Consider the following 213,907-nt stretch of genomic DNA (forward strand, 5'->3'; position numbering starts at 1 on the left):
CTAGCATTCATTTAGAATGCTTTGGGTCACTTACATAGCAGAGGCCATGCCCTTCCTCTCAATTTCTAATAAAATCTTCATGATCCATCAAGATCTACTCCTCCTCCTCCCCTTCTTCTTCTTCTTCTTCTTCTTCTTCTTCTTCTTCCTGCCACACGGAGCTATCACAGCACTGACTGCAAGATGGTCACTCCCTGATGGTGAGCAAAGAGGACCTGTAGCCAATCTAAGGTTCTGCACTTTGGCAGGAAGAACCAGCTGCACCAATATAAGATGAGGGACGCCTGGTTTGCTGGTAGGGAAAAGGATCTAGGGATCTTAGTGGACCACAAGCTTAACATGAGTCAACCTGAGAGTGATGCAGCAGCAGCAAAAACTGCTAATTCTATTTCAGGCTGCAACAACAAAGGAGGCCTACAAAATGCCACCTAGCCATCTTAGGGACTCCACTCTGCATCTGTGTAGGGTTTACTCAGGAGCCTTTTCTTCCCCTGAAGCCATCCGATGGGATCCCTGTCAGTGTTTGTAAAAAAAAAAGAAAAAAGGAAAGGGTTCTGACCTCCCTTTGTCTCCTCAGACCCTTGTCGGCATAAAAGAGTCCACAAGAATATCCTTGCAGAGTGCTTTCTGCTTTTATTCTTTAAAGTCTTTGTGCAAAACCGACTGACCAACTGTACACACCTTAACACTACCAGCTTTCACTAACTAACCAACCAGCCCAACACCAAACTAGCATTTCTCACTCTATATATACAACCCGGTGCAGACCGCTGACTCATGCTGACCCAGCTTTTTTGAGCATTAAAGAAACAGTGGCCATTTTAGCCGTGACACCCCTTCTGTTTCTTAAATGCGAAAAACCCCAACAGAAACAATACATACATACATACAGTACACTATATACATAAACCCAGTTTTGTCATCAATTCATTATGACATGTTGCTGGCAAAGGCTTGGTAAACAAATCAGTAATATTATCTTCTGATTGACAATACTCCAGTTTGATTACCCCATTCTGTACACAATCTCTAACATTTGCATGACAGATAGCAATATGTTTTGATGCGGATTTCATTATTTCCAAGCCTGCTAATCCAATGTACGATTGGCTATCTTCATACACTTTGATAGGCAAATCTACTTTACCATCTAGATCTTTTAGTATCTGTATAAACCACATGATTTCATTGCATGCTAGCGACAGGCTCCCATATTCTGCCTCACAGCATGAGGTCGCAACAAATCCTTGTTTCTTTGACCTCCATCCAAGTATGGAATTGACAAACATCATAACCATTCCACTTGTAGATTTTCTAGTAGCTACACAGCTTCCCCAGTCCGCATAAACAAATACTTCTAGTTTTTCGTCTTGTGTACTATATATCTTCAAACATACATTTAATGCCCCCTTTAGATATCCGATAAGCCTTTTCAAAGCACACCAATCGGCAGTACTGGGTTTAGATACGCGTTGGCTCAGAACATTTGTAGCACATGCAATGTCTGGCCTTGACCACTGGCTTACAACAGTGATCCTATTTTTGAGTGATACAACTCAGGCTGATCAAATTCATCATCACACACTGTCTTTGGGAAATCTGGTGTCATGGGAGTCTGATCTGGCTTGCAGTTTTCCATGCCAAACTGCTCTATCAAACGAAGAATGTTCTCTTTCTGGCTCAATAGGAAGCTTCCATCAGCTCCTGACTTACTTCTACTCCCAAGTAATTGCTTACAGGCCCTAAGGCTTTAAGCTTAAACTTCTTTTCCAGTTGACTTGTGAGCTTCTGGATCTCATCTGTGGAACTCCCTGCTACAAGCAAATCATCAACAAAGACTAAGAGCATTAGATATTTGTTGCCTGTCCCCTTGGTGTACAGGCATGGATCAGCTACACTCCTTTTAAAACCAAGTTTTACAAGGGCTTCATTTAAACACTGGTTCCAACACCTTCCACTTTGAGACCGTAAAGAGCTTTTTTTAAAGGCCAGACTGCACCATTCCCCTCTTCAAACCCAGGGGGTTGTCTCATTAACACTTCATGGTCTAAATTTGCATGCAGATATGCAGCATCAACATCAAAATGGTGCACTGCTAATTGTCTTGCAGCAGCAATAGAGAGCATTAAACGAAAAGTTTCACTCTTTACAGTTGGAGAAAACACTTCATCATAACTCTCCCCTTTAATCTGAGTGAACCCTCTGGCTACTAATCTGGCTCAAAAACGTGGTTCCCCAGATGCAAGGGTTTTCCTTTTATAAACTCACTTGCATGACACCAAACACTTTGTTACGTTTAAAAGAGTCCATTTCTTCTTTCATAGCTTGTTCCCACAAAGCACGTTCTCTAGGGGGGAAGTCTAAGACTTCATTATAACTTTGTGGTTCCACACAACTCACATTGCATATTCTCACTCCTCCTAGGGTCAAACGCTGAGGAGGTACGCCCTTGTTTGAACGCTGGGAACGTCTAGGTACAACTACTTCTTCTTCCCCCCTTGTCTCTGGCTCTTCTTCCTCTAGAGAAGCATTATCTATTGCCACATCTTTTGGGGAAATCTGTGCCTCCTCCTCATCCTGCTCCTGTGTTGCCAATGGCTGAGAAGAAGCCTCTTCTCTTACTTGCAGAGGCAGTAGGCAATCTGGGTTGGCATGGATCGCAGTCCATCTGTCCTGGTCAGCAAAGTCTGGGCTTTGTGACAGAACCACGCGTTCTGGGCATAAATTGAAACGCCACCCTTTGCCATAGGGCTGATATCCCACAAACCGCAGTCTCTGCGCTCTAGCCCCCCCTTTCTGGCGCTGAGCTTTGGGGATATTTACATGTGTCCAAGAACCCCAGTTATGGAGCATTGTCCACTCTGGTTCTTTCCCAAACAACACAAGATAAGGAATATCTTTTATAGAGCTAGACCAGGTTCTATTAATCAAAACGTTTGCTGCAAGGAAAGCCTCACCCCACAGCCTATGGTTGTGACCCAATCCTGCATCCACTAGCAGGCAGTCCTTTACTGACTGTATTACAGCCCCACGTCTTTCACACAGACCATTTTCAGCAGGGCTATAAGGGTTAGTCAAACGGTGAGTGATCCCCTTACGTCGCAACCATGCTCCAAATTGTTTGTTCAGAAAATCTGCACCCCTATCTGTTTACAACTGCACAACAGGGCGAGCGAAGAGCTTTTCAGCTTGGGCAACCCATTCTCTGAATGTGGGGAAACACTCCGATTTCTGCTTTAACAAAAACAACCAACTAAATGTGATTTATCATCTGTTACCAGAAAAGCGTAGGGACGCGGGAGGCGCTGTGGGTAAAAGCCTCAGCGCCTAGGGCTTGCCGATCGAAAGGTCGGCGGTTCGAATCCCCGCAGCGGGGTGCGCTCCCGTTGTTCGGTCCCAGCGCCTAGCAGTTTGAAAGCACCCCCGGGTGCAAGTAGATAAATAGGGACCGCTTACTAGCGGGAAGGTAAACGGTGTTTCCGTGTGCGGCTCTGGCTCGCCAGAGCAGCGATGTCACGCTGGCCACGTGACCCGGAAGTGTCTCCGGACAGCGCTGGCCCCCGGCCTCTTGAGTGAGATGGGTGCACAACCCTAGAGTCTGTCAAGACTGGCCCGTACGGGCAGGGGTACCTTTACCTTTTTACCAGAAAAGCATATCTGGCGCCCCCTTCAGTCTTCTGTGGAAAAGGGCCTATCACGTCACAATGGACAAGTTCTAAAACCTCTTTAGATACTCTGTCACTTTTAGAAGCCATAGGCTTCCTCTTAGATTTGGCCATTTTACATACATTGCAATCTAGGAAACAGTTACAGCTATTTACTTTTAGCTTCTTGCACACCTTCTGCATCTCTGAAAGCGCATGGAAATTGGCGTGACCCGGTTTTATAACCCATTTTCCAACTTTGCATGGCCACATACCTGAGTTCCATTCTTTATCAGACAACCATCCTGTGTGAACTTAACACTATACCCTGCATTAATCAAACAGCTTACAGACAGTAAACAATAGTCCAGACTGCTGACAAACAGAGTCTCTGGTAGAGTAGTGTTGAAGCACTGCAGGAAACATGTTCCCTGGCCATCAATCTTGCTTCTACGACCATCAGCAAGATAGATTGAGTCTTTTCCATCAGCTGGTTTCCCCAGGGTCTTAAAGTCCTCCCGACTGTTGCAGATAATCCTGCTGCTACCAGAGTCCAGCAACCATGTTCCTCGAGGTATCTTCCTCTCGAGAAAATGCAGACACAAGCTGAGCAGAATGCGTGTTCTTCTTCCCTGAAGCGAACCCCTTCTGCTTACATTTCTGCGTCGATTGCTGTCTCTGCTCCATGTCGTCTTCTGGAGGTCTTGCCCTGCAGTGATGTTGGAGATGCCCGGCTTGGCTGCATCTGTAGCATCTCCTCACCGCCATGGCCAAGTCCCAAACTTGGCATTGCCCCATTGGCAGATCCTGCTGCTGGCCCCCTCGGCTGTAACTCCTCCGCTCTTGGAGTTCAGCCTGTCTATCTGACCTTCTTTCTGCTTCTTCGGTCAATCTTCCAACCACATACTCAAGGGTCAGATCTCGGGGACGCATACTCTCCATGCTGTTAATCACAGGCAACCAACTTTCAGGCAAACTTGAAAGGATAATGTAGGTTTGGTCAGTTTCATCCTAACGCTTACCTCTCTGTTGTAGTTGAAGAAACAGAGATTTCAGCGTTTGAAGATGAGTTGCCAAACTCTCACCTTCTTCCATAACAGTCCTGAACAGCCTTTTGGTCAGAGAAATTATAGTTCCAGCAGTTTCTCTGACATGCATTGCCCTTAATAAATTCCAGCACTCAAACGCTGTGCTGGCATTTGCTACATGCAATAACTGAGAGTTGCTCAAACACAGCATAATTTGGGCATGAGCCCTTTCATCCAGCCGTCTTTTCTCAGTAGAGTCCCGTCTCAAAACCTCAGTTTCAACACAGTCCCATAGTCCATCTCTCCTTAACAACTGCTGCATTTTTATTGACCAACTCAGCCAGTTGCTTTCTGAGAGAAGTTCAAAAGGGATGCCTCCCCCAATATTTACAACTTGGGAAGACTGGAAATCTGCCATCTCTGCTGGTGCTTGCTGAGCCCCTTCTGTGGGGTCTCCAGCAATCTCTCCTGACTCTCTCTTTAGAGTCCGACTGGACAGTCCTGGCTGGCACTCACCGGCTTCTAGCTGCTGCCTCTGTTGACCCTCAGGTCCTGCCTGGCTCTGCAACTGGTGTAGCCGCTCTGTGAGTCACCTACTGTGGTCCGCTAGCAGTTCAAACTGTTCCAGTAGCCGACGCTGAGTGCTTTCCTCATCCTCAGATCCTAGCCGCTCCAGCGTCGCTGCAGACAGTTACGGCTATATGTCCTCAATGATGATGTCATCTGGATGGAAGAGAATGAGAAGAGAATGCAAATGCAAATGAAAATGAGATTTCCCCACAGGCCTTTAGTCAAAGGCCGCTGTCTCCAAGGTGTGGGGCTTACCTTCTTTTGGCTTCCGGCGGAAGCATGCCAGTTCCGGCCGAATGACAGTCATCTGCAGAGGAAAGAAAAATCGGGGTCAGATGGGAGCAAGAGAGCACAGAAGCAGCGCCAAGTCAGGAAGGACAAGTCTCCCTCTGTCTTGGGCCCAACCCCTTGTTCCAGAGGACCTCCCTGGGCCCTGCAGCCCCCTGGGCAGAGGTGGAAGGGCAGCAGCAGGAAAGGGGGCAGGAAAAGCCTCTGGCCTCATCCTGGCCCCCAGGGACCCGCAAATTCTGTGCTAAAGATCACTTGGGGATGTGATCTTGGGGGGGATGGAAGTAACCAAAGAAATGAATAGAAGAAGGCAAGGTACTTACTCTGAGTTTGGGATACTTCCGGGCAATGGCCAGCAGCAAGGAGATGCTGCTGGCCGCAAGTTGTTGCGCCTCCCCACTTTCGCCCAGGGCGTATCCTCTGAGGTCCTGCAGGAGGAAAGAGCATTTCAGAGTCAGGGGCCAGTCTGGGCCAAAGCAGCCCCCACTGCCCCCACCACGGAGTCCCTGGCACTTCTGGACCATGAGGGGATGCCAGCTTTGGTCTTGGACCAAATTGGGGGCCAAATAGGCTCTGTGCCCCAGAAATGGGGCAGTCCGTTGGGTAAGGGAGGGGAGGGAAAAACCCTAAAACCACCCCTGATGCCATAGGGACACTTACACTGAGCAGCTGGAGGAGGGTTCCAGGGTTGGGTGACTCCATAAGCAGACTGCCCAGCAGAAGGCGGAAGTGCCTCTTCAGTTCCTGTGGGAAAAGAGAGAAGAGAGTTTGAATGCTGGTTGGATTCTGCAAGGGTGTGGCGAAGAGGAAGAAAGAGAATGTGAAGTCAAAACAAAGGACATACTTCTCTCTTCTCCTCCTCCTCCTCCTTCTTGGCCCCACTCAATACGGCCTCCAGCATCCTGTGCAGGATGGCACTAAGCATGTCAGAGGTGAATTTCGGCCTCATCGTGCTGCAGAAATGAAAGGGAGAGGGTTAGAGTCTCCCTTGCCCCTTTCTCCCTCCCGCCTGCTCTTTCCCCCTGGAGTTCTGCCCCCCCACCCACAACCCCATCGATGCCAAAGACCCCACTCACCTTAGCTGGAGGAGGGCCTCCAAGGCAAGGGCCAGGGTCAGGGGCCGATCCCTGAAGTGCTCCAAGGGCCCCAAGATGTCCTGGAAGAGAACAGAGGAGGAAAATCAGCTCCCACCCCAAACACCAGGCTTGGCTTTGCAGGGCAATGGCAACCCCATGGCCTAAGCCGGCAGGGTCCTCCTCCCCACAGATGCACAGCCCCTTCCCCCCACCTCCCTGTGGGGGTCCCTCACCCCCCCATCACTCACCAGAATTTTTTGGGCTGTCTCCTCCTTGGAGCACGTCAGGGATCGGAGCCCCCTGAGCTCCGCTGCCTGGCAGCTCTCGATGACCCCCAGGATGTACCGCTGTTCGTCCTCCAGCAGCTGAAATGCAAAAGTCAGGCTGTCAGTTCCTTGTGAGGGGAGGACTTCTCCACATCTGAGAGTGCAGAGTGGGAGGCAAAGAGCCCGGGGGACAGCGGGGGGCAGGTCTGAGGGATCCAGTCCCTGCTCTTGTTTTCTCCAATACTCACCCCTCGGGCTGGTATTCTGAACCGCAGCAGAACTGCAAACAGAAGGACATGGGAAGAGGTGAGTCCTCTTTTGCATCCTTGGACCAGTTGCCCCCCATGCCCATCCCTGCCCTCCTCTGTCCAAAAAAGGAGGGCCACTGGCTTACCTGGTGCCACGGGCTGCTCTGTGTCTGGCTGGGGGGCCACCCTGTGGCAGCGCCTGAAAAGGCGCCTTAAGCACCTGATCCTAGAAGAGATGAGTGGAAAGAGTGACTCAGATGCTGACAGCCCCAATTCTTGGGGGTGTTTGGGGGTGAGTCTGGAGAATACAGTGAACCACTGCCGAATTGGCAGAACAGAAATGCGTATGTGGAGCCTAATTGATCCTTGCCGGCGCACTCTGACCAATTCCTTCCATCTCTCTGCAGTTCAGTGACCTGAAGGGGCATCATCAGAGCCTGAAAGAGGCAGCCCAATAATGAAGGGCTGGCAGAGAGAGAAAGGAGGTCCCAAGTGCTCTGGGTTCAAGAGCTACCGCCATGTCAGGGCCCAGAGAGCCTGGCCCCCTCATTCATGAAGTCAAGCAGTGTATACATTTCATGAAGCACTGTTACCAGAATTTTTGGAAAGGGTGGCGGGGGGTTTCACCCTCCAGCAGGCACCATACCCCACTCCGACTGTACCCCAGATCAACACCTTCACGTCTGCAAATGTCCCCACAAAAAACATCCTGACACAGTCCTTTCCTTTTTCTATTCCAAAGGTTGCCATAAGTAAGGGTAGAACATTTGCCCTAATAAAGGCTGAGCCTTTCGCTCGCAAGGCGCTCAACCAATCAGCTCAGACTATCCAAATATCCAATAGCAACCAATGAGCGCCACGAAACGGTGCCCTCCAGCACAAAGCACTGACAACAACAGAACAGAGCACACAGGCACTGCAGCTGCCAACCAGCCGTGGCCTCTGCTCTACAAGTAGGAATTCCCACTGGGAAAAGGGGAAAGTCAGAACCAGCCATGAAAAGCATTCTTGGTCCATTGAAACTAGTCTTTCAAGTTTCAGTCTAGGCTCTTGAACTACCAACCCAGCTGTACGCTTGTGAAACATGGAGCACTTATAAACGCCATCTCCAACTCCTTGAAAGATTCCATCAATGGTGTCTCCGAAAAATGTGACACACCACTTGCGAAGGCAGGCGAACTAACACCAGTGTCCTGGAAGAAGCAAAGATCACCAGTGTTGAAGCAAGGATTCTTCAACACCAGCTTCGTTGGACTGGTCATGTGGTTCGGATGCCTGATGATTGTCTTCCAAAGCAACGACTCTATTCCAAACTTAAAAATGGAAGGCGTAATGCTGGTGGCCAACAAAAGAGGTTTAAAGAATATCTCAAGGCCAATCTAAAAACATGTTGTATAAACAAAATATAATACAAAAAAGAATAAGAGAGGCTAAAATCAAGCATTTACAAGAAGAAATAGGCAAACAAGGAAAATTATTAGTGAAAACACCAACAAACGAGATCGCAAACCAAACCATTAAAATATTGCAAACACAGCTCTCAACACTCTTAAATGATGAAATAGAAATATAAAATGGATGAAGAAAAATCATTTGAATTTGGAAACAGACCCGGTAAATTACTTGCATGGCAGATAAAGAAAAGACAGGGAAAGACAAATAAAGTAGTATATGAAGGAAAAGCAGTGGAGACGGAATAAATAAATGCTTTGTAAAATACTTCACCAATCTATATAAAAAAGGTGCAGAAACTCGACAACAAATTATAAAATATCTTCAAGGAAAACAAATCCCAAAAATAGGTGAAAACAAATGGAAGCAGCTAAACGCACCAGTAACAACATTGGAGATACAACAAGCAATTTCCAATCTTAAACTGGGGAAAGCTCCAGGTGCAGATGGACTATCCGCGATACACTACCAAAGGTTAGAAGATGCTGTAACAATGCCTTTTAAAAAATTAATGAACGAGATCATGCAAGAAGGAAAAATACCAAAGTCGTGGCAAGAAGCCAATATTGTATTAATTCACAAACAAATCACAACTAGAGAATGAGTTAACAATTACAGACCCATATCATTATTAAATAATGATTATAAATTGTTTGCGGGGATATTAGCAAATAGGCTGAAATAGGTCCTAAAGGATGTAATAGACCAAGACCAAGTAGGATTCCTCCCAAATAGGCATATAAAAGCAAATATGAGAATAGTAATTTATCTAATTGAATATTTGGAAATGAGACCCAACAAAAAAGCGGCGTTTATGCTAACAGATGCCGAGAAGGCTTTCGATAACCTATCAAGATCGTTCCTTCAGGAAGTAGCAGAAGCAGTAGGACTGGGTGAAAACTACTGCAGAGCAATAAACACAATATATGAAAACCAGCAGGGATGTTTAATAAGAAATGGTGAAAAGACGGATCCTTGAAATATAGAGAAAGGTACCAGGCAAGGATGCCCACTTTCACCATTCCTTTTTATACTAACTTTGGAAATCCTGATTTTAGAAATAAAGAAAGAAAAAGAGATAAAGGGAATTACATGAGGCTAGGATGTTTTCAAAATTAGAGCTTTTGCGTACAATATTATATTAGCACCTGAGGAGCCAGGAACCAGTCTAATGAAAGCATTGAGGATAATGAATGAGTTCGGGAAAGAAGCAGGCTTCAAGATAAATATGTCAAAAACAAAACTTATGGTAAAAAACATACAGGAATTAGAAAAGAGCGAACTACAGGAAAAATTGGGTTTGGAAATTGTTACAAAAGCAAAATATTTTGGTATAGAATTGACGATGAAAAAGATTAATCTATTTGGAAACAATTATGAAAAAGCCTGGAAGCAAATTAGAAGAGATCTAGAAACCTGGAGTAGATTAAAGCTGACATTAATGGGGAGAATATCTATAATTAAGATGAATGTTTTACCCAAAATGATATATTTGTTCCAAACAATACTAATAATAATGAAAGAAAATTGTTTTGATGAGTGGAGAAAAGATCTAACAAAATTCATATGGCAAACCAAAAAAACCACGCATAAGGTATAAACTATTAACAGATAAAAGGGAGAGAGGAGGACGGGCATTACGAAATCTAAAATTATATTATGAAGCAGAATGTCTGGTGTGGCTAAAAGAATGGATTATATTGGAAAACACTAGTATTTTAAATCTAGAAAGTTTTGACAATAGGTATATGAGAAGATTAAGGTACATAATGGCTTCAAAAATCATATACTCAGAAATTCATTGTTTAAAGTTTAGAATAAACTTTAAAGTTTTACAGTTTTGGAATAAACAGCTATTAGAGCCACAAATCCCTTTATGAATCTCTCCATTAGAAGCCCATGCAGTTAAACAACACAATATGAATCCGAACTGGGCAACATCTAGACAAATACTGGAAGAAGACCAAGGAAAGTTAAAATTAAAAACATGAAGAATTAAAACAATATGGGATGGATAATTGGCAATATATACAATTAAAAAGTATCTTTAAGGCAGATCAAAGAAAAGGTTTTGCCAAAGAACAATCGCTATTTAGCACCATTATATTTCAAAACAATAGGAAATTATTATCAAAAATTTACACTATTATTGGACTATGATTTGATGAAGAGGTAAAAGAAACAATGGTCAAATGGGCACAAGATATCGGCCAGACTATATATTTAGAATAATGGTAGAAACTCTGTCGTGAGGATATTCGCTTTGCCCACCAACCCGAACAGATAAGCTTCGGGATTTTTTTATCAAGGGTTTGTTTAGCATTTTCTTAAGTTCCTCATGTATTATTCCCCAAAACTTCTTTATTTCCTTGCAACCCCACCACATATGAATTATCATTCCAGGTTCTTTGTTACATTTCCAACAAAGGTTGGATTTGAATTTATAAATTTTGGTGAGTTTAACTGCCGTTAAATACCACCTGTAAAACATTTTAACCAAATTTTCCTTTATTGTATAGCAGGTGGTAAAGCGAATATCCTCGCGACAGAGTTTCTCCCATTGTTCTAAATATATAGTATGGCCGATATCTTGTGCCCATTTGACCATTGTTTCTTTTACCTCTTCATCCATAGCGATTGTTCTTTGGCAAAACCTTTTCTTTGATCTGCCTTAAAACACTCTTTTCTGCTCAGAAGGAAGATGGCGACCAGAGGAGGCACTTGGGACATGGCTAGGGGCAGCCATCATCCCTGAAGCATGAGACCACGTACACAGCAACCATTCTGCTGGGGTGATCATCACTGCCCTCCTGGTCTCTGAGTGCCAGACAGGTAGCCATCTCAAGGACAAGAGTGGATCTGAAGGAGGTGAGGACAGGTGACCCCACCTAGCCCCAAAGTCACCCCCCCCCCCCCGCAACCAGGCCTCAAACTGTCCAAAATTCCTTTTCTCTCTTCTAAAAAATCCACAGCTAAAGTTTTCCTCTGTTTTCTCACAAGATGCTGTTGAAAGGCAAAATGTTACTCTTTTATCAGTACGAGAGAGCTTCAAAAAGCTCATGAATAGACTCTGTCAAGCAAGCCTGAGAACTGAGTCTTATCTCACTCTAGTTGCAACATCTTGAAGACGCTGAACTGCAAGGCTCCTCGACCCCCCCCCCCCAATGGCTTCTCATCCCCCTTTCCTGGGAAGAGTCCAAAAGAGTCCCAAGACAGGAGCTTTCTGTTCATGCTCAGAGGCAGGACTCTTGAGGAGGAGGAGGAGAAGGGGAGGGAACTGGAAGGGGAATATATACTCTGTGCAAATGGCTGTGAACTCGTGCTTGTTTTGTGACTATATCACACTTGCTCCTTCTACCAGCCGGATGGCAGAATAAAGCTTTTTCTCTGAAACCATTCCTTGAGTGTCTGTTGACTCCCATTTCCCTTTCCCGGGCGCAAAGCTCTTCTCACCCAAGGCTAAAAAGGCTACAGATCCAACCTACATGGTTGGGGGACATGGCCAGGACAATAGGGGGTACTCAGCTTGGCTGGGAAAAAGGAACATGTGTATATTTTTCTTTGTTTTACTGAATGGGTGTAAGGTGGAGGTCAAGGGAGGGACAGGGACAAACCTGATACTCAGGTGTCCACCAGAAAAACCTCCCAGTTTGTGACACGCCCCCCCCCCCCGGAGATGAAGAGAAAGGGATGCTACTTACAGTCTGCCCATGTCGTCCACACAAACACTAACTAAACCCTAACTATCTAAAAATAAAAATATATACAATGCACAGGTGTGCACAAAAACAAAAAAATAAAAAAATAAAAATATTAAAACAAAGAACAAAAAATAAAATAAAATAAATAAAAGTGTTAAAATAAAAGAATAAAAGAAAATCAAAATAGACCAAATCAAATAAATCAAATCAAAGTAATAAATGAAATCAAAATCAAAATAAGAAAACGAAAAAAAAACAAATCACTAAATCTCCACTCTCGCCAACTGCCACCACCAACTGCCACTACCACCTCTCTCCTCTACGTTCTCCTCACTAACCCACAATGGCCGCCTGCAAGTCAGTGGCTTTTAAAGGAGAAGCAAGAGATGTCACAAAGGAGGGCGGGTCCTTGTCACCGTGGCAACCCCCCCACCAGGACCTGGCCCCACCTGGCCCTTCCTGAGTGGTGATGCTCCTCTGTCAGAACTCGGAGGCACCTGCTGTTCCGCCTGCAGAATGCTCTGATCCCAAACTCTCTAGCCCTACGACTGGCTCTGCCACGATAAATCCATTTGTTTCAAAGGTGCTTGGTGGCTCTCTTTTTCTACGTTTGCTGCGGGGGGCTTAATAATATCACTACCCTTCCGCACTCTGTGGATTAAGCAGGGGCATGGATTTGCAAGCATTTGTAACTTCTGCCACATAATTTTCAGGTGGAACTCAAATCGGGAGAGAAAAGGGTAAATGCAGCCTGCTCTTTCCATGTGGGGGGCACATTTCGTGCTGCATGCAAGTTGAATGGTGGGCCATAACATTAAAGGCAGGCGCGGTGGGGACCTGTCCGGCCTAAGTGGGGAAAGGAACCATCAAATTCGCTCATAAAACCTCTCTGCCATGGGAGCACATGAATTCCAGAGCCATGGGGACATGAATGCTTCACAGTCTGTTGTTTTTCTGCGGAATTCACATTTGGAAATATGCCCAGTCGACTGCAAAGAGCACATACCTGCTTCTTTCCAAAGGAGTGCTAAAATCAATTAACAAGTCCTCAAAGAGGCAGGCCTGTTCCAGTCCCCACCTCAGATAGTCTCAAAGGGTGAGGAAGCCAGTGCAAATTTATCAGCAATTTCAGCAGAAGTTGTGTCTCAAGAGTGCAGCAGCTAACTTTTGGCTGACCAAAATTCTGGCACCTTGGCTGAGTGTCCTGGAGCATGCACAGAAATCCTTGACCTCCAAGGGGGATGTAGCATTTCAAAGACCGCAGGGCAAATATGCTCCTGAGCATATGCAGAATCCTTTTCCTCTGGTGAGGTGTGGGGAACCTTTAGCCACCCCAGCTCTTGCTAGACTGCAACTCCCGTCAACTCCAGCAAGCAGGAGTTCAGCAACATCTGGAGGGCCAGAGGTTCCCCACACCTGAGCTAGGGACTGTGCAGGTATCTGTGGATTCTGGAGTCCCAGAATTCGCCTTAGGTATATTTTTTTCCATGGATATTAGTGACTTCACCTGCCTGATGCTGCATAGGGGGTGACCTAGGATGAGATGGCTGGCAGGAACTCATGCTATGGCCTGGCTGACTTGCTTGCACAGTAAACGGAAGACGAGTTCTCAGTGTGTAATATGATCACAGTGAAGAACAGTGGCAACTTCCCCAAATCTCTTGCTAAGCAGCAAAACTCTGTATTGCTGCGTCTGCCTGCTGGCGTTCACAGCAGAAAGCCATTTGTGCTTCTGCCTCTGTTTTGGTCTCTGAATGGAAGCATGGTTCGTATCCCACTACTGACACCAGTTTCTGTTGACCCTCAGCTGTGGATTCCAGAGTTTTGCAGGAATGGGTAACTTAGCAGCATTTTAAACAGCTCTTGTAAAATTGGAAAGGACCACAAGGGTCATCTAGTCCAACCCTCTGAAGTGCAGGAATCCTTTTGCCCAACATGGCACGGCTTCCACCCTGGGATTAAGAGTCTCACGCTCTACAAACTGAGGCGTATGTTCTGGTATAAAATAAAAATAAATTCAGCTGCTCTTAAGAAAGACCCTCAGCTGTGGATTGTTGGTTGACACTGCAGGGGTGTGTGTGAGAGAGTACAGATCCTCCAAGTGTCATTCTGGTTTCTGACTTGATCCCGGAAAGTCCCGCTTTTCCTTAGGACACCCCTATTTTCATTGGAGAAATGTTGGAGGATGTGGTATGATGTCCCTGTTTTCATCAGAGAAACGTTGTGAGGGCATGGAGTCGTGTGATCCTGGAGCCAAGAAGATCAAGTAACTATGCAACCTTTAGAAGGCAGCTGAAGGCAGCCCTGTATAGGGAAGTGCGTAATGTTTTCTTATGTTTTTATGTATGTTGGAAGCCACTCAGAGTGGCTCCGGCAGCCTTAGTCAGATGGGTGGGGTATAAATAAAATAATAATTATTATTATCATTATATTATATCATTAATATTATAATATTTTTATCATCCAATATTGTTGTTGTTTAGTCGTTTAGTCGTGTCCGACTCTTCGTGACCCCATGGACCAGAACACGCCAGGCACTCCTGTCTTCCACTGCCTCCCGCCGTTTAGTCAAACTCATGCTGGTAGCTTCGAGAACACTGTCCAACCATCTCGTCCTCTGTCGTTCCTTTCTCCTTGTGCCCTCCATCTTTCCCAGCATCAGGGTCTTTTCCAGGGAGTCTTCTCTTCTCATGAGGTGGCCAAAGTATTGGAGCCTCAGCTTCACAATCTGTCCTTCCAATGAACACTCAGGGCTGATTTCCTTAAGAATGGATAGGTTTGATCTTCTTGAAGTCCACGGGACTCTCAAGAGTCTCCTCCAGCACCAGAATTCAAAAGCATCAATTCTTCGGCGATCAGTCTTCTTGATGGTCCAGCTCTCACTTCCATACATCACTACTGGGAAAACCATGGCTTTAACTATACGAACCTTTGTTGGTAAGGTGATGTCTCTGCTTTTTAAGATGCTGTCTAGGTTTGCCATCGCCTTTCTCCCAAGGAGCAGGCGTCTTTTAATTTCGTGACTGCTGTCACCATCTGTAGTGATCCATCCAATATTATTATTGTTCTAAGAATTTTAAGGTCTTACATATATAAAATAAATGTTCATAAATGTACCAAGCACCCCCCCCCCCATATATATATATACCACATGTCTGAAGCCCACAGAAAAAGTCCTGAAAGCATTTTGTCCCTTCCAAATTTACCTCAAATATTGTCTCCCCTTTGTCTTTTTGCTCTCAAATCCTGTCTTAAGGGCACATTTAAGATTTCCGAAATTAAGTAGTTATCATCACAAAAGAATAGCCAGGCTCTCCAGGTAAATCCATGCAGGGGTTTCCTGCTAGCCCCTTCTCTGATGTATGAGGTATTGGGGTGCTCTTGGGTTACACCCCTTCTGTGATGTATGTATGGGGCTGGTCTTGAGCTCCAGGGCGGGGAATTTCAAAAGTTTCTTCCTATAGGAGTTTGCCCACCATTGTTCTGGATCCCTCTCCCCCTTTGTGTGTGGGGTGGAGCACCCTGTTGCAACAGTTCAATCAAGATCAGGCTTACGAGCTGCTTTGCTTCTCACCATTCTCTGCTTGGCCTCTGTTATTTCCTCCTACCGATAGAGAACCTACCAAAGGACTCTAGATGAGCTCTTGGGGACCCCAGAAGCGAAAAGGCGTTGTTCTTTTTCTTATAACAATATCATGGGATAGGACGTCCCTATTTTGCGTGGGAGAAACGCTGGAAGGTATCTGAGCGCGCACACCATTTGCCAACGCTGCTGGACGGGTCCCGCTCCCCCGCAGCCCCAGCCGCTTCGCCCGGAGGGAGGATGCCCGGGAGCGCGCATTCCCCCGCCCGCCCCGCGGCGCGCTCGTCCTCCCCGCCGGCTCCGGGCTCCTCCCCTTCGCGAAGCCGGCGCGCTGCTGCGCTCGGCCCCGTTCCGCCCCTCCGCGGCTGCCGTAGTCGGCCACCGCCGCCGCCGCCGCTCTCCCTTCCCTTCCCTTCGCTCCCACGTGGTTGCCGGGCAGGAGCAGCTGCGGCGGCGGCGGCGGCGGAGTAAGTGGCCGGAGCGGCTCTTGGCGGAGGGCAGGCGCGGGGAGCGAGGGGATCCCTTGGTGGAGGAAGGAAGGAGAGGGAGAGGGACCCCGGCTGCGCCCCGCTCGTATGCCCTTCCTAGCCTGGCTGCGGTCGGGGCGTCTGGCCGCTCATTCCCTCGGGAGAACAGCCAGGGGCTGGCGGCTGAACGGCATGGCTAGCGTAGGTATCGCCTCTTGATCTTCATCCGGGAAATCTTCCTTACAATATGACTTGGATCAGCTGGCGCTTCTTCAGAAAGGTGTTCACTTCAGGGCGCAGGAAAGTGCCTTGATGCGGAGCTAACTCAGGATTTGCAGGGTTTGAGAGAGGGGACCTGGAGATGCCACCGGGGGGCGTTCGGCATCATCGCCATCCTAGTTCTTACTATTAATTAAATTTCTATACCGCCCTTCATCCGAAGATCACTGGGCGGTTTAGGAAGACAAAGATTCATACGGTAATAACAAACCCAATCCATACAGAAAAAGAGATTCAGTGCAGATAAAAAGATAAGATGCATGCCACTGGACTACAGCCTTTTCCTATGCAACGTGGTGTTTCTGTTGCTTTATATTCCGTTCTTTTTTTAAAAGTGTAGTTTTACCTCTTTGTCCCCTGAATTGCAGGGATTCTTCTGTTGTTGATGCGTTACCTGATCTTCAGAGATGTGCATTGTGAGCTGCGACGAAGTTGCTCGTTTTAGCTTGGCGTATGGCATTGCGTTGAATGATGATGTCTGTATACGTATCTATATGTGAAGCAGAATTAAAATGCCTCCAAAACCCCCAGTAGCTCCTTTTGGACTTACTTGCTTGATTGCCTTAAGAAAATTGTCTTTTGTCAGTAGATTTTGAGTGATCGATTCAATATCTGTGTAAAGAAGGTTTCTGTGGCTGACGTGCCCTTTAAATGAAGGACTTCATTAGCTTTCGGATGATCTCTTCTAGTGCTTTGCAATGGCCGAGGAGTTGAGAACCGTGGCCGGCAACCAAGCCAAGAGGCTGAAGAGCAGCTGCAGCAACAACGAGGAGGCAGCGGAAGAAGCTTGAAAGCAGGAGGAAAACGGGCATGAACCGAAACGGATCAAGACCAGTGGGGAAGAGGTGGAGGACGGGGTGAAGAGGTTCCCCAAAAGGAAGGTTGTGATGCTGATGGCATATTCAGGGAAAGGCTATCATGGGATGCAGGTGAGTGGTTCAGGTACCTATGCTTGGGGAGTGTTTGTGGAGTTACCAGGCTAATTTGTCATTGGCCTTTGTTTAGGCATGTAGGTATAAGATGAGGATGGGGATTGGTGGTCTTGCTGCTGCTGCTCTGTTTTGTCCACCTATTTATTTATTTAAAGCGGTGGGGAACCACTGGCCCTCCATATCTTTGAGGCTGGTGGGAATTCTAGTCCAATGACATTTGGAGGGCCAAAGGCCCCATGCCCTGTGATTCACACAGGTGAATACCACTGCTTCCCCCTGTGCTATAGGGAGCCTTCACTGCCTTTGTGACAGTAGAATTTGAACACAAGGCTGCAGAGCGGAAGAAAAGCAGGGCGACTCCCATCTTGCCTCCCTTGAGAGACCAAGTGCCTTTGGGTCCCCTCTTAGCCACCACTTTTAAGACTTGGTGTCTGAGTTTGCTTTCCTCCCTTCTTCCTCTCATTTCCTCTCATTTCTTCCTCTCATTCCTCCCTTCTTCCTCTCATTTCTTCCTCTATTTTCCCCGCAAGTGCCATGTCTTCTAGATTGCAAATCTGAGGGCAGGGACTCGCCCACTACTGATGTTTGCAAGTTCTTCCTTTTAGCTAAAGGGCAGGCTAAAGAAACCAGACCAGTTACCACGTTAACACCTTTCTTTGATCCATCCCAGGCACTTGTGCCTGGTCTGACTTCCTGATCCTTAGCTCATCCTTTGTAGCAGCCAGGCAGCTCCAGCTCTGGCAAGTGAGATGCATTCAATCGTTTCTTCTTTTTCATTCCAGCGCAATGTGGGGAATGCTCAGTTCAAGACGATTGAGGATGACTTGGTGACAGCCCTCATTCGATCAGGCTGCATCCCAGAGAACCACGGTGAAGACATGAAGAAGATGTCTTTCCAGAGATGCGCCCGGACAGACAAGGTGATGCGGTTTTGTGTGTGCGAATGGGAGTTTCAACAGCATGGAGTGTCGGTATTGTGGATTGCAGCCCTGGGGAGCTCCTGTCACACAGTGTAGAAAATACTGAGCTTGATGGGCCAATGGTCTGACTCTGTATAAGGCAGCTTCTTATGTTTCTATATGTGGCACCCTAACACATATGTAATATACATGGTCCCCAGGTTATGGTTCGGCATAGAGACCCTTGCATTCTTCAACTCAGTTCCATTTTGTTTGCTTTCAGATTATGCTAACTTCCTGAATCGATGATTAGGACCCTCAGCCCATCACTGTCTGATGGAGACTTTTCTGGTTCCCTCCTCCCTGTTGATTTTAATCCCTACCTGTTGATCCACACAGGGTGTATCTGCAGCTGGGCAGATCGTGTCGCTGAAGGTCTGGTTGATAGACGATATCTTGGAAAAGATAAACCACCATCTTCCTCCTCATATACGAATTCTAGGTAAGGGAGTAAATAACAGGAGCTTTTGGTTGTGGGCCTTGATCTCGGTGATCTCACCTTTCCATCTTTCATAAGCAGAGCAATAGGGATGAGCCCTTCTCGCCAGCTTGTAAATGCATAGGCAAGGTGGGCCTTGGTGTTGAGGGTGCTTTGAGTTAAGCTCTGTGACATCAGAAGACCCCTCCTGTCCCCCAGGTGCAGGAGTAGCCAACCTGGAGCCCTGCAGATGTTGGACTCCAGTGTCTATCAGCCCCAGCCAACATAATCAGGGGTTAGGGATGATGGGAGTTCTCATCCAACCACTTGACTACCCGGCTCTTCTGGATAGACTCCAGAAGGGACCTACAATTAATTAGGAACGCCACGTTTCCTCATTGGTATCCACATGAGAACAGAGCATTTTAGAGCTCGTTAGATGACCAAAATCCTTGCCAGCTTTCTTAAGAAATGCCTTTACTGAGTTGCGTTTCCAAGTGATGCCCGCTGCAGTCTTGGATGGCCGCTATAACTAAGGTCCCATACACAGACAGACTTTGTATTTGTGGTCAACCACAGGTGAAAGACATCACTCATTATCTGTTAACCTGCCCCTTATATAGGTTTCTGAAACCTTGGTTCTCAGGGACAGCTCAGTCGGTAGAGCATGAGACTCTTAATGTCAGGGTCATGCGTTTGAGCCCTCTGCTGGGCGAATAGTTCCTGTGATACAGGGGGTTGTACTAGATGGTCCTCGTGATCTTTTCCAACTCTACAATTTTATGATTCTGTAAAAGCATGATAGCAGAAAGGGTTTGGTTTCTTTTGAGTGACAGTAATATCTTTGTAACGCACAAAGTAACCCCTTCAGGCCTCCCAATCTGGCCCTCGAGACTCTCCCCAGGGCACACCCCTCCCCAGTACTGCTTTGCACCCTCCTTGAGTGCTTTGCCAGGCTAGAATGAACCCTGGGAATACCTGACTTGCCTGGATGGGGGTTAGAGAGGGGTGTATATAAACTATCGCCAGGGGTAGGCAACCTAAGGCCCGGGAGACGGATGCAACCCAATTGCCTTCTCAATCCGGTCCACGGACGGTCCGGGAATCAGTGTGTTTTTACATGAGTAGAATGCGTCTCTGGGTTATTATTGGGGCCTGCCTGGTGTTTTTACATGAGTAGAATGTGTGCTTTTATTTAAAATGCATCTATGGGTTATTTGGGGACGCAGGTGGCGCTGTGGGTTAAACCACAGAGCCTAGGACTTGCCAATCAGAAGGTTGGCGGTTCAAATCCCCATGACAGGCTGAGCTCCCGTTGCTCGGTCCCTGCTCCTGCCAGCCTAGCAGTTCAAAAGCACATCAAAGTGCAAGGAGATAAATAGATACCGCTCCGGCAGGAAGGTAAGCGGTGTTTCCGTACGCTGCTCTGGTTTCCCAGAAGCGGCTTAGTCATGCTGGCCACATGACCCGGAAGCTGTACGCCGGCTCCCTCGGCCAATAAAGCGAGATGAGCACCGCAACCCCAGAGTCTGCCATGATTGGACCTAATGGTCAGGGGTCCCTTTACCTTTTATGGGTTATTTGTGGGGCATAGGAATTCATTCCCCCCCCCCCCACAAAATACAGTCTGTCCCACCACATGGTCTGAGGGACGGTGGACCGGCCCATGGGGAAAAAATGTTGCTGACCCCTGAACTATCCTACTGTAAAAAAGAAAATTTTGCAATCATTGCTTTACCCACGATTGCCCCTGGCATGTGGCAGCTTCTGCAGAAGGGAAGGCAGCCCTCAGGCTCAAAGAGGTACCCCAGCCCTGGTTCACAAAACAGGAAATGAGAGGGCATACTATGCATTGAAAGCATATCTCCCTCACCCACCTGCTTTCTGGGAACTGTGGCTTACCTAGAGCTACAGTTCCAGCACCCTTAAGCAAACTACAGCTCTTGGGATTATTGGAGGAGAGTGGTGTGCTCTAAACGCATGGCAGGCTTTGCAATCTCCCCTAAAAGCTTCCTCCTGCAGTTCCACAGGTCGGTTTGGAGGTGCAGGCTGCCCTCTGCTGCTCAGTCCTAGCACTTCGGGGAAAGAAGATAAGATTCTTGCAGTGGCAAAAGAAGCTCCATCTGCACCAGTCTCAAAAATGGCCTCCTTTTTCACTTGCTCCTTCAGTCTTTTCAGACGAACCATAGGATGTTTATGCTGATCGGATTACATGCCGATTACATATGAAATCCGCCTTTCTACTAGCTGGCACAGTGAAGGTTACACAACCAATTAGAATAGGTGGCGATTTGCTTGGCCATATGGCTTTTGGGTTATCCAATTTCCCCCCCCCCCCCCCCCCGTCTCTTAACTGCAGTTCTTTGCTGTTTCCTATGCCCCTTCCAGCTAATCTCTGCTCTGCTTTCTTTTCTGCCTCGTTTCTTTTATGTTGCTGCCGCCAATCATTTCTGGGTGCAACTTTCCTATCTGAGGGCAATTTACTTGGAAGAAAGTCTCTTTGCACTTCGTGGGGTATGCTTCTGTGTTGGAGTGCCTGAGACTAAGGAACACAGGCTGGAATATCCTTTATTATTCACTTGTAGGATCGCTGATCGTTGAAGCGCATTGTTAGCTGCATTCAGAGGTGAAGTTTAGCTGGAGTGCAGTAGCAATCTAACGATGCCCTGAAACCACAGGCATTTTCCTTATTTTCAATAGGAAACAATGATAGAAGGAAGCGTCAGCAGATTTTATGCAATGCTTAAACATTGAACATGGGCTTTTTAAAAAAATGAGCAACATGACTCTAGATCTGAAAAACTAATAGGCAGAATTTTTGGCCCTGGTCTAATGATAGGTGAGAACAGTGAACAGACCCTCCATAGTTCTACGCTTCAGGGTTTCAGCAGGCAAAACAGATTTCGAAAATGTGTATTTTCAGCTGTGGTGCAGGTGTGCCTAAATTGATTGTGGGCATTTCCTCCCACTTCTGGTGAGCCAGGGTGGCTCAGCAACGCAACTGCTTGTCTCTGGTGGAGGGGAGCTCCTCTTTCTCCTTCACAGAGCCACCATGCCTCCAGGCAATGAGAGTCTAAGTCCAACCCTGGCAGGCATGTCCAAAGTCTGTTTCGGGGCCTAATCCGGCCCACCGGTCGGTTGAATCCAGCCCCTAAAAATCTACGACAGCACTGACTGCGACATGGTCACTCCCTGATGGTGAGCAAAGAGGACCTGTAGCCAATCTAAGGTTCTGCACTTTGGCAGGAAGAACCAGATGCACCAATATAAGTTGAGGGACACCTGGTTTGCTGGTAGAGAAAAGGATCTAGGGATCTTAGTGGACCACAAGCTTAAGATGAGTAAACCTGAGAGTGATGCAGCAGCAGCCAAAAATCTTAATTCTATTTCAGGCTGCAACAACAAAGGTGTCCCAATGAATGGAAGACAATAAGACAATGAAATTCAAGACAGTAACAATTTATTGTGCATTTATTCATAATCCATTAAAAATATTTACTTTTATTCCATTCTCTTCCAGTTCTTTTTCTTCTTGGCACGTGGAGTTACACAGGGAGTAGATCATATATCCTAAGGAACGGAAAAACCTAAAATTCCGTGAGATCTTTTGAGGCAAAATAATGTTAACAATTTTCGGATCTCTCTCTGTCCCCTGCCCTGTCCTGTCTTTTGCAAAACAAAGGTGTCAACCCTGTGCCCAGACAGCAAGACCCTCCCCCCTCGGCCTCCCTGAGGTGGTCCAGAGGAAAGAAGAGCAAGGCATAAGGCCCCAGCTGGGCTGCAGGAGTTGCCAGAAGGAGGCCTACAAAATGCCACCCAGCCATCTTAGGGACTCCACTCTGCATCTGTGTAGGGTTTACTCAGGAGCCTTTTCTTCCCCTGAAGCCATCCGATGAGATCCCTGTCAGTGTTTGTAAAAAAAAAAGGAAAGGGTTCTGACCTCCCTTTGTCTCCTCAGACCCTTGTCGGCATAAAAGAGTCCACAAGAATACCCTTGCAGAGTGCTTTCTGCTTTTATTCTTTAAAGTCTTTGTGCAAAAGTGACTGACCAACTGTACACACCTCAACACTACCAGCTTTCACTAACTAACCAACCAGCCCAACACCAAACTAGCATTTCTCACTCTATATATACAACCCGGTGCAGACCGCTGACTCATGCTGACCCAGCTTTTTTGAGCATTAAAGAAACAGCGGCCATTTTAGCCGTGACACCCCTTCTGTTTCTTAAATGCGAAAAACCCCAACAGAAACAATACATACATACATACATACAGTACACTATATACATAAACCCAGTTTTGTCATCAATTCATTATGACATGTTGCTGGCAAAGGCTTGGTAAACAAATCAGTAATATTATCTTGTGATTTACAATACTCCAGTTTGATTACCCCATTCTGTACACAATCTCTAACATTTGCATGACAGATAGCAATATGTTTTGATGCGGATTTCATTATTTCCAAGCCCGCTAATCCAATGTACGATTGGCTATCTTCATACACTTGGATAGGCAAATCTACTTTACCATCTAGATCTTTTAGTATCTGTATAAACCACATGATTTCATTGCATGCTAGTGACAGGCTCCCATATTCTGCCTCACAGGATGAGGTCGCAACAAATCCTTGTTTCTTTGACCTCCATCCAATTATGGAATTGGCAAACACCATAACCATTCCACTTGTAGATTTTCTAGTAGCTACACAGCTTCCCCAGTCCGCATCAACAAATACTTCTAGTTTTTCGTCTTGTGTACTATATATCATCAAACATACATTTAATGTCCCCTTTAGATATCCGATAAGCCTTTTCAAAGCACACCAATCGGCAGTACTGGGTTTAGATACACGTTGGCTCAGAACATTTGTAGCACATGCAATGTCTGGCCTTGACCACTGGCTTAAATACAGCAGTGATCCTATTTTTTAGTGATACAACTCAGGCTGATCAAATTCATCATCGCATACTGTCTTTGGGAAATCTGGTGTCATGGGAGTCTGATCTGGCTTGCAGTTTTCCATGCCAAACTGCTCTATCAAACAAAGAATGTTCTCTTTCTGGTTCAATAGGAAGCTTCCATCAGCTTCCTGACTTACTTCTACTCCCAAGTAATTGCTTACAGGCCCTAAGGCTTTAAGCTTAAACTTCTTTTCCAGTTGACTTGTGAGCTTCTGGATCTCATCTGTGGAACTCCCTGCTACAAGCAAATCATCAACAAAAACTAAGAGCATTAGATATTTGTTGCCTGTCCCCTTGGTGTACAACCAAGTTTTACAAGGGCTTCATTTAAACACTGGTTCCAACACCTTCAACTTTGTTTGAGGCCGTAAAGAGCCTCTTTTAAAGGCCAGACTGCACCATTCCCCTCTTCAAACCCAGGGGGTTGTCTGATTAACACTTCATGGTCTAAATTTGCATGCAGATATGCAGCATCAGGTAGGGACGCGGGTGGCGCTGTGGGCTAAAGCCTCAGCGCCTAGGGCTTGCCGATCGAAAGGTCGGCGGTTCGAATCCCCACGGCGGGGTGCGCTCCCGTTGTTCGGTCCCAGTGCCTGCCAACCTAGCAGTTCGAAAGCACTCTTGGGTGCAAGTAGATAAATAGGGACCGCTTACTAGCGGGAAGGTAAACGGTGTTTCCGTGTGCGGCTCTGGCTCGCCAGAGCAGCGATGTCACGCTGGCCACGTGACCCGGAAGTGTATTCGGACAGCACTGGCCCCCGGCCTCTTGAGTGAGATGGGCGCACAACCCTAGAGTCTGTCAAGACTGGCCCGTACGGGCAGGGGTACCTTTACCTTTACCTTTATGCAGCATCAACATCAAAATGGTGCACTGCTAATTGTCTTGCAGCAGCAATAGAGAGCATTAAACGAAAACTTTCACTCTTTACAGTTGGAGAAAACACTTCATCATAACTCTCCCCTTTAATCTGAGTGAACCCTCTGGCTACTAATCTGGCTCAAAAACGTGGTTCCCCAGATGCAAGGGTTTTCCTTTTCTAAACCCACTTGCATGACACCAAACACTTTGTTATGTTTAAAAGAGTCCATTTCTTCTTTCATAGCTTGTTCCCACAAAGCACGTTCCCCAGGGGGTAAGTCTAAGACTTCATTATAACTTTGTGATTCCACACAACTCACATTGCATATTCTCACTCCTCCTAGGGTCAAATGCTGAGGAAGTACACCCTTGTTTGAACGTTGGGAGCGTCTAGGTACAACTATTTCTTCTTCCCCCTTGTCTCTGGCTCTTCTTCCTCTTCCTCTAGAGAAGTATTATCTATTGCCACATCTTTTGGAGAAATCTGTGCCTCCTCCTCCTCCTGTGTTGCCAATGGCTGAGAAGAAGCCTCTTCTCTTACTTGCAGAGGCAGTAGGCAATCTGGGTTGGCATGGATCGCAGTCCATCTGTCCTGGTCAGCAAAGTCTGCGCTTTGTGACAGAACCACGCGTTCTGGGCATAAATTGAAACACCACCCATTGCCATAGGGCTGATATCCCACAAACCGCAGTCTCTGCGCTCCAGCGCCCCCTTTCTGGCGCTGAGCTTTGGGGATATTTACATGTGCCCAAGAACCCCAGTTATGGAGCATTGTCCACTCTGGTTCTTTCCCATACAACACAAGATAAGGAATATCTTTTATAGAGCTAGACCAGGTTCTATTAATCAAAACGTTTGCTGTAAGGAAAGCCTCACCCCACAGCCTATGGTTGTGACCCAATCCTGCATCCACTAGCAGGCAGTCCTTTACTGACTGTATTACAGCCCCACGTCTTTCACACAGACCATTTTCAGCAGGGCTATAAGGGTTAGTCAAACGGTGAGTGATCCCCTAACGTCGCAACCATGCTCCAAATTGTTTGTTCAGAAAATCTGCACCCCTATCTGTTTACAACTGCACAACAGGGCGAGCGAAGAGCTTTTCAGCTTGGGCAACCCATTCTCTGAATGTGGGGAAACACTCCGATTTTTGCTTTAACAAAAACAACCAACTAAATGTGATTTATCATCTGTTACCAGAAAAGCGTAGGGACGCGGGTGGCGCTGTGGGTAAAAGCCTCAGCGCCTAGGGCTTGCCGATCGAAAGGTCGGCGGTTCGAATCCCCGCAGTGGGGTGCGCTCCCGTTGTTCGGTCCCAGCGCCTGCCAACCTAGCAGTTCGAAAGCACCCCCGGGTGCAAGTAGATAAATAGGGACCGCTTACTAGCGGGAAGGTAAACGGTGTTTCCGTGTGCGGCTCTGGCTCGCCAGAGCAGCGATGTCACGCTGGCCACGTGACCCGGAAGTGTCTCCGGACAGCGCTGGCCCCCGGCCTCTTGAGTGAGATGGGTGCACAACCCTAGAGTCTGTCAAGACTGGCCCGTACGGGCAGGGGTACCTTTACCTTTTTACCAGAAAAGCATATCTGGCGCCCCCTTCAGTCTTCTGTGGAAAAGGGCCTATCACGTCACAATGGACAAGTTCAAAAACCTCTTTAGATACTCTGTCACTTTTAGAAGCCATCGGCTTCCTCTTAGATTTGGCCATTTTACATACATTGCAATCTAGGAAACAGTTACAGCTATTTACTTTTAGGTTCTTGCACATCTTCTGCATCTCTGAAAGCGCATGGAAATTGGCGTGACCCGGTTTTCTGTGCAGTTCATGTACACACCCCTTATGAACTGGCAAATTATCCTGAACCACCTGGGCTGCTTATCCTGCATTACATATAACTCATTTTCCAACTTTGCATGGCCACATACCTGAGTTCCATTCTTTTTCAGACAACCATCCTGCGTGAACTTAACACTATACCCTGCATTAATCAAACAGCTTACAGACAGTAAACAATAGTCCAAACTGCTGACAAACAGAGTCTCTGGTAGAGTAGTGTTCAAGCACTGCAGGAAACATGTTCCCTGGCCATCAATCTTGCTTCTACGACCATCAGCAAGATAGATTGAGTCTTTTCCATCAGCTGGCTTCCCCAGGGTCTTAAAGTCCTCCCAACTGTTGCAGATAATCCTGCTGCTATCAGAGTCCAGCAACCATGTTCCTCGAGGTATCCTCCTCTCCTCTCAAGAAAATGCAGACACAAGTTGAGCAGAATGTGTGTTCTTCTTCCCTGAAGCGAACCCCTTCTGCTTACATTTCTGCGTCGATTGCTGTCTCTGCTCGTCTCCTGGAGGTCTTGCTCTGCATTGACGTTGGAGATGCCCAGCTTGGCTGCATCTATAGCATCTCCTCACCGCCATGGCCAAGTCCCAAACTTGGCGTTGCGCCATTGGCAGATCCTGCTGCTGGCCCCCTCGGCTGTAACTCCTCCGCTCTTGGAGTTCAGCCTGTCTATCTGACCTTCTTTCTGCTTCTTCGGTCAATCTTCCAACCACATACTCAAGGGTCAGATCTTGGGGACGCATACTCTCCATGCTGTTAATCACAGGCAACCAGCTTTCAGGCAAACTTGAAAGGATAATGTAGGTTTGGTCAGTTTCATCATAACGCTTACCTCTCTGTTGTAGTTGAAGAAACAGAGATTTCAGCGTTTGAAGATGAGTTGCCAAACTCTCACCTTCTTTGATAACAGTCCTGAACAGCCTTCTGGTCAGAGAAATTATAGTTCCAGCAGTTTCTCTGACATGCATTGCCCTTAATAAATTCCAGCACTCAAACGCTGTGCTGACATTTGCTACATGCAATAACTGAGAGTTGCTCAAACACAGCATAATTTGGGCACGAGCCCTTTCATCCAGCCGTCTTTTCTCAGGAGAGTCCCGTCTCAAAACCTCAGTTTCAACACAGTCCCATAGTTCCATCTCTCCTTAACAACTGCTGCATTTTTATTGACCAACTCAGCCAGTTGCTTTCTGAGAGAAGTTCAAAAGGGATGCCTCCCCCAATATTTACAACTTGGGAAGACTGGAAATCTGCCATCTCTGCTGGTGCTTGCTGAGCCCCTTCTGTGGGGTCTCCAGCAATCTCTCCTGACTCTCTCTTTAGAGTCCGACTGGACAGTCCTGGCTGGCACTCACCGGCTTCTAGCTGCTGCCTCTGTTGACCCTCAGGTCCCGCCTGGCTCTGCAACTGGTGTAGCCGCTCTGTGAGTCACCTACTGTGGTCCGCTAGCAGTTCAAACTGTTCCAGTAGCCGACGCTGAGTGCTTTCCTCATCCTCAGACCCTAGCCGCTCCAGCGTCGCTGCAGACAGTTACGGCTATATGTCCTCAATGATGATGTCATCTGGAGGGAAGAGAATGAGAAGAGAATGAAAATGCAAATGAAAATGAGATTTCCCCACAGGCCTTTAGTCAAAGGCCGCTGTCTCCAAGGTGTGGGGCTTACCTTCTTTTGGCTTCCGGCGGAAGCATGCCAGTTCCGGCCGAATGACAGTCATCTGCAGAGGAAAGAAAAATCAGGGTCAGATGGGAGCAAGAGAGCACAGAAGCAGCGCCAAGTCAGGAAGGACAAGTCTCCCTCTGTCTTGGGCCCAACCCCTTGTTCCAGAGGACCTCCCTGGGCCCTGCAGCCCCCTGGGCAGAGGTGGAAGGGCAGCAGCAGGAAAGGGGGCAGGAAAAGCCAGTGGCCTCATCCTGGCCCCCAGGGACACACCCTGCAAATTCTGCGCTAAAGATCACTTGGGGATGTGATCTTGGGGAGGGGGGGGATGGAAGTAACCAAAGAAATGAATAGAAGAAGGCAAGGTACTTACTCTGAGTTTGGGATACTTCCGGGCAATGGCCAGCAGCAAGGAGATGCTGCTGGCCGCAAGTTGTTGCGCCTCCCCACTTTCGCCCAGGGCGTATCCTCTGAGGTCCTGCAGGAGGAAAGAGCATTTCAGAGTCAGGGGCCAGTCTGGGCCAAAGCGGCCCCCACTGCCCCCACCACGGAGTCCCTGGCACTTCTGGACCATGAGGGGATGCCAGCTTTGGTCTTGGACCAAATTGGGGGCCAAATAGGCTCTGTGCCCCAGAAATGGGGCAGTCCGTTGGGTAAGGGAGGGGAGGGGAAAAACCCTAAAACCACCCCTGATGCCATAGGGACACTTACACTGAGCAGCTGGAGGAGGGTGCCAGGGTTGGGTGACTCCATAAGAAGACTGCCCAGCAGAAGGCGGAAGTGCCTCTTCAGTTCCTGTGGGAAAAGAGAGAAGAGAGTTTGAATGCTGGTTGGATTCTGCAAGGGTGTGGCGAAGAGGAAGAAAGAGAATGTGAAGTCAAAACAAAGGACATACTTCTCTCTTCTCCTCCTCCTCCTCCTTCTTGGCCCCACTCAATACAGCCTCCAACATCCTGTGCAGGATGGCACTGATCATGTCAGAGGTGAATTTCGGCCTCATCGTGCTGCAGAAATGAAAGGGAGAGGGTTAGAGTCTCCCTTGCCCCTTTCTCCCTCCCGCCTGCTCTTTCCCCCTGGAGTTCTGCCCCCCCACCCACAACCCCATCGATGCCAAAGACCCCACTCACCTTAGCTGGAGGAGGGCCTCCAAGGCAAGGGCCAGGGTCAGGGGCCGATCCCTGAAGTGCTCCAAGGGCCCCAAGATGTCCTGGAAGAGAACAGAGGAGGAAAATCAGCTCCCACCCCAAACACCAGGCTTGGCTTTGCAGGGGAATGGCAACCCCATGGCCTAAGCCGGCAGGGTCCTCCTCCCCACAGATGCACAGCCCCTTCCCCCCACCTCCCTGTGGGGGTCCCTCACCCCCCCATCACTCACCAGAATTTTTTGGGCTGTCTCCTCCTTGGAGCACGTCAGGGATTGGAGCCCCCTGAGCTCTGCTGCCTGGCAGCTCTCAATGACCCCCAGGATGTACCGCTGTTCGTCCTCCAGCAGCTGAAATGCAAAAGTCAGGCTGTCAGTTCCTTGTGAGGGGAGGACTTCTCCACATCTGAGAGTGCAGAGTGGGGGGCAAAGAGCCCGGGGGACAGCGGGGGGCAGGTCTGAGGGATCCAGTCCCTGCTCTTGTTTTCTCCAATACTCACCCCTCGGGCTGGTATTCTGAACCGCAGCAGAACTGCAAACAGAAGGACAGGGGAAGAGGTGAGTCCTCTTTTGCATCCTTGGACCAGTTGCCCCCCATGCCCATCCCTGCCCTCCTCTGTCCAAAAAAGGAGGGCCACTGGCTTACCTGGTGCCACGGGCTGCTCTGTGTCTGGCTGGGGGGCCACCCTGTGGCAGCGCCTGAAAAGGCGCCTTATGCACCTGATCCTAGAAGAGATGAGTGGAAAGAGTGACTCAGATGCTGACAGCCCCAATTCTTGGGGGTGTTTGGGGGTGAGTCTGGAGAATACAGTGAACCACTGCCGAATTGGCAGAACAGAAATGCGTATGTGGAGCCTAATTGATCCTTGCCGGCGCACTCTGACCAATTCCTTCCATCTCTCTGCAGTTCAGTGACCTGAAGGGGCATCATCAGAGCCTGAAAGAGGCAGCCCAAAGCATGAAGGGCTGGCAGAGAGAGAAAGGAGGTCCCAAGTGCTCTGGGTTCAAGAGCTACCACCATGTCAGGGCCCAGAGAGCCTGGCCTCATTCATGAAGTCAAGCAGTGTATAAATTTCATGAAGCATTGTTACCAGAATTTTTGGAAAGGGTGGCGGGGGGTTTCGCCCTCCAGCAGGCACCATACCCCACTCCGACTGTACCCCAGATCAACACCTTCACGCCTGCAAATGTCCCCACAAAAAACATCCTGACACAGTCCTTTCCTTTTTCTATTCCAAAGGCTGCCATAAATAAGGGTAGAACATTTGCCCTAATGAAGGCTGAGCCTTTCGCTCGCAAGGCGCTCAACCAATCAGCTCAGACTATCCAAATATCCAATAGCAACCAATGAGCGCCACGAAACAGTGCCCTCCAGCACAAAGCACTGACAACAACAGAACAGAGCACACAGGCACTGCAGCTGCCAACCAGCCGTGGCCTCTGCTCTACAAGTAGGAATTCCCACTGGGAAAAGGGGAAAGTCAGAACCAGCCATGAAAAGCATTCTTGGTCCATTGAAACTAGTCTTTCAAGTTTCAGTCTAGGCTCTTGAACTACCAACCCAGCTGTACGCTTGTGAAACATGGAGCACTTATAAACGCCATCTCCAACTCCTTGAAAGATTCCATCAATGGTGTCTCCGAAAAATGTGACACACCACTTGGGAAGGCAGGCGAACTAACACCAGTGTCCTGGAAGAAGCAAAGATCACCAGTGTTGAAGCAATGATTCTTCAACACCAACTTCGTTGGACTGGTCATGTGGTTCGGATGCCTGATGATTGTCTTCCAAAGCAACGACTCTATTCCAAACTTAAAAATGGAAGGCGTAATGCTGGTGGCCAACAAAAGAGGTTTAAAGAGTATCTCAAGGCCAATCTAAAAACATGTTGTATAAACAAAATATAATACAAAAAAGAATAAGAGAGGCTAAAATCAAGCATTTACAGGAAGAAATAGGCAAACAAGGAAAATTATTAGCGAAAACACCAAAAAACGAGATCGCTAACCAAACCATTAAAATATTACAAACACAGCTCTCAACACTCTTAAATGATGAAATAGAAATATAAAATGGATGAACAAAAATCATTTGAATTTGGAAACAGACCAGGTAAATTACTTGCATGGCAGATAAAGAAAAGACAGGGAAAGACAAATAAAGTAGTATATGAAGGAAAAGCAGTGGAGACGGAATAAATAAATGCTTTGTAAAATACTTCACCAATCTATATAAAAAAGGTGCAGAAACTCGACAACAAATTATAAAATATCTTCAAGGAAAACAAATCCCAAAAATAGGTGAAAACAAACGGAAGCAGCTAAACGCACCAGTAACAACAATGGAGATACAACAAGCAATTTCCAATCTTAAACTGGGGAAGGCTCCACGTGCAGATGGACTATCCGCGATACACTACCAAAGGTTAGAAGATGCTATAACAATGCCTTTTAAAAAATTAATGAACGAGATCATGCAAGAAGGAAAAATACCAAAGTCGTGGCAAGAAGCCAATATTGTATTAATTCACAAACAAATCACAGCTAGAGAATGAGTTAACAATTACAGACCCATATCATTATTAAATAATGATTATAAATTGTTCGCGGGGATATTAGCAAACAGGCTGAAATCGGTCCTAAAGGATGTAATAGACCAAGACCAAGTAGGATTCCTCCCAAATAGGCATATAAAAGCAAATATGGCAATAGTAATTGATCTAATTGAATATTTGGAAATGAGACCCAACAAAAAAGCGGCGTTTATGCTAACAGATGCCGAGAAGGCTTTCGATAACCTATCAAGATCGTTCCTTCAGGAAGTAGCAGAAGCAGTAGGACTGGGTGAAAACTACTGCAGAGCAATAAACACAATATATGAAAACCAGCAGGGATGTTTAATAAGAAATGGTGAAAAGACGGATCCTTGAAATATAGAGAAAGGTACCAGGCAAGGATGCCCGCTTTCACCGTTCCTTTTTATACTAACTTTGGAAATCCTGATTTTAGAAATAAAGAAAGAAAAAGAGATAAAGGGAATTACATGAGGCTAGGATGTTTTCAAAATTAGAGCTTTTGCGTACAATATTATATTAGCACCTGAGGAGCCAGGAACCAGTCTAATGAAAGCATTGAGGATAATGAATGAGTTCGGGAAAGTAGCAGGCTTCAAGATAAATATGTCAAAAACAAAACGTATGGTAAAAAACATACAGGAATTAGAAAAGAGCGAACTACAGGAGAAATTGGGTTTGGAAATTGTTACAAAAGCAAAATATTTTGGTATAGAATTGACGATGAAAAATATTAATCTATTTGGAAACAATTATGAAAAAGCCTGGAAGGAAATTAGAAGAGATCTAGAAACCTGGAGTAGATTAAAGCTGACATTAATGGGGAGAATATCTATAATTAAGATGAATGTTTTACCCAAAATGATATATTTGTTCCAAACAATACTAATAATAATGAAAGAAAATTGTTCTGATGAGTGGAGAAAAGATCTAACAAAATTCATATGGCAAACCAAAAAAACCACGCATAAGGTATAAACTATTAACAGATAAAAGGGAGAGAGGAGGACTGGCATTACGAAATCTAAAATTATATTATGAAGCAGAATGTCTGGTGTGGCTAAAAGAATGGATTACATTGGAAAACACTAGTATTTTAATTCTAGAAAGTTTTGACAATAGGTATGGATGGCACGCCTACCTAGCATACGAGAAGGTTAAGGTACATAATGGCTTCAAAAATCATATACTCAGAAATTCATTTTTTAAAGTTTGGAATAAACTTTAAAGTTTTGGAATAAAGAGCTATTAGAGCCACAAATCCCTTTATGGATCTCTCCATTAGAAGCCCATGCAGTTAAAAAACACAATATGAATCCGAACTGGGCAACATATAGACAAATACTGGAAGAAGACCAAGGAAAGTTAAAATTTAAAACATATGAAGAATTAAAACAATATGGGATGGATAATTGGCAATATATACAATTAAAAAGTGTCTTTAAGGCAGATCAAAGAAAAGGTTTTGCCAAAGAACAATCGCTATTTAGCACCCTTATATTTTGAAACAATAGGAATTTATTATCAAAAATTTACACTATTATTGGACTATGATTTGATGAAGAGGTAAAAGAAACAATGGTCAAATGGGCACAAGATATCGGCCATACTATATATTTAGAATAATGGTAGAAACTCTGTCGTGAGGATATTCGCTTTGCCCACCAACCTGAACAGATAAGCTTTGGGATTTTTTTATCAAGGGTTTGTTTAGCATTTTCTTAAGTTCCTCATGTATTATTCCCCAAAACTTCTTTATTTCCTTGCAGCCCCACCACATATGAATTATCATTCCACGTTCTTTGTTACATTTCCAACAAAGGTTGGATTTGAATTTATAAATTTTGGTGAGTTTAACTGATGTTAAATACCACCTGTAACATATTTTTACCAAATTTTCCTTTATCGTATAGCAGGTGGTAAAGCGAATATCCTCGCGACAGAGTTTCTCCCATTGTTCTAAATATATAGTATGGCCGATATCTTGTGCCCATTTGCACATTGTTTTTTTTACCTCTTCATCCATAGCGATTGTTCTTTGGCAAAACCTTTTCTTTGATCTGCCTTAAAACACTCTTTTCTGCTCAGAAGGAAGATGGCGACCAGAAGAGGCACTTGGGACATGGCTAGGGGCAGCCATCATTCCTGAAGCATGAGACCACAGCAACCCTTCTGCTGGGGTGATCATCACTGCCCTCCTGGTCTCCGAGTGCCAGACAGGTAGCCATCTCAAGAACAAGAGTGGATCTGAAGGAGGTGAGGACAGGTGACCCCACCTAGCCCCGAAGTCACACACCCCCCCCCCCCGCAACCAGGCCTCAAACTGTCCAAAATTCCTTTTCTCTCTTCTAAAAAATCCACAGCTAAAGTTTTCCTCTGTTTTCTCACAAGATGCTGTTGAAAGGCAAAATGTTACTCTTTTATCAGTACGAGAGAGCTTCAAAAAGCTAATGAATAGACTCTGTCAAGCAAGCCTGAGAACTGAGTCTTATCTCACTCTAGTTGCAACATCCTCTAATACGCTGAACCGCAAGGCTCCTCGACCCCCCCCCAATGGCTTCTCATCCCCCTTTCCTGGGAAGAGTCCAAAAGAGTCCCAAGACAGGAGCTTTCTGTTCATGCTCAGAGGCAGGGCTCTTGAGGAGGAGGAGAAGGGGAGGGAACTGGAAGGGGAATATATATCTGTGCAAATGGCGGTGAACTCGTGCTTGTTTTGTGACTATATCACACTTGCTCCTTCTACCAGCCGGATGGCAGAATAAAGCTTTTTCTCTGAAACTATTCCTTGAGTGTCTGTTGAGTCCCATTTCCCGGGCGCAAAGCTCTTCTCACCCAAGGCTAAAAAGGCTACAGATCCAACCTACATGGTTGGGGGACTTGGCCAGGACAATAGGGGGTACTCAGCTTGGCTGGGAAACAGGAACATGTATATATATTTATTTGTTTTATTGAATGGGTGTAAGGTGGAGGTCAAGGGAGGGACAGGGACAAACCTGATACTCAGGTGTCCGCTAGAAAAACCTCCCAGTTTGTGACACGCCCCCCCCCCGGAGATGAAGAGAAAGGGATGCTACTTACAGTCTGCCCATGTCGTCCACACAAACACTAACTAAACCCTAACTGTCTAAAAATAAAAATATATACAATGCACAGGTGTGCACAAAAACAAAAAAATAAAAAAATAAAAATATTAAAACAAAGAACATAAAATAAATAAAAGTGTTAAAATAAAAGAATAAAAGAAAATCAAAATAGATCAAATCAAATAAATCAAATCAAAGTAATAAATGAAATCAAAATCAAAATAAGAAAACGAAAAAAAAAACAAATCACTAAATCTCCACTCTCGCCAACTGCCACCACCAACTGCCACTACCACCTCTCTCCTCTACGTTCTCCTCACTAACCCACAATGGCCGCCTGCAAGTCAGTGGCTTTTAAAGGAGAAGCAAGAGATGTCACAAAGGAGGGCGGGTCCTTGTCACCGTGGCAACCCCCCCACCAGGACCTGGCCCCACCTGGCCCTTCCTGAGTGGTGATGCTCCTCTGTCAGAACTCGGAGGCACCTGCTGTTCCGCCTGCAGAATGCTCTGATCCCAAACTCTCTAGCCCTACGACTGGCTCTGCCACGATAAATCCATTTGTTTCTAAGGTGCTTGGTGGCTCTCTTTTTCTACGTTTGCTGCGGGGGCTTGAGAATATCACTACCCGTCTGCACTCTGTGGATTAAGCAGGGCATGGATTTGCAAGCATTTGTAACTTCTGCCACATAATTTTCAGGTGGAACTCAAATCGGGAGAGAAAAGGGTAAATGCAGCCTGCTATTTCCATGTGGGGGGCACATTTCGTGGTGCATGCAAGATTAATGGTGGGCCATAACATTAAAGGCAGGCGTGTTGGGGACCTGTCCGGCCTAAGTGGGGAAAGGAACCATCAAATTCGCTCATAAAACCTCTCTGGCATGGGAGCACATGAATTCCAGAGCCATGGGCACATCAATGCTTCACAGTCTGCTGTTTTTCTGCGGAATTCACATTTGGAAATATGCCCAGTCGACTGCAAAGAGCACATACCTGCTTCTTTCCAAAGGAGTGCTAAAATCAATTAACAAGTCCTCAAAGAGGCAGACCTGTTCCAGTCCCCACCTCAGATAGTCTCAAAGGGCGAGGAAGCCAGTGCAAATTTATCTGCAATTTCAGCAGAAGTTGTGTCTCAAGAGTGCAGCAGCTAACTTTTGGCTGACCAAAATTCTGGCACCTTGGCTGAGTGTCCTGGAGCATGCACAGAAATCCTTGACCTCCAAGGGGGATGTAGCATTTCAAAGACTGCAGGGCAAATGTGCCCCTGAGCGTATGCAGAATCCTTTTCCTCTGGTGAGGTGTGGGGAACCTTTAGCCACCCCAGCTCTTGCTAGACTGCAACTCCTGTCAACTCCAGCAAGCAGGAGTTCAGCAACATCTGGAGGGCCAGAGGTTCCCCACACCTGAGCTAGAGACTGTGCAGGTATCTGTGGATTCTGGAGTCCCAGAATTCGCCTTAGGTATTTCCCACCCCCCATGGATGTTAGTGACTTCACCTGCCTGATGCTGCATAGGAGGTGACCTAGGATGAGATGGCTGGCAGGTACTCATGCTATGGCTTGGCTGACTTGCTTGCACAGTAAATGGGAGACGAGTACTCAGTGTGTAATCTGATCACAGTGAAGAATGGTCACAAATTCCCCAAATCTCTTGCTAAGCAGCAAAACTCTGTATTGCTGCGTCTGCCTGCTGGCGTTCACAGCAGAAAGCCATTCGTACTTCTGCCTCTGTTCTGGTCTCTGAATGGAAGCATGGTTCGTATCCCACTACTGACACCAGTGTCTGTTGACCCTCAGCTGTGGATTCCAGAGTTTTGCAGGAATGGGTAACTTAGCAGCATTTTAAGCAGCTCTTGTAAAGTTGGAAAGGACCACAAGGGTCATCTAGTCCAACCCTCTGAAGTGCAAGAATCCTTTTGCCCAACATGGCACAGCTTCCACCCTGGGATTAAGAGTCTCATGCTCTACAAACTGAGGCATATGTTCTGGTATAAAATAAAAATAAATTCAGCTGCTCTTAAGAAAGACCCTCAGCTGTGGATTGTTGGTTGACACTGCAGGGGTGTGTGTGTGAGAGTACAGATCCTCCAAGCGTCATTCTGGTTTCTGATTTGATCCCGGAAAGTCCCACTTTTCCTTAGGATGCCCCTATTTTCATTGGAGAAATGTTGGAGGGTGTGGTATGATGTCCCTGTTTTCATCAGAGAAACGTTGTGAGGGCATGGAGTTGTGCGATCCTGGAGCCAAGAAGATCAATTAACTATGCAACCTTTAGATGGCAGCTGAAGGCAGCCCTGTATAGGGAAGTGCGTAATGTTTTCTTATGTTTTTATGTATGTTGGAAGCCGCTCAGAGTGGCTCCGGCAGCCTTAGTCAGATGGGTGGGGTATAAATAAAATAATAATTATTATTATCATTATATTATATCATTAATATTATAATATTTTTATCATCCAATATTGTTGTTGTTTAGTCGTTTAGGACTCTTTGTGACCCCATGGACCAGAACACGCCAGGCACTCCTGTCTTCCACTGCCTCCCGCAGTTTGGTCAGACTCACGTTTGTAGCTTCGAGAACACTGTCCAACCATCTTGTCCTCTGTCGTCCCCTTCTCCTTGTGCCCTCCATCTTTCCCAGCATCAGGGTCTTTTCCAGGGAGTCTTCTCTTCTCATGAGGTGGCCAAAGTATTGGAGCCTCAGCTTCACGATCTGTGCTTCCAATGAGCACTCAGGGCTGATTTCCTTAAGAATGGAGAGATTTGATCTTCTTGCAGTCCATGGGACTCTCAAGAGTCTCCTCCAGCACCATAATTCAAAAGCATCAATTCTTCGTCGATCAGTCTTCTTGATGGTCCAGCTCTCACTTCCATACATCACTACTGGGAAAACCATGGCTTTAAATAAATGACCTTTGTTGGTAAGGTGATGTCTCTGCTTTTTAAGATGCTGTCTAGGTTTGCCATCACCTTTCTCCCAAGGAGCAGGTGTCTTTTAATTCCGTGACTGCTGTCACCATCTGCAGTGATCCATCCAATATTATTATTGTTCTAAGAATTTTAAGGTCTTACATATATAAAATAAATGTTCATAAATGTACCAAGCACCCCCTCATATCTATATACCACATGTCTGAAGCCCACAGAAAAAGTCCTGAAAGCATTTTGTCCCTTCCAAATTTACCTCAAATATTGTCTCCTCATTGTCTTTTTGCTCTCAAATCCTGTCTTAAGGGCACATTTAAAATTTCCGAAATTAAGTAGTTATCATCACAAAAGAATAGCCAGGCTCTCCAGGTAAATCCATGCAGGGGTTTCCTGCTGGCCCCTTCTCTGATGTATGAGGTATTGGGGGTGGTCTTGGGTTACACCCCTTCTGTGATGTATGTATGGGGCTGGTCTTGAGCTCCAGGGCGGGGAATTTCAAAAGTTTCTTCGTATAGGAGTTTGCCCACCATTGTTCTGGATCCCTCTCCCCCTTTGTGTGTGGGGTGGAGCACCCTGTTGCAACAGTTCAATCAAGATCAGGCTTACGAGCTGCTTTGCTTCTCACCATTCTCTGCTTGGCCTCTGTTATTTCCTCCTCCCGATAGAGAACCTACCAAAGGACTCTAGATGAGCTCTTGGGGACCCCAGAAGCGAAAAGGAGTTGCTCTTTTCCTTATAACAAGATCATGGGATAGGACGTCCCTATTTTGCGTGGGAGAAACGCTGGAGGGTATCTGAGCGCGCACAACATTTGCCAAGGCTGCTGGACGGGTCCCGCTCCCCCGCAGCCCCAGCCGCTTCGCCCGGGAGCGCGCATTCCCCCGCCCGCCCCGCGGCGCGCTCGTCCTCCCCGCCGGCTCCGGGCTCCTCCCCTTCGCGAAGCCGGCGCGCTGCTGCGCTCGGCCCCGTTCCGCCCCTCCGCGGCTGCCGTAGTCGGCCGCCGCCGCCGCCGCCGCTCTCCCTTCCCTTCCCTTCGCTCCCACGTGGTTGCCGGGCAGGAGCAGCTGCGGCGGCGGCGGCGGAGTAAGTGGCCGGAGCGGCTCTTGGCGGAGGGCAGGCGCGGGGAGCGAGGGGATCCCTTGGTGGAGGAAGGAAGGAGAGGGAGAGGGACCCCGGTTGCGCCCCGCTCGTATGCCCTTCCTAGCCTGGCTGCGCTCGGGGCGTCTGGCCGCTCATTCCCTCGGGAGAACAGCCAGGGGCTGGCGGCTGAACGGCATGGCTAGCGTATGTATCGCCTCTTGATCTTCATCCGGGAAATCTTCCTTACAATATGACTTGGATCAGCTGGCGCTTCTTCAGAAAGGTGTTCACTTCAGGGCGCAGGAAACTGTCTTGATGCGGAGCTAACTCAGGACTTGCAGGGTTTGAGAGAGGGGACCTGGAGATGCCACCGGGGGGCGTTCGGCATCATCGCCATCCTAGTTCTTACTATTAATTAAATTTCTATACCGCCCTTCATCCGAAGATCACTGGGCGGTTTAGGAAGACAAAGATTCATACGGTAATAACAAACCCAATCCATACAGAAAAAGAGATTCAGTGCAGATAAAAAGATAAGATGCATGCCTTTTCCTATGCAACGTGGTGTTTCTGTTGGTTTATATTCCGTTCTTTTTTAAAAAGTGTAGTTTTACCTCTTTGTCCCCTGAATTGCAGGGATTCTTCTGTTGTTGATGCGTTACCTGATCTTCAGAGATGTGCATTGTGAGCTGCGACGAAGTTGCTCGTTTTAGCTTGGCGTATGGCATTGCGTTGAATGATGATGTCTGTATACGTATCTATATGTGAAGCAGAATTAAAATGCCTCCAAAACCCCCAGTAGCTCCTTTTGGACTTACTTGCTTGATTGCCTTAAGAAAATTGTCTTATGTCAGTTGATTTTGAGTGATCGATTCAATATCTGTGCAAAGAAGGTTTCTGTGGCTGACGTGCCCTTTAAATGAAGTACTTCATTAGCTTTCGGATGATCTCTTCTAGTGCTTTGCAATGGCCGAGGAGTTGAGAACCGTGGCCGGCAACCAAGCCAAGAGGCTGAAGAGCAGCTGCAGCAACATAGAGGAGGCAGCGGAAGAAGCTTGAAAGCAGGAGGAAAACGGGCATGAACCGAAACGGATCAAGACCAGTGGGGAAGAGGTGGAGGACGGGGTGAAGAGGTTCCCCAAAAGGAAGGTTGTGATGCTGATGGCATATTCAGGGAAAGGCTATCATGGGATGCAGGTGAGTGGTTCAGGTACCTATGCTTGGGGAGTGTTTGTGGAGTTACCAGGCTAGTTTGTCATTGGCCTTTGTTTAGGCATGTAGGTATAAGATGAGGATGGGGATTGGTGGTCTTGCTGCTGCTGCTCTGTTTTGTCCACCTATTTATTTATTTAAAGCGGTGGGGAACCACTGGCCCTCCATATCTTTGAGGCTGGTGGGAATTCTAGTCCAATGACATTTGGAGGGCCAAAGGCCCCATGCCCTGTGATTCACACAGGTGAATACCACTGCTTCCCCCTGTGCTATAGGGAGCCTTCACTGCCTTTGTGACAGTAGAATTTGAACACAAGGCTGCAGAGCGGAAGAAAAGCAGGGCGACTCCCATCTTGCCTCCCTTGAGAGACCAAGTGCCTTTGGGTCCCCTCTTAGCCACCACTTTTAAGACTTGGTGTCTGAGTTTGCTTTCCTCCCTTCTTCCTCTCATTTCCTCCTCTCATTCCTTCCTTCTTCCTCTCATTTCTTCCTCTATTTTCCCCGCAAGTGCCATGTCTTCTAGATTGCAAATCTGAGGGCAGGGACTCGCCCACTACTGATGTTTGCAAGTTCTTCCTTTTAGCTAAAGGGCAGGCTAAAGAAACCAGACCAGTTACCACGTTAACACTTGTGCCTGGTCTGACTTCCTGATCCTTAGCTCATCCTTTGTAGCAGCCAGGCAGCTCCAGCTCTGGCAAGTGAGATGCATTCAATCGTTTCTTCTTTTTCATTCCAGCGCAATGTGGGGAATGCTCAGTTCAAGACGATTGAGGATGACTTGGTGACAGCCCTCATTCGATCAGGATGCATCCCAGAGAACCACGGTGAAGACATGAAGAAGATGTCTTTCCAGAGATGCGCCCGGACAGACAAGGTGATGCGGTTTTGTGTGTGCGAATGGGAGTTTCAACAGCATGGAGTGTCGGTATTGTGGATTGCAGCCCTGGGGAGCTCCTGTCACACAGTGTAGAAAATACTGAGCTTGATGGGCCAGTGGTCTGACTCTGTATAAGGCAGCTTCTTATGTTTCTATATGTGGCACCCTAACACATATGTAATATACATGGTCCCCAGGTTATGGTTCGGCATAGAGACCCTTGCATTCTTCAACTCAGTTCCATTTTGTTTGCTTTCAGATTATGCTAACTTCCTGAATCGATGATTAGGACCCTCAGCCCATCACTGTCTGATGGAGACTTTTCTGGTTCCCTCCCTGTTGATTTTAATCCCTACCTGTTGATCCACACAGGGTGTATCTGCAGCTGGGCAGATCGTGTCGCTGAAGGTCTGGTTGATAGACGATATCTTGGAAAAGATAAACCACCATCTTCCTCCTCATATACGAATTCTAGGTAAGGGAGTAAGTAACAGGAGCTTTTGGTTGTGGGCCTTGATCTCGGTGATCTCACCTTTCAGTCTTTCATAAGCAGAGCAATAGGGATGAGCCCTTCTCGCCAGCTTGTAAATGCATAGGCAAGGTGGGCCTTGGTGTTGAGGGTGCTTTGAGTTAAGCTCTGTGACATCAGAAGACCCCTCCTGTCCCCCAGGTGCAGGAGTAGCCAACCTGGAGCCCTGCAGATGTTGGACTCCAGTGTCTATCAGCCCCAGCCAACATAATCAGGGGTTAGGGATGATGGGAGTTCTCATCCAACCACTTGACTACCCGGCTCTTCTGGATAGACTCCAGAAGGGACCTACAATTAATTAGGAACGCCACGTTTCCTCATTGGTATCCACATGAGAACAGAGCATTTTAGAGCTCGTTAGATGACCAAAATCCTTGCCAGCTTTCTTAAGAAATGCCTTTACTGAGTTGCGTTTCCAAGTGATGCCCGCTGCAGTCTTGGATGGCCGCTATAACTAAGGTCCCATACACAGACAGACTTTGTATTTGTGGTCAACCACAGGTGAAAGACATCACTCATTATCTGTTAACCTGCCCCTTATATAGGTTTCTGAAACCTTGGTTCTCAAGGACAGCTCAGTCGGTAGAGCATGAGACTCTTAATGTCAGGGTCATGCGTTTGAGCCCTCTGCTGGGCGAATAGTTCCTGTGATACAGGGGGTTGTACTAGATGGTCCTCGTGATCTTTTCCAACTCTACAATTTTATGATTCTGTAAAAGCATGATAGCAGAAAGGGTTTGGTTTCTTTTGAGTGACAGTAATATCTTTGTAACGCACAAAGTAACCCCTTCAGGCCTCCCAATCTGGCCCTCGAGACTCTCCCCAGGGCACACCCCTCCCCAGTACTGCTTTGCACCCTCCTTGAGTGCTTTGCCAGGCTAGAATGAACCCTGGGAATACCTGACTTGCCTGGATGGGGGTTAGAGAGGGGTGTATATAAACTATCGCCAGGGGTAGGCAACCTAAGGCCCGGGAGACGGATGCAACCCAATTGCCTTCTCAATCCGGTCCGCGGACGGTCCGGGAATCAGTGTGTTTTTACATGAGTAGAATGCGTCTCTGGGTTATTATTGGGGCCTGCCTGGTGTTTTTACATGAGTAGAATGTGTGCTTTTATTTAAAATGCATCTATGGGTTATTTGGGGACGCAGGTGGCGCTGTGGGTTAAACCACAGAGCCTAGGACTTGCCAATCAGAAGGTTGGCGGTTCAAATCCCCATGACAGGCGGAGCTCCCGTTGCTCGGTCCCTGCTCCTGCCAGCCTAGCAGTTCAAAAGCACAGCAAAGTGCAAGGAGATAAATAGGTACCGCTCCGGCAGGAAGGTAAACGGTGTTTCCGTACGCTGCTCTGGTTTCCCAGAAGCGGCTTAGTCATGCTGGCCACATGACCCGGAAGCTGTACGCCCGCTCCCTCGGCCAATAAAGCGAGATGAGCACCGCAACCCCAGAGTCTGCCATGATTGGACCTAATGGTCAGGGGTCCCTTTACCTTTTATGGGTTATTTGTGGGGCATAGGAATTCATTCCCCCCCCCCACAAAATACAGTCTGGCCCACCACATGGTCTGAGGGACGGTGGACCGGCCCATGGGGAAAAAATGTTGCTGACCCCTGAACTATCCTACTGTAAAAAAGAAAATTTTGCAATCATTGCTTTACCCACGATTGCCCCTGGCATGTGGCGGCTTGTGCAGAAGGGAAGGCACCCCTCAGGCTCAAAGAGGTACCCCAGCCCTGGTTCACAAAACAGGAAATGAGAGGGCATACTATGCATTGAAAGCATATCTCCCTCACCCACCTGCTTTCTGGGAACTGTGGCTTACCCAGAGAGCTACAGTTCCAGCACCCTTAAGCAAACTACAGCTCTTGGGATTATTGGAGGAGAGTGGTGTGCACTAAACGCATGGCACCCATGGCAGGTTTTGCAATCTCCCCTAAAAAGCTTCCTCCTTCTGCAGTTCCACAGGTCGGTTTGGAGGTGCAGGCTGCCCTCTGCTGCTCAGTCCTAGCACTTCGGGGAAAGAAGGTAAGATTCTTGCAGTAGCAAAAGAAGCTCCATCTGCACCAGTCTCAAAAACGGCCTCCTTTTTCACTTGCTCCTTCAGCTTTTTCAGACAAACCATAGGATGTTTATACTGATCGGATTACATGCCGATTACATATGAAATCCGCCTTTCTACTAGCTGCCACAGTGAAGGTTACACAACCAATTAGAATAGGTGGCGATTTGCTTGGCCATATGGCTTTTGGGTTATCCAATTCCCCCCCCCCCCCCGTCTCTTAACTGCAATTCTTTGCTGTTTCCTATGCCCCTTCCAGCTAATCTCTGCCCTGCTTTCTTTTCTGCCTCGTTTCTTTTCTGTTGCTGCCGCCAATCATTTCTGGGTGCAACTTTCCTATCTGAGGGCAATTTACTTGGAAGAAAGTCTCTTTGCACTGCGTGGGGTATGCTTCTGTGTTGGAGTGCCTGAGACTAAGGAACACAGGCTGGAATATCCTTTATTATTCACTTGTAGGATCGCTGATCGTCGAAGCGCATTGTTAGCTGCATTCGGAAGTGAAGTTTAGCTGGAGTGCAGTAGCAGTCTAACGATGCCCTGAAACCACAGGCATTTTCCTTATTTTCAATAGGAAACAATGATAGAAGGAAGCGTCAGCAGATTTTATGCAATGCTTAAACACTGAACATGGGCTTTTTTAAAAAATGAGCAACATGACTCTAGATCTGAAAAACTAATAGGCAGAATTTTTGGCCCTGGTCTAATGATAGGTGAGAACAGTGAACAGACCCTCCATAGTTCTACGCTTCAGGGTTTCAGCAGGCAAAACAGATTTCGAAAATGTGTATTTTCAGCTGTGGTGCAGGTGTGCCTAAATTGACTGTGGGCATTTCCTCCCACTTCTGGTGAGCCAGGGTGGCTCAGCAACGCAACTGCTTGTCTCCGGTGGAGGGGAGCTCCTCTTTCTCCTTCACAGAGCCACCATGCCTCCAGGCAATGAGAGTCTAAGTCCAACCCTGGCAGGCATGTCCAAAGTCTGTTTCGGAGCCTAATCCGGCCCACCGGTCGGTTGAATCCAGCCCCTAAAAATCTACGACAGCACTGACTGCGACATGGTCACTCCCTGATGGTGAGCAAAGAGGACCTGTAGCCAATCTAAGGTTCTGCATCTGGCAGGAAGAACCAGATGCACCAATGTAAGTTGAGGGACACCTGGTTTGCTGGTAGAGAAAAGGATCTAGGGATCTTAGTGGACCACAAGCTTAACATGAGTAAACCTGAGAGTGATGCAGCAGCAGCAAAAAATCTTAATTCTATTTCAGGCTGCAACAACAAAGGTGTCCCAATGAATGGAAGACAATAAGACAATGAAATTCAAGACAGTAACAATTTATTGTGCATTTATTCATAATCCATTAAAAATATTTATTTTTATTCCATTCTCTTCCAGTTCTTTTTCTTCTTGACACGTGGAGTTACACAGGGAGTAGATCATATATCCTAAGGAACGGAAAAACCTAAAATTCCGTGAGATCTTTTGAGGCAAAATAATGTTAACAATTTTCGGATCTCTCTCTGTCCCCTGCCCCGTCCTGTCTTTTGCAAAACAAAGGTGTCAACCCTGTGCCCAGACAGCAAGACCCTCCCCCCTCGGCCTCCCTGAGGTGGTCCAGAGGAAAGAAGAGCAAGGCATAAGGCCCCAGCTGGGCTGCAGGAGTTGCCAGAAGGAGGCCTACAAAATGCCACCCATCCATCTTAGGGACTCCACTCTGCATCTGTGTCCGGTTTACTCGGGAGCCTTGTCTTCCCCTGAAGCCATCCGATGAGATCCCTGTCAGTGTTTGTAAAAAAAAAAAAAAAAAAAGGAAAGGGTTCTGACCTCCCTTTGTCTCCTCAGACCCTTGTCGGCATAAAAGAGTCCACAAGAATACCCTTGCAGAGTGCTTTCTGCTTTTATTCTTTAAAGTCTTTGTGACCAACTGTACACACCTCAACACTACCAGCTTTCACTAACTAACCAACCAGCCCAACACCAAACTAGCATTTCTCACTCTATATATACAACCCGGTGCAGACCGCTGACTCATGCTGACCCAGCTTTTTTGAGCATTAAAGAAACAGTGGCCATTTTAGCCGTGACACCCCTTCTGTTTCTTAAATGCGAAAAACCCCAACAGAAACCATACATACATACATACAGTACACTATATACATAAACCCAGTTTTGTCATCAATTCATTATGACATGTTGCTGGCAAAGGCTTGGTAAACAAATCAGTAATATTATCTTGTGATTGACAAGACTCCAGTTTGATTACCCCATTTTGTACACAATCTCTAACATTTGCATGACGGATAGCAATATGTTTTGATGCGGATTTCATTATTTCCAAGCCCGCTAATGCAATGTACGATTGGCTATCTTCATACACTTGGATAGGGAAATCTACTTTACCATCTAGATCTTTTAGTATCTGTATAAATCACATGATTTCATTGCATGCTAGCGACAGGCTCCCATTTTCTGCCTCACAGGATGAGGTCACAACAAATCCTTGTTTCTTTGACCTCCATCCAAGTATGGAATTGACAAACATCATAACCATTCCACTTGTAGATTTTCTAGTAGCTGCACAGCTTCCACAGTCCGCATAAACAAATACTTCTAGTTTTTCATCTTGTGTACTATATATCTTCAAACATACATTTAATGTCCCCTTTAGATAGCCAATAAGCCTTTTCAAAGCACACCAATCGGCAGTACTGGGTTTAGATACACGTTGGCTCAGAACATTTGTAGCACATGCAATGTCTGGCCTTGACCACTGGCTTACAACAGTGATCCTATTTTTGAGTGATACAACTCAGGCTGATCAAATTCATCATCACACACTGTCTTTGGGAAATCTGGTGTCATGGGAGTCTGATCTGGCTTGCAGTTTTCCATGCCAAACTGCTCTATCAAACGAAGAATGTTCTCTTTCTGGCTCAATAGGAAGCTTCCATCAGCTTCCTGACTTACTTCTACTCCCAAGTAATTGCTTACAGGCTCTAAGGCTTTAAGCTTAAACTTCTTTTCCAGTTGACTTGTGAGCTTCTGGATCTCATCTGTGGAACTCCCTGCTACAAGCAAATCATCAACAAAGACTAAGAGCATTAGATATTTCTTGCCTGTCCCCTTGGTGTACAGACATGGATCAGCCACACTCCTTTTAAAACCAAGCTTTACAAGGGCTTCATTTAAACACTGGTTCCAACACCTTCCACTTTGTTTGAGACCGTAAAGAGCCTTTTTTAAAGGCCAGACTGCACCATTCCCCTCTTCAAACCCAGGGGGTTGTCTCATTAACACTTCATGGTCTAAATTTGCATGCAGATATGCAGCATCAACATCAAAATGGTGCACTGCTAATTGTCTTGCAGCAGCAATAGAGAGCATTAAACAAAAAGTTTCACTCTTTACAGTTGGAGAAAACACTTCATCATAACTCTCCCCTTTAATCTGAGTGAAGCCTCTGGCTACTAATCTGGCTCGAAAACGTGGTTCCCCAGATGCAAGGGTTTTCCTTTTATAAACCCACTTGCATGACACCAAACACTTTGTTACGATTAAAAGAGTCCATTTCTTCTTTCATAGCTTGTTCCCACAAAGCACGTTCTCTAGGGGGGAAGTCTAAGACTTCATTATAACTTTGTGGTTCCACACAACTCACATTGCATATTCTCACTCCTCCTAGGGTCAAACGCTGAGGAGGTACGCCCTTGTTTGAACGCTGGGAGCGTCTAGGTACAACTACTTCTTCCCCCCTTGTTTCTGGCTCTTCTTCCTCTTCCTCTAGAGAAGTATTATCTATTGCCACATCTTTTGGGGAAATCTGTGCCTCCTCCTCATCCTGCTCCTGTGTTGCCAATGGCTGAGAAGAAGCCTCTTCTCTTACTTGCAGAGGCAGTAGGCAATCTGGGTTGGCATGGATCGCAGTCCATCTGTCCTGGTCAGCAAAGTCTGTGCTTTGTGACAGAACCACGCGTTCTGGGCATAAATTGAAACGCCACCCTTTGCCATAGGGCTGATATCCCACAAACCGCAGTCTCTGCGCTCTAGCCCCCCCTTTCTGGCGCTGAGCTTTGGGGATATTTACATGTGCCCAAGAACCCCAGTTATGGAGCATTGTCCACTCTGGTTCTTTCCCATACAACACAAGATAAGGAATATCTTTTATAGAGCTAGACCAGGTTCTATTAATCAAAACATTTGCTGTAAGGAAAGCCTCACCCCACAGCCTATGATTGTGACCCAATCCTGCATCCACTAGCAGGCAGTCCTTTACTGGCTGTATTACAGCCCCACGTCTTTCACACAGACCATTTTCAGCAGGGCTATAAGGGTTAGTCAAACGGTGAGTGATCCCCTTACGTCGCAACCATGCTCCAAATTGTTTGTTCAGAAAATCTGCACCCCTATCTGTTTGCAACTGCACAACAGGGCGAGCGAAGAGCTTTTCAGCTTGGGCAACCCATTCTCTGAATGTGGGGAAACACTCCGATTTCTGCTTTAACAAAAACAACCAACTAAAACGTGATTTATCATCTGTTACCAGAAAAGCATATCTGGCGCCCCCTTCAGTCTTCTGTGGAAAAGGGCCTATCACATCACAATGGACAAGTTCTAAAACCTCTTTAGATACTCTGTCACTTTTAGAAGCCACAGGCTTCCTCTTAGATTTGGCCATTTTACATACATTGCAATCTAGGAAACAGTTACAGCTATTTACTTTTCGGTTCTTGCACACCTTTTGCATCTCTGAAAGCACATGGAAATTGGTGTGACCCAGTTTTCTGTGCAGTTCATGTACACACCCCTTATGAACTGGCAAATTATCCTGAACCACCTGGGCTGCTTTAACAGGCTTGTCCTGCATTACATATAACCCATTTTCCAACTTTGCATGGCCACATACCTGAGTTCCATTCTTTATCAGACAACCATCCTGCGTGAACTTAACACTATACCCTGCATTACTCAAACAGCTTACAGACAGTAAACAATAGTCCAAACTGCTGACAAACAGAGTCTCTGGTAGAGTAGTGTTCAAGCACTGCAGGAAACATGTTCCCTGGCCATCAATTTTGCTTCTACAACCATCAGCAAGATAGATTGAGTCTTTTCCATCAGCTGGCTTCCCCAGGGTCTTAAAGTCCTCCCGACTGTTGCAGATAATCCTGCTGCTACCAGCAACCATGTTCCTCGAGGTATCTTCCTCTCCTCTCAAGAAAATGCAGACACAAGTTGAGCAGAACGCGTGTTCTTCTTCCTTGAAGAGAACCCCTTCTGCTTACATTTCTGCGTCGATTGCTGTCTCTGCTCGTCTCCCGGAGGTCTTGCCCTGCATTGACATTGGAGATGCCCAGCTTGGCTGCATCTATAGCATCTCCTCACCGCCATGGCCAAGTCCCAAACTTGGCGTTGCCCCATTGGCAGATCCTGCTGCTGGCCCCCTCGGCTGTAACTCCTCCGCTCTTGGAGTTCAGCCTGTCTGTCTGACCTTCTTTCTGCTTCTTCGGTCAATCTTCCAACCACATACTCAAGGGTCAGATCTTGGGGATGCATACTCTCCATGCTGTTAATCACAGGCAACCAGCTTTCAGGCAAACTTGAAAGGATAATGTAGGTTTGGTCAGTCTCATCGTAACGCTTACCTCTCTGTTGTAGTTGAAGAAACAGAGATTTCAGCGTTCGAAGATGAGTTGCCAAACTCTCACCTTCTTCCATAACAGTCCTGAACAGCCTTTTGGTCAGAGAAATTATAGTTCCAGCAGTTTCTCTGACATGCATTGGCCTTAATAAATTCCAGCATTCAAACGCTGTGCTGGCATTTGCTACATGCAATAACTGAGAGTTGCTCAAACACAGCATAATTTGGGCATGAGCCCTTTCATCCAGCCGTCTTTTCTCAGTAGAGTCCCGTCTCAAAACCTCAGTTTCAACACAGTCCCATAGTCCATCTCTCCTTAACAACTGCTGCATTTTTATTGACCAACTCAGCCAGTTGCTTTCTGAGAGAAGTTCAAAAGGGATGCCTCCCCCAATATTTACAACTTGGGAAGACTGGAAATCTGCCATCTCTGCTGGTGCTTGCTGAGCCCCTTCTGTGGGGTCTCCAGCAATCTCTCCTGACTCTCTCTTTAGAGTCCGACTGGACAGTCCTGGCTGGCACTCACCGGCTTCTAGCTGCTGCCTCTGTTGACCCTCAGGTCCTGCCTGGCTCTGCAACTGGTGTAGCCGCTCTGTGAGTCACCTACTGTGGTCCTCTAGCAGTTCAAACTGTTCCAGTAGCCGACGCTGAGTGCTTTCCTCATCCTCAGATCCTAGCCGCTCCAGCGTCGCTGCAGACAGTTACGGCTATATGTCCTCAATGATGATGTCATCTGGATGGAAGAGAATGAAAAGAGAATGCAAATGCAAATGAAAATGAGATTTCCCCACAGGCCTTTAGTCAAAGGGCGCTGTCTCCAAGGTGTGGGGCTTACCTTCTTTTGGCTTCCGGCGGAAGCATGCCAGTTCCGGCCGAATGACAGTCATCTGCAGAGGAAAGAAAAATCAGGGTCAGATGGGAGCAAGAGAGCACAGAAGCAGCGCCAAGTCAGGAAGGACAAGTCTCCTTCTGTCTTGGGCCCAAACCTTGTTCCAGAGGACCTCCCTGGGCCCTGCAGCCCCCTGGGCAGAGGTGGAAGGGCAGCAGCAGGAAAGGGGGCAGGAAAAGCCTCTGGCCTCATCCTGGCCCCCAGGGACACACCCCGCAAATTCTGCGCTAAAGATCACTTGGGGATGTGATCTTGGGGGGGGGGGATGGAAGTAACCAAAGAAATGAATAGAAGAAGGCAAGGTACTTACTCTGAGTTTGGGATACTTCCGGGCAATGGCCAGCAGCAAGGAGATGCTGCTGGCCGCAAGTTGTTGCGCCTCCCCACTTTCGCCCAGGGCGTATCCTCTGAGGTCCTGCAGGAGGAAAGAGCATTTCAGAGTCAGGGGCCAGTCTGGGCCAAAGCGGCCCCCACTGCCCCCACCACGGAGTCCCTGGCACTTCTGGACCATGAGGGGATGCCAGCTTTGGTCTTGGACCAAATTGGGGGCCAAATAGGCTCTGTGCCCCAGAAATGGGGCAGTCCGTTGGGCAAGGGATGGGAGGGGAAAAACCCTAAAACCACCCCTGATGCCATAGGGACACTTACACTGAGCAGCTGGAGGAGGGTTCCAGGGTTGGGTGACTCCATAAGAAGACTGCCCAGCAGAAGGCGGAAGTGCCTCTTCAGTTCCTGTGGGAAAAGAGAGAAGAGAGTTTGAATGCTGGTTGGATTCTGCAAGGGTGTGGCGAAGAGGAAGAAAGAGAATGTGAAGTCAAAACAAAGGACATACTTCTCTCTTCTCCTCCTCCTCCTCCTTCTTGGCCCCACTCAATACGGCCTCCAACATCCTGTGCAGGATGGCACTAAGCATGTCAGAGGTGAATTTCGGCCTCATCGTGCTGCAGAAATGAAAGGGAGAGGGTTAGAGTCTCCCTTGCCCCTTTCTCCCTCCCGCCTGCTCTTTCCCCCTGGAGTTCTGCCCCACCACCCACCACCCCATCGACGCCAAAGACCCCACTCACCTTAGCTGGAGGAGGGCCTCCAAGGCAAGGGCCAGGGTCAGGGGCCGATCCCTGAAGTGCTCCAAGGGCCCCAAGATGTCCTGGAAGAGAACAGAGGAGGAAAATCAGCTCCCACCCCAAACACCAGGCTTGGCTTTGCAGGGGAATGGCAACCCCATGGCCTAAGCCGGCAGGGTCCTCCTCCCCACAGATGCACAGCCCCTTCCCCCCACCTCCCTGTGGGGGTCCCTCACCCCCCCATCACTCACCAGAATTTTTTGGGCTGTCTCCTCCTTGGAGCACGTCAGGGATCGGAGCCCCCTGAGCTCCGCTGCCTGGCAGCTCTCGATGACCCCCAGGATGTACCGCTGTTCGTCCTCCAGCAGCTGAAATGCAAAAGTCAGGCTGTCAGTTCCTTGTGAGGGGAGGGCTTCTCCACATCTGAGAGTGCAGAGTGGGGGGCAAAGAGCCCGGGGGACAGCGGGGGGCAGGTCTGAGGGATCCAGTCCCTGCTCTTGTTTTCTCCAATACTCACCCCTCGGGCTGGTATTCTGAACCGCAGCAGAACTGCAAACAGAAGGACATGGGAAGAGGTGAGTCCTCTTTTGCATCCTTGGACCAGTTGCCCCCCATGCCCATCCCTGCCCTCCTCTGTCCAAAAAAGGAGGGCCACTGGCTTACCTGGTGCCACAGGCTGCTCTGTGTCTGGCTGGGGGGCCACCCTGTGGCAGCGCCTGAAAAGGCGCCTTATGCACCTGATCCTAGAAGAGATGAGTGGAAAGAGTGACTCAGATGCTGGCAGCCCCAATTCTTGGGGGTGTTTGGGGGTGAGTCTGGAGAATACAGTGAACCACTGCCGAATTGGCAGAACAGAAATGCGTATGTGGAGCCTAATTGATCCTTGCCGGCGCACTCTGACCAATTCCTTCCATCTCTCTGCAGTTCAGTGACCTGAAGGGGCATGATCAGAGCCTGAAAGAGGCAGCCCAATAATGAAGGGCTGGCAGAGAGAGAAAGGAGGTCCCAAGTGCTCTGGGTTCAAGAGCTACCACCATGTCAGGGCCCAGAGAGCCTGGCCCCCTCATTCATGAAGTCAAGCAGTGTATACATTTCATGAAGCACTGTTACCAGAATTTTTGGAAAGGGTGGCGGGGGGTTTCGCCCTCCAGCAGGCACCATACCCCACTCCGACTGTACCCCAGATCAACACCTTCACGTCTGCAAATGTCCCCACAAAAAACATCCTGACACAGTCCTTTCCTTTTTCTATTCCAAAGGCTGCCATAAGTAAGGGTAGAACATTTGCCCTAATAAAGGCTGAGCCTTTCGCTCGCAAGGCGCTCAACCAATCAGCTCAGACTATCCAAATATCCAATAGCAACCAATGAGCGCCACGAAACGGTGCCCTCCAGCACAAAGCACTGACAACAACAGAACAGAGCACACAGGCACTGCAGCTGCCAACCAGCCGTGGCCTCTGCTCTACAAGTAGGAATTCCCACTGGGAAAAGGGGAAAGTCAGAACCAGCCATGAAAAGCATTCTTGGTCCATTGAAACTAGTCTTTCAAGTTTCAGTCTAGGCTCTTGAACTACCAACCCAGCTGTACGCTTGTGAAACATGGACCACTTATAAACGCCATCTCCAACTCCTTGAAAGATTCCATCAATGGTGTCTCCGAAAAATGTGACACACCACTTGGGAAGGCAGGCGAACTAAAACCAGTGTCCTGGAAGAAGCAAAGATCACCAGTGTTGAAGCAAGGATTCTTCAACACCAGCTTCGTTGGACTGGTCATGTGGTTCGGATGCCTGATGATTGTCTTCCAAAGCAACGACTCTATTCCAAACTTAAAAATGGAAGGCGTAATGCTGGTGGCCAACAAAAGAGGTTTAAAGAATATCTCAAGGCCAATCTAAAAACATGTTGTATAAACAAAATATAATACAAAAAAGAATAAGAGAGGCTAAAATCAAGCATTTACAAGAAGAAATAGGCAAACAAGGAAAATTATTAGTGAAAACACCAACAAACGAGATCGCAAACCAAACCATTAAAATATTGCAAACACAGCTCTCAACACTCTTAAATGATGAAATAGAAATATAAAATGGATGAAGAAAAATCATTTGAATTTGGAAACAGACCCGGTAAATTACTTGCATGGCAGATAAAGAAAAGACAGGGAAAGACAAATAAAGTAGTATATGAAGGAAAAGCAGTCGAGATGGAAGAAGGAATAAATAAATGCTTTGTAAAATACTTCACCAATCTATATAAAAAAGGTGCAGAAACTCGACAACAAATTATAAAATATCTTCAAGGAAAACAAATCCCAAAAATAGGTGAAAACAGACGGAAGCAGCTAAACGCACCAGTAACAACAATGGAGATACAACAAGCAATTTCCAATCTTAAACTGGGGAAAGCTCCAGGTGCAGATGGACTATCCGCGATACACTACCAAAGGTTAGAAGATGCTGTAACAATGCCTTTTAAAAAATTAATGAACGAGATCATGCAAGAAGGAAAAATACCAAAGTCGTGGCAAGAAGCCAATATTGTATTAATTCACAAACAAATCACAGCTAGAGAATGAGTTAACAATTACAGACCCATATCATTATTAAATAATGATTATAAATTGTTTGCGGGGATATTAGCAAATAGGCTGAAATCGGTCCTAAAGGATGTAATAGACCAAGACCAAGTAGGATTCCTCCCAAATAGGCATATAAAAGCAAATATGAGAATAGTAATTGATCTAATTGAATATTTGGAAATGAGACCCAACAAAAAAGCGGCGTTTATGCTAACAGATGCCGAGAAGGCTTTCGATAACCTATCAAGATCGTTCCTTCAGGAAGTAGCAGAAGCAGTAGGACTGGGTGAAAACTACTGCAGAGCAATAAACACAATATATGAAAACCAGCAGGGATGTTTAATAAGAAATGGTGAAAAGACGGATCCTTGAAATATAGAGAAAGGTACCAGGCAAGGATGCCCGCTTTCACCGTTCCTTTTTATACTAACTTTGGAAATCCTGATTTTAGAAATAAATAAAGAAAAAGAGATAAAGGGAATTACATGAGGCAAGGATGTTTTCAAAATTAGAGCTTTTGCGTACAATATTATATTAGCACCTGAGGAGCCAGGAACCAGTCTAATGAAAGCATTGAGGATAATGAATGAGTTCGGGAAAGTAGCAGGCTTCAAGATAAATATGTCAAAAACAAAACTTATGGTAAAAAACATACAGGAATTAGAAAAGAGCGAACTACAGGAGAAATTGGGTTTGGAAATTGTTACAAAAGCAAAATATTTTGGTATAGAATTGACGATGAAAAATATTAATCTACAGTATTTGGAAACAATTATGAAAAAGCCTGGAAGGAAATTAGAAGAGATCTAGAAACCTGGGGTAGATTAAAGCTGACATTAATGGGGACAATATCTATAATTAAGATGAATGTTTTACCCAGAATGATATATTTGTTCCAAACAATACCAATAATAATGAAAGAGAATTGTTTTGATGAGTGGAGAAAAGATCTAACAAAATTCATATGGCAAACCAAAAAACTATGCATAAGGTATAAACTATTAACAGATAAAAGGAAGAGAGGAGGACTGGCATTACGAAATCTAAAATTATATTATGAAGCAGAATGTCTTGTGTGGCTAAAAGAATGGATTACATTGGAAAACACTAGTATTTTAAATCTAGAAAGTTTTGACAATAGGTATGGATGGCACGCCTACATAGCATACAAGAAGATTAAGGTACATAATGGCTTCAAAAACCATATACTCAGAAATTCATTGTTTAAAGTTTAGAATAAATTTTAAAGTTTTACAGTTTTGGAATAAACAGCTATTAGAGCCACAAATCCCTTTATGGATGTCTCCATTAGAAGCCCATGCAGTTAAACAACACAATATGAATCCGAACTGGGCAACATCTAGACAAATACTGGAAGAAGACCAAGGAAAGTTAAAATTAAAAACATATGAAGAATTAAAACAATATGGGATGGATAATTGGCAATATATACAATTAAAAAGTGTCTTTAAGGCAGATCAAAGAAAAGGTTTAGCCAAAGAACAATCGCTATTTAGCACCATTATATTTTGAAACAATAGGAATTTATTATCAAAAATTTACACTATTATTGGACTATGATTTGATGAAGAGGTAAAAGAAACAATGGTCAAATGGGCACAAGATATCGGCCATACTATATATTTAGAACAATGGTAGAAACTCTGTCGCGAGGATATTCGCTTTGCCCACCAACCCGAACAGATAAGCTTTGGGATTCTTTTATCAAGCGTTTGTTTAGCATTTTCTTAAGTTCCTCATGTATTATTCCCCAAAACTTCTTTATTTCCTTGCAGCCCCACCACATATGAATTATCATTCCAGGTTCTTTGTTACATTTCCAACAAAGGTTGGATTTGAATTTATAAATTTTGGCGAGTTTAACTGGTGTTAAATACCACCTGTAAAACATTTTAACCAAATTTTCCTTTATCGTATAGCAGGTGGTAAAGCGAATATCCTCGCGACAGAGTTTCTCCCATTGTTCTAAATATATAGTATGGCCGATATCTTGTGCCCATTTGCACATTGTTTTTTTTACCTCTTCATCCATAGCGATTGTTCTTTGGCAAAACCTTTTCTTTGATCTGCCTTAAAACACTCTTTTCTGCTCAGAAGGAAGATGGCGACCAGAGGAGGCACTTGGGACATGGCTAGGGGCAGCCATCATCCCTGAAGCATGAGACCAGCAACCCTTCTGCTGGGGTGATCATCACTGCCCTCCTGGTCTCCGAGTGCCAGACAGGTAGCCATCTCAAGGACAAGAGTGGATCTGAAGGAGGTGAGGACAGGTGACCCCACCTAGGCCCAAAGTCACCCCCCCCCCGCAACCAGGCCTCAAACTGTCCAAAATTCCTATTCTCTCTTCTAAAAAATCCACAGCTAAAGTTTTCCTCTGTTTTCTCACAAGATGCTGTTGAAAGGCAAAATGTTACTCTTTTATCAGTACGAGAGAGCTTCAAAAAGCTCATGAATAGACTCTGACAAGCAAGCCTGAGAACTGAGTCTTATCTCACTCTAGTTGCAACATCTTGAACACACTGAACCGCAAGGCTCCTTGACCCCCCCCATGGCTTCTCATCCCCCTTTCCTGGGAAGAGTCCAAAAGAGTCCCAAGACAGGAGCTTTCTGTTCATGCTCAGAGGCAGGACTCTTGAGGAGGAGGAGAAGGGGATGGAACGGGAAGGGGAATATATACTCTGTGCAAATGGCTGTGAACTCGTGCTTGTTTTGTGACTACATCACACTTGCTCCTTCTACCAGCCGGATGGCAGAATAAAGCTTTTTCTCTGAAACTATTCCTTGAGTGTCTGTTGACTCCCATTTCCCTTTCCCGGGCGCAAAGCTCTTCTCACCCAAGGCTAAAAAGGCTACAGATCCAACCTACATGGTTGGGGGACTTGGCCAGGACAATAGGGGGTACTCAGCTTGGCTGGGAAACAGGAACATGTGTATATTTTTCTTTGTTTTACTGAATGGGTGTAAGGTGGAGGTCAAGGGAGGGCCAGGGACAAACCTGATACTCAGGTGTCCGCCAGAAAAACCTCCCAGTTTGTGACACCCCCCCCCCCCCGGAGATGAAGAGAAAGGGATGCTACTTACAGTCTGCCCATGTCGTCCACACAAACACTAACTAAACCCTAACTATCTAAAAATAAAAATATATACAATGCACAGGTGTGCACAAAAACAAAAAAATAAAAAAATAAAAATATTAAAACAAAGAACAAAAAATAAAATAAAATAAATAAAAGTGTTAAAATAAAAGAATAAAAGAAAATCAAAATAGACCAAATCAAATAAATCAAATCAAAGTAATAAATGAAATCAAAATCAAAATAAGAAAACGAAAAAAAAACAAATCACTAAATCTCCACTCTCGCCAACTGCTACCACCAACTGCCACTACCACCTCTCTCCTCCACGTTCTCCTCACTAACCCACAATGGCCGCCTGCAAGTCAGTGGCTTTTAAAGGAGAAGCAAGAGATGTCACAAAGGAGGGCGGGTCCTTGTCACCGTGGCAACCCCCCCACCAGGACCTGGCCCCACCTGGCCCTTCCTGAGTGGTGATGCTCCTCTGTCAGAACTCGGAGGCACCTGCTGTTCCGCCTGCAGAATGCTCTGATCCCAAACTCTCTAGCCCTACGACTGGCTCTGCCACGATAAATCCATTTGTTTCTAAGGTGCTTGGTGGCTCTCTTTTTCTACGTTTGCTGCGGGGGGCTTGAGAATATCACTACCCTTCTGCACTCTGTGGATTAAGCAGGGAATGGATTTGCAAGCATTTGTAACTTCTGCCACATAATTTTCAGGTGGAACTCAAATCGGGAGAGAAAAGGGTAAATGCAGCCTGCTCTTTCCATGTGGGGGGCACATTTCGTGGTGCATGCAAGATTAATGGTGGGCCATAACATTAAAGGAAGGAACGTTGTGGACCTGTCCGGCCTAAGAGGGGAAAGGAACCATCAAATTCGCTCATAAAACCTCTCTGGCATGGGAGCACATGAATTCCAGAGCCATGGGGACATGAATGCTTCACAGTCTGTTGTTTTTCTGCGGAATTCATATTTGGAAATATGCCCAGTCGACTGCAAAGAGCACATACCTGCTTCTTTCCAAAGGAGTGCTAAAATCAATTAACAAGTCCTCAAAGATGCAGGTCTGTTCCAGTCCCCACCTCAGATAATCTCAAAGGGCGAGGAAGCCAGGGCAAATTTATCTGCAATTTCAGCAGAAGTTGTGTCTCAAGAGTGCAGCAGCTAACTTTTGGCTGACCAAAATTCTGGCACCTTGGCTGAGTGTCCTGGAGCATGCACAGAAATCCTTGACCTCCAAGGGGGATGTAGCATTTCAAAGACTGCAGGGCAAATGTGCCCCTGAGCGTATGCAGAATCCTTTTCCTCTGGTGAGGTGTGGGGAACCTTTAGCCACCCCAGCTCTTGCTAGACTGCAACTCCTGTCAACTCCAGCAAGCAGGAGTTCAGCAACATCTGGAGGGCCAGAGGTTCCCCACACCTGAGCTAGAGACTGTGCAGGTATCTGTGGATTCTGGAGTCCCAGAATTCGCCTTAGGTATTTCCCACCCCCCATGGATGTTAGTGACTTCACCTGCCTGATGCTGCATAGGAGGTGACCTAGGATGAGATGGCTGGCAGGTACTCATGCTATGGCTTGGCTGACTTGCTTGCACAGTAAATGGGAGACGAGTACTCAGTGTGTAATCTGATCACAGTGAAGAATGGTCACAAATTCCCCAAATCTCTTGCTAAGCAGCAAAACTCTGTATTGCTGCGTCTGCCTGCTGGCGTTCACAGCAGAAAGCCATTCGTACTTCTGCCTCTGTTCTGGTCTCTGAATGGAAGCATGGTTCGTATCCCACTACTGACACCAGTGTCTGTTGACCCTCAGCTGTGGATTCCAGAGTTTTGCAGGAATGGGTAACTTAGCAGCATTTTAAGCAGCTCTTGTAAAGTTGGAAAGGACCACAAGGGTCATCTAGTCCAACCCTCTGAAGTGCAAGAATCCTTTTGCCCAACATGGCACAGCTTCCACCCTGGGATTAAGAGTCTCATGCTCTACAAACTGAGGCATATGTTCTGGTATAAAATAAAAATAAATTCAGCTGCTCTTAAGAAAGACCCTCAGCTGTGGATTGTTGGTTGACACTGCAGGGGTGTGTGTGAGAGAGTACAGATCCTCCAAGCGTCATTCTGGTTTCTGATTTGATCCCGGAAAGTCCCGCTTTTCCTTAGAATGCCCCTATTTTCATTGGAGAAATGTTGGAGGGTGTGGTATGATGTCCCTGTTTTCATCAGAGAAACGTTGTGAGGGCATGGAGTCGTGCGATCCTGGAGCCAAGAAGATCAAGTAACTATGCAACCTTTAGATGGCAGCTGAAGGCAGCCCTGTATAGGGAAGTGCGTAATGTTTTCTTATGTTTTTATGTATGTTGGAAGCCGCTCAGAGTGGCTCCGGCAGCCTTAGTCAGATGGGTGGGGTATAAATAAAATAATAATTATTATTATCATTATATTATAACATTAATATTATAATATTTTTATCATCCAATATTGTTGTTGTTTAGTCGTTTAGTCGTGTCCAACTCTTCGTGACCCCATGGACCAGAACACGCCAGGCACTCCTGTCTTCCACTGCCTCCCGCAGTTTGGTCAGACTCACGTTTGTAGCTTCGAGAACACTGTCCAACCATCTTGTCCTCTGTCGTCCCCTTCTCCTTGTGCCCTCCATCTTTCCCAGCATCAGGGTCTTTTCCAGGGAGTCTTCTCTTCTCATGAGGTGGCCAAAGTATTGGAGCCTCAGCTTCAGGATCTGTCCTTCCAGTGAGCACTCAGGGCTGATTTCCTTAAGAATGGAGAGGTTTGATCTTCTTGCAGTCCATGGGACTCTCAAGAGTCTCCTCCAGCACCATAATTCAAAAGCATCAATTCTTCGGCGATCAGTCTTCTTGATGGTCCAGCTCTCACTTCCATACATCACTACTGGGAAAACCATGGCTTTAACTATATGGACCTTTGTTGGTAAGGTGATGTCTCTGCTTTTTAAGATGCTGTCTAGGTTTGCCATCACCTTTCTCCCAAGGAGCAGGCGTCTTTTAATTTCATGACTGCTGTCACCATCTGCAGTGATCCATCCAATATTATTATTGTTCTAAGAATTTTAAGGTCTTACATATATAAATGTTCATAAATGTACCAAGCACCCCCTCATATCTATATACCACATGTCTGAAGCCCACAGAAAAAGTCCTGAAAGCATTTTGTCCCTTCCAAATTTACCTCAGATATTGTCTCCTCATTGTCTTTTTGCTCTCAAATCCTGTCTTAAGGGCACATTTCAAATTTCCGAAATTAAGTAGTTATCATCACAAAAGAATAGCCAGGCTCTCCAGGTAAATCCATGCAGGGGTTTCCTGCTGGCCCCTTCTCTGATGTATGAGGTATTGGGAGTGGTCTTGGGTTACACCCCTTCTGTGATGTATGTATGGGGCTGATCTTGAGCTCCAGGGCGGGGAATTTCAAAAGTTTCTTCGTATAGGAGTTTGCCCACCATTGTTCTGGATCCCTCTCCCCCTTTGTGTGGGGTGGAGCACCCTGTTGCAACAGTTCAATCAAGATCAGGCTTACGAGCTGCTTTGCTTCTCACCATTCTCTGCTTGGCCTCTGTTGTTTCCTCCTCCCGTTAGAGAACCTACCAAAGGACTCTAGATGAGCTCTTGGGGACCCCAGAAGCGAAAAGGAGTTGCTCTTTTTCTTATAACAATATCATGGGATAGGACGTCCCTATTTTGCGTGGGAGAAACGCTGGAGGGTATCTGAGCGCGCACAGCATTTGCCAACGCTGCTGGACGGGTCCCGCTCCCCCAGCCGCTTCGCCCAGGGGGACGATGCCCGGGAGCGCGCATTCCCCCGCCCGCCCCGCGGCGCGCTCGTCCTCCCCGCCGGCTCCGGGCTCCTCCCCTTCGCGAAGCCGGCGCGCTGCTGCGCTCGGCCCCGTTCCGCCCCTCCGCGGCTGCCGTAGTCGGCCGCCGCCGCCGCCGCCGCTCTCCCTTCCCTTCCCTTCGCTCCCACGTGGTTGCCGGGCAGGAGCAGCTGCGGCGGCGGCGGCGGAGTAAGTGGCCGGAGCGGCTCTTGGCGGAGGGCAGGCGCGGGGAGCGAGGGGACCCCTTGGTGGAGGAAGGAAGGAGAGGGAGAGGGACCCCGGCTGCGCCCCGCTCGTATGCCCTTCCTAGCCTGCCTGCGCTCGGGGCGTCTGGCCGCTCATTCCCTCGGGAGAACAGCCAGGGGCTGGCGGCTGAACGGCATGGCTAGCGTAGGTATCGCCTTTTGATCTTCATCCGGGAAATCTTCCTTACAATATGACTTGGATCAGCTGGCGCTTCTTCAGAAAGGTGTTCACTTCAGGGCGCAGGAAACTGCCTTGATGCGGAGCTAACTCAGGACTTGCAGGGTTTGAGAGAGGGGACCTGGAGATGCCACCGGGGGGCGTTCGGCATCATCGGCATCCTTGTTCTTACTATTAATTAAATTTCTATACCGCCCTTCATCCGAAGATCACTGGGCGGTTTAGGAAGACAAAGATTCATACGGTAATAACAAACCCAATCCATACAGAAAAAGAGATTCAGTGCAGATAAAAAGATAAGATGCATGCCACTGGACTACAGCCTTTTCCTATGCAACGTGGTGTTTCTGTTGCTTTATATTCCGTTCTTTTTTAAAAAGTGTAGTTTTACCTCTTTGTCCCCTGAATTGCAGGGATTCTTCTGTTGTTGATGCGTTACCTGATCTTCAGAGATGTGCATTGTGAGCTGCGACGAAGTTGCTCGTTTTAGCTTGGCGTATGGCATTGCGTTGAATGATGATGTCTGTATACGTATCTATATGTGAAGCAGAATTAAAATGCCTCCAAAACCCCCAGTAGCTCCTTTTGGACTTACTTGCTTGATTGCCTTAAGAAAATTGTCTTTTGTCAGTTGATTTTGAGTGATTGATTCAATATCTGTGCAAAGAAGGTTTCTGTGGCTGACGTGCCCTTTAAATGAAGTACTTCATTAGCTTTCGGATGATCTCTTCTAGTGCTTTGCAATGGCCGAGGAGTTGAGAACCGTGGCCGGCAACCAAGCCAAGAGGCTGAAGAGCAGCTGCAGCAACATAGAGGAGGCAGCGGAAGAAGCTTGAAAGCAGGAGGAAAACGGGCATGAACCGAAACGGATCAAGACCAGTGGGGAAGAGGTGGAGGACGGGGTGAAGAGGTTCCCCAAAAGGAAGGTTGTGATGCTGATGGCATATTCAGGGAAAGGCTATCATGGGATGCAGGTGAGTGGTTCAGGTACCTATGCTTGGGGAGTGTTTGTGGAGTTACCAGGCTAATTTGTCATTGGCCTTTGTTTAGGCATGTAGGTATAAGATGAGGATGGGGATTGGTGGTCTTGCTGCTGCTGCTCTGTTTTGTCCACCTATTTATTTATTTAAAGCGGTGGGGAACCACTGGCCCTCCAGATCTTTGAGGCTGGTGGGAATTGTAGTCCAATGACATTTGGAGGGCCAAAGGCCCCCTGCCCTATGATTCACACAGGTGAATACCACTGCTTCCCCCTGTGCTATAGGGAGCCTTCACTGCCTTTGTGACAGTAGAATTTGAACACAAGGCTGCAGGGCGGAAGAAAAGCAGGGCGACTTCCATCTTGCCTCCCTTGAGAGACCATGTGCCTTTGGGTCTCCTCTTAGCCACCACTTTTAAGACGGTGTCTGAGTTTGCTTTCCTCCCTTCTTCCTCTCCATTATTTTCCCCGCAAGTGCCATGTCTTCAAGATTGCAAATCTGAGGGCAGTGACTCGCCCACTACTGATGTTTGCAAGTTCTTCCTTTTAGCTAAAGGGCAGGCTAAAGAAACCAGACCAGTTACCACGTTAACACCTTTCTTTGATCCATCCCAGGCGCTTGTGCCTGGTCTGACTTCCTGATCCTTAGCTCATCCTTTGTAGCAGCCAGGCAGCTCCAGCTCTGGCAAGTGAGATGCATTCAATCGTTTCTTCTTTTTCATTCCAGCGCAATGTGGGGAATGCTCAGTTCAAGACGATTGAGGATGACTTGGTGACAGCCCTCAATCGATCAGGCTGCATCCCATAGAACCACGGTGAAGACATGAAGAAGATTTCTTTCCAGAGATGCGCCCGGACAGACAAGGTGATGCGGTTTTGTGTGTGCGAATGGGAGTTTCAACAGCATGGAGTGTCGGTATTGTGGATTGCAGCCCTGGGGAGCTCCTGTCACACAGTGTAGAAAATACTGAGCTTGATGGGCCAATGGTCTGACTCTGTATAAGGCAGCTTCTTATGTTTCTATATGTGGCACCCTAACACATATGTAATATACATGGTCCCCAGGTTATGGTTCGGCATAGAGACCCTTGCATTCTTCAACTCAGTTCCATTTTGTTTGCTTTCAGATTATACTAACTTCCTGAATCCATGCTTAGGACCCTCAGCCCATCACTGTCTGATGGAGACTTTTCTGGTTCCCTCCTCCCTGTTGATTTTAATCCCTACCTGTTTCAGGATGAGAACAGAAATCGTGCTCCGACGGCGCGGCGGTGGCAGGAGGCCCCATTAGCTAAAGTGGTGCTTCAGGTTAAGAACAGTTTCAGGTTAAGTACGGGCCTCCAGAACGAATTAAGTACTTAACCCGAGGTACCACTGTACATTCCGGCCCACCACATGGTCTGAGAGATGGTTGACTGGCCCACGGCTGAAAAAGCTTTCTGACCTCTGAACTATCCTACTGTACAAAAGTAAATTTTGCAATCATTGCTTTACCCACGATTGCCCCCTGGCATGTGGCGGCTTGTGCAGAAGGGAAGGCAGCCCTCAGGCTCAAAGAAGTACCCCAGCAAACTACAGCTCTTGGGATTCTTGGAGGAGAGTGGTATGCACTAAACGCATTGTACCCATGGCAGGCTTTGCAATCGCCCCTAAAAGCTTCCTCCTGCAGTTCCACAGGTCGGTTTGGAGGTGCAGGCTGCCCTCTGCTGCTCAGTCCTAGCACTTCGGGGAAAGAAGATAAGATTCTTGCAGTAGCAAAAGAAGCTCCATCTGCACCAGTCTCAAAAATGGCCTCTTTTTTCACTTGCTCCTTCAGTTTTTCAGACAAACCATAGGATGTTTATACTGATCGGATTACATGCCGATTACATATGAAATCCGCCTTTCTACTAGCTGGCACAATGAAGGTTTCACAATCGATTAGAATATGTGGCGATTTGTTGGCCATATGGCTTTTGGGTTATCCAATCCCCCCCCCCCCCCATCTCTTAACTGCAGTTCTTTGCTGTTTCCTATGCCCCTTCCAGCTAATCTCTGCCCTGCTTTCTTTTCTGCCTCGTTTCTTTTATGTTGCTGCCGCCAATCATTTCTGGGTGCAACTTTCTCTTCTGTCTGAGGGCAATTTACCGTATTTTTCGCCCCATAGGACGCACTTTTTCCCCTCCAAAAATGAAGGGGAAATGTGTGTGCGTCCTATGGGGCGAATGCAGGCTTTCGCTGAAGCCTGGAGAGCGAGAGGCATCGGTGCGCACCGACCCCTCTTGCTCTCCAGGCTTCAGAAAGCTATCCGCAAGCCTTGCAAGCCCTGTGGGAGTTCCCACGGGCTCACAAGGCTTGCGGGCAGCAGCCTGCCGCCCTAAGCACGGGGAGCCCTCCGGAGGACTCCCCGTGCTTCGGGCGAGTGTCCCCAAGCCTCGCGCGCCCAACGGGAGGTTCCGCCGAGCGCGCGAGGCTTGGGGCGGCAGCCTGCCGCCCAAAGCACAGGGAGCCCCCTGGAGGACTCCCCGTGCTTCGGGCGAGTGTCCGCAAGCCTTGCGCGCCCGACGGGAGGTCCCGCCGAGCACGTGAGGCTTGGGGTGGCAGCTTGGTGCCCAAAGCACGGGGAGCCCTCCGGAGGACTCCCCGTGCTTTGGGCGAGTGTCCGCAAGCCTTGTGCACCCGACGGGAGGTCCCGCTGAGCGCGCGAGGCTTGGGGCGGCAGCTTGCCGCCCGAAGCACGGGGAGCCCCCTGGAGGACTCCCCGTGCTTCGGGCTAGTGTTGGTAAGCCTTGCGCGCCTGGCGGGAGGTCCCGCCGGGCGCGCGAGGCTTGGGGCCGCACCCTGCCGCCCGAAGCACGGGGAGCCCTCCGGAGGGCTCCCCTTGCTTCTGGCGGGTGTCCGTAAGGTTTGGGGCGGCAGCCGCAGCTGGGGGGGGGGATAAATTTTTTAAATTCATTTATTCAAAATTCATTTATTCAAAAACGAGGTGCGTCCTATGGTCCGGTGCGCCCTATAGGACGAAAAATACGGTATTTGGAAGAAAGTCTCTTTGCAGTTCGTGGGGTATGCTTCTGTGTTGGAGTGCCTTAGACAAAGGAACACAGGCTGGAATATCCTTTATTATTCACTTGTAGGATCGCTGATCGTCGAAGCGCATTGTTAGCTGCATTCAGAGGTGAAGTTTAGCTGGAGTGCAGTAGCAGTCTAACAATGCCCTGAAACCACAGGCATTTTCCTTATTTCAATAGGAAACAATGATGGAAGGAAGCGTCAGCAGATTTTATGCAATGCTTAAACATTGAACATGGGCTTTTCTTTAAATGAGCAACATGACTCTAGATCTGAAAAACTAATAGGCAGAATATGTGGTCCTGGTCTGTTTCGGGGCCTAATACGGCCCACCGGTCAGTTGAATCCAGCCCCTAAAAAAAGCTCAACAACTTTGGGGTAAAATCTACCACAGCACTGACTGCGACATGGTCACTCCCTGGTGGTGAGCAAAGAGGACCTGTAGCCGATCTAAGGTTCTGCACTTTGGCAGGAAGAACCAGCTGCACCAATATAAGATGAGGGACACCTGGTTTGCTGGTAGGGAAAAGGATCTAGGGATCTTAGTGGACCACAAGCTTAACATGAGCCAACCTGAGAGTGATGCAGCAGCAGCAAAAAATCCTAATTCTATTTCAGGCTGCAACAACAAAGGTGTCCAGAGGAATGGAAGACAATAAGACAATGAAATTCAAGACAGTAACAATTTATTGTGCATTTATTCATAATCCATTAAAAATATTTATTTTTATTCCATTCTCTTCCAGTTCTTTTTCTTCTTGACAAGTGGAGTTACACAGGGAGTAGATCATATATCCTAAGGAATGGAAAAGCCTAAAATTCCATGAGATCTTTTGAGGCAAAATAATATTAACAATTTTCGGATCTCTCTCTGTCCCCTGCCCTGCCCTGTCTTTTGCAAAACAAAGGTGTCAACCCTGTGCCCAGACAGCAAGACCCTCCCCCCTCGGTCTCCCTGAGGTGGTCCAGAGGAAAGAAGAGCAAGGCATAAGGCCCCAGCTGGGCTGCAGGAGTTGCCAGAAGGAGGCCTACAAAATGCCACCCTGCCATCTTAGGGACTCCACTCTGCATCTGTGTAGGGTTTACTCGGGAGCCTTGTCTTCCCCTGAAGCCGTCCGATGGGATCCCTGTCAGTGTTTGTAAAAAAAAAAAAAAAAGGAAAGGGTTCTGACCTCCCTTTGTCTCCTCAGACCCTTGTCGGCATAAAAGAGTCCACAAGAATACCCTTGCAGAGTGCTTTCTGCTTTTATTCTTAAAAGTCTTTGTGCAAAAGCGACTGACCAACTGTACACACCTCAACACTACCAGCTTTCACTAACTAACCAACCAACCAACCCAACACCAAACTAACATTTTTCACTCTATATATACAACCCGGTGCAGACCGCTGACTCATGCTGACCCAGCTTTTTTAAGCATTAAAGAAACAGTGGCCATTTTAGCCGTGACACCCCTTCTGTTTCTTAAATGCGAAAAACCCCAACAGAAACAATACATACATACATACATACATACAGTACACTATATACATAAACCCAGTTTTGGCATCAATTCATTATGACATGTTGCTGGCAAAGGCTTGGTAAACAAATCAGTAATATTATCTTGTGATTGACAATACTCCAGTTTGATTACCCCATTCTGTACACAATCTCTAACATTTGCATGACGGATAGCAATATGTTTTGATGCGGATTTCATTATTTCCGAGCTCGCTAATGAAATGTACGATTGGCTATCTTCATACACTTGGATAGGCAAATCTACTTTACCATCTAGCTCTTTTAGTATCTGTATAAACCACATGATTTCATTGCATGCTAGCGACAGGCTCCCATATTCTGCCTCACAGGATGAGGTCACAACAAATCCTTGTTTCTTTGACCTCCATCCAATTATGGAATTGACAAACATCATAACCATTCCACTTGTAGATTTTCTAGTAGCTACACAGCTTCCCCAGTCCGCATAAACAAATACTTCTAGTTTTTCGTCTTGTGTACTATATATCTTCAAACATACATTTAATGTCCCCTTTAGATATCCAATAAGCCTTTTCAAAGCACACCAATCGGCAGTACTGGGTTTAGATACACGTTGGCTCAGAACATTTGTAGCACATGCAATGTCTGGCCTTGACCACTGGCTTACAACAGTGATCCTATTTTTGAGTGATACAACTCAGGCTGATCAAATTCATCATCACACACTGTCTTTGGGAAATCTGGTGTCATGGGAGTCTGATCTGGCTTGCAGTTTTCCATGCCAAACTGCTCTATCAAACAAAGAATGTTCTCTTTCTGGTTCAATAGGAAGCTTCCATCAGCTTCCTGACTTACTTCTACTCCCAAGTAATTGCTTACAGGCCCTAAGGCTTTAAGCTTAAACTTATTTTCCAGTTGACTTGTGAGCTTCTGGATCTCATCTGTGGAACTCCCTGCTACAAGCAAATCATCAACAAAGACTAAGAGCATTAGATATTTGTTGCCTGTCCCCTTGGTGTACAACCAAGTTTTACAAGGGCTTCATTTAAACACTGGTTCCAATACCTTCAACTTTGTTTGAGACCGTAAACAGCCTTTTTTAAAGGCCAGACTGCACCATTCCCCTCTTCAAACCCAGGGGGTTGTCTGATTAACACTTCATGGTCTAAATTTGCATGCAGATATGCAGCATCAGGTAGGGACGCGGGTGGCGCTGTGGGCTAAAGCCTCAGCGCCTAGGGCTTGCCGATCGAAAGGTCGGCGGTTCGAATCCCCACGGCGGGGTGCGCTCCTGTTGTTGGGTCCCAGTGCCTGCCAACCTAGCAGTTCGAAAGCACTCTTGGGTGCAAGTAGATAAATAGGGACCGCTTACTAGCGGGAAGGTAAACGGTGTTTCCGTGTGCGGCTCTTGCTCGCCAGAGCAGCGATGTCACGCTGGCCTCGTGACCCGGAAGTGTATTCGGACAGCACTGGCCCCCGGCCTCTTGAGTGAGATGGGCGCACAACCCTAGAGTCTGTCAAGACTGGCCCGTACGGGCAGGGGTACCTTTACCTTTACGCAGCATCAACATCAAAATGGTGCACTGCTAATTGTCTTGCAGCAGCAATAGAGAGCATTAAACAAAAAGTTTCACTCTTTACAGTTGGAGAAAACACTTCATCATAACTCTCCCCTTTAATCTGAGTGAACCCTCTGGCTACTAATCTGGCTCAAAAACGTGGTTCCCCAGATGCAAGGGTTTTCCTTTTATAAACCCACTTGCATGACACCAAACACTTTGTTACGTTTAAAAGAGTCCATTTCTTCTTTCATAGCTTGTTCCCACAAAGCACGTTCCCCAGGGGGTAAGTCTAAGACTTCATTATAACTTTGTGATTCCACACAACTCACATTGCATATTGTCACTCCTCCTAGGGTCAAACGCTGAGGAGGTACGCCCTTGTTTGAACGCTGGGAGCGTCTAGGCACAACTACTACTTCTTCCCCCCTTGTCTCTGGCTCTTCTTCCTCTTCCACTAGAGAAGTATTATCTATTGCCACATCTTTTGGAGAAATCTGTGCCTCCTCCTCATCCTGCTCCTGTGTTGCCAATGGCTGAGAAGAAGCCTCTTCTCTTACTTGCAGAGGCAGTAGGCAATCTGGGTTGGCATGGATCGCAGTCCATCTGTCCTGGTCAGCAAAGTCTGTGCTTTGTGACAGAACCACGCGTTCTGGGCATAAATTGAAACACCACCCTTTGCCATAGGGCTGATATCCCACAAACCCCAGTCTCTGCGCTCTAGCTCCCCCTTTCTGACGCTGAGCTTTGGGGATATTTACATGTGCCCAAGAACCCCAGTTATGGAGCATTGTCCACTCTGGTTCTTTCCCAAACAACACAAGATAAGGAATATCTTTTATAGAGCTAGACCAGGTTCTATTAATCAAAACGTTTGCTGTGAGAAAAGCCTCACCCCACAGCCTATGATTGTGACCCAATCCTGCATCCACTAGCAGGCAGTCCTTTACTGGCTGTATTACAGCCCCACGTCTTTCACACAGACCATTTTCAGCAGGGCTATAAGGGTTAGTCAAACGGTGAGTGATCCCCTTACGTCGCAACCATGCTCCAAATTGTTTGTTCAGAAAATCTACACCCCTATCTGTTTGCAACTGCACAACAGGGCGAGCGAAGAGCTTTTCAGCTTGGGCAACCCATTCTCTGAATGTGGGGAAACACTCCGATTTCTGCTTTAACAAAAACAACCAACTAAATGTGATTTATCATCTGTTACCAGAAAAGCGTAGGGACGCGGGTGGCGCTGTGGGTAAAAGCCTCAGCGCCTAGGGCTTGCCGATCGAAAGGTCGGCGGTTCGAATCCCCGCAGCGGGGTGCGCTCCCGTTGTTCGGTCCCAGCGCCTAGCAGTTTGAAAGCACCCCCGGGTGCAAGTAGATAAATAGGGACCGCTTACTAGCGGGAAGGTAAACGGTGTTTCCGTGTGCGGCTCTGGCTCGCCAGAGCAGCGATGTCACGCTGGCCACGTGACCCGGAAGTGTCTCCGGACAGCACTGGCCCCCGGCCTCTTGAGTGAGATGGGTGCACAACCCTAGAGTCTGTCAAGACTGGCCCGTACGGGCAGGGGAACCTTTACCTTTTTACCAGAAAAGCATATCTGGCGCCCCCTTCAGTCTTCTGTGGAAAAGGGCCTATCACGTCACAATGGACAAGTTCTAAAACCTCTTTAGATACTCTGTCACTTTTAGAAGCCATAGGCTTCCTCTTAGATTTGGCCATTTTACATACATTGCAATCTAGGAAACAGTTACAGCTATTTACTTTTAGGTTCTTGCACACCTTCTGCATCTCTGAAAGCGCATGGAAATTGGCGTGACCCGGTTTTATAACCCATTTTCCAACTTTGCATGGCCACATACCTGAGTTCCATTCTTTATCAGACAACCATCCTGCGTGAACTTAACACTATACCCTGCATTAATCAAACAGCTTACAGACAGTAAACAATAGTCCAGACTGCTGACAAACAGAGTCTCTGGTAGAGTAGTGTTCAAGCACTGCAGGAAACATGTTCCCTGGCCATCAATCTTGCTTCTATGACCATCAGCAAGATAGATTGAGTCTTTTCCATCAGCTGGTTTCCCCAGGGTCTTAAAGTCCTCCCGACTGTTGCAGATAATCCTGCTGCTACCAGAGTCCAGCAACCATGTTCCTTGAGGTATCTTCCTCTCGAGAAAATGCAGACACAAGATGAGCAGAATGCGTGTTCTTCTTCCCTGAAGCGAACCCCTTCTGCTTACATTTCTGCGTCGATTGCTGTCTCTGCTCCATGTCGTCTTCTGGAGGTCTTGCCCTGCAGTGATGTTGGAGATGCCCGGCTTGGCTGCATCTGTAGCATCTCCTCACCGCCATGGCCAAGTCCCAAACTTGGCATTGCCCCATTGGCAGATCCTGCTGCTGGCCCCCTCGGCTGTAACTCCTCCGCTCTTGGAGTTCAGCCTGTCTATCTGACCTTCTTTCTGCTTCTTCGGTCAATCTTCCAACCACATACTCAAGGGTCAGATCTCAGGGACGCATACTCTCCATGCTGTTAATCACAGGCAACCAACTTTCAGGCAAACTTGAAAGGATAATGTAGGTTTGATCAGTTTCATCCTAACGCTTACCTCTCTGTTGTAGTTGAAGAAACAGAGATTTCAGCGTTCGAAGATGAGTTGCCAAACTCTCACCTTCTTCTATAACAGTCCTGAACAGCCTTTTGGTCAGAGAAATTATAGTTCCAGCAGTTTCTCTGACATGCATTGCCCTTAATAAATTCCAGCACTCAAACGCTGTGCTGGCATTTGCTACATGCAATAACTGAGAGTTGCTCAAACACAGCATAATTTGGGCATGAGCCCTTTCATCCAGCCGTCTTTTCTCAGGAGAGTCCCGTCTCAAAACCTCAGTTTCAACACAGTCCCATAGTCCATCTCTCCTTAACAACTGCTGCATTTTTATTGACCAACTCAGCCAGTTGCTTTCTGAGAGAAGTTCAAAAGGGATGCCTCCCCCAATATTTACAACTTGGGAAGACTGGAAATCTGCCATCTCTGCTGGTGCTTGCTGAGCCCCTTCTGTGGGGTCTCCAGCAATCTCTCCTGACTCTCTCTTTAGAGTCCGACTGGACAGTCCTGGCTGGCACTCACCGGCCTCTAGCTGCTGCCTCTGTTGACCCTCAGGTCCTGCCTGGCTCTGCAACTGGTGTAGCCGCTCTGTGAGTCACCTACTGTGGTCCTCTAGCAGTTCAAACTGTTCCAGTAGCCGACGCTGAGTGCTTTCCTCATCCTCAGATCCTAGCCTCTCCAGCGTCGCTGCAGACAGTTACGGCTAGATATCCTCAATGATGATGTCATCTGGATGGAAGAGAATGAGAAGAGAATGCAAATGCAAATGAAAATGAGATTTCCCCACAGGCCTTTAGTCAAAGGCCGCTGTCTCCTAGGTGTGGGGCTTACCTTCTTTGGGCTTCCGGCGGAAGCATGCCAGTTCCGGCCGAATGACAGTCATCTGCAGAGGAAAGAAAAATCGGGGTCAGATGGGAGCAAGAGAGCACAGAAGCAGCGCCAAGTCAGGAAGGACAAGTCTCCCTCTGTCTTGGGCCCAACCCCTTGTTCCAGAGGACCTCCCTGGGCCCTGCAGCCCCCTGGGCAGAGGTGGAAGGGCAGCAGCAGGAAAGGGGGCAGGAAAAGCCTCTGGCCTCATCCTGGCCCCCAGGGAGACACCCCCCAAATTCTGCGCTAAAGATCACTTGGGGATGTGATCTTGGGGGGGATGGAAGTAACCAAAGAAATGAATAGAAGAAGGCAAGGTACTTACTCTGAGTTTGGGATACTTCCGGGCAATGGCCAGCAGCAAGGAGATGCTGCTGGCCGCAAGTTGTTGCGCCTCCCCACTTTCGCCCAGGGCGTATCCTCTGAGGTCCTGCAGGAGGAAAGAGCATTTCAGAGTCAGGGGCCAGTCTGGGCCAAAGCGGCCCCCACTGCCCCCACCACGGAGTCCCTGGCACTTCTGGACCATGAGGGGATGCCAGCTTTGGTCTTGGACCAAATTGGGGGCCAAATAGGCTCTGTGCCCCAGAAATGGGGCAGTCCGTTGGGTAAGGGAGGGGAGGGGAAAAACCCTAAAACCACCCCTGATGCCATAGGGACACTTACACTGAGCAGCTGGAGGAGAGTTCCAGGGTTGGGTGCCTCCATAAGAAGACTGCCCAGCAGAAGGCGGAAGTGCCTCTTCAGTTCCTGTGGGAAAAGAGAGAAGAGAGTTTGAATGCTGGTTGGATTCTGCAAGGGTGTGGCGAAGAGGAAGAAAGAGAATGTGAAGTCAAAACAAAGGACATACTTCTCTCTTCTCCTCCTCCTCCTCCTTCTTGGCCCCAATCAATACGGCCTCCAACATCCTGTGCAGGATGGCGCTGATCATGTCAGAGGTGAATTTCGGCCTCATCGTGCTGTAGAAATGAAAGGGAGAGGGTTAGAGTCTCCCTTGCCCCTTTCTCCCTCCCGCCTGCTCTTTCCCCCTGGAGTTCTGCCCCCCCACCCACCACCCCATCGACGCCAAAGACCCCACTCACCTTAGCTGGAGGAGGGCCTCCAAGGCAAGGGCCAGGGTCAGGGGCCGATCCCTGAAGTGCTCCAAGGGCCCCAAGATGTCCTGGAAGAGAACAGAGGAGGAAAATCAGCTCCCACCCCAAACACCAGGCTTGGCTTTGCAGGGGAATGGCAACCCCATGGCCTAAGCCGGCAGGGTCCTCCTCCCCACAGATGCCCAGCCCCTTCCCCCCACCTCCCTGTGGGGGTCCCTCACCCCCCCATCACTCACCAGAATTTTTTGGGCTGTCTCCTCCTTGGAGCACGTCAGGGATCGGAGCCCCCTGAGCTCCGCTGCCTGGCAGCTCTCAATGACCCCCAGGATGTACCGCTGTTCGTCTTCCAGCAGCTGAAATGCAAAAGTCAGGCTGTCAGTTCCTTGTGAGGGGAGGACTTCTCCGCGTCTGAGATTGCAGAGTGGGCAAAGAGCCCGGGGGACAGCGGGGGGCAGGTCTGAGGGATCCAGTCCCTGCTCTTGTTTTCTCCAATACTCACCCCTCGGGCTGGTATTCTGAACCGCAGCAGAACTGCAAACAGAAGGACATGGGAAGAGGTGAGTCCTCTTTTGCATCCTTGGACTAGTTGCCCCCCATGCCCATCCCTGCCCTCCTCTGTCCAAAATAGGAGGGCCACTGGCTTACCTGGTGCCACGGGCTGCTCTGTGTCTGGCTGGGGGGCCACCCTGTGGCAGCGCCTGAAAAGGCGCCTTATGCACCTGATCCTAGAAGAGATGAGTGGAAAGAGTGACTCAGATGCTGGCAGCCCCAATTCTTGAGCCTGGCCCCCTCATTCATGAAGTCAAGCAGTGTATAAATTTCATGAAGCATTGTTACCAGAATTTTTGGAAAGGGTGGCGGGGGGTTTCGCCCTCCAGCAGGCACCATACCCCCCTCTGACTGTACCCCAGATCAACACCTTCACGTTGCAAATGTCCCCACAAAAAACATCCTGACACAGTCCTTTCCTTTTTCTATTCCAAAGGCTGCCATAAATAAGCGTAGAACATTTGCCCTAATGAAGGCTGAGCCTTTCGCTCACAAGGCGCTCAACCAATCAGCTCAGACTATCCAAATATCCAATAGCAACCAATGAGTGCCACGAAACGGTGCCCTCCAGCACAAAGCACTGACAACAACAACAGAACAGAGCACACAGGCACTGCAGCTGCCAACCAGCCGTGGCCTCTGCTCTACAAGTAGGAATTCCCACTGGGAACAGGGGAAAGTCAGAACCAGCCATGAAAAGCATTCTTGGTCCATTGAAACTAGTCTTTCAAGTTTCAGTCTAGGCTCTTGAACTACCAACCCAGCTGTACGCTTGTGAAACATGGACCACTTATAAACGCCATCTCCAACTCCTTGAAAGATTCCATCAAAGGTGTCTCCGAAAAATGTGACACACCACTTGGGAAGGCAGGCGAACTAACACCGGTGTCCTGGAAGAAGCAAAGATCACCAGTGTTGAAGCAATGATTCTTCAACACCAACTTCGTTGGACTGGTCATGTGGTTCGGATGCCTGATGATTGTCTTCCAAAGCAACGACTCTATTCCAAACTTAAAAATGGAAGGCGTAATGATGGTGGCCAACAAAAGAGGTTTAAAGACTATCTCAAGGCCAATCTAAAAACATGTTGTATAAACAAAATATAATACAAAAAAGAATAAGAGAGGCTAAAATCAAGCATTTACAAGAAGAAATAGGCAAACAAGAAAAATTATTAGCGAAAACACCAAAAAACGAGATCGCAAACCAAACCATTGAAATATTACAAACACAGCTCTCAACACTCTTAAATGATGAAATAGAAATATAAAATGGATGAACAAAAATCATTTGAATTTGGAAACAGACCAGGTAAATTACTTGCAGGGCAGATAAAGAAAAGACAGGGAAAGACAAATAAAGTAGTATATGAAGGAAAAGCAGTGGAGACGGAAGAAGGAATAAATAAATGCTTTGTAAAATACTTCACCAATCTATATAAAAAAGGTGCAGAAACTCGACAACAAATTATAAAATATCTTCAAGGAAAACAAATCCCAAAAATAGGTGAAAACAAACGGAAGCAGCTAAACGCACCAGTAACAACAATGGAGATATAACAAGCAATTTCCAATCTTAAACTGGGGAAGGCTCCAGGTGCAGATGGACTATCCGCGATACACTACCAAAGGTTAGAAGATGCTGTAACAATGCCTTTTAAAAAATTAATGAACGAGATCATGCAAGAAGGAAAAATACCAAAGTCGTGGCAAGAAGCCAATATTGTATTAATTCACAAACAAAGCACAGCTAGAGAATGAGTTAACAATTACAGACCCATATCATTATTAAATAATGATTATAAATTGTTTGCGGGGATATTAGCAAATAGGCTGAAATCGGTCCTAAAGGATGTAATAGACCAAGACCAAGTAGGATTCCTCCCAAATAGGCATATAAAAGCAAATATGAGAATAGTAATTGATCTAATTGAATATTTGGAAATGAGACCCAACAAAAAAGCGACGTTTATGCTAACAGATGCCGAGAAGGCTTTCGATAACCTATCAAGATCGTTCCTTCAGGAAGTAGCAGAAGCAGTAGGACTGGGTGAAAACTACTGCAGAGCAATAAACACAATATATGAAAACCAGCAGGGATGTTTAATAAGAAATGGTGAAAAGACGGATCCTTGAAATATAGAGAAAGGTACCAGGCAAGGATGCCTGCTTTCACCGTTCCTTTTTATACTAACTCTGGAAATCCTGATTTTAGAAATAAATAAAGAAAAAGAGATAAAGGGAATTACATGAGGCAAGGATGTTTTCAAAATTAGAGCTTTTGCATACAATATTATATTAGCACCTGAGGAGCCAGGAACCAGTCTAATGAAAGCATTGAGGATAATGAATGAGTTCGGGAAAGTAGCAGGCTTCAAGATAAATATGTCAAAAACAAAACTTATGGTAAAAAACATACAGGAATTAGAAAAGAGCGAACTACAGGAGAAATTGGGTTTGGAAATTGTTACAAAAGCAAAATATTTTGGTATAGAATTGACGATGAAAAATATTAATCTACAGTATTTGGAAACAATTATGAAAAAGCCTGGAAGGAAATTAGAAGAGATCTAGAAACCTGGAGTAGATTAAAGCTGGCATTAATGGGGAGAATATCTATAATTAAGATGAATGTTTTACCCAAAATGATATATTTGTTCCAAACAATACTAATAATAATGAAAGAAAATTGTTTTGATGAGTGGAGAAAAGATCTAACAAAATTCATATGGCAAACCAAAAAACTATGCATAAGGTATAAACTATTAACAGATAAAAGGGAGAGAGGAGGACTGGCATTACGAAATCTAAAATTATATTATGAAGCAGAATGTCTTGTGTGGCTAAAAGAAGATTACATTGGAAAACACTAGTATTTTAAATCTAGAAAGTTTTGACAATAGGTATGGATGGCACGCCTACATAGCATACAAGAAGATTAAGGTACATAATGGCTTCAAAAACCATATACTCAGAAATTCATTGTTTAAAGTTTAGAATAAATTTTAAAGTTTTACAGTTTTGGAATAAACAGCTATTAGAGCCACAAATCCCTTTATGGATCTCTCCATTAGAAGCCCATGCAGTTAAACAACACAATATGAATCCGAACTGGGCAACATCTAGACAAATACTGGAAGAAGACCAAGGAAAGTTAAAATTAAAAACATATGAAGAATTAAAACAATATGGGATGGATAATTGGCAATATATACAATTAAAAAGTGTGTTTAAGGCAGATCAAAGAAAAGGTCTTGCCAAAGAACAATTGCTATTTAGCACCATTATATTACGAAACAATAGGAAATTATTATCAAAAATTTACACTCTATTATTAGACTATGATTTGATGAGGGGGTAAAAGAAATAATGGTCAAATGGGCACAAGATATCGGCCATACTATATATTTAGAACAATGGTAGAAACTCTGTCGCGAGGATATTCGCTTTTCCCACCAACCCGAACTTTGGGATTTTTTTATCAAGGGTTTGTTTAGCATTTTCTTAAGTTCTTAAGGTTGGATTTGAATTTATAAATTTTGGCGAGTTTAACTGATGTTAAATACCACCTGTAACACATTTTAACCAAATTTTCCTTTATCATATAGCAGGTGGTAAAGCGAATATCCTCGCGACAGAGTTTCTCCCATTGTTCTAAATATATAGTATGGTCGATATCTTGTGCCCATTTGCCCATTGTTTCTTTTACCTCTTCATCCATAGTGATTGTTCTTTGGCAAAACCTTTTCTTTGATCTGCCTTAAAACACTCTTTTCTGCTCAGAATGAAGATGGCGACCAGAGGAGGCACTTGGGACATGGCTAGGGGCAGCCATCATCCCTGAAGCATGAGACCACAGCAACCCTTCTGCTGGGGTGATCATCACTGCCCTCCTGGTCTCTGAGTGCCAGACAGGTAGCCATCTCAAGGACAAGAGTGGATCTGAAGGAGGTGAGGACAGGTGACCCCACCTAGCCCCGAAGTCACCCCCCCCCCCGCAACCAGGCCTCAAACTGTCCAAAATTCCTTTTCTCTCTTCTAAAAAATCCACAGCTAAAGTTTTCCTCTGTTTTCTCACAAGATGCTGTTGAAAGGCAAAACGTTACTCTTTTATCAGTACGAGAGAGCTTCAAAAAGCTCATGAATAGACTCTGACAAGCAAGCCTGAGAACTGAGTCTTATCTCACTCTAGTTGCAACATCTTGAACACGCTGAACCGCAAGGCTCCTCGACCCCCCCCCCGGCTTCTCATCCCCCTTTCCTGGGAAGAGTCCAAAAGAGTCCCAAGACAGGAGCTTTCTGTTCATGCTCAGAGGCAGGACTCTTGAGGAGGAGGAGAAGGGGAGGGAACTGGAAGGGGAATATATACTCTGTGCAAATGGCTGTGAACTCGTGCTTGTTTTGTGACTATAGCACACTTGCTCCTTCTACCAGCCGGATGGCAGAATAAAGCTTTTTCTCTGAAACTATTCCTTGAGTGTCTGTTGAGTCCCATTTCCCGGGCGCAAAGCTCTTCTCACCCAAGGCTAAAAAGGCTACAGATCCAACCTACATGGTTGGGGGACTTGGCCAGGACAATAGGGGGTACTCAGCTTGGCTGGGAAACAGGAACATGTATATATATTTATTTGTTTTACTGAATGGGTGTAAGGTGGAGGTCAAGGGAGGGACAAGGACAAACCTGATACTCAGGTGTCCGCCAGAAAAACCTCCCAGTTTGTGACACACACACCCCCCCCCCGGAGATGAAGAGAAAGGGATGCTACTTACAGTCTGCCCATGTCGTCCACACAAACACTAACTAAACCCTAACTATCTAAAAATAAAAATATATACAATGCACAGGTGTGCACAAAAACAAAAAAATAAAAAAATAAAAATATTAAAACAAAGAACAAAAAATAAAATAAAATAAATAAAAGTGTTAAAATAAAAGAATAAAAGAAAATCAAAATAGACCAAATCAAATAAATCAAATCAAAGTAATAAATGAAATCAAAATCAAAATAAGAAAACGGAAAAAAAACAAATCACTAAATCTCCACTCTCGCCAACTGCCACCACCAACTGCCACTACCACCTCTCTCGTCTAAACTCTCCTCACTAACCCACAATGGCCGCCTGCAAGTCAGTGGCTTTTAAAGGAGAAGCAAGAGATGTCACAAAGGAGGGCGGGTCCTTGTCACCGTGGCAACCCTCCCACCAGGACCTGGCCCCACCTGGCCCTTCCTGAGTGGTGATGCTCCTCTGTCAGAACTCGGAGGCACCTGCTGTTCCGCCTGCAGAATGCTCTGATCCCAAACTCTCTAGCCCTACGACTGGCTCTGCCACGATAAATCCATTTGTTTCTAAGGTGCTTGGTGGCTCTCTTTTTCTATGTTTGCTGCGGGGGGCTTAATAATATCACTACCCTTCCGCACTCTGTGGATTAAGCAGGGGCATGGATTTGCAAGCATTTGTAACTTCTGCCACATAATTTTCAGGTGGAACTCAAATCAGGAGAGAAAAGGGTAAATGCAGCCTGCTCTTTCCATGTGGGGGGCACATTTCGTGGTGCATGCAAGTTGAATGGTGGGCCATAACATTAAAGGCAGGAACGTTGTGGACCTGTCCGGCCTAAGTGGGGAAAGGAACCATCAAATTCGCTCATAAAACCTCTCTGGCATGGGAGCACATGAATTCCAGAGACATGGGCACATGAATGTTTCACAGTCTGTTGTTTTTCTGCGGAATTCACATTTGGAAATATGCCCAGTCGACTGCAAAGAGCACATACCTGCTTCTTTCCAAAGGAGTGCTAAAATCAATTAACAAGTCCTCAAAGAGGCAGGCCTGTTCCAGTCCCCACTTCAGATAGTCTCAAAGGGTAAGGAAGCCAGTGCAAATTTATCTGCAATTTCAGCAGAAGTTGTGTCTCAAGAGTGCTGCGGCTAACTTTGGGCTGACCAAAATTCTGGCACCTTGGCTAAGTGTCCTGGAGCATGCACAGAAATCCTTGACCTCCAAGGGGGATATAGCATTTCAAAGACCACAGGGCAAATATGCTCCTGAGCATATGCAGAATCCTTTTCCTCTGGTGAGGTGTGGGGAACCTTTGGCCACCCCAGCTCTTGCTAGACTGCAACTCCCGTCAACTCCAGCAAGCAGGAGTCCAGAAACATCTGGAGGGCCAGAGGTTCCCCACACCTGAGCTAGGGACTGTGCAGGTATCTGTGGATTCTGGAGTCCCAGAATTCGCCTTAGGTATTTTTCCCCCCATGGATGTTAGTGACTTCACCTGCCTGATGCTGCATAGGAGGTGACCTAGGATGAGATGGCTGGCAGGTACTCATGCTATGGCTTGGCTGACTTGCTTGCACAGTAAATGGGAGACGAGTACTCAGTGTGTAATCTGATCACAGTGAAGAACGGGAGCAACTTCCCCAAATCTCTTGCTAAGCAGCAAAACTCTGTATTGCTGCGTCTGCCTGCTGGCGTTCACAGCAGAAAGCCATTTGTACTTCTGCCTCTGTTCTGGTCTCTGAATGGAAGCATGGTTCGTATCCCACTACTGACACCAGTGTCTGTTGACCCTCAGCTGTGGATTCCAGAGTTTTGCAGGAATGGGTAACTTAGCAGCATTTTAAACAGCTCTTGTAAAGTTGGAAAGGACCACAAGGGTCATCTAGTCCAACCCTCTGAAGTGCAAGAATCCTTGTGCCCAACATGGCATGGCTTCCACCCTGGGATTAAGAGTCTCATGCTCTGCAAACTGAGGCGTATGTTCTGGTATAAAATAAAAATAAATTCAGCTGCTCTTAAGAAAGACCCTCAGCTGTGGATTGTTGGTTGACACTGCAGGGGTGTGTGTGAGAGAGTACAGATCCTCCAAGCGTCATTCTGGTTTCTGAGTTGATCCCGGAAAGTCCCACTTTTCCTTAGGATGCCCCTATTTTCATTGGAGAAATGTTGGAGGGTGTGGTATGATGTCCCTGTTTTGATCAGAGAAACGTTGTGAGGGCATGGAGTCGTGTGATCCTGGAGCCAAGAAGATCAAGTAACTATGCAACCTTTAGATGGCAGCTGAAGGCAGCCCTGTATAGGGAAGTGCGTAATGTTTTCTTATGTTTTTATGTATGTTGGAAGCCGCTCAGAGTGGCTCCGGCAGCCTTAGTCAGATGGGTGGGGTATAAATAAAATTATTATTATTATTATTATCATTATATTATATCATTAATATTATAATATTTTTATCATCCAATATTGTTGTTGTTTAGTCGTTTAGTCGTGTCCGACTCTTCGTGACCCCATGGACCAGAACATGCCAGGCACTCCTGTCTTCCACTGCCTCCCGCAGTTTGGTCAGACTCATGTTTGTAGCTTCAAGAACACTGTCCAACCATCTTGTCCTCTGTCATCCCCTTCTCCTTGTGCCCTCCATCTTTCCCAGCATAAGGGTCTTTTCCAGGGAGTCTCCTCTTCTCATGAGGTGGCCAAAGTATTGGAGCCTCAGCTTCACGATCTGTCCTTCCAGTGAGCACTCAGGGCTGATTTCCTTAAGAATGGATAGGTTTGATCTTCTCGCAGTCCATGGGACTCTCAAGAGTCTCCTCCAGCACCATAATTCAAAAGCATCAATTCTTCGGCGATCAGTCTTCTTGATGGTCCAGCTCTCACTTCCATACATCACTACTGGGAAAACCATGGCTTTAACTATATGGACCTTTGTTGGTAAGGTGATGTCTCTGCTTTTTAAGATGCTGTCTAGGTTTGCCATCACCTTTCTCCCAAGGAGCAGGCGTCTTTTAATTCCGTGACTGCTGTCACCATCTGCAGTGATCCATCCAATATTATTATTGTTCTAAGAATTTTAAGGTCTTACATATATAAAATAAATGTTCATAAATGTACCAAGCACCCCCTCATATCTATATACCACATGTCTGAAGCCCACAGAAAAAGTCCTGAAAGCATTTTGTCCCTTCCAAATTTACCTCAAATATTGTCTCCTCATCGTCTTTTTGCTCTCAAATCCTGTCTTAAGGGCACATTTAAGATTTCCGAAATTAAGTAGTTATCATCACAAAAGAATAGCCAGGCTCTCCAGGTAAATCCATGCAGGGGTTTCCTGCTGGCCCCTTCTCTGATGTATGAGGTATTGGGAGTGGTCTTGGGTTACACCCCTTCTGTGATGTATGTATGGGGCTGGTCTTGAGCTCCAGGGCGGGGAATTTCAAAAGTTTCTTCGTATAGGAGTTTGCCCACCATTGTTCTGGATCCCTCTCCCCCTTTGTGTGGGGTGGAGCACCCTGTTGCAACAGTTCAATAAAGATCAGGCTTACGAGCTGCTTTGCTTCTCACCATTCTCTGCTTGGCCTCTGTTATTTCCTCCTACCGATAGAGAACCTACCAAAGGACTCTAGATGACCTCTTGGGGACCCCAGAAGCGAAAAGGAGTTGCTCTTTTTCTTATAACAATATCATGGGATAGGACGTCCCTATTTTGCGTGGGAGAAACGCTGGAGGGTATCTGAGCGCGCACAATATTTGCCAACGCTGCTGGACGGGTCCCGCTCCCCCGCAGCCCCAGCCGCTTCGCCCGGGGGGACGATGCCCGGGAGCGCGCATTCCCCCGCCCGCCCCGCGGCGCGCTCGTCCTCCCCGCCGGCTCCGGGCTCCTCCCCTTCGCGAAGCCGGCGCGCTGCTGCGCTCGGCCCCGTTCCGCCCCTCCGCGGCTGCCGTAGTCGGCCACCGCCGCCGCCGCTCTCCCTTCCCTTCCCTTCGCTCCCACGTGGTTGCCGGGCAGGAGCAGCTGCGGCGGCGGCGGCGGAGTAAGTGGCCGGAGCGGCTCTTGGCGGAGGGCAGGCGCGGGGAGCGAGGGGACCCCTTGGTGGAGGAAGGAAGGAGAGGGAGAGGGACCCCGGCTGCGCCCCGCTCGTATGCCCTTCCTAGCCTGGCTGCGGTCGGGGCGTCTGGCCGCTCATTCCCTCGGGAGAACAGCCAGGGGCTGGCGGCTGAACGGCATGGCTAGCGTAGGTATCGCCTCTTGATCTTCATCCGGGAAATCTTCCTTACAATATGACTTTGATCAGCTGGCGCTTCTTCAGAAAGGTGTTCACTTCAGGGCGCAGGAAACTGCCTTGATGCGGAGCTAACTCAGGACTTGCAGGGCTTGAGAGAGGGGACCTGGAGATGCCACCGGGGGGCGTTCGGCATCATCGCCATCCTAGTTCTTACTATTAATTAAATTTCTATACCGCCCTTCATCCCAAGATCACTGGGCGGTTTAGGAAGACAAAGATTCATACGGTAATAACAAACCCAATCCATACAGAAAAAGAGATTCAGTGCAGATAAAAAGATAAGATGCATGCCACTGGACTACAGCCTTTTCCTATGCAACGTGGTGTTTCTGTTGCTTTATATTCCGTTCTTTTTTTAAAAGTGTAGTTTTACCTCTTTGTCCCCTGAATTGCAGGGATTCTTCTGTTGTTGATGCGTTACCTGATCTTCAGAGATGTGCATTGTGAGCTGCGACGAAGTTGCTCGTTTTAGCTTGGCGTATGGCATTGCGTTGAATGATGATGTCTGTATACGTATCTGTATGTGAAGCAGAATTAAAATGCCACCAAAAGCCCCAGTAGCTCCTTTTGGACTTACTTGCTTGATTGCCTTAAGAAAATTGTCTTTTGTCAGTTGATTTTGAGTGATTGATTCAATATCTGTGTAAAGAAGGTTTCTGTGGCTGACGTGCCCTTTAAATGAAGGACTTCATTAGCTTTCGGATGATCTCTTCTAGTGCTTTGCAATGGCCGAGGAGGCCGGCAACCAAGCCAAGAGGCTGAAGAGCAGCTGCAGCAACATAGAGGAGGCAGCGGAAGAAGCTTGAAAGCAGGAGGAAAACTGGCATGAACCGAAACGGATCAAGACCAGTGGGGAAGAGGTGGAGGACGGGGTGAAGAGGTTCCCCAAAAGGAAGGTTGTGATGCTGATGGCATATTCAGGGAAAGGCTATCATGGGATGCAGGTGAGTGGTTCAGGTACCTATGCTTGGGGAGTGTTTGTGGAGTTACCAGGCTAATTTGTCATTGGCCTTTGTTTAGGCATGTAGGTATAAGATGAGGATGGGGATTGGTGGTTTTGCTGCTGCTGCTCTGTTTTGTCCACCTATTTATTTATTTAAAGCGGTGGGGAACCACTGGCCCTCCATATCTTTGAGGCTGGTGGGAATTCTAGTCCAATGACATTTGGAGGGCCAAAGGCCCCATGCCCTGTGATTCACACAGGTGAATACCACTGCTTCCCCCTGTGCTATAGGGAGCCTTCACTGCCTTTGTGACAGTAGAATTTGAACACAAGGCTGCAGAGCGGAAGAAAAGCAGGGCGACTCCCATCTTGCCTCCCTTGAGAGACCAAGTGCCTTTGGGTCCCCTCTTAGCCACCACTTTTAAGACTTGGTGTCTGAGTTTGCTTTCCTCCCTTCTTCCTCTCATTTCCTCTCATTTCTTCCTCTCATTCCTCCCTTCTTCCTCTCATTTCTTCCTCTATTTTCCCCGCAAGTGCCATGTCTTCTAGATTGCAAATCTGAGGGCAGGGACTCGCCCACTACTGATGTTTGCAAGTTCTTCCTTTTAGCTAAAGGGCAGGCTAAAGAAACCAGACCAGTTACCACGTTAACACCTTTCTTTGATCCATCCCAGGAGCTTGTGCCTGGTCTGACTTCCTGATCCTTAGCTCATCCTTTGTAGCAGCCAGGCAGCTCCAGCTCTGGCAAGTGAGATGCATTCAATCGTTTCTTCTTTTCCATTCCAGCGCAATGTGGGGAATGCTCAGTTCAAGACGATTGAGGATGACTTGGTGACAGCCCTCATTCGATCAGGCTGCATCCCAGAGAACCACGGTGAAGACATGAAGAAGATGTCTTTCCAGAGATGCGCCCGGACAGACAAGGTGATGCGGTTTTGTGTGTGCGAATGGGAGTTTCAACAGCATGGAGTGTCGGTATTGTGGATTGCAGCCCTGGGGAGCTCCTGTCACACAGTGTAGAAAATACTGAGCTTGATGGGCCAATGGTCTGACTCTGTATAAGGCAGCTTCTTATGTTTCTATATGTGGCACCCTAACACATATGTAATATACATGGTCCCCAGGTTATGGTTTGGCATAGAGACCCTTGCATTCTTCAACTCAGTTCCATTTTGTTTGCTTTCAGATTATGCTAACTTCCTTAATCCATGCTTAGGACCCTCAGCCCATCACTGTCTGATGGAGACTTTTCTGGTTCCCTCCTCCCTGTTGATTTTAATCCCTACCTGTTGATCCACACAGGGTGTATCTGCAGCTGGGCAGATCGTGTCGCTGAAGGTCTGGTTGATAGACGATATCTTGGAAAAGATAAACCACCATCTTCCTCCTCATATACGAATTCTAGGTAAGGGAGTAAATAACAGGAGCTTTTGCTTGTGGGCCTTGATCTCGGTGATCTCACCTTTCAATCTTTCATAAGCAGAGCAATAGGGATGAGCCCTTCTCGCCAGCTTGTAAATGCATAGGCGTGGTGGGCCTTGGTGTTGAGGGTGCTTTGAGTTAAGCTCTGTGACATCAGAAGACCCCTCCTGTCCCCCAGGTGCAGGAGTAGCCAACCTGGAGCCCTGCAGATGTTGGACTCCAGTGTCTATCAGCCCCAGCCAACATAATCAGGGGTTAGGGATGATGGGAGTTCTCATCCAACCACTTGACTACCCGGCTCTTCTGGATAGACTCCAGAAGGGACCTACAATGAATTAGGAACACCACGTTTCCTCATTGGTATCCACATGAGAACAGAGCATTTTAGAGCTCGTTAGATGACCAAAATCCTTGCCAGCTTTCTTAAGAAATGCCTTTACTGAGTTGCGTTTCCAAGTGATGCCCGCTGCAGTCTTGGATGGCCGCTATAACTAAGGTCCCGTACACAGACAGACTTTGTATTTGTGGTCAACCACAGGTGAAAGACATCACTCATTATCTGTTAACCTGCCCCTTATATAGGTTTCTGAAACCTTGGTTCTCAAGGACAGCTCAGTCGGTAGAGCATGAGACTCTTAATGTCAGGGTCATGCGTTTGAGCCCTCTGCTGGGCGAATAGTTCCTGTGATACAGGGGGTTGTACTAGATGGTCCTCGTGATCTTTTCCAACTCTACAATTTTATGATTCTGTAAAAGCATGATAGCAGAAAGGGTTTGGTTTCTTTTGAGTGACAGTAATATCTTTGTAACGCACAAAGTAACCCCTTCAGGCCTCCCAATCTGGCCCTCGAGACTCTCCCCAGGGCACACCCCTCCCCAGTACTGCTTTGCACCCTCCTTGAGTGCTTTGCCAGGCTAGAATGAACCCTGGGAATACCTGACTTGCCTGGATGGGGGTTAGAGAGGGGTGTATATAAACTATCGCCAGGGGTAGGCAACCTAAGGCCCGGGAGACGGATGCAACCCAATTGCCTTCTCAATCCGGTCCGCGGACGGTCCGGGAATCAGTGTGTTTTTACATGAGTAGAATGCGTCTCTGGGTTATTATTGGGGCCTGCCTGGTGTCTTTACATGAGTAGAATGTGTGCTTTTATTTAAAATGCATCTATGGGTTATTTGGGGACGCAGGTGGCGCTGTGGGTTAAACCACAGAGCCTAGGACTTGCCAATCAGAAGGTTGGCGGTTCGAATCCCCATGACAGGCTGAGCTCCCGTTGCTCGGTCCCTGCTCCTGCCAGCCTAGCAGTTCAAAAGCACATCAAAGTGCAAGGAGATAAATAGGTACCGCTCCGGCAGGAAGGTAAACGGTGTTTCCGTACGCTGCTCTGGTTTCCCAGAAGCGGCTTAGTCATGCTGGCCACATGACGCGGAAGCTGTACGCTGGCTCCCTCGGCCAATAAAGCGAGATGAGCACCGCAACCCCAGAGTCTGCCATGATTGGACCTAATGGTCAGGGGTCCCTTTACCTTTTATGGGTTATTTGTGGGGCATAGGAATTCATTCCCCCCCCCCAAAATACAGTCTGGCCTACCACATGGTCTGAGGGACGGTGGACCGGCCCATGGGGAAAAAATGTTGCTGACCCCTGAACTATCCTACTGTAAAAAAGAAAATTTTGCAATCATTGCTTTACCCACGATTGCCCCTGTCATGTGGCGGCTTGTGCAGAAGGGAAGGCACCCCTCAGGCTCAAAGAGGTACCCCAGCCCTGGTTCACAAAACAGGAAATGAGAGGGCATACTATGCATTGAAAGCATATCTCTCTCACCCACCTGCTTTCTGGGAACTGTGGCTTACCCAGAGCTACAGTTCCAGCACCCTTAAGCAAACTACAGCTCCTGGGATTAATGGAGGAGAGTGGTGTGCACTAAACGCATGGCACCCATGGCAGGCTTTGCAATCTCCCCTAAAAGCTTCCTCCTCCTGCAGTTCCACAGGTCGGTTTGGAGGTGCAGGCTGCCCTCTGCTGCTCAGTCCTAGCACTTCGGGGAAAGAAGATGAGATTCTTGCAGTGGCAAAAGAAGCTCCATCTGCACCAGTCTCAAAAACGGCCTCTTTTTTCACTTGCTCCTTCAGCTTTTTCAGACAAACCATAGGATGTTTATACTGATCGGATTACATGCCGATTACATGTGAAATCTGCCTTTCTACTAGCTGGCACAGTGAAGGTTACACAACCAATTAGAATAGGTGGCGATTTGCTTGGCCATATGGCTTTTGGGTTCTCCAATTCCCCCCCCCGTCTCTTAACTGCAGTTCTTTGCTGTTTCCTATGCCCCTTCCAGCTAATCTCTGCTCTGCTTTCTTTTCTGCCTCGTTTCTTTTATGTTGCTGCCGCCAATCATTTCTGGGTGCAACTTTCTCTTCTGTCTGAGGGCAATTTACTTGGAAGAAAGTCTCTTTGCACTTCGTGGGGTATGCTTCTGTGTTGGAGTGCCTGAGACTAAGGAACACAGGCTGGAATATCCTTTATTATTCACTTGTAGGATCGCTGATCGTCGAAGCGCATTGTTAGCTGCATTCAGAGGTGAAGTTTAGCTGGAGTGCAGTAGCAATCTAACGATGCCCTGAAACCACAGGCATTTTCCTTATTTTCAATAGGAAACAATGATGGAAGGAAGCGTCAGCAGATTTTATGCAATGCTTAAACATTGAACATGGGCTTTTTAAAAAAATGAGCAACATGACTCTAGATCTGAAAAACTAATAGGCAGAATTTTTGGCCCTGGTCTAATGATAGGTGAGAACAGTGAACAGACCCTCCATAGTTCTACGCTTCAGGGTTTCAGCAGGCAAAACAGATTTCGAAAATGTGTATTTTCAGCTGTGGTGCAGGTGTGCCTAAATTGATTGTGGGCATTTCCTCCCACTTCTGGTGAGCCAGGGCGGCTCAGCAACGCAAATGGTTGCTTCTGGTGGAGGCGAGCTCCTCTTTCACCTTCACAGAGCCGCCATCCCTCCAGGCAATGGGAGTCTGAGTCCAACCCTGGCAGGCATGTCCAAAGTCTGTTTCAGGGGCCGGTCCACTGGTTGGTTGCAACCAGCCCCTGTGGCAGTTTATTTCATGGGCTAAAATCCTAAAAAACCCTGAACTTCAACCCTAAAAAAAGCTCAACAACTTTGGGGTTAAATCTACCACAGCACTGACTGCGACATGGTCACTCCCTGGTGGTGAGCAAAGAGGACCTGTAGCCAATCTAAGGTTCTGCACTTTGGCAGGAAGAACCAGCTGCACCAATATGAGATGAGGGACACCTGGTTTGCTGGTAGGGAAAAGGATCTAGGGATCTTAGTGGACCACAAGCTTAACATCAGCCAACCTGAGAGTGATGCAGCAGCAGCAAGAAATCCTAATTCTATTTCAGGCTGCAACAACAAAGGTGTCCCAATGAATGGAAAATAATAAGACAATGAAATTCAAGACAGTAACAATTTATTGTGCATTTATTCATAATCCATTAAAAAATATTTATTTTTATTCCATTCTCTTCCAGTTCTTTTTCTTCTTAACATGTGGAGTTACATATATCCTAAGGAACGGAAAAACCTAAAATTCAGTGAGATCTTTTGAGGCAAAATAATGTTAACAATTTTCGGATCTCTCTCTGTCCCCTGCCCTGTCCTGTCTTTTGCAAAACAAAGGTGCTACCCTGTGCCCAGACAGCAAGACCCTCCCCCCTCGGCCTCCCTGAGGTGGTCCAGAGGAAAGAAGAGCAAGGCATAAGGCCCCAGCTGGGCTGCAGGAGTTGCCAGAAGGAGGCCTACAAAATGCCACCCAGCCATCTTAGGGACTCCACTCGGCATCTGTGTAGGGTTTACTCGGGAGCCTTGTCTTCCTCTGAAGCCATCCGGTGGGATCCCTGTCAGTGTTTGTAAAAAAAAAAAAAAAAAAGGAAAGGGTTCTGACCTCCCTTTGTCTCCTCAGACCCTTGTCGGCATAAAAGAGTCCACAAGAATATCCTTGCAGAGTGCTTTCTGCTTTTATTCTTAAAAGACTTTGTGCAAAAGCGACTGACCAACTGTACACAACTCAACACTACCAGCTTTCACTAACTAACCAACCAAACCAACACCAAACTAACATTTTTCACTCTATATATACAACCCGGTGCAGACCGCTGACTCATGCTGACCCAGCTTTTTTAAGCATTAAAGAAACAGCGGCCATTTTAGCCGTGACACCCCTTCTGTTTCTTAAATGCGAAAAACCCCAACAGGTCAAATACATACATACATACATACATACATACATACATACATGCATACAGTACACTATATACATAAACCCAGTTTTGTCATCAATTAATTATGGCATGTTGCTGGCAAAGGCTTGGTAAACAAATCAGCAATATTATCCTGTGATTGGCAATACTCCAGTTTGATTACCCCATTCTGTACACAATCTCTAACATTTGCATGACGGATAGCAATATGTCTTGATGCGGATTTCATTATTTCCAAGCCCACTAACGCAATGCACGATTGGCTATCTTCATACACTTGGATAGGCAAATCTACTTTACCATCTAGATCTTTTAGTATCTGTATAAACCACATGATTTCATTGCATGCTAGCGACAGGCTCCCATATTCTGCCTCACAGGATGAGGTCACAACAAATCCTTGTTTCTTTGACCTCCATCCAATTATGGAATTGGCAAACATCATAACCATTCCACTTGTAGATTTTCTAGTAGCTACACAGCTTCCACAGTCCGCATAAACAAATACTTCTAGTTTTTCGTCTTGTGTACTAGATATCTTCAAACATACATTTAATGTCCCCTTCAGATATCCGATAAGCCTTTTCAAAGCACACCAATCCGCAGTACTGGGTTTAGATACACGTTGGCTCAGAACATTTGTAGCACATGCAATGTCTGGCCTTGACCACTGGCTTAAATACAGCAGTGATCCTATTTTTGAGTGATACAACTCAGGCTGATCAAATTCATCCTCACACACTGTCTTTGGGAAATCTGGTGCCATGGGAGTCTGAACTGGCTTGCAGTTTTCCATGCCAAACTGCTCTATCAAACGAAGAATGTTCTCTTTCTGGCTCAATAGGAAGCTTCCATCAGCTTCCTGACTTACTTCTACTCCCAAGTAATTGCTTACAGGCCCTAAGGCTTTAAGCTTAAACTTCTTTTCCAGTTGACTTGTGAGCTTCTGGATCTCATCTGTGGAACTCCCTGCTACAAGCAAATCATCTAAGAGCGTTAGATATTTGTTGCCTGTCCCCTTGGTGTACAGACATGGATCAGCCACACTCCTTTTAAAACCAAGTTTTACAAGGGCTTCATTTGAATACTGGTTCCAACACCTTCCACTTTGTTTGAGACCGTAAACAGCCTTTTATAAAGGCCAGACTGCACCATTCCCTCTTCAAACCCAGGGGGTTGCCTCATTAACACTTCATGGTCTAAATTTGCACGCAGATATGCAGCATCAACATCAAAATGGTGCACTGCTAATTGTCTTGCAGCAGCAATAGAGAGCATTAAACGAAAAGTTTCACTCTTTACAGTTGGAGAAAACACTTCATCATAATTCTCCCCTTTAATCTGAGTGAAGCCTCTGGCTACTAATCTGGCTCGAAAACGTGGTTCCCCAGATGCAAGGGTTTTCCTTTTCTAAACCCACTTGCATGACACCAAACACTTTGTTACGATTAAAAGAGTCCATTTCTTCTTTCATAGCTTGTTCCCACAAAGCACGTTCTCTAGGGGGGAAGTCTAAGACTTCATTATAACTTTGTGATTCCACACAACTCACATTGCATATTCTCACTCCTCCTAGGGTCAAACGCTGAGGAGGTAGGCCCTTGTTTGAACGCTGGGAGCGTCTAGGTACAACTACTTCTTCTTCCCCCCTTGTCTCTGGCTCTTCTTCCTCTTCCTCTAGAGAAGCATTATCTATTGCCACATCTTTTGGAGAAATCTGTGCCTCCTCCTCATCCTGCTCCTGTGTTGCCAATGGCTGAGAAGAAGCCTCTTCTCTTACTTGCAGAGGCAGTAGGCAATCTGGGTTGGCATGGATCGCAGTCCATCTGTCCTGGTCAGCAAAGTCTGTGCTTTGTGACAGAACCACGCGTTCTGGGCATAAATTGAAACGCCACCCTTTGCCATAGGGCTGATATCCCACAAACCGCAGTCTCTGCGCTCTAGCCCCCCCCCCCCTTTCTGGCGCTGAGCTTTGGGGATATTTACATGTGCCCAAGAACCCCAGTTATGGAGCATTGTCCACTCTGGTTCTTTCCCAAACAACACAAGATAAGGAATATCTTTTATAGAGCTAGACCAGGTTCTATTAATCAAAACGTTTGCTGCAAGGAAAGCCTCACCCCACAGCCTATGGTTGTGGCCCAATCCTGCATCCACTAGCAGGCAATCCTTTACTGACTGTATTACAGCCCCACGTCTTTCACAAAGACCATTTTCAGCAGGGCTATAAGGGTTAGTCAAATGGTAAGTGATCCCCTTACGTCGCAACCATGCTCCAAATTGTTTGTTCAGAAACTCTCCACTCCTATCTGTTTGCAACTGCACAACAGGGCGAGCGAAGAGCTTTTCAGCTTGGGCAACCCATTCTCTGAATGTGGGGAAACACTCCGATTTCTGCTTTAACAAAAACAACCAACTAAATGTGATTTATCATCTGTTACCAGAAAAGCGTAGGGACGCGGGTGGCGCTGTGGGTAAAAGCCTCAGCGCCTAGGGCTTGCCGATCGAAAGGTCGGCGGTTCGAATCCCCGCAGCGGGGTGCGCTCCCGTTGTTCGGTCCCAGCACCTAGCAGTTTGAAAGCACCCCCCGGGTGCAAGTAGATAAATAGGGACCGCTTACTAGCGGGAAGGTAAACGGTGTTTCCGTGTGCGGCTCTGGCTCGCCAGAGCAGCGATGTCACGCTGGCCACGTGACCCGGAAGTGTCTCCGGACAGCGCTGGCCCCCGGCCTCTTGAGTGAGATGGGTGCACAACCCTAGAGTCTGTCAAGACTGGCCCGTACGGGCAGGGGTACCTTTACCTTTTTACCAGAAAAGCATATCTGGCACCCCTTCAGTCTTCTGTGGAAAAGGGCCTATCACGTCACAATGGACAAGTTCTAAAACCTCTTTAGATACTCTGTCACTTTTAGAAGCCATAGGCTTCCTCTTAGATTTGGCCATTTTACATACATTGCAATCTAGGAAACAGTTACAGCTATTTACTTTTAGGTTCTTGCACACCTTCTGCATCTCTGAAAGAGCATGGAAATTGGCGTGACCCGGTTTTATAACCCATTTTCCAACTTTGCATGGCCACATACCTGAGTTCCATTCTTTATCAGACAACCATCCTGCGTGAACTTAACACTATACCCTGCATTAATCAAACAGCTTACAGACAGTAAACAATAGTCCAAACTGCTGACAAACAGAGTCTTTGGTAGAGTAGTGTTCAAGCACTGCAGGAAACATGTTCCCTGGCCATCAATCTTGCTTCTACGACCATCAGCAAGATAGATTGAGTCTTTTCCATCAGCTGGCTTCCCCGGGGTCTTAAAGTCCTCCCAACTGTTGCAGATAATCCTGCTGCTACCAGCAACCATGTTCCTCGAGGTATCTTCCTCTCCTCTCAAGAAAATGCAGACACAAGTTGAGCAGAACGTGTGTTCTTCTTCCTTGAAGAGAACCCCTTCTGCTTACATTTCTGCGTCGATTGCTGTCTCTGCTCCATGTCGTCTCCTGGAGGTCTTGCTCTGCATTGACGTTGGAGATGCCCAGCTTGGCTGCATCTGTAGCATCTCCTCACCGCCATGGCCAAGTCCCAAACTTGGCGTTCCCCCATTGGCAGATCCTGCTGCTGGCCCCCTCGGCTGTAACTCCTCCGCTCTTGGAGTTCAGCCTGTCTATCTGACCTTCTTTCTGCTTCTTCGGTCAATCTTCCAACCACATACTCAAGGGTCAGATCTCAGGGACGCATACTCTCCATGCTGTTAATCACAGGCAACCAACTTTCAGGCAAACTTGAAAGGGTAATGTAGGTTTGATCAGTTTCATCCTAACGCTTACCTCTCTGCTGTAGTTGAAGAAACAGAGATTTCAGCGTTTGAAGATGAGTTGCCAAACTCTCACCTTCTTCTATAACAGTCCTGAACAGCCTTTTGGTCAGAGAAATTATAGTTCCAGCAGTTTCTCTGACATGCATTGCCCTTAATAAATTCCAGCACTCAAACGCTGTGCTGGCATTTGCTACATGCAATAACTGAGAGTTGCTCAAACACAGCATAATTTGGGCATGAGCCCTTTCATCCAGCCGTCTTTTCTCAGGAGAGTCCCGTCTCAAAACCTCAGTTTCAACACAGTCCCATAGTCCATCTCTCCTTAACAACTGCTGCATTTTTATTGACCAACTCAGCCAGTTGCTTTCTGAGAGAAGCTCAAAAGGGATGCCTCCCCCAATATTTACAACTTGGGAAGACTGGAAATCTGCCATCTCTGCTGGTGCTTGCTGAGCCCCTTCTGTGGGGTCTCCAGCAATCTCTCCTGACTCTCTCTTTAGAGTCCGACTGGACAGTCCTGGCTGGCACTCACCGGCTTCTAGCTGCTGCCTCTGTTGACCCTCAGGTCCTGCCTGGCTCTGCAACTGGTGTAGCCGCTCTGTGAGTCACCTACTGTGGTCCGCTAGCAGTTCAAACTGTTCCAGTAGCCGACGCTGAGTGCTTTCCTCATCCTCAGATCCTAGCCGCTCCAGCGTCGCTGCAGACAGTTACGGCTATATGTCCTCAATGATGATGTCATCTGGATGGAAGAGAATGAGAAGAGAATGAAAATGAGATTTCCCCACAGGCCTTTAGTCAAAGGGCGCTGTCTCCAAGGTGTGGGGCTTACCTTCTTTTGGCTTCCGGCGGAAGCATGCCAGTTCTGGCCGAATGACAGTCATCTGCAGAGGAAAGAAAAATCGGGGTCAGATGGGAGCAAGAGAGCACAGAAGCAGCGCCAAGTCAGGAAGGACAAGTCTCCCTCTGTCTTGGGCCCAACCCCTTGTTCCAGAGGACCTCCCTGGGCCCTGCAGCCCCCTGGGCGGAGGTGGAAGGGCAGCAGCAGGAAAGGGGGCAGGAAAAGCCTCTGGCCTCATCCTGGCCCCCAGGGACACACCCCGCAAATTCTGTGCTAAAGATCACTTGGGGATGTGATCTTGTGGGGGATGGAAGTAACCAAAGAAATGAATAGAAGAAGGCAAGGTACTTACTCTGAGTTTGGGATACTTCCGGGCAATGGCCAGCAGCAAGGAGATGCTGCTGGCCGCAAGTTGTTGCGCCTCCCCACTTTCGCCCAGGGCGTATCCTCTGAGGTCCTGCAGGAGGAAAGAGCATTTCAGAGTCAGGGGCCAGTCTGGGCCAAAGCGGCCCCCACTGCCCCCACCACGGAGTCCCTGGCACTTCTGGACCATGAGGGGATGCCAGCTTTGGTCTTGGACCAAATTGGGGGCCAAATAGGCTCTGTGCCCCAGAAATGGGGCAGTCCGTTGGGTAAGGGAGGGGAGGGGAAAAACCCTAAAACCACCCCTGATGCCATAGGGACACTTACACTGAGCAGCTGGAGGAGGGTTCCAGGGTTGGGTGACTCCATAAGAAGACTGCCCAGCAGAAGGCGGAAGTGCCTCTTCAGTTCCTGTGGGAAAAGAGAGAAGAGAGTTTGAATGCTGGTTGGATTCTGCAAGGGTGTGGCGAAGAGGAAGAAAGAGAATGTGAAGTCAAAACAAAGGACATACTTCTCTCTTCTCCTCCTCCTCCTCCTTCTTGGCCCCAATCAATACGGCCTCCAGCATCCTGTGCAGGATGGCACTAAGCATGTCAGAGGTGAATTTCGGCCTCATCGTGCTGCAGAAATGAAAGGGAGAGGGTTAGAGTCTCCCTTGCCCCGTTCTCCCTCCCGCCTGCTCTTTCCCCCTGGAGTTCTGCCCCCCCACCCACAACCCCATCGATGCCAAAGACCCCACTCACCTTAGCTGGAGGAGGGCCTCCAAGGCAAGGGCCAGGGTCAGGGGCCGATCCCTGAAGTGCTCCAAGGGCCCCAAGATGTCCTGGAAGAGAACAGAGGAGGAAAATCAGCTCCCACCCCAAACACCAGGCTTGGCTTTGCAGGGGAATGGCAACCCCATGGCCTAAGCCGGCAGGGTCCTCCTCCCCACAGATGCACAGCCCCTTCCCCCCACCTCCCTGTGGGGGTCCCTCACCCCCCCATCACTCACCAGAATTTTTTGGGCTGTCTCCTCCTTGGAGCACGTCAGGGATCGGAGCCCCCTGAGCTCCGCTGCCTGGCAGCTCTCAATGACCCCCAGGATGTACCGCTGTTCGTCCTCCAGCAGCTGAAATGCAAAAGTCAGGCTGTCAGTTCCTTGTGAGGAGAGGGCTTCTCCGCATCTGAGAGTGCAGAGTGGGAGGCAAAGAGCCCGGGGGACAGCGGGGGGGCAGGTCTGAGGGATCCAGTCCCTGCTCTTGTTTTCTCCAATACTCACCCCTCGGGCTGGTATTCTGAACCGCAGCAGAACTGCAAACAGAAGGACATGGGAAGAGGTGAGTCCTCTTTTGCATCCTTGGACCAGTTGCCCCCCATGCCCATCCCTGCCCTCCTCTGTCCAAAAAAGGAGGGCCACTGGCTTACCTGGTGCCACGGGCTGCTCTGTGTCTGGCTGGGGGGCCACCCTGTGGCAGCGCCTGAAAAGGCGCCTTAAGCACCTGATCCTAGAAGAGATGAGTGGAAAGAGTGACTCAGATGCTGGCAGCCCCAATTCTTGGGGGGTGTTTGGGGGTGAGGAGGGGAGTCTGGAGAATACAGTGAACCACTGCCGAATTGGCAGAACAGAAATGCGTATGTGGAGCCTAATTGATCCTTGCCGGCGCACTCTGACCAATTCCTTCCATCTCTCTGCAGTTCAGTGACCTGAAGGGGCATCATCAGAGCCTGAAAGAGGCAGCCCAAAGCATGAAGGGCTGGCAGAGAGAGAAAGGAGGTCCCAAGTGCTCTGGGTTCAAGAGCTACCGCCATGTCAGGGCCCAGAGAGCCTGGCCCCCTCATTCATGAAGTCAAGCAGTGTATAAATTTCATGAAGCATTGTTACCAGAATTTTTGGAAAGGGTGGCGGGGGGTTTCGCCCTCCAGCAGGCACCATACCCCACTCCGACTGTACCCCAGATCAACACCTTCACGCCTGCAAATGTCCCCACATAAAACATCCTGACACAGTCCTTTCCTTTTTCTATTCCAAAGGCTGCCATAAATAAGGGTAGAACATTTGCCCTAATGAAGGCTGAGCTTTTCGCTCGCAAGGCACTCAACCAATCAGCTCAGACTATCCAAATATCCAATAGCAACCAATGAGCGCCACGAAACAGTGCCCTCCAGCACAAAGCACTGACAACAACAACAGAACAAAGCACACAGGCACTGCAGCTGCCAACCAGCCGTAGCCTCTGCTGTACAAGTAGGAATTCCCACTGGGAAAAGGGGAAAGTCAGAACCAGCCATGAAAAGCATTCTTGGTCCATTGAAACTAGTCTTTCAAGTTTCAGTCTAGGCTCTTGAACTACCAACCCAGCTGTACGCTTGTGAAACATGGACCACTTATAAACGCCATCTCCAACTCCTTGAAAGTTTCCATCAATGGTGTCTCCGAAAAATGTGACACATTACTTGGGAAGGCAGGTGAACTAACACCAGTGTCCTGGAAGAAGCAAAGATCACCAGTGTTGAAGCAATGATTCTTCAACACCAACTTTGTTGGACTGGTCATGTGGTTCGGATGCCTGATGATTGTCTTCCAAAGCAACGACTCTATTCCAAACTTAAAAATGGAAGGCGTAATGCTGGTGGCCAACAAAAGAGGTTTAAAGAATATCTCAAGGCCAATCTAAAAACATGTTGTATAAACAAAATATAATACAAAATAGAATAAGAGAGGCTAAAATCAAGCATTTACAAGAAGAAATAGGCAAACAAGAAAAATTATTAGCGAAAACACCAAAAAACGAGATCACAAACCAAACCATTAAAATATTACAAACACAGCTCTCAACACTCTTAAATGATGAAATAGAAATAATAATAATAATAATAATAATAATAATAATAATAATAATAATATCTTTATATAAAATGGATGAACAAAAATCATTTGAATTTGGAAACAGACCAGGTAAATTACTTGCATGGCAGATAAAGAAAAGACAGGGAAAGACAAATAAAGTAGTATATGAAGGAAAAGCAGTGGAGACGGAATAAATAAATGCTTTGTTAAATACTTCACCAATGTATATAAAAAAGGTGCAGAAACTCGACAACAAATTATAAAATATCTTCAAGGAAAACAAATCCCAAAAATAGGTGAAAACAGACGGAAGCAGCTAAACGCACCAGTAACAACAATGGAGATACAACAAGCAATTTCCAATCTTAAACTGGGGAAGGCTCCACGTGCAGATGGACTATCCGCGATACACTACCAAAGGTTAGAAGATGCTGTAACAATGCCTTTTAAAAAATTAATGAACGAGATCATGCAAGAAGGAAAAATACCAAAGTCGTGGCAAGAAGCCAATATTGTATTAATTCACAAACAAAGCACAGCTAGAGAATGAGTTAACAATTACAGACCCATATCATTATTAAATAATGATTATAAATTGTTTGCGGGGATATTAGCAAATAGGGTGAAATCGGTCCTAAAGGATGTAATAGACCAAGACCAAGTAGGATTCCTCCCAAATAGGCATATAAAAGCAAATATGAGAATAGTAATTGATCTAATTGAATATTTGGAAATGAGACCCAAGAAAAAAGCGACGTTTATGCTAACAGATGCCGAGAAGGCTTTCGATAACCTATCAAGATCGTTCCTTCAGGAAGTAGCAGAAGCAGTAGGACTGGGTGAAAACTACTGCAGAGCAATAAACACAATATATGAAAACCAGCAGGGATGTTTAATAAGAAATGGTGAAAAGACGGATCCTTGAAATATAGAGAAAGGTACCAGGCAAGGATGCCCACTTTCACCGTTCCTTTTTATACTAACTTTGGAAATCCTGATTTTAGAAATAAAGAAAGAAAAAGAGATAAAGGGAATTACATGAGGCAAGGATGTTTTCAAAATTAGAGCTTTTGCGTACAATATTATATTAGCACCTGAGGAGCCAGGAACCAGTCTAATGAAAGCATTGAGGATAATGAATGAGTTCGGGAAAGTAGCAGGCTTCAAGATAAATATGTCAAAAACAAAACTTATGGTAAAAAACATACAGGAATTAGAAAAGAGCGAACTACAGGAGAAATTGGGTTTGGAAATTGTTACAAAAGCAAAATATTTTGGTATAGAATTGACGATGAAAAATATTAATCTATTTGGAAACAATTATGAAAAAGCCTGGAAGGAAATTAGAAGAGATCTAGAAACCTGGAGTAGATTAAAGCTGACATTAATGGGGAGAATATCTATAATTAAGATGAATGTTTTACCCAAAATGATATATTTGTTCCAAACAATACTAATAATAATGAAAGAAAATTGTTTTGATGAGTGTCGAAAAGATCTAACAAAATTCATATGGCAAACCAAAAAAGCCACGCATAAGGTATAAACTATTAACAGATAAAAGGGAGAGAGGAGGACTGGCATTACGAAATCTAAAATTATATTATGAAGCAGAAAGTCTGGTGTGGCTAAAAGAATGGATTACATTGGAAAACACTAGTTTTTTAAATCTAGAAAGTTTTGACAAAAGGTATGGATGGCACGCCTACCTAGCATACGAGAAGGTTAAGGTACATAATGGCTTCAAAAATCATATCACTCAGAAATTCATTGTTTAAAGTTTGGAATAAACTTTAAAGTTTTAAAGTTTTGGAATAAACAGCTATTAGAGCCACAAATCCCTTTATGGATCTCTCCATTAGAAGCCCATGCAGTTAAAAAACACAATATGAATTCGAACTGGGCAACATATAGACAAGTACTGGAAGAAGACCAAGGAAAGTTAAAATTAAAAACATATGAAGAATTAAAACAATATGGGATGGATAATTGGCAATATATACAATTAAAAAGTGTCTTTAAGGCAGATCAAAGAAAAGGTTTTGCCAAAGAACAATCGCTATTTAGCACCATTATATTTCGAAACAATAGGAAATTATTATCAAAAATTTACACTATTATTGGACTATGATTTGATGAAGAGGTAAAAGAAACAATGGTCAAATGGGCACAAGATATCAGCCATACTATATATTTAGAACAATGGTAGAAACTCTGTCGCGAGGATATTCGCTTTGCCCACCAACCTGAACAGATGAGCTTTGGGATTTTTTTATCAAGGGTTTGTTTAGCATTTTCTTAAGTTCCTCATGTATTATTCCCCAAAACTTCTTTATTTCCTTGCAACCCCACCACATATGAATTATCATTCCAGGTTCTTTGTTACATTTCCAACAAAGGTTGGATTTGAATTTATAAATTTTGGCGAGTTTAACTGGTGTTAAATACCACCTGTAAAACATTTTAACCAAATTTTCCTTTATCGTATAGCAGGTGGTAAAGCGAATATCCTCGCGACAGAGTTTCTCCCATTGTTCTAAATATATAGTATGGCCGATATCTTGTGCCCATTTCCACATTGTTTCTTTTCCCTCTTCATCCATAGCGATTGTTCTTTGGCAAAACCTTTTCTTTGATCTGCCTTAAAACACTCTTTTCTGCTCAGAAGGAAGATGGCGACCAGAAGAGGCACTTGGGACATGGCTAGGGGCAGCCATCATCCCTGAAGCATGAGACCACAGCAACCCTTCTGCTGGGGTGATCATCACTGCCCTCCTGGTCTCTGAGTGGCAGACAGGTAGCCATCTCAAGGACAAGAGTGGATCTGAAGGAGGTGAGGACAGGTGACCCCACCTAGCCCCGAAGTCACCCCCCCCCCCGCAACCAGGCCTCAAACTGTCCAAAATTCCTTTTCTCTCTTCTAAAAAATCCACAGCTAAAGTTTTCCTCTGTTTTCTCACAAGATGCTGTTGAAAGGCAAGATGTTACTCTTTTATCAGTACGAGAGAGCTTCAAAAAGCTCATGAATAGACTCTGTCAAGCAAGCCTGAGAACTGAGTCTTATCTCACTCTAGTTGCAGCATTTTGAACACGCTGAACCGCAAGGCTCCGCCGACCCCCCCCCCATGGCTTCTCATCCCCCTTTCCTGGGAAGAGTCCCAAGACAGGAGCTTTCTGTTCATGCTCAGAGGCAGGACTCTTGAGGAGGAGGAGAAGAAGGGGAGGGAACTGGAAGGGAAATATATATCTGTGCAAATGGCTGTGAACTCGTGCTTGTTTTGTGACTATATCACACTTGCTTCTGCTACCAGCCGGATGGCAGAATAAAGCTTTTTCTCTGAAACTATTCCTTGAGTGTCTGCTGACTCCCATTTCCCTTTCCCGGGCGCAAAGCTCTTCTCACCCAAGGCTAAAAAGGCTACAGATCCAACCTACATGGTTGGGGGACTTGGCCAGGACAATAGGGGGTACTCAGCTTGGCTGGGAAACAGGAACATGTCTATATTTTTCTTTGTTTTACTGAATGGGTGTAAGGTGGAGGTCAAGGGAAGGACAGGGACAAACCTGATACTCAGGTGTCCACCAGAAAAACCTCCCAGTTTGTGACACACACCCCCCCCCAGAGATGAAGAGAAAGGGATGCTACTTACAGTCTGCCCATCTTGTCCACAAAAACCCTAACTATTCCTCTATTAAAAAAATAAAAATATATACAAAAAAAAAATAAAACAAAGAAAAATAATAAAATAAAATAAAATAAAATAAAAAAATAAAAGTGTTAAAATAAAAGAATAAAAGAAAATCAAAATAGATCAAATCAAATAAATCAAATAAAAGTAATAAATGAAATCAAAATCAAAATAAGAAAATGAAAAAAAAAAAACAAATCACTAAATCACCAACTGCCGCCAACTGCCACCACCACCTCTCTCATCTAAAGTCTCCTCACTAACCCACAATGGCCGCCTGCAAGTCAGTGGCTTTTAAAGGAGAAGCAAGAGATGTCACAAAGGAGGGCGGGTCCTTGTCACCGTGGCAACCCCCCCACCAGGACCTGGCCCCACCTGGCCCTTCCTGAGTGGTGATGCTCCTCTGTCAGAACTCGGAGGCACCTGCTGTTCCGCCTGCAGAATGCTCTGATCCCAAACTCTCTAGCCCTACGACTGGCTCTGCCACGATAAATCCATTTGTTTCTAAGGTGCTTGGTGGCTCTCTTTTTCTACGTTTGCTGCGGGGGGCTTAATAATATCACTACCCTTCCGCACTCTGTGGATTAAGCAGGGGCATGGATTTGCAAGCATTTGTAACTTCTGCCACATAATTTTCAGGTGGAACTCAAATCGGGAGAGAAAAGGGTAAATGCAGCCTGCTCTTTCCATGTGGGGGGCACATTTCGTGGTGCATGCAAGATTAATGGTGGGCCATAACATTAAAGGCAGGCGCGGTGGGGACCTGTCCGGCCTAAGTGGGGAAAGGAACCATCAAATTCGCTCATAAAACCTCTCTGGCATGGGAGCACATGAATTCCAGAGCCATGGGCACATGAATGCTTCACAGTCTGTTGTTTTTCTGCGGAATTCACATTTGGAAATATGCCCAGTTGACTGCAAAGAGCACACACCTGCTTCTTTCCAAAGGAGTGCTAAAATCAATTAATAAGTCCTCAAAGTGGCAGGCCTGTTCCAGTCCCCACCTCAGATAGTCTCAAAGGGCGAGGAAGCCAGTGCAAATTTATCTGCAATTTCAGCAGAAGTTGTGTCTCTAGAGTGCAGCAGCTAACTTTTGGCTGACCAAAATTCTGGCACCTTGGCTGAGTGTCCTGGAGCATGCACAGAAATCCTTGACCTCAAAGGGGGATGTAGCATTTCAAAGACCGCAGGGCAAATGTGCTCCTGAGCATATGCAGAATCCTTTTCCTCTGGTGAGGTGTGGGGAACCTTTGGCCACCCCAGCTCTTGCTAGACTGCAACTCCCGTCAACTCCAGCAAGCAGGAGTTCAGCAACATCTGGAGGTTCCCCACACCTGAGCTAGGGACTGTGCAGGTATCTGTGGATTCTGGAGTCCCAGAATTCGCCTTAGGTATATTTTTTATGTTAGTGACTTCACCTGCCTGATGCTGCATAGGAGGTGACCTAGGGTGAGATAGCTGGCAGGTACTCATGCTATGGCCTGGCTGACTTGCTTGCACAGTAAATGGGAGACGAGTACTCAGTGTGTAATCTGATCACTGTGAAGAACGGGAGCAACTTCCCCAAATCTCTTGCTAAGCAGCAAAACTCTGTATTGCTGCGTCTGCCTGCTGGCATTCACAGCAGAAAGCCATTCGTACTTCTGCCTCTGTTCTGGTCTCTGAATGGAAGCATGGTTCGTATCCCACTACTGACACCAGTGTCTGTTGACCCTCATCTGTGGATTCCAGAGTTTTGCAGGAATGGGTAACTTAGCAGCATTTTAAGCAGCTCTTGTAAAGTTGGAAAGGACCACAAGGGTCATCTAGTCCAACCCTCTGAAGTGCAAGAATCCTTTTGCCCAGCATGGCACGGCTTCCACCCTGGGATTAAGAGTCTCATGCTCTACAAACTGAGGCGTATGTTCTGGTATAAAATAAAAATAAATTCAGCTGCTCTTAAGAAAGACCCTCAGCTGTGGATTGTTGGTTGACACTGCAGGGGTGTGTGTGTGAGAGTACAGATCCTCCAAGCGTCATTCTGGTTTCTGATTTGATCCCGGAAAGTCCCGCTTTTCCTTAGGACGCCCCTATTTCCATCAGAGAAATGTTGGAGGATGTGGTATGATGTCCCTGTTTCCATCAGAGAAACGTTGTGAGGGCATGGAGTCGTGCGATCCTGGAGCCAAGAAGATCAAGTAACTATGCAACCTTTAGAAGGCAGCTGAAGGCAGCCCTGTATAGGGAAGTGAGTAATGTTTTCTTATGTTTTTATGTATGTTGGAAGCCGCTCAGAGTGGCTCCGGCAGCCTTAGTCAGATGGGTGGGGTATAAATAAAATTATTATTATTATTATTATTATTATTATTATTATTATCATCATTATATTATATCATTAATATTATAATATTTTTATCATCCAATATTGTTGTTGTTTAGTCGTTTAGTCGTGTCCGACTCTTCGTGACCCCATGGACCAGAACATGCCAGGCACTCCTGTCTTCCACTGCCTCCCGCAGTTTGGTCAGACTCATGTTTGTAGCTTCAAGAACACTGTCCAACCATCTTGTCCTCTGTCATCCCCTTCTCCTTGTGCCCTCCATCTTTCCCAGCATAAGGGTCTTTTCCAGGGAGTCTCCTCTTCTCATGAGGTGGCCATAGTATTGGAGCCTCAGCTTCACGATCTGTCCTTCCAGTGAGCACTCAGGGCTGGTTTCCTTAAGAATGGATAGGTTTGATCTTCTCGCAGTCCATGGGACTCTCAAGAGTCTCCTCCAGCACCATAATTCAAAAGCATCAATTCTTTGGCAATCAGCCTTCTTGATGGTCCAGCTCTCACTTCCATACATCACTACTGGGAAAACCATGGCTTTAACTATATGGACCTTTGTTGGTAAGGTGATGTCTGTGCTTTTTAAGATGCTGTCTAGGTTTGCCATCGCCTTTCTCCCAAGGAGCAGGCGTCTTTTAATTTCGTGACTGCTGTCACCATCTGCAGTGATCCATCCAATATTATTATTGTTCTAAGAATTTTAAGGTCTTACATATATAAAATAAATGTTCATAAATGTACCAAGCACACCCCCATATATATATATACCACATGTCTGAAGCCCACAGAAAAAGTCCTGAAAGCATTTTGTCCCTTCCAAATTTACCTCAAATATTGTCTCCCCATTGTCTTTTTGCTCTCAAATCCTGTCTTAAGGGCACATTTAAGATTTCCGAAATTAAGTAGTTAGCATCACAAAAGAATAGCCAGGTAAACCCATGCAGGGGTGTATGTATGAGGTATTGGGGGTGGTCTTGGGTTACACCCCTTCTGTGATGTATGTATGGAGCTGGTCTTGAGCTCCAGGGCGGGGAAATTCAAAAGTTTCTTCGTATAGGAGTTTGCCCACCATTGTTCTGGATCCCTCTCCCCCTTTGTGTGGGGTGGAGCACCCTGTTGCAACAGTTCAATAAAGATCAGGCTTACGAGCTGCTTTGCTTCTCACCATTCTCTGCTTGGCCTCTGTTATTTCCTCCTACCGATAGAGAACCTACCAAAGGACTCTAGATGACCTCTTGGGGACCCCAGAAGCGAAAAGGAGTTGCTCGTTTTCTTATAACAATATCATGGGATAGGACGTCCCTATTTTGCGTGGGAGAAACGCTGGAGGGTATCTGAGCGCGCACAGCATTTGCCAACACTGCTGGACGGGTCCCGCTCCCCCGCAGCCCCAGCCGCTTCGCCCGGGGGGACGATGCCCGGGAGCGCGCATTCCCCCGCCCGCCCCGCGGCGCGCTCGTCCTCCCCGCCGGCTCCGGGCTCCTCCCCTTCGCGAAGCCGGCGCGCTGCTGAGCTCGGCCCCGTTCTGCCCCTCCGCGGCTGCCGTAGTCGGCCCCCGCCACCGCCGCCGCTCTCCCTTCCCTTCCCTTCGCTCCCACGTGGTTGCCGGGCAGGAGCAGCTGCGGCGGCGGCGGCGGAGTAAGTGGCCGGAGCGGCTCTTGGCGGAGGGCAGGCGCGGGGAGCGAGGGGATCCCTTGGTGGAGGAAGGAAGGAGAGGGAGAGGGACCCCGGCTGCGCCCCGCTCGTATGCCCTTCCTAGCCTGGCTGCGGTCGGGGCGTCTGGCCGCTCATTCCCTCGGGAGAACAGCCAGGGGCTGGCGGCTGAACGGCATGGCTAGCGTAGGTATCGCTTCTTGATCTTCATCCGGGAAATCTTCCTTACAATATGACTTTGATCAGCTGGCGCTTCTTCAGAAAGGTGTTCACTTCAGGGCGCAGGAAACTGCCTTGATGCGGAGCTAACTCGGGACTTGCAGGGCTTGAGAGAGGGGACCTGGAGATGCCACCGGGGGGCGTTCGGCATCATCGTCATCCTTGTTCTTGCTATTAATTAAATTTCTATACCGCCCTTCATCCGAAGATCACTGGGCGGTTTAGGAAGACACGAAGATTCATACGGTAATAACAAACCCAATCCATACAGAAAAAGAGATTCAGTGCAGATAAAAAGATAAGATTCACGCCACTGGACTACAGCCTTTTCCTATGCAACGTGGTTTTCTGTTGGTTTATATTCCGTTCTTTCTTAAAAAGTGTAGTTTTACCTCTTTGTCCCCTGAATTGCAGGGATTCTTCTGTTGTTGATGCGTTACCTGATCTTCAGAGATGTGCATTGTGAGCTGCGACGAAGTTGCTCGTTTTAGCTTGGCGTATGGCATTGCGTTGAATGATGATGTCTGTATACGTATCTATATGTGAAGCAGAATTAAAATGCCACCAAAACCCCCAGTAGCTCCTTTTGGACTTACTTGCTTGGTTGCCTTAAGAAAATTGTCTTTTGTCAGTTGATTTTGAGTGATCGATTCAATATCTGTGTAAAGAAGGTTTCTGTGGCTGACGTGCCCTTTAAATGAAGGACTTCATTAGCTTTCGGATGATCTCTTCTAGTGCTTTGCAATGGCTGAGGAGTTGAGAACCGTGGCCGGCAACCAAGCCAAGAGGCTGAAGAGCAGCTGCAGCAACAACAAGGAGGCAGCGGAAGAAGTTGGAAAGCAGGAGGAAAACGGGCATGAACCGAAACGGATCAAGACCAGTGGGGAAGAGGTGGAGGACGGGGTGAAGAGGTTCCCCAAAAGGAAGGTTGTGATGCTGATGGCATATTCAGGGAAAGGCTATCATGGGATGCAGGTGAGTGGTTCAGGTACCTCTGCTTGGGGAGTGTTTGTGGAGTTACCAGGCTAATTTGTCATTGGCCTTTGTTTAGGCATGTAGGTATAAGATGAGGATGGGGATTGGTGGTCTTGCTGCTGCTGCTGCTCTGTTTTGTCCACCTATTTATTTATTTAAAGCGGTGGGAAACCACTGGCCCTCCAGATCTTTGAGGCTGGTGGGAATTGTAGTCCAATGACATTTGGAGGGCCAAAGGCCCCCTGCCCTATGATTCACACAGGTGAATACCACTGCTTCCCCCTGTGCTATAGGGAGCCTTCACTGCCTGTGTGACAGTAGAATTTGAACACAAGGCTGCAGAGTGGAAGAAAAGCAGGGCGACTCCCATCTTGCCTCCCTTGAGAGACCATGTTCCTTGGGGTCCCCTCTTAGCCACCACTTTTAAGACTTGGTGTCTGAGTTTGCTTTCCTCCCTTCTTCCTCTCCATTATTTTCCCCGCAAGTGCCATGTCTTCTAGATTGCAAATCTGAGGGCAGGGACTCGCCCACTACTGATGTTTGTAAGTTCTTCCTTTTAGCTAAAGGGCAGGCTAAAGAAACCAGACCAGTTACCACGTTAACACCTTTCTTTGATCCATCCCAGGCGCTTGTACCTGGTCTGACTTCCTGATCCTTAGCTCATCCTTTGTAGCAGCCAGGCAGCTCCAGCTCTGGCAAGTGAGATGCATTCAATCTTTTCTTCTTTTTCATTCCAGCGCAATGTGGGGAATGCTCAGTTCAAGACGATTGAGGATGACTTGGTGACAGCCCTCATTCGATCAGGCTGCATCCCAGAGAACCACGGTGAAGACATGAAGAAGATGTCTTTCCAGAGATGCGCCCGGACAGACAAGGTGATGCGGTTTTGTGTGTGCGAATGGGAGTTTCAACAGCATGGAGTGTCGGTATTGTGGATTGCAGCCCTGGGGAGCTCCTGTCACACAGTGTAGAAAATACTGAGCTTGATGGGCCAATGGTCTGACTCTGTATAAGGCAGCTTCTTATGTTTCTATATGTGGCACCCTAACACATATGTAATATACATGGTCCCCAGGTTATGGTTCGGCATAGAGACCCTTGCATTCTTCAACTCAGTTCCATTTTGTTTGCTTTCAGATTATACTAACTTCCTGAATCCATGCTTAGGACCCTCAGCCCATCACTGTCTGATGGAGACTTTTCTGGTTCCCTCCTCCCTGTTGATTTTAATCCCTACCTGTTGATCCACACAGGGTGTATCTGCAGCTGGGCAGATCGTGTCGCTGAAGGTCTGGTTGATAGACGATATCTTGGAAAAGATAAACCACCATCTTCCTCCTCATATACGAATTCTAGGTAAGGGAATAAATAACAGGAGCTTTTGGTTGTGGGCCTTGATCTCGGTGATCTCACAATCTTTCATAAGCAGAGCAATAGGGATGAGCCCTTCTCGCCAGCTTGTAAATGCATAGGCAAGGTGGGCCTTGGTGTTGAGGGTGCTTTGAGTTAAGCTCTGTGACATCAGAAGACCCCTCCTGTCCCCCAGGTGCAGGAGTAGCCAACCTGGAGCCCTGCAGATGTTGGACTCCAGTGTCTATCAGCCCCAGCCAACATAACCGGGGGTTAGGGATGATGGGAGTTCTCATCCAACCACTTGACTACCCGGCTCTTCTGGATAGACTCCAGAAGGGACCTACAATTAATTAGGAACACCACGTTTCCTCATTGGTATCCACATGAGAACAGAGCATTTTAGAGCTCGTTAGATGACCAAAATCCTTGCCAGCTTTCTTAAGAAATGCCTTTACTGAGTTGCGTTTCCAAGTGATGCCCGCTGCAGTCTTGGATGGCCGCTATAACTAAGGTCCCATACACAGACAGACTTTGTATTTGTGGTCAACCACAGGTGAAAGACATCACTCATTATCTGTTAACCTGCCCCTTATATAGGTTTCTGAAACCTTGGTTCTCAGGGACAGCTCAGTCGGTAGAGCATGAGACTCTGAATGTCAGGGTTGTGCGTTTGAGCCCTCTGCTGGGCGAATAGTTCCTGTGATACAGGGGGTTGTACTAGATGATCCTCGTGATCTTTTCCAACTCTACAAATTTATGATTTTGTAAAAGCATCATAGCAGAAAGGGTTTGGTTTCTTTTGAGTGACAGTAATATCTTTGTAACACACAAAGTAACCCCTTCAGGCCTCCCAATCTGGCCCTCGAGACTCTCCCCAGGGCACACCCCTCCCCAGTACTGCTTTGCACCCTCCTTGAGTGCTTTGCCAGGCTAGAATGAACCCTGGGAATACCTGACTTGCCTGGATGGGGGTTAGAGAGGGGTGTATATAAAGTATCGCCAGGGGTAGGCAACCTAAGGCCCGGGAGGCGGATGCAACCCAATTGCCTTCTCAATCCGGTCCGCGGACGGTCCGGGAATCAGTGTGTTTTTACATGAGTAGAATGCGTCTCTGGGTTATTATTGGGGCCTGCCTGGTGTTTTTACATGAGTAGAAGGTGTGCTTTTATTTAAAATGCATCTATGGGTTATTTGGGGACGCAGGTGGCGCTGTGGGTTAAACCACAGAGCCTAGGACTTGCCAATCAGAAGGTTGGCGGTTCGAATCCCCGTGACAGGGTGAGCTCCCTTTGCTCGGTCCCTGCTCCTGCCACCCTAGCAGTTCAAAAGCACATCAAAGTGCAAGGAGATAAATAGGTACCGCTCCAGCGGGAAGGTAAACGGTGTTTCCGTACGCTGCTCTGGTTTCCCAGAAGCGGCTTAGTCATGCTGGCCACATGACCCGGAAGCTGTACGCCGGATCCCTCGGCCAATAAAGCGAGATGAGCACCGCAACCCCAGAGTCTGCCATGATTGGACCTAATGGTCAGGGGTCCCTTTACCTTTACCTTTTATGGGTTATTTGTGGGGCATAGGAATTCATTCCCCCCACCCCCCACAAATTACAGTCTGGCCCACCACATGGTCTGAGGGACGGTGGACCGGCCCATGGCGGAAAAATGTTGCTGACCCCTGAACTATCCTACTGTACAAAAGTAAATTTTGCAATCATTGCTTTACCTACGATTGCCCCTGGCACGTGGCGGCTTGTGCAGAAGGGAAGGCAGCCCTCAGGCTCAAAGAGGTACCCCAGCCCTGGTTCACAAAACAGGAAATGAGAGGGCATGCTATGCATTGAAAGCATATCTCCCTCACCCTCCTGCTTTCTGGGAACTGTGGCTTACCCAGAGCTACAGTTCCAGCACCCTTAAGCAAACTACAGCTTCTGGGATTATTGGAAGAGAGTGGTGTGCACTAAACGCATGGCACCCATGGCAGGCTTTGCAATCTCCCCTAAAAAGCTTCCTCCTCCTGCAAGTTCCACAGGTCGGTTTGGAGGTGCAGGCTGCCCTCTGCTGCTCAGTCCTAGCACTTCGGGGAAAGAAGGTAAGATTCTTGCAGTAGCAAAAGAAGCTCCATCTGCACCAGTCTCAAAAATGGCCTCTTTTTTCACTTGCTCCTTCAGTTTTTTCAGACGAACCATAGGATGTTTATGCTGATCGGATTACATGCCGATTACATGTGAAATCCGCCTTTCTACTAACTGGCACAGTGAAGGTTACACAACCAATTAGAATAGGTGGCAATTTGCTTGGCCATATGGCTTTTGGGTTATCCAATTTCCCCCCCTGTCTCTTAACTGCCGTTCTTTGCTGTTTCCTATGCCCCTTCCAGCTAATCTCTGCCCTGCTTTCTTTTCTGGCTAGTTTATTTTATGTTGCTGCCGCCAATCATTTCTGGGTGCAACTTTCCTATCTGAGGGCAATTTACTTGGAAGAAAGTCTCTTTGCACTTCGTGGGGTATGCTTCTGTGTTGGAGTGCCTGAGACAGAGGAACACAGGCTGGAATATCCTTTATTATTCACTTGTAGGATTGCTGATCGTCGAAGCGCCTTGTTAGCTGCATTCAGAGGTGAAGTTTAGCTGGAGTGCAGTAGCAGTCTAACGATGCCCTGAAACCACAGGCATTTTCCTTATTTTCAATAGGAAACAATGATAGAAGGAAGCGTCAGCAGATTTTATGCAATGCTTAAACATTGAACATGGGCTTTTCTTTAAATGAGCAACATGACTCTAGATCTGAAAAACTAATAGGCAGAATATGTGGTCCTGGTCTAATGATAGGTGAGAACAGTGAACAGACCCTCCGTAGTTCTACGCTTCAGGGTTTCAGCAGGCAAATCAGATTTCGAAAATGTGTATTTTCAGCTGTGGCGCAGGTGTGCCTAAATTGATTGTGGGCATTTCCTCCCACTTCTGGTGAGCCAGGGCGGCTCAGCAACGCAACTGGTTGCTTCTGGTGGAGGCGAGCTCCTCTTTGACCTTCACAGAGCCGCCATCCCTCCAGGCGATGAGAGTCTAAGTCCAACCCTGGCAGGCATATCCAAAGTCTGTTTCAGGGGCCGGTCCACTGGTTGGTTGCAACCAGCCCCTGTGGCAGTTTATTTCGTGGGGTAAAATCCTAAAAACCCCTGAACTTCAACCCTAAATAAAGCTCAACAACTTTGGGGTTAAATCTACCACAGCACTGACTGCGACATGGTCACTCCCTGGTGGTGAGCAAAGAGGACCTGTAGCCAATCTAAGGTTCTGCACTTTGGCAGGAAGAACCAGATGCACCAATATAAGATGAGGGACACCTGGTTTGCTGGTAGGGAAAAGGATCTAGGGATGTTAGTGGACCACAAGCTTAACATAAGTCAACCTGAGAGTGATGCAGCAGCAGCAAAAACTGCTAATTCTATTTCAGGCTGCAACAACACAGGTGTCCCAATGAATGGAAGACAATAAGACAATGAAATTCAAGACAGTAACAATTTATTGTGCATTTATTCATAATCCATTAAAAAAAATTTATTTTTATTCCATTCTCTTCCAGTTCTTTTTCTTCTTGACACGTGGAGTTACACAGGGAGTAGATCATATATCCTAAGGAACGGAAAAACCTAAAATTCCGTGAGATCTTTTGAGGCAAAATAATGTTAACAATTTTCGGATCTCTCCCTGTCCTGTCTTTTGCAAAACAAAGGTGTCAACCCTGTGCCCAGACAGCAAGACCCTCCCCCCTCGGTCTCCCTGAGGTGGTCCAAAGGAAAGAAGAGTAAGGCATAAAGCCCAAGCTGGGTTGCAGGAGTTGCCAGAAGGAGGCCTACAAAATGCCACCCAACCATCTTAGGGACTCCACTCTGCATCTGTGTAGGGTTTACTCGGGAGCCTTGTCTTCCCCTGAAGCCATCCGGTGGGATCCCTGTCAGTGTTTGTAAAAAAAAAAAAAAAGGAAAGGGTTCTGACCTCCCTTTGTCTCCTCAGACCCTTGTCGGCATAAAAGAGTCCACAAGAATATCCTTGCAGAGCGCTTTCTGCTTTTATTCTTTAAAGTCTTTGTGCAAAAGCGACTAACCAACTGTACACACCTCAACACTACCAGCTTTCACTAACTAACCAACCAACCCAACACCAAACTAACATTTCTCTCTATATATACAACCCGGTGCAGACCGCTGACTCATGCTGACCCAGCTTTTTTAAGCATTACAGAAACAGCAGCCATTTTAGCCGTGACACCCCTTCTGTTTCTTAAATGCGAAAAACCCCAACAGGTCAAATACATACATACAGTACACTATATACATAAACCCAGTTTTGGCATCAATTAATTATGACATGTTGCTGGCAAAGGCTTGGTAAACAAATCAGCAATATTATCCTACAATTGACAATACTCCAGTTTGATTACCCCATTCTGTACACAATATTTAACATTTGCATGACGGATAGCAATATGTTTTGATGCGGATTTCATTATTTCCAAGCCCGCTAACACAATGCACAATTGGCTATCTTCATACACTTGGATAGGCAAATCTACTTTACAATCTAGATCTTTTAGTATCTGTATAAACCACATGATTTCATTGCATGCTAGCGACAGGCTCCCATATTCTGCCTCACAGGATGAGGTCGCAACAAATCCTTGTTTCTTTGACCTCCATCCAATTATGGAATTGGCAAACACCATAACCATTCCACTTGTAGATTTTCTAGTAGCTACACAGCTTCCCCAGTCCGCATCAACAAATACTTCTAGTTTTTCGTCTTGTGTACTATATATCTTCAAACATACATTTAATGTCCACTTTAGATATCCGATAAGCCTTTTCAAAGCACACCAATCGGCAGAACTGGGTTTAGATACACGTTGGCTCAGAACATTTGTAGCACATGCAATGTCTGGCCTTGACCACTGGCTTAAATACAGCAGTGATCCTATTTTTTAGTGATACAACTCAGGCTGATCAAATTCATCATCGCACACTGTCTTTGGGAAATCTGGTGTCATGGGAGTCTGAACTGGCTTGCAGTTTTCCATGCCAAACTGCTCTATCAAACGAAGAATTTTCTCTTTCTGGCTCAATAGGAAGCTTCCTAACTTACTTCTACTCCCAAGTAATTGCTTACAGGCCCTAAGGCTTTAAGCTTAAACTTCTTTTCCAGTTGACTTGTGAGCTTCTGGATCTCATCTGTGGAACTCCCTGCTACAAGCAAATCATCAACAAAAACTAAGAGCATTAGATATTTGTTGCCTGTCCCCTTGGTGTACAACCAAGTTTTACAAGGGCTTCATTTAAACACTGGTTCCAACACCTTCCACTTTGTTTGAGACCGTAAACAGCCTTTTTTAAAGGCCAGACTGCACCATTCCCCTCTTCAAACCCAGGGGGTTGTCTCATTAACACTTCATGGTCTAAATTTGCATGCAGATATGCAGCATCAACATCAAAATGGTGCACTGCTAATTGTCTTGCAGCAGCAATAGAGAGCATTAAACGAAAAGTTTCACTCTTTACAGTTGGAGAAAACACTTCATCATAACTCTCCCCTTTAATCTGAGTGAACCCTCTGGCTACTAATCTGGCTCAAAAACGTGGTTACCCAGATGCAAGGGTTTTCCTTTTCTAAACCCACTTGCATGACACCAAACACTTTGTTACGTTTAAAAGAGTCCATTTCTTCTTTCATAGCTTGTTCCCACAAAGCACGTTCCCCAGGGGGTAAGTCTAAGACTTCATTATAACTTTGTGGTTCCACACAACTCACATTCCATATTCTCACTCCTCCTAGGGTCAAATGCTGAGGAAGTACACCCTTGTTTGAACGTTGGGAGCGTCTAGGTACAACTACTTCTTCTTCCCCCCTTGTCTCTGGCTCTTCCTCCTCTTCCTCTAGAGAAGTATTATCTATTGCCACATCTTTTGGAAAAATCTGTGCCTCCTCCTGCTCCTGTGTTGCCAATGGCTGAGAAGAAGCCTCTTCTCTTACTTGCAGAGGCAGTAGGCAATCTGGGTCGGCATGGATCACAGTCCATCTGTCCTGGTCAGCAAAGTGTGCGCTTCGTGATAGAACCATGCGTTCTGGGCGTAAATTGAAACGCCACCCTTTGCCATAGGGCTGATATCCCACAAACCACAGTCTCTGCACTCTAGCCCCCCCTTTCTGGCGCTGAGCTTTGGGGATATTTACATGTGCCCAAGAACCCCAGTTATGAAGCATTGTCCACTCTGGTTCTTTCCCAAACAACACACAATAAGGAATATCTTTTATAGAGCTAGACCAGGTTCTATTAATCAAAACATTTGCTGTAAGGAAAGCCTCGCCCCACAGCCTATGGTTGTTACCCAATCCTGCATCCGCTAGCAGGCAGTCCTTTACTGACTGTATTACAGCCCCACGTCTTTCACACAGACCATTTTCAGCAGGGCTATAAGGGTTAGTCAAACGGTGAGTGATCCCCTTACGTCGCAACCATGCTCCAAATTGTTTGTTCAGAAAATCTCCACTCCTATCTGTTTGCAACTGCACAACAGGGCGAGCGAAGAGCTTTTCAGCTTGGGCAACCCATTCTCTGAATGTGGGGAAACACTCCGATTTCTGCTTTAACAAAAACAACCAACTAAAACGTGATTTATCATCTTTTACCAGTCTTCTGTGGAAAAGGGCCTATCACGTCACAATGGACAAGTTCTAAAACCTCTTTAGATACTCTGTCACTTTTAGAAGCCACTGGCTTCCTCTTAGATTTGGCCATTTTACATACATTGCAATCTAGGAAACAGTTGCAGCTATTTACTTTTAGGTTCTTGCACACCTTTTGCATCTCTGAAAGCACACGGAAATTGGCATGACCCAGTTTTCTGTGCAGTTCATGTACACACCCCTTATGAACTGGCAAATCATCCTGAACCACCTGGGCTGCTTTAACAGGCTTGTCCTGCATTACATATAACCCATTTTCCAACTTTGCATGGCCACATACCTGAGTTCCATTCTTTATCAGACAACCATCCTGCATGAACTTAACACTATACCCTGCATTAATCAAACAGCTTACAGACAGTAAACAATAGTCCAGACTGCTGACAAACAGAGTCTCTGGTAGTGTTGAAGCACTGCAGGAAACATGTTCCCTGGCCATCAATCTTGCTTCTACGACCATCAGCAAGATAGATTGAGTCTTTTCCATCAGCTGGCTTCCCCAGGGTCTTAAAGTCCTCCCGACTGTTGCAGATAATCCTGCTGCTACCAGAGTCCAGCAACCATGTTCCTCGAGATATCTTCCTCTCCTCTCGAGAAAATGCAGACAGAAGATGAGCAGAACGCATGTTCTTCTTCCCTGAAGCGAACCCCTTCTGCTTACATTTCTGCGTCGATTGCTGTCTCTGCTCCATGTCGTCTTCTGGAGGTCTTGCCCTGCATTGATGTTGGAGATGCCCGGCTTGGCTGCATCTATAGGACCTCCTCACCGCCATGGCCAAGTCCCAAACGTGGCATTGCCCCATTGGCAGATCCTGCTGCTGGCCCCCTCGGCTGTAACTCCTCCGCTCTTGGAGTTCAGCCTGTCTGTCTGACCTTCTTTCTGCTTCTTCGGTCAATCTTCCAACCACATACTCAAGGGTCAGATCTCGGGGACGCATACTCTCCATGCTGTTAATCACAGGCAACCAACTTTCAGGCAAACTTGAAAGGATAATGTAGGTTTGATCAGTTTCATCCTGACGCTTACCTCTCTGTTGTAGTTGAAGAAATAGAGATTTCAGCGTTTGAAGATGAGTTGCCAAACTCCCACCTTCTTCCATAACAGTCCTGAACAGCCTTTTGGTCAGAGAAATTATAGTTCCAGCAGTTTCTCTGACATGCATTGCCCTTAATAAATTCCAGCACTCAAACGCTGTGCTGGCATTTGCTACATGCAATAACTGAGAGTTGCTCAAACACAGCATAATCTGGGCATGAGCCCTTTCATCCAGCCGTCTTTTCTCAGTAGAGTCCCGTCTCAAAACCTCAGTTTCAACACAGTCCCATAGTCCATCTCTCCTTAACAACTGCTGCATTTTTATTGACCAACTCAGCCAGTTGCTTTCTGAGAGAAGTTCAAAAGGGATGCCTCCCCCAATATTTACAACTTGGGAAGACTGGAAATCTGCCATCTCTGCTGGTGCTTGCTGAGCCCCTTCTGTGGGGTCTCCAGCAATCTCTCCTGACTCTCTCTTTAGAGTCCGACTGGACAGTCCTGGCTGGCACTCACCGGCCTCTAGCTGCTGCCTCTGTTGACCCTCAGGTCCTGCCTGGCTCTGCAACTGGTGTAGCCGCTCTGTGAGTCACCTACTGTGGTCCTCTAGCAGTTCAAACTGTTCCAGTAGCCGACGCTGAGTGCTTTCCTCATCCTCAGATCCTAGCCGCTCCAACGTCGCTGCAGACAGTTACGGCTATATGTCCTCAATGATGATGTCATCTGGAGGGAAGAGAATGAGAAGAGAATGCAAATGCAAATGAAAATGAGATTTCCCCACAGGCCTTTAGTCAAAGGCCGCTGTCTCCAAGGTGTGGGGCTTACCTTCTTTGGGCTTCCGGCGGAAGCATGCCAGTTCCGGCCGAATGACAGTCATCTGCAGAGGAAAGAAAAATTGGGGTCAGATGGGAGCAAGAGAGCACAGAAGCAGCGCCAAGTCAGGAAGGACAAGTCTCCCTCTGTCTTGGGCCCAACCCCTTGTTCCAGAGGACCTCCCTGGGCCCTGCAGCCCCCTGGGCAGAGGTGGAAGGGCAGCAGCAGGAAAGGGGGCAGGAAAAGCCTCTGGCCTCATCCTGGCCCCCAGGGACACACCCCGCAAATTCTGTGCTAAAGATCACATGGGGATGTGATCTTGGGGGGGGGGGGATGGAAGTAACCAAAGAAATGAATAGAAGAAGGCAAGGTACTTACTCTGAGTTTGGGATACTTCCGGGCAATGGCCAGCAGCAAAGAGATGCTGCTGGCCGCAAGTTGTTGCGCCTCCCCACTTTCGCCCAGGGCGTATCCTCTGAGGTCCTGCAGGAGGAAAGAGCATTTCAGAGTCAGGGGCCAGTCTGGGCCAAAGCGGCCCCCACTGCCCCCACCACGGAGTCCCTGGCACTTCTGGACCATGAGGGGATGCCAGCTTTGGTCTTGGACCAAATTGGGGGCCAAATAGGCTCTGTGCCCCAGAAATGGGGCAGTCCGTTGGGTAAGGGAGGGGAGGGGGAAAACCCTAAAACCACCCCTGATGCCATAGGGACACTTACACTGAGAAGCTGGAGGAGGGTTCCAGGGTTGGGTGACTCCATAAGAAGACTGCCCAGCAGAAGGCGGAAGTGCCTCTTCAGTTCCTGCGGGAAAAGAGAGAAGAGAGTTTGAATGCTGGTTGGATTCTGCAAGGGTGTGGCGAAGAGGAAGAAAGAGAATGTGAAGTCAAAACAAAGGACATACTTCTCTCTTCTCCTCCTCCTCCTCCTTCTTGGCCCCGCTCAATACGGCCTCCAGCATCCTGTGCAGGATGGCACTAAGCATGTCAGAGGTGAATTTGGGCCTCATCGTGCTGCAGAAATGAAAGGGAGAGGGTTAGAGTCTCCCTTGCCCCTTTCTCCCTCCCGCCTGCTCTTTCCCCCTGGAGTTCTGCCCCCCCACCCACAACCCCATCGACGCCAAAGACCCCACTCACCTTAGCTGGAGGAGGGCCTCCAAGGCAAGGGCCAGGGTCAGGGGCCGATCCCTGAAGTGCTCCAAGGGCCCCAAGATGTCCTGGAAGAGAACAGAGGAGGAAAATCAGCTCCCACCCCAAACACCAGGCTTGGCTTTGCAGGGGAATGGCAACCCCATGGCCTAAGCCGGCAGGGTCCTCCTCCCCACAGATGCACAGCCCCTTCCCCCCACCTCCCTGTGGGGGTCCCTCACACCCCCCATCACTCACCAGAATTTTTTGGGCTGTCTCCTCCTTGGAGCACGTCAGGGATCGGAGCCCCCTGAGCTCCGCTGCCTGGCAGCTCTCAATGACCCCCAGGATGTACCGCTGTTCGTCCTCCAGCATCTGAAATGCAAAAGTCAGGCTGTCAGTTCCTTGTGAGGGGAGGGCTTCTCCACATCTGAGAGTGCAGAGTGGGGGGCAAAGAGCCCGGGGGACAGCGGGGGGGGGGCAGGTCTGAGGGATCCAGTCCCTGCTCTTGTTTTCTCCAATACTCACCCCTCGGGCTGGTATTCTGAACCGCAGCAATACTGCAAACAGAAGGACATGGGAAGAGGTGAGTCCTCTTTTGCATCCTTGGACCAGTTGCCCCCCATGCCCATCCCTGCCCTCCTCTGTCCAAAAAAGGAGGGCCACTGGCTTACCTGGTGCCACGGGCTGCTCTGTGTCTGGCTGGGGGGCCACCCTGTGGCAGCGCCTGAAAAGGCGCCTTAAGCACCTGATCCTAGAAGAGATGAGTGGAAAGAGTGACTCAGATGCTGGCAGCCCCAATTCTTGGGGGGTGTTTGGGGGTGAGGAGGGGAGTCTGGAGAATACAGTGAACCACTGCCGAATTGGCAGAACAGAAATACAGTGGTGCCTCGCAAGACGAAAAGAATCCGTTCCACGAGTCTCTTCGTCTTGCGGTTTTTTTCATCTTGCGAAGCAAGCCCATAAGCGGATTAGCACTATTAGCGGTTTAGCGGCTATTAGCGGCTATTAAAGGCTTAAGGGATTAGCGGATTAGCTGCTAAAAGGCTATTAGCGGCTTAGCGGGCTTAGTGGATCAGCTGTTAAGCGGCTTAGCGGCTTGGGAAAAAGGGGGGGGGGGAGGGAAAAAACCCCGCAGGAACTCGCAAGACATTTTTGTCTTGCGAAGCAAGCCCATAGCAAATTCATTTTGCGAAGCACCTCCAAAATGGAAAACCCTTTCGTCTAGCGTATGTGGAGTCTAATTGATCCTTGCCGGCGCACTCTGACCAATTCCTTCCATCTCTCTGCAGTTCAGTGACCTGAAGGGGCATCATCAGAGCCTGAAAGAGGCAGCCCAAAGCATGAAGGGCTGGCAGAGAGAGAAAGGAGGTCCCAAGTGCTCTGGGTTCAAGAGCTACCGCCATGTAAGGGCCCAGAGAGCCTGGCCCCCTCATTCATGAAGTCAAGTAGTGTATAAATTTCATGAAGCATTGTTACCAGAATTTTTGGAAAGGGTGGCGGGGGGTTCCGCCCTCCACCAGGCACAATACCCCACTCCGACTGTACCCCAGATCAACACCTTCACGCCTGCAAATGTCCCCACATAAAACATCCTGACACAGTCCTTTCCTTTTTCTATTCCAAAGGCTGCCATAAATAAGGGTAGAACATTTGCCCTAATGAAGGCTGAGCCTTTCGCTCGCAAGGCGCTCAACCAATCAGCTCAGACTATCCAAATATCCAATAGCAACCAATGAGCGCCACGAAACAGTGCCCTCCAGCACAAAGCACTGACAACAACAACAGAACAAAGCACACAGGCACTGCAGCTGCCAACCAGCCGTGGCCTCTGCTCTACAAGTAGGAATTCCCACTGGGAAAAGGGGAAAGTCAGAACCAGCCATGAAAAGCATTCTTGGTCCATTGAAACTAGTCTTTCAAGTTTCAGTCTAGGCTCTTGAACTACCAACCCAGCTGTACGCTTGTGAAACATGGACCACTTATAAACGCCATCTCCAACTCCTTGAAAGATTCCATCAATGGTGTCTCCGAAAAATGTGACACACCACTTGGGAAGGCAGGCGAAGTAACACCAGTGTCCTGGAAGAAGCAAAGATCACCAGTGTTGAAGCAATGATTCTTCAACACCAACTTTGTTGGACTGGTCATGTGGTTCGGATGCCTGATGATTGTCTTCCAAAGCAACGACTCTATTCCAAACTTAAAAATGGAAGGCGTAATGCTGGTGGCCAACAAAAGAGGTTTAAAGAGTATCTCAAGGCCAATCTAAAAACATGTTGTATAAACAAAATATAATACAAAAAAGAATAAGAGAGGCTAAAATCAAGCATTTACAAGAAGAAATAGGCAAACAAGGAAAATTATTAGCGAAAACACCAAAAAACGAGATCGCAAACCAAACCATTAAAATATTACAAACACAGCTCTCAACACTCTTAAATGATGAAATAGAAATAATAATAATAATAATAATAATATCTTTATATAAAATGGATGAACAAAAATCATTTGAATTTGGAAACAGACCAGGTAAATTACTTGCATGGCAGATAAAGAAAAGACAGGGAAAGACAAATAAAGTAGTATATGAAGGAAAAGCAGTGGAGACGGAATAAATAAATGCTTTGTAAAATACTTCACCAATGTATATAAAAAAGGTGCAGAAACTCGACAACAAATTATAAAATATCTTCAAGGAAAACAAATCCCAAAAATAGGTGAAAACAGACGGAAGCAGCTAAACGCACCAGTAACAACAATGGAGATACAACAAGCAATTTCCAATCTTAAACTGGGGAAGGCTCCATGTGCAGATGGACTATCCGCGATACACTACCAAAGGTTAGAAGATGCTATAACAATGCCTTTTAAAAAATTAATGAACGAGATCATGCAAGAAGGAAAAATACCAAAGTCGTGGCAAGAAGCCAATATTGTATTAATTCACAAACAAAGCACAGCTAGAGAATGAGTTAACAATTACAGACCCGTATCATTATTAAATAATGATTATAAATTGTTCGCGGGGATATTAGCAAATAGGCTGAAATCGGTCCTAAAGGATGTAATAGACCAAGACCAAGTAGGATTCCTCCCAAATAGGCATATAAAAGCAAATATGAGAATAGTAATTGATCTAATTGAATATTTGGAAATGAGACCCAACAAAAAAGCGACGTTTATGCTAACAGATGCCGAGAAGGCTTTCGATAACCTATCAAGATCGTTCCTTCAGGAAGTAGCAGAAGCAGTAGGACTGGGTGAAAACTACTGCAGAGCAATAAACACAATATATGAAAACCAGCAGGGATGTTTAATAAGAAATGGTGAAAAGACGGATCCTTGAAATATAGAGAAAGGTACCAGGCAAGGATGCCCGCTTTCACCGTTCCTTTTTATACTAACTTTGGAAATCCTGATTTTAGAAATAAAGAAAGAAAAAGAGATAAAGGGAATTACATGAGGCAAGGATGTTTTCAAAATTAGAGCTTTTGCGTACAATATTATATTAGCACCTGAGGAGCCAGGAACCAGTCTAATGAAAGCATTGAGGATAATGAATGAGTTCGGGAAAGTAGCAGGCTTCAAGATAAATATGTCAAAAACAAAACTTATGGTAAAAAACATACAGGAATTAGAAAAGAGCGAACTACAGGAGAAATTGGGTTTGGAAATTGTTACAAAAGCAAAATATTTTGGTATAGAATTGACGATGAAAAATATTAATCTATTTGGAAACAATTATGAAAAAGCCTGGAAGGAAATTAGAAGAGATCTAGAAACCTGGAGTAGATTAAAGCTGACATTAATGGGGACAATATCTATAATTAAGATGAATGTTTTACCCAAAATGATATATTTGTTCCAAACAATACTAATAATAATGAAAGAAAATTGTTTTGATGAGTGGAGAAAAGATCTAACAAAATTCATATGGCAAACCAAAAAAGCCACGCATAAGGTATAAACTATTAACAGATAAAAGGGAGAGAGGAGGACTGGCATTACGAAATCTAAAATTATATTATGAAGCAGAAAGTCTGGTGTGGCTAAAAGAATGGATTACATTGGAAAACACTAGTTTTTTAAATCTAGAAAGTTTTGACAAAAGGTATGGATGGCACGCCTACCTAGCATACGAGAAGGTTAAGGTACATAATGGCTTCAAAAATCATATCACTCAGAAATTCATTGTTTAAAGTTTGGAATAAACTTTAAAGTTTTAAAGTTTTGGAATAAACAGCTATTAGAGCCACAAATCCCTTTATGGATCTCTCCTTTAGAAGCCCATGCAGTTAAAAAACACAATATGAATTCGAACTGGGCAACATATAGACAAATACTGGAAGAAGACCAAGGAAAGTTAAAATTAAAAACATATGAAGAATTAAAACAATATGGGATGGATAATTGGAAATATATACAATTAAAAAGTGTCTTTAAGGCAGATCAAAGAAAAGGTTTTGCCAAAGAACAATCGCTATTTAGCACCATTATATTTCGAAACAATAGGAAATTATTATCAAAAATTTACACTATTATTGGACTATGATTTGATGAAGAGGTAAAAGAAACAATGGTCAAATGGGCACAAGATATCAGCCATACTATATATTTAGAACAATGGTAGAAACTCTGTCGTGAGGATATTCGCTTTGCCCACCAACCCGAACAGATGAGCTTTGGGATTTTTTTATCAAGGGTTTGTTTAGCATTTTCTTAAGTTCCTCATGTATTATTCCCCAAAACTTCTTTATTTCCTTGCAACCCCACCACATATGAATTATCATTCCAGGTTCTTTGTTACATTTCCAACAAAGGTTGGATTTGAATTTATAAATTTTGGCGAGTTTAACTGGTGTTAAATACCACCTGTAAAACATTTTAACCAAATTTTCCTTTATCGTATAGCAGGTGGTAAAGCGAATATCCTCGCGACAGAGTTTCTCCCATTGTTCTAAATATATAGTATGGCCGATATCTTGTGCCCATTTGCCCATTGTTTCTTTTCCCTCTTCATCCATAGCGATTGTTCTTTGGCAAAACCTTTTCTTTGATCTGCCTTAAAACACTCTTTTCTGCTCAGAAGGAAGATGGCGACCAGAAGAGGCACTTGGGACATGGCTAGGGGCAGCCATCATCCCTGAAGCATGAGACCACAGCAACCCTTCTGCTGGGGTGATCATCACTGCCCTCCTGGTCTCTGAGTGGCAGACAGGTAGCCATCTCAAGGACAAGAGTGGATCTGAAGGAGGTGAGGACAGGTGACCCCACCTAGGCCCGAAGTCACCCCCCCCCGGGCAACCAGGCCTCAAACTGTCCAAAATTCCTTTTCTCTCTTCTAAAAAATCCACAGCTAAAGTTTTCCTCTGTTTTCTCACAAGATGCTGTTGAAAGGCAATATGTTACTCTTTTATCAGTACGAGAGAGCTTCAAAAAGCTCATGAATAGACTCTGTCAAGCAAGCCTGAGAACTGAGTCTTATCTCACTCTAGTTGCAGCATTTTGAACACGCTGAACCGCAAGGCTCCGCCGACCCCCCCCCCCATGGCTTCTCATCCCCCTTTCCTGGGAAGAGTCCCAAGACAGGAGCTTTCTGTTCATGCTCAGAGGCAGGACTCTTGAGGAGGAGGAGAAGAAGGGGAGGGAACTGGAAGGGGAATATATATCTGTGCAAATGGCTGTGAACTGGTGCTTGTTTTGTGACTATAGCACACTTGCTCCTTCTACCAGCTGGATGGCAGAATAAAGCTTTTTCTCTGAAACTATTCCTTGAGTGTCTGTTGACTCCCATTTCCCTTTCCCGGGCGCAAAGCTCTTCTCACCCAAGGCTAAAAAGGCTACAGATCCAACCTACATGGTTGGGGGACTTGGCCAGGACAATAGGGGGTACTCAGCTTGGCTGGGAAACAGGAACATGTCTATATTTTTCTTTGTTTTACTGAATGGGTGTAAGGTGGAGGTCAAGGGAAGGACAGGGACAAACCTGATACTCAGGTGTCCACCAGAAAAACCTCCCAGTTTGTGACACCCCCCCCCCCGGAGATGAAGAGAAAGGGATGCTACTTACAGTCTGCCCATCTTGTCCACAAAAACCCTAACTATTCCTCTATTAAAAAAATAAAAATATATACAAAAAAAAAATAAAACAAAGAAAAATAAAAAAATAAAATAAAATAAAATAAAAAAATAAAAGTGTTAAAATAAAAGAATAAAAGAAAATCAAAATAGATCAAATCAAATAAATCAAATAAAAGTAATAAATGAAATCAAAATCAAAATAAGAAAATGAAAAAAAAAACAAATCACTAAATCACCAACTGCCGCCAACTGCCACCACCACCTCTCTCATCTAAACTCTCCTCACTAACCCACAATGGCCGCCTGCAAGTCAGTGGCTTTTAAAGGAGAAGCAAGAGATGTCACAAAGGAGGGTGGGTCCTTGTCACCGTGGCAACCCCCCCACCAGGACCTGGCCCCACCTGGCCCTTCCTGAGTGGTGATGCTCCTCTGTCAGAACTTGGAGGCACCTGCTGTTCCGCCTGCAGAATGCTCTGATCCCAAACTCTCTAGCCCTACGACTGGCTCTGCCACGATAAATCCATTTGTTTCTAAGGTGCTTGGTGGCTCTCTTTTTCTACGTTTGCTGCGGGGGGCTTAATAATATCACTACCCTTCCGCACTCTGTGGATTAAGCAGGGCATGGATTTGAAAGCATTTGTAACTTCTGCCACATAATTTTCAGGTGGAACTCAAATCGGGAGAGAAAAGGGTAAATGCAGCCTGCTCTTTCCATGTGGGGGGCACATTTCGTGGTGCATGCAAGATTAATGGTGGGCCATAACATTAAAGGCAGGCGCGGTGGGGACCTGTCCGGCCTAAGTGGGGAAAGGAACCATCAAATTCGCTCATAAAACCTCTCTGGCATGGGAGCACATGAATTCCAGAGCCATGGGCACATGAATGCTTCACAGTCTGTTGTTTTTCTGCGGAATTCACATTTGGAAATATGCCCAGTCGACTGCAAAGAGCACATACCTGCTTCTTTCCAAAGGAGTGCTAAAATCAATTAACAAGTCCTCAAAGAGGCAGGCCTGTTCCAGTCCCCACCTCAGATAGTCTCAAAGGGCGAGGAAGCCAGTGCAAATTTATCAGCAATTTCAGCAGACGTTGTGTCTCAAGAGTGCGGCAGCAAACTTTTGGCTGACCAAAATTCTGGCACCTTGGCTGAGTGTCCTGGAGCATGCACAGAAATCCTTGACCTCCAAGGGGGATGTAGCATTTCAAAGACCGCAGGGCAAATGTGCTCCTGAGCGTATGCAGAATCCTTTTCCTCTGGTGAGGTGTGGGGAACCTTTAGCCACCCCAGCTCTTGCTAGACTGCAACTCCCGTCAACTCCAGCAAGCAGGAGTTCAGCAACACCTGGAGGGCCAAAGGTTCCCCACACCTGAGCTAGAGACTGTGCAGGTATCTGTGGATTCTGGAGTCCCAGAATTCGCCTTAGGTATCCCCCCCCCCCATGGATGTTAGTGACTTCACCTGCCTGATGCTGAATAGGAGGTGACCTAGGATGAGATGGCTGGCAGGTACTCATGCTGTGGCCTGGCTGACTTGCTTGCACAGTTTGTACTTCTGCCTCTGTTCTGGTCTCTGAATGGAAGCATGGTTCGTATCCCACTACTGACACCAGTGTCTGTTGACCCTCAGCTGTGGATTCCAGAGTTTTGCAGGAATGGGTAACTTAGCAGCATTTTAAACAGCTCTTGTAAAGTTGGAAAGGACCACAAGGGTCATCTACTCCTGAAATGCAGGAATCCTTTTGCCCAACATGGCACAGCTTCCACCCTGGGATTAAGAGTCTCATGCTCTACAAACTGAGGTGTATGTTCTGGTTTAAAATAAAAATAAATTCAGCTGATCTTAAGAAAGACCCTCAGCTGTGGATTGTTGGTTGACACTGCAGGGGTGTGTGAGAGACAGTACAGATCCTCCAAGTGTCTCTACTTTCCAGGGACAGTCCTGGATTTACAGAAGCCATTCTGGTTTCTGATTTGATCCCGGAAAGTCCCGCTTTTCCTTAGGACGCCCCTATCTTCATCGGAGAAATGTTGGAGGATGTGGTATGATGTCCCTGTTTTCATCAGAGAAACGTTGTGAGGGCATGGAGTCGTGCGATCCTGGAGCCAAGAAGATCAAGTAACTATGCAACCTTTAGATGGCAGCTGAAGGCAGCCCTGTATAGGGAAGTGCGTAATGTTTTCTTATGTTTTTATGTATGTTGGAAGCCGCTCAGAGTGGCTCCGGCAGCCTTAGTCAGATGGGTGGGGTATAAACAAAATAATAATTATTATTATCATTATATTATATCATTAATATTATAATATTTTTATCATCCAATATTGTTGTTGTTTAGTCGTTTAGTCGTGTCCGACTCTTCGTGACCCCATGGACCAGAACACGCCAGGCACTCCTGTCTTCCACTGCCTCCCGCAGTTTGGTCAGACTCACGTTTGTAGCTTCAAGAACACTGTCCAACCATCTTGTCCTCTGTCGTCCCCTTCTCCTTGTGCCCTCCATCTTTCCCAGCATCAGGGTCTTTTCCAGGGAGTCTTCTCTTCTCATGAGGTGGCCAAAGTATTGGAGCCTCAGCTTCACAATCTGTGCTTCCAATGAGCACTCAGGGCTGATTTCCTTAAGAATGGAGAGGTTTGATCTTCTTGCAGTCCATGGGACTCTCAAGAGTCTCCTCCAGCACCATAATTCAAAAGCATCAATTCTTCGGCGATCAGTCTTCTTGATGGTCCAGCTCTCACTTCCATACATCACTACTGGGAAAACCATGGCTTTAATTATATGGACCTTTGTTGGTAAGGTGATGTCTGTGCTTTTTAAGATGCTGTTTAGGTTTGCCATCACCTTTCTCCCAAGGAGCAGGCGTCTTTTAATTCCGTGACTGCTGTCACCATCTGCAGTGATCCATCCAATATTATTATTGTTCTAAGAATTTTAAGGTCTTACATATATAAAATAAATGTTCATAAATGTACCAAGCACCCCCTCATATCTATATACCACATGTCTGAAGCCCACAGAAAAAGTCCTGAAAGCATTTTGTCCCTTCCAAATTTACCTCAAATATTGTCTCCTCATTGTCTTTTTACTCTCAAATCCTGTCTTAAGGGCACATTTAAAATTTCCGAAATTAAGTAGTTATCATCACAAAAGAATAGCCAGGCTCTCCAGGTAAATCCATGCAGGGGTTTCCTGCTGGCCCCTTCTCTGATGTATGAGGTATTGGGAGTGGTCTTGGGTTACACCCCTTCTGTGATGTATGTATGGGGCTGGTCTTGAGCTCCAGGGCGGGGAATTTCAAAAGTTTCTTCGTATAGGAGTTTGCCCACCATTGTTCTGGATCCCTCTCCCCCTTTGTGTGGGGTGGAGCACCCTTTTGCAACAGTTCAATAAAGATCAGGCTTACGAGCTGCTTTGCTTCTCACCATTCTCTGCTTGGCCTCTGTTATTTCCTCCTACCGATAGAGAACCTACCAAAGGACTCTAGATGAGCTCTTGGGGACCCCAGAAGCGAAAAGGAGTTGCTCTTTTTCTTATAACAATATCATGGGATAGGACGTCCCTATTTTGCGTGGGAGAAACGCTGGAGGGTATCTGAGCGCGCACAATATTTGCCAACACTGCTGGACGGGTCCCGCTCCCCCGCAGCCCCAGCCGCTTCGCCCGGGGGGACGATGCCCGGGAGCGCGCATTCCCCCGCCCGCCCCGCGGCGCGCTCGTCCTCCCCGCCGGCTCCGGGCTCCTCCCCTTCGCGAAGCCGGCGCGCTGCTGCGCTCGGCCCCGTTCCGCCCCTCCGCGGCTGCCGTAGTCGGCCGCCGCCGCCGCTCTCCCTTCCCTTCCCTTCGCTCCCACGTGGTTGCCGGGCAGGAGCAGCTGCGGCGGCGGAGTAAGTGGCCGGAGCGGCTCTTGGCGGAGGGCAGGCGAGGGGATCCCTTGGTGGAGGAAGGAAGGAGAGGGAGAGGGACCCCGGCTGCGCCCCGCTCGTATGCCCTTCCTAGCCTGGCTGCGCTCGGGGCGTCTGGCCGCTCATTCCCTCGGGAGAACAGCCAGGGGCTGGCGGCTGAACGGCATGGCTAGCGTAGGTATCGCCTCTGGATCTTCATCCGGGAAATCTTCCTTACAATATGACTTTGATCAGCTGGCGCTTCTTCAGAAAGGTGTTCAGGGCGCAGGAAACCGCCTTGATGCGGAGCTAACTCAGGACTTGCAGGGTTTGAGAGAGGGGACCTGGAGATGCCACCGGGGGGCGTTCGGCATCATCGGCATCCTTGTTCTTACTATTAATTAAATTTCTATACCGCCCTTCATCCGAAGATCACTGGGCGGTTTAGGAAGACACGAAGATTCATACGGTAATAACAAACCCAATCCATACAGAAAAAGAGATTCAGTGCAGATAAAAAGATAAGATGCAACGTGGTGTTTCTGTTGCTTTATATTCCGTTCTTTTTTTAAAAGTGTAGTTTTACCTCTTTGTCCCCTGAATTGCAGGGATTCTTCTGTTGTTGATGCGTTACCTGATCTTCAGAGATGTGCTTTGTGAGCTGCGACGAAGTTGCTCGTTTTAGCTTGGCGTATGGCATTGCGTTGAATGATGATGTCTGTATATGTATCTATATGTGAAGCAGAATTAAAATGCCTCCAAAACCCCCAGTAGCTCCTTTTGGACTTACTTGCTTGATTGCCTTAAGAAAATTGTCTTTTGTCAGTTGATTTTGAGTGATTGATTCAATATCTGTGCAAAGAAGGTTTCTGTGGCTGACGTGCCCTTTAAATGAAGTACTTCATTAGCTTTCGGATGATCTCTTCTAGTGCTTTGCAATGGCCGAGGAGTTGAGAACCATGGCCGGCAACCAAGCCAAGAGGCTGAAGAGCAGCTGCAGCAACAACGAGGAGGCAGCGGAAGAAGCTTGAAAGCAGGAGGAAAACGGGCATGAACCGAAACGGATCAAGACCAGTGGGGAAGAGGTGGAGGACGGGGTGAAGAGGTTCCCCAAAAGGAAGGTTGTGATGCTGATGGCATATTCAGGGAAAGGCTATCATGGGATGCAGGTGAGTGGTTCAGGTACCTATGCTTGGGGAGTGTTTGTGGAGTTACCAGGCTAATTTGTCATTGGCCTTTGTTTAGGCATGTAGGTATAAGATGAGGATGGGGATTGGTGGTCTTGCTGCTGCTGCTCTGTTTTGTCCACCTATTTATTTATTTAAAGCGGTGGGGAACCACTGGCCCTCCATATCTTTGAGGCTGGTGGGAATTCTAGTCCAATGACATTTGGAGGGCCAAAGGCCCCATGCCCTGTGATTCACACAGGTGAATACCACTGCTTCCCCCTGTGCTATAGGGAGCCTTCACTGCCTTTGTGACAGTAGAATTTGAACACAAGGCTGCAGAGCAGAAGAAAAGCAGGGCGACTCCCATCTTGCCTCCCTTGAGAGACCAAGTGCCTTTGGGTCCCCTCTTAGCCACCACTTTTAAGACTTGGTGTCTGAGTTTGCTTTCCTCCCTTCTTCCTCTCTTTTCCTCTCATTTCTTCCTCTCATTCCTCCCTTCTTCCTCTCATTTCTTCCTCTATTTTCCCCGCAAGTGCCATGTCTTCTAGATTGCAAATCTGAGGGCAGGGACTCGCCCACTACTGATGTTTGTAAGTTCTTCCTTTTAGCTAAAGGGCAGGCTAAAGAAACCAGACCAGTTACCACGTTAACACCTTTCTTTGATCCATCCCAGGCCCTTGTACCTGGTCTGACTTCCTGATCCTTAGCTCATCCTTTGTAGCAGCCAGGCAGCTCCAGCTCTGGCAAGTGAGATGCATTCAATCTTTTCTTCTTTTTCATTCCAGCGCAATGTGGGGAATGCTCAGTTCAAGACGATTGAGGATGACTTGGTGACAGCCCTCATTCGATCAGGCTGCATCCCAGAGAACCACGGTGAAGACATGAAGAAGATGTCTTTCCAGAGATGCGCTCGGACAGACAAGGTGATGCGGTTTTGTGTGTGCGAATGGGAGTTTCAACAGCATGGAGTGTCGGTATTGTGGATTGCAGCCCTGGGGAGCTCCTGTCACACAGTGTAGAAAATACTGAGCTTGATGGGCCAATGGTCTGACTCTGTATAAGGCAGCTTCTTATGTTTCTATATGTGGCAACCTAACACATATGTAATATACATGGTCCCCAGGTTATGGTTCGGCATAGAGACCCTTGCATTCTTCAACTCAGTTCCATTTTGTTTGCTTTCAGATTATACTAACTTCCTGAATCCATGCTTAGGACCCTCAGCCCATCACTGTCTGATGGAGACTTTTCTGGTTCCCTCCTCCCTGTTGATTTTAATCCCTACCTGTTTCAGGATGAGAACAGAAATCGTGCTCCGACGGCACGGCGGTGGCAGGAGGCCCCATTAGCTAAAGTGGTGCTTCAGGTTAAGAACAGTTTCAGGTTAAGTACGGGCCTCCGGAACGAATTAAGTACTTAACCCGAGGTACCACTGTACATTCCGGCCCACCACATGGTCTGAGAGATGGTTGACTGGCCCACGGCTGAAAAAGCTTTCTGACCTCTGAACTATCCTTCTGTACAAAAGTAAATTTTGCAGTCATTGCTTTACCCACGATTGCTCCTGGCATGTGGCGATTTGTGCAGAAGGGAAGGCACCCCTCAGGCTCAAAGAGGTACCCCAGCCCTGGTTCACAAAACAGGAAATGAGAGGGCATACTATGCATTGAAAGCATATCTCCCTCACCCACCTGCTTTCTGGGAACTGTGGCTTACCCAGAGAGCTACAGTTCCAGCACCCTTAAGCAAACTACAGCTCTTGGGATTATTGGAGGAGAGTGGTGTGCACTAAACGCATGGCACCCATGGCAGGCTTTGCAATCTCCCCTAAACAGCTTCCTCCTCCTGCAGTTCCACAGGTCGGTTTGGAGGTGCAGGCTGCCCTTCTGCTGCTCAGTCCTAGCACTTTGGGGAAAGAAGGTAAGATTCTTGCAGTGGCAAAAGAAGCTCCATCTGCACCAGTCTCAAAAACGGCCTCTTTTTTCACTTGCTCCTTCAGCTTTTTCAGACAAACCATTGGATGTTTATACTGATCGGATTACATGCCGATTACATATGAAATCCGCCTTTCTACTAGCTGGCACAGTGAAGGTTACACAACCAATTAGAATAGGTGCCGATTTGCTTGGCCATATGGCTTTTGGGTTATCCAATTCCCCCCCCCCCTGTCTCTTAACTGCAGTTCTTTGCTGTTTCCTATGCCCCTTCCAGCTAATCTCTGCCCTGCTTTCTTTTCTGCCTCATTTCTTTTATGTTGCTGCCGCCAATCATTTCTGGGTGCAACTTTCTCTTCTGTCTGAGGGCAATTTACCGTATGTTTCGCCCCATAGGACGCACTTTTTCCCCTCCAAAAATGAAGGGGAAATGTGTGTGCGTCCTATGGGGCGAATGCAGGCTTTCGCTGAAGCCTGGAGAGCGAGAGGCATCGGTGCGCACCGACCCCTCTTGCTCTCCAGGCTTCAGAAAGCTATCCGCAAGCCTTGCAAGCCCTGTGGGAGTTCCCACGGGCTCACAAGCCTTGCGGGCAGCAGCCTGCCGCCCGAAGCACGGGGAGCCCTCCGGAGGACTCCCCGTGCTTCGGGCGAGTGTCCCCAAGCCTCGCGCGCCAGGCTTGGGGCGGCAGCCTGCCGCCCAAAGCACGGGGAGCCCCCTGGAGGACTCCCCGTGCTTCGGGCGAGTGTCCGCAAGCCTTGCGCGCCCGACGAGAGGTCCCGCCGAGCGCGCGAGGCTTTGGGTGGCAGCTTGGCGCCCAAAGCACGGGGAGCCCTCCGGAGGACTCCCCGTGCTTTGGGCGAGTGTCCGCAAGCCTTGTGCACCCGACGGGAGGTCCCGCTGAGCGCGCGAGGCTTGGGGCGGCAGCTTGCCGCCCGAAGCACGGGGAGCCCCCTGGAGGACTCCCCGTGCTTCGGGCTAGTGTTGGTAAGCCTTGCGCGCCTGGCGGGAGGTCCCGCCGGGCGCGCGAGGCTTGGGGCGGCACCCTGCCGCCCGAAGCACGGGGAGCCCTCCGGAGGGCTCCCCTTGCTTCTGGCGGGTGTCCGTAAGGTTTGGGGCGGCAGCCGCAGCTGGGGGGGGGGAATAAATTTTTTTTATTCATTTCCCCCTCCCCCCAAAAAAACGAGGTGCGTCCTATGGGCCGGTGCGCCCTATAGGACGAAAAATACGGTATTTGGAAGAAAGTCTCTTTGCACTTCGTGGGGTATGCTTCTGTGTTGGAGTGCCTGAGACTAAGGAACACAGGCTGGAATATCCTTTATTATTCACTTGTGGGATCGCTGATTGTTGAAGCGCATTGTTAGCTGCATTCGGAAGTGAAGTTTAGCTGGAGTGCAGTAGCAATCTAACGATGCCCTGAAACCACAGGCATTTTCCTTATTTTCAATAGGAAACAATGATAGAAGGAAGCGTCAGCAGATTTTATGCAATGCTTAAACATTGAACATGGGCTTTTTTAAAAAATGAGCAACATGACTCTAGATCTGAAAAACTAATAGGCAGAATATGTGGCCCTGGTCTAATGATAGGTGAGAACAGTGAACAGACCCTCCGTAGTTCTACGCTTCAGGGTTTCAGCAGGCAAAACAGATTTCGAAAATGTGTATTTTCAGCTGTGGTGCAGGTGTGCCTAAATTGATTGTGGGCATTTCCTCCCACTTCTGGTGAGCCGGGGGGCTCAGCAACGCAACTGCTTGTCTCCGGTGGAGGGGAGCTCCTCTTTCTCCTTCACAGAGCCACCATGCCTCCAGGCAATGAGAGTCTAAGTCCAACCCTGGCAGGCATGTCCAAAGTCTGTTTCGGGGCCTAATCCGGCCCACCGGTCGGTTGAATCCAGCCCCTAAAAATCTACAACAGCACTGACTGCGACATGGTCACTCCCTGATGGTGAGCAAAGAGGACCTGTAGCCAATCTAAGGTTCTGCACTTTGGCAGGAAGAACCAGCTGCACCAATATAAGATGAGGGACACCTGGTTTGCTGGTAGAGAAAAGGATCTAGGGATCTTAGTGGACCACAAGCTTAAGATGAGTCAACCTGAGAGTGATGCAGCAGCAGCAAAAAATCTTAATTCTATTTCAGGCTGCAACAACAAAGGTGTCCCAATGAATGGAAGACAATAAGACAATGAAATTCAAGACAGTAACAATTTATTGTGCATTTATTCATAATCCATTAAAAATATTTATTTTTATTCCATTCTCTTCCAGTTCTTTTTCTTCTTGGCACGTGGAGTTACACAGGGAGTAGATCATATATCCTAAGGAACGGAAAAGCCTAAAATTCCGTGAGATCTTTTGAGGCAAAATAATGTTAACAATTTTCGGATCTCTCTCTGTCCCCTGCCCTGCCCTGTCTTTTGCAAAACAAAGGTGTCAACCCTGTGCCCAGACAGCAAGACCCTCCCCCCTGTCTCCCTGAGGTGGTCCAGAAGAAAGAAGAGCAAGGCATAAGGCCCCAGCTGGGCTGCAGGAGTTGCCAGAAGGAGGCCTACAAAATGCCACCCAGCCATCTTAGGGACTCCACTCTGCATCTGTGTAGGGTTTACTCAGGAGCCTTTTCTTCCCCTGAAGCCATCCGATGAGATCCCTGTCAGTGTTTGTAAAAAAAAAAAAAAAAAAAGGAAAGGGTTCTGACCTCCCCTTGTCTCCTCAGACCCTTGTCGGCATAAAAGAGTCCACAAGAATACCCTTGCAGAGTGCTTTCTGCTTTTATTCTTTAAAGTCTTTGTGCAAAAGTGACTGACCAACTGTACACACCTCAACACTACCAGCTTTCACTAACTAACCAACCAGCCCAACACCAAACTAGCATTTCTCACTCTATATATACAACCCGGTGCAGACCGCTGACTCATGCTGACCCAGCTTTTTTGAGCATTAAAGAAACAGCTGCCATTTTAGCCGTGACACCCCTTCTGTTTCTTAAATGCGAAAAACCCCAACAGAAACAATACATACATACATACATACAGTACACTATATACATAAACCCAGTTTTGTCATCAATTCATTATGACATGTTGCTGGCAAAGGCTTGGTAAACAAATCAGTAATATTATCTTGTGATTGACAATACTCCAGTTTGATTACCCCATTCTGTACACAATCTCTAACATTTGCATGACAGATAGCAATATGTTTTGATGCGGATTTCATTATTTCCGAGCCCGCTAATCCAATGTACGATTGGCTATCTTCATACACTTGGATAGGCAAATCTACTTTACCATCTAGATCTTTTAGTATCTGTATAAACCACATGATTTCATTGCATGCTAGCGACAGGCTCCCATATTCTGCCTCACAGGATGAGGTCGCAACAAATCCTTGTTTCTTTGACCTCCATCCAAGTATGGAATTGACAAACATCATAACCATTCCACTTGTAGATTTTCTAGTAGCTACACAGCTTCCACAGTCCGCATAAACAAATACTTGTAGTTTTTCGTCTTGTGTACTATATATCTTCAAACATACATTTAATGTCCCCTTTAGATATCCGATAAGCCTTTTCAAAGCACACCAATCGGCAGTACTGGGTTTAGATACGCGTTGGCTCAGAACATTTGCAGCACATGCAATGTCTGGCCTTGACCACTGGCTTACAACAGTGATCCTATTTTTGAGTGATACAACTCAGGCTGATCAAATTCATCATCACACACTGTCTTTGGGAAATCTGGTGTCATGGGAGTCTGATCTGGCTTGCAGTTTTCCATGCCAAACTGCTCTATCAAACGAAGAATGTTCTCTTTCTGGCTCAATAGGAAGCTTCCATCAGCTCCTGACTTACTTCTACTCCCAAGTAATTGCTTACAGGCCCTAAGGCTTTAAGCTTAAACTTCTTTTCCAGTTGACTTGTGAGCTTCTGGATCTCATCTGTGGAACTCCCTGCTACAAGCAAATCATCAACAAAGACTAAGAGCATTAGATATTTGTTGCCTGCCCCCTTGGTGTACAGGCATGGATCAGCTACACTCCTTTTAAAACCAAGTTTTACAAGGGCTTCATTTAAACACTGGTTCCAACACCTTCCACTTTGTTTGAGACCGTAAAGAGCCTTTTTTAAAGGCCAGACTGCACCATTCCCCTCTTCAAACCCAGGGGGTTATCTCATTAACACTTCATGGTCTAAATTTGCATGCAGATATGCAGCATCAACATCAAAATGGTGCACTGCTAATTGTCTTGCAGCAGCAATAGAGAGCATTAAACGAAAAGTTTCACTCTTTACAGTTGGAGAAAACACTTCATCATAACTCTCCCCTTTAATCTGAGTGAACCCTCTGGCTACTAATCTGGCTCAAAAACGTGGTTCCCCAGATGCAAGGGTTTTCCTTTTATAAACTCACTTGCATGACACCAAACACTTTGTTACGTTTAAAAGAGTCCATTTCTTCTTTCATAGCTTGTTCCCACAAAGCACGTTCTCTAGGGGGGAAGTCTAAGACTTCATTATAACTTTGTGGTTCCACACAACTCACATTGCATATTCTCACTCCTCCTAGGGTCAAACGCTGAGGAGGTACGCCCTTGTTTGAACGCTGGGAACGTCTAGGTACAACTACTTCTTCTTCCCCCCTTGTCTCTGGCTCTTCTTCCTCTAGAGAAGCATTATCTATTGCCACATCTTTTGGAGAAATCTGTGCCTCCTCCTTGTCCTGCTCCTGTCTTGCCAATGGCTGAGAAGAAGCCTCTTCTCTTACTTGCAGAGGCAGTAGGCAATCTGGGTTGGCATGGATCGCAGTCCATCTGTCCTGGTCAGCAAAGTCTGGGCATTGTGACAGAACCACGCGTTCTGGGCATAAATTGAAACGCCACCCTTTGCCATAGGGCTGATATCCCACAAACCGCAGTCTCTGCGCTCTAGCCCCCCCTTTCTGGCGCTGAGCTTTGGGGATATTTACATGTGCCCAAGAACCCCAGTTATGGAGCATTGTCCACTCTGGTTCTTTCCCATACAACACAAGATAAGGAATATCTTTTATAGAGCTAGACCAGGTTCTATTAATCAAAACGTTTGCTGTGAGAAAAGCCTCACCCCACAGCCTATGGTTGTGACCCAATCCTGCATCCACTAGCAGGCAGTCCTTTACTGACTGTATTACAGCCCCACGTCTTTCACACAGACCATTTTCAGCAGGGCTATAAGGGTTAGTCAAACGGTGAGTGATCCCCTTACGTCGCAACCATGCTCCAAATTGTTTGTTCAGAAAATCTGCACCCCTATCTGTTTACAACTGCACAACAGGGCGAGCGAAGAGCTTTTCAGCTTGGGCAACCCATTCTCTGAATGTGGGGAAACACTCCGATTTCTGCTTTAACAAAAACAACCAACTAAATGTGATTTATCATCTGTTACCAGAAAAGCGTAGGGACGCGGGTGGCGCTGTGGGTAAAAGCCTCAGCGCCTAGGGCTTGCCGATCGAAAGGTCGGCGGTTCGAATCCCCGCAGCGGGGTGCGCTCCCGTTGTTCGGTCCCAGCGCCTAGCAGTTTGAAAGCACCCCCGGGTGCAAGTAGATAAATAGGGACCGCTTACTAGTGGGAAGGTAAACGGTGTTTCCGTGTGCGGCTCTGGCTCACCAGAGCAGCGATGTCACACTGGCCACGTGACCCGGAAGTGTTTCCGGACAGCACTGGCCCCCGGCCTCTTGAGTGAGATGGGTGCACAACCCTAGAGTCTGTCAAGACTGGCCCGTACGGGCAGGGGTACCTTTACCTTTTTACCAGAAAAGCATATCTGGCGCCCCCTTCAGTCTTCTGTGGAAAAGGGCCTATCACATCACAATGGACAAGTTCTAAAACCTCTTTAGACACTCTGTCACTTTTAGAAGCCATAGGCTTCCTCTTAGATTTGGCCATTTTACCTACATTGCAATCTAGGAAACAGTTAAAGCTATTTACTTTTAGGTTATTGCACACCTTCTGCATCTCTGAAAGCGCATGGAAATTGGCGTGACCCGGTTTTATAACCCATTTTCCAACTTTGCATGGCCACATACCTGAGTTCCATTCTTTATCAGACAACCATCCTGCGTGAACTTAACACTATACCCTGCTTTAATCAAACAGCTTACAGACGGTAAACAAGAGTCCAGACTGCTGACAAACAGAGTCTCTGGTAGAGTAGTGTTCAAGCACTGCAGGAAACATGTTCCCTGGCCATCAATCTTGCTTCTACGACCATCAGCAAGATAGATTGAGTCTTTTCCATCAGCTGGCTTCCCCAGGGTCTTAAAGTCCTCCCGACTGTTGCAGATAATCCTGCTGCTACCAGAGTCCAGCAACCATGTTCCTCGAGGTATCTTCCTCTCGAGAAAATGCAGACACAAGATGAGCAGAATGCGTGTTCTTCTTCCCTGAAGCGAACCCCTTCTGCTTACATTTCTGCATCGATTGCTGTCTCTGCTCCATGTCGTCTCCTGGAGGTCTTGCCCTGCATTGACGTTGGAGATGCCCGGCTTGGCTGCATCTGTAGCATCTCCTCACCGCCATGGCCAAGTCCCAAACTTGGCATTGCCCCATTGGCAGATCCTGCTGCTGGCCCCCTCGGCTGTAACTCCTCCGCTCTTGGAGTTCAGCCTGTCTATCTGACCTTCTTTCTGCTTCTTCGGTCAATCTTCCAACCACATACTCAAGGGTCAGATCTCAGGGACGCATACTCTCCATGCTGTTAATCACAGGCAACCAACTTTCAGGCAAACTTGAAAGGATAATGTAGGTTTGATCAGTTTCATCCTAACGCTTACCTCTCTGCTGTAGTTGAAGAAACAGAGATTTCAGCGTTTGAAGATGAGTTGCCAAACTCTCACCTTCTTCTGTAACAGTCCTGAACAGCCTTTTGGTCAGAGAAATTATAGTTCCAGCAGTTTCTCTGACATGCATTGCCCTTAATAAATTCCAGCACTCAAACGCTGTGCTGGCATTTGCTACATGCAATAACTGAGAGTTGCTCAAACACAGCATAATTTGGGCACGAGCCCTTTCATCCAGCCGTCTTTTCTCAGGAGAGTCCCGTCTCAAAACCTCAGTTTCAACACAGTCCCATAGTCCATCTCTCCTTAACAACTGCTGCATTTTTATTGACCAACTCAGCCAGTTGCTTTCTGAGAGAAGCTCAAAGGGATGCCTCCCCCAATATTTACAACTTGGGAAGACTGGAAATCTGCCATCTCTGCTGGTGCTTGCTGAGCCCCTTCTGTGGGTTCTCCAGCAATCTCTCCTGACTCTCTCTTTAGAGTCCGACTGGACAGTCCTGGCTGGCACTCACCGGCTTCTAGCTGCTGCCTCTGTTGACCCTCAGGTCCTGCCTGGCTCTGCAACTGGTGTAGCCGCTCTGTGAGTGACCTACTGTGGTCCTCTAGCAGTTCAAACTGTTCCAGTAGCCGACGCTGAGTGCTTTCCTCATCTTCAGATCCTAGCCGCTCCAACGTCGCTGCAGACAGTTACGGCTATATGTCCTCAATGATGATGTCATCTGGAGGGAAGAGAATGAGAAGAGAATGCAAATGCAAATGAAAATGAGATTTCCCCACAGGCCTTTAGTCAAAGGCCGCTGTCTCCAAGGTGTGGGGCTTACCTTCTTTGGGCTTCCGGCGGAAGCATGCCAGTTCCGGCCGAATGACAGTCATCTGCAGAGGAAAGAAAAATTGGGGTCAGATGGGAGCAAGAGAGCACAGAAGCAGCGCCAAGTCAGGAAGGACAAGTCTCCCTCTGTCTTGGGCCCAACCCCTTGTTCCAGAGGACCTCCCTGGGCCCTGCAGCCCCCTGGGCAGAGGTGGAAGGGCAGCAGCAGGAAAGGGGGCAGGAAAAGCCTCTGGCCTCATCCTGGCCCCCAGGGACACACCCCGCAAATTCTGTGCTAAAGATCACATGGGGATGTGATCTTGGGGGGGGGGGGGATGGAAGTAACCAAAGAAATGAATAGAAGAAGGCAAGGTACTTACTCTGAGTTTGGGATACTTCCGGGCAATGGCCAGCAGCAAAGAGATGCTGCTGGCCGCAAGTTGTTGCGCCTCCCCACTTTCGCCCAGGGCGTATCCTCTGAGGTCCTGCAGGAGGAAAGAGCATTTCAGAGTCAGGGGCCAGTCTGGGCCAAAGCGGCCCCCACTGCCCCCACCACGGAGTCCCTGGCACTTCTGGACCATGAGGGGATGCCAGCTTTGGTCTTGGACCAAATTGGGGGCCAAATAGGCTCTGTGCCCCAGAAATGGGGCAGTCCGTTGGGTAAGGGAGGGGAGGGGGAAAACCCTAAAACCACCCCTGATGCCATAGGGACACTTACACTGAGAAGCTGGAGGAGGGTTCCAGGGTTGGGTGACTCCATAAGAAGACTGCCCAGCAGAAGGCGGAAGTGCCTCTTCAGTTCCTGCGGGAAAAGAGAGAAGAGAGTTTGAATGCTGGTTGGATTCTGCAAGGGTGTGGCGAAGAGGAAGAAAGAGAATGTGAAGTCAAAACAAAGGACATACTTCTCTCTTCTCCTCCTCCTCCTCCTTCTTGGCCCCGCTCAATACGGCCTCCAGCATCCTGTGCAGGATGGCACTAAGCATGTCAGAGGTGAATTTGGGCCTCATCGTGCTGCAGAAATGAAAGGGAGAGGGTTAGAGTCTCCCTTGCCCCTTTCTCCCTCCCGCCTGCTCTTTCCCCCTGGAGTTCTGCCCCCCCACCCACAACCCCATCGATGCCAAAGACCCCACTCACCTTAGCTGGAGGAGGGCCTCCAAGGCAAGGGCCAGGGTCAGGGGCCGATCCCTGAAGTGCTCCAAGGGCCCCAAGATGTCCTGGAAGAGAACAGAGGAGGAAAATCAGCTCCCACCCCAAACACCAGGCTTGGCTTTGCAGGGGAATGGCAACCCCATGGCCTAAGCCGGCAGGGTCCTCCTCCCCACAGATGCACAGCCCCTTCCCCCCACCTCCCTGTGGGGGTCCCTCACCCCCCCATCACTCACCAGAATTTTTTGGGCTGTCTCCTCCTTGGAGCACGTCAGGGATCGGAGCCCCCTGAGCTCCGCTGCCTGGCAGCTCTCAATGACCCCCAGGATGTACCGCTGTTCGTCCTCCAGCATCTGAAATGCAAAAGTCAGGCTGTCAGTTCCTTGTGAGGGGAGGGCTTCTCCACATCTGAGAGTGCAGAGTGGGGGGCAAAGAGCCCGGGGGACAGCGGGGGGGGGGGGCAGGTCTGAGGGATCCAGTCCCTGCTCTTGTTTTCTCCAATACTCACCCCTCGGGCTGGTATTCTGAACCGCAGCAATACTGCAAACAGAAGGACATGGGAAGAGGTGAGTCCTCTTTTGCATCCTTGGACCAGTTGCCCCCCATGCCCATCCCTGCCCTCCTCTGTCCAAAAAAGGAGGGCCACTGGCTTACCTGGTGCCACGGGCTGCTCTGTGTCTGGCTGGGGGGCCACCCTGTGGCAGCGCCTGAAAAGGCGCCTTAAGCACCTGATCCTAGAAGAGATGAGTGGAAAGAGTGACTCAGATGCTGGCAGCCCCAATTCTTGGGGGGTGTTTGGGGGTGAGGAGGGGAGTCTGGAGAATACAGTGAACCACTGCCGAATTGGCAGAACAGAAATACAGTGGTGCCTCGCAAGACGAAAAGAATCCGTTCCACGAGTCTCTTCGTCTTGCGGTTTTTTTCATCTTGCGAAGCAAGCCCATTAGCGGATTAGCACTATTAGCGGTTTAGCGGCTATTAGCGGCTATTAAAGGCTTAAGGGATTAGCGGATTAGCTGCTAAAAGGCTATTAGCGGCTTAGCGGGCTTAGTGGATCAGCTGTTAAGCGGCTTAGCGGCTTGGGAAAAAGGGGGGGGGGAGGGAAAAAACCCCGCAGGAACTCGCAAGACATTTTTGTCTTGCGAAGCAAGCCCATAGCAAATTCATTTTGCGAAGCACCTCCAAAATGGAAAACCCTTTCGTCTAGCGGGTTTTCCGTCTTGCGAGGCATTCGTCTTGCGGGGCACCACTGTACGTATGTGGAGTCTAATTGATCCTTGCCGGCGCACTCTGACCAATTCCTTCCATCTCTCTGCAGTTCAGTGACCTGAAGGGGCATCATCAGAGCCTGAAAGAGGCAGCCCAAAGCATGAAGGGCTGGCAGAGAGAGAAAGGAGGTCCCAAGTGCTCTGGGTTCAAGAGCTACCACCATGTAAGGGCCCAGAGAGCCTGGCCCCCTCATTCATGAAGTCAAGTAGTGTATAAATTTCATGAAGCATTGTTACCAGAATTTTTGGAAAGGGTGGCGGGGGGTTCCGCCCTCCACCAGGCACAATACCCCACTCCGACTGTACCCCAGATCAACACCTTCACGTCTGCAAATGTCCCCACATAAAACATCCTGACACAGTCCTTTCCTTTTTCTATTCCAAAGGCTGCCATAAATAAGGGTAGAACATTTGCCCTAATGAAGGCTGAGCCTTTCGCTCGCAAGGCGCTCAACCAATCAGCCTCAGACTATCCAAATATCCAATAGCAACCAATGAGCGCCACGAAACAGTGCCCTCCAGCACAAAGCACTGACAACAACAACAGAACAAAGCACACAGGCACTGCAGCTGCCAACCAGCCGTGGCCTCTGCTCTACAAGTAGGAATTCCCACTGGGAAAAGGGGAAAGTCAGAACCAGCCATGAAAAGCATTCTTGGTCCATTGAAACTAGTCTTTCAAGTTTCAGTCTAGGCTCTTGAACTACCAACCCAGCTGTACGCTTGTGAAACATGGATCACTTATAAACGCCATCTCCAACTCCTTGAAAGATTCCATCAATGGTGTCTCCGAAAAATGTGACACACCACTTGGGAAGGCAGGCGAAGTAACACCAGTGTCCTGGAAGAAGCAAAGATCACCAGTGTTGAAGCAATGATTCTTCAACACCAACTTCGTTGGACTGGTCATGTGGTTCGGATGCCTGATGATTGTCTTCCAAAGCAACGACTCTATTCCAAACTTAAAAATGGAAGGCGTAATGCTGGTGGCCAACAAAAGAGGTTTAAAGAGTATCTCAAGGCCAATCTAAAAACATGTTGTATAAACAAAATATAATACAAAAAAGAATAAGAGAGGCTAAAATCAAGCATTTACAAGAAGAAATAGGCAAACAAGGAAAATTATTAGCGAAAACACCAAAAAACGAGATCGCAAACCAAACCATTAAAATATTACAAACACAGCTCTCAACACTCTTAAATGATGAAATAGAAATAATAATAATAATAATAATAATATCTTTATATAAAATGGATGAACAAAAATCATTTGAATTTGGAAACAGACCAGGTAAATTACTTGCATGGCAGATAAAGAAAAGACAGGGAAAGACAAATAAAGTAGTATATGAAGGAAAAGCAGTGGAGACGGAATAAATAAATGCTTTGTAAAATACTTCACCAATGTATATAAAAAAGGTGCAGAAACTCGACAACAAATTATAAAATATCTTCAAGGAAAACAAATCCCAAAAATAGGTGAAAACAGACGGAAGCAGCTAAACGCACCAGTAACAACAATGGAGATACAACAAGCAATTTCCAATCTTAAACTGGGGAAGGCTCCATGTGCAGATGGACTATCCGCGATACACTACCAAAGGTTAGAAGATGCTATAACAATGCCTTTTAAAAAATTAATGAACGAGATCATGCAAGAAGGAAAAATACCAAAGTCGTGGCAAGAAGCCAATATTGTATTAATTCACAAACAAAGCACAGCTAGAGAATGAGTTAACAATTACAGACCCGTATCATTATTAAATAATGATTATAAATTGTTCGCGGGGATATTAGCAAATAGGCTGAAATCGGTCCTAAAGGATGTAATAGACCAAGACCAAGTAGGATTCCTCCCAAATAGGCATATAAAAGCAAATATGAGAATAGTAATTGATCTAATTGAATATTTGGAAATGAGACCCAACAAAAAAGCGACGTTTATGCTAACAGATGCCGAGAAGGCTTTCGATAACCTATCAAGATCGTTCCTTCAGGAAGTAGCAGAAGCAGTAGGACTGGGTGAAAACTACTGCAGAGCAATAAACACAATATATGAAAACCAGCAGGGATGTTTAATAAGAAATGGTGAAAAGACGGATCCTTGAAATATAGAGAAAGGTACCAGGCAAGGATGCCCGCTTTCACCGTTCCTTTTTATACTAACTTTGGAAATCCTGATTTTAGAAATAAAGAAAGAAAAAGAGATAAAGGGAATTACATGAGGCAAGGATGTTTTCAAAATTAGAGCTTTTGCGTACAATATTATATTAGCACCTGAGGAGCCAGGAACCAGTCTAATGAAAGCATTGAGGATAATGAATGAGTTCGGGAAAGTAGCAGGCTTCAAGATAAATATGTCAAAAACAAAACTTATGGTAAAAAACATACAGGAATTAGAAAAGAGCGAACTACAGGAGAAATTGGGTTTGGAAATTGTTACAAAAGCAAAATATTTTGGTATAGAATTGACGATGAAAAATATTAATCTATTTGGAAACAATTATGAAAAAGCCTGGAAGGAAATTAGAAGAGATCTAGAAACCTGGAGTAGATTAAAGCTGACATTAATGGGGAGAATATCTATAATTAAGATGAATGTTTTACCCAAAATGATATATTTGTTCCAAACAATACTAATAATAATGAAAGAAAATTGTTTTGATGAGTGGAGAAAAGATCTAACAAAATTCATATGGCAAACCAAAAAACTATGCATAAGGTATGAACTATTAACAGATAAAAGGGAGAGAGGAGGACTGGCATTACGAAATCTAAAATTATATTATGAAGCAGAATGTCTGGTGTGGCTAAAAGAATGGAAAACACTAGTATTTTAAATTTTATACTGGAAAACACTAGTATTTTAAATCTAGAAAGTTTTGACAGTAGGTATGGATAGCACGCCTACCTAACATACGAGAAGCTGTTTAAAGTCTGGAATAAACTTTAAAGTTTTAAAGTTTTACAGTTTTGGAATAAACAGCTATTAGAGCCACAAAGCCCTTTATGGATCTCTCCATTAGAAGCCCATGCAGTTAAACAACACAATATGAATCCGAACTGGGCAACATCTAGACAAATACTGGAAGAAGACCAAGGAAAGTTAAAATTAAAAACATATGAAGAATTAAAACAATATGGGATGGATAATTGGCAATATATACAATTAAAAAGTGTGTTTAAGGCAGATCAAAGAAAAGGTTTTGCCAAAGAACAATTGCTATTTAGCACCATTATATTACGAAACAATAGGAAATTATTATCAAAAATTTACACTGTATTATTAGACTATGATTTGATGAGGAGGTAAAAGAAATAATGGTCAAATGGGCACAAGATATCGGCCATACTATATATTTAGAACAATGGTAGAAACTCTGTTGTGAGGATATTCGCTTTGCCCACCAACCCAAACAGATAAGCTTCGGGATTTTTTATCAAGGGTTTGTTTAGCATTTTCTTAAGTTCCTCATGTATTATTCCCCAAAACTTCTTTATTTCCTTGCAACCCCACCACATATGAATTATCATTCCAGGTTCTTTGTTACATTTCCAACAAAGGTTGGATTTGAATTTATAAATTTTGGCGAGTTTAACTGGTGTTAAATACCACCTGTAAAACATTTAAACCAAATTTTCCTTTATCGTATAGCTGGTGGTAAAGCGAATATCCTCGCGACAGAGTTTCTCCCATTGTTCTAAATATATAGTATGGCCGATATCTTGTGCCCATTTGCCCATTGTTTCTTTTACCTCTTCATCCATAGCGATTGTTCTTTGGCAAAACCTTTTCTTTGATCTGCCTTAAAACACTCTTTTCTGCTCAGAAGGAAGATGGCGACCAGAAGAGGCACTTGGGACATGGCTAGGGGCAGCCATCATCCCTGAAGCATGAGACCAGCAACCATTCTGCTGGGGTGATCATCACTGCCCTCCTGGTCTCCGAGTGCCAGGCAGGTAGCCATCTCAAGGACAAGAGTGGATCTGAAGGAGGTGAGGACAGGTGACCCCACCTAGGCCCGAAGTCACCCCCCCCCCCCGCAACCAGGCCTCAAACTGTCCAAAATTCCTTTTCTCTCTTCTAAAAAATCCACAGCTAAAGTTTTCCTCTGTTTTCTCACAAGATGCTGTTGAAAGGCAAAATGTTACTCTTTTATCAGTACGAGAGAGCTTCAAAAAGCTAATGAAAATAGACTCTGACAAGCAAGCCTGAGAACTGAGTCTTATTTCACTCTAGTTGCAACATCTTGAACACGCTGAACGGCAAGGCTCCTCGACCCCCCCCCCCATGGCTTCTCATCCCCCTTTCCTGGGAAGAGTCCAAAAGAGTCCCAAGACAGGAGCTTTCTGTTCATGCTCAGAGGCAGGACTCTTGAGGAGGAGGAGGAGAAGGGGAGGGAACTGGAAGGGGAATATATATCTGTGCAAATGGCTGTGAACTCGTGCTTGTTTTGTGACTACATCACACTTGCTTCTTCTACCAGCCGGATGGCAGAATAAAGCTTTTTCTCTGAAACTATTCCTTGAGTGTCTGTTGACTCCCATTTCCCTTTCCCGGGCGCAAAGCTCTTCTCACCCAAGGCTAAAAAGGCTACAGATCCAACCTACATGGATTGGGGACTTGACCAGGACAATAGGGGGTACTCAGCTTGGCTGGGAAACAGGAACATGTGTATATTTTTCTTTGTTTTACTGAATGGGTGTAAGGTGGAGGTCAAGGGAGGGACAGGGACAAACCTGATACTCAGGTGTCCGCCAGAAAAACCTCCCAGTTTGTGACACACACCCCCCCCCCCCGGAGATGAAGAGAAAGGGATGCTACTTACAGTCTGCCCATGTCGTCCACACAAACACTAACTAAACCCTAACTATCTAAAAATAAAAATATATACAATGCACAGGTGTGCACAAAAACAAAAAAATAAAAAAATAAAAATATTAAAACAAAGAACAAAAAATAAAATAAAATAAATAAAAGTGTTAAAATAAAAGAATAAAAGAAAATCAAAATAGACCAAATCAAATAAATCAAATCAAAGTAATAAATGAAATCAAAATCAAAATAAGAAAACGAAAAAAAAAAACAAATCACTAAATCTCCACTCTCGCCAACTGTCACCGCCAACTGCCACCACCACCTCTCTCGTCTAAACTCTCCTCACTAACCCACAATGGCCGCCTGCAAGTCAGTGGCTTTTAAAGGAGAAGGAAGAGATGTCACAAAGGAGGGTGGGTCCTTGTCACCGTGGCAACCCCCCCACCAGGACCTGGCCCCACCTGGCCCTTCCTGAGTGGTGATGCTCCTCTGTCAGAACTCGGAGGCACCTGCTGTTCCGCCTGCAGAATGCTCTGATCCCAAACTCTCTAGCCCTACGACTGGCTCTGCCACGATAAATCCATTTGTTTCTAAGGTGCTTGGTGGCTCTCTTTTTCTACGTTTGCTGCGGGGGCTTGAGAATATGACTACCCGTCTGCACTCTGTGAATTAAGCAGGGGCATGGATTTGCAAGCATTTGTAACTTCTGCCACATAATTTTCAGGTGGAACTCAAATCGGGAGAGAAAAGGGTAAATGCAGCCTGCTCTTTCCATGTGGGGGGCACATTTCGTGGTGCATGCAAGATTAATGGTGGGCCATAACATTAAAGGCAGGCGCGGCAGGGACCTGTCCGGCCTAAGTGGGGAAAGGAACCATCAAATTCGCTCATAAAACCTCTCTGGCATGGGAGCACATGAATTCCAGAGCCATGGGCACATGAATGCTTCACAGTCTGTTGTTTTTCTGCGGAATTCACATTTGGAAATATGCCCAGTCGACTGCAAAGAGCACATACCTGCTTCTTTCCAAAGGAGTGCTAAAATCAATTAACAAGTCCTCAAAGAGGCAGGCCTGTTCCAGTCCCCACCTCAGATAGTCTCAAAGGGCGAGGAAGCCAGTGCAAATTTATCTGCAATTTCAGCAGAAGTTGTGTCTCTAGAGTGCAGCAGCTAACTTTTGGCTGACCAAAATTCTGGCACCTTGGCTGACTGTCCTGGAGCATGCACAGAAATCCTTGAGCTCCAAGGGGGATGTAGCATTTCAAAGACCGCAGGGCAAATGTGCCCCTGAGCGTATGCAGAATCCTTTTCCTCTGGTGAGGTGTGGGGAACCTTTAGCCACCCCAGCTCTTGCTAGACTGCAACTCCCGTCAACTCCAGCAAGCAGGAGTTCAGCAACATCTGGAGGGCCAAAGGTTCCCCACACCTGAGCTAGGGACTGTGCAGGTATCTGTGGATTCTGGAGTCCCAGAATTCACCTTAGGTATATTTTTTATGTTAGTGACTTCACCTGCCTGATGCTGCATAGGGGGTGACCTAGGATGAGATGGCTGGCAGGAACTCATGCTATGGCCTGGCTGACTTGCTTGCACAGTAAACGGAAGACGAGTTCTCAGTGTGTAATCTGATCACAGTGAAGAACAGTGGCAACTTCCCCAAATCTCTTGCTAAGCAGCAAAACTCTGTATTGCTGCGTCTGCCTGCTGGCGTTCACAGCAGAAAGCCATTCGTACTTCTGCTTCTGTTCTGGTCTCTGAATGGAAGCATGGTTCGTATCCCACTACTGACACCAGTGTCTGTTGACCCTCAGCTGTGGATTCCAGAGTTTTGCAGGAATGGGTAACTTAGCAGCATTTTAAACAGCTCTTGTAAAGTTGGAAAGGACCACAAGGCTCATCTACTCCTGAAATGCAGGAATCCTTTTGCCCAACATGGCACGGCTTCCACCCTGGGATTAACAGTCTCATGCTCTACAAACTGAGGCATATGTTCTGGTTTAAAATAAAAATAAATTCAGCTGATCTTAAGAAAGACCCTCAGCTGTGGATTGTTGGTTGACACTGCAGGGGTGTGTGAGAGACAGTACAGATCCTCCAAGTGTCTCTACTTTCCAGGGACAGTCCTGGATTTACAGAAGCCATTCTGGTTTCTGATTTGATCCCGGAAAGTCCCGCTTTTCCTTAGGATGCCCCTATTTTCATCGGAGAAATGTTGGAGGGTGTGGTATGATGTCCCTGTTTTGATCAGAGAAACGTTGTGAGGGCATGGAGTCGTGCGATCCTGGAGCTAAGAAGATCAAGTAACTATGCAACCTTTAGATGGCAGCTAAAGGCAGCCCTGTATAGGGAAGTGCGTAATGTTTTCTTATGTTTTTATGTATGTTGGAAGCCGCTCAGAGTGGCTCCGGCAGCCTTAGTCAGATGGGTGGGGTATAAATAAAATAATTATTATTATTATCATTATATTATATCATTAATATTATAATATTTTTATCATCCAATATTGTTGTTGTTTAGTCGTTTAGTCGTGTCCGACTCTTCGTGACCCCATGGACCAGAACACGCCAGGCACTCCTGTCTTCCACTGCCTCCCGCAGTTTGGTCAGACTCACGTTTGTAGCTTCGAGAACACTGTCCAACCATCTTGTCCTCTGTCGTCCCCTTCTCCTTGTGCCCTCCATCTTTCCCAGCATCAGGGTCTTTTCCAGGGAGTCTTCTCTTCTCATGAGGTGGCCAAAGTATTGGAGCCTCAGCTTCACGATCTGTCCTTCCAATAAGCACTCAGGGCTGATTTCCTTAAGAATGGAGAGGTTTGATCTTCTTGCAGTCCATGGGACTCTCAAGAGTCTCCTCTAGCACCATAATCCAAAAGCATCAATTCTTCGGCGATCAGTCTTCTTGATGGTCCAGCTCTCACTTCCATACATCACTACTGGGAAAACCATGGCTTTAATTATATGGACCTTTGTTGGTAAGGTGATGTCTCTGCTTTTTAAGATGCTGTCTAGGTTTGCCATCACCTTTCTCCCAAGGAGCAGGCATCTTTTAATTCCGTGACTGCTGTCACCATCTGCAGTGATCCATCCAATATTATTATTGTTCTAAGAATTTTAAGGTCTTACATATATAAAATAAATGTTCATAAATGTACCAAGCACCCCCTCATATCTATATACCACATGTCTGAAGCCCACAGAAAAAGCCCTGAAAGCATTTTGTCCCTTCCAAATTTACCTCAAATATTGTCTCCCCATTGTCTTTTTGCTCTCAAATCCTGTCTTAAGGGCACATTTAAAATTTCCGAAATTAAGTAGTTATCATCACAAAAGAATAGCCAGGTTCTCCAGGTAAATCCATGCAGGGGTTTCCTGCTGGCCCCTTCTCTGATGTATGAGGTATTGGGAGTGGTCTTGGGTTACACCCCTTCTGTGATGTATGTATGGGGCTGGTTTTGAGCTCCAGGGCGGGGAATTTCAAAAGTTTCTTCCTATAGGAGTTTGCCCACCATTGTTCTGGATCCCTCTCCCCCTTTGTGTGTGGGGTGGAGCACCCTGTTGCAACAGTTCAATAAAGATCAGGCTTACGAGCTGCTTTGCTTCTCACCATTCTCTGCTTGGCCTCTGTTATTTCCTCCTGCCGATAGAGAACCTAGCAAAGGACTCTAGATGACCTCTTGGGGACCCCAGAAGCGAAAAGGAGTTGCTCTTTTTCTTATAACAATATCATGGGATAGGACGTCCCTATTTTGCGTGGGAGAAACGCTGGAGGGTATCTGAGCGCGCACAACATTTGCCAACACTGCTGGACGGGTCCCGCTGCCCCGCAGCCCCAGCCGCTTCGCCCGGGGGGACGATGCCTGGGAGCGCGCATTCCCCCGCCCGCCCCGCGGCGCGCTCGTCCTCCCCGCCGGCTCCGGGCTCCTCCCCTTCGCGAAGCCGGCGCGCTGCTGCGCTCGGCCCCGTTCTGCCCCTCCGCGGCTGCCGTAGTCGGCCCCCGCCGCCGCCGCCGCTCTCCCTTCCCTTCCCTTCGCTCCCACGTGGTTGCCGGGCAGGAGCAGCTGCGGAGTAAGTGGCCGGAGCGGCTCTTGGCGGAGGGCAGGCGCGGGGAGCGAGGGGATCCCTTGGTGGAGGAAGGAAGGAGAGGGAGAGGGACCCCGGCTGCGCCCCGCTCGTATGCCCTTCCTTTCCTGGCTGCGGTCGGGGCGTCTGGCCGCTCATTCCCTCGGGAGAACAGCCAGGGGCTGGCGGCTGAACGGCATGGCTAGCGTAGGTATCGCCTCTGGATCTTCATCCGGGAAATCTTCCTTACAATATGACTTTGATCAGCTGGCGATTCTTCAGAAAGGTGTTCACTTCAGGGCGCAAGAAACTGCCTTGATGCGGAGCTAACTCAGGACTTGCAGGGTTTGAGAGAGGGGACCTGGAGATGCCACCGGGGGGCGTTCGGCATCATCGCCATCCTAGTTCTTACTATTAATTAAATTTCTATACCGCCCTTCATCCGAAGATCACTGGGCGGTTTAGGAAGACAAAGATTCATACGGTAATAACAAACCCAATCCATACAGAAAAAGAGATTCAGTGCAGATAAAAAGATAAGATGCATGCCACTGGACTACAGCCTTTTCCTATGCAACGTGGTGTTTCTGTTGCTTTATATTCCGTTCTTTTTTTAAAAGTGTAGTTTTACCTCTTTGTCCCCTGAATTGCAGGGATTCTTCTGTTGTTGATGCGTTACCTGATCTTCAGAGATGTGCATTGTGAGCTGCGACGAAGTTGCTCGTTTTAGCTTGGCGTATGGCATTGCGTTGAATGATGATGTCTGTATACGTATCTATATGTGAAGCAGAATTAAAATGCCTCCAAAACCCCCAGTAGCTCCTTTTGGACTTACTTGCTTGATTGCCTTAAGAAAATTGTCTTTTGTCAGTTGATTTTGAGTGATTGATTCAATATCTGTGCAAAGAAGGTTTCTGTGGCTGACGTGCCCTTTAAATGAAGGACTTCATTAGCTTTTGGATGATCTCTTCTAGTGCTTTGCAATGGCCGAGGAGTTGAGAACCGTGGCCGGCAACCAAGCCAAGAGGCTGAAGAGCAGCTGCAGCAACAACGAGGAGGCAGCGGAAGAAGCTTGAAAGCAGGAGGAAAACGGGCATGAACCGAAACGGATCAAGACCAGTGGGGAAGAGGTGGAGGACGGGGTGAAGAGGTTCCCCAAAAGGAAGGTTGTGATGCTGATGGCATATTCAGGGAAAGGCTATCATGGGATGCAGGTGAGTGGTTCAGGTACCTATGCTTGGGGAGTGTTTGTGGAGTTACCAGGCTAATTTGTCATTGGCCTTTGTTTAGGCATGTAGGTATAAGATGAGGATGGGGATTGGTGGTCTTGCTGCTGCTGCTGCTCTGTTTTGTCCACCTATTTATTTATTTAAAGCGGTGGGGAACCACTGGCCCTCCATATCTTTGAGGCTGGTGGGAATTCTAGTCCAATGACATTTGGAGGGCCAAAGGCCCCATGCCCTGTGATTCACACAGGTGAATACCACTGCTTCCCCCTGTGCTATAGGGAGCCTTCACTGCCTTTGTGACAGTAGAATTTGAACGCAAGGCTGCAGAGCGGAAGAAAAGCAGGGCGACTCCCATCTTGCCTCCCTTGAGAGACCATGTGCCTTGGGGTCCCCTCTTAGCCACCACTTTTAAGACTTGGTGTCTGAGTTTGCTTTCCTCCCTTCTTCCTCTCTTTTCCTCTCATTTCTTCCTCTCATTCCTCCCTTCTTCCTCTCATTTCTTCCTCTATTTTCCCCGCAAGTGCCATGTCTTCTAGATTGCAAATCTGAGGGCAGGGACTCGCCCACTACTGATGTTTGCAGGTTCTTCCTTTTAGCTAAAGGGCAGGCTAAAGAAACCAGACCAGTTACCACGTTAACACCTTTCTTTGATCCATCCCAGGCGCTTGTGCCTGGTCTGACTTCCTGATCCTTAGCTCATCCTTTGTAGCAGCCAGGCAGCTCCAGCTCTGGCAAGTGAGATGCATTCAATCGTTTCTTCTTTTTCATTCCAGCGCAATGTGGGGAATGCTCAGTTCAAGACGATTGAGGATGACTTGGTGACAGCCCTCATTCGATCAGGCTGCATCCCAGAGAACCACGGTGAAGACATGAAGAAGATGTCTTTCCAGAGATGCGCCCGGACAGACAAGGTGATGCGGTTTTGTGTGTGCGAATGGGAGTTTCAACAGCATGGAGTGTCGGTATTGTGGATTGCAGCCCTGGGGAGCTCCTGTCACACAGTGTAGAAAATACTGAGCTTGATGGGCCAATGGTCTGACTCTGTATAAGGCAGCTTCTTATGTTTCTATATCTGGCACCCTAACACATATGTAATATACATGGTCCCCAGGTTATGGTTCGGCATAGAGACCCTTGCATTCTTCAACTCAGTTCCATTTTGTTTGCTTTCAGATTATGCTAACTTCCTGAATCCATGCTTAGGACCCTCAGCCCATCACTGTCTGATGGAGACTTTTCTGGTTCCCTCCTCCCTGTTGATTTTAATCCCTACCTGTTGATCCACACAGGGTGTATCTGCAGCTGGGCAGATCGTGTCGCTGAAGGTCTGGTTGATAGACGATATCTTGGAAAAGATAAACCACCATCTTCCTCCTCATATACGAATTCTAGGTAAGGGAGTAAATAACAGGAGCTTTTGGTTGTGGCCCTTGATCTCGGTGATCTCACCTTTCAATCTTTCATAAGCAGAGCAATAGGGATGAGCCCTTCTCGCCAGCTTGTAAATGCATAGGCGAGGTGGGCCTTGGTGTTGAGGGTGCTTTGAGTTAAGCTCTGTGACATCAGAAGACCCCTCCTGTCCCCCAGGTGCAGGAGTAGCCAACCTGGAGCCATGCAGATGTTGGACTCCAGTGTCTATCAGCCCCAGCCAACGTAATCAGGGGTTAGGGATGATGGGAGTTCTCATCCAACCACTTGACTACCCGGCTCTTCTGGATAGACTCCAGAAGGGACCTACAATTAATTAGGAACGCCACGTTTCCTCATTGGTATCCACATGAGAACAGAGCATTTTAGAGCTCGTTAGATGACCAAAATCCTTGCCAGCTTTCTTAAGAAATGCCTTTACTGAGTTGCGTTTCCAAGTGATGCCCGCTGCAGTCTTGGATGGCCGCTATAACTAAGGTCCCATACACAGACAGACTTTGTATTTGTGGTCAACCACAGGTGAAAGACATAATTCATTATCTGTTAACCTGCCCTTATATAGGTTTCTGAAACCTTGGTTCTCAGGGACAGCTCAGTCGGTAGAGCATGAGACTCTTAATGTCAGGGTCATGCGTTTGAGCCCTCTGCTGGGCGAATAGTTCCTGCGATACAGGGGGTTGTGCAAGATGGTCCTCGTGATCTTTTCCAACTCTACAATTTTATGATTCTGTAAACGCATGATAGCAGAAAGGGTTGGGTTTCTTTTGAGTGACAGTAATATCTTTGTAACGCACAAAGTAACCCCTTCAGGCCTCCCAATCTGGCCCTCGAGACTCTCCCCAGGGCACACCCCTCCCCAGTACTGCTTTGCACCCTCCTTGAGTGCTTTGCCAGGCTAGAATGAACCCTGGGAATACCTGACTTGCCTGGATGGGGGTTAGAGAGGGGTGTATATAAACTATCGCCAGGGGTAGGCAACCTAAGGCCCGGGAGACGGATGCAACCCAATTGCCTTCTCATTCCGGTCCGCGGACGGTCCGGGAATCAGTGTGTTTTTACATGAGTAGAATGCGTCTCTGGGTTATTATTGGGGCCTGCCTGGTGTTTTTACATGAGTAGAATGTGTGCTTTTATTTAAAATGCATCTATGGGTTATTTGGGGACGCAGGTGGCGCTGTGGGTTAAACCACAGAGCCTAGGACTTGCCAATCAGAAGGTTGGCGGTTCGAATCCCCATGACAGGCTGAGCTCCCGTTGCTCGGTCCCTGCTCCTGCCAGCCTAGCAGTTCAAAAGCACATCAAAGTGCAAGGAGATAAATAGGTACCGCTCCGGCAGGAAGGTAAACGGTGTTTCCGTACGCTGCTCTGGTTTCCCAGAAGCGGCTTAGTCATGCTGGCCACATGACCCGGAAGCTGTACGCCGGCACCCTCGGCCAATAAAGCGAGATGAGCACCGCAACCCCAGAGTCTGCCATGATTGGACCTAATGGTCAGGGGTCCCTTTACCTTTTATGGGTTATTTGTGGGGCATAGGAATTCATTCCCCCCCCACACAAAATACAGTCTGGCCCACCACATGGTCTGAGGGACGGTGGACCGGCCCATGGGGAAAAAATGTTGCTGACCCCTGAACTATCCTACTGTAAAAAAGAAAATTTTGCAATCATTGCTTTACCCACGATTGCCCCTGGCATGTGGCGGCTTGTGCAGAAGGGAAGGCACCCCTCAGGCTCAAAGAGGTACCCCAGCCCTGGTTCACAAAACAGGAAATGAGAGGGCATACTATGCATTGAAAGCATATCTCCCTCACCCACCTGCTTTCTGGGAACTGTGGCTCACCCAGAGAGCTACAGTTCCAGCACCCTTAAGCAAACTACAGCTCTTGGGATTATTGGAGGAGAGTGGTGTGCACTAAACGCATGGCAGGCTTTGCAATCTCCCCTAAACAGCTTCCTCCTCCTGCAGTTCCACAGGTCGGTTTGGAGGTGCAGGCTGCCCTCTGCTGCTCAGTCCTAGCACTTCGGGGAAAGAAGATAAGATTCTTGCAGTGGCAAAAGAAGCTCCATCTGCACCAGTCTCAAAAACGGCCTCTTTTTTCACTTGCTCCTTCAGCTTTTTCAGACAAACCATAGGATGTTTATACTGATCGGATTACATGCCGATTACATATGAAATCCGCCTTTCTACTAGCTGGCACAGTGAAGGTTACACAACCAATTAGAATAGGTGGCGATTTGCTTGGCCATGTGGCTTTTGGGTTATCCAATTCCCCCCCCCCCCCCCGTCTCTAAACTGCACTTCTGTGCTGTTTCCTATGCCCCTTCCAGCTAATCTCTGCCCTGCTTTCTTTTCTGCCTCGTTTCTTTTCTGTTGCTGCCGCCAATCATTTCTGGGTGCAACTTTTTCTTCTGTCTGAGGGCAATTTACTTGGAAGAAAGTCTCTTTGCACTGCGTGGGGTATGCTTCTGTGTTGGAGTGCCTGAGACTAAGGAACACAGGCTGGAATATCCTTTATTATTCACTTGTAGGATCGCTGATCGTCGAAGCGCATTGTTAGCTGCATTCGGAAGTGAAGTATAGCCGGAGTGCAGTAGCAGTCTAACGATGCCCTGAAACCACAGGCATTTTCCTTATTTTCAATAGGAAACAATGATAGAAGGAAGTGCCAGCAGATTTTATGCAATGCTTAAACATTGAACATGGGCTTTTTTAAAAAAATGAGCAACATGACTCTAGATCTGAAAAACTAATAGGCAGAATATGTGGCCCTGGTCTAATGATAGGTGAGAACAGTGAACAGACCCTCCGTAGTTCTACGCTTCAGGGTTTCAGCAGGCAAAACGGATTTCAAAAATGTGTATTTTCAGCTGTGGCGCAAGTGTGCCTAAATTGATTGTGGGCATTTCCTCCCACTTCTGGTGAGCCAGGGCGGCTCAGCAACGCAACTGGTTGCTTCTGGTGGAGGCGAGCTCCTCTTTCACCTTCACAGAGCCGCCATGCCTCCAGGCAATGAGAGTCTAAGTCCCTGGCAGGCATGTCCAAAGTCTGTTTCGGGGCCTAATCCGGTCGGTTGAATCCAGCCCCTAAAAATCTACGACAGCACTGACTGCGACATGGTCACTCCCTGATGGTGAGCAAAGAGGACCTGTAGCCAATCTAAGGTTCTGCACTTTGGCAGGAAGAACCAGCTGCACCAATATGAGATGAGGGACACCTGGTTGGCTGGTAGGGAAAAGGATCTAGGGATCTTAGTGGACCACAAGCTTAAGATGAGTAAACCTGAGAGTGATGCAGCAGCAGCAAAAAATGCTAATTCTATTTCAGGCTGCAACAACAAAGGTGTCCCAATGAATGGAAGACAATAAGACAATGAAATTCAAGACAGTAACAATTTATTGTGCATCTATTCATAATCCATTAAAAAATATTTATTTTTATTCCATTCTCTTCCAGTTCTTTTTCTTCTTAACATGTGGAGTTACATATATCCTAAGGAACGGAAAAACCTAAAATTCCGTGAGATCTTTTGAGGCAAAATAATGTTAACAATTTTCGGATCTCTCTCTGTCCCCTGCCCTGCCCTGTCTTTTGCAAAAACAAAGGTGTCAACCCTGTGCCCAGACAGCAAGACCCTCCCCCCTCGGCCTCCCTGAGGTGGTCCAGAGGAAAGAAGAGCAAGGCATAAGGCCCCAGCTGGGCTGCAGGAGTTGCCAGGAGGAGGCCTACAAAATGCCACCCAACCATCTTAGGGACTCCACTCTGCATCTGTGTAGGGTTTACTCGGGAGCCTTGTCTTCCCCCGAAGCCATCCGATGAGATCCCTGTCAGTGTTTGTAAAAAAAAAAAAAAAGGAAAGGGTTCTGACCTCCCTTTGTTTCCTCAGACCCTTGTCGGCATAAAAGAGTCCACAAGAATACCCTTGCAGAGTGCTTTCTGCTTTTATTCTTAAAAGTCTTTGTGCAAAAGCGACTGGCCAACTGTACACACCTCAACACTACCAGCTTTCACTAACTAACCAACCAACCCAACACCAAACTAACATTTCTCTCTATATATACAACTGACTCATGCTGACCCAGCTTTTTTAAGCATTAAAGAAACAGCAGCCATTTTAGCCGTGACACCCCTTCTGTTTCTTAAATGCGAAAAACCCCAACAGAAACAATACATACATACATACAGTACACTATATACATAAACCCAGTTTTGGCATCAATTAATTATGACATGTTGCTGGCAAAGGCTTGGTAAACAAATCAGCAATATTATCCTATAATTGACAATACTCCAGTTTGATTACCCCATTCTGTACACAATCTTTAACATTTGCATGACGGATAGCAATATGTTTTGATGCGGATTTCATTATTTCCAAGCCCGCTAACACAATGCACAATTGGCTATCTTCATACACTTGGATAGGCAAATCTACTTTACAATCTAGATCTTTTAGTATCTGTATAAACCACATGATTTCATTGCATGCTAGTGACAGGCTCCCATATTCTGCCTCACAGGATGAGGTCGCAACAAATCCTTGTTTCTTTGACCTCCACCCAATTATGGAATTGGCAAACACCATAACCATTCCACTTGTAGATTTTCTAGTAGCTACACAGCTTCCCCAGTCCGCATCAACAAATACTTCTAGTTTTTCGTCTTGTGTACTATATATCTTCAAACATACATTTAATGTCCCCTTTAGATATCCGATAAGCCTTTTCAAAGCACACCAATCGGCAGAACTGGGTTTAGATACACGTTGGCTCAGAACATTTGTAGCACATGCAATGTCTGGCCTTGACCACTGGCTTAAATACAGCAGTTATCCTATTTTTTAGTGATACAACTCAGGCTGATCAAATTCATCATCGCACACTGTCTTTGGGAGTCTGAACTGGCTTCAAGTTTTCCATGCCAAACTGCTCTATCAAACGAAGAATTTTCTCTTTCTGGCTCAATAGGAAGCTTCCTGACTTACTTCTACTCCCAAGTAATTGCTTACAGGCCCTAAGGCTTTAAGCTTAAACTTCTTTTCCAGTTGACTTGTGAGCTTCTGGATCTCATCTGTGGAACTCCCTGCTACAAGCAAATCATCAACAAAAACTAAGAGCATTAGATATTTGTTGCCTGTCCCCTTGGTGTACAACCAAGTTTTACAAGGGCTTCATTTAAACACTGGTTCCAACACCTTCCACTTTGTTTGAGACCGTAAACAGCCTTTTTTAAAGGCCAGACTGCACCATTCCCCTCTTCAAACCCAGGGGGTTGTCTGATTAACACTTCATGGTCTAAATTTGCATGCAGATATGCAGCATCAGGTAGGGACGCAGGTGGCGCTGTGGGCTAAAGCCTCAGCGCCTAGGGCTTGCCGATCAAAAGGTCGGCGGTTCGAATCCCCACGGCGGGGTGCACTCCCGTTGTTCGGTCCCAGCACCTGCCAACCTAGCAGTTCGAAAACACCCTTGGGTGCAAATAGATAAATAGGGACCGCATACTAGCGGGAAGGTAAACGGTGTTTCCGTGTGCGGCTCTGGCTCGCCAGAGCAGCGATGTCACGCTGGCCACGTGACCCGGAAGTGTCTTCGGACAGCACTGGCCCCCGGCCTCTTGAGTGAGATGGGCGCACAACCCTACAGTCTGTCAAGACTGGCCCGTACGGGCAGGGGTACCTTTACCTTTATGCAGCATCAACATCAAAATGGTGCACTGCTAATTGTCTTGCAGCAGCAATAGAGAGCATTAAACGAAAAGTTTCACTCTTTACAGTTGGAGAAAACACTTCATCATAACTCTCCCCTTTAATCTGAGTGAACCCTCTGGCTACTAATCTGGCTCAAAAACGTGGTTACCCAGATGCAAGGGTTTTCCTTTTATAAACCCACTTGCATGACACCACTCTGCCACCAGGTGCCGGCATTATGACACCAAATACTTTGTTACATTTAAAAGAGTCCATTTCTTCTTTCATAGCTTGTTTCCACAAAGCACGTTCCCCAGGGGGTAAGTCTAAGACTTCATTATAACTTTGTGGTTCCACACAACTCACATTGCATATTCTCACTCCTCCTAGGGTCAAATGCTGAGGAAGTACACCCTTATTTGAACGTTGGGAGCGTCTAGGTACAACTACTTCTTCTTCCCCCCTTGTCTCCGGCTCTTCTTCCTCTTCCTCTAGAGAAGTATTATCTATTGCCACATCTTTTGGAGAAATCTGTGCCTCCTCCTGCTGCTCCTGTGTTGCCAATGGCTGAGAAGAAGCCTCTTCTCTTACTTGCAGAGGCAGTAGGCAATCTGGGTTGGCATGGATCACAGTCCATCAGTCCTGGTCAGCAAAGTCTGCGCTTTGTGACAGAACCACGCGTTCTGGGCATAAATTGAAACGCCACCCTTTGCCATAGGGCTGATATCCCACAAACCACAGTCTCTGCACTCTAGGCCCCCCCCCCCCCGTTCTGGCGCTGAGCTTTGGGGATATTTACATGTGCCCAAGAACCCCAGTTATGGAGCATTGTCCACTCTGGTTCTTTCCCATACAACACAAGATAAGGAATATCTTTTATAGAGCTAGACCAGGTTCTATTAATCAAAACGTTTGCTGTAAGGAAAGCCTCACCCCACAGCCTATGGTTGTGGCCCAATCCTGCATCCACTAGCAGGCAGTCCTTTACTGACTGTATTACAGCCCCATGTCTTTCACACAGACCATTTTCAGCAGGGCTATAAGGGTTAGTCAAACGGTGAGTGATCCCCTTACGTCGCAACCATGCTCCAAATTGTTTGTTCAGAAAATCTGCACCCCTATCTGCAACTGCACAACAGGGCGAGCGAAGAGCTTTTCAGCTTGGGCAACCCATTCTCTGAATGTGGGGAAACACTCCGATTTCTGCTTTAACAAAAACAACCAACTAAAACGTGATTTATCATCTGTTACCAGAAAAGCATATCTGGCGCCCCCTTCAGTCTTCTGTGGAAAAGGGCCTATCACGTCACAATGTACAAGTTCTAAAACCTCTTGAGATACTCTGTCACTTTTAGAAGCCACAGGCTTCCTCTTAGATTTGGCCATTTTACATACATTGCAATCTAGGAAACAGTTGCAGCTATTTACTTTTAGGTTCTTGCACACCTTTTGCATCTCTGAAAGCACACGGAAATTGGCATGACCCAGTTTTCTGTGCAGTTCATGTACACACCCCTTATGAACTGGCAAATCATCCTGAACCACCTGGGCTGCTTTAACAGGCTTGTCCTGCATTACATATAACCCATTTTCCAACTTTGCATGGCCACATACCTGAGTTCCATTCTTTATCAGACAACCATCCTGCGTGAACTTAACACTATACCACTATTAATCAAACAGCTTACAGACAGTAAACAATAGTCCAGACTGCTGACAAACAGAGTCTCTGGTAGTGTTGAAGCACTGCAGGAAACATGTTCCCTGGCCATCAATCTTGCTTCTACGACCATCAGCAAGATAGATTGAGTCTTTTCCATCAGCTGGCTTCCCCAGGGTCTTAAAGTCCTCCCGACTGTTGCAGATAATCCTGCTGCTACCAGAGTCCAGCAACCATGTTCCTCGAGGTATCTTCCTCTCCTCTCGAGAAAATGCAGACACAAGATGAGCAGAACGCATGTTCTTCTTCCCTGAAGCGAACCCCTTCTGCTTACATTTCTGCGTCGATTGCTGTCTCTGCTCCATGTCGTCTTCTGGAGGTCTTGCCCTGCATTGATGTTGGAGATGCCCGGCTTGGCTGCATCTATAGCATCTCCTCACCGCCATGGCCAAGTCCCAAACTTGGCGTTGCCCCATTGGCAGATCCTGCTGCTGGCCCCCTCGGCTGTAACTCCTCTGCTCTTGGAGTTCAGCCTGTCTGTCTGACCTTCTTTCTGCTTCTTTGGTCAATCTTCCAACCACATACTCAAGGGTCAGATCTCGGGGACGCATACTCTCCATGCTGTTAATCACAGGCAACCAACTTTCAGGCAAACTTGAAAGGATAATGTAGGTTTGATCAGTTTCATCCTGACGCTTACCTCTCTGTTGTAGTTGAAGAAACAGAGATTTCAGCGTTTGAAGATGAGTTGCCAAACTCTCACCTTCTTCCATAACAGTCCTGAACACCCTTTTGGTCAGAGAAATTATAGTTCCAGCAGTTTCTCTGACATGCATTGCCCTTAATAAATTCCAGCACTCAAACGCTGTGCTGGCATTTGCTACATGCAATAACTGAGAGTTGCTCAAACACAGCATAATTTGGGCACGAGCCCTTTCATCCAGCCGTCTTTTCTCAGGAGAGTCCCGTCTCAAAACCTCAGTTTCAACACAGTCCCATAGTCCATCTCTCCTTAACAACTGCTGCATTTTTGTTGACCAACTCAGCCAGTTGCTTTCTGAGAGAAGTTCAGAAGGGATGCCTCCCCCAATATTTACAACTTGGGAAGACTGGAAATCTGCCATCTCTGCTGGTGCTTGCTGAGCCCCTTCTGTGGGGTCTCCAGCAATCTCTCCTGACTCTCTCTTTAGAGTCCGACTGGACAGTCCTGGCTGGCACTCACCGGCTTCTAGCTGCTGCCTCTGTTGACCCTCAGGTCCTGCCTGGCTCTGCAACTGGTGTAGCCGCTCTGTGAGTCACCTACTGTGGTCCTCTAGCAGTTCAAACTGTTCCAGTAGCCGACGCTGAGTGCTTTCCTCATCCTCAGATTCTAGCCGTTCCAGCGTCGCTGCAGACAGTTACGGCTATATGTCCTCAATGATGATGTCATCTGGATGGAAGAGAATGAGAAGAGAATGCAAATGCAAATGAAAATAAGATTTTCCCACAGGCCTTTAGTCAAAGGCCGCTGTCTCCAAGGTGTGGGGCTTACCTTCTTTTGGCTTCCGGCGGAAGCATGCCAGTTCCGGCCGAATGACTGTCATCTGCAGAGGAAAGAAAAATCAGGGTCAGATGGGAGCAAGAGAGCACAGAAGCAGCGCCAAGTCAGGAAGGACAGGGCTCCCTCTGTCTTGGGCCCAACCCCTTGTTCCAGAGGACCTCCCTGGGCCCTGCAGCCCCCTGGGCAGAGGTGGAAGGGCAGCAGCAGGAAAGGGGGCAGGAAAAGCCTCTGGCCTCATCCTGGCCCCCAGGGACACACCCCGCAAATTCTGCGCTAAAGATCACTTGGGGATGTGATCTTGGGGGGGATGGAAGTAACCAAAGAAATGAATAGAAGAAGGCAAGGTACTTACTCTGAGTTTGGGATACTTCCGGGCAATGGCCAGCAGCAAGGAGATGCTGCTGGCCGCAAGTTGTTGCGCCTCCCCACTTTCGCCCAGGGCGTATCCTCTGAGGTCCTGCAGGAGGAAAGAGCATTTCAGAGTCAGGGGCCAGTCTGGGCCAAAGCGGCCCCCACTGCCCCCACCACGGAGTCCCTGCACTTCTGGACCATGAGGGGATGCCAGCTTTGGTCTTGGACCAAATTGGGGGCCAAATAGGCTCTGTGCCCCAGAAATGGGGCAATCCGTTGGGTAAGGGAGGGGAGGGGGGAAACCCTAAAACCACCCCGGATGCCATAGGGACACTTACACTGAGCAGCTGGAGGAGGGTGCCAGGGTTGGGTGCCTCCATAAGAAGACTACCCAGCAGAAGCCGGAAGTGCCTCTTCAGTTCCTGTGGGAAAAGAGAGAAGAGAGTTTGAATGCTGGGTTGGATTCTGGAAGTGTGTGGCGAAGAGGAAGAAAGAGAATGTGAAGTCAAAACAAAGGACATACTTCTCTCTTCTCCTCCTCCTCCTCCTTCTTGGCCCCACTCAATACGGCCTCCATCATCCTGTGCAGGATGGCACTAAGCATGTCAGAGGTGAATTTGGGCCTCATCGTGCTGCAGAAATGAAAGGGAGAGGGTTAGAGTCTCCCTTGCCCCTTTCTCCCTCCCGCCTGCTCTTTCCCCCTGGAGTTCTGCCCCCCCACCCACAACCCCATCGATGCCAAAGACCCCACTCACCTTAGCTGGAGGAGGGCCTCCAAGGCAAGGGCCAGGGTCAGGGGCCGATCCCTGAAGTGCTCCAAGGGCCCCAAGATGTCCTGGAAGAGAACAGAGGAGGAAAATCAGCTCCCACCCCAAACACCAGGCTTGGCTTTGCAGGGGAATGGCAACCCCATGGCCTTAGCCGGCAGGGTCCTCCTCCCCACAGATGCACAGCCCCTTCCCCCCACCTCCCTGTGGGGGTCCCTCACCCCCCCATCACTCACCAGAATTTTTTGGGCTGTCTCCTCCTTGGAGCACGTCAGGGATCGGAGCCCCCTGAGCTCCGCTGCCTGGCAGCTCTCAATGACCCCCAGGATGTACCGCTGTTCGTCCTCCAGCATCTGAAATGCAAAAGTCAGGCTGTCAGTTCCTTGTCAGGGGAGGGCTTCTCCGCATTTGAGATTGCAGAGTGGGGGGCAAAGAGCCCGGGGGGCAGGGGGGGGCAGGTCTGAGGGATCCAGTCCCTGCTCTTGTTTTCTCCAATACTCACCCCTCGGGCTGGTATTCTGAACCGCAGCAGAACTGCAAACAGAAGGACATGGGAAGAGGTGAGTCCTCTTTTGCATCTTTGGACCAGTTGCCCCCCATGCCCATCCCTGCCCTCCTCTGTCCAAAAAAGGAGGGCCACTGGCTTACCTGGTGCCACGGGCTGCTCTGTGTCTGGCTGGGGGGCCACCCTGTGGCAGCGCCTGAAAAGGCGCCTTAAGCACCTGATCCTAGAAGAGATGAGTGGAAAGAGTGACTCAGATGCTGGCAGCCCCAATTCTTGGGGGGTGTTTGGGGGTGAGGAGGGGAGTCTGGAGAATACAGTGTACCACTGCCGAATTGGCAGAACAGAAATACAGTGGTGCCTCGCAAGACGAAAAGAATCCGTTCCACGAGTCTCTTCGTCTTGCGGTTTTTTTCGTCTTGCGATGCAAGCCCATTAGCGGATTAGCACTATTAGCGGTTTAGCGGCTATTAGCGGCTATTAAAGGCTTAAGGGATTAGCGGATTAGCTGCTAAAAGGCTATTAGCGGCTTAGCGGGCTTAGTGGATCAGCTGATAAGCGGCTTAGCGGATCAGCTGTTAAGCGGCTTAGCGGCTTGGGAAAAAGGGGGGGGGGAGGAAAAAAACCCCGCAGGAACTCGCAAGATATTTTTGTCTTGCGAAGCAAGCCCATAGCAAATTCGTTTTGCGAAGCACCTCCAAAATGGAAAACCCTTTCGTCTAGCGGGTTTTCCGTCTTGCGAGGCATTCGTCTTGCGGGGCACCACTGTACGTATGTGGAGTCTAATTGATCCTTGCCGGCGCACTCTGACCAATTCCTTCCATCTCTCTGCAGTTCAGTGACTTGAAGGGGCATCATCAGAGCCTGAAAGAGGCAGCCCAAAGCATGAAGGGCTGGCAGAGAGAGAAAGGAGGTCCCAAGTGCTCTGGGTTCAAGAGCTACCACCATGTAAGGGCCCAGAGAGCCTGGCCCCCTCATTCATGAAGTCAAGCAGTGTATAAATTTCATGAAGCATTGTTACCAGAATTTTTGGAAAGGGTGGCGGGGGGTTTCGCCCTCCAGCAGGCACCATACCCCACTCCGACTGTACCCCAGATCAACACCTTCACGTCTGCAAATGTCCCCACAAAAAACAACCTGACACAGTCCTTTCCTTTTTCTATTCCAAAGGCTGCCATAAATAAGGGTAGAACATTTGCCCTAATGAAGGCTGAGCCTTTCGCTCGCAAGGCGCTCAACCAATTAGCTCAGACTATCCAAATATCCAATAGCAACCAATGAGTGCCACGAAACGGTGCCCTCCAGCACAAAGCACTGACAACAACAACAGAACAGAGCACACAGGCACTGCAGCTGCCAACCAGCCGTGGCCTCTGCTCTACAAGTAGGAATTCCCACTGGGAAAAGGGGAAAGTCAGAACCAGCCATGAAAAGCATTCTTGGTCCATTGAAACTAGTCTTTCAAGTTTCAGTCTAGGCTCTTGAACTACCAACCCAGCTGTACGCTTGTGAAACATGGACCACTTATAAACGCCATCTCCAACTCCTTGAAAGATTCCATCAATGGTGTCTCCGAAAAATGTGACACACCACTTGGGAAGGCAGGCGAACTAACACCAGTGTCCTGGAAGAAGCAAAGATCACCAGTGTTGAAGCAATGATTCTTCAACACCAACTTCGTTGGACTGGTCATGTGGTTCGGATGCCTGATGATTGTCTTCCAAAGCAACGACTCTATTCCAAACTTAAAAATGGAAGGCGTAATGCTGGTGGCCAACAAAAGAGGTTTAAAGAGTATCTCAAGGCCAATCTAAAAACATGTTGTATAAACAAAATATAATACAAAAAAGAATAAGAGAGGCTAAAATCAAGCATTTACAAGAAGAAATAGGCAAACAAGGAAAATTATTAGCGAAAACACCAAAAAACGAGATCGCAAACCAAACCATTAAAATATTACAAACACAGCTCTCAACACTCTTAAATGATGAAATAGAAATAATAATAATAATAATAATAATATCTTTATATAAAATGGATGAACAAAAATCATTTGAATTTGGAAACAGACCAGGTAAATTACTTGCATGGCAGATAAAGAAAAGACAGGGAAAGACAAATAAAGTAGTATATGAAGGAAAAGCAGTGGAGACGGAATAAATAAATGCTTTGTAAAATACTTCACCAATGTATATAAAAAAGGTGCAGAAACTCGACAACAAATTATAAAATATCTTCAAGGAAAACAAATCCCAAAAATAGGTGAAAACAGACGGAAGCAGCTAAACGCACCAGTAACAACAATGGAGATACAACAAGCAATTTCCAATCTTAAACTGGGGAAGGCTCCACGTGCAGATGGACTATCCGCGATACACTACCAAAGGTTAGAAGATGCTGTAACAATGCCTTTTAAAAAATTAATGAACGAGATCATGCAAGAAGGAAAAATACCAAAGTCGTGGCAAGAAGCCAATATTGTATTAATTCACAAACAAAGCACAGCTAGAGAATGAGTTAACAATTACAGACCCATATCATTATTAAATAATGATTATAAATTGTTTGCGGGGATATTAGCAAATAGGCTGAAATCGGTCCTAAAGGATGTAATAGACCAAGACCAAGTAGGATTCCTCCCAAATAGGCATATAAAAGCAAATATGAGAATAGTAATTGATCTAATTGAATATTTGGAAATGAGACCCAACAAAAAAGCGACGTTTATGCTAACAGATGCCGAGAAGGCTTTCGATAACCTATCAAGATCGTTCCTTCAGGAAGTAGCAGAAGCAGTAGGACTGGGTGAAAACTACTGCAGAGCAATAAACACAATATATGAAAACCAGCAGGGATGTTTAATAAGAAATGGTGAAAAGACGGATCCTTGAAATATAGAGAAAGGTACCAGGCAAGGATGCCCGCTTTCACCGTTCCTTTTTATACTAACTCTGGAAATCCTGATTTTAGAAATAAATAAAGAAAAAGAGATAAAGGGAATTACATGAGGCAAGGATGTTTTCAAAATTAGAGCTTTTGCGTACAATATTATATTAGCACCTGAGGAGCCAGGAACCAGTCTAATGAAAGCATTGAGGATAATGAATGAGTTCGGGAAAGTAGCAGGCTTCAAGATAAATATGTCAAAAACAAAACTTATGGTAAAAAACATACAGGAATTAGAAAAGAGCGAACTACAGGAGAAATTGGGTTTGGAAATTGTTACAAAAGCAAAATATTTTGGTATAGAATTGACGATGAAAAATATTAATCTACAGTATTTGGAAACAATTATGAAAAAGCCTGGAAGGAAATTAGAAGAGATCTAGAAACCTGGAGTAGATTAAAGCTGACATTAATGGGGAGAATATCTATAATTAAGATGAATGTTTTACCCAAAATGATATATTTGTTCCAAACAATACTAATAATAATGAAAGAAAATTGTTTTGATGAGTGGAGAAAAGATCTAACAAAATTCATATGGCAAACCAAAAAACTATGCATAAGGTATAAACTATTAACAGATAAAAGGAAGAGAGGAGGACTGGCATTACGAAATCTAAAATTATATTATGAAGCAGAATGTCTTGTGTGGCTAAAAGAAGATTACATTGGAAAACACTAGTATTTTAAATCTAGAAAGTTTTGACAATAGGTATGGATGGCACGCCTACATAGCATACAAGAAGATTAAGGTACATAATGGCTTCAAAAACCATATACTCAGAAATTCATTGCTTAAAGTTTAGAATAAATTTTAAAGTTTTACAGTTTTGGAATAAACAGCTATTAGAGCCACAAATCCCTTTATGGATCTCTCCATTAGAAGCCCATGCAGTTAAACAACACAATATGAATCCGAACTGGGCAACATCTAGACAAATACTGGAAGAAGACCAAGGAAAGTTAAAATTAAAAACATATGAAGAATTAAAACAATATGGGATGGATAATTGGCAATATATACAATTAAAAAGTGTGTTTAAGGCAGATCAAAGAAAAGGTCTTGCCAAAGAACAATTGCTATTTAGCACCATTATATTACGAAACAATAGGAAATTATTATCAAAAATTTACACTCTATTATTAGACTATGATTTGATGAGGAGGTAAAAGAAATAATGGTCAAATGGGCACAAGATATCGGCCATACTATATATTTAGAACAATGGTAGAAACTCTGTCGCGAGGATATTCGCTTTGCCCACCAACCCGAACAGATAAGCTTCGGGATTTTGTTATCAAGGGTTTGTTTAGCATTTTCGTAAGTTCCTCATGTATTATTCCCCAAAACTTCTTTATTTCCTTGCAACCCCACCACATATGAATTATCATTCCAGGTTCTTTGTTACATTTCCAACAAAGGTTGGATTTGAATTTGTAAATTTTGGCGAGTTTAACTGGTGTTAAATACCACCTGTAAAACATTTTAACCAAATTTTCCTTTATCGTATAGCAGGTGGTAAAGCGAATATCCTCGCGACAGAGTTTCTCCCATTGTTCTAAATATATAGTATGGCCGCTATCTTGTGCCCATTTGCCCATTGTTTTTTTTACCTCTTCATCCATAGCGATTGTTCTTTGGCAAAACCTTTTCTTTGATCTGCCTTAAAACACTCTTTTCTGCTCAGAAGGAAGATGGCGACCAGAAGAGGCACTTGGGACATGGCTAGGGGCAGCCATCATCCCTGAAGCATGAGACCACAGCAACCCTTCTGCTGGGGTGATCATCACTGCCCTCCTGGTCTCTGAGTGCCGGACAGGTAGCCATCTCAAGGACAAGAGTGGATCTGAAGGAGGTGAGGACAGGTGACCCCACCTAGGCCGGAAATCCCCCCCCCCGCACCAGGCCTCAAACTGTCCAAAATTCCTTTTCTCTCTTCTAAAAAATCCACAGCTAAAGTTTTCCTCTGTTTTCTCACAAGATGCTGTTGAAAGGCAAAATGTTACTCTTTTATCAGGACGAGAGAGCTTCAAAAAGCTCATGAATAGACTCTGTCAAGCAAGCCTGAGAACTGAGTCTTATCTCACTCTAGTTGCAACATCTTGAACACGCTGAACCGCAAGGCTCCTTGACCCCCCCCCCATGGCTTCTCATCCCCCTTTCCTGGGAAGAGTCCAAAAGAGTCCCAAGACAGGAGCTTTCTGTTCATGCTCAGAGGCAGGACTCTTGAGGAGGAGGAGGAGAAGGGGAGGGAACCGGAAGGGGAATATATACTCTGTGCAAATGGCTGTGAACTCGTGCTTGTTTTGTGACTACATCACACTTGCTCCTTCTACCAGCCGGATGGCAGAATAAAGCTTTTTCTCTGAAACTATTCCTTGAGTGTCTGTTGACTCCCATTTCCCTTTCCCGGGCGCAAAGCTCTTCTCACCCAAGGCTAAAAAGGCTACAGATCCAACCTACATGGTTGGGGGACTTGGCCAGGACAATAGGGGGTACTCAGCTTGGCTGGGAAACAGGAACATGTGTATATTTTTCTTTGTTTTACTGAATGGGTGTAAGGTGGAGGTCAAGGGAAGGACAGGGACAAACCTGATACTCAGGTGTCCACCAGAAAAACCTCCCAGTTTGTGACACCCCCCCCCCCGGAGATGAAGAAAAAGGGATGCTACTTACAGTCTGCCCATCTCGTCCACAAAAACCCTAACTATTCCTCTATTAAAAAAATAAAAATATATACAAAAAAAAAACAAACAAAGAAAAATAAAAATAAAAAATAAAAGTGTTAAAATAAAAGAATAAAAGAAAATAAAAATAGATCAAATCAAATAAATCAAATCAAAGTAATAAATGAAATCAAAATCAAAATAAGAAAACAAAAAAAGAACAAATCACTAAACTGCCACCGCCAACTGCCACCACCACCACTCTCGTCTAAACTCTCCTCACTAACCCACAATGGCCGCCTGCAAGTCAGTGGCTTTTAAAGGAGAAGCAAGAGATGTCACAAAGGAGGGTGGGTCCTTGTCACCGTGGCAACCCCCCCCCCAGGACCTGGCCCCACCTGGCCCTTCCTGAGTGGTGATGCTCCTCTGTCAGAACTCGGAGGCACCTGCTGTTCCGCCTGCAGAATGCTCTGATCCCAAACTCTCTAGCCCTACGACTGGCTCTGCCACGATAAATCCATTTGTTTCTAAGGTGCTTGGTGGCTCTCTCTTTCTACGTTTGCTGCGGGGGGCTTAATAATATCACTACCCTTCCGCACTCTGTGGATTAAGCAGGGCATGGATTTGCAAGCATTTGTAACTTCTGCCACATAATTTTCAGGTGGAACTCAAATCGGGAGAGAAAAGGGTAAATGCAGCCTGCTCTTTCCATGTGGGGGGCACATTTCGTGGTGCGTGCAAGTTTAATGGTGGGCCATAACATTAAAGGCAGGCACGTTGGGGACCTGTCCGGCCTAAGTGGGGAAAGGAACCATCAAATTCGCTCATAAAACCTCTCTGGCATGGGAGCACATGAATTCCAGAGCCATGGGCACATGAATGCTTCACAGTCTGTTGTTTTTCTGCGGAATTCACATTTGGAAATATGCCCAGTCGACTGCAAAGAGCACATACCTGCTTCTTTCCAAAGGAGTGCTAAAATCAATTAACAAGTCCTCAAAGAGGCAGGCCTGTTCCAGTCCCCATTTCAGATAGTCTCAAAGGGTAAGGAAGCCAGTGCAAATTTATCTGCAATTTCAGCAGAAGTTGTGTCTCAAGAGTGCTGCGGCTAACTTTGGGCTGACCAAAATTCTGGCACCTTGGCTAAGTGTCCTGGAGCATGCACAGAAATCCTTGACCTCCAAGGGGGATGTAGCATTTCAAAGACCACAGGGCAAATGTGCTCCTGAGCATATGCAGAATCCCTTTCCTCTGGTGAGGTGTGGGGAACCTTTGGCCACCCCAGCTCTTGCTAGACTGCAACTCCCGTCAACTCCAGCAAGCAGGAGTTCAGCAACATCTGGAGGGCCAGAGGTTCCCCACACCTGAGCTAGGGACTGTGCAGGTATCTGTGGATTCTGGAGTCCCAGAATTCGCCTTAGGTATATTTTTTTCCATGGATGTTAGTGACTTCACCTGCCTGATGCTGCATAGGAGGTGACCTAGGATGAGATGGCTGGCAGGAGCTCATGCTATGGCCTGGCTGACTTGCTTGCACAGTAAACGGAAGACGAGTTCTCAGTGTGTAATCTGATCACAGTGAAGAACAGTGGCAACTTCCCCAAATCTCTTGCTAAGCAGCAAAACTCTGTATTGCTGCGTCTGCCTGCTGGCGTTCACAGCAGAAAGCCATTTGTACTTCTGCCTCTGTTCTGGTCTCTGAATGGAAGCATGGTTCGTATCCCAATACTGACACCAGTGTCTGTTGACCATTAGCTGTGGATTCCAGAGTTTTGCAGGAATGGGTAATTTAGCAGCATTTTAAACAGCTCTTGTAAAGTTGGAAAGGACCACAAGGGTCATCTAGTCCAACCCTCTGAAGTGCAAGAATCCTTTTGCCCAACATGGCACGGCTTCCACCCTGGGATTAAGAGTCTCATGCTCTACAAACTGAGGCGTATGTTCTGGTATAAAATAAAAATAAATTCAGCTGCTCTTAAGAAAGACCCTCAGCTGTGGATTGTTGGTTGACACTGCAGGGGTGTGTGTGAGAGAGTACAGATCCTCAAAGTGTCATTCTGGTTTCTGATTTGATCCCGGAAAGTCCCGCTTTTCCTTAGGATACCCCTATCTTCATCGGAGAAATGTTGGAGGGTGTGGTATGATGTCCCTGTTTTGATCAGAGAAACGTTGTGAGGGCATGGAGTCGTGTGATCCTGGAGCCAAGAAGATCAAGTAACTATGCAACCTTTAGAAGGCAGCTGAAGGCAGCCCTGTAGAGGGAAGTGCGTAATGTTTTCTTATGTTTTTATGTATGTTGGAAGGTGCTCAGAGTGGCTCCGGCAGCCTTAGTCAGATGGGTGGGGTATAAATAAAATAATTATTATTATCATCATTATATTATATCATTAATATTATAATATTTTTATCATCCAATATTGCTGTTGTTTAGTCGTGTCCGACTCTTCGTGACCCCATGGACCAGAACACGCCAGGCACTCCTGTCTTCCACTGCCTCCCGCCGTTTAGTCAAACTCATGCTGGTAGCTTTGAGAACACTGTCCAACCATCTCGTCCTCTGTCGTTCCTTTCTCCTTGTGCCCTCCATCTTTCCCAGCATCAGGGTCTTTTCCAGGGAGTCTTCTCTTCTCATGAGGTGGCCAAAGTATTGGAGCCTCAGCTTCACAATCTGTCCTTCCAATGAACACTCAGGGCTGATTTCCTTAAAAATGGATAGGTTTGATCTTCTTGAAGTCCACGGGACTCTCAAGAGTCTCCTCCACCACCAGAATTCAAAAGCATCAATTCTTCGGCGATCAGTCTTCTTGATGGTCCAGCTCTCACTTCCATACATCACTACTGGGAAAACCATGGCTTTAACTATACGAACCTTTGTTGGCAAGGTGATGTCTCTGCTTTTTAAGATGCTGTCTAGGTTTGCCATCGCCTTTCTCCCAAGGAGCAGGCGTCTTTTAATTTCGTGACTGCTGTCACCATCAGCAGTGATCCATCCAATATTATTATTGTTCTAAGAATTTTAAGGTCTTACATATATAAAATAAATGTTCATAAATGTACCAAGCACCCCCCCCATATATATATATACCACATGTCTGAAGCCCACAGAAAAAGTCCTGAAAGCATTTTGTCCCTTCCAAATTTACCTCAAATATTGTCTCCCCGTTGTCTTTTTGCTCTCAAATCCTGTCTTAAGGGCACATTTAAGATTTCCGAAATTAAGTAGTTATCATCACAAAAGAATAGCCAGGCTCTCCAGGTAAATCCATGCAGGGGTTTCCTGCTGGCCCCTTCTCTGATGTATGAGGTATTGGAGGTGGTCTTGGGTTACACCCCTTCTGTGATGTATGTATGGGGCTGGTCTTGAGCTCCAGGGCGGGGAATTTCAAAAGTTTCTTCCTATAGGAGTTTGCCCACCATTGTTCTGGATCCCTCTCCCCCTTTGTGTGGGGTGGAGCACCCTGTTGCAACAGTTCAATAAAGATCAGGCTTACGAGGTGCTTTGCTTCTCACCATTCTCTGCTTGGCCTGTTATTTCCTCCTCCCGATAGAGAACCTAGCAAAGGACTCTAGATGAGCTCTTGGGGACCCCAGAAGCGAAAAGGAGTTGCTCTTTTTCTTATAACAATATCATGGGATAGGACGTCCCTATTTTGCGTGGGAGAAACGCTGGAGGGTATCTGAGCGCGCACAACATTTGCCAACGCTGCTGGACGGGTCCCGCTCCCCCGCAGCCCCAGCCGCTTCGCACCGGGGGGACGATGCCCGGGAGCGCGCATTCCCCCGCCCGCCCCGCGGCGGGCTCGTCCTCCCCGCCGGCTCCGGGCTCCTCCCCTTCGCGAAGCCGGCGCGCTGCTGCGCTCGGCCCCGTTCCGCCCCTCCGCGGCTGCCGTAGTCGGCCGCCGCCGCCGCCGCCGCTCTCCCTTCCCTTCCCTTCGCTCCCACGTGGTTGCCGGGCAGGAGCAGCTGCGGCGGCGGCGGCGGAGTAAGTGGCCGGAGCGGCTCTTGGCGGAGGGCAGGCGCGGGGAGCGAGGGGATCCCTTGGTGGAGGAAGGAAGGAGAGGGAGAGGGACCCCGGCTGCGCCCCGCTCGTATGCCCTTCCTAGCCTGGCTGCGGTCGGGGCGTCTGGCCGCTCATTCCCTCGGGAGAACAGCCAGGGGCTGGCGGCTGAACGGCATGGCTAGCGTAGGTATCGCCTTTTGATCTTCATCCGGGAAATCTTCCTTACAATATGACTTTGATCAGCTGGCGCTTCTTCAGAAAGGTGTTCACTTCAGGGCGCAGGAAACTGCCTTGATGCGGAGCTAACTCAGGACTTGCAGGGTTTGAGAGAGGGGACCTGGAGATGCCACCCGGGGGCGTTCGGCATCATCGTCATCCTTGTTCTTACTATTAATTAAATTTCTATACCGCCCTTCATCCCAAGATCACTGGGCGGTTTAGGAAGACACAAAGATTCATACGGTAATAACAAACCCAATCCATACAGAAAAAGAGATTCAGTGCAGATAAAAAGATAAGATGCATGCCACTGGACTACAGCCTTTTCCTATGCAACGAGGTGTTTCTGTTGCTTTATATTCCGTTCTTTTTTAAAAAGTGTAGTTTTACCTCTTTGTCCCCTGAATTGCAGGGATTCTTCTGTTGTTGATGCGTTACCTGATCTTCAGAGATGTGCATTGTGAGCTGCGACGAAGTTGCTCGTTTTAGCTTGGCGTATGGCATTGCGTTGAATGATGATGTCTGTATACGTATCTATATGTGAAGCAGAATTAAAATGCCTCCAAAACCCCCAGTAGCTCCTTTTGGACTTACTTGCTTGGTTGCCTTAAGAAAATTGTCTTTTGTCAGTTGATTTTGAGTGATTGATTCAATATCTGTGTAAAGAAGGTTTCTGTGGCTGACGTGCCCTTTAAATGAAGTACTTCATTAGCTTTCGGATGATCTCTTCTAGTGCTTTGCAATGGCCGAGGAGTTGAGAACCGTGGCCGGCAACCAAGCCAAGAGGCTGAAGAGCAGCTGCAGCAACAACGAGGAGGCAGCGGAAGAAGCTGGAAAGCAGGAGGAAAACGGGCATGAACCGAAACGGATCAAGACCAGTGGGGAAGAGGTGGAGGACGGGGTGAAGAGGTTCCCCAAAAGGAAGGTTGTGATGCTGATGGCATATTCAGGGAAAGGGTATCATGGGATGCAGGTGAGTGGTTCAGGTACCTATGCTTGGGGAGTGTTTGTGGAGTTACCAGGCTAATTTGTCATTGGCCTTTGTTTAGGCATGTAGGTATAAGATGAGGATGGGGATTGGTGGTCTTGCTGCTGCTGCTGCTGCTCTGTTTTGTCCACCTATTTATTTATTTAAAGCGGTGGGGAACCACTGGCCCTCCATATCTTTGAGGCTGGTGGGAATTCTAGTCCAATGACATGTGGAGGGCCAAAGGCCCCCTGCCCTATGATTCACACAGGTGAATACCACTGCTTCCCCCTGTGCTATAGGGAGCCTTCACTGCCTTTGTGACAGTAGAATTTGAACACAAGGCTGCAGAGCGGAAGAAAAGCAGGGCGACTCCCATCTTGCCTCCCTTGAGAGACCATGTGCCTTTGGGTCCCCTCTTAGCCACCACTTTTAAGACTTGGTGTCTGAGTTTGCTTTCCTCCCTTCTTCCTCTCATTTCCTCTCATTTCTTCCTCTCATTCCTCCCTTCTTCCTCTCATTTCTTCCTCTATTTTCCCCGCAAGTGCCATGTCTTCTAGATTGCAAATCTAAGGGCAGGGACTCGCCCACTACTGATGTTTGCAAGTTCTTCCTTTTAGCTAAAGGGCAGGCTAAAGAAACCAGACCAGTTACCACATTAACACCTTTCTTTGATCCATCCCAGGCACTTGTGCCTGGTCTGACTTCCTGATCCTTAGCTCATCCTTTGTAGCAGCCAGGCAGCTCCAGCTCTGGCAAGTGAGATGCATTCAATCATTTCTTCTTTTTCGTGAGAATGGGACCTTACTATTCTTCTACTCTAGTATTAGGCACAGGAGCTCCTCAGGGATGTGTGCTAAGTCCCTTTCTCTATTCCCTGTACACATCTGATTGTACCCCACTGTATAAGTCCAACACAATCATCAAATTTGCGGATGATACAACAGTGGTGGGGCTCATTAGTGAGAACGATGAGACTGCTTACAGGAAAGAAGTACAGGGGTTAATTCAATGGTGTAAAGAAAACAATCTTATGCTTAACACCAAAAAAACCAAAGAACTCATAGTTGATTTTAGGAGAAAGAAAAGTGTATTTTTACCATTGCACATAAATGGCGAGGAGGTGGAGAGGGTTGGTAGTTTTAAATACCTGGGCATTTATATTTCTTTAAATACCTTTAAATACCTGGGCATTTATATTTCTGAGGACCTCTCATGGACTGCAAATATTAACATGGTTGTGAGGAAGGTGCAGGGGAGGTTGTATTTCCTGAGAATGCTCAGGGGACTGAATCTATCTCAGCACCTACTCCTGTCCTATTATCACAGTACCATCGAGAGTGTCTTAACCTATAGTATATTATCGTGGTATGGAAGCAGCTCTGAAACGGATAAAAAAGCTTTACTGAGAATAACAAAAATTACCTTTCTTTGATCCATCCCAGGCGCTTGTGCCTGGTCTGACTTCCTGATCCTTAGCTCATCCTTTGTAGCAGCCAGGCAGCTCCAGCTCTGGCAAGTGAGATGCATTCAATCGTTTCTTCTTTTTCATTCCAGTGCAATGTGGGGAATGCTCAGTTCAAGACGATTGAGGATGACTTGGTGACAGCCCTCATTCGATCAGGCTGTCATCCCAGAGAACCACGGTGAAGACATGAAGAAGATGTCTTTCCAGAGATGCGCCCGGACAGACAAGGTGATGCGGTTTTGTGTGTGCGAATGGGAGTTTCAACAGCATGGAGTGTCAGTATTGTGGATTGCAGCCCTGGGGAGCTCCTGTCACACACTGTAGAAAATACTGAGCTTGATGGGCCAATGGTCTGACTCTGTATAAGGCAGCTTCTTATGTTTCTATATGTGGCACCCTAACACATATGTAATATACATGGTCCCCAGGTTATGGTTCGGCATAGAGACCCTTGCATTCTTCAACTCAGTTCCATTTTGTTTGCTTTCGGACTATACTAACTTCCTGAATCGGTGATTAGGACCCTCAGCCCATCACTGTCTGATGGAGACTTTTCTGGTTCCCTCCTCCCTGTTGATTTTAATCCCTACCTGTTGATCCACACAGGGTGTATCTGCAGCTGGGCAGATCATGTCGCTGAAGGTCTGGTTGATAGACGATATCTTGGAAAAGATAAACCACCATCTTCCTCCTCATATACGAATTCTAGGTAAGGGAGTAAATAACAGGAGCTTTTGGTTGTGGGCCTTGATCTCGGTGATCTCACCTTTCAATCTTTCATAAGCAGAGCAATAGGGATGAGCCCTTCTCGCCAGCTTGTAAATGCATAGGCAAGGTTGGCCTTGGTGTTGAGGGTGCTTTGAGTTTAGCTCTGTGACATCAGAAGACCCCTCCTGTCCCCCAGGTGCAGGAGTAGCCAACCTGGAGCCCTGCAGATGTTGGACTCCAGTGTCTATCAGCCCCAGGCAACATATTCAGGGGTTAGGGATGATGGGAGTTCTCATCCAACCACTTGACTACCCGGCTCTTCTGGATAGACTCCAGAAGGGACCTACAATGAATTAGGAACACCACGTTTCCTCATTGGTATCCACATGAGAACAGAGCATTTTAGAGCTCGTTAGATGACCAAAATCCTTGCCAGCTTTCTTAAGAAATGCCTTTACTGAGTTGCGTTTCCAAGTGATGCCCGCTGCAGTCTTGGATGGCCGCTATAACTAAGGTCCCATACACAGACAGACTTTGTATTTGTGGTCAACCACTGGTGAAAGACATCACTCATTATCTGTTAACCTGCCCCTTATATAGGTTTCTGAAACCTTGGTTCTCAGGGACAGCTCAGTCGGTAGAGCATGAGACTCTTAATGTCAGGGTTGTGTGTTTGAGCCCTCTGCTGGGCGAATAGTTCCTGTGATACAGGGGGTTGTACTAGATGATCCTCGTGATCTTTTCCAACTCTACAATTTTATGATTCTGTAAAAGCATCATAGCAGAAAGGGTTTGGTTTCTTTTGAGTGACAGTAATATCTTTGTAACGCACAAAGTAACCCCTTCAGGCCTCCCAATCTGGCCCTCGAGACTCTCCCCAGGGCACACCCCTCCCCAGTACTGCTTTGCACCCTCCTTGAGTGCTTTGCCAGGCTAGAATGAACCCTGGGAATACCTGACTTGCCTGGATGGGGGTTAGAGAGGGGTGTATATAAACTATCGCCAGGGGTAGGCAACCTAAGGCCCGGGAGACGGATGCAACCCAATTGCCTTCTCAATCCGGTCCGCGGACGGTCCGGGAATCAGTGTGTTTTTACATGAGTAGAATGCGTCTCTGGGTTATTATTGGGGCCTGCCTGGTGTTTTTACATGAGTAGAATGTGTGCTTTTATTTAAAATGCATCTATGGGTTATTTGGGGACGCAGGTGGCGCTGTGGGTTAAACCACAGAGCCTAGGACTTGCCAAGCAGAAGGTTGGCGGTTCGAATCCCCATGACAGGCTGAGCTCCCGTTGTTCGGTCCCTGCTCCTGCCAGCCTAGCAGTTCAAAAGCACATCAAAGTGCAAGGAGATAAATAGGTACTGCTCCGGCAGGAAGGTAAACGGTGTTTCCGTACGCTGCTCTGGTTTCCCAGAAGCGGCTTAGTCATGCTGGCCACATGACCCGGAAGCTGTACGCCGGCTCCCTCGGCCAATAAAGCGAGATGAGCACCGCAACCCCAGAGTCTGCCATGATTGGACCTAATGGTCAGGGGTCCCTTTACCTTTTATGGGTTATTTGTGGGGCATAGGAATTCATCCCCCCCCCCAAATACAGTCTGGCCCACCACATGGTCTGAGGGACGGTGGACCGGCCCATGGGGAAAAAATGTTGCTGACCCCTGAACTATCCTACTGTACAAAAGTAAATTTTGCAATCATTGCTTTACCCACGATTGCCCCTGGCATGTGGCGGCTTGTGCAGAAGGGAAGGCACCCCTCAGGCTCAAAGAGGTACCCCAGCCCTGGTTCACAAAACAGGAAATGAGAGGGCATACTATGCATTGAAAGCATATCTCCCTCACCCACCTGCTTTCTGGGAACTGTGGCTTACCCAGAGCTACAGTTCCAGCACCCTTAAGCAAACTACAGCTCTTGGGATTATTGGAGGAGAGTGGTGTGCACTAAACGCATGGCAGGCTTTGCAATCTCCCCTAAACAGCTTCCTCCTCCTGCAGTTCCACAGGTCGGTTTGGAGGTGCAGGCTGCCCTCTGCTGCTCAGTCCTAGCACTTCGGGGAAAGAAGATAAGATTCTTGCAGTGGCAAAAGAAGCTCCATCTGCACCAGTCTCAAAAATGGCCTCTTTTTTCACTTGCTCCTTCAGTCTTTTCAGACGAACCATAGGATGTTTATGCTGATCGGATTACATGCCGATTACATGTGAAATCCGCCTTTCTACTAGCTGGCACAGTGAAGGTTTCACAGCCAATTAGAATAGGTGGCGATTTGCTTGGCCATATGGCTTTTGGGTTATCCAATTCCCCCCCCTGTCTCTTAACTGCAGTTCTTTGCTGTTTCCTATGCCCCTTCCAGCTAATCTCTGCCCTGCTTTCTTTTCTGCCTCGTTTCTTTTATGTTGCTGCCGCCAATCATTTCTGGGTGCAACTTTCTCTTCTGTCTGAGGGCAATTTACCGTATTTTTCATTTTTGAAGGGGAAAAAGTGCGTCCTATGGGGCGAATGCAGGCTTTCGCTGAAGCCTGGAGAGCGAGAGGCATCGGTGCGCACCGACCCCTCTTGCTCTCCAGGCTTCAGAAAGCTATCCGCAAGCCTTGCAAGCCCTGTGGGAGTTCCCACGGGCTCACAAGGCTTGCGGGCAGCAGCCTGCCGCCCGAAGCACGGGGAGCCCTCCGGAGGACTCCCCGTGCTTCGGGCGAGTGTCCCCAAGCCTCGCGCGCCCGACGGGAGGTCCCGCCGAGCGCACGAGGCTTGGGGTGGCAGCCTGCTGCCCAAAGCACGGGGAGCCCCCTGGAGGACTCCCCGTGCTTCGGGCGAGTGTCCGCAAGCCTTGCGCGCCCGACGGGAGGTCCCGCCGAGCGCGCGAGGCTTGGGGTGGCAGCTTGGCGCCCAAAGCATGGGGAGCCCTCCGGAGGACTCCCCGTGCTTTGGGCGAGTGTCCGCAAGCCTTGTGCACCCGACGGGAGGTCCCACTGAGCGCGCAAGGCTTGGGGCGGCAGCTTGCCGCCCGAAGCACGGGGAGCCCTGCGGAGGACTCCCCGTGCTTCAGGCTAGTGTTGGTAAGCCTTGCGCGCCTGGCGGGAGGTCCCGCCGGGCGCGCGAGGCTTGGGGCGGCACCCTGCCGCCCGAAGCACGGGGAGCCCTCCGGAGGGCTCCCCTTGCTTCTGGCGGGTGTCCGTAAGGCTTGGGGCGGCAGCCGCAGCTGGGGGGGGTGAATAATTTTTTTTTATTCATTTTCCCCCCCCCCCCAAAAAAATGAGGTGCGTCCTATGGGCCGGTGCGCCCTATAGGACGAAAAATACGGTATTTGGAAGAAAGTCTCTTTGCACTTTGTGGGGTATGCTTCTGTGTTGGAGTGCCTGAGACAAAGGAACACAGGCTGGAATATCCTTTATTATTCACTTGTAGGATCGCTGATCGTCGAAGTGCATTGTTAGCTGCATTCAGAGGTGAAGTTTAGCTGGAGTGCAGTAGCAGTTTAACAATGCCCTGAAACCACAGGCATTTTCCTTATTTTCAATAGGAAACAATGATGGAAGGAAGCGTTGGCAGATTTTATGCAATGCTTAAACATTGAACATGGGCTTCTCTTTAAATGAGCAACATGACTCTAGATCTGAAAAACTAATAGGCAGAATATGTGGTCCTGGTCTGTTTCGGGGCCTAATACGGCCCACCGGTCAGTTGAATCCAGCCCCTACCACAGCACTGACTGCGACATGGTCACTCCCTGATGGTGAGCAAAGAGGACCTGTAGCCAATCTAAGGTTCTGCACTTTGGCAGGAAGAACCAGCTGCACCAATATGAGATGAGGGACACCTGGTTTGCTGGTAGGGAAAAGGATCTAGGGATCTTAGTGGACCACAAGCTTAACATGAGCCAACCTGAGAGTGATGCAGCAGCAGGAAAACTGCTAATTCTATTTCAGGCTGCAACAACAAAGGTGTCCCAATGAATGGAAGACAATAAGACAATGAAATTCAAGACAGTAACAATTTATTGTGCATTTATTCATAATCCATTAAAAATATTTATTTTTATTCCATTCTCTTCCAGTTCTTTTTCTTCTTGGCTCGTGGAGTTACACAGGGAGTAGATCATATATCCTAAGGAACGGAAAAACCTAAAATTCCGTGAGATCTTTTGAGGCAAAATAATGTCAACAATTTTCGGATCTCTCTCTGTCCCCTGCCCTGTCCTGTCTTTTGCAAAACAAAGGTGTCAACCCTGTGCCCAGACAGCAAGACCCTCCCCCCTCGGCCTCCCTGAGGTGGTCCAGAGGAAAGAAGAGCAAGGCATAAGGCCCCAGCTGGGCTGCAGGAGTTGCCAGGAGGAGGCCTACAAAATGCCACCCAGCCATCTTAGGGACTCCACTCGGCATCTGTGTAGGGTTTACTCGGGAGCCTTTTCTTCCTCTGAAGCCATCCGATGAGATCCCTGTCAGTGTTTGTAAAAAAAAGAAAAAAAAAAGGAAAGGGTTCTGACCTCCCTTTGTCTCCTCAGACCCTTGTCGGCATAAAAGAGTCCACAAGAATATCCTTGCAGAGTGCTTTCTGCTTTTATTCTTAAAAGTCTTTGTGCAAAAGCGACTGACCAACTGTACACACCTCAACACTACCAGCTTTCACTAACTAACCAACCAACCCAACACCAAACTAACATTTTTCACTCTATATATACAACCCGGTGCAGACCGCTGACTCATGCTGACCCAGCTTTTTTGAGCATTAAAGAAACAGCGGCCATTTTAGCCGTGACACCCCTTTTGTTTCTTAAATGCGAAAAACCCCAACAGAAACAATACATACATACATACAGTACACTATATACATAAACCCAGTTTTGTCATCAATTCATTATGACATGTTGCTGGCAAAGGCTTGGTAAACAAATCAGTAATATTATCCTTGTGATTGACAAGACTCCAGTTTGATTACCCCATTCTGTACACAATCTCTAACATTTGCATGACGGATAGCAATATGTTTTGATGCGGATTTCATTATTTCCAAGCCCGCTAATGCAATGTACGATTGGCTATCTTCATACACTTGGATAGGGAAATCTACTTTACCATCTAGATCTTTTAGTATCTGTATAAATCACATGATTTCATTGCATGCTAGCGACAGGCTCCCATTTTCTGCCTCACAGGATGAGGTCACCACAAATCCTTGTTTCTTTGACCTCCATCCAAGTATGGAATTGACAAACATCATAACCATTCCACTTGTATATTTTCTAGTAGCTGCACAGCTTCCCCAGTCCGCATAAACAAATACTTCTAGTTTTTCGTCTTGTGTACTATATATCTTCAAACATACATTTAATGTCCCCTTTAGATATCCGATAAGCCTTTTCAAAGCACACCAATCGGCAGTACTGGGTTTAGATACACGTTGGCTCAGAACATTTGTAGCACATGCAATGTCTGGCCTTGACCACTGGCTTACAACAGTGATCCTATTTTTGAGTGATACAACTCAGGCTGATCAAATTCACCATCACACACTGTCTTTGGGAAATCTGGTGTCATGGGAGTCTGATCTGGCTTGCAGTTTTCCATGCCAAACTGCTCTATCAAATGAAGAATGTTCTCTTTCTGGCTCAATAGGAAGCTTCCATCAGCTTCCTGACTTACTTCTACTCCCAAGTAATTGCTTACAGGCTCTAAGGCTTTAAGCTTAAACTTCTTTTCCAGTTGACTTGTGAGCTTCTGGATCTCATCTGTGGAACTCCCTGCTACAAGCAAATCATCAACAAACACTAAGAGCATTAGATATTTCTTGCCTGTCCCCTTGGTGTACAGACATGGATCAGCCACACTCCTTTTAAAACCAAGTTTTACAAGGGCTTCATTTAAACACTGGTTCCAACACCTTCCACTTTGTTTGAGACCATAAAGAGCCTTTTTTAAAGGCCAGACTGCACCATTCCCCTCTTCAAACCCAGGGGGTTGTCTCATTAACACTTCATGGTCTAAATTTGCATGCAGATATGCAGCATCAACATCAAAATGGTGCACTGCTAATTGTCTTGCAGCAGCAATAGAGAGCATTAAACGAAAAGTTTCACTCTTTACAGTTGGAGAAAACACTTCATCATAACTCTCCCCTTTAATCTGAGTGAAGCCTCTGGCTACTAATCTGGCTCGAAAACGTGGTTCCCCAGATGCAAGGGTTTTCCTTTTATAAACCCACTTACATGACACCAAACACTTTGTTACGATTAAAAGAGTCCATTTCTTCTTTCATAGCTTGTTCCCACAAAGCACGTTCCCCAGGGGGTAAGTCTAAGACTTCATTATAACTTTGTGGTTCCACACAACTCACACTGCATATTCTCACTCCTCCTAGGGTCAAACGCTGAGGAGGTACGCCCTTGTTTGAACGCTGGGAACGTCTAGGTACAACTACTTCTTCTTCCCCCCTTGTCTCTGGCTCTTCTTCCTCTAGAGAAGCATTATCTATTGCCACATCTTTTGGAGAAATCTGTGCCTCCTCCTCGTCCTGCTCCTGTCTTGCCAATGGCTGAGAAGAAGCCTCTTCTCTTACTTGCAGAGGCAGTAGGCAATCTGGGTTGGCATGGATCGCAGTCCATCTGTCCTGGTCAGCAAAGTCTGGGCTTTGTGACAGAACCACGCGTTCTGGGCATAAATTGAAACGCCACCCTTTGCCATAGGGCTGATATCCCACAAACCGCAGTCTCTGCGCTCTAGCCCCCCCTTTCTGGCGCTGAGCTTTGGGGATATTTACATGTGCCCAAGAACCCCAGTTATGGAGCATTGTCCACTCTGGTTCTTTCCCAAACAACACAAGATAAGGAATATCTTTTATAGAGCTAGACCAGGTTCTATTAATCAAAACGTTTGCTGCAAGGAAAGCCTCACCCCACAGCCTATGGTTGTGGCCCAATCCTGCATCCACTAGCAGGCAGTCCTTTACTGACTGTATTACAGCCCCACGTCTTTCACACAGACCATTTTCAGCAGGGCTATAAGGGTTAGTCAAACGGTGAGTGATCCCCTTACGTCGCAACCATGCTCCAAATTGTTTGTTCAGAAAATCTGCACCCTTATCTGTTTACAACTGCACAACAGGGCGAGCGAAGAGCTTTTCAGCTTGGGCAACCCATTCTCTGAATGTGGGGAAACACTCCGATTTCTGCTTTAACAAAAACAACCAACTAAATGTGATTTATCATCTGTTACCAGAAAAGCGTAGGGACGCGGGTGGCGCTGTGGGTAAAAGCCTCAGCGCCTAGGGCTTGCCGATCGAAAGGTCGGCGGTTCGAATCCCCGCAGCGGGGTGCGCTCCCGTTGTTCGGTCCCAGCGCCTAGCAGTTTGAAAGCACCCCCGGGTGCAAGTAGATAAATAGGGACCGCTTACTAGCGGGAAGGTAAACGGTGTTTCCGTGTGCGGCTCTGGCTCACCAGAGCAGCGATGTCACGCTGGCCACGTGACCCGGAAGTGTCTCCGGACAGCGCTGGCCCCCGGCCTCTTGAGTGAGATGGGTGCACAACCCTAGAGTCTGTCAAGACTGGCCCGTACGGGCAGGGGTACCTTTACCTTTTTACCAGAAAAGCATATCTGGCGCCCCCTTCAGTCTTCTGTGGAAAAGGGCCTATCACGTCACAATGGATAAGTTCTAAAACCTCTTTAGATACTCTGTCACTTTTAGAAGCCATAGGCTTCCTCTTAGATTTGGCCATTTTACATACATTGCAATCTAGGAAACAGTTACAGCTATTTACTTTTAGGTTCTTGCACACCTTCTGCATCTCTGAAAGCGCATGGAAATTGGCGTGACCCGGTTTTATAACCCATTTTCCAACTTTGCATGGCCACATACCTGAGTTCCATTCTTTATCAGACAACCATCCTGCGTGAACTTAACACGATACCCTGCATTAATCAAACAGCTTACAGACAGTAAACAATAGTCCAGACTGCTGACAAACAGAGTCTCTGGTAGAGTAGTGTTCAAGCACTGCAGGAAACATGTTCCCTGGCCATCAATCTTGCTTCTACGACCATCAGCAAGATAGATTGAGTCTTTTCCATCAGCTGGCTTCCCCAGGGTCTTAAAGTCCTCCCGACTGTTGCAGATAATCCTGCTGCTACCAGAGTCCAGCAACCATGTTCCTCGAGGTATCTTTCTCTCGAGAAAATGCAGACACAAGATGAGCAGAATGCGTGTTCTTCTTCCCTGAAGCAAACCCCTTCTGCTTACATTTCTGCGTCGATTGCTGTCTCTGCTCCATGTCGTCTTCTGGAGGTCTTGCCCTGCAGTGATGTTGGAGATGCCCGGCTTGGCTGCATCTGTAGCATCTCCTCACCGCCATGGCCAAGTCCCAAACTTGGCATTGCCCCATTGGCAGATCCTGCTGCTGGCCCCCTCGGCTGTAACTCCTCCGCTCTTGGAGTTCAGCCTGTCTATCTGACCTTCTTTCTGCTTCTTCGGTCAATCTTCCAACCACATACTCAAGGGTCAGATCTCGGGGACGCATACTCTCCATGCTGTTAATCACAGGCAACCAACTTTCAGGCAAACTTGAAAGGATAATGTAGGTTTGATCAGTTTCATCCTAACGCTTACCTCTCTGTTGTAGTTGAAGAAACAGAGATTTCAGCGTTTGAAGATGAGTTGCCAAACTCTCACCTTCTTCCATAACAGTCCTGAACAGCCTTTTGGTCAGAGAAATTATAGTTCCAGCAGTTTCTCTGACATGCATTGCCCTTAATAAATTCCAGCACTCAAACGCTGTGCTGGCATTTGCTACATGCAATAACTGAGAGTTGCTCAAACACAGCATAATTTGGGCATGAGCCCTTTCATCCAGCCGTCTTTTCTCAGTAGAGTCCCGTCTCAAAACCTCAGTTTCAACACAGTCCCATAGTCCATCTCTCCTTAACAACTGCTGCATTTTTATTGACCAACTCAGCCAGTTGCTTTCTGAGAGAAGTTCAAAAGGGATGCCTCCCCCAATATTTACAACTTGGGAAGACTGGAAATCTGCCATCTCTGCTGGTGCTTGCTGAGCCCCTTCTGTGGGGTCTCCAGCAATCTCTCCTGACTCTCTCTTTAGAGTCCGACTGGACAGTCCTGGCTGGCACTCACCGGCTTCTAGCTGCTGCCTCTGTTGACCCTCAGGTCCTGCCTGGCTCTGCAACTGGTGTAGCTGCTCTGTGAGTCACCTACTGTGGTCCTCTAGCAGTTCAAACTGTTCCAGTAGCCGACGCTGAGTGCTTTCCTCATCCTCAGATCCTAGCCGCTCCAGCGTCGCTGCAGACAGTTACGGCTATATGTCCTCAATGATGATGTCATCTGGAGAGAAGAGAATGAGAAGAGAATGAAAATGAAAATGAGATTTCCCCACAGGCCTTTAGTCAAAGGCCGCTGTCTCCAAGGTGTGGGGCTTACCTTCTTTTGGCTTCCGGCGGAAGCATGCCAGTTCCGGCCGAATGACAGTCATCTGCAGAGGAAAGAAAAATCAGGGTCAGATGGGAGCAAGAGAGCACAGAAGCAGCGCCAAGTCAGGAAGGACAAGTCTCCCTCTGTCTTGGGCCCAACCCCTTGTTCCAGAGGACCTCCCTGGGCCCTGCAGCCCCCTGGGCAGAGGTGGAAGGGCAGCAGCAGGAAAGGGGGCAGGAAAAGCCTCTGGCCTCATCCTGGCCCCCAGGGACACACCCCGCAAATTCTGTGCTAAAGATCACTTGGGGATGTGATCTTGGGGGGGGGGGGATGGAAGTAACCAAAGAAATGAATAGAAGAAGGCAAGGTACTTACTCTGAGTTTGGGATACTTCCGGGCAATGGCCAGCAGCAAGGAGATGCTGCTGGCCGCAAGTTGTTGCGCCTCCCCACTTTCGCCCAGGGCGTATCCTCTGAGGTCCTGCAGGAGGAAAGAGCATTTCAGAGTCAGGGGCCAGTCTGGGCCAAAGCGGCCCCCACTGCCCCCACCACGGAGTCCCTGGCACTTCTGGACCATGAGGGGATGCCAGCTTTGGTCTTGGACCAAATTGGGGGCCAAATAGGCTCTGTGCCCCAGAAATGGGGCAGTCCGTTGGGTAAGGGAGGGGAGGGGAAAAACCCTAAAACCACCCCTGATGCCATAGGGACACTTACACTGAGCAGCTGGAGGAGGGTTCCAGGGTTGGGTGACTCCATAAGAAGACTGCCCAGCAGAAGGCGGAAGTGCCTCTTCAGTTCCTGTGGGAAAAGAGAGAAGAGAGTTTGAATGCTGGTTGGATTCTGCAAGGGTGTGGCGAAGAGGAAGAAAGAGAATGTGAAGTCAAAACAAAGGACATACTTCTCTCTTCTCCTCCTCCTCCTCCTTCTTGGCCCCACTCAATACGGCCTCCATCATCCTGTGCAGGATGGCACTAAGCATGTCAGAGGTGAATTTGGGCCTCATCGTGCTGCAGAAATGAAAGGGAGAGGGTTAGCGTCTCCCTTGCCCCTTTCTCCCTCCCGCCTGCTCTTTCCCCCTGGAGTTCTGCCCCCCCACCCACAACCCCATCGATGCCAAAGACCCCACTCACCTTAGCTGGAGGAGGGCCTCCAAGGCAAGGGCCACGGTCAGGGGCCGATCCCTGAAGTGCTCCAAGGGCCCCAAGATGTCCTGGAAGAGAACAGAGGAGGAAAATCAGCTCCCACCCCAAACACCAGGCTTGGCTTTGCAGGGGAATGGCAACCCCATGGCCTAAGCCGGCAGATGCACAGCCCCTTCCCCCCACCTCCCTGTGGGGGTCCCTCACCCCCCCATCACTCACCAGAATTTTTTGGGCTGTCTCCTCCTTGGAGCACGTCAGGGATCGGAGCCCCCTGAGCTCCGCTGCCTGGCAGCTCTCAATGACCCCCAGGATGTACCGCTCTTCGTCCTCCAGCATCTGAAATGCAAAAGTCAGCCTGTCAGTTCCTTGTGAGGGGAGGACTTCTCCACATCTGAGAGTGCAGAGTGGGGGGCAAAGAGCCCGGGGGGCAGGGGGGGCAGGTCTGAGGGATCCAGTCCCTGCTCTTGTTTTCTCCAATACTCACCCCTCGGGCTGGTATTCTGAACCGCAGCAGAACTGCAAACAGAAGGACATGGGAAGAGGTGAGTCCTCTTTTGCATCCTTGGACCAGTTGCCCCCCATGCCCATCCCTGCCCTCCTCTGTCCAAAAAAGGAGGGTCACTGGCTTACCTGGTGCCACGGGCTGCTCTGTGTCTGGCTGGGGGGCCACCCTGTGGCAGCGCCTGAAGAGGCGCCTTATGCACCTGATCCTAGAAGAGATGAGTGGAAAGAGTGACTCAGATGCTGACAGCCCCAATTCTTGGGGGTGTTTGGGGGTGAGTCTGGAGAATACAGTGAACCACTGCCGAATTGGCAGAACAGAAATGCGTATGTGGAGCCTAATTGATCCTTGCCGGTGCACTCTGACCAATTCCTTCCATCTCTCTGCAGTTCAGTGACCTGAAGGGGCATCATCAGAGCCTGAAAGAGGCAGCCCAAAGCATGAAGGGCTGGCAGAGAGAGAAAGGAGGTCCCAAGTGCTCTGGGTTCAAGAGCTACCACCATGTCAGGGCCCAGAGAGCCTGGCCTCATTCATGAAGTCAAGCAGTGTATAAATTTCATGAAGCATTGTTACCAGAATTTTTGGAAAGGGTGGCGGGGGGTTTCGCCCTCCAGCAGGCACCATACCCCACTCCGACTGTACCCCAGATCAACACCTTCACGCCTGCAAATGTCCCCACATAAAACATCCTGACACAGTCCTTTCCTTTTTCTATTCCAAAGGCTGCCATAAATAAGGGTAGAACATTTGCCCTAATGAAGGCTGAGCTTTTCGCTCGCAAGGCGCTCAACCAATCAGCTCAGACTATCCAAATATCCAATAGCAACCAATGAGCGCCACGAAACAGTGCCCTCCAGCACAAAGCACTGACAACAACAACAGAACAAAGCACACAGGCACTGCAGCTGCCAACCAGCCGTAGCCTCTGCTCTACAAGTAGGAATTCCCACTGGGAAAAGGGGAAAGTCAGAACCAGCCATGAAAAGCATTCTTGGTCCATTGAAACTAGTCTTTCAAGTTTCAGTCTAGGCTCTTGAACTACCAACCCAGTTGTACGCTTGTGAAACATGGACCACTTATAAACGCCATCTCCAACTCCTTGAAAGATTCCATCAATGGTGTCTCCGAAAAATGTGACACACCACTTGGGAAGGCAGGCGAACTAACACCAGTGTCCTGGAAGAAGCAAAGATCACCAGTGTTGAAGCAATGATTCTTCAACACCAACTTCGTTGGACTGGTCATGTGGTTCGGATGCCTGATGATTGTCTTCCAAAGCAACGACTCTATTCCAAACTTGAAGGCGTAATGCTGGTGGCCAACAAAAGAGGTTTAAAGAATATCTCAAGGCCAATCTAAAAACATGTTGTATAAACAAAATATAATACAAAAAAGAATAAGAGAGGCTAAAATCAAGCATTTACAAGAAGAAATAGGCAAACAAGGAAAATTATTAGCGAAAACACCAAAAAACGAGATCGCAAACCAAACCATTGAAATATTACAAACACAGCTCTCAACACTCTTAAATGATGAAATAGAAATATAAAATGGATGAACAAAAATCATTTGAATTTGGAAACAGACCAGGTAAATTACTTGCATGGCAGATAAAGAAAAGACAGGGAAAGACAAATAAAGTAGTATATGAAGGAAAAGCAGTGGAGAAGGAATAAATAAATGCTTTGTAAAATACTTCACCAATGTATATAAAAAAGGTGCAGAAACTCGACAACAAATTATAAAATATCTTCAAGGAAAACAAATCCCAAAAATAGGTGAAAACAAACGGAAGCAGCTAAACGCACCAGTAACAACAATGGAGATACAACAAGCAATTTCCAATCTTAAACTGGGGAAGGCTCCAGGTGCAGATGGACTATCCGCGATACACTACCAAAGGTTAGAAGATGCTATAACAATGCCTTTTAAAAAATTAATGAACGAGATCATGCAAGAAGGAAAAATACCAAAGTCGTGGCAAGAAGCCAATATTGTATTAATTCACAAACAAAGCACAGCTAGAGAATGAGTTAACAATTACAGACCCATATCATTATTAAATAATGATTATAAATTGTTTGCGGGGATATTAGCAAATAGGCTGAAATCGGTCCTAAAGGATGTAATAGACCAAGACCAAGTAGGATTCCTCCCAAATAGGCATATAAAAGCAAATATGAGAATAGTAATTGATCTAATTGAATATTTGGAAATGAGACCCAACAAAAAAAGCGGCGTTTATGCTAACAGATGCCGAGAAGGCTTTCGATAACCTGTCAAGATCGTTCCTTCAGGAAGTAGCAGAAGCAGTAGGACTGGGTGAAAACTACTGCAGAGCAATAAACACAATATATGAAAACCAGCAGGGATGTTTAATAAGAAATGGTGCAAAGACAGATCCTTGAAATATAGAGAAAGGTACCAGGCAAGGATGCCTGCTTTCACCGTTCCTTTTTATACTAACTTTGGAAATCCTGATTTTAGAAATAAAGAAAGAAAAAGAGATAAAGGGAATTACATGAGGCAAGGATGTTTTCAAAATTAGAGCTTTTGCGTATTATTATATTATATTATATTATATTATATTATATTATAATATTATATTAGCACCCGAGGAGCCAGGAACCAGTCTAATGAAAGCATTGAGGATAATGAATGAGTTCGGGAAAGTAGCAGGCTTCAAGATAAATATGTCAAAAACAAAACTTATGGTAAAAAACATACAGGAATTAGAAAAGAGCGAACTACAGGAGAAATTGGGTTTGGAAATTGTTACAAAAGCAAAATATTTTGGTATAGAATCGACGATGAAAAATATTAATCTATTTGGAAACAATTATGAAAAAGCCTGGAAGGAAATTAGAAGAGATCTAGAAACCTGGAGTAGATTAAAGCTGGCATTAATGGGGAGAATATCTATAATTAAGATGAATGTTTTACCCAAAATGATATATTTGTTCCAAACAATACTAATAATAATGAAAGAAAATTGTTTTGATGAGTGGAGAAAAGATCTAACAAAATTCATATGGCAAACCAAAAAACTATGCATAAGGTATAAACTATTAACAGATAAAAGGGAGAGAGGAGGACTGGCATTACGAAATCTAAAATTATATTATGAAGCAGAATGTCTGGTGTGGCTAAAAGAATGGATTATATTGGAAAACACTAGTATTTTAAATCTAGAAAGTTTTGACAATAGGTATGGATGGCACGCCTACCTAGTATATGAGAAGATTAAGGTGCATAATGGCTTCAAAAATCATATACTCAGAAATTCATTGTTTAAAGTTTAGAATAAACTTTAAAGTTTTAAAGTTTTACAGTTTTGGAATAAACAGCTATTAGAGCCACAAATCCCTTTATGGATCTCTCCATTAGAAGCCCATGCAGTTAAACAACACAATATGAATCCGAACTGGGCAACATCTAGACAAATACTGGAAGAAGACCAAGGAAAGTTAAAATTAAAAACATGAAGAATTAAAACAATATTGGATGGATAATTGGCAATATATACAATTAAAAAGTATCTTTAAGGCAGATCAAAGAAAAGGTTTTGCCAAAGAACAATCGCTATTTAGCACCATTATATTTCAAAACAATAGGAAATTATTATCAAAAATTTACACTATTATTGGACTATGATTTGATGAAGAGGTAAAACACCAACCCGAACTTTGGGATTTTTTTATCAAGGGTTTGTTTAGCATTTTCTTAAGTTCTTAAGGTTGGATTTGAATTTATAAATTTTGGCGAGTTTAACTGATGTTAAATACCACCTGTAACACATTTTAACCAAATTTTCCTTTATCATTTAGCAGGTGGTAAAGCGAATATCCTCGCGACAGAGTTTCTCCCATTGTTCTAAATATATAGTATGGCCGATATCTTGTGCCCATTTGACCATTGTTTCTTTTACCTCTTCATCCATAGCGATTGTTCTTTGGCAAAACCTTTTCTTTGATCTGCCTTAAAACACTCTTTTCTGCTCAGAAGGAAGATGGCGACCAGAAGAGGCACTTGGGACATGGCTAAGGGCAGCCATCATCCCTGAAGCATGAGACCACGTACACAGCAACCATTCTGCTGGAGTGATCATCACTGCCCTCCTGGTCTCCGAGTGCCAGACAGGTAGCCATCTCAAGGACAAGAGTGGATCTGAAGGAGGTGAGGACAGGTGACCCCACCTAGCCCCAAAGTCACCCCCCCCCCCGCAACCAGGCCTCAAACTGTCCAAAATTCCTTTTCTCTCTTCTAAAAAATCCACAGCTAAAGTTTTCCTCTGTTTTCTCACAAGATGCTGTTGAAAGGCAAAATGTTACTCTTTTATCAGTACGAGAGAGCTTCAAAAAGCTAATGACTCTGTCAAGAAAGCCTGAGAACTGAGTCTTATCTCACTCTAGTTGCAACATCTTGAACACGCTGAACTGCAAGGCTCCTCGACCCACCCCCCCATGGCTTCTCATCCCCCTTTCCTGGGAAGAGTCCAAAAGAGTCCCAAGACAGGAGCTTTCTGTTCATGCTCAGAGGCAGGACTCTTGAGGAGGAGGAGAAGGGGAGGGAACTGGAAGGGGAATATACTCTGTGCAAATGGCTGTGAACTCGTGCTTGTTTTGTGACTACATCACACTTGCTCCTTCTACCAGCCGGATGGCAGAATAAAGCTTTTTCTCTGAAACTATTCCTTGAGTGTCTGTTGACTCCCATTTCCCGGGCGCAAAGCTCTTCTCACCCAAGGCTAAAAAGGCTACAGATCCAACCTACATGGTTGGGGGACTTGGCCAGGACAATAGGGGGTACTCAGCTTGGCTGGGAAACAGGAACATGTATATATTTTTATTTGTTTTACTGAATGGGTGTAAGGTGGAGGTCAAGGGAGGGACAAGGACAAACCTGATACTTGGGTGTCCGCCAGAAAAACCTCCCAGTTTGTGACACACCCCTCCCCCCCAGAGATGAAGAGAAAGGGATGCTACTTACAGTCTGCCCATGTCGTCCACACAAACACTAACTAAACCCTAACTATCTAAAAATAAAAATATATACAATGCACAGGTGTGCACAAAAACAAAAAAATAAAAAAATAAAAATATTAAAACAAAGAACAAAAAATAAAATAAAATAAATAAAAGTGTTAAAATAAAAGAATAAAAGAAAATCAAAATAGACCAAATCAAATAAATCAAATCAAAGTAATAAATGAAATCAAAATCAAAATAAGAAAACGAAAAAAAAAAACAAATCACTAAATCTCCACTCTCGCCAACTGTCACCGCCAACTGCCACCACCACCTCTCTCGTCTAAACTCTCCTCACTAACCCACAATGGCCGCCTGCAAGTCAGTGGCTTTTAAAGGAGAAGGAAGAGATGTCACAAAGGAGGGTGGGTCCTTGTCACCGTGGCAACCCCCCCACCAGGACCTGGCCCCACCTGGCCCTTCCTGAGTGGTGATGCTCCTCTGTCAGAACTCGGAGGCACCTGCTGTTCCGCCTGCAGAATGCTCTGATCCCAAACTCTCTAGCCCTACGACTGGCTCTGCCACGATAAATCCATTTGTTTCTAAGGTGCTTGGTGGCTCTCTTTTTCTACGTTTGCTGCGGGGGCTTGAGAATATCACTACCCGTCTGCACTCTGTGAATTAAGCAGGGGCATGGATTTGCAAGCATTTGTAACTTCTGCCACATAATTTTCAGGTGGAACTCAAATCGGGAGAGAAAAGGGTAAATGCAGCCTGCTCTTTCCATGTGGGGGGCACATTTCGTGGTGCATGCAAGATTAATGGTGGGCCATAACATTAAAGGCAGGCGCGGCAGGGACCTGTCCGGCCTAAGTGGGGAAAGGAACCATCAAATTCGCTCATAAAACCTCTCTGGCATGGGAGCACATGAATTCCAGAGCCATGGGCACATGAATGCTTCACAGTCTGTTGTTTTTCTGCGGAATTCACATTTGGAAATATGCCCAGTCGACTGCAAAGAGCACATACCTGCTTCTTTCCAAAGGAGTGCTAAAATCAATTAACAAGTCCTCAAAGAGGCAGGCCTGTTCCAGTCCCCACCTCAGATAGTCTCAAAGGGCGAGGAAGACAGTGCAATTTCTCAAGAGTGCAGCAGCTAACTTTTGGCTGACCAAAATTCTGGCACCTTGGCTGAGTGTCCTGGAGCATGCACAGAAATCCTTGACCTCCAAGGGGGATGTAGCATTTCAAAGACCGCAGGGCAAATGTGCTCCTGAGCATATGCAGAATCCTTTTCCTCTGGTGAGGTGTGGGGAACCTTTAGCCACCCCAGCTCTTGCTAGACTGCAACTCCTGTCAACTCCAGCAAGCAGGAGTTCAGCAACATCTGGAGGGCCAGAGGTTCCCCACACCTGAGCTAGAGACTGTGCAGGTATCTGTGGATTCTGGAGTCCCAGAATTCGCCTTAGGTATTTCCCACCCCCCATGGATGTTAGTGACTTCACCTGCCTGATGCTGCATAGGAAGTGACCTAGGATGAGATGGCTGGCAGGTACTCATGCTATGGCTTGGCTGACTTGCTTGCACAGTAAACGGGAGACGAGTTCTCAGTGTGTAATCTGAACAGGTTGAAGAACAGTGGCAACTTCCCCAAATCTCTTGCTAAGCAGCAAAACTCTGTATTGCTGCGTCTGCCTGCTGGCGTTCACAGCAGAAAGCCATTCGTACTTCTGCCTCTGTTCTGGTCTCTGAATGGAAGCATGGTTCGTATCCCACTACTGACACCAGTGTCTGTTGACCCTCAGCTGTGGATTCCAGAGTTTTGCAGGAATGGGTAACTTAGCAGCATTTTAAACAGCTCTTGTAAAGGACTACAAGGGTCATCTACTCCTGAAATGCAGGAATCCTTTTGCCCAACATGGCACGGCTTCCACCCTGGGATTAAGAGTCTCATGCTCTACAAACTGAGGCATATATTCTGGTATAAAATAAAAATAAATTCAGCTGATCTTAAGAAAGACCCTCAGCTGTGGATTGTTGGTTGACACTGCAGGGGTGTGTGTGAGAGACAGTACAGATCCTCCAAGTGTCTCTACTTTCCAGGCACAGTCCTGGATTTACAGAAGCCAATCTGGTTTCTGATTTGATCCTGGAAAGTCCCGCTTTTCCTTCGGACGCCCCTATTTCCATCGGAGAAATGTTGGAGGGTGTGGTATGATGTCCCTGTTTTGATCAGAGAAACGTTGTGAGGGCATGGAGTCGTGCGATCCTGGAGCCAAGAAGATCAAGTACAGTAACTATGCAACCTTTAGAAGGCAGCTGAACCCCTGCCCTAAGTCTCCACATGCAGCTGCTGGGTGATCTTGGGCTAGTCTCTCAACCCCACTCACCTCACAGAGTGTTTGTTGTGGGGGAGGAAGGGAAAGGAGAATGTTAGCCGCTTTGAGACTCCTTAGGGTAGTGATAAAGCAGGATATCAAATCCAAACTCCTCCTCCTCCTCCTCCTGGGTCTAAAACCCAAAGAACTATTGCCAGGCAGTGTAGACGAGGGATGGGGGATCTCAGGCCTGGGAGACAAATGCAGCCTTCCAAGTTTTCATCTGTTCTGGCATAATCTATTTACAGTGGTGCCCCGCAAGACGAATGCCTCGCAAGACGGAAAACCCGCTAGACGAAAGGGTTTTCCGTTTTGGAGGTGCTTCGCAAAACGAATTTGCTATGGGCTTGCTTTGCAAGACGAAAATGTCTTGCGAGTTCCTGCGGGGGTTTTTTCCTCCCCCCCTTTTTCCCAAGCCGCTAAGCCGCTTAACAGCTGATCCGCTAAGCCGCTTATCAGCTGATCCGCTAAGCCCCTAATTGCGCTAATCCGCTAAGCCGCTAATGGGCTTGCTTCGCAAGACGAAAAAAACTGCAAGACGAAGAGACTCGCGGAACGGATTCTTTTCGTCTTGCGAGGCACCACTGTATTTGTAACAGTATTGTAAGTGAGACCTTTGGGTAACAAGTGACTAGCAAATCTAATAAATAATAATAATAATGTCACCATCATTATCATCATCATCTGGGCCTTGGGACTCTCCCCACGTCGCACCCTCTTACATCCCTCATTAGCCTTACTTTGGACCCTCCTTGGGTGTTTTTGCCTGGCTGGAATCTGTCCTTGAACTCTGATACAGATCCTTGCCTGCATGAAAGGCATATAATAGTGGCTCTGTGTTTGTAGAGAAAGTAGCCTACTGTGCAAATGTTAATTTTACATTCTTAGCCCTACCCACTTTCACCTCTGGCCTCATCCACCCCTGACATGTGTTCATTGCAAAATGGTTCAGAAAGGAATGAAGCCCTCAAGCTAAAACTTCCTTCACCTCTGGAGTAGACAATACTGAGCTAGATGGACCAACAGTGGGTGACTCAATGCAAGTTAGTTCCTTTCGTTTGTGAGCAACTCCTACAGGCAAATTGTGCATAAATTTGTGATGGTGTCTTAACATACCAAACAGTCCAAATCTTTGTGTTATGACAGCTTAATCAGGAGCTGCCACATGCTCAGAGTTAAACTGGCAACAACACACCTGGGAGTTCATGTAAGGTGACCCTTAATCTAAGGTTGAGACCATTTCCTTTTCTTACAAGTTTTCCATGGCTTCAACAACTACCTGGCAGGCTTTGATTCAACAGGTGACGCTCACCTGCATATCTGTGCTCCATCACAGAACAGGCAATGAGGTGGAGGGGTGGCCATGTAACAGACGGAGGCTAGGTTACACCAAGAACATAATAATGCCCACTTCTAAACCTATCCATGCTTCTTAACCTGATGAGACAATACCACTGTACATCAATGTACACCTAGAGGATTGTGTAATAATTGCTGCGGAAGCTCCACTAACCTCTACAAACTAGCAAATTTTAAAAAGCAGGGATGACGCTGGACCAAAATAAAGGGGTGGGGTGGGATTTATTTGATATATTCATAAGAGTATTTCTATGCCAGTATATCATGTCAGGGCAGTTCTACAATGTTAAAACATAAAACACAATTTATAAAAAAATACAAATAACAATTAAAGCGACTGGCTAATAAAAAAATAAAAATTAAACAATTGCAAAGGCATGTCAGAATAAAAGGATATTTAAGAGAAGCTTGAAAGTCAAAAGCAAGGAAGGCTGTCAAATCTCTTTTGGAAGAGATTCTGAGGCTGGTCTGTAACCTCCGGGGGACAACAGGCAGTGCCCCTTCATATGATCTCCATGATTGAGCTGGGATATAAGGGCTCAGGTGGCCCTTAAGATATCCTGGACCCAAGTTCTTTGGTGGGGGGTTGTATATCAACACAGAAACTGACCTGGTAAGATATAGGCAACCAGTGCTGATGTTCTGGAAGCGATGTCACATGCTGTCAGCTGTCTGCCTGAATTGGCTCAGGAGAAATATACTTTCTGGAATTCATAACATCTTTTCCTACTGAAGGCCAGTTGAAAATTACGCTCTATGAGCCTGTCGACCTGCTGCCAGTTCCACTTGCTGACCAAAGGTAAGTTTTGGGGAGAGGATGGTCAGCTGCTAAGGGACAAGCATAATCAAGGCAAATGCAATCTGCTTATAGCAGGCTATGCCTCCCTCAATTTTGCTAGCAGGATTTCAGTCAGAAGTATCCAACTGTGCATGTTCCTCAGATTGAATTAATCTAACTTTCCTAGTAATCAAACAGGCATTCTTTCCAGTTCTTCGTTTCTAAACTAAACCAAAGACGAAGAGGCATATTGTGGATTTCTCAGAGAGCCAGCAGGTGGCTACCTTTCCACATTAGCAGTCTGGGATTAAGTTTATGCTTTGCTGGCAAATAATTTTCCTTTTCAACAGGGACTAAGCACACAACCCAGTCAAATTTAAGCCTTTTTAAGCCCTATTTATTTCCACTGGAGACTTTTCAGCATGGATTTCTTGGTAAACATGTGTAGAATCAAGTAGCACATCAAGGGATGGGGGTGGAGATCCTATTCAGTTCTCATTTTAGGAGAACCCTAATTCTATTTTTTTATGTTCTGAAACTATTCTCAGAATTTGTACTTCTGCAAAAATTCTGCAATGCAGTTCTCCATCCAAGTCATGTGTACAAAAATGTATTTACTGAGGTAAAGTGTGCATAAAAATGCATTTATTTGGTAAAAATAGCACACAAAGATTTCTTATATTGCTGTTCAGAAAAGTGCTTGAAGAAACAAATAGGTGACAAGGAGCATGCTGGCAGTAAAGCACACCATTCAGAGTTAAAGTTAACTATTCGCAAAAGAACAATCTTCACAGACTTGGCTGCATGAGCACAGCAGCTCATCCCTGGTAGGTCTGAACCCATGAATCAGTTGCCAAGACTGAAAGCCCCTGTCTCCCTACAAAAAGCCCTCCATGGCTTTTCCCAGGCAATCAGAGACTGGGCCTGCATGCAGTCTTCCACTGCTCCGCCTTTTTCTGCCCTCTGCTGGTTCTGGGAGACAAGGTAGGAGTGGAGCTTGTTGAAGCAGGAGGAGGAGACACCCATGACACCTCTGCCTCCCCATCACCTGCTTCAGCTTTGAATTGGGCCTGGCAACTAATGGGCAGCCAGTGCAGAGTTGGGTCAAGCAGATCTTGCCTGATATTAGCTCCATGTGGGAAAACAGATAAGGACCATGCAGAGGCATTTTAAGTCTACCAGTAACTGTAGGACGTGAACATAAGTAGAGTCCCGGTGGATCAGACCAAAGGCCTGTCTAGTCCAGCATCCTGTTTCTGAAAGAGGCTAACGAGATGCCTATGGGAAACCCACAAGCAGGGCATCTGATGGCCTTTAGCTAAGTGGAATTTCTACCAACTTCTGCCTCAGTAGAAGAGGCCTACTGCCTTCAAGCGTTGCTCATGGGCCTTCCAGAGAAGTCTATTTGGCCACTGAGTGAAATAGGATCTTGAATTAGGTGGACATTTTGGTCTGATCCAGCAGGGGTCTTTTTATGTTCGTGAATTGAAATGCTCCAATCTTCATGGCTGCCCACAGATCCACAAACAACCAGGACTGGCATCCGTACAACATGAAAGAGAAACATGTTTCAGTTAAAACCTTCTGGTTTAAGTTTATTGCACTGCTAAGTTGGGGAAACAATCCCAAAGTAAATCCGAAACTCAACTGTCACATTGCCAACTAATGTGATTATTACAATGTCATGGCGGCTTTGAAGTTAGCTCTAAATCCTGGGAACAAAAAATAATAATAATGAATCTTAACTTCTAGTTTTAAATGTTTCTTTTACAGAGGAAGGAGGGCAGAGTTTGAACCGTGCCCCATTTGTACCCCAAATATAAGCAGAAGTAAAAGGCTGTTCACAACACCAAGCAACACAGATGGTATTGGACCCCTAAATATATTGTAATCATCTTCATGGTGTGAAAGATTGATCAAAGGTGAAAAAGAGAGGAAAGCCTACAACATTTGAGGCTCTTTTAGTTTAGATAAAATATGAGTAAGAGGAAGCATGGATGGCTTATGAGAACATGAGAACATGTTGACATTCAATGAAGCTGAATACTGGAAGACTCAGGACAGATGGGGAAAAGTACTTCTGCATACGACAAACCTAGACAGCATCTTAAAAAGCAGTGACATCACCTTGCCAACAAAGGTCCATATAGTAAAAGCTATGGTTTTCCCAGTAGTGATGTACGGAAGTGAGAGCTGGACCGTAAAGAAGGCTGATTGCCGAAGAATTTATGCTTTTGAATTATGGTGCTGGAGGAGACTCTTGAGAGTCCCATGGACTGCAAGAAGAACAAACCTATCCATTCTTAAGGAAATCAGCCCTGAGTGCTCACTGGAAGGACAGATCCTGAAGCTGAGGCTCCAATACTTTGGCCACCTCATGAGAAGAGAAGACTCCCTGGAAAAGACCCTGATGTTGGGAAAGATTGAGGGCACAAGGATAAGGGGACGACAGAGGATGAGATGGTTGGACAGTGTTCTCGAAGCTACCAGCATGAGTTTGACCAAACTGCGGGAGGCAGTGGAAGACAGGAGTGCCTGGCGTGCTCTGGTCCGTGGGGTCACGAAGAGTCGGACACGACTAAACGACTAAACAACTAAACAACTAAACAACAACAACAACTTCTGCATGCAGCACATACTGTAGTTAAACTATGGAACTCATTCCCACAGGAGGCATTGATGGCCACCAACATGGATGACTTTAAGAGAGGGCTAGACAATTTCATAGAGGTAAAGGCTGCCAATGTCCTACCTCTGCTGCTAGGAGGCAGCATGCCTCTGAATGCCGATTGCTGGAAAATAACAAGCGGGGAAATACAACGGATGAGCCTGGGAAAACCTTCCACGATCAAGGTATCTCCCCTTCCAGGTAAGTAATGTGCTGCCTTTGGCACACTTAAGTGGATGATTCAATAAGACCCTGGTTAATGAACAGCTGTGTCTGTGTGGAGCTGGAGCAATAATATACGTTGAACGTGTTCTTCTGTGCTGTAATGGTTGATTCTCCCTCTATCAAGAGTTTATCTGAGAAGACCTCCTAAAAAATGGACGAGTTGCTCTAAGTGTCCAGTGCATCTGGTTGACCTTTTCTTCTTTGGCGACCACTCGTAGCCACCTAAGATTGTCTTCCATGAAAATGGTCTTAACAGTGACTCCGTAAGTGACTGTGGAGGCCAATTCTGGATCCACACATCCTTCCACAGTGGGGACATAGGTTGCTGGGCGGGAGTTGGTCACGGTGAGGGTTTGCCAAACGTGCCTTCCTCCTAGCACGTTTCTCCCTTTCATCCTGAGTTTGAGCACCTTCAAAGTCCACTCTGAGCAGAACGAGCCCACCCATGAGGCAAGGTGAGGCAGCTACCTTGGGCAGCAGGATTCACAGGGCCAACAGATCCAGCCTCCCAAGAAATGCATTGCCCGTTGCTGCTGCCTCTTTTTTAAAAAAAAAATTATTGAATGGTTTTATATTACAAAAAACAATACAGCCATACTACCACTAAATATAATTAAGAAATAAAAATTACATAAATCTATTTTTAGTTTGTTATTTTTTATTTACCGTCTTATTTCCTCCCAAACATTGCATACAACAACACACATATGTGCAGACACACCCACACCCGCACAGAAAATGATAATAATGAAAGTAAATATTTTCCTCCTTTTATCTTCCAAAATCTGTTCTTCAACTTTGACTTCCTGTCAAGTCCCTTTGCATATGTTTTATCTTACATTTGAATGTACACAAAACGATAAACCTTTCTATATAATTTTTCTAATACATTCTGAAAACATAATAAATCCTTAATCACTCTACAGTGGCCTCTTGGCGAATAGGAGGCACTGATATAGATCTTTATTCCCCCTTGTGTCTGATGTAGACACCAGCAAATCCCTGGCAGAAGGCAGGTACCATTTTGTGGTCCTCCTAAGGCAGGGGTCAGCAAACCTTTTCAGTAGGGGACCAGTCCACTGTCCCTCAGGCCTTGTGGGGGGCCGGACTGTATTTTGAAAAATAATAATGAACAAATTCCTATTCCCCACAAATAACCCAGAGATGCATTTTAAATAAAGGCACACATTCTACTCATGTAAAAACACACTGATTCCTGGACCGTTTGCGGGCCGGATTTAGAAGGCGATTGGCCCGGATCCGGCCCCTGGGCCTTAGTTTGCCTACCCATGCCCTAAGGTGCCAAAATGTCTTGGGATGGCCCAGGATGCTGGATGGGGAGGGGGACAACTTTGGTCTGATCCAGCAGGTTCTGCTTTTGTTCTTATGAGAAAGTGGACATATTCACAGTTCTGAGCTGTGTTAAATAAGCAGATTATTTTCCAGTGCCTCTGTACTTAGCCCAGGTGGCAGTAAGGTGAGAGAGCAGGGCTTTTATCCCTAGGTGCCCAGCCTCCCTCCTCAGCTGAAACCCCCCTGAAAATAGTCTCCAAAAACAATTAGGCTTGAAAGCAGACTCTTATTGGAGCCAGTGAGATTTTTACCTCCCCAAGTCTAATTATTATTATTATTATTATTATTATTATTATTACTACATTTATATATAATAATAATAATAATAATAATAATAATAATAATAATTTATTATTTGTACCCTGCCCATATGGCTGGATTTCCCCAGCCACTCTGGGCGGCTTCCATAGAAACAAAAAATACAGTAAAATATCACAGATTAAAAACTTCCCTGAACAGGGCTGCCTTAAGATGTCTTCTAAATGTCAGGTAGTTATTTATCGCTTTGACATCTGATGGGAGGGCGTTCCACAGGGCGGGCGCCACTACCGAGAAGGCCCTCTGCCTGGTTCCCTGTAGCTTTGCTTCTTGCAATGAGGGAACCGCCAGAAGGCCCTCGGAGCTGGACCTCAGTGTCTGGGCAGAACGATGGGGGTGGAGGCGCTCCTTCAGGTATACTGGGCCGAGGCCGTTTAGGGCTTTAAAGGTCAACACCAGCACTTTGAATTGTGCTCGGAAACGTACTGGGAGCCAATGTAGGTCTTTCAAGACCGGTGTTATGTGGTCTCGGCGGCCGCCCCCAGTCACCAGTCTAGCTGCCGCATTCTGGATTAGTTGTCCCTCACTGAGTCACCTTCAAAGGTAGCCCCACATAGAGCGCATTGCAGTAGTCCAAGCGGGAGATAACCAGAGTATGCACCACTCTGGCGAGACAGTCTACGGGCAGGTAGGGTCTCAGCCTGCGTACCAGGTGGAGTTGGTAGACAGCTGCCCTGGATACAGATATAACCTTTCTTCCAAGAAGCTCAATGTGGTAAAAATGGTTCTCCCTCTCCACACTTTGTCCTCACAACAACAGCAGAGGCTGAGAGATACTGGCTAGTCCAAGGTCCCTCAGTGAGCTTCATGGCTGTGGGACGGATTTGAACCCTAGTCTCCCAGGTCCTACCTAGTCCAACACTCTGGTGCTGTGGTGGGGGAGGATGGAATTTGTCCTCTGAGCATTGCAGCACACAAATAAGAGTTTGCCCTTAACTCCCCAGCTTTAAGCTTAAATAAATATCCCCTCCATGCATTAAGGAGGCTTTGAAACATGAACTCCAGTGGAAGCTTGGCTGCATCCATATTATGCATTTAAAGCACCCAGAAACCTGGGAACTTGAGTGCTGTGAAGATACCAGAGGACAACCCCATATATGTTGCTCTTTGAAGGAAGATCTTTGTGGGAACATTTGCTCAGGAGTTCAGCGATGCTCCCTCAGAACTTCTCTTCTGCAAAAAAAAACTCTGCACATGCTCTGACACTCAAGATTCTGTTGAAATGGAGCAATGTGAGCCATTCTAGAAGCTTGGGGAGGGGTGGAGAGAGAGGGGAGGATTCCCGAGTTTCCTGGGAAAAGAGGTTGACTTTTAAACCACTCTGGGAATTGTAGTTCTGCGAGCGCAACAGGGGCCTCCTATCAACTATCAACAAACTACATTTCCCAGGATTCTCTGAGGAACGCCATGGGTGTTTGAAGTGGTATGATACTGCTTTAAATGTATAGTTCAGATGGGGCCTAAGTCCCTTGGGTACTCCTGTGTGCCAAGAGACTTAAGGAACTGAAATAATGGCTTGTGAATACCGTGACTTATTGCTTTTTTAATCCTTAGGAATGGCCAGAGTGAAACTGGGTGGCAGGTGGAAGTCGAACCTGGTAAGAGGGAGGAATTACTGGAGAGGTGAAACTGGGTCTTTGGCAGCTTAAGCAAAGAGGGGGAAACAGCATGTGTTATATCAGTATGTAGCTCAATTTTAGTACAGCAGCAGAATTGGCATTTTCTTGAAGGGATTATGGGTGACTGTACTCAGATGACCTCTACAAAGGAATTCAGCTAACGGGGAGTCATAAGTTCCTAAAAAGAACGGCAATTTTAAACCTGCAGACTCCCCTCATCCGCTCGCGCTATGTGCTTGACAGGTTATTCCAAGCACATTATGTGCTTGTCTGAGACTCTCTGCAGGCTTACATCCTAAAGATGTAAGAACACTAATCAGAATCTTTGCTACTGTCAGATTACGGCTCTTGTTCAGAACTTTGTGCGTTCTTGTGGGTTTTTCTTTCTTTTCTAAATCCTTTTGAATTCCTTGTCAGAGATTTTCCCCCACCCAAAAACACACACATCCAACTTGTATTAACATTGACAATCACAGGGGGATTTAACTGTGAGAGCTGAGAAACATCACAACTCAACTTCTCTTTCAAAATTCAGATTAAGGGCTGAGAAGAAGGGCTATGTTTCATAAAATGCCATTGTCAGATGACAGCAGTTTGGTAGCCAAAACAAAATAAAGTGTATTTTGAACGATAGCCCTTAGAGAAATACACAGCAGGTGCAAGTCCGAAACTGTGTTGCTGGTTATACACTATCAACAGACAATGGGGAGAGAAAGTTAAATAATTGTAAGTTTTAAGAACTCCTTTTGATCTTGTGTTTTCCTCCTCCCTCCTGTAGGCTTATGCCCTTTACTTTGCCAGAGAATTGCTTACCCGCGTCCCCAGGACCGAGAAGAGAATAAAAAATTCCAGGAAAGTTTCTTCTTTGGAGAAAAGAGTTTTATTGCAAATCTGTGCACAGAGACAGTCAGCAGAATATAGTTTCTGAAATCTGACTGTCCAGCAATACGCATCTGCAAGCCTTCTTATACTTTAGAGTATTTACCCACCTCCCAGACCTCCCCCAAAACTTCCCCAATCAGCTGGCAAGTTTCCAACTTATTCCTTATATGGCACATCTATATTTGCTGGCTAAGGCTGCTAGCTTAAGCACTTCTTCTGCTGGTTAAGCATTTTCTCTGCTCAGTAAGCACCCCCTCCCACCTCCTTGTACACGTGTCCTTCGTATCTCTTCTTATCTTGCATTACTTAAAGCAGAAGCAAAGCAGGAAACATCTTGCTAGTGGTTTTTAGTTGACAGCAGTTTTTGGCTAGGCAGGAAACGACCTTCTGACCTGTAACTAACATCAGCAGTTTCAGATAGCTGGTTAGACAGGAAACGGCCTCCTGACCTGTCTGATTTAGACTTTGCAAATAACTGCATTTTTGGGTTTGAGCTTGTGTAACCATCCTAGCAGAGTGCCGGAATTTACTATGTGTAGATAATATTAATGATTAACCGTTCCCCTCTCCCTTCACTCCCTCCTCTTCTTCTGAACAACCTAATACTTAGGTTCGTTCTGGGGTATGGGCCCATACTCCCTCAGCACAGCGATGACTGTGGGTCCTAGCTTCCGTGACAGGAGTCTTTGCATCATTTGTTGCAAGCATTGCAATAAGCAGGGGATACAGAGGCAAAGAAGCAAAAGGATTAATAGAGGTCCTGCTAATAATACTATAACATTCCTGAGCCAACTGCCATCAGGGAGCCAGGAATACATCCAACCCCATGCATCACTCCCTGTGGCTTTCAGCGGGTTTTCAGCTATCATTGTTTCCATGTGGTTGATGGTGGCTGAAATATTTGCTGACTGGTCTGAAATGTACATGCAGCAATGGGAATGAATTAAGGCACAAACTCCGCCCTTAGAGGCAAGGACTACATCCAAAGCGTAACGATTTTGAAGGACTACCTCCCTTATCTCTGACATTTCCTTATTAATTGCTTTTAAGGCCGAGATGGTGGAGTTAAACAAAGCCTCGGTCCAGTTTGCCAATCTATGCAGATCCCGGTAATTCATGGCTACACCCAAAGGGGGTAGAAGGGACCTAGAGACGGCTGTGCCGGTATACTGGTTAATAGGTGATTTCGCGTCCCTTTTGTTACGCAGACGGACTGTTGGGAGCTCACCCATCTTATACACCAGGGGTACGACTACTCCTAAAGTACAGGTTCCAGAAAAGGCAGAGGGGATTTCTTTGTAGGCTCTTGTGCCGCAGAGCAACCACAAATCAGACTGGAGCAGGCAGTTAGATCTGCTGCGCGCCGTCATCCAGGTAAACCAAGTATAAAAATCGACACACATAGCATCATAAATGGAAGTACCTTTTTGGAAGCAGGAGGATCCGTTAATATACTCATAAGTCCAATTGCAATATGGATAGTGACCTAAAAAATTGCTGCTGTTATGATTGAAACGGAGACAACGAGGTGCCTGTTCCATGAGTGACAGAAACACTGGGGGTGAATAGGTGCGACCATCTGACATAAGATTACTAATTCTAAATGACTCATTTATTGGAATACTATGCAGTAGTATGCCAGGCTTCTTAAATTGTGGAGGGATATGCATACAAACCCAGCATTCAGAAAGATTAAGCATAGAAGAGAAACGATCTATATCTCTAACATAGGTATTATTACTCCAAATCTGATGATAGGGCTCTGACCGGCCGGTTTTCCGTATATGTGAGTCATCTCCCAGACCCAACCCAAGTAGGGCTAGTACCAGAAGGGTCAAGGGGATGGGGGCTGGTTGTTCCCTCCCACAAAATCGGTGACGCTCATGCCAGCAAAAGAAAACACACATCCATATGACAAGAGCGGTTGAGATAACCCCTATCCACCAACCCCAATCCTTCCATGGTTCCTCCCACCAATATTCAGGGGGTGTGCTCATTGTTGAAGAGCTCACTGATATTTGTGCCCGACTATCTGTTGAGCCTCAAGGATGAGAGTCCACTGGTGAGCTGATGCTCCCACTACGTGGGTCAACTTTTCTGCTAACCCTGATGGGTGGATTGAACCACTTGTTTAGCAATTTCAATGCACACCTGGTTAAGGCTCCCACCCCTGCAATACTTGCATTAAGATAGGTTCCGTCCCATCTATCGCCTGCATTAAGAGTAGGACCTGGTCTATCAAATGAGGTTGGTACAGTGCTCTACCTCCCATATAACAGTTGACTACCCTCCCACAACAGCAAAAGCGGTCCAGAACTCGATAGAGTTCGAGCGTCTCTGCAACTTCCCGTATGAGCACTATCCACGCATGCCGGACAGTGGTGTGGGAGAGGAGCCACAACGGGGCAGTGGGGTGTTTTAAGACGGCAATCTCATCAAATCCCAGTTTCCAATAGCCATAGAGCACACCATCTCTTACCACCGGTAAGACGAACCAGTCGTAGCAGAGTCCATCAGGCCAATAAATGCGGTATGGCTCAGTGGGGTCAGGGCTGTGGGACATAAAGCAGATAACAAAAAGAAAAGAGAAAGTCCCTATGGAAATATTAAATGTCCTGGTGAGCTTCCTGGGTTAGTCCTGGCACGGAGTTGGGGACGCTGCCCGCGGGCGCCCCTCCCATCCAATTCTTCAGCTGTGCGTTGAGATATCAGCTTCCGGTGTGATATCAGCAGAGCGGTCGTCTGCCAGGCGTCTGGAGATGGTCAGCCGAAGGGAGTTCTCTGGATCTGGTGTTACTGTCCAATCCGAGATGGCTTTCTTCACTCGAGTATGGTGGACCCACGGGGTGATGCCGGCAACCTTCACAGCAGTAGGAGTAGAGAGTAGCACGGTGTATGGTCCCCTCCAGCAGGGCTGTAGGGGGGCTCGCTGCCAGTCTTTCACCCACACTTCATCACCTGGCTCGAACTGATGGAACGGTTCAGTCAACACACATGGGGTGCGAGCCTGGGTCCACCTGTTGAGATAAGAAAGAACTCGGGAGAGTGACTGTACATAATTATTCAGTTGCACATCTTGGCTAACATACGGATTTAACATTCTAACATATGGGACTGGTCTCCCAAACAGAACTTCAAAAGATGACAAGTGGGTCCGTTTTGACGGAAGACTGCGGACCCTGAGTAATGCCAAGGGCAACATGGCCACCCAATTAGACCCGGTTTCCTGTGTCAGCTTGGACAGCTGATTCTTTAGAGTTCTGTTCATTCTCTCTACTTTTCCAGAACTCTGGGGTCTATAAGCAGTATGCAGCTTCCAGTTGATCTGGAGCGCTTTTGCCAGCCCCTGTAGGATTGCATGAACAAATGCCGGTCCATTATCAGATCCTATGGACCTTGGCAATCCATAGCGAGGGATGATTTCCCTAAGCAGGCACCTGGTTACTTCAAATGCCTTTTCAGTCTTTGTGGGCCATGCTTCGACCCATCCGGTGTAGGTGCACACTGCTACCAGCAGGTAGCGGTGCAGTCCACAACGGGGTAATTCAGTAAAGTCCACGACAAGATCTTCCATAGGTGCCGTTCCACTGTGCTGAATCCCTGGGGGAGCCAGTGGTCCGGCTCTGGGATTATTCTTCTGACACAGCAGGCATTTCCTGGAAATCTGGGCTGCCAGTTGGTAGAGGTGGGCTATATAGAAGCATTTTTCCAGCTGCTTGGTTGTAGCATCGGGTCCTATGTGGGTTGAATCATGGTACCTCTGAATTATTTGCCGCGAAAGAGACTCTGGAATCCATATCCTGTCATCAGGGGTAAGGTACCATCCTTCTTTGGTCAATGTCAGTTCCTGGGCGTCTGCAGTGTCCTTTTCCTGCTTGGTATAAGCTGGCTTGTCAGCGGTGCTTAAAATCTCTTCTGGGACTAGTGCTCCGATAACCGGGATGGGGGCTAGTTCCCGAGCTGCTTCCTTGGCCACTTTGTCTGCCAATCGATTTCCTCTGGCCACTTCCCCTGGTCCAGTTGTGTGTCCATAACAATGGATAACCGCTACCGCTTCAGGCTCCCATACAGCATCCAGAAGGTTCAACAAAGCTTGTGGGTGGGCCACCTGGTTTCCTCTGGAGGTAAGCAAACCTCTCTCTTTCCATAAGGCTCCGTGGGCGTGTAAGGTCAGGAATGCATACTTAGAATCAGTATAGATGTTTATCTTCTGTCCCTTTGCCAGGCTCAGGGCTCTGGTAAGCGCAGTTAGTTCTGCCAGCTGGGCCGATGTTCCAGGCGGGAGTGACTTTGCTTCGACCACCTGGTCGTCCAGGGCTACCACTGCATAGCCTGCTTTTCGCTGCCCAGCCTCGACAAAGCTGCTTCCATCCACAAACCATGAAAGCCAGTGGGGGTCTGCTTTGTCTTTGAGATCAGGCCTGCTGGAATATACTTCGTCCATTACTTCAATGCAGTCGTGCGTCTGCTCCTCACCTTCTCCTACCGGCAACAGGGTAGCTGGGTTGAGGGCGGTGGTGACCTGGAACTTCAAACGTGGGTGCAACAATAACATCTGACACTTCCTCATCTTCGCTTGGGAGAGGAAATAGGTACCCTTCATGTCAAGCAGTGCTGGGACTGCATGCGGAGTCACACAAACAGTGTCTTGGCCAAAAGTAAATTTGTCTGCTTTGTTCAGTAGGGTGGCTACTGCCACAACTGCTCTCATGCACGGCGGTAAGCCTTGTTCTGTAGGCGACAGGCGCTCAGATAGGTATGCCACGGGCTGCTGCCAGCTTCCCAATTTTTGGCATAGCACTCCCTTTGCTGTTCCCTGGTCTTCATCCACAAACAGGGAGAAAGGCTTCTCAGGATTTGGGATACCCAGCGCTGGTGCTTGCTGCAATGCCCTTTTCAGATCCTTGAAGGCCTGCCGTTGCTCCTCTCCCCACACAAAGGGGTCCTTTTCAGTTCCTCTGGTTGACTCGTGCATAGGCTTGGCAATTGTGCTGAAGTCAGGGATCCATATTCTACAGAATCCTGCCGAGCCCAAGAAACCACGAAGTTCTTTGCGATTCTTTGGCTCTGGAATCTGGATAATGGCTTGCTTCCTTTCTTCTCTAAGGGTCCGTTGCTGATGGGATATATCAAATCCAAGGTATTTTACAGTGGGTAGGCATATTTGGGCCTTCTTCTTAGATACCCGGTATCCTGCTTCAGCCAAGTGATTCAACAAATCCTTGGTGGCTTTCATACACGTGTCCTCGTCTGAGCAGGCCAAAAGAAGGTCATCCACGTACTGTAACAAGACCCTGTGTGGGCTGGTGGGGAAGCTAGACAGGTCCGAGGCCAATGCTACCCCAAAAAGGGTTGGAGAATTCTTGAAACCTTGTGGAAGCCTCGTCCACGTATATTGCACCTTGGTGCCTGTTCCTGGATCCATCCATTGAAATGCAAACAGGGGCTGACTTTCCTCTGCCAGACGGCAGCAGAAGAATGCATCCTTCAAGTCCAGTACCGTGAAATAGCAGGCAGTAGGAGGTATTAAACTCAACAGTGTGTAAGGATTGGGCACATTGGGGTGGAGGGTTTCCACGGCTTGGTTGACCAATCGGAGGTCTTGGACCGGACGATACGAGTTATCTTCCTTCTTCACCGGCAAGAGTGGGGTGTTCCACTGAGATTGACACTGCCTCAGGATGCCATGGCGAAGTAACCGTTCCAAATGTACCCATACTCCTTCTGCAGCTCGCCGGGGGATAGGGTACTGGTTCACAGCCACAGGGTTGGCGAATGGTTTGGGCTTGACTATTATAGGTGGGATGTTCTTTGCCATTCCGGGCGGGTTGCCTTCTGCCCATACACCAGGGTTTACTTTTTGCAGGAGGTCTTCTGGAATAATCCCCTCCTCTTCTTTTACCATCATTAAGCGCCAGTGTTCCCTTAAGGGTACTTCTAAGGAAAGCTCTCCTGTTTGCCCTGTAGTCATTGTCACTTCTCCTGTCGGTTGAAAGGAAATCTGGGCTTGCAATTTTGATAGCAGGTCTCGGCCCAATAATGGGATGGGACACTCTGGTATATATAAAAACTTGTGTTGGACTACTTGGCCACCCAGGCGACAGACAACAGATTGCAGGAATGGGGCTCTTTGTGATTTGCCTGTAGCTCCTATTATGTTAATTGTTTGCTTGGTGGGCTTGGACACTGGTACTGGCAAAACAGAGTGGGCGGCTCCTGTGTCAACCATAAAGGGGATAGTTTGGTTCCCTGTTTGTATTTTGACCATGGGCTCACGGGAACCTAAAGCAGCTGGGCCCGGTCTGTCCTAGTATTCTTCCTCCTCTCTCAGGCTCATCATGCCGGGCTGCCTTTGGGCTGAGGGGTACCAGGGAGGTCCCTGTCCACGTCCTCTACCCCTGCTGGCATTTGTCGATGACCAAGGTCTCAGTTCCTGTCCAGGTCCCCTGGGGGTTGGGCCTGGGGCTCGTTCTCCTCGTCCTCTCCCTCCTAAGTGGGCCTGTGGGCATTCTCCTTTCCAGTGCCCTTCCTGCCGGCAGATGGCGCACTGATTCCTCCCCAGGCGGCCTTGCCCTCCTCCCCGGGCACTTCCTCTTTTCTGAGGGATGGGTGCGGTGGCCTGTAATGCCATCAACTTCTTTGCTTGATACTTCTCCTTTTTCTTTTGTTCCTCTTCTTCCCTCTGATTGTAAGTGGTTTGAGCCAGTTCTAACATCCACTCAAGGGTGTGGCCCATGAACCCCTCGTGTTTTTGAATTTTTCGGCGGACATCGGGCGCTGCCTGAGCTACAAAAGCAGCCTTTACAATAAGGGCGTTGGCAGCCTCATCTGGGTCTACAGGAGTATACTGACGGTAGGCTTCCTTCAGGCGTTCCAGGTAAGCCCCTGGGGCCTCTTCATTCCCCTGCACTACCTCTCTGACCTTCACAAAGTTGGTGGGTTTCCTGGCTGCCCTTCTCATACCATTTAATACGTTCTGGCGGTAGGTAGTGAGGGTTTTCTGGCCATCAGCAGTCTGATAATTCCAATTCGGGGTACTATCAGGGTATCCTGTTATAATGTCCGGATCCGGTGTTCCCTGTGCTCTCATGTGTACTCGAGCTTCAACATGGATTCGCCTAGTTTCTTCTGTGGTTAGCAGCGCATCCATCAAATACTGCACATCATCAAAAGTGGGATTATAGGTTTTAAAAATCCCTTCAAACAATTTTATAATTTTAGCTGGATTCTCCTCAAAGGAAGGATTTTGATTTCTCCAATTACAAACATCTGCACTTGAAAAGGGTATATGCTGGACCGTGTAGGTCCGTGGTGCCTCCGCCCCACCAGGCCCTGGAGGTCCCGGTGGGTCATAAACCCTTCGGAGGGGCATTACTCCGACCCCACCCTTTTTCTGTGCCTCATGGGACTTATGGAAGGCTGCCCTGGTTGCTGCTTCTATCCATTCCTTCTGCCATTTCTTCCCTTGTGTTGAGGAGCATCCTGCTGCAGCCAACACGTGGGGGCTAACATCCACTTTTTCCGCATAGGGTTGTACATACTGTTGCAATCTCAAAGACTGATACTGAGTCCACTCTCTTCCCTTCTTTGCTAACTCAACCAATCCCTTTACAAATTCCTCATCATCCTCTTCTTCCTCTTCTGATTCATCAGCCTTGGGGGGTTCAGGCTGGGGGCTAGCTCCTCCCGGTGCTTGGGGACCTGGACCTGGGGGAACTGCTAGAGGGGCAGTTGGTGGAGCATAGGGTGGTGGCGGTTTGATGATTCCCCCCTCCTCATCTTCTGGGTCTGGTATCACCGGGGGCTTTTCTGCCTTCCCTGCCGGTCGAACTGTACAAATTGTATTTCGTGGGGCGTCGCCTTGGCAGGCTTTCAACCACGGTGGATTCTTTTCTACATTGGTTTTCCAAGTAGAAATGTAAGGGATTTGGTCGGGGTGGACATTCAATATGTTCTGGTATAATGGGCTGATTAGTTGCAAATCAAAGCTTCCTCCTGACGGCCAATTAGTTTGTGCGGGCCAGTCAACTTCACATAATGTCCTCATTCTCTGTTTTCGCAATCTGATTCCCCAATCATCATGCTTTGTGGCCGCTTTCCAGTTCTTTAAAAAACATTCCAGAGGACTACATTGGCTTGCCCCAGACCCCATTTTTATTTTTTTATTTTTTTTTTTTTTCTTTCTCAGATACTCCGCACCTGACTGGGCTGTAAATTCTTTCACAGTTCACACGATACAGATTGTGGTCTGCACGAGGTCGCCCTGGCAGAAAACGCACAACCCTGCAATCGCTCGGCCAAGGGGAACGCTAGGCCCCGACCCACACTTGACAACAATTCAGTCACTGGAGTATCTGACATGCAACATATAACATACAAATCACACCATTATAATTTCAACATGCAACACACAAAACACACCAATACAACTTCCCCTCTGTTTCCCTTTTACCCAACCTTACTGGCGGCAAACTACTGCAATCGGCCAGTTCTCCCCTCTGTTTCCCTTGTACCCAACCTTACTGGCGGCAAACTACTGCAATCGGCCAGTTCTCCCCTCTGTTTCCCTTGTACCCAACCTTACTGGCGGCCCTCTGCACAACCAGGTGAGGCTTGATCAGACCTCGCCCCCCTTTTCCTTGGGGCCCACGCCCTGTCCCTTGGGCTTACCGTTTTCCGCTGCGGATTCCCTCCTGGCCAGTCCTCTTTCCTCCCTCGACCGAGGTCCCTACTCAGGAGCGGTGTGGCCGGCTTCCCCCACGAATCAGTAGGGTGCGCGCTGAAGCCTGCAAACTCCGGTCCGAGCTGTTCACCTGGTCGAGCCTGGCTCTTCCCGGCCCCCTTGGGGTGGGGCAATTCCCGGCCAATGCACCAAGCTGTAGGCTTATGCCCTTTACTTTGCCAGAGAATTGCTTACCCGCGTCCCCAGGACCGAGAAGAGAATAAAAAATTCCAGGAAAGTTTCTTCTTTGGAGAAAAGAGTTTTATTGCAAATCTGTGCACAGAGACAGTCAGCAGAATATAGTTTCTGAAATCTGACTGTCCAGCAATACGCATCTGCAAGCCTTCTTATACTTTAGAGTATTTACCCACCTCCCAGACCTCCCCCAAAACTTCCCCAATCAGCTGGCAAGTTTCCAACTTATTCCTTATATGGCACATCTATATTTGCTGGCTAAGGCTGCTAGCTTAAGCACTTCTTCTGCTGGTTAAGCATTTTCTCTGCTCAGTAAGCACCCCCTCCCACCTCCTTGTACACGTGTCCTTCGTATCTCTTCTTATCTTGCATTACTTAAAGCAGAAGCAAAGCAGGAAACATCTTGCTAGTGGTTTTTAGTTGACAGCAGTTTTTGGCTAGGCAGGAAACGACCTTCTGACCTGTAACTAACATCAGCAGTTTCAGATAGCTGGTTAGACAGGAAACGGCCTCCTGACCTGTCTGATTTAGACTTTGCAAATAACTGCATTTTTGGGTTTGAGCTTGTGTAACCATCCTAGCAGAGTGCCGGAATTTACTATGTGTAGATAATATTAATGATTAACCGTTCCCCTCTCCCTTCACTCCCTTTTCTTTTTCTTTGTATGCCATGTCTTTTCTTATTATTGTTTTTATTGATTTTCATGGCTAACAAAGGCACATATAGCACCTCCGTTTTCAGTTCATAGAGTATTATCTACAAGTCAGTTACGTTTGGTGTGACACACTGCTATCATAGGCATTGTGGAGTTGTGGGGGAGAAAGATGTGGGGAGAGATTAAGTAATTTTGAGATTAAGAGCCTGAGGGAAGAGCCTGAGGGAAGGGACATCTACATCTGCACCATATATTTAAAGCAGAAGATTCAATCTCTAGCTGGCAGGCAACTCTAGTTGAAACTGGGTAGGTATAGAACTTGGAAACACAGCAAGATCATTCCTGCGCCCCTCCATTTCAAGTCATATGCTATACAGACCAGAGAGAGGGCAGGGATGTCTTCTTCACACAATGCCCATTTCCTGATTGTTTCCCTGTGCTGAAATCCAATTCACTGAAGCTGTCATCTGAGCATGTGCAATGGTTATCTGAAATGTACACACCTCATCTTAACTGACGCTTCCATTTTCAGATTGGATGGAAGCTGGTTTGAGGGAAAGTACATAGTTTTTTGGGGTTTTTTTGTTTTTAACATATTTTTATTAAAGATTTCTTGGTTTACAAAAGTATGTGCAATGTCTCTTTTTTCAAGTTACATTTTCTACAGATCAGTTTCATTTGTTGGAGACATTAATGTTACATTAGGAAGAAAAGGGGGAAAGAGGTGGAGGGGGGCATGGTGAGTGGGGGTGGGGTGGCAATGCTTCTATTCTACTTAATGTATGTGTGGGGTTTTGTGTCAGCGTCGCTTTGTGCTGGTCCTCTTCACTATTTGTTTGTGTTCCTTTGGTGGTGAGAGAGGTTGGGGTTGGCCTAGGGTGCAGCTGTTTGTTTGTGACTGGTTGTGGTGAACGTTGTTTTCATGTGTGAGTGGGGTGGGAGTACATAACTCAGTTGATTATACAGTGGTATCTCAGGTTAAGTACTTAATTCGTTCCAGAGGTCCGTACTTAACCTGAAACTGTTCTTAACCTGAAGCACCACTTTAGCTAATGGGGCCTCCTGCTGCCGCCGTGCCGCCAGAGCACGATTTCTGTTCTCATCCTGAAGCAAAGTTCTTAACCTGAAGCACTATTTCTGGGTTAGCGGAGTCTGTAACCTGAAGCATATGTAACCTGAAGCGTATGTAACCCGAGGTACCACTGTACAGAGGTCAGCAAACTTTTTCAGCAGGGGGCTGGCCCACTGTCCCTCAGACCTTGTGGGGTGCAGGACTATATTTTGGAGAAAAAATGAACAAATTCCTATGCCCCACAAATAACCCAGAGATGCATTCTAAATAAAAGGACACATTCTACTCATGTAAAAACACGCTGATTCCTGGACCATCCGCAGGCCGGATTTAGATGGTGATTGGGCCAGATCCGGCCCCCGGGCCTTAGTTTGCCTACCCATGTGATAGAACACGAGACTCTTAATCTCAGGGTTGTGGGTTTGAGCCCCAAGTTGGGCAAAAGATTCCTGCATTGAAGTGGGTTGGACTAGATGACATTCATAGTCCCTTTCGGCTCTACAATTCTATGAATCTATGAGTATTTCTCAAGAAGCTACAGGGTACCTATTGACCGTGGCTAACATCCAGTGTACTCAGCGGTGGAAGCATGCTGGAGCCAGAGCAAGTGGTAATGTGTACACAGCCATGATCAGCTAGCAGATGATGGGGAATATTTTGCCTGAGACTGCCAA

The 213,907-nt window shown here is 46.9% G+C and overlaps 14 protein-coding genes and 3 long non-coding RNA genes across 18 annotated transcripts; 7 read left to right on the forward strand and 10 right to left on the reverse strand.

The window, feature by feature from the left end:
- Positions 1–3,899: 3,899 nt before the first annotated feature.
- Positions 3,900–11,555, reverse strand: LOC310666860 (uncharacterized protein). The gene is made up of 9 exons (XM_083418375.1): positions 11,193–11,555; positions 7,267–7,346; positions 7,121–7,152; positions 6,855–6,971; positions 6,607–6,686; positions 6,375–6,483; positions 6,191–6,274; positions 5,498–5,958; positions 3,900–5,395 (listed from the first exon to the last, which is right to left on the reverse strand). Exons 1-8 carry the CDS (start codon positions 11,300–11,302, stop codon positions 5,782–5,784), a joined length of 789 nt encoding a protein of 262 aa, XP_083274501.1. The 5' UTR covers positions 11,303–11,555; the 3' UTR covers positions 3,900–5,395; positions 5,498–5,781.
- A 4,711-nt stretch (positions 11,556–16,266) lies between these two features.
- Positions 16,267–19,009, forward strand: LOC310667175 (pseudouridylate synthase 1 homolog; the record flags this gene model as incomplete). The annotated part of the gene is made up of 4 exons (XM_083418895.1): positions 16,267–16,323; positions 17,292–17,531; positions 18,317–18,454; positions 18,833–19,009. Exons 2-4 carry the CDS (start codon positions 17,490–17,492, stop codon positions 19,007–19,009), a joined length of 357 nt encoding a protein of 118 aa, XP_083275021.1. The 5' UTR covers positions 16,267–16,323; positions 17,292–17,489.
- A 3,345-nt stretch (positions 19,010–22,354) lies between these two features.
- LOC310666938 lies at positions 22,355–67,382 on the reverse strand. The gene is made up of 2 exons (XR_014506122.1): positions 67,149–67,382; positions 22,355–23,556 (listed from the first exon to the last, which is right to left on the reverse strand). It is a non-coding gene; the product is annotated as an uncharacterized lncRNA (long non-coding RNA).
- Positions 27,086–39,757, reverse strand: LOC310667140 (uncharacterized protein; the record flags this gene model as incomplete). The annotated part of the gene is made up of 9 exons (XM_083418866.1): positions 27,086–28,136; positions 28,239–28,290; positions 28,606–28,710; positions 28,944–29,027; positions 29,128–29,236; positions 29,360–29,439; positions 29,608–29,905; positions 30,020–30,099; positions 39,692–39,757. The coding sequence occupies 9 exons, from the start codon at positions 39,755–39,757 to the stop codon at positions 28,111–28,113; spliced, it is 900 nt and encodes a 299-aa protein (XP_083274992.1). The 3' UTR covers positions 27,086–28,110.
- Positions 39,039–45,472, forward strand: LOC310667141 (pseudouridylate synthase 1 homolog; the record flags this gene model as incomplete). Its single annotated transcript, XM_083418867.1, has 6 exons — positions 39,039–39,233; positions 39,987–40,226; positions 40,978–41,115; positions 41,491–41,593; positions 43,605–43,672; positions 45,278–45,472. Exons 2-6 carry the CDS (start codon positions 40,185–40,187, stop codon positions 45,470–45,472), a joined length of 546 nt encoding a protein of 181 aa, XP_083274993.1. The 5' UTR covers positions 39,039–39,233; positions 39,987–40,184.
- Positions 45,020–57,554, reverse strand: LOC310666868 (uncharacterized protein). 2 transcript variants are annotated; one of them, XM_083418402.1, is made up of 10 exons: positions 56,975–57,554; positions 51,953–52,032; positions 51,807–51,838; positions 51,541–51,657; positions 51,293–51,372; positions 51,061–51,169; positions 50,877–50,960; positions 50,539–50,643; positions 50,175–50,226; positions 45,020–50,072 (listed from the first exon to the last, which is right to left on the reverse strand). In XM_083418402.1, exons 1-10 carry the CDS (start codon positions 56,983–56,985, stop codon positions 50,047–50,049), a joined length of 696 nt encoding a protein of 231 aa, XP_083274528.1. In that variant the 5' UTR covers positions 56,986–57,554; the 3' UTR covers positions 45,020–50,046. The 2 variants fall into 2 exon arrangements, with proteins under 2 accessions (XP_083274528.1, XP_083274527.1); XM_083418401.1 differs by lacking the exons at positions 51,953–52,032; positions 56,975–57,554 and having other exon boundaries at positions 51,541–51,937.
- On the forward strand, positions 61,009–63,019 carry LOC310666902. The gene is made up of 3 exons (XR_014506081.1): positions 61,009–61,203; positions 61,971–62,210; positions 62,943–63,019. It is a non-coding gene; the product is annotated as an uncharacterized lncRNA (long non-coding RNA).
- A 3,611-nt stretch (positions 67,383–70,993) lies between the features above and the next one.
- LOC310666888 (uncharacterized protein) lies at positions 70,994–73,216 on the reverse strand. The gene is made up of 7 exons (XM_083418440.1): positions 73,105–73,216; positions 72,857–72,936; positions 72,625–72,733; positions 72,441–72,524; positions 72,103–72,207; positions 71,742–71,793; positions 70,994–71,639 (listed from the first exon to the last, which is right to left on the reverse strand). Exons 3-7 carry the CDS (start codon positions 72,727–72,729, stop codon positions 71,614–71,616), a joined length of 372 nt encoding a protein of 123 aa, XP_083274566.1. The 5' UTR covers positions 72,730–72,733; positions 72,857–72,936; positions 73,105–73,216; the 3' UTR covers positions 70,994–71,613.
- A 10,070-nt stretch (positions 73,217–83,286) lies between these two features.
- Positions 83,287–86,999, forward strand: LOC310667176 (pseudouridylate synthase 1 homolog; the record flags this gene model as incomplete). The annotated part of the gene is made up of 4 exons (XM_083418896.1): positions 83,287–83,422; positions 84,208–84,345; positions 84,724–84,826; positions 86,980–86,999. Exons 1-4 carry the CDS (start codon positions 83,381–83,383, stop codon positions 86,997–86,999), a joined length of 303 nt encoding a protein of 100 aa, XP_083275022.1. The 5' UTR covers positions 83,287–83,380.
- A 7,549-nt stretch (positions 87,000–94,548) lies between these two features.
- LOC310667177 (uncharacterized protein) lies at positions 94,549–144,834 on the reverse strand (the record flags this gene model as incomplete). The annotated part of the gene is made up of 6 exons (XM_083418897.1): positions 144,804–144,834; positions 117,547–117,626; positions 95,136–95,434; positions 94,888–94,967; positions 94,711–94,764; positions 94,549–94,555 (listed from the first exon to the last, which is right to left on the reverse strand). Exons 1-6 carry the CDS (start codon positions 144,812–144,814, stop codon positions 94,549–94,551), a joined length of 531 nt encoding a protein of 176 aa, XP_083275023.1. The 5' UTR covers positions 144,815–144,834.
- On the forward strand, positions 104,568–107,376 carry LOC310667142 (pseudouridylate synthase 1 homolog; the record flags this gene model as incomplete). Its single annotated transcript, XM_083418868.1, has 5 exons — positions 104,568–104,810; positions 105,579–105,818; positions 106,556–106,693; positions 107,072–107,221; positions 107,365–107,376. The coding sequence occupies exons 1-5, from the start codon at positions 104,718–104,720 to the stop codon at positions 107,374–107,376; spliced, it is 633 nt and encodes a 210-aa protein (XP_083274994.1). The 5' UTR covers positions 104,568–104,717.
- Positions 115,014–117,343, reverse strand: LOC310666885 (uncharacterized protein). Its single transcript, XM_083418436.1, has 7 exons — positions 117,131–117,343; positions 116,882–116,961; positions 116,650–116,758; positions 116,466–116,549; positions 116,128–116,232; positions 115,762–115,813; positions 115,014–115,659 (listed from the first exon to the last, which is right to left on the reverse strand). The coding sequence occupies exons 1-7, from the start codon at positions 117,245–117,247 to the stop codon at positions 115,634–115,636; spliced, it is 573 nt and encodes a 190-aa protein (XP_083274562.1). The 5' UTR covers positions 117,248–117,343; the 3' UTR covers positions 115,014–115,633.
- LOC310665986 lies at positions 126,906–128,910 on the forward strand. Its single transcript, XR_014505738.1, has 3 exons — positions 126,906–127,026; positions 127,761–128,000; positions 128,786–128,910. It is a non-coding gene; the product is annotated as an uncharacterized lncRNA (long non-coding RNA).
- Positions 137,426–139,312, reverse strand: LOC310667143 (uncharacterized protein; the record flags this gene model as incomplete). The annotated part of the gene is made up of 8 exons (XM_083418869.1): positions 137,426–137,471; positions 137,574–137,625; positions 137,941–138,045; positions 138,279–138,362; positions 138,463–138,571; positions 138,695–138,774; positions 138,943–139,114; positions 139,215–139,312. 8 exons carry the CDS (start codon positions 139,310–139,312, stop codon positions 137,446–137,448), a joined length of 726 nt encoding a protein of 241 aa, XP_083274995.1. The 3' UTR covers positions 137,426–137,445.
- Positions 144,835–148,870: 4,036 nt separating the features above from the next.
- On the forward strand, positions 148,871–151,561 carry LOC310667267 (pseudouridylate synthase 1 homolog). Its single transcript, XM_083419103.1, has 4 exons — positions 148,871–149,058; positions 149,826–150,065; positions 150,854–150,991; positions 151,370–151,561. Exons 2-4 carry the CDS (start codon positions 150,024–150,026, stop codon positions 151,544–151,546), a joined length of 357 nt encoding a protein of 118 aa, XP_083275229.1. The 5' UTR covers positions 148,871–149,058; positions 149,826–150,023; the 3' UTR covers positions 151,547–151,561.
- An 8,740-nt stretch (positions 151,562–160,301) lies between these two features.
- LOC310665989 (uncharacterized protein) lies at positions 160,302–161,862 on the reverse strand (the record flags this gene model as incomplete). The annotated part of the gene is made up of 6 exons (XM_083416394.1): positions 160,302–160,434; positions 160,744–160,848; positions 161,081–161,164; positions 161,266–161,374; positions 161,498–161,577; positions 161,746–161,862. 6 exons carry the CDS (start codon positions 161,860–161,862, stop codon positions 160,345–160,347), a joined length of 585 nt encoding a protein of 194 aa, XP_083272520.1. The 3' UTR covers positions 160,302–160,344.
- Positions 161,863–183,325: 21,463 nt separating this feature from the next.
- Positions 183,326–191,067, reverse strand: LOC310666883 (uncharacterized protein). Its single transcript, XM_083418432.1, has 9 exons — positions 191,031–191,067; positions 186,170–186,249; positions 185,759–186,055; positions 185,528–185,607; positions 185,296–185,404; positions 185,112–185,195; positions 184,774–184,878; positions 184,408–184,459; positions 183,326–184,311 (listed from the first exon to the last, which is right to left on the reverse strand). The coding sequence occupies exons 3-9, from the start codon at positions 185,873–185,875 to the stop codon at positions 184,286–184,288; spliced, it is 573 nt and encodes a 190-aa protein (XP_083274558.1). The 5' UTR covers positions 185,876–186,055; positions 186,170–186,249; positions 191,031–191,067; the 3' UTR covers positions 183,326–184,285.
- Positions 191,068–213,907: the final 22,840 nt, after the last annotated feature.

The sequence above is a fragment of the Podarcis tiliguerta genome (assembly GCF_965153285.1).
Source record: "Podarcis tiliguerta genome assembly, chromosome: 16".
In the NCBI taxonomy this organism is placed as follows: domain Eukaryota; kingdom Metazoa; phylum Chordata; class Lepidosauria; order Squamata; family Lacertidae; genus Podarcis; species Podarcis tiliguerta.

Coding starts and splice junctions, on each gene's coding strand:
- LOC310666888 (XM_083418440.1), bottom strand. CDS start 72,729: ATGAGGCCGAAATTCACCTCTGACATGATCAGCGCCATCCTGCACAGG. Junction 72,208..72,440: donor CTCTCCTCCAGCTGCTCAGT/GTAAGTGTCCCT, acceptor TTCCTCCTGCAG/GACCTCAGAGGATACGCCCT. Junction 71,794..72,102: donor GGAAGTATCCCAAACTCAGA/GTAAGTACCTTG, acceptor TTTCCTCTGCAG/ATGACTGTCATTCGGCCGGA.
- LOC310666883 (XM_083418432.1), bottom strand. CDS start 185,875: ATGCTGGAGGACGAAGAGCGGTACATCCTGGGGGTCATTGAGAGCTGC. Junction 185,196..185,295: donor AGGAGGAGGAGAAGAGAGAA/GTATGTCCTTTG, acceptor CTTTTCCCACAG/GAACTGAAGAGGCACTTCCG. Junction 184,879..185,111: donor CCCTCCTCCAGCTGCTCAGT/GTAAGTGTCCCT, acceptor TTCCTCCTGCAG/GACCTCAGAGGATACGCCCT.
- LOC310666868 (XM_083418401.1), bottom strand. CDS start 51,882: ATGCAAAAGAGGACTCACCTCTTCCCATGTCCTTCTGTTTGCAGTTCT. Junction 51,373..51,540: donor AGACAGCCCAAAAAATTCTG/GTGAGTGATGGG, acceptor GTTCTCTTCCAG/GACATCTTGGGGCCCTTGGA. Junction 51,170..51,292: donor GAGGCCCTCCTCCAGCTAAG/GTGAGTGGGGTC, acceptor TCATTTCTGCAG/CACGATGAGGCCGAAATTCA.
- LOC310666885 (XM_083418436.1), bottom strand. CDS start 117,247: ATGCTGGAGGACGAACAGCGGTACATCCTGGGGGTCATTGAGAGCTGC. Junction 116,550..116,649: donor AGGAGGAGGAGAAGAGAGAA/GTATGTCCTTTG, acceptor CTTTTCCCGCAG/GAACTGAAGAGGCACTTCCG. Junction 115,660..115,761: donor CCGCCGGAAGCCCAAAGAAG/GTAAGCCCCACA, acceptor TCTTCCCTCCAG/ATGACATCATCATTGAGGAC.
- LOC310667267 (XM_083419103.1), top strand. CDS start 150,024: ATGCTGATGGCATATTCAGGGAAAGGCTATCATGGGATGCAG. Junction 150,066..150,853: donor AAGGCTATCATGGGATGCAG/GTGAGTGGTTCA, acceptor TTTTCATTCCAG/CGCAATGTGGGGAATGCTCA. Junction 150,992..151,369: donor GATGCGCCCGGACAGACAAG/GTGATGCGGTTT, acceptor TGATCCACACAG/GGTGTATCTGCAGCTGGGCA.
- LOC310666860 (XM_083418375.1), bottom strand. CDS start 11,302: ATGTCCCAAGTGCCTCCTCTGGTCGCCATCTTCCTTCTGAGCAGAAAA. Junction 7,347..11,192: donor CAATCGCTATGGATGAAGAG/GTAAAAGAAACA, acceptor CATCTCTTCTAG/GATCAGGTGCTTAAGGCGCC. Junction 6,275..6,374: donor AGGAGGAGGAGAAGAGAGAA/GTATGTCCTTTG, acceptor CTTTTCCCACAG/GAACTGAAGAGGCACTTCCG.